The following is a 224,602-nucleotide window of genomic DNA, read 5'->3' on the forward strand; positions in this document are numbered from 1 at the left end:
CTAAAGTGATTATAACGCACATATGACAGACAGTGGGCATGTTTTAATGTTCATCTTCTATCATTTAAAAGCCAAATCAAGCCACCACGGTGATCAGGGCTGAGACATTTCTCTCATTTCTGCAGGATCATTAAGCCGTCAGCTTTATTACAGCCCTCAGAAAACCATTCCCTTCAAATGATACATATAACTGAGCAAATCTGTGAAACACAATTTTACTTTTTTATATGGATATCTTTGCGGAACTCCTGTAACAGGAAACTCACATGTGACTAAAAACCCTAAAAATGTTTCAGTTAAATGTAGTTGTAACAATATGTAGTAAAAAATAAGGTTTTACAGACATGTAAAAATGTCAAACTAGAAACTCAGTAAGCATATTTACATGCCCAGTACACTTGCGTGGCTGTTTTCAGTTATTGTGGTTAATTAGGCCACTGCTCAGGTTGAAGTTATGCTGGGAATAAATGATGTAGCCAATCTGTAATAACAATGATACATGTGCAAGTTGTCCCACTTTAACAAGTACAACTTAACTCAAAAGAAAGTGAGACAGATGTCCTGAGAAGAGGTCTAATGAGGCTAAATAAGTGATGTCTGAAGACACCTGTGTGGGTGTACCATGGGTTTGTAGTGGTCTTGCTCTTAATAATTTCAGTTAATAAAGTATGACTTTAGTAGACACAAGTCCTTCCCAAAAACTGAGACACTTTTCAAATATCTGGGTCAAAAAAGGGTCGAAAAGATGTTCCCTGTGGCTTCTCCAAGTGCAGCACAGTATCCCACTGAGCATGTTTCTGACTGGAAGGCACTGAGGTTAAATCATTCAAACTGGTCTCTAGTATACAGAGGGTCTCACTGTCAGGGACATGAACTGTGAGTCCTGACTGACATTTTTCACAACAGACAGTTTGACTTTGCAAGAAGAGCACAGGTGTTATTTATAACAGTACTTACTGGTAGACCTAAATGGAATGGAGCCATTGTTAATTAATGCAATTAGTTCCACCTGTGCCTTTCCATGCTAGTTGTTCTACACACCTTAGAGAAGGAATTGCCATTACATTGATTGATTCTGGTAACCTATGTTTGGTTAGCAGTGTGGTCTTTGAAAAAGCATTTAGGTCATGCGGTGATATTAAATTTACATGTAGGCTAGTTCAGGTAATTGAGAAAATGAAATGTGAAAAAAGAAATTAGTGGCTTTTTGGTGGCTAGTCAAAACATATTTAGGGGGTGGGTTGAGCTTGGAGAATATTCTATTAGTTGGTGGACAGAAAATAAATCTACAACTACTTTGATAATCAGTTAGATTAAGTCATTTTTAAAACAAAAAGGCCACACATTGGTTGCAGTTTCTCAATTGTGATGTTAGGCTGCTGTTTTACATCACTTTAGCCTTTAATTAATATATTTGAGTGTTGGACTGTTGGCCAGACAAGACAAGAATATATCACAACGAAGATGAGCATTTTTTGTGTGGATAATTTATTAATAAAGCAATTAATCGACAGAGTAATCGTTAATGAAAGAAATCCTGATCTCTGAAATCCTGGCTACGGCCCTGTGATTAAAGTTCTCTCAATTGGAGTTCTGAACAAACCGCGCAGCTTGGACCAGTAGTTTCACCGGAGCACTTGAAGGCAGCAGCTGCAGCAGCGGCAGTATGTGCCTGCTAGCTGAGCTCAGTGAACCCTTCCCGCCAGCAGAGCGCGTCCCTGCGCCTCGTTCAGAAAATGGGGATGCCTCCGAGCAGAGCACAAACACACTCCCCGTTTTCCGTGAAACTATGAAAAGGGAAAGCCCTGTTGTTTTTAGTCAGAAAGCCCATGCACTGCGAGCTTTCTCCACCACCTCCACTGCTCCCAGGACTCTCCCAGGATGCTGTCGAACAACCCTCACATCGGGCACAAAGTGGCAGTCTGTTTGCTTCTCCTCTCCCTCTGTAAGTACTCACTTTACTTTCTAATCCTAATGTCGGGGGGCTCGGACCACACAGCTGTGAGGGACGTAGAGGCTACTGACACCCTCAACAGTGAACAGTTTGTGCTGTTTTAAAAAGGGTGAAGCTTGGGTTTTGTAAAGAAGCGACAGCAGCGGCGAGAAGACACGAGCTGTGAGAGTGTTTCCCAGAAGTGTTTGAGAAGTGCGGAGCCATGATTTGCCTCAACTTCCTGAGGAGTTGAAAGGCGATTTGCACGTAGCTACTGGTTGCCATGTGGCTTTATGCAAACCACTGACTGTACTTTTACAATAGAGTTAATCACAGGAAAAAGGTTGAAAGTCCTCTCCTTTGGAATCACGGCATTTCTGATGAAATCTGTTCCCAATCGCGACAATCGTGGGACTGAATGAAGGCACCCCAGGCTATAGCTACAGTAAGCTTTACCAAGTCCGAGTTCTCTCTGCCAGTCTGGATGTGCACCAGGAATTTAGCAACAAAAGTATAGGAGTAAACGACATACTTTATTTATTCCTCTTTGTTTTTCAGAGGAGGGATCATACAGGCCTACCAGCTAATTGAAATAGTGTCATTGTACTTTTATATATTAAAAAAAATGGTTGCATTTGCTGCAGGAACATGTAAAATTGTAGATAAATTCAATTTTGACTCACCTTCCATGGAGTTGATTACCATAGCCTTTTTAATGGCTTACATGTCAAATATTTCGGGTGAATTTAATTTCACTGGAATAAAAGCATGTTTGAACCACTTCAGGGCATTGCATACAGAACTATGTCTTTCATCATTAAGAATTACAAATCTTTACATACAGTATGTCCTGCACATACAGAATCTATTCAGTGATGTGGTGTGTCCATTGGGTGGGCTGCAGCACATTATGTGTGGCTGCAGCTGTGGAGAGAATTACAGTGAGTGACCAATATTGCTTTGGCCCTGTGTTCCATGTGGATGTCGTCCTGAGCAGAATGAGATACATGCTGAGTGCTGGAGACTCTGCCTGCCTACTATAGCTGGGACTGAAAAGTATCACTGGATACGATCTACAAATAATTAGCTTTAGTAGGCTACTGCAAAAAAGGGCAACATATGCCTGGGTAAAAAAGCACAAGTAAACAGATTACAGGCTAATAAAGTATCTATAAATCTTAAACTGATTTATTAATTGGATTAGACCTAGGTTAATCAGTTTTTAACCTACACCTCTTTTAGTGTCCTCTGCTTGCTTTACACCTGATTGTGCTTGTGTTAAAAAAAAAAAAAAAACTTGGTCTCTTTATTTCCCAGAATTATCATTTTAAAGTTCTCTGAGAATGCAAGAAAAGTTGTCACGTGTCAGTTAGGATCATCTTTTACTCTTAATTCCTGGTTGCGGGTCAAAAAAAATCACACATCTGTGTTTCAGTTTAATTTGTGTTTAACAACTGGATAGGGGTGAAATGTTGCATTTTTAGTTTTCCTGAAGATGTTGCACATTGAACAAAAACATACTTAAGAGCTACTATTCAAGCTTGTGGATATGTCCAAAATACAGTGCAGTATGGGAAGCCAGAAACACTGGTGCAATCCTCCGGTACCCTGTACACGAGCTAAGGCTTTTTGTGTGTTTGTCACTGAGTCCAGCTTGTTTAGTTGGACATCAGAGTCTGACAAGACTGCTTGTCTGCTTCCCCTGTATGTAATATTCATGTATCGAACATCAAGGCGCAGCCGAGGTCTGGAGAGAGTCCAGTTTGGTGACATTAGGGTGCCACCTCTGCTGTTTTTCATTGATGCCGTCGATGATGCTTCAACACACTGTCATTTCTGATGTGCACTGGAGCGGTGACGCACTCGGGATGAGAAAGTTAGGGGCTACAGCACTCTTTCTGAGTCCTCATGGGCAGCATTTCAATTGTGGCACTTGTGGTAGCTCCACAAAGTCTGCATGTGATTGATATAGGTATACTCCAATGATGTACGATATTTGGGGTGGAGAGAGTACTGTACACAAATTGTGGATTACGTTTTTAAAGCTGCTTTTAATGTTGTTGTTATGCGAGACTTGCGAGTGTGGTGAAACACTACAATTGGCGTATTTATGCTGCCGAGAAATGTTCCTTGCACCTGTTGGTTCTTAATGTATCACTTAAGTAAAACATGGTTGGTTGGTTGGTTGGTTGGTTGATGACATTGTCATCACATAGCAACAAGCAACATCTCAAAGGTTATTACTGCTTTGCTGTTTCCCACAGATTAGAAAGCAATTTGTGGCGGGGGGTGGTTGTCGGCCCCGTGCCAGACCGGGGGGGGGGGGGATACTTATTTTCGTAACAATCAAGTATCAAAAACTGAGGAGGACATGCTGTTGGATGCTGTCCTCCTTTCCTACTTTTTCTTCAATGCCTAACAAATCTATCTCTTTCTGCTTGAGCAGCACTGGTTGAAGCCTGAAAATATTGTTCCTAAGACGTCAATTCAAGTGTCTTGGGGTTTCACTTCAAAGTGCCAATAAGGACTGTAAGATTGATGTGGCTGATGATGGTAAGCAGAGAGCTCAGCCACAGAGAAAAGCTCTCCAAAAACTGAGCGCCAGCTGTTTTCACAGGTTTGGGGTAGTGATTGAAGGACAGATCACAGACACGAGCAGCCGCGTTGAGTTTTCTCTGCAGGCTGGACGGCCTCACTGTGGGTGAGAGGGTGAGGATGTCTGTGACTCAAGATGGCTTCAGGGTCCAGCTGCTGCTGTGGCTCCCACACACTAAAATGATCCAGCTGAAGAGTATCAGGCACCTGGTAAAGATGCTGTCCAAAGAGGCCAAACTCTTTCACATTCAAGATGTGCTGGAGAGATTACTGTATGTCTCTAACTGGTTTGGGTGTGCTCGAAGATCCCACAGGAAGAGCTGAAAGTCTCCCTTTGTGCACTTGCCTTTGCAACCCTGTCCTGGATGAGCAGCTATTGGCTAAGGGATGGATGGATGGAGGTCATGATATCAAAATTAAAATTTTTAAAAATAAATCTTCTGACAATGGACTATCAGTTTAGCATTTTAGCTCCACTATTAGCAGGACTGCTATCTGGCAATTGATTTATATGTGATTTTTGCATCAATGTGACCTAGTACTTTGATTTTAAGGTATTTTATTGCCTGGATCAGCCCAAACCATGACTTCCACATTTACTTTATCCTTGGTCTCACATTGCCAGACCCTCAGTGCTGCGCTAGTCCACACAGCATTCCTGGATGGGAGAGTAACCTGCTCTGGTTTATTGGCATTTCTTTAAACCAATCGCAATCGCCTTGGGCGACGCTAAGCGCCGCATGGAGCAACAGTGTCTCTGCTAATTAGCTTCAGGAAGGAACTTGTTTTGGTGGAACGTGTTGGTTTAAAAGTAGTTTTAGTCGTGCAACAGAAAACTCCAATTGGACAGATAATCTAGCTGTCTGGATTTACCCTGCAGAGATCTGAGGAGCAGTTAACCAGAGTCCTCACAAATCCACCAGAGGTTAGAACACCAACACAGGGACAGAGGAAGGTAACGGACATCCGGCCGAAATAAGGGACATCCGGCGGAATTAATACTTTTATTAAACGGCACCTTTCAAAACATCTGAGGATGTTGCATATTAAGCATCCTAAGTTTAAGATGTTCACTGTATAAAGATAGTGTCAAGAGAGAGCTCCAACTGGAAGCAGTAACTGGAGTTGTCAGTATGGGTTCTAAATGGCTGCGGGCAGTGCTTGAGTGGAAATAAAAAGTTTGGATTTAATATGACCGTGCCAGATGAAGCCTGTGCTTCCTGCATGCCTAACATACAAATCAGATGCATTGTTACAATTGTATGTGCAGTGCAAACTGTGTGCCATCTGTGCCAGTTCTTTGAGGAGCTACTTTTGTTTGCTGCCTCTGTCACTGCAAAGTGGTTATCCATGAAATAATTATAGAAAGAAACACTTGCATTTTGTGATTAACTTTACATCAACAAAGAAAAATGGGTTAAAGCTGCATTATGTAATTGCTATAAATGGGGACCAGAGTGGAATCCAAAACTCACAGTAACAAACCTGTATCAACTCATCATCTTCTTAAAATGTGTTCAGACTGAACACAAAGCACATTTAAAGGAATAGTGATTAAACACAATGGAAAGAAGCTAAGAGACACGGGCTGCGGTCGAATAGTCAAATTTGCTTAGGAAGGTTCCTAATGGAGCGAAATGACCCAGAAGTAGTTGAGTGGCTGCCATGATAAGAGCCGTTCAAATTGTCTACCCCCAATTTCCACCAGCTGCAGATCCGCTCCTGAACGTCGCCGGAGTCATTAAGTTTCCATTAAAGTCAGTGTGTGTATTTCCACTGACTGCGGAACGACTCCGTCCCAGCTCCGGCAGTCCCCAGCCCTCCGGAGCAGATACGCAGAGCTTCTATCTTTTGCCGGAGGCCGGAGAGCTCCGCAGCAATTCAGCACACGGCAGGTAGTGCGGGACAGGAAGTTGAGCACAGAAGCAAAATTAAACATCCGGTTAATTTTCAAAATAAAATCCACTGTGCTCACGGCGGATCATATTTCCCTGCACTACACCTTGAAAACACAGCTCAGAGTAGTTTCCCCTCTACTCCTCTGGATGGAAACAAACTGGTGGTGGTTTTGTGGTTCTATTCTACGTGAATTTGTGAGATCTCGTGGGTCCTCGTGCCTACAGCTGTCAGTCATGGCCGCAGCCGTGCCGCAACAAATCCAGACCTGGTGGGTGTTGAAGGACGGCGGAGCACGCAGCCGACACACAGCGGAGCCGATCTGCAGCCGTTCCGCAGTTGGTGGAATTTCGGGGTAAGCGATAAGAAAAGGTGCTTCATTGCTTCCTTTGTTACCTCCTTTTAGCATAGGATACATTGGACCATCCTTTACGAAAGGAAAAGAGATAATGTTGTCCCACAAGTCCTTGCGGCAGCAAAATTTAAAGCGACGCATCCGCCATTCATAATCATTACAAGGATTAGTAGCGGCGTAATAAGTTATTTTCACCCTTTCTAGAGTCTGTTAGGGGTGGAACGGGACACTGAAGTCACGGTTCGGTTCAGACATCACGGTTCGGTACAATGGAGGGAAAGGTATAACAAAAATGCAGAAGGCAATTTCTTTTATCGTGCATGTCTCAGGCTGTACCACCTAGTGTCATCCAGTCTCTCCCCTGAGCTAGCTGCAACAGCCTGAAGCGTATAAAGTAAGACGTAAACAGTAAACAATAAGTAGGCTACCCCACATCATCTCCAGACTCCATCTGGAACTTATATACATATAATAAGACAATCAGCTAGTAGTGTGATATGGGAGACAAGCGCTGCTCTCATATGTGAATGCACAGAGCAGGGGTGTTAAAAGAGCAGCTTCGGTTACACAGAGCAGTTGGTGAATTGTGGTGTTAGCTTCACACGCTAACAGCAGAGCTAGCAGCAAACGGCAGAGCTAACAACGAAGCAAATGGGCCTGGAAGCCATTTGTGGTCGAGGCAAGACGGGATACAGCTACGTCCATGTTTGGTTGTATATGGAAGGGACTAGTTTGCTTCGTGTGGACTCACTGGACCGACTCGACATGTAGGCGGAGCTCGGGAGCTTCAGAGCTAAGGCGGGGCTACAGATTAGGTGTCCCTAAGAAACGCGTATGTTACAGTAGTTCCACATTACATTAATTCATTTGCACGCAAGTTTTATTTATTTTTATACCGTGTATTCTCTGTAAATTCATGTACCGAACATAGACGCCCGTACTGTTTCGGTTCAGTACGAATACATTTACCGTTCCACCCCTAGTCTCTGTAGGCTATTGCGTTTTAAATGATGCATTTTAGTGATGTATCAGTGTTTTCTTCAAAGATTTAGGCCCTGTTTACACGTACATGGTTATTTTGAAAACCGGAGCCATTTCCCTTCGTTTACACACAAACAGAGAATTTGCCTCTGAAAACGAGTCTTTCTAAAAACTCCGGCCAGAGTGGATATTTTTGAGATCTTCGTTTGCATGTAAACTGATACAAACGGAGGTTTAGGCAGCCGAGAGAGAGAGAAAGAGGAAGTGATTCGTTGCTGCTGTTGCTATTTTCGGGATTCTGATTGGCTAACGTGGGCTTGAGCTTCGTGTTACACTGCCACCTACAGGTTGGTCATGCTCTTTACGGCATTAACGGCATATATACACGGGTACATGTAAACAAACACTTTTCTGAAAACTGACAGCTGTGCACGATGTTATTTTTTTTTTAAACTGAGAGGTTGAAGTGTCAACGTAGCATTACTCTAATGATGAGCAAGGCTGTTTTTCATTAACTGTAAATGTTTCCAAGCGCGCAGTAATGTCACTGTAGCTGATATCATGGGATATTTAAACAGCAAAACTAAAATCTGTAGTTATTGACTTGACAGAAAAAACACAACTCGACTTTTAGCTTATGAAATAATTGATGGAGTTACGCTGTTGACTGCTGTCCTCGTGCGTAAATGCGCACAGTATAGTGGACAGCTCTGCTCGGTTTACAGTTAAGAAAATATTGTCCTCATTAATAATGTATTTCTGTCACCCACTTGCAACCGTCTAACCCTTATAGCATAGAATATGTAGCCTACAGTAGATTCGTAGGTCTAACGCATTCTGCTTATCTTGCATACATGTAACAATTATTTTCATACAGTCATCCTAATCAGGATTCATGTGGATAAAAATGAGTGGACAGGAGGGTGAGCTGAGCAACCAATAATGAAAATAAACTTTATTTGCTCCTTTTATACCCCTTTTATACAAGAAACAGCCTACAGCTCAGTGCTTTATAATAACAGAATGACATGCAGTGAGTGCTTCACATGAAACAACATAATTATTGCAGAATAAGACGGGGAAAAAATGGTGATGAAGTCATATTTTCCACCGGGTTGTCCACGTTTATTAAGCCTGCATGAAACATCACGTTTAGAACGCTCGGGGCAAAGTATTCCAGATGCGCTTGTTTCGCCGGCAGACCCACATCAATAACATCGGCCACGCATGACTACAGCCGAGTGTAAGGACAGTCAGATTCTCCTCGCACCGCGGTTGTCTTATCCCATTTCCTTTTGAATTCTCCTTCACACCTTTCCTTGACCTCATGGCGTTTACCATCGTGGTTAAGGAAAAGGGGTTAGGAAAAGGACTTAGACTTTTCGACCGCAGCCATGGTTTTGTTCGATGCAACACAAATTGAGGGTGGACAGGTCTGCATGAGTTTAAAGTGTTTCTTATGAGCTGTGTGACTCCACTCCTTGGATGCACAGAGATGAGAATAAAAGTGAGAGGAGTCATAATGGAAAGATTGGTGATAAATTTTGAGTTTTTTCAATCCCAGTCTGAGCTGTCACACTTTCAGGGGCACAAACCATATCGCCTGACAAGAGCATCCATATAGAACGATTCTGCAAAACCCCAGAATAGGTTCAATGACAATGTCTAGTTTCATCTGATGCCAACGTTTGAAAAATTCTCACTTGATGCAATGTCTGTGCATGGTAAATAGACATGGTTAAAATAGAAGGGCAAACCGTAATTGAATATTTGTGCCAAGTAGCAAACGCCCATCCCCCGCATTAAAGTCTTACTTGCGAAACACCCATACACACTATACTTTCTGCCTCACTACACATAAGGCAACCTTCTTCCTGCATTGGCGTTAACATTGGCATTAGAATCACAGAATCGTCCAATTATAGACGTCATTTCTAGGTATGCTGGGTTGAAGGCACAATCTGCACACACACGGTCGGTCAGCTAACGGCTACAGCTAAACTTTGCAGGCAGCACTCGTGCTGTGTTGAATGTGGACTGCAAAAAAACTCTGGAGTCATCAAATGTGCATGAATAAAGCAAGATGAAAACTAACTGTGTTAAATTTTAACACATCTTAATGGCAGAAACAGGGCGACATGAGAATCCCATTTGAGTCCACTTTGTCACCCCCAGTTGTCATGCTTCTCTAGGACAGGAACCCAAAAGCAGACAAGGACAAGGTAAGTTGAGTGGAAAAAAAATAAGTATTTATTTATTTGGTCTTGGTACGTGGAAGCAGGGGAATCCAGCTGGTGAGGCAGTGGGTGGAATTGAGTCGGCTGTCGGATTAGTGCAGACTCGGTAATAAAGGTGATGCAGACGACCAGACGGTGATGGAGAGAATTTTCCAGGTTCCAAAACTGAAGACAGAGGAACAGGCAGATTAGCAACGGTAAAACGTCACAAAAGAGCAGAACAAACTTGAAACTGAGGCGGAAAGTGAACCTAGGAAGCAGGATTCCTGACACCAGTAGAAGTCCAATATTTACTCATCGTTTATCTCTCATTTGATTAGCCAACTTTAGAGGAAAAAAAGTCTCCTTGGCTTGCTAAATGTTTGACTGTCCTCACCAGCCACTCCACGCCATTTTTCTTTGCCATGCAGGTAGCATTCCTGTACAAACTCCAGTGCCCGGGAGCGGCTGTCTATGTTTTCCGAAGGAGTTGGTACGACGAGCTACGTTCAGTTTTAATGGCCCTCAGCTTGGGGACCAGTGCAGCTCCAGTTTGTGTTCTTCACTATTCAACCTCTTTGGAAGCCTTTAGTTGTCTCATTTTGCTTTGAACACTCACACATGGACATGCTGATTATCAGAGCCCTTTTAAAAGCTGACACTGACTGCCAATTAGCATTCATGTTAATAGAATACACCTGCCTCTGTTAATGTGATTTAGTAACTCAAAGTACTTTCATGTGTTGTCTCCATTTATTTCCTCTTCCGCTGTACCCATTAAATCCTGGATGATGTGGAAAACTCAGTCAGGCACAAACCAACTGTCAAACAAGCAAACCACTGCATTAATACTAATATGAATCCATCAACATTTCTATGTAGTTCCTTAGACGCAAATGGCGCTTGGCAGAACTTTCAAATTGAACAAAGAGGAATTGTAGTCCTGTAAAATAGTACACCTATTCCAACCTAATTCCCTCCCGTGGTTATGAGCACGGTGTTTCTGGCTAATTGCATCGGACATCTGCTTTAGTTACAAAGACATTGTTAATTGAGAAGCTTGTTGAAAAGCATTCAGTTAAACCATTCAGATCTTTCAGCATGTAGAGTGATTTGCAGAGTTTCTAATCCAAGCATGCAAGTTCCCCTTGGTGCGGCACAATTGAAAACATGGTTGGAAACAACAGACTTGATTATGCAGGCTGAGGAGGCGATGAGATGGAGGTGCTCCAATTAGCACCACTGACATGATGTTGGGAGTTACTCCCCCTCTCCCTCTATGTGTCTCTACTTCTCCCTCTCTGGGGTGAGCCATGAAAAGATGGGAAGTTTGAAGTCTGTAGCAGAATGTATAGGGAACATATTCCTGTAGGAAGCTTTGTGTGATGCCAGATGACAATGTAGCCTACTTGCTCTACATAGCTCATGATTTACTGGGTCAGATTTTGTGTTGTGAACTTAGGCTTCATGCACATTAAACATTAGGCAATAATGTGTTTAGTCTGACTTTGGTTAAGCTGTTTTTTTGTTACTGATAAAAAAAAGGAGGGAGTGTAATGCAAACATTTGTGCTGCATTCATGTGGTCAGAATAATCAGAAAAAAGAGTTTCCTACTGGGTAATGCAGTGTGAATTTTACACTGCATTACCATTGTGTGATAGGGCATGCCTTGGTAGAGGGCTGCGCTCTTGGAGTGCCTTCTAGTTTTCTATGCTACCATAAGCTCATATCATTTGTCACCATAACGTGCTTTCACTGCTATGCGATACACAGTTACATCTCTCCATTAAACCCTCTGAAAGCAACATGCTGGCCACACTCCAAAGCTGCATAGCTGATGTGAGACTTGATGTCACAAAACGTTTTGCAGTTGAACTCCTGACAAAACAGAAGTGCTTATCATCGGCCCTAAGCATCTCCGTAATCAACTCCAGCCCCTTCCTGGTCCCCTTATTCCAAATATCAAGGGCACTGCTAAGAACCTCTGTGTTATCTTTGACAGGAAGCTTTGGACGAAACGCACAAAGACCTTTCTACAATCATGTTTCAACCAGCTCAGGAATATTTCCAAGATCAGACATCACAGCTGGACTATTGTAAGACTTTGTTTACCTGCCTCAGTGCCCGAGATGCAGCTGACCTTCAGACTGTGCAGAACTCTGCAGCCAGACTTCTGACGTAGACCAAACCCCCTTCTCCCATCACAGTTTTAGCCTACCTGCACTGGTTACCAATTTGTTTTTTTAAATCCATTTTAAAATCATACTCTTGACTGAGAAGGTGAATCAGGGAACTCTTAACCCTTAAATTCCATTATGCGGGTCTGTGCTGCGTTTCGACAAGACAATGCCTGTGATTCCACCAGCCACAACGCGGCAAGGCCCTGAAACGGCCCTGAAGCGTCTCTCCGCTCTGCTTCTCTCTGCTCCGCTAAGAATACACGCTAAGTCTATTTTTGAACAGAGCTGTGGGCGTTGCACTAGCCAGGCAGGTAATGGAACCGCTAGAGCGTCCGTCAGTTTTCAAAATAAACACCCTGTGAAGACTCCCGATTGTACATCACTACACTATTTTAACAACTAAAACACCGCCACAAATCTCTTATCCATGTCTTTCATAACTGGACTAAATGGAATAAACCATTTAACTATGTAGACTACTTACTTTTATGGTTGAAGCACACATATCCAGGAAAAATGACCAAATCAACTAAATCTGCAAGTAAAGACCTCTGCTTCTGAACGCACACATCTCGGTGTGGTATGACGCACGGCTGAGGACGGAACCAAATCACGGAGCAGCCGTCCACAATACAACACAAAGAAAAATATTATCATGCAATAATCATTATATTACTAATGTTTTGTATTATATTACATATTTATATTATATACTATTGTTATACAGGTGAAAATTGAGGCTGTTTGATTTGAATTTTTTTAATAAGATGTCACTTTCTGCAGAAGTATTGTTTCTTTTTCATGATTTGGGTTGATATGAAGGATCATCAGCAGCTGTTTTGTGTTTCCTCCCCTCTATTAACTGTAAACTGCAGAGAACAGTGTCCTCTTGCAGCAACAAACAAACTACATTTCATAAGAAATTGTGTGTGAACATCAGATTCCAAATCTCTTTTGAAGAGTCTGTGTATCTTTCTGTGTAAATCAGTTAATACCTTAGCTGTAATCATTACCTTTTTATTGTGGGTATTTTTGGCTCTTTTAGAGACATCTTATGTGTCCCCCCTTTTGGAATAAACATGCAAAAATAATATTTTGAACGCCTTGGTTGGCAAATTGTACAAACTGGCTTGCATCCATTGTTGTTGGTGCTTTCATGACATGGTTCATTACACTGTCCGTTTGTTCTGAACTGAACTGGTGGCTTTACTCCAGGCTTCACACACTGAAGGGTTTTGAAGTCAAATCAGCTCTTTGAATAATTTAAGAAGAGGGTTTCCTTGCAATCTGACCAAATTACTGCAGATTGTGTCATAAAAACAAAGTCGCAGAGATCGTATCATTCTAAAGATGTATGTGTACCTTTTTATATATTGGAATTTTTGTGTGTGTATTGGATATTACGCTATAGCAGGAATTTCAACTTGAAAACATTGCTGCTTTGTAGGTTTTAATCAATAAGTCAGGAGAGGAAATGTAACCCTTTCTCAGTTCTATCACCTAATTAAAGTCCGACTTAAAGCTGAGTGGTGTTGAGTGGAGGCAGCCTGATCTGATGTAAACATAGCACACAAACATAGCTGTATGAATTTGTTCTCGGAGAAAACTGCTGTTTTTTGATGTATTGATGTATTGATTTGAAATCCTGGGAATCTTTCTGGGAAGATTTTCTCATCTCAGAAACGGTGGCAATGTAATTGGATAGAATCTCTCTGGGCTCTAATTCCAAACTCGAAATGGATGAATGGTACTGTCAGAGATCCGACATCACAAAGGAATAGAGGTCTGAGGGATCTTCTTTAAAAGTTTTAGATACATTTTGTTTTTATTTTTTCGAATATAATAACCCAAAGCGAGTTGTTTTGTTCAGCCCTGCGTGTGTATGTCAGCTTTTAGATAGCCTGAAGAAACTAGGAGACAGTTCAGTTTAAAAGGAGTCATTGCTGTTTGTAACATGTCTAAAATAACATAATGTTTTCTATTTTTACAGTTCTTATCAACATTTCTGCCGGCAGCTCAGGAAAAGGCTCACAGGTAAGAAAAAAACATGTGCTTCTTTATTTCCTGTGTGTGGATTAGTCTGAACTTTACTAGTTTCTTGATAATTAGTCTTAATCGTTGATTTGCTGGTGTCCTCACCTCTATTAAAGCCTTAGATACCTGACCAGCTGAAATGAAGGACCATGTTTTTTCAACGGATTGATTATTGTCCTCCACATCAGAAGCTTAATTTGCTCCGGCACACCGATCCATTCGCTCTATCCTCCGGTGTGAGATGATTTTCTTGCTGTTGCATTTTCCAAGTCTGCAGTTGCTCGATAAATAATTAACATGTTCAGTTGCTCTACTTCTCATTGGTGTGAGAAGATGTTGACAGTAAGACTCCTGGCAGAGGTGCTTAGCATCACAAAAATGGGAAATTACTGTCCTGCTTTTTACTGATGTCAGCCGCTTCTTTCCCTGCAGAGGAAGTTTCACCCGTTTGCTTTGTCACTTTTTCCATTTTTCTCATATTTGTGTAAATGGTGTTAGGCAGTAACTGTCATTAACTCAACCTCCTGAAACAATGCATTCTCTGTTAAGATTGTTTGTGAGAAGCACACAAAGATATCAGCCTCTTATTTGAACAAAAAACTTTGCTCAAGTCCTTTTGTCTTTCCCTAAAATATCTGTGCCACATTACCAGTGTGCCTTTAGGGAAAGGATACTGTCAAAACCCAGTCTCACACAATCTCCAGTTGTTTTTTCTTTCCTATAAAAGAACGATTAGTGACAGCTGCCTGTCAGAGTGTCAAAGCAAAGATTAAAATGACATCCATCCATTCATTCAGGAGAAGAAACCATTAAAGGAATTAAAAGAGCAGTGTTTTTGCAACAATGGAAATCAGGAATAAAAGTCTGAGTTGTGGAGTTCATTATTGTCTAAACTCTTACATGAAAAGCATCAGAAAACCTCTTTTTGTGTCCACTCCTCCCTTCTTGACCCTGACATGTGGCTGCTTTGTTTTGTAGAGCTCGTGGGGGGGGGGTGTTGCCTAGTTACCGCGGGCGCACGGCAGTAGTTTGTCCCCTTCACTCTTCCCCACATGCCCCATGTTTCCTAATGCATTCACATGCATTTAGATTTTTTTATATTATTTTTTAGAGGCGTTTCCCAGACAGAGAGTATGGCCAAAGTGTGTTTCACCTTGAATAAGACATTTGGTGTACCCAGTAATGATTGTCATGTGTTTTTCTCACCAAGCCCGCCTGCAGAGTGGAAACCAGGTTGTGGCCCCATTTCAGATCTCTGAGCCTGAACAACAACATTAACAAATTAGAGAGGAATACAATTTTGTAGGCCATGAAAGCGCTCCAGATTAGCCATGGAAAGTCATGGCCGGTCATTTACATACTGTTGGCTATACAACACATACTTATAAATGAACGGATTCTAAAATTAACACGCTTGATTTATTATTTCAAAAGTAAACCAGTTGCTGAGTAAAGCCATTAATTATTGCTCTTCCCACAGAGGATTGCCTTTATAACGAAGTTGCGATCTTTGTGGGGCCTTGTCAGTGTAGGTTACAACAAATCAGCAATTATTGTTCATATACAACACAATGCATATCTAAGATCCAGATCAATGATTAATTATTTTTTGTGTTTTGGAAGAAGCCAATCCCAAAAAATATGTCTCTCCAATCCATGGTAACAAAGATATTTAGATATATAAAGTGTTTTTGTTGGAGGTAAATATTTGAGATTTGCCATAAAGTAGCTCAGCTGTGCAACACACCAAACTTGATATTTCTTTCAACTATGCCGAGTTGTTTAGGAACATATAAAGGTAGTTCTGACTAAATGATAGTTTGAAGACCTCACGCTGGCCTAAACACAGAGTATGCCACACACCCTTTCATTTTGAAGACCAAGTTGTTTTGATGATTTAACCCTTTTACAACGAATGAGTCACTCTTTATATTAAAGCCATTTTCTTTTCTTTTTCTAAAGTATAGATTGCTCTATTTGCATATTTTCTATCTTTCAGTCAGTCACTGGATTCTATATGACAATCGACTCACAGGAACAGTTTTGGCACAGTCTTGCAGAGCTTCATTGTCTTTGTTGCAGCCTAACATTACTGACTGGCTTTTTTGTGTTTAATTTTAATAAATGGCTGTACTGTTATCTACCTGGCTTCTGAGAAGATGAGATTATGGTATGTTTTATTTATTTATTTTTATTTTCTATTATATAGTATGCTTTGGAAAATGGTTAACGATGATGTAAGCTGCATTCGTTATCAAACCACCCACCTAGGCCTCAGAGCTTAGTGTGTGTGTGTGTGTGTGTGTGTGTGTGTGTGTGTGTGTGTGTGTGTGTGTGTGTGTGTGCGCTGATCTGAGAAGTCTAGTATTACACTTTCAACAACATGTAAAATTGATTTGCGATTTGGATATTGCACTAGTCTATATTGCGATTTAGATAAAATTGCAATTAATTGTGCAGCCCTAGTTTTCAGTGTGATTCTGCAACCCACGGCTTGTTTGCTCCCTTATGGTGGAAGAAAAGATGATCATCTGTCTCAGTTTGCAGGCAGGATTTGAAACGTTACAAGCTTTACTTTGATCAGTAACATTGCTACAAAAGGCTTTTGTAAAGCAGGATACGTGGTTGCAGCAGTAAACATTAAAGTGTAATTTTCAGTGGTTGTCTGTCCGTGGCTTGCATACAGAACATGTTTTAACATCCTCTCCCCCTCCTTCTTTAAAGACAGCCTGAAGCTTCTGATGACTGGCATCAGTTTGAACTTAGAATGACTTGGGGAAGTTGATGAAGGCAAGCACAGGTGGCATGATTATCTGCCGCTTCAGGGCTTCAAGCCTAAACAAGTCTACTACAAGTTTGCTAATGTGAGCAGTGCCTTGATCTCATGCACTCAGAGGATTCCAAACGGTGAGAGGATGCACGAGGATGACCCTATTTACAAACTTCCTGCTGAGGGTCCTGCAAAGCCAATGAATAACTTCAACTTGTTAATGTTCCTGTCACTTTGCCACCATTCGGGTCGTTTCATGAGGACACTTTTAAAAGATATTGCAGCGCCACAACAGGAAGCTTTATTCTGAAAGGGCCGACTTTGCCTTCAGGGGATGTTCCCAGATGTGGGGAAAAAGCAACAACCAGTCATACGACACACATAAGAACACAACCAGTACAGCAGAAGTAATTGAAAGTACTGATCTTTGTGAGTCATTGAGTTATTTCATGTGTTTTCCAGGCTAATTGGTAGCTTCACAAAGGTACATAATGCAAATATGTTCTTGGGCCTTAAGATAAAAGGCCGTGTAGGAGGTGACGGGAACAGCACATGTATTTCAATTCCAAATTATGCCAGAATAACACTTGTGTAAACTTGTAATCTACATAAGAGACATACACTTCTTATTTGCCACCCTTTGTTTTTTGAAGAGCTGAGATCTTCAGCTCTGTGTAGTTTGCACTGAATTGTAAGTGCCATTCAGTTGTTGGCATAATGACCAGTCTTGAAGGAAAATAGCTGCTGCCTTCCTTTATGACACACTCCATTAAAGTCATCATGTCTAATTGGAGAATACCTCTTCTCTGTTGTTTGCAGGTTGGCATGCTTTGTCAATCATCATTTTGCAAAAATTGTTTTCGAGCTTTCATCTGTGCTGCCTAAATAGCTGTCACCACGTGCATAAGAGCTTTTCTTATTCCCCAGCATCTCATTAACTTGAGCAGTTGTTGGGCAGAAAATCAAACTCAAGGAATGATATGTGAGTGATGTCAGAATCACTGCCTCAACTCTTCTGCAGTGACCTTATCTTTTTCTGTCATTAAATCTGCATGAATGCTGCCAATGTGCACCTGGAGATTCCACTGCAACTGGACAAAAGCTGTACTTATCAGCGGTACACACTCACCTGCATTCATTATCATTATCATTTTCTGGAACCATATTATTTGGATAAGGCTAGAGTTGCAAAACTCTGGGAATATTCAATATTCAAGCTATATGCCACATGGTAACAGCTAGCTAGCAAAAACTAGCAGAAGGTGTTAACAAGTTATAAACTGTGTACTTTCCTGTGTTCCTTCTGAAGTGGTGCACAGTTACAATTCAAATAAATGGCATACCTTTTAACAAAATGCTAGAGGTGTGACGAGATCTGGCGATATTAAAACGTGGCGATATTACTCGTCAAGGTGAAGTTATCTCGCGATATCAGTACAGTCCCTTTTTCTAGTCAAAAGAAATATTAATAGGATTATTAAAAGGAAGAAAAAAAGTTCAGGTTGTAGTGTTGGCTGCTGGCTCAGTGTGTCCGTCTGTTCAGCCTGTTCAGAACGCTGACTGCTCTATGAAAGATTTGATGTATCAAATAAGGTGTCGACGTTGCATCGTATTAGTGGAAAACTACGTGGGGGGGCACCCTTTTAAAGGAAAACACAGGACAAGTTATTTACAGAGCAGATACAGTATGTATGCTGTATCAGCAAAGAAAACCAATTTCATTTAAATTAGTATTCAAACTAACCAAACCTTAATTAATGTTTTGGAAACAACTTCTTCTCTTTCCAACTAATTGAATTCACTTTATTGCTATTAGTTTCTTTTGAGTTAGAGTGATCAGCTTGAGTGATCATAAACACATACAGGTTGAGATTGCAAACAGCTCAGATACACCAAAATACTATATATAGATATAGTCCAGAAAGCTGAAGCATTAGAGCTGGAGTAATGTTTTCATTTGTAACCAAACTTTTTTTTTTTTTTTTTCTTTTTTAAAGAAGAAAGTTTTATGTTTCAAATCTGGTGAAAAATATCTATCAGCCATCTTATGTGGAGGCCAGGGAGCATACTGTGAAACTAAATTACTTCCACAGCATGGCTTGACTGTAACGGTTGCCTCGTTGTCCCAGGCAACCAGATTTGGACCACTGTCAACAATTTTGTACGGTCTGGTCACTTCTGTTGGCAACAGTTTTTTTTTTTTTTTTTTCCTGTGCTTAGCAAAACAAAGCTGAATCCCTCTGAGTACAGTCTTCTGACTAACAGAGTGTCCCTGATGAACTGTGTGAGAGGATGAAACATATACATGACATACCAATACTAACCACTAACCTGGTAGAGCGCGCGCCCATATACAGAGGCTTACTCCTCGACACAGCGGCCGTGGGTTCGACTCCGCCCTGCGGTCCTTTGCTGCGTGTCATTCCCCCTCTCTCTCCCCTTTCATGTCTTCAGCTGTCCTATAAATAAAGGCCTAAAATGCCCAAAAAGTAATCTCAAACAACTACATTCTGGACAGCAAAGAATCTTTTTTTCCAGTTCGCCTTGCATCTGCAGATCAAAAACCTCTCTGATGTGACAGATTTGAGCTGTAGATTAAACCAGGCTTGCAGGAGTTAAATATTCAGCCAATTGTAATGTATCCTGCTGATTACATTACCTTGCAAATGTAAAATTTAAATCCAGCAACATTAGTCACTCTCCCTTTTTACATTCCCGATTTGTTAATGAAGCAAATCAAATCCAAGTGTCCATTGTAGTCTGGTATATGAAGAGAGAGGAAAAAAAGAGAGGCATCTTAAAGGAAAAAATGTGCCATTTGAAGTCATTGATTTATATCACAATGAAATGTAAGATGTAGCCCCGTCACGCCACACGAACATAGAACACAAACCAACTCATAGATATAAAATAATTTAGATGGGTAATAATGGCCTACTTCAGTGTTCATTGCTACCTACTTTACTAATAATAATAATAATAATTAATAACAGTTATATAGCGCTTTATCATAGACACAAGTGCTTTAGTGGGGGTACTACTCTCTACCACCAACAATGTGTAGCACCCACCTGGGTGATGCACGGCAGCCTTACGACGCCAGACACACACCACACATCACTGGGGACAGGATGATGCTTGTTGTTACGGATACCATCCAGTTATATTAATAGTATCTTAATCCGGTTAATTGCATGATAAAAGTAACCTTACCAGGATGCATATACATACTCTGTTATTTGTTTTTGCTTTGTAGTACAAATGGTCATATGGACTCACACAGAGGCAGAGAGTCCAATATCTATAATATGACCATTCTTGATATCACGTAATATCAATTTAGATGAGGTTGTAGTTGACAGTTTGCTAAATCCTTCCCCTGAACTGTGATTGTTCAATCATAGCTTAGCAACCATAACTACCTAGGCCTGGCAGGTCTGTCAAACTTTGGCTCCACGTGCCAAAGCGGTGTGCATGGAGCTCTTCATTCGAGCAATACTCGGCATTTAAAGAGTTTGGAGCCTTTCCAAAACCACAAGAGCATGAGAATAAGTGCTGCGACCCTCAGCACGTCTCGCTATCTACTCTTTTTACTTGTTTTTAATTGACTTCTTTTATTTTATCGGATTATTTTAATGATTGTTATGGTACATTTTAAATTGTTGCTTATGTTTTTATGTACTCTGATCTCTTGAAAATGAGATCTTTATTTTAATGGTACTTACCTGATTAAATAAATGTTTTATATTTATTATTAAAATAAACTAGCTTAGTACAGTAGTTAGTGTAAGGCCGGCGACAGACTGGCTGCGTGGCGTGAGCATGTCGGCTGCGTGGCGTGTCCGTTTTTATTTCGGCTCCCATGGTAACAGGTTAGAGCTTACACACTGTGACACGCACGTCTTGCATGCTACAAATAGGACCGACGCCTATTTTTTACGCGACACGCAAGCGTGTTTATATGTCATTTTGACATGAATACATATTAATAAATGACATGTTGATGTTTGAACGTATCTACGTTTTGACATAAATGCAGATATAAATGTAATAAGAAATGAATAAAATTAATTTTCAAATCTTGCACCTGTCAATACGAACGAAATATTCTGTAGCCTATTTTGCCGTCAATACTGCAGACGTTGTCTTTGCTGTAATCAGATCAGTGTATATATATTTATGTTGAACATGAAGTATACTACTGTGTACAGACAAGGCTAGCAGCAGCAGCGCCGCTTCAGACACCTTTCTGGTGTGTAAAGACATAGAAAACACCACGCAGCTGACACGCAACAGAAACGCCACGCTCACGCCACGCAGCCAGTCTGTCGCCGGCCTTACTTTCAAGGCCAAGGAGCAAATCATTAACTACATTATTTTTTGGGGTTTACAGGTAGGCTAATGTCAAAATAAAAGCCACGATAAGCGTGTGCACTTTGTATCTCCCCACTGTGTGGAGGCTGGTCCTGGATGCTATCAAAGTTTAGTTTTAAGTGTACACCCCATCAACCCCCAGATAGCGTTAGATTTCTAAACACATCGGTTGGTCCTAATTGCTAAAGCTTTTTCCTTATCCTATAACTTATATGATTTTATTCCATGTTTTTTACATGGATCATCGGGGCTGATGTTTTGCCTGGGACATGCAGCTTAGGCCTCAGTCCATAGCCATCAATCATATTGACGACCCCTTTCATATGATTCCCGTTTTTTTAAAACGAATTCGCTGGAAACATTAAAAAGTCAGGAGACGGTGTTTTCAACCAATTCATGAAGCTTTTTAGTTTTGTTAGCCAGCTAGCCGTCTGATAAAATGTGATGCATTGACGGTTGTCATTTCAGCTAGCAAAATCGACAGTCGTCAGCTGGGAATGAGAAGCCGGCTTTTGTTTACCTGCATCTCAAATCAATGACGCATTCTATCTGCCACTGTAATCTTTGTAAACGGCATATTTGATGATGTGTGAGAAGAGGAGGCAAAGCCAGGCTTGATAGGCCTTTAGTGAAAGGTCAGTTACTGAAGTTAGTGAAAGGTCAGTTACTGAGGTCCTTGGTTGCCAGGTTGAAATTGACTTCTAAAAGTTACTATTGGGCACATCATCATGTACATAGGGGGAATGGTTATTATCATTAACTTTTCACCTCCTAATTTACAATTGAAGTCAACAGAATGCAGAAAAAGGCTATGAAGAAAATCTGGAAAGAATTGCCTGCTTTAAGTCATCACACATTAATAGTTTTTGCTTGCTACTATTTAATAACATTTTAATCTGTCAGTTTGTTTGGCACCCTGACATGGAGGAGCAATGCAAAAGGCATTTTAATTCTTAAACCGCTCAATAGATCTGAAAGCATCCTCAAAATGAAGCTGCATTTTACCGACAAATGATTTTATTCTTCAGTTAATGTAAATGTGGAGGGGGAAACCTGAATAATGGTGTCCTCAGGTACGTAAGGTGCTCAAAGTCTTTCTAGACAGCCAGCTTCTGTCATCATCACACATTTTCCTCACATGTCAAATATCAGACGATCCTGCAACCTTGAATCATGCCTGCCATCAGTGAACAAAAAGCTAATGGGACCTGATGGGTCACTGACATGAGTGGAGCGTCTGTGCCCTAGGGATTGAGAGATGTAGCAGGGGGCAGGAGCTCTGCCGTGTGTGTATGTGAAGAGCCTCTAAATCAAAGGCAGGCCTCAAACGGTTGGCTTTGTGGGTGTCCTTTATTGCATAACAATCCCATTAAGCAGGTTGTGCATTGCTCTCAAGGAGTTTACCCCTGTACACCTCAGCCGCAGCTGTGCTGCCGTTGTTCTGAGGTTAAACTACATGAGGCACAATCTTTCTGTCTGCCTGCAACGGTGCTGAGGTGCCACTGACCAAAAGCGCTCGAGGCATGGTGAAACTTCCCCCTTTAGATAGTCAGTGTAGACTCATAGCAATTCCTTTTTAATACCTATGGGTGTCTGATTCCCGCTGCAAATGGCTGACAGCCGGCTGTCAGATGGGATTAAAGGGAGCATTACCTGCGTGCAGAAGCACAGGAGGCCAAAAAGAGCCGAGTTCTGTGAGCTTACAATAATTCATCTCTCCATAATGGCGAAAATGATGTTCGACCTGATCGGAGTTCACTCTTCCGCAGAATATTGGATCATTTACCAGAGAACGATTTGGTGTCACTCAACTGCAGGGATTTTTGAAGTGTGGCCACAGAGATGGATTTAAAAAAACAAAAGTATTTTGTTAAAGGTAATGATACAATAAGTACATTTTTGACCATGTACATTTTTTGGAACATTCATCTTGGTTGTTACCAGGTTGTTAACATTTGGATCATAGATTGTGCCTGTAAGGAAATATTAATCTTAAAGAACATCCACACTGCAGTAAAGCAACTATGGGTCATATATTTATCTATATTAAATATTGGTGTGTAAACCATAGGCGTTGATTACAGTCAGATTTTCGTTCGAGTCATTTTGTACCCACCACTTTTTTTGAATACCTCAAGCTCAATTTAGTTAAAAAATAAAGTTCATAACACATAATTCTTGAGTCAACAAGAATTAACAAAAATCTCTATCCCCACAGGGCAGCACAGACACAGCCGCTCTGCTGCTGCGCTGGCTGCACACTTCTCTGTTCACAACACTGCAACAACTGTAACATCGGGATACGTTCTAGGTTGTCAACATGGTACATGGATACATGAAGCAGAACATAGTGGGTCATATGTCTAATGCTTTTTGAAAACTTAAGGCTTTCTTCTTCATAAAACGTGTCGGACATCATCACATTTTTGTATACATTTTTATTCATTTACATTAGTAAGCAACAGGACAGCATCTTTCAAAACATGACCTGCGCAAAAGAGAAGAACAAAAATGAATGCTTCTCTGTCCCCAGCACATTTCAAACCAAACTGACGCCCGTGGTGTAAACACCAAGGACAATGATGGAAATTTGTCCAGGACTTTTTAGTTTTTTACCGCACAAAGTATTTTATAAATATAAGGTGTGTATGTATATATAGTAATATATAGAATAGTGTCAATAAACCAAACCAAAAACTTAAAAAAGGAGAAAAAAAAAAGTTATTTAGTGTTGTTTGGGTTTTACGTCTATTGATTAGGCTGAATGAAGATAATTTGACATCATTTCATGCTATTTCAATCTCTATCTCGCAAAGTAGCCATGAAAAATGTGGGAAAGCAAAAAATAAGTATAAATACTGAAAGACTTTGTAAAGTTAACCCAACAACAATTTATCCTCCACAGTGATCGCCACGTAATCCGTAATAAGTAACAGTAAAAAGTAATGTACAGTACAAAAAATGTGCACTTGCATGTAACTGATTGACCAAAGCAATGCCTTGATGGGTGATGCGTGTTGCGGAAAAGCTGAGCCAGCTTCAACTATTGCCAGATGAGCCTGTGGCAGCTGCATTAGGACACAGCCTGTGCCAAAAATAGGGCTCTAATTGAAATGAATGAGAAGGCTGCCTTTTTTTTGGGACTAAACACAGCCTTTATATTACAACCGCTCATTACGAAAGAGCTCCTGAAACATGCACAACATTACATATTGATGTATAACCGAGTCGGGGTGTCTACAGTTCGGCTAGATTTGGAGATTTCTCATTAAAGCCTCATTAAATCCTGTCCTCAAACATTAGGTCTTATCTACAGTAAGGTCATGGAAATTCATGTAGTATACTCACATGCACACATTACAGAAGCACAGTTACACACACTGGAATGTTCACCGACCAGTTAATTCATCACACTGGAGGTCTTGATTCATTTAGTTTGACAGTGATTTTCTGTTTCCTCACTGCCTGAGAGTTGAGTTGTGCTGGAGGAGAGGGAGTAAAAAAACTTTGCACCTGCCGCTTTTCTGTCACAACTACCATATTCATCCAGACAAATTTGTTTTAGGAGTATTTGCCTGTCGCTATAATATATTTTCCCAAGTTGAAAAGATTTTACAAGAGTAATTATCTGATAACGAATCAGATTCCCCTGGCTTATGAGATGCATTTTCTTCCTTGAGGTGCCCTCTCTCTTCAGCTGAGGAAATGATTTCAGAGGAGTAGTGTGTGATAAGATGAGACAGAAACCTTGTGGGCATGACTAATGCTACTGAGTCCAATTAAGCTGATGTCTTGTACCCACTGAATTAAATCACCCTGATATGATCTTGTCTGCCTGTGCATATATTTGCCTTTAACTCTGATCACCTGGAAAAAAGACAGAAAGCCTCATATATGCACGAATCCTTGCTGTGCATGACTTTCTACTCTTACTGTATTATGTGAAAATATACCAGTGTTTGTCCAGACACTCGATTCAGGACTTGATGAATATAATAAGAAAGATAGGAAGTGCAGGAAACAAATGAAAAAATAAATGATTTGTAGTCATGACATTTTCAGGAAAGTGTTCATTGGCTTGAAATTGATTAAATAGGTTGTTCTCTATTACTGTATGAAAATTGCTAGCCCTCCAAATGTGCTGATATAGCGAGTTGCATATAGACTGGTTTACTACACAACTGCCACCAAACTGCTGTGATCCCCTGTAACCACAGCACCACACCCAGTGAAAGTGAATTTATGACTTAGTTAAGCTCTCTGAAGGCTTCCCAGTAAAATGATTGTTAGTCTAGAGAAGTCATAAATCAAAACAGGCCTCGCTTTGTCATTATCTATAAATACTTTCTCCCAAGACTGAAAGGTTTCCTCTGAAACATGGCGGTAAAAGACAGCTCTTCAAAGTTTGCTCATCTTTTGATTGATTTACTCATCCCGCCATGGTCTTCCGTGTGCGCCGACAGTTCTGGCGGTGGAACAGTGCTGAACGCCGTAATTGAGCCGAATGCGCAGAGCCTAAATGCTGCAGGCACAAAACCCACACAGTTAGGAAGGGCTAATGATGTGGGGTATCACCCATTATTACTCCAAATAACCCATAGGGCTTTCCATATTTAGTATCACTAAGTCTTAATTAGTGATTAGGAAGATGAGTGTTTAGCTGAAACTAAACACATTCACACAAGCCGTTTTTAGACCGTTTCTGCATCTTTTGTAAAAACATAAACGTGTATGTATATAGGTCATTATTTGAAGATGTGTTTAAAGATATTTTTGTTGCTGAAATTATTGAAGTCTTTCTCTCTTTTTAGAGCCAAGATGATATGCATGTCATCCACAACAATCAACTGGGTAAGTCTTATTTTTTTCTAATTTCAGTAGAAGCAAAAGTAGGGAAGTCCTACTTAAATGGATAGCCCTTTAGATTACAGCCCATACAGTACAGTGTCAATATTGTGGAATGGGATACGTACTAAAGGCCAAGGAATAAGCAATAACACATTTGCATTCAGAAGGAACCCTGAAATAAATGAGTTATTATTTTTGTAATTACCCAGTACATATTCAGTAATTACAGTGTAGATACAATGGGCTTAGCCTTTGTCATTTTTAGCAAAAGCTAATGAAAAGGAGCACTTTATAGAAATGATATGAATAAAATAATATAAATATAAAATAACGATATATTGACTTGACTGAAAGGGGAAATAGTTCACCACGCTACTCTTTATACTGTCCAATAATAAACTGCAATACATTTCATTTGTGGGTGAATGTCTTTACTAATGTCAGCTTTGATTTACCAATAGATATTACCCCAAAACTGCATTACAATTTTTACAATATTTTATCATCATTTCAAAGACATAAGACTTTCCCTGTCTAATAACCCAGTAAGAAAACTACTGTATCCTATATTTATTAAGCAAGAGTAAAACTTTCTCTATTAAACACATAGTTGTTATCCATTTATACGATAACCTGTACCCAGAACCCAGGATGCATTTTATTGATACCCCATATATACTTAATAATTACATTTTAATTTGCAAACTGTAATCTAAGGTCTTATCAAGACTATAATATATTATATGTCTATTCATATTTGTATCCATTTCTATCAATGCTATTGCTGCTGTCTTTGATAGTACCTGTGTGTTCAAAGCTGATATTTATAGTACAGGTCATATTTTGGTCTTTGTGTTTGATATTTAAATCTGTCTGCATCAGAGGAACTCATTTGAAATGCTGGATGACATTCAAAGGGATGACCTATTACTGAGTATTTTTCAGTTTTAACTGTGTGCTCAAAGGGTTGAAATACATTGTTACTTGATATAATCATGAATTGTAAATTTTGAAATGAATACAAGGTTGGAGAGTCTGACATTTGAATAGTAAATGCTGTTAAATGAAATGGCTAAAAGGGCTTTGTTCTGATGCCTACCTTGAAAATGTAATCTTCAGAGTTCCTCAGGCTTTTTCATAAATATAGTCCATATCTCTTTATCGATTTAACAGTGACCAGGAATTTCATAAGTTGAGCAAATAAAAAGATCTAATGCATGCATTTCATGCTACAGGGGGCTCATACAATCCCTGTCTGAGAGTGGTTTTTGGGAGCCTGCAGAGGAGTTTGGAGCCCGTTTTTCTGGACCTCTGCCTATTGTTCATTCAACTGGGTCACCACAGACGCAAAAGCACACAAAAGCAACTTCCTAATGCTCTCATTTGGCACCTCAGCACAGAGAGGAAATACAAACAGACAGCTATCCGAAAAATGGAGCTCCACTATCTGGCACCGCCATAGTAACTCCCTTTGTCACACCAGAAAGGCTACGCTCCCCTGCAGAGAGCTATTGTTTGTGGGCAGAAATTCAGATGGATAAAGGAAATTCTGGCTTTCTGTTGTTTTAACAATACAGCGAACATCAGAAGTAACGACTGGCTTGCTTATTTTAAAGGAGCTGCTGACCTTTTAGAAAGTATTGGAAATAATCACTCAAACAATGTTTCTCTGGAGGGAATACAGGGTGCCAAATGCTACTGATACATGCTTGCCTCTTGTGTTGCTGCCATTGTTTATTTGCACATAAAATACTGCTCTTATTTTGACTGGTTTTAATATCAGAGAGTGCCATCGTAATGTCGTCGTATCGTTGTCTTGTACAGCAGTATAATGACAATAACGTTTCTTCTTATCTTCAAATCTAAATGGAATGATTTCTCATTTACGTCTGAATAAATTGAGGCATTATGTACAGTATGTGCACACTGCACATCTACATTATCTCAACAACACGGATAGCTGAAACCTTGGAGAACATCCCCTACAGAAATGGAAAAGAAATAGTTTGAGCCAGCCACAATATAAGATAAGATCAGAAGACTTCAGGCCCCCTTGGCATCACTTTTTAATGCTTTGGCTATCCCCGACGTCTTTTATGACGTCCTATACTGCGCCTTTTCTCAACATGCTAAAGATATACAAACAATTAATAAATATAAGTTAAAACTTTAGTGCATAACTTTTTTTATATTAATGAACGTCTGTTTTTAATTCAAGCCATTGCAAAAGGAGTTGCTACAAAGCTAATTAAGACTATCAGCTCCACACAACTCTCTCTGTATTTCTCAGTATGACTATGTTCAGAAGATTGTGGCGTCCGGTGACTTTCCAGCACAGAAACTCAAGTTAAAATAATGACCTCTTCTGAAGAGTCCATCATGTTTTTTTAATCCTCCGTGTCTCCTTGGCCACTAGCAACTGTGTGTGTGTGTGTGTGTGTGTGTGTGTGTGTGTGTGTGTGTGTGTGTGTGTGTGTGTGTGTGTGTGTCTTTGACCTTTAGGGAATAGCATCTGAATCAGGTGTTCACTGTTGATGCGGTAGAAAAACCTGTGAGTTTAGTTCTTTATATGTGGGAGAAAGAAACGGCAGATTCAAGGTACATCACCTTTTTAAAGGTGGAGTATTCTTTTATAATGTATAATGTTTGATAGTTGAGGACACAGAGCAACACTGTACCATAAACAATGAATGGTATTGCTTGAGAGCAGGGAAGGTGTGCCAGAATTTAAATCAGATTATCACTATAACAATAATTACGCCCAGGAATGCAGTGCTACTGTCTCCTCAGCAGTTGTATTGTATTCATGAACTGGCTCGGAGCCAGCTTCTTCAGACCAGGGAGATGTTTACTGTACTGTAGGAGGGTACAGTGTTCACAAGGTGTTGATGGAGCTCTTCCTGCGTACTAACAAACATTCCCTGTGCATTTACTGTTCCTTATTTTCTGTCTCTTACCCTGTTACATTTCCTAGTGCCTGGCTGCATGCCACCTCTATTGTTCTGCTTTTCTTTATTTATTATTCTGAACACGGCTGATGACCATACATCCATCCTCAAATCTCACAAACAGTGTATGGGGTATGAAATCATCTTTCAACATCAAAAATCAGCTTTTTAGAAATTGGAAAAAGAAAACCTATTTTCAAGTGGTGTCCAGAAATACTAAAATGGATAATGAAAGGGTAAGCAAAACCTGGAGTCTGTTAAGCGTTAATTGCCTTATCTTGCTGAATTATTGATGCTAAGTGAGGTTTAAGGATTGAGTTCAGCTCCCATTAGTCTTTAGCAGAGTTGTCCGTGGAGTCATGAACTCTAAAGCACCAGTAATGAGTGCGATTATTCAGATTGGAGACCCCTATTTACCCACTTTACGTGTTGCATCTGCTGTATAATTGTTTAGTGTTTTTGCATTACTACTTGGAGAGAGATACTTTTTCCCTCCGATTGCTTTTCCCTTATGCATACCTTTCTTTCCTACACACAGACACACACACTCCTGCTCTCTTCTTTTGCAATCTTAGTGCATCACCCTACCTCTTGATTGGTTTGCTTCCTCATTTTGCTCCCTTTCTCTCTGCCCCCTCTCTGCTGTTTTCCTCTCTCCATTTTACTGAGAGATATTTATGACACTGACCTTTTCAGCAGTAAGCTGGAAGTTAAATACACCATGCTCTCTATTGATCTTGTGCGAGGCAATTAAAAGTCTGTATTAATATGAGACTTAGGATGATAGAAAATCATTTCACTTGCTGCGTGACACATAGGGCTGTGCCACACTCTGATTGCCTATAGGGAAGGTATTTTTTATTTTTTATATATGGCTAAATCAAACTCAACAGCCTAAAAAAGTTGGCTATATTGAATTTGGGCTTCCAGATTGAATATCACCGGATGTCTGTGGATTGGATATTAAATCCTGGTGCTGTCTGGTGTGACGGTCATGGTTAGTTTGGTCAGAAAAACTGCAACCCAATTCTCTTCAGTGTAGTATGTCTCTCAGATGCACCGTTTTAGACGTGAGGAAGAGGGAGATGGAGGGGGATTTTTTAGGAGAGGGATGATTCTAGGCCATCTTGTCTCTGGGAGTCCAATGATGTGAGTCACTGGACTGTAGCAGGTTTTACACCAGCACAATCAGCTGCTGGATGGGAAAGTCAGGCCCGCCGACTATGGAAATTAGCTATTGACATCCACTATCATCTCTGAATATGTGCTGGCAATTAAGAACTCTGGATCTGTCATGGCAGTTTCATTGTTCCCACAACAGCGTAATGGCCCCACTTGCAGATTGTATCCCTCTCTACTTTTGCAGATGTTTGTCATTGAAATTGCACTATTGATCTGCTTTCCCTCCTTACGCAGCTCCGTTTTCTTTCAGAATCCTGAACTAGACTTCAAATGCTGCTCTCCCTAACTTATCCACGCATTAGTTTGTGCATGCTTACTGTCACTTTTGCCTTGCCATGGACGTGTGTTTATTTAACCGTGGGGATGGGGATGCTCCCGGCTGAATGAAATGTTTCTGTGACAACTCTGGTGACTACACACACCTGCTCTGTGACACTGATGGAGATGACAGAGCTCCAGGACTGCCTAGAGGTCAGTGTGCTCTCAGCTAACTCTGCCACTTGGCAACGTCGGCCATCCCGCTCTAAGGAAGTGTCACTATCGATTTGTGTCAACGAGGTGACAACACTGCAGGGCCAGGCCACTATGAGAATGCACAATCTACATTCAAGTGCAGATAATTACTACGAGAAATGCAAACACATTTTAGTTAATCATCCTTGATTCTTTAATCAGTCTGATACTCTGCCCTCTTGTATGCAGAGAAGCCTTCACACAGAGAGGAGGCCATGGACCAGATGGTGATGGCTTTTTAAAAGATGGCTATGTGCACTGACAAAAGCATCGGATCAGAGAAAGAAGGAGGCAGAATTCTCCCGTGTCTCATTTCATCCAATATCTTTCAAGGCTGTTACAGTCTCTTTTATTCTATGGAGTGGCCTCTGTGGAATACTGAATGAGTGAGGGGAGACAAACGAACACTAGACTGATGCTTTCTAGTTCCATCAGCCTGGTAGAATAAAATCATCTGCTCCAAGGTGACAGGGGCCTTGGCTTTATCTTCCCATTAACCTTCAGCCTCTTTCATTTGAGGCATATTTTCAGCCAAGTAGCATCCGTAGATAATTTTACTTAACCAACAAAAAAGAGCTTTGTGGCATGTTTGGCACCAGGGTGCTGCTTAATATCTTTGCATGACTATTAAACTGAGTAATTGATTGCATGCTTTCACCTCTGGGAATACTGCTATTAATGCAACTAGAGTTAATACTGCTGGTACTAAAAGCATTACCCTAAGACACCCTAACAACCATTGCAATGACAGCAAACTCCTGAGCAAACATCTGGCATCATCCTACCCAAATACACTAGCAACTGCCAAGTAAAAGGCAAAAAGGCAAGCAAACTTAATTTATATACCGCTTTCTAAAACACAAGTTTGAAAGTGCTTTACAGGAGGAAGAAGAAAGAAGGAAACATGACTCTACAGCCACACTAGCAGCTCTCTGAGGCTGTACTTAGCAGGGCCTTCAACTGAATGCTTAGGTTTCTAGGGTTGATGATAGCGCTAGTCAGGGGATCACCAAAGCAGGATTCATCATCCAGGGCAGTGTGTCCTGTAGCATTGTTTTGGGGGGGCGGCCAATGAATCATTGAAACTGGCTACACTGGGCACGAGAGCAGCGCATAGTGGTGCGTCTGCTCCGCGGATATCCGTTCTACAAGCATAAAAATATTCTAATAATATATAAATAATTTATATTTTTTATGTGAGATGTGTATGGCCCTTTTTCAATTCAATTTTTTATTTATTTATAGTATCAAGTCACAACAAGAGTTATCACGAGACACTTTACAGATAGAGTAGGTCTAGACCACATTCTGTAATTTACAAAGACCCAACAATTCCAGTAATTCCCCCAAGAGCAAGCATTTAGTGTGACAGTGGCGAGGATAAACTCCCTTTTAGGAAGAAACCTGGGACAGACCCAGACTCTTGGTAGGCGGTGTCTGACGGTGCCGGTTGGGGGTGTGATGAACAGTGGCAATAATAGTCATAATAAAGATAATGGAACAGTGACCACAATGGCAGTCGTAGTAGTTCATGTCATAGTAGAGCACAGCAGGGCGTTATGGGGTGTAGTGTGGCACAGCAGAGCATGGGTGGACGTGGCAGGACGCGGGTGGACGTGGCAGGACGCAGCCGGACACTGCAGGGAATCGCAGAGCGTAGCTTGGTGTAGTAGGTCCACAGCGACAGCTGCACCCAAGACCCAGGTCTTGGTGCCACCCTATTCCAAGGCGATATTCTGGGTGAAGAAGAAACATAAGGACTCCGGGGAGTAAACTCCCCAGAGCTAGGTTAGTAACAAGCATTTCTGGGACTATGATGGACACAAAAGGAAACGAGTGAAAGAGAGAAGAGATAGGAGCTCATTGTGTCCTTGGAAGGAAGGAACTTCCCCAGCAGTCTAGAGTTATAATAGCATAACTAAGAGAGCCAGGCTAAAGAGAGGTGCCGGATCGGGCTTGAACTCTCCCCTGCCGGAACGGGCTGTACTGGCCTGCCTCCCTCTACTCTCACTATATTATTGTTTATATGATAGATAAATCTGATGACAATGAAGAGAAGCAGGTGGGCTGGGTTAGGCGGACGCTGCAATTCCTCACTCCCTAACTATAAGCTTTATCAAAGAGGATGGTTTTCAGTTTATTCTTAAATGTGGTGACGGTGTCTGCCCCCCGAACCCAAATTGGGAGCTGGTTCCACAGGAGAGGAGCCTGGTAGCTAAATGCTCTGGCTCCCATTCTACTTTTAGAGACTCTAGGAACCACAAGTAGCTCTGAGTTCTGGGAGCGCAGTGCTCTAGTGGGACAATAAGGTACTATGAGCTCCTCAAGATATGATGGTGCCTGACCATTTAGAGCTTTGTAGGTCAGGAGAAGGATTTTAAATTCAATCATGGATTTTACAGTAACGGTAATGGATCATAAAGTGTCTATATGTCTTTTAAATTAAACTACAGATATACAGGAAACGTCTTAATGACGACTTAGTGAGCGGATGTTGGCAGTTTCATTTTGAGAGTTTCTATTTCTAGTTTCCCTCCCCTTGTCCTCTGATAACAGCTGACAGTAAATTGACGTTTTCACAGCTCTGTGCCGGCTCCAAAAAAACTGAAGAAACAACAACAATCCCAAAACAAAAGCTCTCCGTCTCGCCTTTAACTCACAAAATCCTACGCCGTGTGATACCTATCTCACCAAAAGCGCTGTTTAAAATCTTTGCCCTATAATTAAATACAGGTGGACGTATTGATTGCACAATTGTAATCTTGCATGGGCTGCCATGAGTGTCAAGGGAGTGCACAAAGGTGATTTTTACCAGATAGAAGAAGGACACAGGAATTATGGAGGTGAAGGAAGAAGGATTTTTCCTTTTCTCCCTGTTGTTTGATGATTAATCGAAAGCCATTAGTGTGGAGACGAGGCCAGTGAATTCAGTCTTAATTAGTTTCTTTTTTTACCCCTCATTCTCCTTTGCTTTGGCATTGGGGGTATGCATTATCTGCACAATGAGGGATTGGCCACCTTCTTATCTGATTTCGCTGTTAGTGTCATGCAGCTGGTGTTATTGCTGTGCTGTGCGGTATCGGGAGGCTGCTACCTCACCTGGGGCTTTGAAATGCACTGCTTTATGTGAAACCAGATGCACACACACGTTCCTTCATTTAGCAAACTCAGCAGAAGGACATTTAGAGGTGGTGTAGTGATATTCTCTCTCGGCAGAGGTTAGCTCTGTTGGGAGATGGACATGTTGAGATTTAGCAAGTAAATCCCCCCCCTCCCCCCTTACCAGGGCTCCAGGATCAATGGGATCTTTGTTATGAGCTGAGCAATAGGAGCGACACACCCACGCCACTTAATTAAGAAGATCTGACACAGATACTGCACTCTGACATAGTGTCTATCCCTGACCCCCCCCTGCTAATATTTCTGAGTCCAGGGTGGGAGTAAGTTCAAGTAGTGTAATTGAGGAGGAGGCGATCCATCTAATCCTGCCATTGTCAGCACTCGCCCTTCCCCTTTTTCATTGTATTGCTTTTACACGGTTCCATTGGGATGATTATAGACCTGTCAGCAGTGGCTGCTACTTATTGATGTTTTGAAACACTAAAATACACTTAGTCAGCATATTTAGCAAAACCTCATGTGAAAAACTCCTTCTGGAAATCCTAATTTATGACATGGTATACTCTTTATGACTCTATTCCGTATGCATACTTAAGTAGCTAATTAAAATGTCTAAAGCAAGTGAGAATTATTTGGCACAAAGCTTGTAAAGTTTGTTTAAGCTCACATTCACAGGGAAGCATACACAAAACCCCCCAGCACATCTAATTACTGGGAAGTTTCTGAGCTGCCTGTCACTCTCACGTCTCCTCTGCTGCTCTTCTTACTTCACACCTGGATATTGGCTCCCACCTCTCCGCTCTAAATCCTTGAAAAGCCTTTTTGTTGACACTCATTTTAGCCAGCTGCTGCAGACTTCAGGTCGATGTGAGGGACAGCTTACAGGATTTAGGAGTTGTCAAATGTAATTGTACAGAGCCAAAGACAAAATGATAGATTTCTTTTTTATTCCCTCCCCCTCTAGTCCTTTGGTCTAGTTTTGATTGTACTGGCCGTGAGAGCCACAAGTTTTATGTGCATCAATGTCATTCTTCACTGAGCTGTGTCACTATCACTGCCCTGTACAGTAAATGGATTTCACATGAAGAGGAACTGCAGCAAGCTGGGTCACTGACAAAGATTGTATCTAAACATGTTGTCGGCATTGAAGTATGGCTGAATGATTTACTAATTTTAATACCATTATTGCGATTTAATATGCAGTTATTTTGTACGTGTCAGTGCTGAGTAGTGTTGCTATGTTGTGGTAGCAACGTTAGCAAGGCAGTTGTTGCACAATACCTGACGCTGCACAGCATCTCCCTTTTTTCAGTCCCTCCAGAAAAACGTGATTATGCGATCGCATAATTCAATGCATAATCAGCCAAAGTCCGCATATTTATGCGGGGGGCACATTTTTTCAAATACGCCGCACTTTCGCCGCATAAATTGCTGATTTCCGCGCAAAAAATGCGAGGCTTGCATGATTTCATAATCCCCGCATTTTCGTTGCAAAAAAGTCCCGTCTATCTTAGCAGAAAGGTGAAAAATGTTGCGTTTACTTCACACAAGAGCAGCCATTTTCCCCTGTTGCCATGGGAACGTTATGAAGTGACGTAATTACGCGACGTGAAACCGCATCCCGCATATTCCATCCCATTTTTTAAGAAAACGGGCCGCATAATAAAGGATTTTTCTCCGCAACAATCACAAAAAAACTCCGCATTTTTCTGGAAGGACTGTTTTTAAAGCCAAAATAGTCCCACTCAACTGACCTACTGTTCCTTTTTTACGTTAGTTTCCACAGTGTCAGGTTCTGTTGAGGTCGAGCTATGGCGTAGCCTGCCAAACTGATGCTCTCTCTGCAGACTGCTTTACTCTCACGCATCACGGGACCAGAGTGTAATTGCAGCCTTTGCGATTAACAAATCTCCTTTTAACAAATGCACTTAATCTTTCAGCCCTAAATTGAAGTAGCCTGTATTGCAGTTTTTGAACTTACATTATTGAGCAAGTGGCTCCCTGTTAACCGTGGCCTTCACATGCAGTGTTATTACTGAGTTTCACTGTCAATGCAGCTGTGTTGCTCAGCAAGAAGAACCTTTTGGGTGTTACGCAGAGGAGAATCTTCTGACTGCTAATCTGTTAACACAGTCTGGGCTGTGCCAGTTATTTAGACCGTGGTTCTTATCTTGTCCCGCTCTCAGAAGGTCATCGATTGCCATGATCCTTTTTTCGCAGTATGTGAGCGGTCTCCCTTCTCTGTCCTTTGTGTTCCTCCAGACCTGCGGGAGATAGTTTTCGTCATCCAGAGTCAAAGCAACTCCTTCCATGTGAGGCAGGCAGAAAGACGGAGAGCAGACCTGCTGAAGCAGGCACACAGTCTCACAGAGGTAAGATTCAAGGCACCTTTCACTCATGCACACACGCTCTTATTTTGGAATAGGAAGAGCACATGAAAGCTCACATATTTCCAAAGACATTTCTAGGTAACGATCATCACTAGCAGTAAAAGGAACATCTGTATATGACTTGTTGTAAGCTGTAACATTTTGTTGATTGGAAATCCATTTGGGAGAAAGTACACATAACTGTAACATGAATTCACTACATAGAGAAAAAAAAGCTTTGTTATGTGTTACACTATTACACAATACTCTGTTTTGAATATTGAATGATAGTAAAAAGAATTATTCATGGCACTCTCCATATTAAACCCCTTACGTAGGAAATATGAAAGTGTAGTTTGAAATATGCAACATTCTTAGTTCCTTGTGTCAGCAGATCATGTGCTTCCTTATGATTTGATGTATTTAGGAGATCCAGATATTTGTGCGGCTTTGATGTTTGGATAGATGATGCTTTTCTCAACAAATCAACTTTCCATTTCTGGCCTCTTGTAGATACATTTTTGATGAGAAGTGATGACCATCCAAACACATTTGTTCATCTTCATGAATATTGTGATTCCTGATTGTAATTCAGATATTTCTATACAAAAAAAGGCTCAAGGAAAGAAAAAGCTATATTTTCTCCCGGGACATCAGCTCAGTATTTAATGCAATTTGTACAATATCAGTACATACATCAGAATTCAGTAAAAGGAGGACACAGAGCACATTTACAGGTCAAAATGCCAATTTCCGTCCGTTCCGAGTCTCTTCAGAGCCAGATGAAATATGATGTAATACACAAGTTATATTCCGTTTGTTTATATTATATTACAGTAAATTAGATGAAGGATTTGTGTTTCCTGAAGCAGGAGACCAATTTAGATCTGTGTTCCTCCATTGCTGGATGTCACTTAGAATACCTTTTTTATCTACACTATTGAAATGATATATAAATAATCACAGTGAGTTATTTTTCAGTTTATTGCTGCTGTTCGTGGTTTGAAAAATACGAAGTATGCCACAGCATGTAAATACCATGCTCTTGGAAAAGTATTAGACACCTTGTTGTCTGTTCTGTCTCCTATTTATCTTCAACAACTCGGAAATCCTTTACTCCGTCCTTCAGCAATACAAAGTCCAGTATACATGTATTATTGTTTAAATCTGATAAGTCAAATTGTGTCCACAATTTGGAACGCTTGTTTCATGTTTCCTGTAATGAATAGTGGCATCAGTTTGTGTCCAGTTACACTAATGGACATCAACCTTTTTAAGAGGAGACAGAATTTATGAAAACCACATCATGTTGTGTTTGCATTTATGATCTCAGAGATGTCTGGCTGGTTTTACTATCTGCATGCAATTACACATGCTAAGTCCACGTCCTGAGAGAATTTTAATCAGCAACATCTCAGAGGTGTCAGTAAATGCGTGACAGCTTTTCAGAGAGATATAAGACCGAAAGACTTGTGATCAAAATGAGTTTTATTCACAGAATCTGAGAGTGAAAATGCCTTCAGCCTCAGGTGAACATGAAAAGCACTCAGAGAGCACATGTTGTACCTCCATCAAGGCTGCAGAGTCCTGAGAGAGAATTTAGTGAAATAAAAGAATACTAAAATTTCAGAAAAGTAAATTACAAAAGACAAAAGAGAGGGATGAAAATAAAAAAAACATAACTTTGATTTTAACTTCATTTTCCCTTTCCAATTTTCTTATATGTTAAATGGACTGCATTTATTTGGCGACTTGCTACCTCCCTGGACAAAGGGCATTGCCATTTGTCCTCTCATTCACCCATTTTCACACACATTCATTCACCGTTGGCGGCAGAGCTGCCATGTAAGCTTCTAGCTTTCCCATCAGGAGCAAATTGGGGTTCAGTGTCAAGGACATTTAGACATGTGGACAGATGGGGCCGGGGATCGAACCGCTGATTAAAGGACAACCCGCTCTACCTCCTGAGCCGCAGCTCTATACGTCTTTATCATTCCTTTTCCGTTACACATTGCAATTTAAAAAGGGTGTACTCGAAATACTGAGAAAGTACAGTGGGCTGGGATTGCCTCCACACGGCTCTCGCAGACCGTTCCCCAATACGTGAAATACCGACATTTTTTCACGGCCATATGCACTAACATGCAGGTGCCTCCAGATCGACCATAGACTGTATAATATTAATGGACAACGCATCTGGTTCGGCGAAGTGCTGCAAATGCGGAAGTGCCTTAAAGCTGCATTCTACCTGAATTCCAGCAGTGGGGGGGGGGGGGACTCCTTAAACCTGCATTCTACCTGAATTCCAGCAGGGGGGGGACTCCTTAAACCTGCATTCTATCTGAATTCCAGCAGGGGGGGACTCCTTAAACCTGCATTCTACCTGAATTCCAGCAGGGGGGGGACTCCTTAAACCTGCATTCTATCTGAATTCCAGCAGGGGGGCAACACGTGCGGTAGCAAAAGGAGGTCTGTTTCTGTAAAAGTCTATGAGAAAGTGACCCACTTCTCACTTGATTTATTACCTCAGTAAACATTTTCATAATGAGTTTATGGTCTCAATCTCTAGTTTGAAGTCTTCTGCAACACAGAATGATGTTAATGTTTTGAATTATGGTCTCGTTGATTTTAAAATCGTCGATAAAGCAGGGGGTGTTTTAGGGCGTGGCTATGATGTGATTGCCAGTGAAAGTGTGTAACGTAACGTAGAGTGTAAGGGCTCCTCCCTCACTCCTCCCTCTCATCTAAAATCGTCACATCCCAACCAGGAAGGCTGCGCCCGTAACGGCAAACTCGACGACTCATATCAGATCTCCACAAACCAATGGGTGACATCACACATGCTCTGTCCATTAATATTATACAGTCTATGGGATCGACTATCAAACAAAGAACAGAGAAGCTTAGATTACAACACCCAGAGGGAGTGTGACTTTATTCTCTGCTCAGGATGCCATTACTCCACTGTATCTGTTCATGGCAAATAGCTGTTTTCTGCTATATTAATGTGCTAATTATCGAGTGCAGCCCCTTAAGCTTTTGCATTTAAGCTTTTCATTTTTGCATTTGACATTTAAGATTTTCTATTTCCCATTTCTGTTTTCAAATCCCCATTTCACAATATTCATTGTTTTTTTTTATTTTTTATTTTAAGTTTAATTTTAGGGTAAACCTATATCCCCAATGAAGTTTTATCAGAACATCGAGAGATCAAAGAAATCATCTGCTTGATTTTTGGCCATTCAAGTAAGAGCAGCAGTTAGAAATGTCCTGTCATGCACTTTTGGACAATCATTGATCTCCACCAAGAGCTCCATGACCAAACTGTGGCAGTTGTAAATCTAGTTAAAAGTCCAGCAGAGTAGCTTTGAAACTAGACTAGTGAATACCAGTCCATGTGAAAAGTTTGTCTGATTTGTGGCATAGTGTTGGTCCTTGATTTCACAAAATAAAAACGCAGGAAAGAAAGAAAACAAATCTTACTTTAGAACTAACATTAGAGTAAACTCTCTAATTCATCTTAAACTACTACTACCACCCCCAACTTCTTATGCCAAACACGAGTTAAACCAGCCATCGACCACTTCACTCCTACCTCGGAGGCACTTCACACACACGCTCATAATTCTGCTGTTTAATGTCTTAGAGGGTGTTCGTGGGATACTAAAGGAGAAAGATCAGAGAAAGAGGTTTGCTTAGTTTGTAGCTGTTAAGCATGTTTGATGTATGGTATCTTGTAGTGCATTGCCATGGAAACCCTGTGGAGACATGAGAGAACTGAAATAACTTTTGATTTTTAGTCCTACTCGAGACACAAGGTTCAGGTTTTGGTTAAACTGTCTTTTCTTCAGGTCACAAAGCAAAGACAAATATGACCAGTATTGTGGTTTAAAAGCATTGTAACACTATTTTGTTTTGAAATGACTTAAGGCTGACTAAGTGTTGCTAAATATGTGCAATTAGACCGACGTCACTGATGAGTTGCAGATTTATGATGACCCGATCACTGCACTTCCGAGACGGGAACCGCATGTACTATCAGTATTTCTGTCTCCGAGCCTTTTTCACCCTCGGCAAATATTTCAGTTTTATCCTCGTCTGACTGTGGAAGCTTTTGTGATATCCCCACATTTACACAGACAAGAACTTGTGTATTCTATGTGGCGGCTCACAGCCCATGTTCCAACAGTCTGACATTCTGCCTTCTGGGAGGAATTCACATTACATTTATATAGTATATTTTGTCGTTTAGCCAATGCTCATATCCACAGAGACGCACATGTACAACAGAATGAGATTAAACTCAGAAACCTTAAACAGCAGAAGTGAAATGCACCGTGTTTCTAAATGCTTTCTCATGCATCACTTGTATTATCTTAACAATTTGTGCATTTGAGGGAGCCACTGGGATTCAAATATTTTAATATGGATTCCTGGTCTTCAGTCAGAGATTTGGCACCTCTTTGGCATCCACAGTTTTTGACTGCAGCTCATCACTGAAGTGGTTTTGACAGGTGGCTATCTCTTGTCTTCCCTCTAGCCCTTCCTATGAGTAGAAGCATAGCTTTGCTGTCTGTCCCTCTATTACAACCAGATCTCTGTGACCCCCATCTTCTCTCAAGTCACCAAGCAATCAGTGTCCTATTCGTTGCAAGCATGTCCACACGAGGACCAGCTCTTATCTGTTGAGGAGTCTGCAGCTTGCACACAATCGCCATGAAAGAATCGGCCTCCCTTTACTGAACGCCTCCTTCATCACAGGAATGTCAATAGCTCTTTGAAGCAAAAGCTTTGGTTTTGAGATTGCATTATTGGCTAAAGACGACGTTTCTTTTTTTTAATTTAACTTTCCTCTGAGTTAGGGTTACTAAGAGTTAGTCTTTTTTTAAATTCCCGCGGTGGTGTGAACATCAAGGAGAGAGCAGTTTAATAAAACATGATAGGTATCATTACACTATTTGCTTTAAGATAAAGCTCATATTAGATGAGAGCTAAGCGACTAATAGGGTTTAATAAGTGTAAACCGTGTGAGCGTCATCCCCTAAATCAAACGGGCTGCTGTTAGAAAGACTGGCTCAGAGGAGACTGTTCCCCCTGACTTCCTGCATGATGAGTGGACCATGCAGTAATGAACCACAGACTCTTACGCTCTGCTGCCTTGTTTTCCCCGCAGTGTGAAACATTGGCTCTCTCACACAATCCTCACACACCTACTGTCATTCCTCGCTATAAAAAATTTGGACGCGATTATATGCACTGTCCATGTCCTGAAAAATCCTGTATTTGTTTCCAGTGATATTTGTGTCTTGCTTACTGTTTATTTCGGGCAAGCAAGAGCCGAAACCCCCGAAGGCAATATGGGTGTTAAAGGATGATAGTACCAGTGTGTTTACAGGCTTTATCTCCTTTTTTTAAAGTAACGATTGAAATGATTCCGCATTTTCCTCGTGTTAACCAATCTCATGGAAAGATCAAAACAAAAACAAAACCTCATAAAGCCAAGGTCGGACAATATGTGCCTGGTAAAGCCTGAGTGGACAGACGTTGGGAATGAAACCATTTGAATATATCACCCTCTGGTCAGCAGCGTTAAACCAAATGAATCAACCTTTGAGTTCATCACAGTCACCCTCCGCACACAAACTATGTATGCCCCGCTGACTGGTGAAAAAATGACAGGACCCACTTTCACTGACATGGACGATGAATTATTACAGGTTCACTTTCATTTATAAAAGTCTATTTACGGGACCATTCATTGTTGTTGCTGTCGGAGGGGATAATGAAGTTTCCTGGCACTTTACCACTAATCTACTGTAGGTATGCAAGGCGGACAGACTCATGGTAACAAAGGGAACATGTCAGTGCAACAGTGATCTGCTTTTGGACAACAATGGAGACCTGTAGCAACACAGGCACTGCTTGTAGGGTAAATGTATTGTTGGATTTAGTCGTTTCATGGGATTTGTTGACATTGAAAAGAATATAGAATATCACCAGTGTTATCAGGACTTTTGCAGCTTTGCAATATGTGTTCATTTTTGTCAACAATACACTATATTGCTGTGAGGTCAAGCAGCGCAGACTTTTCAAATTGCATTTCCATGCAGTGATAATTTAAATTAACAAATAAAACGGAGATGGATTAAACAACTCGAGCACGTTTTAGCAGTCTGCTAATAGATTTTCATATCTTACAGACATGTAAACTGCTTGGCTGCATAGAGTGGTAGAAATGTATATATGAAAAAATGTCAAACACATGCCTGGATTGCAAAATGATTAGCTTTAATGCAGAGTAGAATTATGTGATTTGTATTAAATGGGCTAAAACACTGGCATGGTCCTTTTGAGTAAGTGTGGAAGGTCAATGGTGATGAGCCAGTTCTGGACCATGCATGTCCCAGTTACAGGACAGTCTCTCTCTAAACACCAGGCAACCCTTGGGTCCTTCATTGCAGAAAAGTAGCTGTTACTGTATTTTGCCTTGTGAAGCTGTTGTACAGTTAACTAACATTACAGTATGTCTGGTGTGTGTGCGCTGTTTTCTTTCAGAAACCACCGGTGGTTTTGCTTCTTCACAGTTTATCAAATAACGAGGGAGATTGGAGTATCCTTCCTCTGCTGCCTTAGTAAGTATCCCTGAACTCTCAGGATTGAATAAGCCTGTCATAAAAGTTTCATGGGTTAAAAATATGGACAGCATGTCAGAAACATTGTGTCTTCCTTCAGTTGAGATTTTGGAGGTCATATTTTGGTTTTGGGAACATTTTGTTAGCCATGTTTTAAGGCTAAAGCTTGCTGAGAAGCTAGTTCCAAGACAGTAACTGTGATTGATTGCCTCACATTATGATGAATGCCATCCTAATGTGTCTCCACATGCAGCGATGAGCCTTTTGCTGTAGTAATCCAGTGGTCTAAACAGCATGATAATGCTTTTTGGTCGTCTACATGCTAAAAATCCAATATGTGTTTGATAATTGTTTGTATTGGAGATGTGGAATAACATCTGCATCGGTTTTCTTCCTCCATCATAAAGATTTAGGACAGAGATCACCAAAAGCACCGCAAATCATTACGGAGCCGCCCTCCCTAAAATAAATCTGTGTGCTTATCATGTTTTTTTGTCTTTCTGCCCTCTAGAGAAAACTGGCTGCCTTGATCTGACTGGGTCAGGAGCCTCAGTTAGATAGTTCCTCAGACTTAACTGAAATAAGAAACATAACAGTTTTGTGTAGTGTTTGTCTGTGCATGGCAAAGTTACATTTATTGGTGTTTTATTATTTAACTCTAGTTTTGATGATACTTTATTTTTTGTGTGTCCTCAGCTTGTCCCACTCCTTTGGGAAAAACTCATCCTGGATTGTATTTCTGGAGGAGGAAACAAATGTGAAGATGAATAAGCTGGTTCAGGTCCTTACAAAATTTGACACAAATAAAGTAAGTAGACAATATTCCCTCCAAACCTCCATCTCTCTCTCTGTCTGCCTTTTACGTTGCTCTGTCTCTCTATGCCAAATTCATCAGCGAGACCAAAGCTCACTGTTTGGAGCTGCAGCTTGATCATCGCTTCAATTAACAGATCCAGTAGCGGTTTGGCTCCAGCTCTGCTGCAGCTGCCCTGAGCTCACCTGTCAGACATGTCAGTCCAGTCTGCTGTAAACCTAATTTAAGCTCCGTCTCTCCACTCATGAAATTATTTTTCTTGTTATGGGTCGGTGGGGTAGGTTGAATATAAATGTTGGATAAACACTGCAGTCAAAAAAATCATACATTGGGGTTGTAATGAAAATGTTTTTCTTAATAAAGCTTAGCAAAATAGCTTTCTCCTTCAATAATTTGAATTTATAAAATAATCCAAACAATTGGCCCATCATTATGGTTTATGGATTTGTTTTTGTTTTTTTGTTGCTATTTGTTACAAGTTTGAGCTGGCTTTCAAAAATGATGATAATTACACTGTGATGTAAAGCCTACAGGATGAAATAACTCATTTTTATCAGAAAATGTTGAGGTTTGCTTTGGTCTGCACAACAATGAATGGAAACCATTTTTATTGTCATCTTGGACTATTTTGACACTGTATTGTATTTCACTTTCAACTCAGAAATGGAATTCATTATTTTGTGAGTATCCACGACCTTATCCTGAGGAGGAGGAGACAATGGATACAACAATGGGAACAACTTATGATTTGATTCATTACAACACGCCCTAAAGCAAAGACTTCTCTCTCAGTTGTTACAGGACATTGTGGCCAGCTACGTATTAACGTGATAAGCGAGACAAAAATACCTCTCAGTATAACGCAGTACAATTTAACAGCGCCATAAACTACAGCCTGAACAGGGATCAAGTTGAATGACGTGAAGTCTATAAAATAGTTTTAACAACTGAACGTTGTTGTATTAAACTGTTGTTGCTAGATGTATCTAATACACTTGGCAACCACGTCAGTGTGTTGGATTATTATATTGTGTTAGCAGAATGACTGCATGAGCTAACATAACCTCATTACATACATTTAAAGCAAAAAGTGCAACATTTTGGGAACTACGCTTATTTGCTTTCTGGCAGAAAGTTAGATGAGATGATTGACAGTACCCTCATATCCGTGCATTCAATATGAAGTTAGAACCAGCAGCTGGTTAGCTTAGCACAAAGACTGGAAACGAGGGGGAACAGCTAGCATGGCTCTGTCTAAAGGTAAGCCAAGTCTACCTACCAGCACTTCTAAAGCTCACTAATGAACATTATATCTGTACAAAAACAAATTGCACAAACTAATTTGGGGGTTTATGTGCTGCACTATTTTTTGGCTATGAGCAGTTGCCAGGCAACCAGCGGAGATTGCAGGAAGTTAATGTGATTGGACAAGAAACAGTCTTGCACATAACCTGCTGTGTGTTTTTACACTTTGCTTTTTGTATTGATTAAATTAATGAGCTACAATGTGTTAAATGGTGAGATTTGGAGGCGCTGGTGCTAAGCTAACCTCCTGCTTAAGCGTGATTCATGCTTCCGCGTTAAATCTACGCTGTGGTTACGTACGTGGAGACACGGACCGTACGCCGGACCCTACGCCGTAGCCTGACGTGCACCTCTCAAACTACACGTTGCGGCGATTTCCTGGTTCTCCTTCTCCATCGACAACATGAAATCAAGGAGAGGGTTAACTTCTCCTGCTCCAGATTTCACCGTGGTCAGAAAGAACAGAGGAGACACTTTGTTTCTCTCACTAGGACTCTAGAGTCATTACTTACTCTGAAGATAATCACCATCGCTCTACCACACACACACACACACACACACACACGCCGGCTCTGCTAGTCTGTTAAAGAGATCAACGCACACACCAACGCGCAAGTATGAACTTTAGGCCACTAACGTAGGCTACAGAGAAAGCTCTGTGTTGAGCCTCCACAGAACCATAAATCACACTTTATATTTACCGTACAGACAGACTGGTATTCATCTTCTCCTCTAACTCTCAAAAAGGCAAATTGCCCCAAATGTTGAACTATTCCTTTCAAATTTACATACTTTTCTGTATAATATATACAATAATATAAGATTCTTTTCTACTCCAGACATTTCAAGAACTATGATAAGAGCCTTTGTGGCTTTAATGTCTGGTATCTCTTGAACTTTGTTCTATCAAGAAATCTCATTATTCTTCACAGCCAGTGACAAACCTAGTCCCCGTAAAGAATTTCAAAGGTTTTCTGGCAAGCGCGGTGTGAAAACTCCCAAATTAGGAAGCTCAATGTGTTAATGATGCAATGTGTAACATCTTAAAGTGACGAGAATAACCTTGCACTTGAGCTGACATCCTGTCACGTACTTCCTATTCATCAGGAGTGGTTTCTTGGTAAGCCCCTCCATGACGAGGAGTCCACCATCATCCATCATTACGCGTTTGCAGAGAATCCCTCCATCTTCAAATATCCAGACTTCGCTGCTGCTTGGGCCGTAAGCGCCCCCCTTGTTGTTCGGTGAGTATGTGCAGTGACTCTCTTTGTGTCTGTGGAGTTGAGTTATTCAGTGCAGTGATATCTTTTTTTAAAGGTTACTGTATATTTTGTACTTTCAATTAAAAAAATCTGTGATTTGTCATTTTAGGCTTGCAGACAAAGTGAGAAATGAGCCACTTAAATCTGACTTCACCATTGACCTGAAACATGAGGTGAGATAACATGCGAGGCACACGCTTCCATCCAGACCTGTTGTGTTTGGGAAGTGATGACGAGGCTGCTGGTTTTCAGCCGTTTTCTAACAATTTTCTCGTTTCTCACACTCACGCCAACGCCGACCTACTGTAATTTATTTGCACAAAAAGAGCGAGGCGTGACATCCATCTAACCTTGAAGTGAAATCTCATTACTTTGGAGAATTGTCATGGTGCAGCATTAAGGTTCTTATTTTTATCACTGAAATTCAGTCAGGAAGGCATCTAGGGATTTCATTGAGTAAACACGGCATCAGACTTATCAGGGTGAGTCTGGAAAAGGTGGTTCACTTAGAGATGGCATGGGTGCAGTCCAACACATTCAATTATAAAACTTTATGTAAAAATAAAATGTAAGAAAAACAGGATGCAATGGAATTTTTTTCTTCTGCTGAATTTTCAAACGGAATTATGGAATTTTAAGTTCTTTTAAAATGCTATAAAGTTATGTTTTTGCAGATGAATGAGCTGTCAAACACTATAATGCACATCACAAACATGCACATGCAACCTCATGCAAGTACAAATGAGAAACACTTGCAAAACTACAGACAAATATTGCATAAATTCTCAGTGCCGATTCAGTTCACTGTCAGTAGATTAGCTCCAGGCGGTAAGTCGGCAAAACGTCAGTTCCCAGTTACAGTAGTTCCTTATTCTTTGAGACAGTTGCCAATATTCAGACACTGACTGTACTGTCCTCATTACGAATTCTTTTACTGTAACATCTGGATCTTCCCCTGTAGAATAGTTCAACTAAATCCTAGATTTTATTTAGCTCTTCTCTCAGAAAAGGGTACAGTAACATTCACCAGCTCTGTTTCTCCCTCTCTATCATCCCCTTATATCTTCTGTAAGTCATCTTGAATATTACATTTGCTGTGAGAGTGAAATTGTTGTATTGACTACATAAGACCGAAAACATTCCACATCTCTTCTGTTATGATTATGATAAAGCATTTATTTCTGAAAGATGGCATCTTGTCTTGAGTTTGAAAACTTGTTATTCATATTAATGTTTAATATGTTAGTTTAGTTACGTTTGCAACCTTTTTCTGACTCTGATTGTGATTACAGGTAGCCTTGTATATCTGGGACAACGGGAACGGTCCACATCTCACTGCTGTTCCTGAGCTGTGCACGGAGCCGGAGGACTCTCCTCAGACCCACCACTGTGCCACCACTCTGAGCACCGAGCCTCCTCCGTGTGTGAGTATCTGCTCTGTGTGCACATTGATTGTCCTCAATTCCCAGGAAATGGTAAGGGGAAATAAATGAAACGACATGAAACGGAGGGTGCTTCGCTGTGAGACGTTGGCAACTCTGTGATGATGTTACGTTACTTGTGTGTCAGCCTTCGTGCCCACGGCCGCATCCAAGCAGCACCAATATTTCACGGTGCAGTATGGCCTTGAGCGTTATATACCTTCACAGAACATTGTGCATTAACCTTACAAGAAAGGAGTCATTTTTTTGCTTGCTAAATTTGATTTAGTCATCAAAAAATGTATTTAAATAAACAAAAGTAAACGTGCTATCAGTTTATCAGTAATGTGTGTAGTGTATGGATGTGTGTAGTGTAGCAATGTTAGAACGCAAAAGTAACTAAATCCAAACAAACCAAGCAACCTTGAGGAGGGAGAGAGGAAGAGTGACTGGCCAGGCTCTCCTATTTATGGACATGTGAGCAATCAGTTCATCCAGGTGTCCATCATCAGTCCTCATTAGCCAGTCCCCAGATCCACAAAACCAAAGGGACTTAATAGGTCTTGAGGTCTAGGAGCCGTCACACCATTATCTGGAGTTTCATCGCCTTTATTAACTTCTTTTTGATATTCATCTAAATCTGTTCCAAGTTTATCCATCTCCGATATTGATTTGTATATTTTTGGCTAATCTTCATTTGTTAGATTTCTCCTTTCATCATATCTGGACCAAGGGAATTGAAATTCATATGCAAATTCATGTTGTCCACAGCTGGTGACTAACCAGCTCTCAATTTCTCATCGTCTTTATCCTCTTTTGTTGTCCATCTTTCACACATGCTCCTCAGAATATTTTTTTTCATGAGCACATATTATGTGATGAATTCAAAATAAAGCAGAATTGTCTTAGGCGTATTTGTTGCTTGTGAATAAGCTGGCTGTGTTGTTTCTTTGTAGTAAAAATATGTAGTATAAGTGTTGGAAATTGGGTTATATAAAATAAACTAAATTATACTGTAAATATAATAATTCATCAAATGTCTATCATTGTGTAATGAAGGATTTTTTTATTTATTTTTTTACAAAATTAATATTGCTAGTAAATGATCTCAGATAATACAGAAAAGAGACGTTTTGTGTGTGCACGGGACCAATGTCTAGGAGGCAGGAAGTTTCTTACAGTAGAATAATCTTGCAGGAAATAATTGGCACTATCTTGAGGCCATACTGGATGTTGTGTTGTATCTGAGTGGGAGCCAGTGAGTGGGTTTGGCTGAGGGAAAAGACCATGAGTGGGTCACAAAGTCAGTCAGGTCACAACTTTCGGTGTCCCGTAGAAAGAACTATTTCAGTCAGCTTTAATCATTATTGCTGGTGCACTTGAGTTTATTGTAACATTTTTTTACCATTACAGTATTATTTTTCTGACCATGTTGGTGTGTTGAATTATAAAAATGCTTTGCCACATGATATATTGTTAGTATTATGTTTGCTCTAGCTTAAAGAACGTTTGGTTTGCGAGGCAATCCGAAAGGTTAGCCATCCTTTAGCCGACAGTTGTTGACCGCAGCGTGCACCCTAAAACAATCAATAATGTTGAGAAAAGCGGATGTGTGCACAGATGTGTACGTGACTGTGGCTTCGTTAAAAGTGGGTGAGGTGAATTGAATTTGGGATGACAGAACTGGCAGCAGAAAGTGGCCCAATTCTGATTTTATTTTTTTTTCTCCCTCCCCTCTTAGTTGTGCAGAAAGAAATACAGTCTGAGTATTTCATTTGTGATTCAAATCACATACTGCATGTACATATGTGGTCTAGAGGCTGATACATGTTTGTGGCATTCTGAATTGTCAGATTTGTTGTTTTTTACCTCCCGATGGAAATCGCTATCCTCATAAAACGGTATTTATTTGACTGGAGCAGCCAGTGGAGAAACATGAAGGTCACAGGTTTAATAAGTATTCAGGAAGAAGTTTCCATTCAGACTAAACAAGAGGGGGCCTATCGTAATCGGCCAGTGTTTGAAACCTTTGGAAGACAAATTGCCAAGTGGAGGCCACAGCAGCACTTGGCTGCAGTGACAACAAAGAGTCAAGAGCCTCAAGAGGCAGATTCAAGGAGGTGAATGACGACAACTAATAAAGTGGCCGCAGCAGCAAAGCATGTCCTTTTTATTTTAGGCAATAAACGTATTGTGGTGTTGCTGCTCTCTGCATGCAGAGGCAAAGGCCTGTTCAAATTTTATAAAATGAGTAAAACTGACAAAAAAGAGACCATTAAGTCTGATGAGGAAAGTGAAATTGAGCAGTAAAGCCCATAATATGAATGTATTTTGAGCCTTGGTCAACAAAGCATCTGTGCTTATACGCTCAGTCCGGTAATATTTGGATGAGGTGCTGCCTGTCTGTTTGACACTACTGTAGATAACTGTCTGCAGCCTGATGGTCTGTATGATCAACATTTGTAGGTTACAGACTCTCAAATGTGAAATGTGGGTCGTTGGTAGTGATGAAATCTACCGAGAGTTATCACACAAATCTGCAGCTCCCCTGGGTTTTACGGAGCTTTACAGCGAGTTCCAGCTCATTGTTTATCCGTCCGACCCACAACTTCACTCTCACTATAGTGTCGTTTTTAGCTGCACCAGGCAGCTGTTTGCAACTCAAAAGCTCTAAAAACCCACTGTACACTATATGGTCAGCACCAAACAGCACACAGACAAAGTTAGCGACTAGCTGCTGAACGTACTGTAGTGGAGCGTTTAGCAGCTAAAGAGCCAGATATTTCCCTCAGGAGTTGGTAGAGATGAAAAACAGTGACTATTGGATTATAAAAATAAAAGCTTCTCTGTAACTGTTGCATGTGTAAGTAAGCAATCGTTTTCCTAACAGTAAATACATGAAATAATGAAAATAATCATAAGCTGCAGCCCTCGTTTGTACATTATTGTTAAAATGTCCAGCTTTTGGTTTCCATGTGATCCTCGGGGTTTATCAGGGCACAAGAGACTGTTACTGCACATCTCATCCAGCCTCCAAATGTGTGTGGTTTGTGCAGCAGCCAATGACATGTTTAATGTAGCGTAGATTTTTAATGCATTCGGTCTGTTGTTGATTTAGTGAATCTTTCTGTGTGACTGTTTTGAGCTTGGTAAAAAAACACAATCCAGCCTGTAGCATTTGGGACTGCGTGTGTGGTAACAAAGGGTTCCAAGATCCACACGGAGAAGTTTCATTTTCTATTTTATACTCTCTCATTTAATTCCCAGTCTCACTTGTTGCTCGTCTATTATATCTATTATATAGTGTATAACGCTTTTACATTTTGCAAGCGTACTTTTTCTTTTACTGCAGTGTTATCCGCTGCAGTATTTCTTTAGTTTCATAGGAAGAGCCAAAGACAATTAGAGGGCCAAATGACCTCAGACCATTTACAGAAATATCTAATGAATTCGCTTTGAAGATAGACAACTTCGACACTTAATGTAAACTCAATTTCAACCATTTGGTTGCATATAAAATAGATGCTGTCTCCATCATATGTGATGAATGGGGTATGTTCATGTCAGCATATTTTTTTTTTTATTCATATCTCCTTTTTTCATCAAAGGGGGAGCCTGTGAATAAAGAAGATATATTTGTAGCTGTGAAAACGTGTAGGAAGTTTCACAGTGAAAGAGGTAAGTGACACTGACGCTCTTACAGAATTTCCCTTTAAATGGCACATGCTTTTATTCTGATTAATGGAACTTTGACATGTGTCACTGTTTAAGAGCTTTTCATCATTATTATAATAAAATCGTTTACTAAATTATTTCACCGTCATGTCTGAAAGGATTTGATAGCATTGAGGCTAAGAAAAATATCTAATTGCATATCTGATTGCATACCACCCTTGGTGCTTGAAATGAACAATCATGTGACAATCCTGCACACGTTAAGAACTTACTGATGGTAAGCCATTTATGTGCAAGCTCTGCCTGACATCAAGCTATCCACAGTAAACCTGATAAAAATGTTGCGCGTTCAGTCAGTAGATCAAATTGCAGATTTATTTCAGAGGGATCAGACAAATTGTACACTACATCCAAAGAGTGTCGCTCAAGAGTGATTGCACTAATTACCTTAATTACTATTTCTCTCTGGCAAGCTGCCATTATCAGTTTTAAATGTAGACAAGTGGAAAATGTATTTTTGATTTATATATCAAAGGTTAGCTTAGATCAATAAGCAATAGACATGAAAGAGCCTCGTATTTAATTACAATGTCACTAAGTGTTCAAGGAGTGATAGAATGATTATATAGGGTATTTCACACTGTACACTTACACAGTTCTCAATGCTTCGGTTAACATGTAGGGACCCTCATTATGCTACCGTTGAAGTTTGGTGATATTTTGAGCCTTTTTAGTGGTATAAATAGCGATTTATTTTTACTTTCCCTATGCCCCAAATACTAGCGTTGTAAGCTAATCAGCGATCCGCGCTAGCTTCTTTCAAGCTAAAAACTCATTCGATTAGCATGAAAACATGTCCCGGAGAGCAATCGAGTGGGTACACATCTGTTAATAACCCCTAGGTCTGTTTTGCGCCGGAATTGTCCTTTAAGGTCTCCTAATAGGGTATGTAACATTGGTTGGGCTGAAAATGTCCCAGGTTTTATTCTATGGGTCCTTATGCATCCCTGTGGAATGGCTCTATTTGGAACGATGGCTTTTCTTCCAAATATGGTATACTCATGAATATTTAGATGAGCTGCGCACTGATTGGTTGCACACACAGAGCTACCCCGCAACGCACACGCACACACAGACACACTGTCTGTTACCAAAAGTACAGACAGACATGCCCGGGCGCGAGCAGCGGCTGCAGCGCGGCTAAAACAGTGGAGAGGAAATATCTCCAGCTGGCTTCAAACTTCATTTCTGCGCCAATACATAAACTCATTAACTAATGTTACTGTACAAAGCACCAGATACAGTTTCATCCTCCAGTGTGTCGCGCACACACACACACACACACACACACACACACACACACACACACACACACACACAAATGCAAAGTGTCGACACTTTCATTACAACTAGTGTTGTTGTAACGTTACCCTTGGGACATAAAAAAAGTCCACTTCCAGACAAGGAATCACAACTCACCCTGTAACTAGTTCAGTGTCTCAGCGCGGGGACATTTAGCGGAGAGTGAAGCCCACAGGCACGTCCTCTGTGCCGCTGCGTTAGATCCACAACTCCCGCTCCACTGTCCGATATCTACTCATTCTAAACCCTTTTTTCTTTCCAGTGTTCCGTTGTACAGCCTGGAACACTGCATTTACGACCGTGGTTCATTTTCAACATCCTTGAAAAACTTCCAAACTTTCTTCTTTCTAAAGTAGGCTACACAGCACAGCTTGCAGCTAAGCTTGTGTGTGAGATCCTGACAGAGCTCCAGCTCAGCGGGTCTGTGAAGGGGGAGAGGCCGACAGGGAAGGCAGCAAACCCGGCAGGCAGCCGCCGCCTGTCACGGCACATTGTGGAGCTTCTCAAGTCTGACACAGTCGGACCAAATTTGCAATTAGCCATCAATTTTCGTAAAACGGCCCATATTTGAGCTCTACATAGTTGATTTCTCGCATAAAAAAGTCTCAGAAGTGAATTTAGTAATGAAATAGCAGACGAACAATGTATAACATTTCTGAGATCTGCGCGACCTAGATTTGGCCGACTAACTGATCTCAGGTCAGTGGTGTATGTACATTTTGGGGCGTGACAAAGGTAGAGACTAGAGCCAAATAAGGTAGAGCCACAGAGTTGACGTCAACTATGAGCTTTGGTGAGATTCGCCAGTTTTCAGCAGCAGTTTCAAATTGTGAGATTTGCAGAGGAAAGGGATGTCAATGGGACTTGGTACTATGTATGCCTATTTTTACCCACTTAAAACCCGGTAAACTCGGTTTTGCATTCTATCACCCCTTTAAGGCTTTTTATCTTCTTTATCCGTAGTGATTATATACAGTACAAAAACAATTTTATGGACATGAAAATGCACAGTCATCTATTTAGAAATTAGAGTATAAAACTGGGTGAATAATCTTATCTTCTATTAAAATCATTGGAAAATCGTAGCTCAAAGTAGTTATTTTACTGCTACAGTATGAAAGATTCAACCTTCATTACTTAAGTTAGATCTTTTGATACTTTCATACTGCAACAGTTGTAAAACTACCTTCAACTACCATCAAAAAGAAATGGGAAACACAGGTCTCCATTGTTATGTGTGGCTCTGTGTAGATTTGAAACGCAACGAAGGAAAATTGTGAAAATTTGTTCCTAGTCCTTGGTTTGATTTTGTTTTGTCAACCAATCAAACCAATTTGATAATTTTTTTGGGGCATTTCTGCCTTTAATGGACAGGACAGCTGAGAGAGGGGGGAAGACATGCAGGAAACTGTCACAGGTCAGACTCGATCCCTGGACCTTCTGCGTCGAGGAATAAACCTCTACATATGCGCGCCGGCTCTACCAACTGAGCTGACCCTGCCACGCATAATACACTTTTCCATATATTCACAAAACAATAAAGAAGGAAACCAAAACAAAAGACAGAAATTGAATTGGTTCATGGGACAGACTATATTATAAAATGAAATAAAACAAAACAATAAATAGCATATAACACATATATGTTCTGTATAAAGCTGAATAGTGCTGTGCCTCTGCTACATTACAGTCTTAAGTAAAGGTTGTGACATGAATATTTGATAGTGTAGTGTGCTTTAGTAATTTAGTCTTACAGTAACTATTACTCATTAAACATATGGTACATTTTTACTAAAATGCTAAGTACATTTGCCCGTCATTTCCCTTTCCATTTTCTTTAAGACATTTTTAAAAACTGTTACATCTCAGTATCTCATGCCGTTAAGTAACTGAACCAGAAGTCTGATATAAAGTTTGATTTTATTACAAATGTGCATGTGTAGGTTGTGTTTTGTTCTAAGATGTGTACTGTAGGTGCTTGTCAGTCTCAGTGTCTATTTTCAAACTGCTCCTTGACATATACCGATTGTTGACTCCATAACAGCAGGCAATCAACATCTGACCTGCATGATGCACTTTAGTTTAGTTTAGTAAATAGCAGTGTGATATTTGGAGGGTAATTGTACTTTCTGTTCTTCATCAGCTCAGTTGTCAGTTTTTTATAGCCTTCAGAAGCCAGCCAATTCAACTTTTTGTTTTTTAGTTCATTTATTCAGTGTTCTATATGTCACTCTGCTTCACTTTTGTTGATTTATGCGAGTTGAACACAGCCTTGAGCTGCTGCTGCAGATTTCTGGGTATTCTGTCCTCAGCCCGCGTACACTCTCGCTTTGACAACCACAAAGTCACCACAAAACCTCCAGATCTCATCAGTCGGATCCCAATCAAATCTACAGGAAAACATAAAAACACAAAAAAACTAAATAAAAATATTGAGCGAGACCCGCAGCTAGCAGCTGCATACTGGGCTGCAATATAATCCTATCGACAACAGCGACCACCAATGTCCGTTCACTAAAAGTGCTTGTTTTTTGCCACTGACAGGCTCAGCTTGTTATTATAAGTGTCTGACTACATTATTATACTATAGAAAGATGGAGAAGTTGCTGTTATCCTGCCGTGCTTTTATGTGTAACTTACACACGCAGTGTATGGACCAATGTTGGGATGCATTTGTAGCTGTATGCTAGCACAGCTAGCCTCATCTTCAGACTCAAAAGCTGTGCTGTTGGCACAATTCCGAAATGCATAATTTAAAATCTTTTAGATAACACAAAGCTACGCTTTCTGTACTGCCCGGTTCGCGGCTGCAGGCTGCAGGGCTCTCACTTAATATTGGACTCATTTAAAAAATTGTTGTTCCCATTAGTCACGTGGACACAAATACATTGGAAAATATGGTCCAGGTTAAAAAAAATACCGAAATTCCTTTTTAAGTGTCGAGGTTTTTAAAATATATTCAAACTGGAATTCCTCACATGACAAGGTTTGTATACTTCAAACTTTATGTATGGCATTCACATAATACTAGTTCTGATATTTCTACTCATTTTCAAGTTCTCTTGAACATTCAGCAAGGTGGGAGGATCAAAGAAGCATAACATTTTATCTTATTTTCCTCTTTTTATTTTCAATGTACAGTATTTTCTCGCTTGACTCTTAGCTTGCTTTTTTTTCTAGGAACCTCTTCAATTGTCTTTAATAGAATGTTTTATCAAAAACAAGGCAGCTTTATTTGTATAGCACATTTCAGCAGCAGTGCAATTCAAAGTGCTTTACTTAAAACAGAAATTAATACAGAATTAAAAACAATTAATACAAAATTAAAAACAGAATACAGGAATACAATTCACAATGCAGTACAATTAATTTAAAAAAAGGCAATGTCAAAAAGAAAGGTCTTCAGCCTTGATTAAAAGAGCTGAGAGTAGGTGCCGACCTACAGTTTTCCGGAAGTTTGTTCCAGATATGTGGAGCATAGAAACTGAACCCTGCTTCCCCCTTTTTGGTTCTGATTCTGGGGACAACAAGCAGACCTGTCCCAGAAGATCTGAGAGGTCTGGGTGGTTCATAGTTCACAAGCATATCCGAAAGACGGAAACGTGAGAGAAACCATGTATTGCAATGCAATATGAAATAATCATTTTCTCAGGACCAGAGGTCTGCTTGTTGTGAAACCTAGTGAACACTATTGATTTGTTTCCCCTTTACTCCAGTTCCTGTGATAAAGAAGACTTGGGAAAAGGACGCCTTCTATTTAGAGTACTACAGTGACCATGCTGATCCCTCAATACCAACCATTGATTTAGGAGTTCCAAATACTGAAAGAGGTAAGTGCACCTTTTTAAAGGCTAAACTCTTTCAGTCTCAGCTGCAACAACAGATACAGCTACATGAGAAATGAAATGTCAAAACTAAAGTTGAAATTTTAGTCAATTGTGTTGGGATTTTTTAGATTATGGTGCTAATATCAATAGCACGTTTTCTTTTATATTGTTTCTCAGAGTAATTCTGAGGCGGTAAATGGGTCTGTGCCTTCTGTTTGTTCTTGAATGTGTGGAGCTTCTCTCTGACCGAGAGCTATAAACTGCACATTTACTCACCAGGAGCTTGGCCAACACGCCCTGTTGATATCCACAGACTGTCCGTGTTTAATGAAATGTTTGCTCCAGTTATGTGTTTGTTTAAGAGCTGGTTATAATCATAAGTCATAAGTTCATTTCATCACTCGTAGTTTAGTTTTAATCTTGGCACACTTTGACCTTTTGAACCAGACTGACTGTCAGGTCCATCTGTATAAACTCTTATAGCGGGTCCAAGTGTTGTTTCAAGGATAGTATGTGTGTTTGAAACGTTTCTAGGCTTTTTTGGCGAGAGTTAGATGAGAAGATCTATATCACTCTTTTATTTACATAACATATGGCGTTACAGTAAGCAGCAAGGTAGCTTAGCTTAGCATAATGACTGGAACGGGGATAAAACAGCTGGCCTGGCTGTTTCTAGAGATAATAATGTGGGGGTAATGTGCTGGACAATGTCTTGGCCAGGAGCAGTGACTTCCTGAAGTCTGGTCATCACCATGTTGTTTCCAGGCAACCAGCGGTCACACCAACAAGTTTGGCACATAACCCCAATGTTAAACTACAACATTTTTACATGTTTCTGTACCGAACAACCAAACAAGATATATAACATTAATTAGTAAGCTTTACAGCTCTGACACACCAACCCGACGACCGACCGTCGGACTGATCAGTCGGCTCCCTTCTCTCAAAAAAGTGTCTCGGAACACACCGAAGCGACGCCCACTTGAGCGTACGTTCTGTGCGTGCTCGAGACGTAATACGTCTCCATAACAGCAGGCGGCGCTAATCTGTATTGTCGACCTAGTAAACACAGAGCACGCTGTCGTCAGTCATTGTTTTCATCAGAGTGTTGATAGAAGTCAAGAAGGATCGTTGTTGTCATTACTCTGAAGCACTGATTCACTAGTCAAGCGCTAGCACTCCACCAATCAGATTGGTCATTGAGTCCGACTGCCCACTGGACAATTGAACAAGTCAAAACGGGGCTGAAAATGTGCGTACGCCACTTCCCACGCAAAGGTTATGATTTATAAAAAAACAACTTGACGGGAGAATGTGCGGTCCTCCACGCAAACTCTGACCCATGCGTACGCACAATTTGGAGACAAAATGGGAATTGGCGACGCAGATGGTGAGGTGGTGAACTGAAGTCAGACTGCAGAAAGTAAATGAGAATAACGATTACTCGTAATATTGTGTTGATGCCTCACGCACATTTTTTCACTCCATATCATCCACGTTACCATGAAGATTAAATCCAGCAGTGTTATTTGTGCTTGTATTGAGTGATAATGGTTCCATAAACACCTTGTAAAATCCAACTCAAATCTTTAATAAAAATGTGTTATTAATGTTTAATCGGCGGTCTCACCGTCACATTGTCCGCTACGGAGCCCGACTCCATGGAATACAGGATAGCACCAAATACCCTAGCATTAGATAACGGCAGAACACAGTGTAAATAACTAAATATCTGTCTTTAATACTGTGCATATATCATCAAATGTCAAAGTCTGGAAATACAGCCGTTAAGCTCTCGCGCAATCGTTAATGTCCTCGTTATCGGTCCAACTTTAATACTGTTTGTGATAAAACCTGCATGAAGAAAAGTGTGTTTTGCCCATTAGACTTTCGTCTTCAAATTGTATCTCGGGGTGGGGGATACCACTGGTTGATGCTGTGATTTTGGCAAGGTGTTAACAATCTCAAATTGTTGTAAACACATGAATTCTGTGGTGAACCTGTGCGTAATGCTGCACGGCACTGGCCCTGCAGGAGGACTACGCCAATGGAAGAATCAGGAGAAAAAGATACTTCAGGGACCATGACGATGATTGGCTAATATGCCGATTTAGATTCCCTAAAGCTGAGCTCTTGGATCCATGTAGTGAATTGGGTCCAGCAGAGAGGGCAACGCACCGGAACCATGTCATCCCGGTCCAAATACAGGTCCTCGCAACTCTGGTGGCAAGCAGCTGTTTCCTGAGGGAAATGTCAAACAGCTAAGTGTTTTATATAAATGTTATATATAATCTTCAACTTTATCGCTTAGGCTTGTTTGGATATAATATATAGTTCTGTTAAATCTAGGTCTGGTATATCGAAACTGTCCCCGAGTGCCGTAATGCCTGCCGTTTTGGACGTCTGAGAAGTTTTTAGCTTTTTCCCCGCCAGTCAACATGACTCGGCATGATTCGGCATAACGAAAGAACAACTGCCAGGGTCAATAACATACTGATCAGCATTCATGAGGTGCTTTGCATTGACTATTTATGGTTAAAAATTGTCGTGTTCAGGGCGGGATAAGATTCACTGATTCACGTACGCACTCTTGTAGGTAATCTGTGATTTATAAAGGGAACACTGCTTACAGATGTGCGTACGCACGGTTTTATAAATCTGAATTTCTTTTGGCGTACGCCATTTTTGGCTTTTGGACATACGTACACTTTTAGTAAGGATCCTACGCACAGTTTTATAAATGAGACCTCAGGCTTCCCTGGATGGAAAACTAATTCCCCAGCTCGTCTGACAGCCTGGTGATCCCTCAGGAGAAGCTTTAACCCAACAACATCCTTAAGAAATATGCTGGATGCTAATAATCAGAAACACGGAGGAGAACATGTACATGGAGTGTCAGACCGCTCAAAGCTACCTAGGGTAGGGTAGCTCTCTGCTTCTGCACCCTCCTGATTGCCTGAGCCAGAGGCCATTTGGGTGAAAACTATTTTCCAGTCTGATGGCTGTTGGCACAAAACGGCACCTAAGACCTCTCATGTTGCACCTTAATGGGATGATGCATCAGCTGCAGCACCTTTCAGCCCACTGCATGAGAGGGGAGGGATGTTGTTTGAAAGATTCTGGCTTAGTCTGCAGCCTCTCTTCACTGACTGTCTCCAGGCAGCTCAGCTCTTTAACAAGGATCTCTTTGCATTGAATCAGTGAAGGACCAAACTGCCACCGGCTACTGGAACATGCAGTCTAGTCTGTTACAGAGCGGAGCCTCGTCAAGAATGAAACTCAAGCCTTCGCTTGTGAAGTTGCTCTGCTGTCTGTCCAGGTTGTTGTTGATATGCATCCCCCGTACTTGTGGGCCGCCTCATCTCCACCTCCTCGTTGTGGATAGTGACAGGTCTCAGCGGCTTCTGGCTTTATAACAAATCCACTACCAGCTCCTTTGCCTTCTTGACACCACTACAGATAAATCTTCTTGCACCAACTGTCAATGCTCTCTGATTCAGGTGTGCTGTATGCCCGCTGGGGGTCATCACATATGATTTTTTTTTTTAAATCAAATGTTCATGGGAAAAATCCACAAGGAAATAGATTTTTGCTGATCTCATTTAAGACCGTTTAATCTGATTCCAAAAAAGTTTGATCAGATTTCTAAGGATGTGTCTCACCCCAGCTGCTCAAATCCGATTTCTAACTGATTTCAAACCTTTAAATAACACCTTGATGTTGCCTCTGTCAGCGAACCACATGACTGCAGCCAGAATCTGCAGTGATGGAGGAGTTTCACACTGCAGCTAGTGAAGAGCAGGACAATGTCTTTCATCCAGCCTGCTGATTGTTACTTTCCCTCTAAATCGGTAAAATGCCACCAGAAAATGCTAATATGTGTGTAGTTTACGCGTCATTGCAACAACCAGTATACCCTGAAGTCACTGATGCATCTCGTAAAAGTAGAGTCATAACTGCAGAACATCTTGAGATGGCATACCTAGTGTAAAGTTGGACGTCTGATATGTAAAAAGTGAAAAAGGTGACAGTACAATCCCTCTTATAATGCATCACTAATGTGCAATTGTTTGGAATCAGGCCACATTTGACTGAAACCAGCCTGCTTTAAAAAAAAACCAAAAACAAAAAAAAAACCATTAGAAACATAACATTTCTGAGAAATTGTTAAACATGTCTGATTGTATTATACAGTGAATGACTCAGAATGAACTGTTGGTGGTTAATGTTCATATACTGTGCAGTGCTAGTTTTAAAAGACTTAATGGTTTAAATAGATACAAATACAATCTGGTGGCTTTTTTGTTTACCTATTCTCAGAGATGGCAAAAGTACTCACTTCCCGTACTCAAGTAGAAGTACAGGTACTTGTGTTAGAAAATACTCTGGTAAAAGTAGAAGTACTGATTTAACTTCTTTACTCAAGTAAAAGTAACAAAGTACAGGCTTGGAAATTTACTTAAAGTATAAAAGTAAAAGTAGCCTTGACCACACAAATGAGTGCAAGCTGAGAAACTTCAGTGGACATGGAAAAAAGGCTCTTTATATGCCATTGCCTACATTTTAAATGGATGTCTGCCAATAGGCCTAAAACATCACATGTATGATTATTGTGACAGAGACTGGGACTCCAGTTTAATAAGATTCTGAGTAGCAAGATAAGAATTGTGATTCTGTGAGAATTCACAGATCCAGTTTCTCTTTGTTAATCTTCCCCTTAAGGTGCTCAGATTATGCTTTTTGTCTTTTTCCCCTTTCCTTTATTGTGTTCTATATCTTTTTTGTGCACGTTATAGGTTTACAAAGTGAAAAAGCCCAAAGTCCACCCCAAAGGGACTTACCATCTCCAACAGAAAACACTGTTCACAAACTGCTCCAAACAGCTCTATTGACCTTTTTCACGGCAGACATGTTGACATGTCATAGTAGGAAAAGCAAAGGTGTATTCAAAACTATTAATGATGGCTGCATTCCACTTAGGAGAGGCCCTGGTATTGGGCATGCTGACTCACTGGAATATCTTACTGGGACACTTGATGGAACTGAGCCATCGTTAAGGTTATCAATTTCAGCTGTGCTTTTCCTACTATGACAAGTCAAAATGTCTGCCGTGAAAAAGGTCCATTGTAGTCCAGCCTTTACTTCCGTGACGAACGTGCGTCACTTTGTAACACACGTTATTATGCTCGCCTAGCTGCTAGCATGGCACACCCTCATGCCGTGCAACGGACAAGCTAGCAGTACTTACTGAGCATGTGCGACTACCAACAAAGATGGAACAGAAGTGAGATGTCTCACTCTGTAGCTAAAACAGAGAGCTGAACACACAGGGTGAAAAGAGGAGCTGCAGCAATGTGCAGTACAACAAAAATATGGTGTTTTTTGAAAATTAAACCACATAAACCTATTCTGGTACAACCTCTAAATACAATTATGAACCTGAAAATGAGCATAATATGAGCACTTTAACATTTCAAGGAGTCTACATGTAAGTGTGTGTGCTCAAATATGGCTTCTGGAAAGAAAATAAAGGATAAAATATGAATTACTAAACAAACTAAAAAAAAGGCATTAATTAAGAAGTTCCTCATACTTTCAGAGTTACAACTAACAGTCATTCTTGATGCCTACTATCTCAAACATCTCTCAGATAAGGCCAAGGATGATTGGGAATGTCTTGCTGCTTGTCTGCCGAATCTCTGGGATCCCCGTTTTCTTTATTTTCAATTTTGTCCCCGTCCATACTACTATGTGCTAACGTTACCGCCATCAAGCCGCAAGGATTTGCCGCAAATGAATGCCACCGAATCTGTCGAGTTGTCTTGTAGTGGTGCGTCAAGTGCAACGTATATTCCCATCCAATTAGATTGAATTCAGTATTGATGACGTGAAAAATAATAACGGTACTACACTGAAATTATTTGAAACTAAAGTAACGAGCCAATTTTGTAAAATGTAAGGAGTAGAAAGTACAGATATTCGTGTTAAAAATGTAAGGAGTAAAAAAGTCGGCACAAAAATAGAGTAAAAATATCTGAAAAATCTACTTGATTACTTCCCATCTCTCTATTACTCTCACTGATTACTGTGTTATATCAACGATTGCATGGTTTTCCATATATATATATATATATATATATATATATATATATATATATATACATACACACACCGAAAGGTGTTTCTAACGTCCTGTCCATATGAGAAATAAACCACTGAAGTGAGTCCAGTATAACATCGCTATCTGAAAACTAAAAAAAAATGCAACTCATACATGCACCTGTGACAGAGAAAGAAAACACATCGACGCCTTCACAAGGTGCATTGCAGGCCTGTTAAAGTATATTGCATTAGATCATTGATCAATGATCATTTTTATTATCAATACATCTGCTTATTATTTTCTCAATCTAATTAATTAATCATTGGGTGTCAAAGATGTCATAAAATAATTTAAAACAAATGTCCGTTGTAATTTTCTCACCGCCCAAGGAGATCTACTCAAATAGCTTGTTTTACTCGACCAACAGTCCAAAACCCCCAAAATGTCCCAAAAACATATGAAGTTTACTATTATGTGATATATAGCTAGCTTGATAAGGTGGAACTAGCGAGTGTTTACCATTTTTTTCTTGAAATATCTATTGGTTATTTAAGTAATTGATGTAGTTTTAGGTAGATAAACTGGTAACCTATTCTAAGATAAATGGTCGACTGTTCATTTCCACTAAGCAGAGCAACACTAATATTCCATGTTTTTAAATGAGGTCTGTCATGATATTATCCCTCCATGTGATAGATACTGGGGTCAGGGCAAATATGCTGTGCTCTTTTTCACAGTTTGCATACTGCGAAGATGGCAGGCTGGCAGCTGGTTAGGCCATGAGTGGAAACAAACCCGAGCGGATGTTGTCTGGCTTCTCAAACCTGCTCATTTGCATACCTCGACATATTAGCTAACCTAGGGTGCTGCTGGTGTGAAGTTCGTGTGAGTTTGATGTCTTACTCCAGAAAAGGCCCTGGCACTGCTCTTCTCAACCGATAAATTATGCTTGTATTTTCTGAAGCCAGTGTTGGATACGTTTTTCTCATAGATCATATTGGAGAAAGTGTCTCTTTTGCTTTACTTTTGCCTTCCACTGCATGCCATATTTTCTACTTTCGGGTGACAACACTCAAGGGTTGGAATTTTGGCAGCAATCCACAGTCCATCATCAAGGCAGCGGGATTTTCTCTAGTTTGGTAAGCTGCCAGATACTGAAGCCACTGTCAGTTTAGTAACTATGCATACTGCCAATCAAACAGAGCAGGAGATTGGATTTTTTTTTACCAGTTGTTTGCGTCTGCTGTCTAGAAAAAGTGAGATTTTAAAGTTGATTGGCCCTTGATTAAACACCATGACAACAGAAAATAAATAAAATGTGCATTATACTGTATCTTTACAAACAAATATGCAATGGAGTCAGTCACAAAGGGATATAGTGAAGTCACGAGCCACATGCAGTGAAATGATATATGATTGAGGTCAAATGAAAAGTCAGTTAATCTATCTCTCAGTGCCAAATACCCACATGGTACTGAATCAGTTATCAGACTAAAATTCAGGTCCGATAACGGTCAAAGTCGGGACATCATTTTTGTTGTTGACCTGTTTCTGTTTCATTTCGAAGACCTCAAGCTTTATACTAATGCTTGCTGAGAGCTGTCTTGGACTTCGTCAACAGTCAACAATCATCAGTATTTGAGGAAGCTGCAATCACCACCATTAATATTTATTTTTTCACCTTCCACTGACTTCATTGATTCCATTGACTTGCCTGTGCTTTGAGAGCCAAGTCTTAAAACTATTATCACTAATGTGTGTGTGTGTGTGTGTGTGTGTGTGTGTGTGTGTGTGTGTGTGTGTGTGTGTGTGTGTGTGTGTGTAAAATACAGTATTTTTGTGTGTATGTGTATATATATGTGTGTGTGTATGTATATATATATATATGTGTGTGTGTGTGTATGTATGTATATATATATATATATATATATATATATATATATATATATATATATATATATATATATATATAATATTCAATTTTTAATATGCAGACATACAGAACAGAGAAACACAAACTGAACAAGAATTAGGGAGTTGGAATGGCTTTAGAGACGTATCTCTTCTGAGGAGTCCAATATGTCCTGTGACATATGTTGAAGTGGATGTGCTGGTGATTTGGGTTCTTGGAACAGTGGAAACTGTTGTCCCAAACTGTCTCCCAATTAATTACGTTCCCCTCAGGGCTCAGCTGTATTTTTGTATATTTTGAAGAGAATGTTCAGAATTTAAGTAAGTTATAATCAATTTCAAGCAATGTTTTTTTTCTGTAAATGAAAGCAGAACAATATATTTTGCTACAAGATGTGATACTAATAAAGCAGCCACAGATTATAGATAGATAGATAGATAGATACTGTTTTATAAAAACTGACTTACAGACTGTTTTAACCATGAAATACATTCACTTGGTTGCATGTAGAAACAAGCTTTGACTCCATTTAAAACTGTCTGGGTAATTATGCTGCCATCTGTGGTCACAAAGAAAAATGAAGTCTTGTATAAACACAAAAGCCTTGCACGATATATGTTTGGAAAATTGAAAGAAACTCAACAGTCTGAGGTTACAAATCTTTGCTAGTCAAGATAAAGCAAGGGAGGGAGAGGGTGATGCAAGACCTTGAAATGGGAAAATGGCATAAGAACTTTGAGGTAAATACTAAAATCTTTCAGGGTCAAGTGTGAGATGCTTACCTCCAAAGACAAACACACACACAAAGGGATAGCAAAGACCCGGTGATAGACACCCGCTGAGGAACTTTGTGTAGTGTTATGCTCAGGTGTAGCGGCGATAGGTCTCATTTTTGTGCTGACATTTTAATACATATAGATGCTGCAAGAGACATGACCATGGAACCTACTGCATCTTCACATGCCCCTGAACATCCCTCACTAACCTCTGCAAACCAGAAATGAAATTGCCAGGCTTTTCTGGAGATCTGCCTCTAAAAGTGTGTTTTTGGATTTTATTCCCGTCAGCAGTTCAAGGTGTCCTTTCTTATTCTATATTCAGATACTTGGAGAAAAACACCTTGGGTGCCTTTATAAATAAAACAGTAGGGCCTCAGTATTCTTTGCGATGCTTGCCACCAGGGATTTCCATGTCTCAGCTCTCTGATGGTGTACAGATATTTGGATTCTGATGAGTATATTTCTTCGGGTTCCTCGTATCACTTGTGTACTACCACGTCACTGTTTCTGTTTTCAGGAGTTGGCAGAATATTTTGTTCCATCTGAGAGTCCTGTCAAACATGCCAGAGTGGGAAAAGTTTGATCTTCCTGGCCCATCATGCCAGACTTACCTTATTATTTCTTTGAGATGCCAGAATATAGACAACAGCTTTCTCTGTGCTCACAAAGCTTTATAGAGGACACATCCTCACATTGAAAAGATTTCCTTTATGTTGTACAATAGGAGTCTTAAAAATGTGGCGGAGTCATTTTGCCCCTTGACTGTTTGACACTTGTATCACTGCAGTGGCTGATGTGTCCGCTTACAGCCACGTCTGCCTTTGAGGTGTCCTTGAGCTCAATGCAGAACTGCTACTTGTTCACCCAATTGTCAGTTTAAAGTGCCCATATTATGAAAAAAAAAACTCTTTCTGGGATTTGGGGTTATTTTGTGTCTCTGGTGCTTCCACACGCATACAAAACCATCCATGCTGTTCTGAGTGAGATACGGTTTCTGAATGTGTCCTGCCTTCAGTCTCCGGGTGAGCTGGTCAACATCTGCACGGCTTTCTACGTCACTAGCTGAGATGAGGGGGCTAGGGGGCTAACCGTTAGCATGCTAGCGCAAGCATGCTAGTTCGTTCTCAATGGCAAAACACTGCTACAACACACACAAATTCACCCTAATCTACAAAATAAAATGTATAGAACTACTTCCATGTCCCTGTTCTGCAGGTATTCCACACAAAGTGTGTCCTCATTTAGAAGAAGTCTCCCAGCTAATCCTGCCTTGTACTACTGAAGTTGCAGAAACAGCTAGCTAGCTCATGTAGTCCTTACCTAGCTACTGAGCATGTGCGACTGCCAACAAAGATGTTAGAGCAGTGAGAGGTCTCACTCTGTAGCTAAAACAGAGACCTGAACACAGGGTGAAAAGAGGAGCTGCAGCAATGGGCAGTACAACAAAAATTCAAGATTCAAAATCCTTTATTAATCCCACAATGGGGAAATTCACACTGTTGCAGCAGCAAGGGATAAGAGGAAAGTAGAGGACACACATTAACACACAACAATAAATAGTAAAATGTATTTACAGTAAATAGTAAGTATTTACAGTAAATATAAAATATGGTGTTTTTTGAAAATTACACCATGTTAACCTATTCTGATACAATCTCAAATTAAAATTATGAACCTGAAAATGAGCATAATATGACCACTTTAATGCTGAAATATAAGTTGCAAATGTTCTGCACCCTTATTAGGTTAGGGCTAGTCTCACATTACCATATCTAGTATCTCCACAGCGCTGTGGAGTAAGGTCTGACTACACCACAGATACATTCCAGGATAGGAGAAAAAAACACTCTTTAAACCAATCACAATCTTCTCGGGCAGCGCTTCGCTCCAGACGCAGCAACAGAGGCTCTGCAAAATAGTCTCAAACGTCCCAGTTAGAGAGTAAATACCGTTCTTTGTAAATGTTTAAAATCATTCCCAGAAAGAACCAAGCAGGTTTGCCTTGTTGCACCATCCAAATTTCCCTTAAAACTTGCCATTTTCAGCGTGTAGCTTGCTAGCTCGAAGGTGGTTGTTGTGGTTTCCCATAGCGAAGGGATTTTAAAAATGGCAACACACAGAGACAAAAGGAGAGAAGCAAAGCCTGATGGGTATTAGGCTTTATCGTGGAAATGTACTATCGGTGATGCAGACCAGGTTAGAGCACAGTAGTCCTACTCATTTGTATTGCCTCCTCAAAGGTGCTATCAATAGGAGGAAAGTCTAATTAACAATATTATATTTTGATATTGTGTAAATAAACCCTATCTAATCGAACCCCATGTTACAGTTACATGTCTTATCCAAAGTAAAATGTTGCCGACACCTTTTCAAATCCTTTAGCTTTAGCATCATTTATGACTACACTTTCTCCTTTTTGTGGCAGAGCTGTTGTCCTGTGTGTGTTTGTGTGTATGCAGGCGTGTGTGTGCATGTAAATGCCTGAATAAGGGCATTTTTCTTACCGTAACAAGGTCCTTTATCTTTGTAAACCTGAATACAGCACATGGTCAAGATGTGATGAAGTGGTACAGGCCAATGCATTGATATCATGTCTCTGTTTGCAGGCCACTGCGGGAAAACATTTGCAATCCTTCAAAGATTTCTAAGCAGCTCTGTCCCAAACACCAAGTGGCTCCTTGTCGTGGACGATGATACACTCATCAGGTATATTTTCATGATCTGGAAATGGGTTTCTCAACATAGTGTTTCACAGTGTCTTATTCTTTAAATGCCATGCTTTCATTTCTCTCAAAGAGAGTACCGATTCAGTCTCAGCCATGGGAAGGTTTGCACAGTGAAAGAGAGAGAGGCTTGGAATTAAGTAATTTTGTGGAAATTAGTTCCAGAGATAAAACCATCCTGCCGAACATTTAAAAAGCTCAGTACATCAATTCAAGTCCAGCTGGCTTCGCTTTATATCCATCAGGTTGGCTCTCCACGTGGAAGCCTCTGGCTGTGTAATAGTGCCTGAGGGAGAGCAGTTATATCACAGCTTCTAAATGGACGGTTTCATATGTGTGTACGCAAAGGGATGTGTGTATAATGATGATGAGTTTGATCTGTGCTTCCTGTAGCCTCTCCAGACTGCAGGTCTTGCTGAGCTGTTACAACCCCTCTGAACCAGTGTGTCTCGGGGAGAGGTACGGCTACGGCCTGAGCCAAGGCGGCTACAGCTACATCACGGGGGGTGGAGGGTGAGTTTTACAGCTCGGATGCTCGGGGAATAATGATGAAAGAGATACGCAAGCACAGGGACTATAAAATATGTAATGGAAAACCTGTAATCTGTAATTTACAGATAAACCATTTCAGTTTAAAATTGCGTTGCTCCCTTGAGGGACATTGTGGTTTGCAGGCTGCATACTGTAATATTAAAGATACTCAATGAAAGTATGGAATAACCGCAAAATACAGTAAACAGATGGTCATCAGTTGATAAGTTAAGACAGGGAGTCAGTGCTTAATACTCTTAATACTACACTACATCATGCAAACTGTTGCTTACTGCAAGAAAACCTAAAGCAAAAAAAAAAAAAAAAACTCCAAAAGAGCCATTATTTCTTATTACGTGCAAGAAAAAGTAGGCAATAAGCAAACGTGCTATGTCAGCTGTCAGTGCTGGAGGAAAGCTGTACAATAGATGAATCTTGAGCTGTGTGAGGAACTCTATTTAGGGACACTTCACTTGCTGTGACACTTTACAGCACTGCAACTGCCAGTTTTCTCAAAATGATATCGTCTAATAACTGTTTTGAGTGGCAACCCAAGATTTTTTTTTTTTTTTTATGTATAATTGCGTCTCTTTTCAAAGAGACGTCACATCATTGTTGTGCAGAGCCGATTCACAGAAAACCACATCTCCCTCTCAGCTTGATTTTCAGTTTCACTCACGACTCTGTCGCCCTCTCCCTGACTGAATGAAATAAGCTAAGATGACTGCTGAAAGACACGCTTATTATTGTCTGGTCATTTTTTAACATTTGCTTCTAAACTGACCATTTACAGTGCAGCTAAATCGGCTGTGTTATGTATCCATTTCAACATTTCTGATGTCCGTCTCTGTGATGCTGCAGCATGGTGTTCAGCAAGGAGGCTGTGGTCCGACTTCTTAACAGCGGCTGCAAGTGCTACAGCAATGACGCGCCGGATGACATGGTGCTGGGAATGTGCCTCAACGCCCTCGGACTTCCTGTCACACACAGTCCACTCTTCCATCAGGTTGTTACAACACTCTTGCCAACATGGCATCATGACTTTGCGCAAACATACACGCCACTTTCCAAGCCAAGTGGCGTGTTATCGGTACACATTTTGAGCTATCCACGTGTATGTCTACGCTGTATACTGCGGATGTAAACATACACATCACGTGGCGTGTATGTGTATGCTCGGGGAAGGCTTTATAAAAACGGTTGATAAATGCAAAATGCAGGATGCGATCTCTGCTCTCTTGGGTGATAGTCCTGTGTTTTACCCATCCGCCACCCCAACCAACCTTCCTCCGCGGACCTCAGTCCTTTCATACTACTCGCTACAGCGATAATTCACATGTAATGTAGGTCAATGGAGGCCAAACGGCGTTGATAAACACGCTAAAAAACGATTATGCGTCTTGATAACACGCCAAATATCATACGAATTGGCGTGTCTTACATACGCCACTTAGTGAGATCAGTCTGCTCTTACAATACATCCTGTGTGTGTGTGTGTTCGTTCCTACTGTATGGTGGTGAGACTGAAGTGGTTACCCATTTTGGAATAAAATACCATCCATGTATTTTCTTGCCAAAATATACTGGAAATAATTCAATTTATAATTGAACTATTTTTGGCTTGGCGAAAGGTCATCATTTCAAATCTCCTCAGCACTGTTCCGTCTAAGGGGAGGTTTTGCAGTGAGGTACGTGGCACCTTTAAACGATAAACTGCAAAGAAAGTCATATTTCATCAGAGGTTTTGCAGACTCATCATCCAGAGACTATCTTACTGGTAGTCGACAGCATAACTGGCCCATATCTGATATTCTGAGGCCCTGCACACCCTCACGGGTGTTTCCAGTTTTGCTGACTGATTACACCTCTGCTTATGTTTAAGTCGTCTTAGATCTCTGCACTTGTAATTCTAAGTCGGAGATATCAGGAATTTCTGACAGCCACGATATCACCCATTTGGCAAAGAGAAGAAAAATGACTGCAATACTGGCAGTTATGTGAGGTTTCCCCTTCTTCCCATTCTGCTGACATGATGTAAATGCTGCATCATGTCACATTCACGTCGTATGGGATGGATGGGAAAGATCCCCACAGGTATTACTTGCTACTGTTGACATCATTGGACAACTTAAGATGGTTGCAGAATTGGTTTTGTGAAGGTTAGGAACATTGTGCAATGCCATTACAGTACTATATCAATAAAGTGGGAGTTTAGTCACCCTGAATGATTGATCTGAATGGGCATCCATATTTGTTAACCTTTTCTGGCCGTGTTGTTGACTGGGATGTATATGAGCTTACAGACTAATAACAGCAAACATATGGACTTGTCATAGTAGGAAAAGCACAGGTGTTGCTAATAACATTATCAATGACTCTGTTCTATTACGTCTGTTAATAAGTGAAATCGGCTGCGTGATCGTTAATAAGACACCGATTTTGAAAAAGTTGACAAACCAATACATTGATTTAACCCAAATTATAGCTCCATCTGTCAGAGAATCAATTTGAATAAAATCAACAACTCAATAATTCAGTTAGTGATGTTTGTTTGGTGGAAAAATCATTTCTAAAAACACAATAGTTTCCATTGCTCAGTTTTCAGTATGCAGCATCTGTTTCAACATAAACTTACACTTTCATGCCTTCACTCTTGCTCTGTGTGCAGCACTTGCACGCAGTCTGTTGTGGCCGCTTCCAAATATAAATTACTGTTCTTAATCTTACCTTTCAGGCGCGCCCAGAGGACTATGCCAGAGACTTCTTAGCTCACCAGGTGCCCATCTCTTTCCATAAACACTGGAACATCGACCCCATTGCTGTTTTCAACAAATGGCTTAAGGATGACTTTAGGGCAGAAGCTTCAGATGGACTTAATAAGAGCGCTAAGACGGAGCTATAATCATTTTAAGCACACAACTAGTGTGCGTGCGTGTGTGTGTGCGTGTGTGTTGGAGTCATGGAACTGAAATATTGTCCTTCACAGATGTAAATGTTTTTGTATTGTTGATGTCGAGCTGTTATTAAAAGGGACCATGCAAGCGTGTTTCCATGACTTGATCTGTGAGTGTCTTCATGGCTGAGTTGCATGTTGAGGTTACTGTTATTCTGGAAATATGGATATAATATGTGTATACATGTGAAAAATCTGAACCTTATAGAGGAAGATCTTCTCTAGGAGATATTGTATCTTTCAAAAAGTATCACTAATGCTGTACAATGTGCTCTATTTTGACATAGAAAAGCAAATCTCAAATATTTATACTTTTATTTCTTTGGAGGTCTGTTATAGTATTTAGTATTAACCAGTAATGTATAAATAATGAAGTTGTTAAAGGTTAATTGAGGCTAAGACTATGATGGTGAAACACAGACTGTGTGGTGCAGCTAAATGGTATTAAAGCTCTCTAAACTATGCTGAAAGTTTGTAATTACTTCCGAAATGTACCCAACATGGAGGCTATAACTGCTTCTCAGGCAGATAAACGGCTTACCTTTACTTTTGACTCACCTAAACAACCTCATTACACTAAGACCATCTGTTTCTCAATGCTCTCTTAGACCTCAATCACAGGAAGGAAAAAGGAGCATAATTTCATGGACATTTAAATTACAAACATTAGCTGATACACTGAGGTATGAGGTAGAAATGAGTAATCAACATCATTACCCATTTTTCATTTTCGTTTATTTTTTTTTCCTCCCAAAATTAACTGTCTCATATAATTCATTGGCATGCCCAGTGATTTTGCTGACCATTATTAAAGGTCTTTCAAAGACCTTGAGTCTCTGTTGAAGGATTAAACCTTTCTCATGGCTGTTTGCCAAACTAAAAAATGAATTTGCAGCTGTAATGCTTCATTCTCAGTAACTGGAAATAGCTGCTGCCTCACAGTCGCAAAACAAAACCTGAGGATTAGGAAAGGCTCTATTAATTACACTGAACTGATGAAAATATGAAATGTTAATAGGGGAAAAGTCATTACAGTCGGCCTGTGGAAGACACACTGTAATACAGAAGATGTTCCTCTGCTCATAGACTCTGTCAGTATGGTGCTAAATTTAAACTGTCCTAATAGCACAGTAGGCCGGCTCGAGTTCATGAGAAGTCTATTAGCCTCAGGCTTTTGAAGAAGTGCAATAAGTCAAGCCGACATCTCCTCACACACCTATGAATTGTAACCTATTTGCAGGAAACAAGTTAAATTCCTTGTGGGACTCACCCACACATAAAGTGATGAGTGGTGCTAAGACAGTCCTTTGCACTGAGGGAGATCCTCCTCCTAATTCTAAGTAGGTCCTCACAACATGCTTGCTCCGCCAATATTTCTAGCGTGTCAGCAACAACATCCCGTTCGGGTTCGACTTTCTCTGCGGTTGAATTTTATTCATCAAGCACTGCATTTCCTCCGAAAGACATTCTCTATTCCCTGTCCTTTGAAGACACGGAGTTGTTAGAAATACTGAGGTTATGCACTCCACCCCCTCAGAAGAAAATTGAACAGATTGACGAATATGTTTTTGGAATTTTGAACTGTTGGATCATATTCTTTGTAGATTTTATTGCCCTACATAAAGGTCTAAATGTTTCAAAGCATCGCCACACTGCCAGGTAAAACACTCTGAAGGGGAAATACTAAATTCTTCATTTTTATTTTATTTTTTTGCCCTGATGAAATCCTGCTCAAAAGAAGCACCATGTGTAACTTTGAACGCAGAGAAACTCCAGCGTTCCCAGAAAGAAAGACATGACTTGACTGTCCTCAGTAGTAAGAGCACTACAGTCTAACCCTGCTCAGAACATCAGCTATGACTGTGGCTTTGATCATCACTTTAGACACTGAAGGGATTTAGCATCATGTGCTTCAAAAAACACCACAGATGCCTAATTCCAGTCATTTGTGCCACAATATTGCTCTGTGAACTGTTTTCGTAAATATGTTTTTTGCCTTTTGTTCTCTTTGGTCTTTTGGTCAATTTTCATCCAGTTGGGGTGGTGATGTATTTATTATTTGCTCATGATAATAACAAATGATCAAAAGACAAGAATCGGCCCAATTCTGGAGAAGAGGCAAAATCTCTAATGGGTCTGTAAAGCTTTACCTGACAATATTCATCCTCTGATCTCAATTTTAAAGGGATGATTCACTCAAATTGCAAAAAAAATATCCTCTTGCTTACTTCTAGGTTTCATGCAGACAGATTTGTTTGTCCATTTATAATTTGAGTGAAGTCGCCCTTTAGAATTGCTGTGGATTAAATTGGGAACAGCATTAAGGAGTTTAGCCGTTAGCTCCATTACAAATGAACTGTGCAGAAAGTTCAGGTTCTCATCATATTTCAATGTCTGCCTTCATTTTTGGGACTAAAGATGTTGGTTCACATGGCTGGATTAATATTCATAAAGCTACATTTGAATAAAGCCGTGGTGGAGAGCAGTTGGAAGATTTAGATTTTTCAGTGGTGACTGTTTGAACATGAGTGCATTTTCCTCAGAGGATTCACTGTGACCAGCAGGGCCTCCAAAATGGAGCAGATGAGAAGTCAGTCCCATCTCAAATCTCTGTCACAGTTGGCTCAGCTGAGGCTTTTATCATCACTCAGTGATCTCACTTGTTGCCAATCTGTTTTCCATCCCTTCAAGGGGAACAACAGTGACTGCAAGGATCTCTTTAGCAAAATCAATTATGAGACATGAGCCACAGAAACTTCATTCTCCCAAGTTACAGTAAGTTATCTCATTAGGTAAAAATGCAGCCCTGTGAGTACTGTAAAATATAATGATCACATTTCTGTTTTTAGCCATGCTAGCGGCTCTGACTGTTGTTGGCCACTGTGACCTCATGTCCCTCTCATTCTCCGTCTCATTCTCATGTCAGGAACGCCTGGAGGGAATTTCTTTCAATGTCCACTTCTACTCGAGGACGAACTCATTAGATTTTTGGTGGTCAAAGGTTAACTCACTCCCACAAGCCATCATGACACTGACTTTCCCCCATACATTCAAATCCCTTTTAAAAAACCTACCATAGTCAAAGCAGCATACTCATTGTAATTTTTATAGTATTTGTTTGTTGATTGTTTATTGCTTTGTATATCTGCTTTGTCTTTGTTGTGCATCTGTTTTTATCTTTTATTATTTGTACATGTTAGGTGTCCTTGAATGTCGGGAAAGGCGCCCATAAATTAAATGTATTATTATTATTTATTATTGAGGTCACTGTGACCTCACAAAATACGTTTTGGCCATAACTCAAGAATTCCTATATTCTTATCCATTTTAAACTAAATGTCTGATAGGATAAAGTGATGAAGTGATGACATTTTATATCCCAAAGGTCAACTTCACTGTGACATCATAATGTTCCCGAAAAAACGCTTCTCTTGCCATTGTTCAACGGATACTGAATTGGTGACACTAATCTTGGGTGCCCACCTAGAAACTGTGGTGATTATATAGATGATCTGATGAAGATGTGTAGGAATCATCCGCAATTCATCAAACAATACACTTAATATCTTTTTATTGAATTGCTTCAAAGTCTTAATTACATGTATTATATGAGTCTAGACAGACATGGATCTAAACTGCAACTTGACTAGTTGGCGGAGGTATACAACCGCGAGGCAGTAACTATAGTTTTTTTTTTTTTTTTTTTTTTTTTTACATGTTTTCAGTTTAGGGGTCAGATAGAGTATGCAAACCGATTCAATCAAAACTCATATTTTAATATTTTTTCCTTAATGTGAGACCACTGGCAATGACACTCCCACCGCTCTGTCACACAAGACAGAAATGAGCCGGGCGGTGTTTGATGAGTCCAATGTGTAACTTTGTTAAAGGTGCTGTAGGTAGGATTGTGAAGATCCAGGACTTAGCCAAACAATTTGAACACCGACAACTTCTCAGTCCCTCCCCCCTTTCCGCTAAAGCCAAAAACGGTCTCCTAAGCCCCTCCCCCCACAAGGGAGAATGAATGCGTGTGCATGAGCAGTGATTGACACGTAGTTAGACACCCCCCCTGGCCCTGATTGGTGCATCTGAACAGGGAGCGGTGGACTTTTGCAAATCTCACTCCAGGCTGTAGGTGGAGCCAGAGGAGCTGGATTCTTTTTTTTAATGACCTGCTTCATGTAGTTCTACTGGAACACAGGGTCAGTTTCAGCAGATATGACAGAAAGTTAGTTTTATAAATCTTACCTACTTCACTTTTAACAGCCTGATACGATCCAATCAAATGAAATACTGATTTTCAATATTAAGCATTCAAAAGGTGTTCCTCAGAGTCATATCTTCGCTTGTCTATTTGGAATAATAAAATCATGATAATGAATGTTGGCATGGCTGTCGATGTATATGTATAATTCAGCGGTGTCCTGTAAAGGTAATATAATTGGGCCTGCACAAATTAGCCTCGCGGAATGAATTCAATGTCAAATTATAATACTGAGCTTGAGAGGGGTCTCTTTTAAGAGGCAGAGTGAATATTACAGAGGGTGGTAAACGTGTGCAGATGTGCTGGTAAATGGGCAGGTTGCAGCTACAGCATGCCAAGGACAAGTGTTGAAAGTCAAAACAGCACCAGCTCGAACCACCGTTTACAATAGATTAATTTTATAGTGACTTCAATAGTAAAATAAATAGTGTGCTGTCATAGTGCCAGGCTACTGATAGAGATGAAGATATTTCTGAACACTTACCCTCCACCAGCTGCTTATTCCAAAAAAAAAAAGATCAGATTAAATAAACTTGATTGTCCTTGCAGGAAAATGTATCTTGAACATGAAAGTCACAGCAGCAAGGACACACACAAAAAATGCAGAGCAGGATTAAAAAATATATATCATATATCATACAAAATTAATGACATACACCATGGTAAAAAATCTTGTCCAAATACTGTAACCACAAATAAATAATAGGAACTAAGGAAAGGATAGAATGGGTATGTGAGGCTGTGTGTGTGTGTGTGTGTGTGTGTGTGTGTGTGTGTGTGTGTGTGTGTGTGCAGCAGAGACCCAGACTATCATTCTGAGTTAATCAGTTGTATTAGCAGGGGAACAACAGACTGCTTGTGTCTGTTCAGGCTGCAGCATGGGACACTGTATCATCTGCCTGATGGTGAGAGATGCTATTAGCGGTCCAGGATGCGAGTAGAGTCTGCTGATATATACACTCACGGTATATGTAATTCCTTGTGTGATCAACTTTCTATTGACTTAACAATATACCATAACACTAAAGATAAGATGGAAAACTGGGTCAACACCCAAAAAACCTCACCATACAGTAAATCACTATACTACTGCATTTACACTTAAACTAACAGATGTTGGTAGCATCATCTTGAGTTGTTTTATGACCTGAATGTTAATGTTACTTTTTACATGTCTCCATGGCCCCACGGCATTTAATGATGTGGATGTAGGGAGTGTTGTTTTTTTTACAGCCATTGGTGTAAAAAGTTACAAGGATTGGGGAGAGGCTGACAGCAGCTCTGTTGATAGTTATGGGCTCAGGGAACATATTAACTTTAACAAGCTTAGTTTGTGAGAAAAGTGAGAAAGGAGTGGGAGCACTTGATTATGTGAGCCTTCACCTCCAGTTCCTGACACTGTATGAGCTGCACGTATGGAGGTGTGACATAGCTGCGGGATTAGGGGATAGTACGGTATTACTGTCATAAACCAAAATGTGCACTGTATGATTTTGCTCCAGCAGTCATATACCACAAGTAACAAGTCTGTCTTCCTTTCCTGCAGTACTATGCGTGACTATGTGTTTGCCTGGTACATTAATGTACACAGCACAGCCATTGCACTTAAACTAATGATGTAGGCACGGTGTGGCTCTGTGAGTTCATTAGCAATGCCTGTGGACAATTTGTCCTCTGAATTTGACCCGACCCAACTTTTAAGGAGCAGTAGGCAGCCACCCTGCTGCACCTGGGGAGCAACTCCAATTTTGAGGCCAGTGTCAGAGGCCTTGACTGAGGCACATGTTATATTCAGGTAGTGTGTGTGAGAATAATACTGTTCAACACTGGTCTGCTTTTAAATGGTGCAAGCAAGGACACAACCATTATGATGACGGTGAGCATATTTGTTCAATATAGCTGGAAAATAAAGAGTGCAAAGCAGCTCGGTGTGCAGGGGCCTTAGTACTGCAACTGTGAAGTGTAACAACATGATGATGAAACTCGTCAGAATTCCTCCCCCACATGTTAACCCCCGTTTATCTTTGAGACACAGAAAGCAGAGAAAAATGGCCACCTGTTCACTTTCATCTCTGCGTGAAATGTAATTATTTTGAGAGGTGTGGGTAAGTCGGAGCAGAACAAGTCGCAGCTATTGTCTCTGAGATATGAAGAAAAGTCTGCAAATACTGCACCAGTTCATTTTACATTTTTGGAATCAAAAATAGGAGGCAGCTGTATGAACTTCTCACTTGAAGTATTTAATTATCTAGACTGTAACATGGTGTTCACTGAACTAAACCTTTTTTTTTTTTTATCATAGTAAGGTGACAGCGGAAGTTCTTTTACAGTCAGCTGTGAGCCCGGCTTTCACAGTACAGAGACCATTCAGTTCGGTTTAATGGATGCTTTGTGTATTTCTCACAAGGTTAGAGTCAGCACTCTCTGTGTAGAGGAGCTCACCTAATGCCAACATTTTATTTGCCAATTAGGTCAAGCTACACAACTCCATTTGTAAAATCCAACTACAGTACTTCATCCATATGGACATGTGTTATTAAAGGTAATGTTCTTTTTCTGCACCAGTGACAGTGGCTGGAAACACAAGAACCACTGATGGAAACAGCATCGTATCCATTGGCTTGGATATGTTTCATTTTTAACATCAAAAGTTTCTGACTTGTGTGGTTGTGTTTTGGAGTATGCCTTGTACGTCTTGTATGTTTTGTTTTGTTTTGTGTGTTAAATTGTGAATATAAAAAATAAAAAAAAACGTTTCTGACTTTGCTGTTGGAGGTAAGAAATAAAACTTCAGAAAAGCTCATAATCTTTTTATAGCATGTTGTTTGTGGTATTTTATGTAGAATTAAATCAGAAGGCTTACAGATTAAAAGGAAATAGAAACTTCTGCCTTAATCTGATTTGCAGTTGATCTTTTTGTACACTTACTGTACAAAAAAATCTGTCATATTTTTTAAATCCTTGATCACTTATTGATGACCTATTGACATTTTTGTCCCAACCAAAATGCATAATAAAAATATAGACTTCAGTACATTATAGTTACTAATTAGTATTTGTGAGGACGTTTGTAGTGAAGTGCTGGACCAGATGAATAACAATATCTTCAACTTACGACCTGAAGCCATTTAGCAGGAATAACATGGTGGAGTGGAAGAGGGGAGAGCAGTTTTGAAACAAGTATTTTAATGAAGAGCAGAATTAAATATGCGTAGCCTGAGTACCCAGGAAGAATTCCAAAGATGAAATCTAAAAACCGAAAGGTTAATTGTGTTTGACTGTGAGCAGCAACTAGTATGAGTTTGTTGTTGATGTTGGTTATTTGTCATGCTTGTGCATTGAGCATTTTCTCAAAGCTTTCCAGGCTACACTCTTTAAACAGTTGTTATTTTGTGAATCTGCACTGTGATGGTGGCACCATACAGAGAATACAAACCTCATGAACACTCCCTCCCCCGCTAAGTATGTTGACAACTGTTGGCAAATAACAAGCAGCATGGTAGCTATACCTGAATAGCAATGTCTTTCATACACACTGGATTTATATTTCGCTCTACATTTCTTCATCATCTTATCAAAAATGAAGCTTCTTTCTGTTTGTTTCGCGTCTTCTGGTTACATTTATGGAAAGGTGCTGCAAGATACGGTAAAGCAAAGTTTCTTATTCTAAGTCTAGATAAATAAATGTTTCTAATATATGCAATTTTATAGGCTCTTTTTATCCAAAGTGCTCATGAGTACATACTTTTTTTATCGTAAATCTTGTACGAATCATCATCATCATCATAATCAGCCCACAGTATCTCCCCCGCGAACAATTTACTGTGAAATAAAAGCAGCAAACAAACGTGAATGATTTAATAAAGGGAAAACATTCATTTGTGGATCCAGTAGTGCCCACTCAGCTAAACTAAAATAGCAGAGTACACAGAGCAAATTGCAACATGGAGGGGGTCAGGGGTTGATTAAAAATTACTTCAAATAGTTTCTTTCTGATGACTACTAAAATACACAACTGCTATTATGACTAAGAAGCTGGGGTCCAGTTCATTCCCTTATCATGTAGGACCATACTGTAGATGTAAGAGCTGTATTTGTGCTGCTAAAGTATGAAGGCAACGAGATCAAGCAACCATGTGAGTTTTTTTTCAGTGGAGTTTGCCCTTCAGCAGCTGTGGCATGAAATGATAAACACAGATTCTGGTCTTGTTCTAGTTTTTTGAGACCCGGTCAGTTTTTTTTTTTTTAGCCTCTTTGTATTTCGACTGATCACAATCCTCTGATACTAATAATTTGTATGAGTCAATAAAACATTCTCCTTGAGTGTTTTCATCTCCAGTTTCACCATGTGACAAATGTGAAAGAATAATTATTGTGAATCATCAGGCGTGTTTGAAATTTGAATCAGACAAATGCAACTTTCAATGTGACTCAGTTAGAATTCTTCTATAGGCAGACAGCCAACATGTTAGTAGAAATACACAGAAAACAGACACATACACATTCACAGTTGATGTCCCCTGTCTGTGTTTGTAATAACTCATGGTGCTCAGGGATACACTTACTAAATCTGCTTATATCAGTCCAGTATTTCCACAGTAATGTGTCCCAATGGTTATTAATATCACTTAAATTGCTGTCAGTATGACATTATCTTTATTGTCACCATTAGTATCTGGCTTCATGAAAGTCAGACCTCATGCAAATTCATACAGCATTGATGATGCCAGAGTGTAGAAACGTTCGTCTGATCTGTAGAAAAAAGGAAAAGATGTAATGAAACGTGACGTTTGAAGCAGAATGAAGCTCTGTTGATTCATCTGTCCTCACTGAGCAGGGACTTTGAAGAGAGCCAAACTGTCTCCACTTTTGTTTTATGTAGTAATCTCACTGGGCTCTTTGTTCAGTTCACTTGTCTGTTTCAAGTCAAAGCTGTATTAGCAGTGTATGACTCTAGGTACTTTGAATTTTCTTTGATTTTTTATCTAAGTCTAAGAGTCTACTGCCATGCTAGAGGTTCTGTACGTAGACACAGCAGTGCTTTGTTCTAACGCTGGCAGCTATAATGTTTACTCGTCATCATAGTTTATTGTGTTAGAATGTTCACATTTGCTGAACTAACAATTAACACAAAGTCCAGCTGAGGCAGATGGGGATGTCACAACTGTTACACGTTTAATTATAAACTTGGACAAATTGAAGTTTTGACCTAATGATGGCACTAGATAAAAAGTCAATGGATGAACAAAGTTATTACGATTCATCCTGAGGGGGAAATGAATGTGTGTACCAAATTTCATGACAATCTAGTGAATAGATGTTGAGATATTAGAGCCCATCACGCCTCATGGCTCAATATCTTACGCCATTCTCGATTGAATGCTTTACTTTACACTTTACGTACTCACTTCGTCGTTCTCAGGGAACACTGGAAGGCAAACAAAGTTCAGATGCCAGTAAGCATGTCCTCATTGCTTGTGTTAACCTTCTCACCTGGACATGATTGCTTTGCCAAAGTTGTAATGGATTTTAGTTGTATTGCAGTAACCTCTGGACTGAAGGGCTTTGCGGTCCACTGAGTGTTTACACTACTTATCTAAAGCATTATTTAAAAAAGCATCACTGATGTAATTAGCAATGCATTTGATTGTGGTAATGGGAGAGAATATTGCACTGTTAGAAATATGAGACAACTAATTCGGCAAGATATATGAAGATTAAAATGTTGGTCTGCCCTGTTTGATTTACTGAAATAGAATTACACATCACGTTCATGAGTAATAGCGGCATTATAAGCACTGTAAGAACATTAAGAATATATTGCCTACGATATGGTGTAATTTGTCTGCATTTACTCCCCTGCAAGTGTACTCAGTGTGGGTAAATGCCTCTCTTAATATTATCAGTTTCAACTTGCCATCTGTTAGAGATGTATAGTCACTGATAGAGGCTCTGATTGAAGTTGTCCAATCCAGTTACGTGAGGCAAATGTTGAGGACAGGCAAATTGGTGTAAAGCACAAAGTGTGATACATATCCCTGCAGATAATGATTTGATATCTCTGCCCTCCATCCTTTAGATCCATTCACAGTAATCAAATTTGGAGACGACCAGAGGACAAATTCCTCCCCTACCAGTGAAAAACATGCAGAGCTGTATACTCCCGGCAAAATGTACAGATTCTGAGATAGATGTGTGTGCTCTTTTTTAAGTTGCATGTCAATTAATGGACTGACAAGTATAATTAGAGATTAGTTTTAATGTAATCAGAGGCATTTCCATATTATGTTACGACTGTTAATGTTGTGTACATTTAACAGTTTGTGACATTGCTTTGGTTTTGTCTGTGATGCCTTTCCACCTGTCAGTCCTGTATACTCTTGAGAGCTGTATATAGTTTGCATCTTCAGCTTCTGAGGATCTTCTGCATCTCAGTTATTGTAAACTATAACAGCCCCAAAAATAAGCCCCCTTCCAAAGTGATTTGATTGATTCTTACAGCAGCCTCATAACTTGAAGTTGAGGCATCTTGTGGTGTGTTATATTTCCAGAGAAGCAGATTATTGGTCAAATCAAAGATAAACAAGCTGCCTTTTTGCACGCTTTTGTGCCAGGCCCAGGCCGGCCATCCCTCCTGGGGGAGATTAGCAGGCAGAGGGCAGATTGAAATCAGACAGAGAGGGGATGATGAATTGGAGCATCATTTCCAAAACAAATGATACACAGTACTCACCTTTGCTTTCCCAAAGAGTCCCTATCAGTGAGAGTGATGCTGCTCATTCACAGATGTTCCAGCTGTTTTCAGGCTTATGACACTATAAACTCATATTCATTTAATACCATTTGATTCATTTTTGCTGCCTCACATGTGGAGAGCCATCATAAAAACAACAAAAACATTAAGGCTAAAGAGATCAGAAGCAACAATTGTAGATTGTGCAAATGAAGTCAGATTTGGACACAGAGATGTAAAGATCGTCATATTTATTACAAGCAATGATAAGAACCCAACAGCAGTGAGGCAGCAACACTCAACCATCTATAAAGTTTACAGTACAGTGATGTTCAGGGAACACGGAACACACTAGCCTGATTTCTTTTTACAATGTTTGTAATCACTCACCTAAATAACATTACATTAACAGTTTGACAACCCAGCCTAATACATTCCTAATAAAAAATGACAATGTCCAAAGTAGCCACCAGTGGAAAACATGCAAATTGAACAGATCCATCATATGTTCACAGACATGAAAGTGATGTATTCATCTCTGGAAGACTACTCAGTGGCACTACCTCTTTGTGAATTGTGCCAGCGTCCCTATGTTTTAGGATGCTGGCACAAATCACAGATCATTATTAATGACAGTGTAACTATATATATATATATATATATATATACACATGCACTTAAAGTTCTGAACTTGACTTAACTTACTTCTGTGTCTTTTTACACCTTGACCGCAACTTTTTGTGACAAGTAGATAAACAGATAGATCAAACATCTGCGTGTCAAGTAATCACTAGGCCTACATCTTGAAAGCAAACGATCAGGACGTCAAGTTCCTTACAAGGCACCTCAAGGCTACATTGTTGTTTGTGAAACGCTAGCCACGCAAAATGCATTCAAACGAGACAGGTGTGACTCCATAGATGTCCTGACCAGCAAGTGGCGGTAGGTTCTGTTGCTAAATCTAAAGTGGAAAGAAAAACCCATTAAAATCCTCTTAGTCGTGCAGCGCATGCATGGGGGCTGCAGTGTGCCGTGCATGGTGTACCAAGTGGCTAGCTGTGCATAAATGGAAGTCATTGCTATGGCTGAGGCTGCCAGCTCCTGATTTGCACTTAAGTCAATTGTAACTGGTTTATCTGAATAATATAATACATTGTCTTTTAATTTCATACTGTGCCTTGTCCCTCCTTGGCCTCTCTATATAAATTCCAGTCCCTTCACTGAAGGAGAATTTATTTCTGACCGCTGGTGTGAAGGAGAATCCATCAATGTGGGGGGTGGATGTAGATTCTGTAGATTTCACTTACAGAATGTATTATCCTCATACTGTTTTTGCATTGATCATCTCTGCTCACGTGCAAATAGTATTGATATGCACAATAAACACTTATTTTTGCTGTGGTAGCATTAGAGCCCACATAAGGGTGGCAGAATAGTTTTAACGCCACAATAGGCAAGATATTTATGGGGGGAAAAACACCTGTTTTAGCAGCCTAGCTCAAAACAAAATAGGGCTGCAGTGGAGAAAAGCATCACACCCTTACTAAATGAGACCTGAGAGACCTCTCATCCCTTTGGTATCCTTTGATAAGGTTAGTACAGAAAACACGAGTGTTACATTACATTAGTAGTTACATTAGTTCTGGATATAAACAGTTACTTCTTGCTGCCATTTGAAGATGTCAGCTTACAAGTAAGGCTTTGGAGACGATTAAAAAACCAGTGATTGAAAGACTTGCTTGAGTATTTAGCCCTTAAGATGTAGGTATAAAAACATCAGTGGTGTAAGGTGGCGTCTTTCCACCTCCCCAGGTTCTATATGCAAATGGTACACTTTCCATCTGTCTGAAAACCATTAGTTTTATTGACCAGCTGTCTGTTAGAGTTAAAACTAGACATTAATACCTGGCTTTTTCAAGTAGCCTTAAAGATCTTGCTTAGTCTTTAAAAATATCCACTCTCACTTCATTTCTCATTTTTCTTCTCTCCATTAGTAATAATATCACCTGCTGCTTTAAAGCCTCTCTCCAAGAAACCACTGGTAATTGTGCCTTTTTTTTCTCTTTGGTGAGAATTACAAATATCTCAGTCGACTCCAATTATCTGAACAATGTTAATGTTAAGCTCTGTGCCGCTTTATAATACTGGTCTAAACTAGATAATGTTCCTAAAATACAGACAAACCTGACACATTATCCATCTATTCATACACCACACATCCATACAGGTCTGTGGCACCAAAATGTCACATAAATGTCATACCTGTCCTTGTTCAAATACTTAGCAGAGCTCGCTGAAGAAGCATAGCTCATCTGTGGCCTCATCAATACTGTTTGAGGGATTGTGCGGCACAGCCCAATCCATGCAGTCAAAGCATCCCTGCAAGACATGAGAGCTTTAATCCACACTCCTGACCTGGCGCTCCAGTGCCTTCTCCCCCCACAGCCACCTCTCAGCGGGGGACTGAGCTCTTGTGCTGTAAGGTTTCAAAGGCAGACCCGTATTCTCCAAGAGCCAAAGCATGAATCAAGAGTCATCATACCTTAGACTTTCAGCTGTGAGGTAGCTTCCAAGGTGAGTATTATATTCGTATTATAGCAAAAAATCCTGTATGGAGTATATGAAGGAGTATCAGCAGCCACAGAATACCCCCGGAAAAATGTCAAGTAGGCATTGAATCTATACACTCCCCCAAGTGGAAAGTAAAGCATGACTTACTTTGAAGAAGATATGGATAATGTGATTTTATGCATGTTTGTGTGGGTTTATAGAACCTCTTTTTAATTGGTTTGCAGACTTTCATCTGAGCTGAAATCTACCTGCATGTGCTGCATGCAAGAAAAGGAGCACCTGGATCAGGTCAAAGCAACGGTGCTGAGTTATGCACTTGCTTTGAATTCTGTCCTTTTGTGTTGTGGCACAGTGGCACTGGTGTGTTATGTCACTGATGGGTAGCCTAACAGAATTATCACCACAGCCAATATGTTGCAGCCAAGAACACCTGGCTCACTTCAGAAAAGAAAACACACGGGAAAACATTTTCCGAAGCTAAATTGCAAATTGCATCAGTGCTACTTTTCATTCAAGTTGAAGACATGCTGGTCTTATCAGAACAGCACAGTTATTTCCATGAACATATCTGTTTATTTGTTGGTTATTCGAAGATGGAAAAGAAAGATGTGTTGTTATTCGTGTTTTGTTTTGTATTTCACCTGGTGCTCGTAAATCACTAGTACTGTCGAGCTCTGTTGTCATCGTGACAACCCTGGTGTGTGCATACAGTTGACAAAGCAATTTTGTTTTCCTAGTCTGGACGGAGCTCTTGGGCATGCTATCATCTTGAATCAGTAGCATGCTCTCTCCCTGAGTGCTAAAGCTGTGATCCCTGAGAGGCTGATGGCCAGCCATTGACCAGCCTTGTCAGGGTATCAGCTCTTATCAACAACAGCTATGTCTCTCTGAGGCTTTCAGTTCATACATTACAATGTGTTACATTACTTTTTTTTATTTTTTTTAAGATTTTTTTTGTGGGCTTTTCCGCCTTTAATGGACAGGACAGGTGAGAAAGGGGCGAGACAGAGGGGGAAGACATGCAGGAAATCGTCACAGGTCATAGTCAAACCCTGGACCTCTGCATCGAGGCATGACCCTCCTCTAAATATATAAGCACCTGCTCTACCCACTGAGCCAACCAGACCACGTGCGAGTCCTTGGAGATGACCAAGGAAATATATGTGCACACAATACAACTTGATGTTTTCTTTAGTTGACAATGGAGCTTCAGACACCCACACTTCTTAAAAACAATACTATCCACACATCTCTCTGGGCTTTAATAGATGTGCCAGAAGTTAAAATTAAGGTGTGTGTTGCTTTGTGAAAAATATCTTTGTAGGGGCGCCTGGATAGCTCACCTGGTTGAGCGTGCCCCCCATGTACTAAGGATCAGTCCTTACCACAGAGGCCACAAGTTCGGCCGTGGCCCTTTGCTGCATGTCACGTCTCAAGCTGTCCTTTCTAATAAAGGCCTAAAATGGCCAAAGATAATCTTAAAAAAAAAGAAGAAAAAAAAAGATCTTTGTAATGTGTGAACTGAAAGCCTCAGAGAGACATAGCTGTTGTTGATGAGAGCTGATACCCCATCAACCTCTAAGGGATCACAGCTTTAGCACTCAGAAAAAAAAGAAAGAAAAAAAAACTCATTCACACCTTCCTTAGGCTTATTATTTCCCAAACATACAGTACATATCAGTGGTGCTGCTCTTCACCCCCTTCTCCTCAAACATATTTCCACTTTTATCATGTTCTCTGACGCCATCTGCTGGATCCTCATTGCATTAATTTCACAGAAAGTTCAACGTGACACCGTCCCACTCACTGTAATATAATCAATACAACACACATCCTACTGTATCTGTGTGTTTACTTATATCGCAGTTGCAGCTAATAGGTAACTCTTCCATATTGTACTGCTGGAGGCAAAGCTGTGGTGGCACAAATTCCCTGAATTCTGTCACAAAGATTATTTTCTTATTTCATATTCCTTTCTTATAGATTGTTTGTGCAACCATTGAACAGAGATGGGGACTCGGACTCAAGTCACACTTAAGTCGCACAAACAGCTGACTTCAGACTTGACTCGGACTCAACCCATGGGCATAAATCTGATCTAAAAGTAGGGGGGGACAATAAACATAAAATTTCTGAAGAGCAATTTTTGAAGAGGACACAAATAATACAGCCACAATTATACTGGTAGAGGACATGTGTACACAGATGAAAGCCTTACTGCCATCACTAGTGTAGCATGGAGACTGTACCATTATCCTTCTTTTCAGTGTTTCTCTTGATTCAGTGAAAAAGCTGACTAAATTGAACGAAATATTCTTCTTTAAAATCAGCCACAAAAATACCTTAAAACATAATGACTTATTTTGAAAAAGTGCCCCATATAAAAGAAATACAATGCTTTTGTACACTTGTTAAATTAGCTGATCATAATGTAAATTAGTGAGCCACTGGTGAAGATCATCTGCTCACCCTGACAGACACACACCTCCACAAATATGAACTGAGATCAACACACTTACCTGAGACTCTCCACCTGACTGTCCCTGGTCTCCCTGAGACTCTCCACCTGACTGTCCCTGGTCTCCCTGAGACTCTACACCAGACTGTCCCTGGTCTCCCTGTCCAGTAGCGTAACGAGCCAACACCGGGCCCCTAAGCAGGATTATCAAGGCGGGCCCCCTACTACAGCACGTGATGACGCAATGTCCACGAGCAGGCTACAATGAATAGGACAGGATAGGATCATAGAGACACAGCATATAAGAGATGAGATGACAAAATCAGAAATAGCCTACGTGCACCACAACAAAAACAAAACACTGGTGAATGCGCACCATAACACATGAAAAAACACTGCTGGTGACAGCACACTATAACACATTGTTACTCACTGCTATGACTACACACACATAGGCCTAGGTCTAAATACATAAAAAAGATGCTCACTTACATTATAGCGTCATTTTCCGGGCTTTCCTCTGTGCAAAGTTGTGGATTAAATCCTCAAGATCCAGATGGCGTGCACGACTCTGTCCCATTGAGCTCCTGAGATAGCTTTTTATCAGTTTCAGTTTTGAAAAAGATCGCTCTGCAGAGCAAAACCTCCCCGAAACTCGCAGTGATGCAGCTGTTCTTGACGATCAGCATCTTTGTCAGCTGTTGCACTGTTTTCATTTGTGAGATACGGTCTTTCAAGCATGCACGGAATGATAACAATTGCATTGGGAAATCAGTGGTAATGTCATCACTGTAAATCTCCACCAGCCTGTTTGCTTGCAAAAACAGTTCATCATCTGTTGCAGCGCAAAGGGTCTCGGGCAGTAGAACTATGAAATTGCCAACTGTTGATCGTAAACCGGTGAATCTCTGGGTCAACTGAGAGATGACAATATCAAGGCAGGCATTACACACATTAAGAAAGTAAGACTCAGCATCTGCTAAACGTTTCAACGATGCAGCCTCCTCCCGTTCATCTTTCTTTCTGCTTGTCAGTGAAAGTTTGCCAATGCCTTCATCACATCATTGTACCGATATCTCAGAGCGGTTATTGCTTCGTAACGTGAGGACCATCTAGTCGGGCATAACTTTTTCAGTGTTATGTTGGAGTCATTGTTTGTGTCGTCACTATGTGTTTTATTTGAGAGCATTGCCCATCTCTTTATGCTGTGCCCAAAGAACACATAAATGCGCTCAACAATGTCAAAGAACTGCCTTACTTCTTGTATTTTCACCGCATCATTAAGGATGAGATTCAAATTGTGTGAGGCACAGTGTACATACAGGGCAGTTGTCTCCTTGGCAGCTATCCTTGCTTGGACTCCACTGTATATGTGGCACTGTCGTACCCTTGCCCTCTGCACTTGGAAAAGTCTAAGTCGTTGTCCTCCACAGACGCAACAATCTCCCTAATAAGCTCACTGGCCGATGAGTCCTTAACTTCACGAAATCCAGTGAAGGACTCTTTGATCGTAACATCAGTGGCAACACCGACAGCATCTCGCTCAATTATGACATATCTAAAGATCTGGCTCATCTGATCAACTTAAGCCACATCTTGTGTTGTGTCCATAATCACGGAGAAAAATGGAGCTGATCGTATTTCTTCTAGAATGTCTTTCTGAGTATGTTTTGCTAGAATTTCGATAAGCTCATTTTGTATCAGTGGGCTTAGGTACTTGATCGAGCGAGCAGGGCGGCTAATCAGATCTTTAAGCACTGGGTCGTACATTGCCAGGAGCTCAGTGATAGAAAGGAAATTACCATTGTTCATTTCCCCTATTTTTTCCCTATGTCCTCTAAAAGCAATGTTGTTCATAGCTAAAGTGAGCGTAACATTAATCACACGGTGTAGTACCTGTCTCCAAAAGCTGGCTTCATGAAGTATGTCCCTCTCCATATCCTTATCCATAGTTCCATTCTGACGCCAATGGTCGCATGTCACACATGCAGCTTTATGTAGAGTGGATGACTCGTGTTGTTGAATTTTCTTTGATAAATTACGCCAGGTATTTGTTTTCCATGTTGACTTGGCAAAAAGCCAACAGGGCTGGCAGTAGGCTACATCTAGTGTGGTCCCTGATTGGTCCGTGCCTGTAAGCATCGCTTACCCTGCTTACCGATAGTTACGCGCCTGTCCCTGTCCCTCAGTTCTTTCTGTCTCCTTTGCCTGTGACATAGTGACGTTAGTATTTCCATAAGCACCCATTCTTATAAAGATGTTACCAAATTGTCTTGCTATAAGGACTTAATGTACTTACTTGGCGTTTTGGTGTACTGAAAAATGATCTTATGTCTGTTTTTCTTTTCTCTGTCATTTTTAACAACACAAATCTTTAACGTCAGATGTCTAAATATGAGTTAGGTTCATAGGTTCACCACGCAGTCATATTATAATTATGAAATGATCTTGCGTAGTTTTGCTTTCAATAACTTGGTAAACAGTGTCAGTAAGCTAACAGCTACATGCTAGGTGTGTGGCACCAAGATAAATCCAACTTCATCAGGCATCTCCAAACGCACCCAGATTGGTCAGTCACACGCTAATGTGAAAGAGACGTTACATTTAGCATATATCGTCACAGGTAACAAGCTAACCATCGCAAAGAGTTGTGGTAATGCTGGGAACAGGCACATTGTATCTTTATAGTTAGTGGTTGCTGAGGCTCAGACATCCATGGCGCACAGGAGGCGGGACGCACGGATCCATCTCCCCAGGAACAAACGCTGTGTCGGGTGGGCAAACTCATGTGATGCGTAATTGATCCCGTGGATGATTTGTAGGCTATTAAGTGAACAAGGTGTACCCGGTCCACCAAACACTGGGCCGTCTTGACTGTCTTAATTCTGCACATATTTCTGTTACTGTAGTCCTATTTACTATTTCATTATTTCATCCATGCGTGGCGCATGCGTGGACTCAGTTTCACTGAGCCTACTAACACTTAGAAAATAAATGGCATTACATCAGTGAGTTCATACTGCTTATTGTGCGTAATTTGGACTGACACGGAAATGCATGTTGTTCTGTAACTGGTGTGGTGCTGCCACTATTCTCTTGATTTCCACTTCGACATTAGACATTTTCTTTGAGTGAAAGAGACGTTACATTTAGCATATATAATCACAGGTAACAAGCTAACCATCGCAAAGTGTTGTGCTAATGCTGGGAACAGGCACATTGTATCTTTATAGTTGTATCCATATGATGTGACAGACTTAGGTTAATATTTCACCAGGTCAGAGGGCTAGAGGGATGTGTTAAGTAGACCCCATAAAGTTATCCCACAACTGATTTTAATACTGTACTGTATGGATGGAGCTACATGACATGCTTTCAATTCATAAGATTTAACAGTACAGGGTTAGGGACAGATTAGATGTCCAGAGACTTGAGACTTGACTTGGACTTGTGGCAAAAGACTTGAGACTTGACTTGATCTTGCCCCTCAAAGACTTGAGACTCGACTTGGACTCGAGCTCAAAGACTTGAGACTCGACTTGGACTCGAGCTCAAAGACTTGAGACTCAACTTGGACTTCCAAAAAATGACTTGTGAACATCTCTGCCATTGAACACGTGTTGAAGGGACAACTAAAACAAAAGTGTGGAATAGAAATGGCAGATAGGCCAGGAATCTCATTGAGTCTGGAAGCCAAACTCTCAATGTGCACCAGTTCTGTGTACAATATAGTTGCAACTGCAGACACACAGTAACTCGGCATGTGGAAAAACTTTTGAGAAAGTTTTTAAAAGGGGATCAGTCATAGACATCATTTAGACAGACATTTTTGGTTTTTTTAGCTTGTATGGTATCTTCATTGTAACAGTGTCTGTGTTTTTAATTGATTTAATGATTTCTTTCCTCCTGAATTATGTATTTGTATAAAAGCCCATCGGGCCAAGTGTTGAAAACAAGCCTAGGCCACAAATGCTGTGGTATGTGGCTTTGGTCCATGCTTTGTATGACCCTATAACAATAAACATTAAATAAATAAATATATAGAAATACAAATTAGCTGTTTGCATAAAAAATAAAAAGCAGCTGAAAAGGGTTAGCGATAAAAATGCATGTTTAATACATTTGCAAGGCTATTCATTTTAATTTGATCATGATTTAAGGGCTATAAATAAAAAAAAAGGCCTCAATTACATATTTAAAAAAATATCTTGACTGTATTTTTTTTCCATATAAATATCTATTACATTTTCTACTGACTCTGTTTAACACAATAGCGAAATGTATCATATCATTTCATAATATTTTTAACCCAATGTGTTAAAATAGCATATGCTATAGCCTCTACTTAATGTTTTTTTGGTTTTATTTTACTGTTATTGGGTCTTTTTTTCCAACATGTTTTTCTCTTGTGAAGCACTTGGTGACTTTGTCTGTAAAGGTGCTATATTAAATTAACGTATTATTATAACTGGGATATAGATGTGTAGGTTAGAGTAGGCTTCCCTGTAAAGCTAAACCACAGGGCCAGGACCTGAGCCAGGCCATCATGCCGATTGAAGAAAGCCAATGCTTTGCATGTTCCTTAATTATTGAGGAGGACATGAGCAGGTTGCCTGTTGGGGGCGGGGCCACCAGAGAGCCGGGGGCAGGGCCTATCTCTGAGAGAAGAGCTAGGGGCGGGGCCTATCTCTGAGAGAAGAGCTAGGGGCGGGGCCTATCTCTGAGAGCTGATGGAGGGAGACCAGACCGAGGCACAGAAGTGCATCTGAACAAGTGGATCATCGCCTGGAGGGACGCGGAGGAGGCTGAAACTTGACTCATTTCTCAAGTGGAGATGGAGTAAGCCAAACCAACGCACCTGCTGCTGTAGTCGAAGGTATTTATCATCTTTTCAACCGTTAACAAGTTTGTTGAAGTTTCTGCTTTCTCTGCATTTTATCTTTCGTGTGTTGTTGCTGTAAGTGTTGTTTTTAAGCTGGAAGAAAACGGTTTCTTTTTCTCTCTGTGGTTTTCCAGTAACATGAGGCCTTTCATAACCTTGACATTATGGTCTGGTCGCTATAATTGCTCTATATTGGAGTTGGAGTCTTGTTAAATAGCGTTTTGAGGAATTGTAAATATAGACGAGCGATAAGAAGTCTTAAATGGAGATAAGTTGTAACACTGGGATAATAAAAAATGTCGCCACATTTTGTTTCGCAAAACACAAACAAACTCCCGCTCAACCAAAGCGTGTTGTTCTAAAGCCCATTTGTATGACACCTGCATTCTAAAAACGAAAGTCCCAGTGAGGTTCATCTTTAAGCATAACGTGTGTTACTGGAACACTGCATGCTGTACTGAATATGCTTATCTCTTTTAGCTAAATGTCCGTAAAACCAGCCTTATTCCCCGCAGAGGGCGATGTGTTAAGATGAAAAAAAAAGGTTTTGGTAAATATGTTGATTGCACAGTCATCAAGTGGGTCTATTCATTGTCGGCAAATGTAGCTAAGCCCTTAAAATGGACTTTTTTTCCCAGCAACTTCCTAAATGATCAAACAGGGATTCCTTCAGCTGGAAATAAAGATGTGAAACTGTACAATGATTAGGATGTGTTAGCCCTGTCAGACACTATGCATGCTGGGATAGACTTCAGCCTGCTGGTGACCCTTGATGGATGTTTGGATGCTTACTTTGTTTTTCATTTGTTAGAGTAGCATATTGCAATGGTGGACTTTTTGATGTGTACACTTTTCAGTAGATGTCACCCTCTGTGTTCTTTCTCTCAATCAACACATTACAGGGATATATTATATCTCTAGGAATACAAGTATAAAACAAGTAGATATAACACAGTGGTTACAGTTTGGGCAGTATGGCGAATACAATTTCCGCCTTAGCCAAAACATTTATACTATTGTCTCCTTTAAATTAGGATGAACTTGCATTAAACAAAAAAAAAACCCCTATTGGCTCTTTAGAATAGCCTGAGGCAACACGGAAAGTCAAGCATTGTATGTATTGCATGTAAAACTGAGAGTCTATTATCTCTACAGATCCACCATCACAAGAATGTCACAGTGTCAGTTTTATTCTCAAACTCTGACTTGATTTTCCAACTTCATTCTGCACACAAATTCAGTTGACACTTGTATTTTGTTTGGTACTCCTATTTCTGTAACATAAACAGAATAAACCTGTTTGTGCAGAAGCGATTCATAAATAACGTTGACTCCAACTGACTTATTATTGTCACCAGTAAAACTCGTACGTTGCAGTTTTTGTTGCATGTTAATGTCAAACAAAATGTTTCTCACCTATAAACTCTGGGAACGTTTGCTTCAAAAATAATACTTTCACTACTGTCAATATTAATGTAATACTGTAAAAAGAGACGGAACATTTTTTATTTAGAATTCAGTAGCAGCCCTTCTTTTCAGTTAGAGATAAAAGATGTTGTCTTTAAGCTGGCAGGTTAAGGTAATCAATAAAAACACCGACCTACTTGTACCATTAAAAGTTACTAGAAATTCATTTTTAAAGACCTCCAAGAGGGGCTGGTACTGAGATTATCGAGACGTCTTTAGCAGAGAAGATGAGTACTTTTAAAGATTTTCAACCCTCCCTCATGAGAGAGTTTGTGCATAGCATGGCTGCAGGCAGTGGATATAATGAGGGCTTCAACGACTCAACTTAACATCTCTTTCCTTTTTGATATTCATGATTCCTTCTTCAGATAAAGCCCTAGGCTATCCACCTGCCAAAAAAGACTGAATCGATAATGAACATGAACTTTGAAGTTAGTAAGTGTACCATGCTGACATTGGGCAAACATTTGAATATCCACCAGGAGCAATACTGCAAATAAGTGATTTCCCCCCTGCAGAAGTGAAGCAATCCTGTTGATGCACAAAAGCATAAGAACATAATCACCTCACTGTAACTGGATATGCATGGTGTTCACCTCCCCTGGTCTCTTGTTGTTTTCAGAGGCCACAGTGGCTGCATGTGTTCAGCATTGAGCCCCTCCCTCCCCAGGTGGATAATAGGCACCAGAGCAGGGAACAGGTGCAGACTGTGGACTTGTTTGCAGCTCTTAAATGTAGGGCTGGGTACCGAATTCAATACTTTTTAGGCACCGACCGAATTGCCAATAAAATATTGAGTATCGAAAAATGCCTCGTCATTCAATACCCAATTTCAATCCCTAAGGAGTAAATCTCATCATGCAGCATGCTTCTACCAAGATCTAATAATGCTGCTGATTGGCTGTCTAACGTAAGAAGTCGTAGAGACGCAGGAAAAACTCAACGTTATACAGAGACGGGGCTCATGTAGTAGGAGAGAAAAAAATAAGAAGATTTGTGCTGTAATGTGTAATGTTGTAATTTCTTTTTGTTTTATGAAATTGGTATCGAAAAAAGTATAGTATAGGAACTGATAACGAAGGCACAGTATTGGTATCGGTGCCGGTATTGAATATTTTTGAACAATACCCAGCCCTACTTAAATGGTCCTTACTGTATGTGTGTTGACAACACAGGCACAGAACTGTGTAGAGAACAGGTGACCATTTGAATGATTATTCACTGTAGACACTGGCTTTTTATCAGTGTTTTCCTGAGGCCTACCTGTTATGGGAAGTTATTATGTCAAATGTGGAGATGAGTTGATCAAATGGCCGAGATCAGGATACTGCAGTACTGTATGCCTGACCTGTAAAAGTTGTAAAAGGATGACAGCCTTGATCCCATACTAGGTTGTCATTATGTAAAGTCTTTCCACTTCGCATTCAAGAGATTTGTAAATGTTTAAACAGCACTCTCTGTACCGCCGCTTAAAGTTGCTTACTCTCTGAGCATCTAGAGAAAACAGATAAGTGAAATGCACTTCAGTGGCACATTCATACACACCAGTGTTTCCTCACTGGAAGTTGTTAAGTGTGTTGCGTAACAGTTGGTAGTCTGTAGCCAGCATCAGTTCCCACAGTGGGCTGTGTGTTTGTCTACTTGTTGCATCAGTGTGCTATTCAAGAGTCCATGAGCATGAGCCTAGCTGGAATTAACCTTTAGTTGCTTTGTGCTAACTTTAGGGCCTGATATCTATCAATTATTCATCGTGTTCTGCTCTGCCTGTGCAAATCTAAATGTGTCTCACCATGGAAACAGCCTTCTGTCTCAGCCAGAGGGTGTTTCAGCGCCTGCGGACTCCGTCCTTGTTTCTCAGTCCAGGCAGTCCTGCTCCACATTGTGATACATGCCATGAAACATAGGACAGCTTCACAGTTGGAAGTAGATTTTATTTTAACTTAAGTCAACTAGTATTTGGTTCAGTTTAGAGATGGCCGATATGGAGAAAATCAAATATCCCAATATTTTTGACCAAATACCTCAATATCGATATTGTCGCTATATTGTAGGGTTGACTATTGTTGCTTTCACAAAATATGCACATAATGAGATTTTTGATAAATAATCTTCAGTTATGTTGATATAATAACTGTGTGGGTAAAGGCAAATAATAGAACAGCTACAACAGTCTGGTGTGTTTGGAAAATGACATCACTCTACTGTAATGCAGCCTTTAAAACCAGGAAAAGACACTTATGTCATATCAGGATATTACGATATCCAAAATTTAAGACGATATCTATTCTCATACATCTATATCGATATAATATTGATATATTGCCCAGCCCTAGTTCAGTTTGTTATATAGAAGTAATAATCGCTGAATTTCCACATCGCTGATAATGGATTTGCTCTTGTTGTTTTTTTGTTTAACTTCAGTATTCTTGGATGCTTAAAGCAGAGTCTAAGTTGTAGCTTTAGATTCACTATTATTTGTAAGTGCATAAGATCTAGAGGGAGTTTTTTGCTAATCTACCTTTTTGTTTCTACATCTATTTTAGTTTAATTGTAATATAATAACCATCGTCACAATATAATCTGCAAAATCCTGTTGATATAGCTCAAACAATTCAGTTGGGAGGTACATTAGAACATTTGTCACAAAGCTAGTCTAGCTTTGATCAGCTAGTTGTCTCAAAGTTGCAGACTGATCTCACTAAGTGGCGTATGTATGACACGCCAATTCGTATGCCGTTTTTGCATGTTATCAAGACGCAATAATCGTTGTTTTAGCGTGTTTATCAACGCCATTTTACATGTGAATTATTGCTATAGTGAGTAGTACGAAAGGACGGAGGTTGGTTGGGGTGGTGGATGGGTAAAACACAGGACTTTCACCCAGGAGAGCCGGAAAGCGTCCCGCGTGTGGCGTTTATCAACCGTTTTTTTTAATAAAGCCTTCCCCAATGTTCTTTTCCTAAACACAACCTTATACACCATACATACAACACCACGTGGTGTGTATGTTTACATCCGCTGTATACAGCGTAGACATACACGTGGATAGCTCAAAATGCGTACAGATAACATGGCACTTGGCTTTAGGAAAGTGGCGTGTATGTTTACGCAAAGTCATGATGCCATGTTACAAAGTTGAGTTTGTGTTGTTTATTGTTGACATATTAAAATATTGCAATATGGTTCATTAGATTGAGAAAGTTGTATCAGCTCCATTTGTATCTGTCAATAGATGCAATGGCCAACTATTTTTGGTAAAGAGAAATGAATAAAAACCCAGTTACACGCATGTATTTCCTACTGAATGATGACAGGGAGTGCTGGTATCATGGTGATGGATTGCATTTTTTTTTTTTTTGCCAGATTCAGGTCATTGATTGACAAGCAAGTAGGCCTAACTGTGTGTTATGTGTGTGTACATGTGTGTTAACTGCATGGCTGATTACAGTTGTGTCAGTGCAGTTTTGACGAACACTAGAGGGTGCACTATTACTGCAACATCCTTCGCTGACTCCTGTCATTTACAGTTTTTACTACATTACACAGTAGCATGTGTCTCAGGTGCTTAGAAAGCTTTGAATTTTCAGGTTTCTCATTGTGTAAGATGTTTATTGTTATTAATTCTAACAAAAACTAAACATTAATATATGCAGAAGAATAAACAGTAAGTGGCACAAGATGCAGTACACAATGGAGCCCTGAGAGCGGGGTCAACAATTTCAAATCTAAATCTTAGACATTTACACCAAACACAAAGTTAATCACTTTAAATGTGCACATTTAGACGCTTGATAAACTGAGCAGGCTCATTTGTAACTGGATTAGAGTGAGCGTACGCAGGTGTGTCTGATTTGTTTGTGTTTTAGTGGATAATATACATGTCGTGTGTGTGTAATAATAAGGATTCCTACTGTTGGTCTACTGGCTTTGGATCATGTCCTTCAACCCCAAACACAAAGCATGTCTGTAGATGTTGTGAAGACATGGCTTATTTACTATAACAACAGCATTATGATTCTTGTCCCGAGGACGTTTTGAAGTAGGTCAGGACCAGGCTCATAGCTTGTTGTAATTCAGACTCCATTACTCTGCAGGAGTGGTAGAAAACATGATGAATGTACCTTGTTGTTTTTGACGATTTTCTCAAGTGTGCTGCTGCAGAAGCATTCCATTGAAAGTGTTTTCTTTAGGCTACCTTTTTCTTTGACAGGTGGATGAAAAGTGAAATTACAGCTGGACTCATTAGACTGAAGGAAAACGTGTTGCCAGGGGCTCCCTGTTGTGCAGCTATTCTCTTTGACGTAGCTCAGCTCTGTATGTTCACAGTCAACCAGGAGGTTAATCATATTTAGCCGTGATGTTTGACATTTTAATTGTGGCCACATTGTGTTGCAACACAAATTCTTGAAAAAAAAAAAACATCAGTGATGTAAAAGAAAGAGTGTATAGGGTGGTTGTTCCATGTTCTAACTGGTTTCTTCCTAAAACAGAAAACGCCTTCACTTCACGTGCATACACAGAGTGTTTGTATTGCTGATGTAGGTCAGACTTGGAAAAACTGGTTCATGTGGAAGGTGTGTCCAGTTAGTGTTCACTTCAGTGGTTGAAATGGAATATAAGCTGCAAGCTGTGTGAATGTTTTTTTTTGGGGTGGATTTACGTCTCACTTATTATTCCTTGATGGTTTTACACCTTTCACTCATTTCCTCAACGACACCAGCCATAAACAGCAGGACGTAATGCAGTGAGAAGACAACATGGGCCTTAGCACAGAGGACTGGACATAGAAGAAAGTGCTGGGAAAGTGCAGATGCTGTGTACTGAACTGATGGAACCACTGAGGACATTCGGCAGTGCACGTAGGGGATGTATTTCTCCGTCAAAGATCTCTGAATGTGAAGCGCTAAATATTCTTAAATTTGCTGGTACTGAGTACACCATTATTTAAGAAATTAGTTTGCGCCTCATTAACGCTGCCAGAGACAAGACCTGTGTTTAGACTTTGATGTGTGGACTCCAAGACAAACACAGGATATTTATACATGAATGCCTCGTGGGCATAAAGTAGGCGGGGATGTTGTAGCTGTCAGAACAGCCTCTTTTCCCTTCTCCCTCCCTTTTTAGTTGTGACTTTGCCCCTCTCTTCTCTCCCTCTTGCCTTTTTGCTGAAAAGAGGAGGGCCTGTCTAAGTAATCCAATACCTGCCCAATTCATGAATGTTACTGTAACTTGCTGAGCTGCCCTGACAAGTGCAGGGGTTAAGACACATTAGTAGACCGAAGCTGACATCTCTAGCTGCATCTCTGCACAGCAGAAATCTGCTGCCTGACCAGGAGACGTTTGTAAGGAAGGAAGAGGAAGAGAGAAAAAATAGACATTACACTTACAAAAGAGGGGAAAACCTGGCACAGCTTCCAATGACTTCTTTGGAAGAATGATAGAAGTTGCTGTGGGCTCCCTGCCATCCAACATGTCTTTAAAGGAGAGTGCTGTGAGAGACATGGCTGAGAGTGAGACGGATTGCTCTGAGGGACTGGATGAGGTTGTCATGGGGCGCATTGCCAACTTACCTCTGGATCCATTCCCACCCAGGGACTTCAGAGGGAAGTTTAAAAAGATGCGCCATAAGAAGAGGCCCACCATTCTTGAAAGTAGGTACTGCTTTGACTCTGTGAAGCTGTGGTAATTGCCGCAAGAATTCAGTTTTTCATCTGGGAGAAATGTGTTTTTTGAAAAAAGTGGTGCAGAGGCAATGCAAGCATTTCAGCTACTACTACCATCACTTTGTGAAATACCTCACCTCCCCATTGTATTTGTCACACTCACCTAGGAATCTGATGGCTTGTTAATAATGGAGTCAGACAGTGCGAGAGTACAGCATACTATTTTTTATATTATGTAGTGAGCTCATTGTGACAAATTAGCTTTTTTATCTTGTCTTTAGAAAAATGAGCAACAAGCAAACAGTAATGACTTGAAATAAATAGGAATATTAAAGACCAGGATATGTGACCGAAAAAGAGAAGAAGATGAAGAAACTAGGGGCGCCAGGGCCAGAGAGTTGGAGTAAGAGGGAGTCAAGTGTTTGAGCTTGATAACCACAAAGATGGCTGAGCTGGACAGACATACCTCACATTCCTAACCTTCATCAGAGCCTGATAATGTTTTTAATAAGTGCTTAATGTCTCAGAGGCGTCGCCCACCCAACGCCTAGTTAAGGAAAAATGTTTTCAATCTTTTTTGTAATCAGCATTGAGATGATTTATTCATCGGTTACACATGAACGTGGCTGCTGCTGAAGCTGCCAATAAACAGACCTGTAAACCCGGTAATTTATGGAAGTATTACTGAAGTCGTTTTCTGCTTAAGAAGTGACACTGATCCTATCCAGCGTGCCGGCACACTGGCAGTGCTTTTGGAAGCAGTTATGCGGACAAGTTTAGAGATATCCAGATAAGGTGTTCTGCCATAAACATTGTATTTAAGCTTCTTCAGAGTGACATAGCTCTGACGTTTTAATGATATCCACTCCAGTACTGGCTATTACGTTGTGGTGTGATACAAATGATCAAGTTGTCTTCTTTTGCATATTCATTACATATTCTCTTCTGATCTGCTTGGACAGTTTAGGTATACAGTCCGCTTTATGGCTTTCTAGTACGGTCACCTCAAATCTCTCTGAGAAACGGGTCTATTAAACAAGTTATTACTGCTTCTAAAATAATAGGAGGTTTTGGAAGATGTCTCAATCAGTCCGCCTCTACTGTACCTTTTTCCTGTTTAGCAGCCTTGTTGAAAAATTGCTACAATTATTCAACGAGGGAATTACATAACCATTTGCCCTACAGAGGGGCTCTTACTGGACAAGTCAGGCCGACCAGATTATAACTGATGGATAAGTCAAGGAAGTGGACTGTGTTTCTCCAGTGTTTGGGCTGATCTCTGTTTGCTGTGACCATAATAGGCCATATGGGCCAATTGCCCATAATTAGTCAAATTTGCTCTGATTAAACTATCATATTCCTTATCGCTGTTTATGTTGAATGTTGTACTGATCTAAACCATATTTTGTCGGCAAACGGGATAACATACACAGTACATGTAATAGGCGAGGTTTTTTCTTTTCTGAACATGCCCAGATCATATCTAAGAACAGAGTCGCTTTGCAGAGTCCTCAACTTTATCAAAACATTATCAGATTACTGGTAATTTGTATTGATTGTAGAGTTTGTGCTCTAACCCTCAGAATGATAACGTACAATCTAGTTTAAATGCTGATATGGGCTCATTGTGTTATGGTTGGGAGATGTTTGCTGATAGGGCAAAGATACTGGCAACATCTGAAGATTTACTTTAGGCAGAAATAGAAGAAGCTATAATGTTCATCAGGCTTTACCTGTGTAGCTCTTCACTTGCTTCATTTTCTTAAGGCTCAGGCTGTTACAAGACACCACAGATGAACTTAGCAAAACATAAACATATGGATTTGAATGAATAGTAGGAATATAAGATTTTGCGCAACTATATCATCACCTTGTGAACTGTGTTAATCAGCAACACGTTACGTACATCTGTTACAAGTAAAAGTCCTGCATTGAAAAATGTTACTTGAGTAAAAAATATGCAAATATTGTCAGGAAAATGTATTTAAAGTATTAAAAGTAAAAGTACTCCATGCAGAAAAATCCTCCCATTTTAGAAACTGGAAACAATCCAAACAGTTCTGTCAATCAACTAAGACTTTAATGGTCTGATCATTTCAGCTGGACTTTATAAACTAAGTGTGTGCAGAAATCTTAACGTGTAAAGTATCTAGTAACTAAAGCTGTCAGATGAATGTAGTGGAGTAAAAAGTACTCCACTACACGAGTAGAAGTAGAAAGTGGCATGAAAAGAAAAGACTCAAGTAAAGTACCTCAAATATGTACATAAGTACAGTACTTAAAGGACAATTCTGGTGCAAAATGAACCTAGGGGTTAGTAACAGATGTGTATCCACTCTGTCTCTCCGGGACATGTTTTCATGCTAATCGAATGAGTTTTTAGCTTGAAAGAAGCTAGCGCGGACCGCTGATTAGCTTACAACGCTAGTATTCGGGGCACAGGGAAAGTAAAAACAAATCGCTATTTTATACCAATAAAAAGGCTCAAAATATCACCACACTTCAACGGTAGCATAATGAGGGTCCCTAAATGTTAACCGAAGCATTGAGAACTGTGTAAGTGTACAGACAGTTTATGAAAAGATAGATTATAAAGATTCATGTTTACATGCCGCCGCCGTCTTGAAAATCAGTCATGACTTACAGCTGGCGATGCAAACTAAAATCAAAAGCAATTTGCTCAATATATCTGAAATAATCGCACTCTGCATAACTTGTCTAGTGTACTTACTCAGTGGATAACTGTCCATCTGGTCCCTCCGGCCTGGGTCGCCGTCTCCAATTTATTTTTGGGACATGGAAAAAAAGTAGAGCCCTGTTTATCAGAGAGGGGAAATCTTTAGACTGTACAAAACACTGCATCTCTTGGGTGTCGCGACGCAACAGGTCCCACTCCGTGCAACACAAACACTCCTGTTCAGTGGCCATAGCTTCACAATGTCCACAGGTACACCACCAGTTTCCCCAAGTACGAGGCTCTGTTGCGGCATTGACTACCTGCAGCTCTCTCTCTCTCTCTCGTAGCCCTTTCATGGAGCTCCTGCAGCTCTTTGTTCAATAAACTGTCTGTAGACTTACAATGTTCTCAATGCTTCGGTTAACATTTAGGGACCCTCATTATGCTACCGGTGAGCCTTTTTAGTGGTATAAATAGTGATTTGTTTTTACTTTCCTGTGCCCCGAATACTAGCGTTGTAAGGTAATCAGCGGTCCGCGCTAGCTTCTTTCAAGCTAAAAACTCATTCGATTAGCATGAAAACATGTCCCGGAGAGCAATCAAGTGGGTACACATCTGTTAATAACCCCTAGGTTCGTTGTGCTCCGGAATTGTCCTTTAAGCAAATGTACTTAGTTACATTCCACCACTGGAGAGCTGCTCTCAATCCAAGTTAATGTAGTTTCAGTAGCATTAGCAACCTCAAAGCTTAGCCACATTGCTTTTTCAGTGTCCATACTGTCCAAAGGTTTTTATTCTTGAATTTATTAATTAATAAACTATTCAACTTCTGACATTACATGTCAAAAAGAACAAATATAGGTAAAAGTGACACAAATGTACAGTATTTACCCATTAGTGCAGATTTCATAGATGCAACTTCTTTATTAAAAGGAAGCTCTCTGACTCCATTACCTGGAGCTTTAATCAATTATGGCATGACAAAATGAATGAGTGTGTCAGGAATAGGGCTGCACGATATTAGGAAAATATGTAATTGCGACTGAGATTGCGATATGATTCACGATATTGGAGGGAATGATCATTTTTGTATTATTATACTTATTCTCATTGAAAAATATAAAAAAAAAATAATATGATTGAAGTGTGATTTATTTAAAAAAAAAAAAAATTTTGTGAGGATCTGTACTAAACAAAGATTTTGTCTTTAGTCTGTAAGATAGGATTTGTAGGCCGGGACGTCTCTGCAGCACCACAATACTTTATTTTAGAATGGTTTGACACATATTTTGCCTTTAACAAATATTGCGCCCCCCTGAGATTTAGATATTGCACTAGTTCATATTGCGATTTCGATAAAATTGAGATTAATTGTGCAGCCCTAGTCAGGAAGCGTAAGAAGTTGCAAACGCAACCCTCATACATTATGGCACAAGTCACAACAGCACTTTTGTATAAGCTGGTGTCAAAATAAAAACAAAGTCACTGCTGTGGGAAAGGAGGGTGGGAGTACGTACACAGGCATGCTGTAAGGAGCAGCCAGGCAGCACTGTCTCGGGTATATTCCGAACACCTTAGGCCCTGACGTGTGTTTACCAAACACTGCAGCCAGTGATGGCTTCTCCATCACAGAGTGTATTATGCAATGAAGGTCAAGTGGCTGTTGCTTGATGGACAGACAGAGTTCTGATAGGATTATACTAAGAGCGCTCAGGGGCAGTAGAGGAAGGGGGATTGGAGGATGTGCTTTATACTCCATATGGTTGATGACATGCATCTGATTTTACATAGCAAAATGTTGGATGTTGGATTTAATTGTTACATGTCCAAGAAAAGCAACAAGGGTGTTTATTACCATTTACATTAATTCAGGTGGTAGTAAGATTCATTTCACAGCATCTATGAAATGAGAAAATTCTACTGGTTTGGCTGAAAATACAAATGCAGAAGTGTTTAAATGCAACTGTAGCCTGTTTGTATCCCATTTCAGCATGTCTGCAATACATATTTTCTTATCTACTGATTTTTTTTTCCGTCATGCAAACAACAGTAATGAGGGGAAAGCTGCTGCATGATTTAAGAGATAATACATGATAATGATAGTGCTGAAACTATTACCCAAGTAATTAATTAATCATAGTATTGAACTGGTAGGTTAAAAACAGTCGCTTCAAGGAAATTAATTACTTTGTTAATTGTCATTTATTTGTGTTTTTTGTTATTTACTTTTCTTTTAGCATTTTAAAATGTATACTTTTGGACTGTTTTTCAGCTGTAATAAGCAAGTTGAATATGTCACTTTGGACTCTGGGAAACTTTTTCTCTATTTTGAAGATATACTGATTACTCAAGTAATAAATAAATACAGATAATTTGCCCCCTAATGATTATAATAATAAGAAAAATGTGAAAAATAAAGGAATGCACAATATTTGACATTTTATTTGACAAAGTCGGTGCACATAAAAGGGTTAAAAGCCAGCAGTCAGCCCTAGTCCCATGCAGATCCCTTGTGTGCAGTAAATCCCCTCTGCTTGCTGATCACTTTAGTGTTTTCTGCTGTCCACTGCTCTCCCAGATGTTCCCTGTTATGTGTCGCACTTGCCGCGTTCCCCCGTCTCCTCCGTCAGTGGCGGCCTGTCAGATGCTCCCAGTCACGCAGAAAGACACACAAACCCAGCACTGTCATCGTTATCCAGCTCTGCACGCAGACAAACAGTAGTTATTATTAACTGCACTCCGCTAAGAGGATTGCTTCCTGCACTCTCAGCCTCCGCGCAGTTATTTAAAAGCAGCTTGCATTGCCGCCCACTGCCTGCCATAGCTTCAGAGAGAGAGAGAGAGAGAGAGAGAGAGAGAGAGAGAGAGAGAGAGATGTTGAGAGAGTGTGAAGGGAAGGAGAGAGAGGGCTGATAGCTAAGGGTAGGACACAAGAGGAGGGGTGAAGCAGTGCTTGTGTGTTTACTCAGGGTCTCGTCAGCACAACATTGTCTGCGTCACAGAGAGGTGACAGCAGGCGCTACCTGCTGGTCCCAGCTCAACTGCTGCTGCTGCCGCTACTGGAGGGAAACTCAACGGAAAGCGGCAGCCATGGCCAGCCAGCAGGACTCTGGCTTCTTTGAAATCAGCATCAAATCCTTGCTGAAATCGTGGAGCGGCAGTGAGTAGCAGTTTGTCTCCTGTTGTTGTGGTTTTTGTCCTCAGCCAGCTGACAGAGCTGACTGACTGACTGGCTGAGGCTGCAGCTCTAGGGGGAACCTGACTTTATGGCCTCTTTTTCCTGTTGTGGTCTGTGACGGGGATGTGCTGTTGCTTGTTCAGTATCAAGTATCTAGCAAGAGTTATTGGCTGAGAAGAAGTTGCACATTATACACACAGGACCGTGGTACAGTTACCATTACCCAGATTAACCTGTGTCCTTACAGTAAGTTCTGCTGATGGTGATTCAGCATCTCATTCCTGCTGCTTTTCTTTCAATTCTAGCCTTATTCTACTTTAGCCTGCGAGTGTCTGACAGAGTTTAAATAGCTCTTATTAAGTGCGAGAGCACAGTAATAGGATTAGTGGAGGTTCAGCTTGGTTGCATATTCTGTCTAGAGCTCACAGCTCCACTGGCTCCCATCGTGGCCCATGAGGATGGGATAGGAGGCCTCTCTGCATCTGATCATGGCATAATTCTGATTTATGTAAGATATGAGAGGTGGATTGTGAACTCTCCTTTTGGAAGAAAAACAAACAGCCAAAACTAGGAAGTGGCACCTTGAACCAATGAAACATTTGCAGTATATATTCCCAAATACAATTTAGCAACTAAAGCTATATCTGACAAATAACAATGATTAAAATCTAAAGTGAATTATGCTAGCAAGTCAGCTGTACCTCTCAGGCAGTGTGGTAGCTCGTACATATCTATTGAATCTGAATGAAAAGAGATACCATAGAACATGCTGTCCTTGTCCACACACTCACTATTGAGCCATCTCCTGATGATGTTGCATAATTCTCAGAGTGGGTCACTGTGCTGATAAAGGCATAGGCACTCAATGCACAGTATCAGCAGGGACCCACGGCTATGCATTTAACATTTTCATTAAATACATGTATGTGATCTCCTAGTCTCATCTCTCTGCTCCCATTTGCACGAGCTGTTACGTAATGAATCACAAGCTGGCAAGAGCGACAGCGTCGTTAATAGAAACTGATCTGAAAACACTAGGATTCCAGTCATATTAGATACTGTTTGCCCCGTGACCACAAGGTAAACAAAGTCAAGGTCCTTTTAGACAGCGGTCTCTCATCAGTCAGTGTGTCCAGCTCTAATAAAACAGTGACAACTAGCAGCACACACAGAACTGGCATTGTGCAGCAGCGTCAGGTCTGGTGTTCAAATTGCCTGAAGGCCGGTCCACCATCAACCAATCAGAGCAGGAGATGAGCTGCAGTAAGCCGAGTGCTCCTCTGATGAGTAGTCAAACATGTTGTTGTTCAGTTCACTTGTTTCTGTTATGAAATGCTATTGTGCTCATTAGAGCTGCACGCTATGAGGAAAATATATATGCTGTTGAATATTGCAATCACGATTTTACTTGCAATAAATAAACAGATATCCATATGTACTTAAATGTACTGCCTTTCTGCTGCTTTCAGTATTCTGCTAAAATACAGCAAATTACTGTGCACTTTAAAGTGTAGATTTCGATTGATACTCTCTTTCAAATAACTCAAATCTCAAAGTGTCTTTCGTGATATGTTGCAGCCTTTTTACAATGTGTTTACTGCGCAAGTTGATATCGTGATAAGGATAAGAAAAACAATATATTGTGCAGCCCCTGTGCCCATTTTCTGTTTAGTTAAGTCGTTTTTCTGTCACATTTGCGGAGTTTTTAAATTCTTCTTCCGTTTTAGCCTGGTGCAACTGTGTGCAGTGCAATACGTATGCTCTATTTTTGAGGAGCTAAAAATAGTTTTTCAACAGTGAATGAAATTGCAGAAGTTATACATAGACGAATCCCTTCCGTTTAGCTGGACGAGACAGATGCAGGCGTTTCTACGGGGACTTATATAAATGAAACTCACAGCAGGCAGTGGTTTCGAGCATGATGTCAGCGTGCTAAAAAAGGGTTGATGGTCAGTTGTTTGAGACTGACATTTTAATCTGCTTTTCAAAGAGCTCTGTAATCACTCTCTCGCTATCTCCACTCTCCTATTTTTTGGGACACTCACACTCTGACCTTGTGATAATGTATTAGAATCGGGACGTTGCTGCTCCATTGGCTCCAGCTGTTGCTTCCTCTTTTGATAAATTTAAGCAAAAATAGTTCAGCTTCAACTCTAGACAGCATTCCAGGATCTAAACTGAGTCAGAGAGTAAACTCTAGTGACTTTTTCTGTTTCATTTTAATATGGAAATATAGTCAGTGTGGCACATCTGGCTGATACAGTAACAGGGACTCTGGTTGTTTCATTTGGCCAAAAACTTTATGATCTAAACCAGACAACAACATTTTCATGCTCATTACATTACATGACGCAAACATTTGAATTAACTCCTGAACAGTGTCCCTTTATACCCAGCCTAGTAGTATAACATATAAATACTGTACAGTGGTGAAGGAGAGGGTAAAATAGTACTCTCACAGAAATGCAGAGTCAATGTTTCTCACAGCAGCTGGAGCTGCGCTCCCAAAGGTCTATGTTGACATTGGAATTTCTAGTCCAGTTAAGGAGGTCAGTGGTATCTAAATATCCACCCACTCTGTTCACAAACGACTGCTAAAGTGGTTGTTTACTCAGCAGGACAGTCTCTGTGGATGCATTTAGTCAACTGCATTCTTTGTACATGTGTGTATGGGCGTGTGCAAGAGAGACACTTGTAGCCTGTTTGCATTGTCCTCTCGGGAGCACCACCATGCCCAGGGTGTTTCCAGCTTGGCGATGATGTAAGGCACACTGTGCCCGAGCTCCTTGTTTGCAGAGTCACATGTCGCGTCTGAGTCTTCGTGCAGCGCCCAGAGCAACAGAAAGGGCTTGATATGCACACTGGTTGCTTTCTTCACCTCCCATTTCCAGTTGAATTAATCGACATGGGAGAATTTAGATAAAATGATATGTCGATTTAAGTTTATCGAACCCGCTGTGCCCTTTAAAACGTTCGTTAAATCAGACGGGTTTGCATCCAGTCTAGGGCTGCACAACATATCTTTTTTTTTTTATCGTCATCGTGATATCAACCTAGCAATAAACACATCGCCAAAGGCTGCAGCATATCGCGAAAGACACACAGAAATGTTTGGAGTTAGTTGAAAGAGAGTATCAGTAGAAAACTACACTTTAAAATGTAACTGTCATTCTTTTTTATTAGTGTATGTTCAATTCAATGTTCAATAAAATAATGTTGGAAATGATTTTTTTCTTTTTTTTTTTATTCAACAAGGAATTTGCTGTATTTTAGCAGAATACTGAAAGCAGCAGAAAGGCAGAACTGAGTAGACTTTAATATCAGTTCATTTATCATAAGTCATATTGTTATCGCGATATTCAACAACGTTATCGCATATTTTCCTCGTTTCGTGCGGCCCTAATCCAGACTCTCTGTTGCTGGGAAGTTACTTAAAAATCTGATATTTTACTGATTTGCTGAGTAAAGTGCTTGAAGCAGTGGCTGGTCAACAATGGTGTTTACACTCTGGTGGTCTGGCCCTCGTGCTTTAGGATGGTGTCAGTAGTATAGTGTGTGCCCTGGGATAAATATAGTCACACAACTATGCCACCATAGCATGTTGGACCTCATCACTGCACTGTGCCTCAGCTAAAAATTCCTGCCTGACCTTCACTCTTGGAAGGCACCGGCTGGTCACAAGGCTAGAAGAAGCCATAGCAGAAGCAGCTCAGAAAGAGAGAGAGAGAGAGAGAGAGAGAGAGTGATTGCGTGGTCTCCCGTACCAAACACTACTCCCACTTTTTAAAACACACCCGCTGTTGGCTCTGTGCACCATGGAAACTATGCCCAGCAGGATAGTGCCAGCTGACACGCAACAAGACATGGACGTTGGTGGATTTTACTAGCAAGCGTTTGCCTTGATTCAGGACAACCCTGGATACCATATCCTCCTCCTTCCCCACAATGGACGGGACGGCTGTGTGCTGGAGTAAGGCCAGCGTCATCAGCTTCATCAAGGGCCTGGGTAGGTGCTGAGTTGCCACAAGTGAGGGAAGCATGTTCTGAAAGCCAGAGATCATCGCACATGCTGCGCATTCCTGGACAGATATCCGAGCGCTTCATGTCCTGGAGAAGAAGACTTGTTTACTGGTTCTACGGCGTTTCTCCAGCTTCTCTTGCGCAGCTTTGTCAGAGCTGCTTACTCACACTGTACGGCCTCTAAAAAATGCTGATTGGCACTTTGCTTAACTCCTGTCTCTGCTGATGTGTATCTCAGTTCCTCGTCTTTTTTTTTTGTGTGTGCATTTGTTAAGTTTCCTTCGACTACCTGTGAAGAGGTAATAGTTTTGAGTAAAGCGCTTCAGATAATTCATTAGAGCCTTTTTTTATGCTCTCAACCTTTGATCTGCAAGAAGATTACTGTTCCTGCTTTTGAGTACTCTTTTGGCAGACTTCAGAAGCCACTAAATTACATAGCCAGTTGTCTGATTTCTCTGTTTAATTCATACTGTAGGTTTTTGTCTTGTCACAACATGACTACATGAACATAAATTACTTCAATTTCAATATTCATTGGGTCTGAATGCTTAAACATGATGTACAGGCCTACAGCATACTTGCTGCTTCTACACTGATAAACAATTTTGATGATATATTTTTTAAATAAATACCCTCCTTTAAAAATAAATACTTGTATCTTACATTCATTTAATTCGACACTACACTCTCAGAGAAATCTCTCAATATGACAGCTACACTTTGCATTAATATGCAGCAACTGAGGTCTTTTCATATACTGTATTTTGTCTTAGTAAGCTAACCCGACCAGTTTTTTAACAGGGACTTTAAACTATTTTGATCCATTAACGAGCAAAGAAAACAAAACTTATGCTCACCACAAAGCCTGGTGTTTGATATGTGACTTTGACAGATGTAATGTGCTCCTGACACCATGCAGGCTGTACTTTGCTGATGCGATTTCTGTCCAGTCACATTTATTTATTACATGCACACACACACACACACACACACACACACGCACACACACACACACACACACACTTTTAAACACTCAGAATGCATTAGCTGAAGGAAATGCAGTTCTCATTGTGAGGCAGTTAGTCTCTTCTGTGCTGTACACATCAGATTAATGGCTATTTGTGAGGTGGACGTGCAGTTAGGGGTTGTAGTGTTTCAGGCTAAATGTGGTTCTTTACTATATTTAGCACTTTTGTGTCTGGAAGCAGCAGAGTGTGACACTGAGGTAAACTTTAACTTGTGTGTTAGCTTGGCCTAGGCAAAGCCATCTGGAATTAAACGTGGGCCACATCATAACACCGGCTGTAGGATGGTCACATGCACAAGATTTTTGCTCCCCTCAAAGGGCAATAACATCTTTGGTACGAAATGAAAACACCAGCTGCTAGCCGTGGTCTTTTAATTTCCATATGCGCTCCGTTCACTGTAGCAGTAGGAAAGAGAGCAGACTCGGGGCAAGCCGGTGCCCTTTGGACAGTCTCCCTCAGGAATGTTCAACATGTTGAACTTTATGTCCATGTTTGGAAGCTTCTCAGTAATACTCTATTTGGTGATCTCTCTTTGTAAACACATCCGTGGCTGGTCCTGTCACACTTATTTGTGCTTGAATTGGCAATGTTTTACTTCACAAAATTGTTGACCATCTTGTGCTTTTTGTGTCGTTTCCGCAGCCTCGCCCGTGGGGAACGGATACAGTAAACCCCCCATCCCTCCAGTCTGCTGTCCTCAGGGAGAGAAGGGTCCCCCGGCCATGATGCCCATCAGCATTGACCCGGAGAGCAAGCCGGGCGAGTACGTCCTCAAGAGCCTGTTCGCCAACTTCACCACCATGTCAGAGCGCAAGATCCGCATCATCATGGCTGAGCCACTGGTGAGTCGGCAGAGAGTGACAGACTGATGAGTTACTGCTCTTTGTGTCCTGTGGGGATTGTTGCTCTTTTTAAAAAACTTTGAGATTGTCTCATGTGTTTTGCTTCAGAAGTTGAGACACAATTTTTTAACTGCTTGTAACTGCTCGTCAAAAGTTGCAAGACTATGAGTTGTGTGCAGTTTAATCAAATCTTGAGCAAAGTTGTTACAGATAGTTACATTTCAATGATTTTAGAGGCTGCTAAAACTGTATTCAATTAGACTGTGAGAAAGATTAGAGAAAAATAAGCATTTTATTTTGTAGGAGAATTTTTCTCACAGTTTGCTGGCCTGTTAAGGTATGACCCCTTGTGGGTCCCCCGAACCCCAGGTTGTAAACCACTATAACAAGGTCAGACAGGAAGCCTGATAGACAGGCCGACAGTAGCTCTTTTGACCGTAATGAATTACCCACAGTCGTAAAAGAGGTATTTAGCTCCTTTACTTAAGTAAAAGTACCAATACAACACTGCATTGTTACTTTACAGTATGGCTGCAACTACTGCAAATAATTACTTTCATTTGCAGTTAATCTGCTGATTAGTTTTTTGATTAATCAATCAATCAATCAATTGTTTATTTAGTATATAAGGCCAAAGTATATATAAGCTCAAAAAAGGCCAAAGGTGACATTTTCAAATGTATTTTTCTGTTCAAACAAATGTCCAAAACCCTAAAATATTCAGTTTAGAATGATAATGACAACGAAAAGCAGCAGACCTTCTCATGTAAGAGGCTAGAATCAGAGAATGTTTGGCTTTCTTTCACAGTCTATTCATCACATTTGAATAGACCGAGACCATTCTGAGCCAAATGCCTGTTATTTTGATTAGAAAAGTTCTTCAGGTTTAAATATTAATCAGCAAATCATTTAATAATTTGGAACTGACTTGTAATCTTGTATTTGTTCTAGCTACTGTGTTATTGAGATACCGACTGATGAATATTTCTGGAAAATTAGATGAAGGTAAAAGGTGCTAATACAATGTTTAAGAGCCTTTTTGTCCAGTGGAGGTTGAAGCCGATCGGTAGGGCCACAACAGCAGCTGTCATAAATGATTCTGTTTACAGACAGTCAGGCAGACAGGGAAGAGCCACTGCACCACTCACCACCTGCTCCCAGAACCACATTAGTATCTCACAAGTGCTGCTGAAAGTCAACTGAAAATGACCAACTGATCCTTAATACTAAGAAAAGCCTCAGACAGCAGTAATCACCATACTGCAGCTTTGTGTCCTATGGCACGTTAGCATTGTTTACCACAAATAGCTACCCTTTGTTACACCACAGCGTAGGGGAACCAGGAGAAAGGAAATCAAATAAAAGTGCCACCCAACTCTACAGATCCCAGGGCTGGTCTAAATACTATTTACAATAATTGTATGCAGGTTGCACAGGTCTGACATACGGTCAGTTTACTTGTGGCTGCTATGGCAGTCTCCAGTTTTAGGGACTGTGATTTATTGGAAGCTGTTAGTCAGCTGTCCCAGTCTGCAGGGAAGTGTTAATTACCACAGGGAAAGTGTGCAGTGAAAGTCCCTCCAGAGAACTGCATGCAGGATGTGTCTCTCGTTGTCTTTCCTCTCAGTGGAGAATTGGCTGAGTAATTTGTTTCAGCCCTGCCTTGTAGGGCTGCACAATTAATTGCAATTTTATCGAACTCGCACTATGGACTAGTGCAATATCCAAATCGCAGGGGGGGCGCAATATTTCTTAAAGGCAAAATATGTGTCAAACCATTCTGAATGAAGTATTGTGGTGCTGCAGAGACGTCGTGGGCCTACAAATCCTTTTACAAAACATCTTTGGTACAGATTCTCGCAAAAGTCACACTACATGACTATAGTACATTTTTATTTGTGGGAGGGAATGATCCAAAAAAATGGATCATTCCCTCCAATATCGTGAATCATATCGCAATCGCAACAAAATCAAAATAATCGCAATTTGACATTTTCCTCATATCGTGCAGCCCTGCTGCCTTGTAGTTCTTGGCCCTCCTCTCCTCCTCATCATTCAGGTGAATTTGTTTACGCAACTGAATCTGTCATATTCAACGATCTGTAGTCAGTTTGAATAAATTTTTGAAATAGGCCGGGGTAATTGTCATTTCTATGATGAACAAAATAGTTTATGGGCCGATTTTCAGTAATTGTATACTGAAGATTTACTGTGATTATTAATCATTAATTTAAGCGCTTTTCGTCTCTTAAAGGGAGACACTACAGGCGAAAATATAATTTTTCAATTTTGAGTCTTCTTTCAGGAAAATAAAATAAATAAAACGTCCCAAATACACATTTAGGTACTTTCCTACAGTTTGTCTGTTTGCACCTGTAGATTTTTCCTAAATTAACCAAACGTTAGCATTACATAATGCCTCATTTGCATAGTTAAACATACAAATTCAGAAAACTTGTAATACAAAGAATACTTGTCTCAGTGTAAGGGCGCTGACACACCAACCCGATTATCGGCCGTTAGACAGATTGGCGAGGTCGGTGACTCGAGTCTGGTCGGTGTGTTCTGTGCCGTCGTCCGTCCGAGGAGCTGTTGGCCTTCATTTTGGCCGACCTGACGTGTTCAGTCGGAGACAGGGCAGTCGGGACTCACCCGGAAATGGCGAGCGGATGAGCCTCTCAAAATCTGATGAAAATCTTTGAAACTGACCTTTGTTGATCTGAAATTAAGACAGATTCAGCAACTGCACGGCCTAATTCTCTCTTAGAATGTTTTCAGAAACACGTTTCAGTGAACTATTTTAGTACAATATGAGATCGTATTCTGAACGAGACGCCATGACAGTCTGGCTGTGAATTTCTGGAGAAAAAAGACCCACGTGACGCGTTCGTCCAATCAGCTGCCGGTTTACATTTTCTGGGAAACAATACAGATTAGCGCCGCCTGCTGCTATGGAGACGCATTACGTTTCAAGCACGCGCAGAGCATACGCTCAAGTCGGTGTCGCCTCAGTGTGTTTTGAGGCATTTTTTTGGACCTCGGGGACCCGACTGATCAGTCCGACTGACTTTTCTGCCGACGGTCGGCCGTCTGGTTGGTGTCTAACAGCTTTAAGTGATCAACTGGGGAAGTTTCATGGTGATCTGTCTAAAATGTTTTACCCTATTTACCTGCAAAATGTATGGAATTTCGCAATACATGTCTTAAAGGCCGTTTTCTCAAAATGTATTTTTCTCATTTATTTTTTTACCTTTATTTATCCAGGTAAGTCTATTGAGAAGAAATTCTCATTTGCAACGGCGACCTGTCACATTTACACAGTTCCACATTCATACCTGGAAGCTGCCCAGTACAAACACAGTCTGATCTGCTGGCCACTGAGCAGCTCCACTGGAGCAGTTGGGGTTAAGGGCCTTGCTCAAGGGCACCTCAGTGGTGGTGATGAGGGAGGGACAAGCACTGCTCTTTCACTTCTCCCCACCCAGATTTTTATCCTGTCGGGTCTGGGGATTAAACCGACGACCTCCCGGTCACAAGCTCGCTCTTTAACCTCTCGGCCACCACTGCCCCACTGAATTATATAACTCATACCCATACCCAGAATAGATTTTTTTAAGGCTGTTTCCTGATTTATGGAGTGATAAACTGTAAGAACTGTAAGAAACTTTGACTCTAATATGTCAACAAAATTAAACTTGTTCTGTTCAGGAAATGTATGCAATAATAGAATGCCTAATTTACGTATTTAAAAATACCAGTTCAGAAAACTTGTAATACAAAAACATATTGCCTTAATATAAGTAATCAACTGAGGAAGTTTCATAGTGATATCTATTTGTTAAAATATTTTCCCTATTTAACCTGTAGTGTCTCCCCCCCTAAATGCACTAATAAACAAAGGACTGCTTCATTAAACCAATTAGAAATATCTTAGGAACACTTGGTCCAAAGAAGTTAATCAAATATGTATATGTTTAAGAAAGTTTGTGAAAGTTTTATTCTGGTGTTTCAATTGAGTTGTCATCCAGGTTCCATGGCCTTTTAAAGATGTTAAAGCCTTCATTTACTTACAGATAGGATGTGCTACTAATGATATACAGAAGTCAGGACTGTCCTTACAGCAGGAGAAGACAACCCAAATCCTTCATGAAGGCCTTTATCTCAGATGATAGAAGACTGTAATAATGGGAGCTGTCATGAATGTCCCATCTCTAATATCTGACTCTTCCTGCTCATGCCTGGCATCAGACAGATTGATGGCTCTCTCATTAGCTGGGCTGTAATGAGTCCCCGTTCAAAAGTACTCCACACTGTCTCCTGCCAGGACGGATAGAGTTACGAGCTTCAGACCAAACTTGAGAGAACTTTGCCAGTTTGACTTTGTACAAATAAGAAAACCTATAAAAGTTGTAAAATGACTCCCTGTCTCTGTGTTTTCAGGAGAAGCCATTAACCAAGTCACTGCAGAGGGGAGAAGATCCTCAGTTTGACCAAGTAAGTGATGAGAAATAGGCTGCACAATATATTGTTTTGTTATCGTCATCGCAAAATCAACTTGGCAAAAGTTGCGACATATCGCGAAAGACACTCAGAGATTTTTTCAAAGAAAATATCAGTAGAAAACGGCACTTTAAAATGTAACTGTCATGCTTTTTTTAATGGTGCCTTTTATATTCAATTCAATGTTCAATTTGTTAAATAAAAGAATGTTGGAAAAGATTTTCTTTCATTTGTTTCAAATATCTATTTATTTATCGCAAGTAATATCCTTATCGCGATATATAACAACGTTATTGCATATGGCATATTTTCCTTGTATCGTGCAGCCCTAATTAGAAATACCAGTAACAGCAGCTGTTAGAAACAAAAGTGATCTAAAAGTGACGTACTGAGCTGATGAAATGACCTTACTGCACGAGATGACATTTTGTGGTTGTATTTTTAATCTCCAAATGTTCGACATTATAACCGGCAAGCGATTATATAAAAGACCATCAATGAACTGTTTTGCCTCTCCCTGTGAGCACCTAGGCATGTAGGTAGGTAGGTAGGTAGGTAGGTTTTTAAATACTGCTCTAGTATGATGCACTGTAACATGAAAGAGCTGATGGGTGAAAGCCCTGCTCACATCCCAAAAGCTCTTTCAGATTCAGTCCAGGGCCGGAGTGTTTACCTGCCACTGGCTCTGCGCTAGGTGTGTCCAGCAGGTCTGTGGCTCTGCAGAGAAGGTTCTTTCACAGCCACAGAGGTGTGTTTGTGCTGCTGCGTGAGGCCATTCAGCAGCCACACAGAGCCAGGATTCTTCTCCGGCCTCGTGCTGAATGAAGGGCTCGCTGTGTTCCCAAGCCCGTCCAGACTCTCCTCCCTTCCTGTGTGCCCGGCCCATCCCACCCGTTCCTTCCTTTCCCTCTCTCTCCCCTCAAAACTGAGGGAGGCTTCCCCATGGGCACCTTGTCTCTCTGCATAGTCCCAATGAGGTCCAGCTCACCCTTCAGTCTCGTCTCTCTCCATAAATGTAGCTTTGGAATTTACTTAAAAGCTCCCTCATTTCCCCCGCGACTCCATTTATTGTTCAAATGTAGGAAACATAATGAGACGTAAATGAATTATCTCGTGCTGCTTAAAGGTTTGTGTAAATTGCTGTACAAATAAACAAAGGAAACACTGATTACTATCTCTTACTTTGGTATGTTAACTGCCAAAGACAAACATGCATTTGCACGATGTATGTCCTCTTCTTCCAGCTGATAAGCACCATGAGCTCTTTGGCTGAGTACTGTCTCCCCTCCATCCTGCGCACGTTGTTCGACTGGTACAAAAGACAAAATGGACTAGATGAGGAGTTGCACGAGTACCGGCCAAGAGCCAACACCAAGTCCAAGAAGTGAGAATCATTAAATTGATTACTACATGCAACAATGTGCCACTTCTAGGCAATGTAAAGAAGCAGTGGGGAATCTCACATGTACTGTATGATTGTAGCAAACCTGTCGCTTCTGTTTTTCCTCTCCGTACCAGTGATGAGCAGCAGAAAGATTATCTACTTGAAAGGAGGGATTTGGCCATCGACTTCATCTTCTCTCTTGTACTTATAGAGGTTTTGAAACAGGTGACTTGACTTAACTGTTGCACACAAAAGCTGCTTAGTTTATGTCATTATTTTATGATATAAAACTTAAGTAGAGCTGTTATGAGTTTCTACTGCTGAAAAAAGAAAATAAATATATCATGTCCGGTAGTTTATGAATATGTTGTTGAACATTCATTCTCATGCCATTGTGTCTCCTGATTTTAAACTAGATGCCGCTCCACCCGGTCCTTGACAGTTTGGTCAATGAAGTCATTAATTTGGCATTTAAGCACTTTAGACACAAAGAAGGGTACGGTCTCGATTTTTTTTCCAACACTGTTCCTTCTTTCTTTCAGTTTGAAGTATCTTTAAGGTTTGTTTTTCTCTGTCTCATGTTGTGTTACCCGCAGGTATCATGGTCCGAACACTGGCAACATGCACACTGTAGCAGACCTTTATGCTGAAATCATAGGAGTATTAGCTCAGTCCAAGTAAGTAGCAAAGACAGAACTATGATTATATAATAGAATATTATTGTTTTTCTTTATCATCGGTCTTGATTGGCTCGTAAATCTTCACTCTCTGCTCTGTTGGGCTTTGGCTTCATGCCACATTATAATGGTGTGTTACCATTCCTCATGCCTTTCTGCAAAACATCTCATCTGGAACAGACACTAGGGACGACACACTTTTGGACAGGTCCCCTTCACACCAAACTAGGACTGGAAATTGATGTCTGTTTATTTGAAGTTTTCAGATCATTGCAGTAAGGAACAAACCCTTAAAATAGAGAGAGGCTGGGTGAGCACACTGCATACCTTCTTTCCAAAGTGTGCTCTGCTTAATTTCCAGCAGGAGAAACTTCACTCTTTACTTTCTTTACTTATCTTTACTTTTCTCTGAGTTCAAGAAAAAAAAAAAAAATTGTTACTGTGAACTGAAATGATTTAGGTATAATAACTCATAGTTGTATTTGGAGTATCTGCAGAGAGATTGATGCTGTTTTGAGGAAGTTTACATGTGGTTTCTCAATCACTGTTTGTGTCCATATAACTGATAGCAAATCCTCCTCCCATGATTAAGATGCAGAAACAACTGTATTCATTTTCACCACCAGGCACCAGGGAAGAGGTTAATAGATGCTCATAGTAAGCTCCCATGATGAATTATCTTCTAAATTTAGACCAGCTGAAGAATCCCATCTCTGGTTCAATTTGGGCAATGGATCAGGTGCTAGGCGAGGAGTTCATCTTGGGGCACAGACTCAGAGTCTGCATACTGAGGGTAAGACGAGGGGATGGTATTTTTGGGAGGCATGCTCCCTGAATAATGTCTGTATTTCACTGCGTCACGACTCTGAAGTGAAGGAACCTTTTTGTGGATGTGCTGATTTGGGCTTTGTCTGACTGAGCTATACAGGCATGTCTTTATATAGAATCTCATTTCATTTTTTTTTCTCTCTCTCAGGTTTCCTGCTGTGAAGAAGAAGTTTATGACTGAGCTAAAGGAGCTGCGGCAGAAAGAGCAGAGTCCTTATGTAGTCCAGAGTACTATAACCCTTGTCATGGGGGTCAAGTTCTTCCGAATTAAGATGTATCCCGTTGAAGATTTTGAAGCCTCTTTTCAGTTCATGCAGGTACAACAGTCTTCTATGATCTACAGTTGTGCTCATAAGTTTATGAATCCATGCTAAAGTTGACTAAAATGAGGAATACAAAATCATCTTTTGGAAATTGATCTTAATGCCTTAATTAAAAAAAGGAGGAAAAATCCAACCCTTTAAGGACACCAATTTTCTTTGTGAATGTATCGTAAATTAATAACATGTTCTTCCTTAAAATACAGGGGACGTAAGTCAGTCCACCCCTATGTTAAATTCCCATAGAGGCAGGCAGACTTTTATTTTGAAAGGCCAGTTATTTCATGGATCCAGGATACTATGATGCTGATAAAGTTCCCTTGGCCTTTGGAATTAAAATAGCCCCCCCACATCATCACATAGCCTTCACCATACCTAGAGATTGGCATGGTTTTATGCCAGTTAGCCTAATAGCTGGTTTGATTTGCATTGAGAGATGATTTTATGGAAAGTACCCCATGCCAATCTCTAGGTATGGTGAAGGGTATGTGATGATGTGTGTGTGTGGGGGGGGGCTATTTTAATTCCAAAGGCCAAGGGAACTTTATCAGGATGCATAGTATCCTGGATCCATGGGTTCATAAACGTATGAGCGCAACTGTATACCAGGGGTCTTCAACATTGTTTAGACAATCAGTTTTAGACAAGCAGGGGCCCCCTACTACATATATTGTATAAAATTGAGTTGCATAATAAACTGGACCTACAATAGCGTGTAGGGTGGCCTAAGGCCTTCACACACTTACCTTTTTAATGGTGCCCTATAATACTAAGTCAATAAAATAATCATCATTATGTTTAACATACATGCGGAAGGCACAGTGAATCCATAAGCTCACCTGTATCTGTGGGTGGCTACCTTACAGGCCAGTAAGCGTATCATCAATGTTGTTGAGGTTGAATAGGCCGATTTATCTTTGCTAATAATATGTTGGATTCATGTTTATGTATATTTTCAGACATATTTTAATTTTGGAGGGGAAAAACTTAAAGTGCTCATATTATGCTTTTTGTCTTTTTCCCCTTTCCTTTATTGTGTTATATATCTTTTTGTGCACGTTATGGGTTTACAAAGTGAAAAATCCCAAGTCCACCCCAAAGGGACTTACCATCTCCAACAGAAAACACTGTTCACAAACTGCTCCAAACAGCTCTATTGTAGTCCAGCCTTTACTTCAGAGACAAACGTGGTCACTTTGGAACACACGTTATAATGCTCGCCTAGCTGCTAGCATGGCACGCCCTCATACTCTGCTTCTGACTGGCTAGTAGTCCTTACCTAGGTACTGTCAGGGCACGCCCTCATTCTCTGCTTCTGACTGGCTAGTAGTCCTTACCTAGGTACTGTCAGGGCACGCCCTCATACTCTGCTTCTGACTGGCTAGTAGTCCTTACCTAGGTACTGTCAGGGCACGCCCTCATAGTCTGCTTCTGACTGGCTAGTAGTCCTTACCTAGCTACTGTCAGAGCACGCCCTCATAGTCTGCTTCTGACTGGCTAGTAGTCCTTACCTAGCTACTGTCAGAGCACGCCCTCATAGTCTGCTTCTGACTGGCTAGTAGTCCTTACCTAGGTACTGAGCATGTGCGACTCCCAACAAAGATGGAACAGAAGTGAGATGTCTCACTCTGTAGCTAAAACAGAGAGCTCAACACACAGGGTGAAAAGAGGAGCTGCAGCAATGTGCAGTACAACAAAAATGTGGTGTTTTCTGAAAATTAAACCACATAAACCTATTCTGGTACAACCTCTAAATACAATTATGAACCTGAAAATGAGCATAATATGAGCACTTTATAACTACTAAGTATTAACCAATAATTTGGCAGCCCCTCTGCAGTGACTCTGAGGGTTTTATGTTGTAAGCTAAATATTCACACTTTCTTTGTTTTGTTTTTTTACTTAAACATAGGCTTATATGACCATTATGTAGAAATATGTACAATACATCCTCAGGGCTGTTTGCTGCCCTTTGATCTTGGCTATGTTTCCCATCAGCTTTGTACATTCAGTTTTGGCCATGCAGTATCAAGTCTGTTTATCTCTTGGGTAAAAAATACCTTTTTATTGCGTGTTTAATCATTTACTACTCTCGTTTCTACAGGAGTGTGCCCAATATTTCCTGGAAGTCAAGGACAAGGACATTAAGCATGCCTTGGCTGGTCTCTTTGTTGAAATTTTGGTTCCTGTTGCAGCAGTAAGTTGTTTTCCTCCAGTGTGTGTTGAATGCATTACACAGTATTTCATTGAAATTGTAAAATGGCATGACTCTGCAGAGGACTGTCTTATCATGTGACCGTGTGTGATGTTGTCCTAGGCCGTGAAGAATGAAGTGAACGTACCCTGCCTGAGGAACTTTGTGGACAGCTTGTACGACACAACCCTGGACTTGTCCTCCAGAAAGAAGCACTCTCTGGTTAGTCGATGGGCAGAAAACAAACTGACTCTGATTGTCGGCCCTGTTAGTTTTTGTACACTTCTGTTTTCACTCTGACACCCTCTACCGCATGCTCAGATTTCCTTGATGCCTGTGGTCTCTGCGAATCCTCAAGCATTTCATGGTCACTCTTGTGTAATGCTCTCTTACAACGTCATTGTCCACACTAGAAATCATTTATGAGGGATTACAGGCTGCCATTTCAAAGCATAAAAAGGAGCACGGAAGCAGTAGAGTATATACAGTAGCGTCTGTTACATTCCTTCCCTCCAAAGTGTCTTCAATAAAGCTTTTCACCACAGCAGTTCACGGTGAAATGGAAAGACAACAACCCTCATGGAACAGCAGTTTGCTCTGATAGAAGCTCTACATTCCCCTGAGGCGATTATGGCTGAGAGCCACGTTTTATGAGCAGTACAGTGTCAGCAAAAAGCATAACAAAAGGAGGAAACCTCATTATGTCTTCAAAAGAAAACTGGTTTACGTCTTAAATTGCACTAATGCAGATATCGTTCAGAGATAATGCAAAATTCCTCAAATGATCCACTCAGAGGATAAACTTAAATATTAAAGGTGGAAATTATAATTGTTTAATCTAAGTCAATGTGAAGCCATTTTAACAATGCTGTATATGATGATAAAAGAACCCTAAACACAGAGTGCCCTGGTAGCTCACCTGGTAGAGCATGAGCCCCATGTACTAAGGCTAAGTCCTTACTGCAGTGGCCCAGGTTCGATTCTAACTCTTGGCCCTTTGCTGCATGTTGTCCCCCTCTCTCTCCCCTTTCCTGTCTTCAACTTTCCTATCCAATAAAAGGCCAGAAAAGCCCAAAAAGTAATAAAAAAAAAAAAAAAAAAGAGAGAACCCTAAACACTAACTGTTCTCCACACAGGCGTTTTACCCATTGGTGACGTGTCTGCTGTGTGTCAGCCAGAAACAGTTCTTCCTCAACAGATGGCATGTCTTCCTCAACAACTGCCTCTCAAATCTGAAGGTAATGTCACCTGGAAACCAGCAGCCTTTAATTCAGACGACAGGGGTCTTTATTTATCATAGAGGACTATTTGGATACATAAAGGTTGTGTGTATCAAATGTGCCCAATGATCTACGCTCCTAAGAGGAGTAAGTAAGTAAGTATCAAATGTGCATCCCTGTTGCCCAGAATGTTTGCCACCGTGCTGTATACATTGTTACTTGGTATTTAATTCAATGCGTGGCATGACAATAGTGCACTAATGCTTCGGCCAGTAATTCTACAGTAACTATTCTCGTCAGTGATTAACCCTTGTTGTTCTCCCAGGTCAAAAACTTTTTTCGACACTTGACATTTTCGTCCCTTTTTCTGACTTTCTTTTAGTTTTCACTAACACCAACTTACTACCACTAGTTTTAAACTACTTTTTGGAATTCATGGTCAATAAACCTCATTTATATGCAATTATACCTAATATTTGAGTTAAAAACCCAGAAATTATGAATTATTTTGACTAATAGTTTAGATCAGAGAAATGTATGTTGAGTGGATGAGTTTAGTCAGGATACTGATTTGAAACCATATCAATTTTCACCCGAAATTCAATGAAAATGATGAATTATATTTGCAAAGAGCGTTGTATGGAATCCATCCTTTTGTTTGTGGTAATTTGGTTAAAAAGAAACCCATATTTCTGATATAGATATTTTTAAAAGGGGTCAAATTTGACCCGAGGACAACAGGAGGGATAATATTTGTAGTATATAAGCAGAGCGTGATTACAATAATGACCTCTGTAAATATAAATTAACCTACGATTAACTTTAAGGCGGCCATTTGTTGCAAAATTGTTCTGTCATTGATTTTGTTTTATAATTGTCATTTTATTACAGAACAGAGACCCTAAAATGGCTCGTGTTGGATTGGAGTCCCTGTATCGCCTGCTGTGGGTCTACATGATCAGAATCAAGTGTGAGAGCAACACTGCAACACAGGGGTAACTGTCTTAGAACTCCTTGGCCTCAGCCAAACATGAAGGATGTATTGGATTGCATTTACAGTTTCTTCCTCAGATGTTCATTTCCGGTGGGCTTGGATGACAATTTCTCACTTTCTCGCATCGTTTTTTTAAAAATCTTTTTACAGTTATGTATCAGTAAATAATTGTGAGAAGCCGATGAAGATCATGGGCTGAAACACGTTGGTTGGTACTAAAAATATTCCTGTATTTAAGTTAAGAACAAAAAAGTTAATTCAAGTAGCAGTTTTACAGCAAACACTCTGTCCTTTTTACTGATTTTATTGGTGTTTGCAGAAAGAGGAATGCTGTTTATTTTATGTCCTGGGGTCAGGCCTGCACCAGATCGTCGGTGCCGGTGGCCCACGGGTTTATCAGCAGCATTAAAGACGGTATTATGAGTCTGAGCCCACATGAGGAATCCCAAACGGGCCAAGCCAGACTTTTGAAATGTGTTAATTAGGCTCAAAATAAACTTGTCCTAAAAAAAACCCCTCCTCTCAAGCAATGGACTACTGCACAGACCAATTAAAACAGTTTTTATGTAATTTTAACAACCTTTTAAAACGTTGTGTAATGCTTGTTTAAGGTATCCTCATAACTTGTTCTTTTCTCTGTGTCCACAGTCGCCTCAACACCATTATAACAACACTTTTCCCCAAAGGATCCCGCAGTGTGGTACCAAGAGACATGCCTCTCAATATTTTTGTCAAAATCATCCAGTTTATTGCACAGGTAAACACAACAATGTGCTATACTGAACTGTAGAGAAGTCACACTATCACACGCATGATATTTCAAGTAGCTCTCAGTTAAAACCAATATTTGGTTCAAAACATCACTTCTCTTCTTATTTCGTTACAGGAAAGGCTTGATTTTGCCATGAAAGAGATTATATTTGATCTTCTTTGTGTTGGGAAACCCGCAAAGGCCTTTAGTCTTAATCCAGAGGTACGCCTTCAACATTTAATGATGTGTTTATAGAAAAATGTAAATCAGCACTTGTAATTCTCTGAAAGTAATACTACTTTGCTTCCTTGTCCTGTCCAGTCCTGGGCTCTCTACTTTAAGTCACAGTTCTAAAAAGAAATTAAGAATAAGTTTATTCTTGCTACTTTTAGCATTTTCTTCATGTGTTGTTTCATTGTCAGTTTCCCCCGCAGGACTAATAATGCAATATTGTAAATTGATTAACAAACAGCTGAACATTAAGTTTCTTTTCTGTGCAGAGAATGAATATTGGTCTGAGAGCATTCCTGGTCATAGCCGATAAACTGCAGCAGAAGGACGGCGAGCCTCCCATGCCTAACACTGGCTGCACTTTACCCTCTGGGAATACACTCCGAGTGAAGAAGACATACCTGAGCAAAACGCTGACGGACGAGGAGGCCAAAGTCATTGGTGAGTGAAACAGACCGCGGGCACGAATGTTGAAAAGGCCATGCTCAGAATAGCAATGACAGCTTGAGCATCAAATGTTGAATTAAATATTGAACAATTGACATACTGTAAAAGAAGAAAAGAAAGGGGGGGGGGGGGGGGGGGGGGGAACACAGAAATAAAACACAAACATAGATAAATCAATCCGATTTCATCAAAGAACAAAAAAGGATGAGTTCGAGCAGTAGGCAGAAGCATAATGCTTATATAGTCCTGCCCCTACTTTACAATATTATACAGTATTATTACAAAAGAAACAAATAGAAATGTATATACAGCATACCAAAATGAACTAAAATAATGCACTTTTGCGGATGAGTAACAGTGATATCAAAGGTTTTTCCTCTGTCATCTTTATTTCCAGGGATGTCACAGTATTATTTTCATGTGCGGAAGGCTATTGACAACATCCTCAGACACCTGGACAAGGAGGTGGGACGCTGCATGATGCTGACCAATGCTCAGATGTTGAACAAAGAGCCTGAGGACATGATCACGTAAGTGCACACATCGCTGTGTCATCCTATACCAGAAAAACAATCTCATCATTGAACTCATCCTGAACTTGATTTAACCCTGCATGACAATTTGGTTATTTGTCACAACGCTTGCTTGATCAGTTTACACTTGACAGACGAACACGTTGAAAGCAAGCGTTTGCAGTTAACCTACAAATCGGATCTTTTCAGAGGTGAAAGGAAGCCTAAGATTGACTTGTTCAGGACGTGTGTCGCTGCCATTCCTCGCATCCTGCCTGACGGGATGTCCAAGCCGGAGCTCATAGACCTGCTCTCTCGGTGAGTCGCCTCTCTTGGGAAAAACCCCTCTATAAGGTAGACAAGGCACACTCTGACTGTCATCACAAGATAATTAACTAGAGATCTAAACAAGTGTTATTAAGCTTTGCGTTTTGGAGAAACAAATGTGCAGACTAAGAACCTGAATTTCCTGCTACGCCAGTTTGTGTCTCCAACCCTTTTTTTTAATTATAGGCAGCCAACTATGATTATATTTTCTTAAGCTAAAGTATCCACATGATAGGCCATGACGCCGTTTATTATTTTACTGTGTTTAAAGGTCCCATGGCATGACATTTTCACTTTGAGGTTTTTTAACATTAACATTAGTTCCCCCAGCCTGCCTATGGTCCCCCAGTGGCTAGAAATGGTGATAGGTGTAAACCGAGCCCTGGGTATCCTGCTCATCCTTTGAGAAAATGAAAGCTCAGATGGGCCGATCTGGAATCTTCCCTTTATGACGTCATAAGGGGAAAGGTTACCTCCCCTTTCTCTGCTTTGCCCGCCCAGAGAATTTGGCCCACCCATGAGAGAGAGAGAGACATCATGGCTTGAAAACGAGCAAAGTGGCAGTTGGTCAATCATTTGGCTATTTTAAAAATGTGTCAGAATAGCATCTGAAAAGGCTCTTGTCTGCTGAAAATGCACTCACAATCCATATATTTCCTACTCGTTATGATTTTGTGATTAGATGTGAGGCAACTGGAAGCTTGACAACGTGTCTTATTATATGCAACAGACTCATTTAAGGTGGCTTAAAGGGTTTTTAAGGTGGTTAAATTCCTGCCTGTCAGGTAATCTTCAGGCTAAATTGATCTGAAATGTGAACTTATTGGTAGTAAAAACAAAAAAGGATCAAACTTTATTCTTAATCGTCACATACACACTGTACAATGTAGTGAAATTCTATTACTGAACTTAACCCATCCTAGGTATTAGGAGCAGTGGACAGCTATACATACAGCGTCTGGGGAGCAACTTAAAATACGGGACTTCATTTTATTCCTAGAGAGAAAGCTGTTTCATTTTGGTCTTTCTTTGTCTTCTTTGTCAGATTGACAATCCACATGGATGACGAGCTGCGACTTATAGCCCAGAATTCCTTGCAAAGCCTGCTGGTTGATTTCTCTGACTGGCGTGACGACGTTCTGTTTGGATTCACTAGCTTCCTGTTACGTGAGGTCCAAGACACTCACCAGGGACTGTTGGATACATCGCTCAAATTACTGCTGCAACTTCTCTCACAGTGGAAACTAACCCTGGCCACGCCAGGGAAGAGCTATGACACCGCACACATACACACAGCCGAGGTACATGCCTTTGTGTCAATAATGAAATATTTTTGTGCCTAGGAAAAGACTAATCCCAATTTCAGTTTTTTCTGCTCTAACAAATGTGACAAATGTGTGTTGTAAGAACAGAAATCAAATTTATAAAGGTTTCACTTTAATCATGCAACCGTGAAATTAGCTTTTGTTTTATTTTGCCTTATTATGTGACAGCTGCTGCAGACCAGCTCAAGTCTGAAGATCCCTGCAGAGCGAGGTCCCCACTCCGCTGTGCTGCATGCTGTGGAGGGACTGGCGCTCGTGCTGCTCTGCTCCTGTCAGCTGAGCACCCGCAGACTCGCCATCGCCATACTCAAAGAGATACGAAGTCTCTTTATGACCATCGGACAGTCTGAGGTAAAATGAGACAGAGTTAAATTCCGGTGACAGAATATAGGGAAGTTGGATGTTTACAGAGTGTGGTTTTATGCTTTGCCAACTGCAGGATGATGATAAACCAATGATAGAGATCATGGACCAGCTCAGCCCTGTAATCCTGGAAAGTTATGCCAACATTGCAGTCTCTGACACAGTAAGTTGTTGGTAGCTCCAAACTAAACCTGGAGTCTCAGTCAAGATTTATTCACACTGCATTCATTTCATTTAACTTGACTTCCAGATAGAAAAGTGACATGCTCATTACTTGCGTCAACTGCAGAAATTCAAGCTCCTGTATTGTAAAGATCAGGTGTCAGTTAAACATCAAGCCGTGTGGCATCTAGTTCACAAAACAGCAAATACATGTTACGTTGACTGCAAAACAGAAGCTCGGTTTAGTGATCTAGCATGTAAAAACCTCCTGGGAAACAGCTGGAACTGAGCAGCTGTTGACCTCTGGACTCTCACTTATGTAACCATTAAGCTGTCAACATGATGCCTAAGACTCCAGATTTATTGAGAACTGGATAATACGGTTAATGTCCTTATATGCTTTATCAAATTCTGTTTCTAAATATACTGTGTGATTATCTGATGTGGAACTTCCTTTAATAACTGCCTTATTCACATTTCAATAATTATTCTTAAGCATGAGTAGGAAAAGAGAGATGGAAGACATGTTGCTGTTTGAATGTCTAGTTCGGTCATGGCCTCTGACCCTTGACCCTGCTGTCCCACTTGCTTGTTTGCAGGTGGCCCTGCCAGCTGGCCACCACGTGGACCTTCAGTGGCTCGTGGAGTGGAACGCACTGCTCGTAAACAGTCATTATGACATAAGAAGCCCGTCACACGTGTGGATCTTTGCCCAGTCGGTGAAGGACCCCTGGGTGCTGTGTGTATACAGCCTCCTCCGACAGGACAACCTGCCCAAACACTGCCCCACAGCTCTCAGCTACGCCTGGCCCTACGCCTTTACTCGAATGCAGATGCTCATGCCCCTGGTAGACACAAAGTAAGTGTTCTCGAAAATGCAACGCTTCTATTTTCTGTACATCCTGACTTAATGTTCCTGTTTTAGTATAGCCACCTGATACCAGTTCCCCATTGCATATGATAAACTTCTCCTCGAGATCACCTGTTAAAAACAGCTCAGATAAAAATAATTCTTTTCTTTTTGTATGATTCACCAGTAACCCAGTTTATGCAAAGAAGACAAGCACATCTGGCAGTGGGGACAATTACCTAACCCTGTGGAGAAACTATCTGATCCTTTGCTTTGGGGTTGCCAAACCAAGTATCATGAGCCCCGGCCATCTGAGAGCATCGACACCTGAGATCGTGGCCGCCGCCACGCCCGAGAGCGGTGTCAGCTACGATAACAAGGTAGCTGCCTCCCTGTCCTCTGACCTTATTCATTCCCCAAATGCTTTGTCTTTCCGTGATCAGGTGTTCATGTACAGAGCTTGTTGACATTCAAACTCAAAGCATCGAATTACACAGCAGCTACTTTACATGAATGGAACAGGACGCTGATATATATTTTTAACTGTACAGACACTTATCTCAATGCAGCCCTGTGTAATTAGTGGTGTTCAAGCACTTATTTGTCTGACTGAACCGTGGGTGCTTGATGTTTCAGGTTATCGGGAGCCCATCTGTGGCTTGGCTTCTGAAGCAGTTGGTTCCACTGATGAGGGCAGAGAGCATCGAGTTAACAGAGTCATTAGTTCTGGGCTTTGGTCGCACCAATTCCCTTATATTCAGGTATATCAGAAAACTGTGTTTTAGAAGTTCTAAGAATTTTCTTTGCCTTAAAGATCCTATGACATGCTGCTTTTGTATGCTTTTATATAGGCCTTAGTAGTCCCCTAATACTGTATCTGAAGTCTCTTTTATATAGGCCTTAGTGGTCCCCTAATACTGTATCCGAAGTCTCTTTTATATGGGCCTTAGTGGTCCCCTAATACTGTATCTGAAGTCTCTTTTATATAGACCTTAGTGGTCCCCTAATTCTGTATCTGAAGTCTCTTTATAAAGACCCTAGTGGTCCCCTAATACTGTATCTGAAGTCTCTTTTATATAGACCTTAGTGGTCCCCTAATACTGTATCTGAAGTCTCTTTTATATAGACCTTAGTGGTCCCCTAATACTGTATCTGAAGTCTCTTTCCCGAAATTCAGCCTTGGTGCAGAATTACAGCCACTAGAGCCAGTCCCACAATGAGCTTTCCTTAGGATGTGCCATTTCTGTGTCTGTAGCTTTAAATGCTATTGAGGAGGAGAGAGGGGGGGGGCAAGGTGGAGGGTGGGGGTGTGGCCTTGACCAACTGCCATGCTTCGCATGATGTCTCTCTCTCTCATGGGTGGGCCAAATTCTCTGGGTGGGCAAAGCAGAGAAAGGGGAGGAAACCTTTCTCCTTATGATGTCATAAAGGATAGATCCTAGATTGGCCCATCTGAGCTTTCATTTTCTCAAAGGCAGAGCAGGATACCCAGGGCTCGGTTTACACCTATCACCATTTCTAGCCACTGGGGGACCATAGGCAGGCTGGGGGAACTAATGTTAATGTTAAAAAAACCTCATAAGGTGAAATTGTCATGCCATGGGACCTTTTAACAAACCAATTTTCACATCCATTTTTTGGATTAACTGATGGTTTCAAAGATGGATGGCAGCACAGCATCATAATATGTTAGCTGCTGTAGTATTTGTCTCTTTTAATGGGACAGGAAAAGTCAAATGAAAGTCAGAGTATTATTATTATTATATAGTGCATGTTGACCAGTATGTGGGTAGATTTAAAGTGGGATTATAGTTGAGTGGTGCCTTGTTGCCATTTACAGCTGCATCTACGGTGTTTCCTAAAAATCAGATTTCCAGCTAAAATCTCTTTTCCTTAAAAATAACAATAGTCTTACTGAATGAATGAATTGTCCATTTAACTGAACGTATTGACGGTAGTTGTTTGATAAAGCATTTGATCTCACTGTGACTTGTTTATATGCTCACTGGCTGCACACAGGGAACTTGTGGAAGAGCTACACCCTCTAATGAAAGAAGCGTTAGAACGAAGACCGGAGGTTGGTTGATTTTGATTTACAGCACAGTACACAACATAAACAAGGTATATACAGTTGGATTTCATGTGTAAACTACACAGTGGACTGTAATGTTACCAGAGAGTGTATCAGAAAATCTCAGTCACTAAATATGGATTCATTATATTATTACCAGGACTTTTGTCATTCAGGATTTTTCTTCTTAATGGTTTTCTGCAGAACAAGAAGCGGCGTGAACGACGAGACCTGCTGAGACTACAGCTGCTGCGGATCTTTGAGCTGCTGGCTGATGCAGGTGTCATCAGTGACAGGTCAGTGTAGCTTTAGTTGACACATTTCAGCCTCACACTGCACAGTATCACACTAACTGTACACAGAAGTGGAGCATACAGTAGGTACGATAACGAAACAGGATCATCAAGATATAACCTTTGTGCTACAGTCCCAGTAAAAAAGTGTGGACACACTTTCCCATTCACTTGAATGAGAAAATGTGTCCAAACTTCTGACTACTGACTACTGTACCTCATAATGAATTGCTGTGGTACAGTTTGCGTGTTGACAGATGTTGTAAAAGCAGTTGAAATATTACTGTTTGGGTTAGAATTTCTTTTCATTGCTTGTCTCCCTGTTCTTCTTAAAGCACAAATGGAGCTCTGGAACGTGACACCCTGGCCTTGGGAGCTCTGTTCCTGGAGTATGTGGATCTAACCCGGATGCTCCTGGAAGCTGAGAATGACAAAGATGCAGAGATCCTCAAGGACATCCGAGCTCACTTCAGCGCCATGGTGGCCAACCTCATCCAATGTGTACCAGGTACTCAGAAAAGATTCACGCTGAAAGGCTTTTCTTGTCAGACCACTTTTCTGTCACTGACAATGCTCTGCAGGTCCGATTGATACATTACTGAATACATGTCTCTTATATGGATGCCTGATACTCTCCATCTGTCCTTTTTTATCAATTTGTGGATTGTGAATTATATAATAGGCTGCCATTCGGCTTATGTTAGCTGCACAGCACAAGAAGCACAAGACTCCTGACAATGATCTTGATTTGGACGTAGCCCAAGGGGAGTAGATCCAAAAATAGGGCAGCTTAAGGACAGAGCAGGTGATGACTCATGGGTTGCCAAGCATTCACAAGTCCCAACTGAATGTCTAATGAACACGTTGGAATGTGCACTTTTAGTAGTTTATTAAAAGTTTAAGATACTTGAATATTTCGGCTGACTCTTCACTCTCTCAATGAGCAGAGCTATAACAGGCTTTCTTGTCACCCTCCCCAGTGCACCACAGGCGCTTCCTGTTTCCACAGCAGAGCCTGCGCCATCACCTCTTCATCCTCTTCAGTCAGTGGGCCGGCCCTTTCAGCATCATGTTCACCCCTCTGGACCGCTACAGTGACAGGAATCACCAGATCACAAGATATCAATATTGTGCCCTAAAGGTAAACATACTGTACATGATGCAATCTATTGCCTTCCACAAACTCTTACATATATTGATATTTCCCCCTAATGCATAGTAGGAACAGAAACCTGTATCTTGGCAGTGGATTGGTCTGGTCTTAGCCAGTTACAAAGTGCACAATAAATCCACACATCTCCTCTGTCATTGCAGAATGATATGGTAAAATATGTTTTTTGGGACTCTAATGATGTCATCTATTTCGTTGACCGACAATCTTTTATGAACCAAGAGGCCACCTTTTGCAATCTTGAGTGTGTAAAAATCCCTTTGGTAAAAGGAGCCCCTGAATCACTCCCATCCTATCTCTGATGTTGAAAGATGTTTCTTTCAATGTAATTCTGTTGTTTGGTGTGGACTCCTTTCCATCCACAAGACAAATACAGATTTAAGTACAGTAAACTCTCACCTGAACTGCAGCATGAGTGAAAATCCTGTTTGTCAACATTAGATTTTTGTTACATGTCTCGTCCTACTTCTGTCTCACAGTCTAAAGAAACAACAGACGTTGTTGGTTGTTAAACATGAGCACTGCAGTTTAACGTCACATAGTAATAAGACTTCTGTGAACTAAACATGTACTTCCTGCTACCACTCTGGGCTATGTGCAGTGTTGCCTATTGCAACTGTTGACTTTGTTCTTCCAGGCCATGTCTGCTGTGCTGTGCTGCGGGCCTGTGTTTGATAATGTTGGCCTCTCTCCAGACGGTTACCTCTATAAGTGGCTGGATAATATACTCGCCTGCCAGGATCAGCGGGTATGTGGCCAATACTTTACCACTGCAGTGTGTTTAAACAAAGAGCTGACCCAGAAAGCCCCTCTGATAGCTCGCTGAAGCCTGCTTTGTCTAAAAGCCCAACTCTAGACATTGCCAAGTGCTCACCATGATCTTTCAAGAGGGCTGGCAAGTGGTGAAGAAGAGTTTTGTATCAAAATACATTTGTCTGATGTTGTCTTTATTTCAGTTTACTGTGATACAAGATAAAGCACTTGCATGTTTATTTTACACATTCTTCCTTGTCAAAATTGACTTTGAGCCCTCGTGGTGTCATTATACAGTGGTATAATAAGTAGTAGCAGTAACTGGGCAGGGAGTCAAGACAATGCAATTCATAATCTTTAATATGACAGAAGTAAAGCTTACACTGAATCCCCGGATCTTTAAAAAAACAGACAAAGCCTCAGATATTTTCTGTAATGTAAAATCAGGAATACAGGGGAGCCTTAAAAAAAGATGTGAAATTCAGGAGAGTCTGTGTTGGTATCTTCTCCTGGCACAGGTCCACCAGCTTGGTTGTGAAGTCGTCATCCTGCTTCTGGAGCTCAACGCCGACCAGGTCAACCTATTCAACTGGGCTGTGGATCGCTGCTACACAGGCTCCTACCAGCTGGCCTCGGGCTGCTTCAAAGCCATCGCCACAGTCTGTGGCAGCAGGTACAAAGCCCCACACTCTCTCTGTCAAACGTTCAACTTGTTCAGATCAGCTGCCTGTGCATGGAACACAGTTTTCATCAATTACAGTTATGTTCATCAGGTATGATCATCCAGGGTTTGTGTCCAAGTGAGGAAACCATTGGCAAATTAGTTTAGGCTTCACCTCAGCTTATCCTCTGAAAGGGCTCACTATTCTTCTGAAACTGGCCTAACCATCTTGCATTATCTCAAAAACATGAACCCAAACATTATGTGGAACATATTTATTGATTTTTTAATACTTGAACGTTAAGTTTTTTTTCTCTCTCCTTCCTAACTAGCAGAAACTACCCCAGTGATATAGTAACACTGCTGAATCTGGTCCTCTTCAAGGCATCGGACACCAGCAGAGAAATCTATGAGATTTCAATGCAGCTCATGCAGGTGATATATACGAGCACAGTCGCCTGTTGTGCTGCTTCTGTGTCGTTTTCCGTGGTTTAATGGATAAATGACACATTTCTCCTCTTTCATTGAACAGATTCTTGAAGCCAAGTTGTTTGTGTACTCTAAGAAGATTGCAGAGCAGAAGCCAAACAGTATCCTCTACGGCACCCACGGTCCACTGCCACCTCTTTACAGTGTCTCCCTGCCTCAGATCTCCAGCCAGCTGGCCAGAATGTACCCTGAACTCACACTACCTCTTTTCTCAGGTAGCTGTTTGTGTCACATTTGTGCTGTGTGTGGCCACAGTAGGGTTAGCCACGGTATTTCAGCCTGCCGTAATACTCTCACAGGCTTGTCATCTTCTTATGGTTTACCCACTAAATGCTGCTTGCTCATCTTTCAGAGAAGTTTCACTCTTCCACCACCCACACACATACTGTATCTGTGAACACTCGCACCAACCACAGAAACACGGAGAGCTTAAATTGATTAAAGGACTCCCAGGTTTAAGTTGAATTCACGTACAGTATGTGTTTGATTATTTCCATGTAGAATGTAAACACCACAGTTCCCGCTGATGTTATACTGATGTTAGGATTGCCTTTGCCCTGCTTGTTCCAGAGGTTAGCCAGAGGTTCCCCACCACTCATCCCAATGGGAGGCAGATCATGCTAACCTACCTCCTGCCCTGGCTCAGTAACATCGAGCTGGTGGATAGCTGCCTGCTGCTTCCGGTCTTCACACCGTGCACCTCAGATTATGAGGCCTCTATCCGGACGACCAGCACAGGTTCATCCCACACACTGAAGGGCACAGGCTGGGGCTCCTTACAGGCCACATCTATGGTTCTCAACAACCTCATGTTCATGACCGCCAAGGTAAGGTCATGTTGGGAAACATGGAATGAAATGGGGCATGTGTAATCAGTCAATGCAGCTAACACGCTATGTTCTTTTTTTTGGTCAGTATGGAGATGACCTACCTGGACCCGAGATGGAAAACGCCTGGAATGCTTTGGTCAGCAATGAGAAGTGGAGCAACAATCTGAGAACCGCACTGCAGTTTCTCATCAGCTTATGTGGTGTCAGCAGTGACACCACCCTCTTGCCATATGTAAGACATATCATTTAGGTGAACTGGGAAATGTTATGTTGTTACTTTTACATTTTTAGTTCTTTCCAGTTTCTTACAGATATTGTGTGATATATTTGTTCAGATCAAGAAGGTGGTGATCTATGTGTGCCGGAACAACACCATTCAAACCATGGAGGAGTTGATATTTGAGTTGCAACAAACAGATCCAGTCAACCCTGTGGTGCAGCACTGTGATAGCCCTCCTTTCTATCGCTTCACTGCTACAAGCAAGGCCTCCACAGCAGCTTCAGGTACATTTAAAAAAAAAAAACACACACTGAACACTGGGAAAACTCAACTAACCAGGAAATCCTAACTGCTCCAGTGGAACCACTTAGTGGCCAACCATAGAGAACTGTGTTTGTTCTGGACAGATCTCAGTGCTGAATGTGGAGCAGTGTTGGTGTTAAAGATCATGCTCAGTTAACTTTCATTAAACATACTGTAAAACATAAGTCACTCTTTTTTTGTTTTTTTGTTTCCTAGGCACCACATCGAGCAGCAATACTGTTGTTGTGGGCCAGGAGAGCTTTCCTGACACAGATGATACCAAGACTGTGAAGGAGAATGAGGAAAGGTAGAGAACAATATCTTGAAGCTTATCATTAGATTAATTATAGTCCTACCAAGGCCCATCATGATACTTTTTTAATTTTTTTTTCTATTTTCTGACCTCAGGCTTAGCCACATAATGAGAGCCCACAACCGCCTGGAATCACGCTACAGCAACAGCTCAGGAGGATCTTATGATGAAGATAAGAGTGAGTGTATTTCTGTACCAGACACCCTTTGAAGAAATGTGGTTGTCATGGTCTAGTGAGTGTGGTTCGGAGGGTAAGATGGTGGCCGCCGGCATGGTGTCATTGATAATGCATGAGCAGTCTGAAGGGCCTAAAAGGCGTCTGTGAGAACTAGCACTGAAGCACTGGAGGACTCTGCACTGCTGCTAGTGACCCAAAACTGCTTTGTCATGCTCTCTTGGTGTGAATTAGTCCTGCAGACTAAGTATAATTTTACAATTAAACCACCCTTAAATATGCCCTTTGACAACTAATCTTTAAAATGTAAGTTCTTTTTATGATGTTATGTAGTTGTACATTATTTAAATGCATCTCCAGTCTGCCATTTGCCCACCTGCCCTGTCCAGCAATGGATAATCCACAAACTCTCATTTTTGATTGAAATTTGCCATATGTGTGTGCGTGATAAATGTCAGCAGTATCATTTTCTGTTTCCATTTAGGTGAACCTCTGCCCCCCTATGCTGATTGGCTGGTGGTTGTCATTGAGACCAATCAGCCCCATCCTCTGCCCATGCCTCTGAATGGAGGATGTTGGGCACCACTGGTGGACTTTTTGCCAGAGACCATCACGCCCAGAGGACCACTCCACAGGTTAGACTGCCATTTTGAGTCCAGATTAAAATGTCAAGACAAAACTTCTGCTAGTCACTCTGAAAGAATAACCAGGGCTGTTTACTTTGAGATCAGACTGATCTTAGACCTTTAATAACCTGACAACAGTTTACCTTTAAATGGCTGCAGATGAAGGCAGCACCGCTCAGCTTTTCCATTTGGTGGCTGTGCACTTCAAAGTCATGTTTTTGTGGATTAGATTTGTTTGGTGTGTTGTTGAGTTTCTTTTGATTGAGAGGCTTTACAGTTTATGTGTTTGTGTTTGTTTTAGGTGTAATATAGCAGTCATCTTCATGACAGAGATGGTGGTGGACCACAGTGTGAGAGAGGACTGGGCCATGCACTTGCCTTTGCTGCTTCATGCCTTGTTTTTGGGTGAGTTCACATTATTATCAGTCATCCCTGTAAAACCCATCCATGTAATTACTCCTAACTAGTAAGAAACGGACACTTGGGCAGTGGCTCTCAGCGTCAGATATGATGCAAATAGCACCCTCCAGCGTCTTTATGGAACGCACCGGACAGAGCAGCAGTGCGACTGAAGATGATGTAGTATTAAGAGCGACAAAGGTAGAGAGTAGTATGAAAGACCGAAATGCAGCGTAGTGAGGTTGGTTGGGGGGGTGGATGGGTCAAAGAACACAGGACTTTGACCCAGGAGACCGGGGTTCATGTCCTGTTCTTGTCCCGCGTGTCACTGAAACATACATTTTATAACCCCACCCACGATCTTTTCCTAAATCTAACTGTCCCTTTCTTGTGCCGCATGTCAGTCATTACGTCCCGAACCAGAGCATCAAAATTGACGTCAAGATTCCCGATGCTAAAGGAGACTTTTAGCATAAATAACAAACGCCAAAGGAACATGACCAAGCGTCCATATTTTACGCGATGGAAGAGTGAGAATGTGTGGCAATTACATGATATTTACATATTTGGTGTAATGCAGTACAAATCTCATTGCAGACTTAACATTTAATGACTATATGGTTGATGGCAGATTTTAAAATAATAATTTCTTAAGTATTTTGAGTCTAATATTATAAATCACCATTGTATTATAAGTACAAAGAGTTGTAGAATTCCATTAAAGCCTCGCTGGTTGAAATCTTTTATTCAGTTTCAAACAGCCAATACCAAACAGTTTAGTTATCTTCAATAGACTCTGAGATCAAGGTTGTGAAATGGGAAAAGGGAACTTGCCATAACAAACAACACCTTGTCCCAGAGATCCCAGTGTGCTGAAACAGGCTGACTGGTCTGTTCATTTCCTCAGGGATGGATCACTACCGTCCAGAGGTGTTTGAGCACAGCAAACGTCTCCTCCTCCACCTGCTCATCACGTTGTCCTGTAACAACAACTTCCAGACCATCGCCTCAGTGTTACTACAGACACGTGAGATCAACGGCACCAAGACCCTCACCTGCAAACCCGGTCTTCAGCCGGAGGACTTACCTTCAGGTAAAAATAAATATTGACTTGACGTGGCTTGACTTGACTAGACTAGACTTGGCTTGGCTTGACCTGACTTGACTTGAAATACAGGCTTTTAGTAATACTCACCTGTTTGCGTTTTCTCAACTACAAATACATTCACACTTTAGGGCTGCCCGCTCTGAGTCGACCAATCAGTCGTTTTGGTCTTAGTCGACTAGGATTTCTTAAGTCAATTAGTCGTTTTTTTATGCTTTTATGCTGAATGAATACTTTCCAGGAAACGTAGGAGCACATCTCTGGTAAACACAAGATTTAGAGTGGTGCTCTTGCACGATTCTTTGCGGATAAACACAGATCTGTCGATTAAATCAACTAATTTGATTAGTCGACAAATACGATACGAGTGTTATTACTAAGAATTTCTTTAGTCGAGGACAGCCCTCCACTTTACTCAAAGGTTGGAGTAGACCTGGACCCAGTTGACAGAGCTGCTTGGCTTGACACATTGCTGTTCTCTCTGGCTAATATAACCTTCAGCAACAGGAGGGGAATGGCTAACATTCCTTTCAGAGGATAGATAACTTTCTTATCGGGGGAGAAATATTTGGACACTGTGCCAAAAGCAATATTGAGCACACAGGACATCAAAGGTCTTGATTAAAGCATTCCATTTTGCTATTTTTGTCCCCCGGCCCAAATTGGGGCCATCTGCTCGGGCTTGGATAGGCTGGTTTGGCTCCCCCTCCTCCCCCTGCTGATTATTTGTTTTGCAAACGTCTAGACATTTTGAAATGTCCAGAGTATTCTTTGTCCATTTGGCTTTTGATTACAACTTGTATTCTAAAAATAGTATTAGTAGTTAGTTTTTACAGCTATACGACACAATAACATTGAGATCCATAGAAAACATTTTTTTTCATTTCCGTCACAGTCTTTGGAACATTTTCACTCCCAAGTGTATTGTATTTGTATAATTTGTGTAGGAAGTTGCAGAAATAATAAGTTTGTAAATTAACAGCAAGGAGATTAAGTGTGCAGCAACTCAGTAGTTAAACTTGACAGTTCTACTACTATTCTTGTATTTTAATAGTTTTTATGTAAATCACTTTGAATTGCCCTGTTGCTGAAATGTGCTATACAAATAAAGCTGCCTTGCCTTGCCACATTAAATAAATATTGTCAGTAGTAATTGGATGCAAATTCCAGACATGTTAAAAAACCAGTCATGCTGCTCCCTACATGTTCTCTTCTTAGGTCGGCTACAGACTGGATGCTTGGCGTGAGTGTGGCGTTTCTGTCGTTGATTTACTGCACTCAAGCAGTAGTATACTTCATGTTAAACAAAAATATATACTGATTTGATTACAGCAAAGACAACGTCTGCAGTATTGACGGCAAAATAGGCTACAGAATATTTGGTTCTGTATTGACAGGTGCAATATTTGAAAATCGATAATTATTATTATTTTTTTTAAATTACATTTATATCTGCATTTATGTCAAAACTTAGAGACTTTCAAACATCAAAATGTCATTTATTAATATGTATTTGTGTCAAAATGACATATAAACATCTTTCCGTATTCTATGTTGCCTGGAAATGCTTCCAACACACTTGCGTGTCGCGTGAAAAATAGGCGTTGGTCCTATTTCTAGCATGCACGTGTTTTCTGCGCACCTCGAGCCGCGCCTGAGATGTGCGTGTCACGCAGGCAGTGTGCACGCTCTAACCTGTTAACATGGGAGCCAAAATAAAAACAAACACGCCAAGTAGCTGACACGCTCACGCCATGCAGCCAGTGTGTAGCCAGCCTTACATTAACTCCTGCAAGTTACAGGTAGGGAGATGAAATCCAAACATCCAAATGAACCACTGATTGCTCTGTTGTGTTCAGGAGGATGTATTGACTTCCTGCGGGAGTGTCAAGCGTCTCCTGTGCCAGACTCCGGTCTGAGTTCTTCTTCCACGTCGTCCAGTCTGAGTCTGGGAGGCAGCAGCAGCAACCTGCCGGAGATCTCACATGAGGTGGAGGAGCTGGTGGCTTCCAACAAAATGGATGAGAAGACTAACAAGCTCATTGAGTTTTTAACAACAAGGTACTGATTTGAAAAAGTTGTTCCCCCGTTAAAATCCTTTCCAGCAAGTGCAGTGGTTGAACTCTGAGAATATAGATTTACTTACAGATCGTAAAGAGAGGCTGGAAGTATTTTTCACCATAAAAGCATGTTTTACAGCAAAAATATACTTCTGATATGCTGATATGCTTTCTCATATTTCTTGAGGTACATTACCACCTAGTGGTGCTGTATGCATAGTGCAATAGGTTCTTACAGGAGTAGATTAGATTTAACATGACCAATTGTACACATTGGAAATTCCAGATAAAACTATTATCTTCCATACTCTTGAAATGTTTAGGATTTGACTTTTTTTTTAATATAGATATTGCCAGTTTAAGTACAGGCAATACTTAATATGCTAACCAAAAGCACAGTAACGTCTAGGCTTGGTACAGGCTATTCCGAATAGTCAGCTAATTGTCCCAATTTCTATCATCAGACCTCCACATAGACAATATACTGTGTGTCAACGGTTGTTTTATAGAGCATGTGGACCACTGTGGTGCCATGAAGACATTTCAGCAAAGAACCAAATTTCAAAAAGCACTGGACAGCTGACCAACTTTCTGCGACATGTGGTGTCTGTGTTCAAAGAGTCCAAGTCAGGTAACCCTTCACGATATCCTTAACACTGTAACTTTTATTCTTGTGTTTCATACCTGTCTTATTATATTTCATATGTTTTTATATTCTATTTTCATGTTTTATGTAAAGCACTTTGAATTGCCCTGTTGCTGAAATGTGCTTCATAAATTAAGCTACTTAGCTTGCATTAACAGAAATTATAATAACTACAGAACCCTGTTTTTTCTACTCGATCATTTTCATTTACATTAGCACATTCTTCCGTGTGTCCCTAGATTTCCACCTGGAGCAGCAGCTCAGTGACGTGGCGCTGCAGACGGCGCTGTGTAGTTCATCGCGTCACTACGCTGGCCGTTCCTTCCAGGTGTTTCGAGCCCTCCGGCAGCCCATTTCTGCCCACGCTGTCTCCGACCTGCTCTCACGGCTGGTGGAAGTCGTCGGGGAACACGGAGAAGAAGTGCAGGTCAGTGCTCTGCGTGTGTGTACATGATGCATGTGCGTATGTGAATGTGCATATGAGAGCATTAGACATTAATAGGTTCAAGTGTTTATGGATAATACATGTAGGAGTTTGTGACTTTGCATCTTCATCACTATTGAATGCCCATTAGCAATATCGTTTGTAGATACAGTTGTTGTTAAAGCAGAAACTGAGGAATTCTACAAACTGAAAGACTGCCTCACTAACAGTATATCTTCATTTACTGTATCATTTGTATGCTGAGTTTGTTTTTTGGGAAGTAGCACATGTCATAATGTGTAGCATAATCATAGCATATAGCATATCATAGCATAATTCAGTACTGTTCAGCAAATGAGTTGAATGCCCCTGATGTTTGACCCTATTATAAGCATATTAACACAGAATTAAAGCTAATTATCATCTAGCAGAATCAGCAGGTCCTTGTACTGTCCATCAAATATTATCCAAATCTGTGGCCGGGTTGGCTCAGTGGGTAGAGCAGGTGCACATATACTTAGAGGTTTATGCCTCGACGCAGATGTCCAGGGTTCGAGTCCAACCTGTGACGAATTCCTGCATGTCTTCCCCCTCTCTCTCTCCTTCCTCACCTAGCTGTCCTATCAATTAAAGGCAGAAAAAAGCCCTAAAAAATGATCTTTAAAGGTCCCATGACATGGTGCTCTTTTGATGCTTTTATATAGACCTTAGTGGTCCCCTAATACTGTATCTGAAGTCTCTTTTATATAGACCTTAGTGGTCCCCTAATACTGTATCTGAAGTCTCTTTTATATAGACCTTAGTGGTCCCCTAATACTGTATCTGAAGTCTCTTTTATATAGACCTTAGTGGTCCCCTAATACTGTATCTGAAGTCTCTTTTATATAGGCCTTAGTGGTCCCCTAATACTGTATCTGAAGTCTCTTTTGTGTAGGCCTTAGTGGTCCCCCTAATACTGTATCTGAAGTCTCTTTTATATAGGCCTTAGTGGTCCCCCTAATACTGTATCTGAAGTCTCTTTTATATAGGCCTTAGTGGTCCCCTAATACTGTATCTGAAGTCTCTTTTATATAGACCTTAGTGGTCCCCTAATACTGTATCTGAAGTCTCTTTTATATAGACCTTAGTGGTCCCCTAATACTGTATCTGAAGTCTCTTTTATATAGAACTTAGTGGTCCCCCTAATACTGTATCTGAAGTCTCTTTATATAGACCTTAGTGGTCTCCTAATACTGTATCTGAAGTCTCTTTATATAGACCTTAGTGGTCCCCTAATACTGTATCTGAAGTCTCTTTATATAGACCTTAGTGGTCCCCTAATACTGTATCTGAAGTCTCTTTATATAGACCTTAGTGGTCTCCTAATACTGTATCTGAAGTCTCTTTTATATAGACCTTAGTGGTCCCCTAATACTGTATCTGAAGTCTCTTTTATATAGACCTTAGTGGTCCCCTAATACTGTATCTGAAGTCTCTTTCCCGAAATTCAGCCTTGGTGCAGAATTACAGCCACTAGAGCCAGTCCCACAATGAGCTTTCCTTAGGATGTGCCATTTCTGTGTCTGTAGCTTTAAATGCTATTGAGGAGGAGAGAGGGGGGGGGGGCAAGGTGGAGAGTGGGGGTGTGGCCTTGACCAACTGCCACTTTGCTCGTTTGAAAGCCATGATGTCTCTCTCTTTCTCATGGGTGGGCCAAATTCTCTGGCCGGGCAAAGCAGAGAAAGAGGAGGTAACCTTTCCCCTTATGACGTCATAAAGGGAAGATTCCAGATCGGCCCATCTGAGCTTTCATTTTCTCAAAGGCAGAGCAGGATACCCAGGGCTCGGCTTACACCTATCACCATTTCTAGCCACTGGGGGACCATAGGCAGGCTGGGGGAACTCATATTAATGTTAAAAAACCTCATAAAGTGAAATTTTCATGCCATGGGACCTTTTAAAATATTATCCAAATCTATCTGCTTTTTATCTGTTTTTGTCAGCATATATTGTAACAGCATTTAAGTGCTCTGTTATAATTAAATGAAACAAGAAAATCCTCCACAGTTGTCTTTCTTTCTCTTGCAGGGCTATGTGATGGAGGTATTACTTACACTGGAATCTGTGGTGGATAACTTGGCTGAATGTCTCAAGAACAATGATCTCATGGCTATCTTGACGAGGTTTGTGTCTCTTCTAGGTATATTTATGTTTAAAAGAAGGCATATTTTGTTAAAGAGCCCCTATTATACTCCTTTACAGCGTCATATTTGTACTGATTGGTCAGCTGGCCAACTCTGTTGTGATTGGTCAGCCAAATTCAAACAAGCCACTGGGCGGGCTGTGCTTGCTCAGGCAACACCTATGTGCAGCAAATATGAAAAACTGGGCTGGCTTTCTCAATCAGTGACATCACTATTTGAGGAATTTTTTTAGGCAGTTGAGAAAAAGTTCTGTCTGTGGGATGTACTTCATTTATTTTATCTATTACAGTACATACACAAAAACAGGGGCTCTTTAAAACATATCGTTACTTTAATTTCTTGTTTGTTTAATTCCAGAGCGTCGTCTCCAGATTTCCTCAGCAGTCTGAAGCTGCTGTCCAACAGGAAGAGCACCGGGCAGCTCAATCTTAGAAAAGAAGAGAGGAGCCGACACCAGAGGAGCTCCTCTGTCCCCAAGAAGTTCGGAGAGGCGGACAGGTGGTCTGATCCCCCTCGCAGCGCTACGCTGGACCGTATCCAAGCCTGCGAACAGAAGGTTGTGTCAGCCAAGACCCGCAGCATGTCCTTGTCCAAAGACAACATCAACGACCCAGCCAACATCAACCACCCCAGCAACCTGCTGGCCACCATCTTCTGGGTGGCTGTGTCCCTGATGGAGTCCGACTTTGAGTTTGAGTATCAGATGTCTTTGAGACTGTTAAATAAGCTGCTGGGCCACATGTCGCTGGACAAGCAGGAGAACAGGGAGAAGCTGGAGAAACTGCAGAGCCAGCTTCAATGGAGCAGCTTCACGGGGCTCCAGCAGCTGCTGCTGAAGGGCTTCACCTCTGTGTCCACCACTGACCTCACGCTCCAGCTCTTCTGCCAGCTCACAGCCGTGTCACGAGTGCCTGTAGTGGACACGTCACAAGCCATAGGTACACTTAGGGATGAGGAATTTCTCCGTATCGATATCGATGTATGAGGCTAGATATCATCTTACATTTTGGATATCCTAATGTTGTGATATGATACAAGTGTGCCTCTGAACTCTCAGATATTCTGGCTGATTAGACCTCTGCTCAGGTTGAAGGTGGGCCGGAGCTAAGATGGGAATTCATTAGGTCACAAATCTTTTCTACCAATAAGAATGATAAAGCTGTCATTTGTCCTGTCCTATCAGGTGCAACAGAGCTAACAAAAGGCTCAGGAAGATGTCAATCAATCAGTCTAACCACACCCACACAGTCCTGGGAAGAGGTCAGCCAGATTAACTCAAAACACCTGTGTGGGGGTCCAGGGGTCCGTTTCAGGAAGGAGGTTTAACAAACTCTGAGTCTAACCCTGATGTCTGAGTTGATTTACCCTGAGATGGAACTCTGAGTTTTCGGTTCTAGAACAGCTGATATGAGTTGGTTCAATCAACTCCGAGTAGGTTCACGTGCGTGAACCACCACAATAAAAAGGCAGTATGAATGGTGCCATGATACTACGATTCACCATGGTAACAACCACAAACAAACGGGTCGATGGAAATACTCATGCGCACAAACAGCGAGTTTGAACATGTATTTTGTTAAAAAAGCAAGACAGCGGCTGCTGTAAAAGAGAGAGAATTGGTGTGGGAGAAAATTGCTGCTAGAGTCAATGCGTAAGCATTAACAGAGTATTGATTTCATATTTAATCACAGTTAACTGATAATATTACTGGTGAAAACTGGAATTGTATTACACCTATCATTTCATTTAGGTGCAATCCTGCGGTCGAAAAAGTAAACTATACTAATCCCATTCTGAGGCTGCAGCACCATGATCATTAACAGAGCTATAATTTATAATCATTTATTTCTTTTTAATGGCTCTCGCTGGTTTGTGTCCAGGGAACAATACAAAAAACGTTTAAAAAACGTTTCAGAGCGAGTCACACTTTTCTGATGCTCTGCATACAGCGGTTTTACTATTACAGTATGATCCACATCACCAATAAGAAAACTGCCGTTTGCAAAAAAAAAAATACGACACAAAGAATGTGCTGGGATGTTAAAGCCTGTCCACGATGGTGGATGTTAGTGATATGAGGACGATAAAATATCTACATATCTGATGGACGGTGAAAAAATGTCTCACTATAGTCTCCCGACGTAAACTCTCTGTGAAGTAATCCAGCTTTTTCATCAACGGGATCGTCAACAAAAGGACATGACATGTTTGAGAAAAAAACGTTTTATAATCTGCCTAACAATACATTTTATTTATTAAGTGTTTATTCATGCAGATAACAAACTGCATTAAAATGCGCCTGATACAGACTGAATGAATGAATGAGGAAATGAGAGAGAAGAAACCTCGAGTTTCTTGAAGAAAACCTGCTCCCGACCAGGTTAGGTTCACAGACTCAGTTACCATAGTAACTGACTCTGAGGTTAAGTTCCCTCTCTTTCTGAAACAGAAAACCCAGAGTTTCCCTCATCTCAGGGTTAACTAACTCAGAGTTTTCACTAAACCTGCTTTCTGAAACGGACCCCTGGGCCGTTACAGCAGTGGTTCTCAAACGTTTTCACATCAAGGACCCCTAAACTGACACAAATTAGAACACGGACCCCCATCTGCTAAGACTTTGTCCCAGGGTCCCCTGCCTGATATCATTTTTGCTTTTAGATGTTTTATTACAGAAAGTGAAAGAAAGCCATGAGCAAAATAGTCATGCAATCTGTCATTGTGTTACTTATGGAAGAAATAATAGTGAAAATAAATTATTCCCCTTTTTGTTGGGGAACCCCTTCAAGGACCCCTTGGGGTCCCCGGACCGCACTTTGAGAACCACTGCTTTAGAGGCTACATTACAGTAAATTGATGTAATGTTCTGAACTTACCAGACTGTTCTAGCCTTTCTATTATTTGCCTTTACCCACTTAGTCATTATATCCACATTACTGATAATTATTTATCACAAATGTCATTGTGTAAATATTTTGTGAAAGAATAGTCAACCCTACAATATCAGAATCGAGGTATTTGGTCAAGTATATCGTGATATTTGATATTTTGTCCATAGTGCCCAGCTCTAGGTACACTGTAGGGATCGGTAGATACAGGGTTAATGTGAATGTTGATATTATTCCATTTTAGGTGTCTGTAAGCCTTTTATTTTGTGCCAATATTGTCAAATATAATACAGTAACAAAACTAAACACAAAAAACTAGAATTGCTGTAACCTTGTATCCACGTAATTTCACACAAAATACATGCCAGTGAACTTTCTCCAAAATTATTTTTCAAAGTGAATATTTTCTATTTTTCATATGAAATATTGGGTGAATTTGTGTGTTTCATCCATTAGGTTTTCCCTTGAATGTTCTCTGCCTGCTCCCGCATCTCGTGCAGAACTTTGATGGCCCGACGCAGTTCTGTCAAGATGTTGCTGAGAAGATAGCCCAGGTTTGGCTTTATAAATGTTTCTTTCCTCATTTTCGCTCAAAGATACTAATAAGTTTTAAGCTAATGCACTTTCTGTGTGTAGGTATGCCTTGAGGAGAAGAACGCCAAGCTCTCCAACCTTGCTCATGTCATGACTCTGTATAAAACGCACGCCTACACACGAGACTGCTTCTCTTGGGTCAATGTGGTGTGTCGATATCTTCACGAAGCTTTCTCAGCTATCACCCTCAACCTGGTCACTTACATGGCAGAGGTTCGTGCAGCCATGCAGCTGATGTTATATTTGCTGAGCAGCAGTAAAAGAGTTGTACAGTAATGATTATTATTACAGCTTCTCAAAAGATGCTAAATTAATGAATGGCATTTCATTCTGTTGTAACAGCTGTTGGAGAAGGGTCTCCCTAGTATGCAGCAGACCCTTTTACAAATCATCTACAGCCTCCTCAGTCACATGGACCTGAGTGGAATTCAAGCCAAACCCTTTAACATGGAGGTGCTCAAGACAATTGAGAAATTTGTCCAGGTGAGTTCAAATAGAACATTAACACAGATGATGTGTCCTACTGCAGATCATTTGTTTAAATGTGTGGCACCTGTATGCCTTTTTTAGTCATTTGTAGTTTATATTTTTAGGATATTTCTGTGGTAACTTTTACTTTATGAGTTAGACGTGCTCGGAAAGTGAAACATTCAGATCCCCCTACATCAGATGTGATCATTGGAAACCTTTAGGCATCGTGCTCAGAGACTCGTGTTCCCTGTTCCTTTTGTAAGTGTTCATGGGAAAAAACTCTGTCTTGTGTCAGCGCAGTAAATTTGTAGACACACCCAAACAATAAACAGTCTGCCCTTCTGCTGAAGACTAGGCCTCTGCTTATTCTCATGCTGAATCCATTTTCCTTTAGCTTCCTACTGTAAACCAACTGCCAGAACAAAAATAGAAACACACAGAAAGACATTTGTGGTTGTTTCTTTCTAAACATGTGGTTGTGTTGGTTTTTGTCTGCATGTATGGGTGAATTGGTGTGTGTACTGTATGTCTGTGTTGACTCTAGACTATCCATTGGGGGGAAGCGTTGAATATCCTGAAGCTGGTGGTTTCTCGATCAGCCAGTTTGGTGCAGCCTTCATCCCCACACAGTGACCTCTCCTACGAGGACATCAGCCGCGTATGGGACCGCTCCTCCAAGGCCTTGCCTGGGAAAACGCTGAATTTCCACTTTGACATATCAGAGGTTAGACTCTTTCTCTGACTTTCTTTTTTACCGTGTTCTTGGTTTGAAAGCCCCTGTCGCTTTAGGAGACTTTAATGCTTGTATGTTTTCCCTTGTATTTTTTTCCTGTATTTTCCAGGGTGTGGTGCTTATTGAGGTTGTGTGGAATCTTTTTAAGCTTTTTGGAAAGGAAGCATTTCTTCCCCTTCCTTAATGCCGATATTTCTTTTTGACCAAACCCTTTGAGATTAGCTTGAAAGCTTGAAAGGTAAACACAATTTGCCGAGCAGTGCAGTGCTGAAAAGTGGAAAGAATGTTACTGTAAAGATACAGACGGAGTGGCTGATGTGTGGGAACTGAACAGGGAGCTATTTGTGTAGTCCATGAATGGCAGGAAATGATGTCAGCTTTTTGCTGCAGTCCTTTGTATGTGAATCAGTGAGTTTTACTGAATAGCCAACAGCGTGTGTATTTAAACTTGAGACACACTGGACAACCACGGATATTTCTTGAAATATCCAGATACTTTTACACTGAGGGATAAAGCAGAGGAAAAGTAAGTTTGTTTTACCACAAATACTTCACGCATTCAAAATGCCAAGTGGAATAAAAACTGTGAACATTGATAAAAGATAAATGCCAGTTATGTTAAAAACATTGATCACTTTGCGGTCATTTTGAAACGATCAAAGTGCAGAAGAAACAGGAGCTGCTATGGAGCCTGAGTCACGGATTGACTAAGCAGAGAGGGGCTTTACTTTTTCAAACTTTCCCTGACTCATCAACGTTTCTGCCTGCACATGTCTGTTTGTTTGTGTCCACGCTGTCAGACACCGGTGATTGGTCGGCGTTATGATGACCTGCAGCGTTCTCCAGGCCAAGATGTGAAGAGCAGGACTGCAGCAGTGACCCGCAGCACCTCCTCTACCTCCTCTGGATCCGCTTCCAACAACGTCCTGGTGCCGGTCAGCTGGAAGAGGCCTCAGTCTTCACAGGTAAGCACTTCCTCCCATTCCTTCTTAGAATTATGCTCATAATATGAAGGGGAGGAGCGGCATTTGGTGCCTATTTAACACAATATTACCCCATTTACACCTGGCATTATAATTTGATCTGTATCTGTATCTTTGTGTATTTCCATTTTCTCTGCAGAAAAGAACACGGGAAAAACTGGTGAATGTATTGTCTTTGTGTGGACAAGAAGTGGGGCTCACAAAAAATCCTTCAGTAAGATACACTTCATTTTAGCAGTGCACTTGCTGGCCAGTTTTTTATTATGATGCATTCAAAAATTACCCATTAACCATTGTTCATGTGTGTCTCTTTGTGTCTCTGTGTAGGTGATCTTCTCCAGCTGTGGGGAGCTGGACCTCATGGAGCACCAGCCTAGCCTGGTGTCCTCCGATGATGGGACCCGAGAGCCAGACAACACGGATGACACCACCTCAGAGCAGCAGTTCAGAGTCTTTAGAGACTTTGACTTCCTGGATGTGGAGCTTGAAGATGGAGAGGTGAGTCCCAGGACCTAAAACGTTTAATAACAGTGGTAAAGAAAAGGATTTATTCTCCTTCTCACCTCCTCACACATTTGATGGACATAGTCAACCTTGTAAAGACAAAGGGTCGCCTGGGTAGCTCACCTGGTACAGAGGCTCAGTCCCCGCTGCAGCAGCATGTCTAAGCTGTCCTATCAAATAAAGGTCAAAAATGCCAAAAACAATCATCTTAAAAAAAAACTACAGTAAGAAAAACATAACTGGGCACTCTTACGTATACTGTACTGGGTCAGGTCTGCCTGCTCTGTGTAATGGGGTTTCTTTTTTCTGTTTTTTTCTGTCTGTGCTATCTAGGAGCTACAGGTAAGTTTAGTCATATTCAGTTTGTCCTTGCTGTGTTCTTTTAAAGTTTGCTTGTGCAGATAATTAAGTGGCCTGCGACACTGATGGCAAAGCGTAGCAAATGTGGGTGCATGGCGTGTCATTTTCAAAACCGATTCTGCAATGTTCATGTAGTGTAAAACATCGATCCACTCAACTCCTAAGTATTAGAAACAGTATGTTTAGCATATTTCTCATACACATTACATAGGACTAGTAGTCTGATAGTCACCAGTGACATGCATGCCAACATAAGGTGTCTTTCACCTGGATTACTGATTTTTTAGCTGATGAGTAATTGTACCTTCAGGGGATTTTAACAGTGTTTATTACATATATTTTGTCTGGTTGTGAAGAGAAAACAAGTATTAGTTTTAATACTGTACACACAGCTGACCTTAATTAGAGTTTAATCTTTAATTCTTGTCTTTTTTTACTCGATAAACAAATAATATCCTTGCGTTCACACAGTTGTATGTCCAAACCTTGCTCGAGTCAGTTCTATCAAATTACACTGAGGCCCAAATGCTGATGATCTACACATTGGTGTTTCCATTGTTTACAGCAATAACATTGTTGCTTTAACTGGTTAAATTTAACATCATGTTGCAGTGTTCAATTGTGAATATCTCGCTTTTGGAGTCAAGCTTAAAAACCACAGTAACATCTTGGCATTTTCGGCAAATTGATGCAATCTCTGCATATCTAAAGCTGCAGACATTGTATCCTGGAACATAGTGTCAGCTCTTCCCTCTGTGCCTGCTAACATTTCACACATACTGAGAACTAAAACAACTGCTTTGGTCAACAAAAGTGCACCACAGACAGTTTTTTATAAGTTAGTTGAATGGCCTGATAAGGTGTGATTAAAGTTTTCTGACCACATGCAAACTTTGTTTTTGATCACAAATGTCAAAATCAAAGCCTTTGCTTTCTCTCAAGCATTAGGCTAATCGCCACAGGAAGTCTCCCCTGTTTGATCCGTTGATGTGGAGCTTTGGTGGAATGTGAAAGTTGGCTGGCATTGGAGTAATGTCCTGTTGAAAAGTCACTCTGCATTTTAAGCAAGATGCAGTCACACTCAGAGGGTTAAAACCCAAACCCCTAACCCACATTTGTCTGCCAGTTTTATCATCATCTTGGTTTTTGGTTGTAGTTTGAGGAAACTCTGTAACAAGCTCACAACACTGTGTAAAGCTCCAGTATTCCTTCTATTCTTAGCTATAAGAGGGGAAACTCCCTCAGAGACTGCCCCCTCCCTGAACCTGCACTGCATGGTTGTGTGAATGTGTGTGTATATATACGGTATGTGTGTGTGTGTGTGTGTGTGTGTGTGTGTGTGTGTGTGTGTGTGTGCGTGCATGTGTTTGTGTTTACTTCTTGGTACTTGGTAACTCAAAGCTATTCTCTGTTGCAGGGAGAGACTATAGACAACTTCAACTGGGGTGTGCGTAGACGCTCCATGGACAGTCTGGACCGGAGTGACCTGCAGCCCCTGGAGGAGAGCCAGCTGTCCAGCAGCATGCCCAGCCTCAGCAAGATCACCCATGAAGACTCAGACGAGTCGTCTGAAGAAGATTCCCTCATGGCCAGCCAGATACTCTCCCACTCACAGCTTGTAAGTTCACCTTTGTTTGTATATCAATAAATAAATGTCATTATGATGAGAAAAGGCTGTTGAAGCATCAGGAAAATGATCCTTGTCACAGGGTATCTGCAGGTCTTGAAACATCTTGAAATTAGCTCAGAATGTATTAAAATTCATTTTGAGTGGTAATTCGCTAACTAACGGCTGCTCAATCTGTTTGTTGTGAAAGTAGGATTGTAAAACTACATTAAATTGCATTTTGTGTGGTATTAAAAACATCATTATAAAGAAATCTTACATAAATCTTGATGAACCCTGCAGTTATCAGTAGTATGATATTGATTTCAACCATATTCCTAACAAAACATTAATTAAATCAAATTGGCAGATGACACTTACTTAGGGCATTCAGAGGATCGTTATAGAAGTTATTTTCATCTTGGAGCCTCCATGTGCTTTCCTCTTGTGCCACCCTCAGGTTATTGTCAACTTTGCACACAAGGTAGCTCATCATTTAGTTTGCTGATCATGAATGATCATGTAGCTTCTCCTCTAGTGTCAACCACAGGACCACATTTGAAAAGCTCTACAAATAGCAAAATTGCCCCCATGCTGTTTGTTAATCCAACACAAATTGTAGGGTTTAGCTTCGTGAAGCATGGTCTTTAATTTGAGCCCACTAGATGGCTCTCTCTGTTTAACAAAGGGTTGAGAATACACTGAATTGCAATGCCTTAAGCGTGTTTTACAGTAACCGCAGCCCAGCTGGCGCGCGCACGTCATGGAATCACCGTAACTATTTATACCCGCGCTGGTGGCTGTGACACTAGTTGCAGTCTTCTCCTGAACAGAGGTGGCGCTAATGAGGAAAGGCTACCGACGTTGCTCTTTCTACGGACAAGAAGAAGAAGAAAAAGATAAACAACGGCAGAACTGGCAGCAGCATTGACGTCAATGCTTCGATTTGATTGGATGACCTACTTCGTCGGATCAAGCCTTTCATTCACCATAAAAGAACTCATCTTAACCCAGTAAGTTTATAAGAGAGACTTGCAGTCACTCTGAGAGTCCTGGCATCCGGTTGCCCAGGAGCTCGTTCATGCTTCCTGTTTCCGCTTTGTCGCGCAAGATCTACTTCATTTTGACGTCACAATGGCGCACGCCAGCTTGGCTGCGGCTACTGTAAAACATGCATCAGACCTTTCTCTTAAAACCAAGAGTGCGCCATCTAGTGGGCTCAGAAAATAAAGAAAATAGTTCACCAAGCTTCATTTGGCCATCACTAGTGTCCAGGGGCTGCTAGCAGAGCTTTACATTTTTGCATCATCTATTGTCTTGTTTGCATCATCTCTCTGATATCCCATGACCACTGGTCCTCTTTCAGTATTAGCTAAAGTTTGTAGAAACTGTGGTGGCAGATGGAAAGCCCATGTGTCCACGCAGCGGTCATCCCCGTCCTCTCCTGTTCCTGATTGGTCTGCCAGTGCTTACAGCTAATTCAGGAATGTTGTAGAATTTGCATTGTTAGTTTTCAATCCACTGTTTTGACCCCTCTTTGTTTTCAGTGTTTCTGAAAATTTTTTATGTTTATTGAAAAATGGCACGTGCTATTTAGAGAAAATGTCATGCTTTGTCTCTCTTGCAGATGGTCAGCCTCTCTACAACAGCAGAGAACAGTAACAGGGACTCGTCCTCTGCATTTTTCAATACAACTTCAGCTGATTCAACTCCCCTGAACACCAAAAATCCTAGTTTCGAGGTCCAACAGCCAGAGGACTCGAAGCAGCGGGTGAATAAGGGCTTCAGAGTGTCTGAGATACTGGCAACTACTAACTCCTATCACAATTCCATACTAGAGTTCTTCACTAATTTTGCCAAATAAGCTATTCTGTTGCATCTTTTCTTGTGTCTTGGATGTTTTAGGTGCTTTGGGTTCAGTCTATGTATTATTATGTGGCGTTTCTAAATTTCCTCTCTTCATGCTCTGCATGAGCCGGTCTTTTCTTGATATTTCAGTCGGTGCATGCTAAAGGAGAATGAACTAAAACCTGTAAGCAGGCAATCTATAACGCTTTGGGCTATGGGCTAGTTTGTGCCTTATTTTAATTGTGGCAGTATTAGGGGGTTGTAGCCAGCAATAGAAAAATCTTTTTCCTTCTGTGTTTGTCTGTTTAAGGCAATGTGTATACCTATTGCTTCTGTGTGGATGGCTCTAAGCAACAACTAAAAACTCTTGGCATGTGGGAGGTCAAGAAAGGTTTACACATTGCCTGTCCCAAAACATGAGTGTGCAGGGCCATGATGCTGGCTGAATTAAAAAAAAAAAAAAAAAAAGTATATCTATTTAATTGGCACAATTTATGCACACTAAATTTAAAGTAAAAATAAAGGAAAACACCACAAGGAGTGTCCGTAGGGTCCCACGCCAAGGTTAGTGTATCCATTTTACCCACAAACGTATCTGTTTAATAATGAAGTATAACAGAGGGAAGACATAATATAATAATATAATAATAACCTTTACTGCATGCTGTCTCAGTATTTGTTTATAACTAGTCCATTTTGCCAGTTCCTGAGAAAGCATGTGTCCTCCCTGTGTTCCTTTAGCATGATGTGTCACAAGAAGAGGAAGACACCAATGTCCACGAGGACGACCCCTCTCTCTCCATCAGTGATATACCCCTGGAATTTCACTGTGGTGACAGTTTGACAATGGACATGGTTCACATTGATGACAAAGGAGAACTGGACCTTGACAGCTTCTTACCCGGGTACCTACTCCCAACTTCTCTCTATAATGAATAAAGTTAGATGGCAATGCCATTAATAACATGGCTTTATGTCCACTCAGTCTCACCGAGGAGGAGAGAGACGACATGCTGGAGTCCCGATCCTCACCGCCACCGTCACCCTTCTTCTCCGCCATCCTGGCAGCTTTCCAACCAGTGGTATGCGATGATGCAGAGGAGGCTTGGAGAAGTCACATCAACCAGCTTGTGTCCGACTCCGATGGATCCTGTGCAGTCTACACTTTTCATGTGTTTTCTTCACTGTTTCAGGTATTCCACCACGGCATTGTAGCCAGCATACACCTAAATTCCATTTACCGTGTGCCTGGCCAAACTGAATAATTAAAGTGAAAGGGTAACAGGATTAATTATTGGCTGATTAACCTTTAGAGGGAGAGGCTTCCTTTCAGAAGAGGTCTGATAATTACAAATAGAGGGCACTCTGTAGATGCTTTCAGCTCAGAAATCTTCAGGGATTCATTAACCAGATGTTGTTCACTTCACTGACCAAAGCTGACGATGGAGAATTTGAGAAATAATGACAGAATGGAAGTGCCTTAAATTATGTAGGGGTGGCTTTGACAGTATCCCAGCCAGCCTGTTTTTTCTTCATTTGCAGAATATCCAGACCAAATTTTGTTCCTTGACCTGTGACGCTGTGAGTTACCTCGGTGATGGCCTGAGAGGATTGGGATCAAAGCTTTTGAGGTCTTCTCAGATGCTGACGTCATGCTCAGAGTGCCCAACGCTATTTATTGATGCGGACACCGTGAGTAACCTGAGATTTTTTTTCCGGTTTCAAATACTTTTGGTAGTAACTTTGGTAGTTGAACAAATTCAACAGCAAAACTCTATTTTTTCAGATTATGTCCAATGGATTCCTGGAAAAAATGAAATTCAGCGTACTGGAACTTCAAGAGTATCTTGATACGTACAACAACAGAAAGGAGGCAGCTCTGACTGTAAGGACATTCAATATTATGCCTTTCAGTCTGAATGTTACCTGTATGTTGTCACTGAGTTGTTTATGTTGTGATTCTGTTGTCTCTGTTACCAACAGTGGTTGCACAACTGTAAGGCCACCTTTCCCAGGAGTGCTGGGGGCACTGTGATAACATGTCAACCAGCAGAGCATAAGGAAAAGGTACAGTAAAACCATACCTTTTTAGGAATATGAGCTATAACTCTGACGTGCTATCATTTCAAATGATAATTTTAAAAAAAATATGATTTTAAGGAAAATTGATGCTGTTTCTGTAAGAATGGAATTACAAAAATGACTGGAAATACTAAAGATTCCACTTCAACTGACTTTTCATACTGTATTCTCTGCATTACGATTACTGTGTGATACTGTAGCTCTGTGAGTGTTACCTCTAATTTTCTATGTATATGTAAATGTCAAGTTCCTGACAACCTTGAGTTGCCGCACATCACATTTATTATCTCATTCCAATGTGCATTGTGATCATTTTTTAACTCTGCTGGGCATGGGAGCAAGTTCTCTTAAGTTGCACTTGATCTAGCAGTAAACAACTACGCTCACTTCACAACTGAGGAAAGGAACCGCAAAATGGAAAGTTTTGCTGCTAAAAGATGGTACTTAATAGCTAAGAGATTCCCACCAAAGTGAGTGCATTTGTGCTAATTAACAGGACAAATTGTTACTTTGCTTGGCTTTTTTCACTTGGCTTTTTGATTAAAGGTGCCCTGTGGAGTTTTCTTGTTAACAAACGAAAGTTATGGATACATTCAGTGTTACTCACCAAAACTCATTGTGTGCATCCTGCTCTAACAAACGTGTCGAGTGCTTTTTCTTACTCATTAAGCATTTGCAAAATATTTTAAATCCAGCATTGTTTACTAGCTTGTAGTCTTTTTCTTCCCTGTCTTTCTTTGCACATTGCAGCATATCTTGGTGTGTTACCGCCACCTACATATCAGTAGAATAATGTGACACCATCAGCGGGACTATGTTGTGTATCGCGTCACCATGTACGTCATTTTGCACGTGCACAGGACAAACAAAACGTGGAGCCACTCGTTGCTAAACACCTCCATAGCGCTGCTAGAGGTCAAAAACTCCACAGGGAAACTTTAATTCATGGCGACCACCTGCATGCCAATAAAAATGTGTGCTAATACTTTTCACCCACTTTCAAATGGAAATAATAAGGAGTTGCATGCCCTTCTTTTGATTCTGTTTTCCCTACTTCTTGTCTGTCCTGTAACATGCTTGCTTTGTAGCAAATGGAATCTCTGGCTGTAAGTTGGAAAGTTCCTCTTTGTTGTTTTCAATGTTCTTTTTCTTTTTTTTTAAAGCAAAACTTTGGCCTACTGTAACCCCATTTTCAGCACTTGTAAAGTCTTCTGTATAACTACAGCAGGTCTGACATATATTTACAAGTAGTTCTACAGTAGTTGTATGTGAGTTTCTTATCCATCAAATGCAGAACTCTACCTGATCAAGTATAAATGAATATCTAAGACGGAGAAACCTAGCCCACTGAAATGGCATTTTGCTAACAACCACTTCTCTCTTCCTTTCAGCAACTGGAGCTCTGTCACAGACTCTACAAACTCCACTTTCAGCTGTTGCTGCTGTTTCAGTCCTACTGTAAGCTGATTGAACTGGTCCATGTAATAAGCTCTATTCCCGAGGTAGGTACATCATGCATTTGCTTGTCCTCTCTTTTTGGAACCATGACACCCACCATCTAATCCATGGCTCTGTTTAATAATAATAATCCCTCTTAACCTTTAGCTGACAAATATGTCCAGAGAGCTAAATGAGCTGAAGAGCAACCTGAGAGTAGCAGCAGCCTCGGTCACGAATGATGAGATTGCTGCCCGTGACAGATCCTGCTCTGAACCCACCTTCAGCTCCTCTGAGACTGCTGTGCAGGCCATCCTCGAGTGTCTGAAGAACAGCGAGTTTCCCACAGCCATCCGGTACATTCGTGAGTGCAGGTGAGAAAATAAAAAGGCTTGTTTTTCTGTACATAAGGGTCAAAATATGCCTTCAGTCAATAACATTTAGTTTTTTCATTGCAGAACATTGTGGCCTAACGACATCTTTGGCAGCCCCTCCGAGGATGAAGTCCAGACTTTACTCAACATCTCCTTCAGACATCAAACCTTGGGTCAGACAGGAACTTTTGCTCTGGTGGGCTCCAAACAGGACCTGACAGAAATCTCTGTTAAGTTGATGGAACTTAACGGGGAGATTCGGGACATGATCCGACGAGCCCACGGCTACCGAGCCATCACAGCTTTCCTCCCAGACTCCAGGGTTTCAGGCTCGACTCTTTGATGGTGGTCTGGCAGTGTGTGACACCCGTTTCCTGCACAGCACCCTGTCCCATGCCTCGCCTCTGGTCCTGTCTGGGGCTGCTGCTATCATCTCAGTAGTTAACAGGCACTCTGCTCTCTCCTGGGAATAACCAAACCCCCTTTCCTCTTCTTGCTCTCAGCACATCAGAATGACATAAAGTCAGATCTTCAGATGTGCAGGAATACTGTTGTTGTTTTTTGAAGATGAGAGACTTTGCTGTTTGCAAAGAAACTTAGGCTTTTATTGCACTAACTATAAAAATTGTCACAAAGCGACCACTTGCTACTGAGGTTAACAACTCTTACATTTAACAAATGACATACCAAAGCTAAGTAATTCTCTTTCAGTTATGTTGTTTTAATTGTCAAGGGAAAATGTGCAATCCTACACTGAAGTGGAAGAACTTTACTATATCCTGAAAGAATGTATTTGAATATCACAGCATTGGAAAACATGAACATTGTTCGTACAGAAAAAGGGAGGCTTCATTACTTGGTTATAGGTGTGTGTGTGTGTGTGTGTGTGTGTGTGTGTGTGTGTGTGTGTGTGTGTGTGTGTGCGTGCGTGCGTGCGTGCGTGCGTGCGGGTGCTCGAGTGTGCAATATAAACCTGACGACCATCACGGATGGAATTATGGATACTGATTTACAGAAATTGTTCACATTTAACTACTTCGACATGCTGCAAAACTACTGTAACGTCTCCCATACCTACACTACATGATGATGTGTGAGTTACCCGTTACTTAAAACATCTTCCTGTTCCTTTTTAACTGTGCAGCTTTTAGCAATTAGGTAAATTATTTAATATTATTTGCATTAGAAAAACATGCATTTATCAGACTAGATTTATAAAAAAGAAATATTTTGTTTCATCTTTCAACCTGCCAAGCTTGCAAATTCTATGTACTATAAAGTGTAATAGTAATGCTTATGGATAAAAACAGAAACTATTTTAACTGAATAATTGTACATAGAGCAATGGGGGCTTTGCTCAGACTCATAAGATTGTATTTTTATGAATTTACAATTTGAGTTGCACGTAGAGTGAAAGATAGCTACATGTTTGTAAAGCTTCCACAAGAACGGTGTGTGTAGCCTCTCGCCTTGTAAATACTGCTGCCTTTGCAATGTACTGTTCTTTGGTGTTCTGCACACTAATGTAACAATAAAAATAAAACATTTGTTAACTATGGTTTCATTTTGGGATTTGTGTGATATTACTGTTTTATTTTTTATAAACTTGGGAACTATGGTGCCTATAAGCTCTACCTGTCAGATGCAGCTTTGAGAAGACCCCTGACAGAAAGAGGAAGCATCACATCTGGCTCTGCCAATTCTCATGATGGAGGAGGGTGAGGGTATACAGCCAGAAGCTTAGGAGCTAGGGAATGAATGTACCCAGACATTTTAATATTATTCTTCTGTTATTGAAAGAATGTGACATATTCGACCATAATTGCCCCATTACAGAGTCATCCTAATATTTATGTAATAAGTCCCCTATCCTTGAATGTAAAAATGAACTAAACTGAACGTTAACAGGTATCCTAGCTTTTGAAACCTGTTAACGTTAAGTTACTAGAAATACTTACCTATAGATACAGACATGTATTATAAAGTAATATTGATGATAGTTACCTGTTGAGAATAAGGACATAGTATTATTCAGTATTATTATGTTAAGGACTCCTTCCCATGATAGACTATAGTAAACTATAGGTTCTTACCTTGTTTATACCAATGACTTATACAGTCTATGGTTTATACTGATGTGGAATAACGTGGATGTGATTTTGTTATTAATGAACGGTCCTGTAGGGGGCGATCATACACCGTGTTTAGGTAGAGTGCATGTTTTCTGACCATGTTTCTGACCCATGTCCTATGCCCATGCCCCATATACTGTAGGTTAATGTGAGCGTATGTGAAATGCCATACCAAACAACTGAGTAAAGCTTTCCAACGTATTTGATTCTGTGGACATTCAGTTATTTAGAGGAATAGACTCCATATTTAGAAGATACAACCGTCTCCACACGACTCTTATTTTGAAGTCGGACTTCCAGAGTTCCGGTGCGCGAGGTTTGTTTTCGAAGCAGGAGCAAACAGGATGGTTACTATGTTTGACTCTTATTAAAACTTCTTTATCATCGTGGTTTTAATTATTTGTCGTCAACATTTTGTCAAGAGTTTCATCACAACATGAAAGTCAACACTCTCGTACACTTACCATGGTAAGTTAGAATAACATTAACTTCAAAGGTTAAATCTACTTTTTGGGTAACCTTAACGTTAGCAGTCAATGTAATGTTTAATGTTTTCTAGACACTGTCAGCTAACTATAACATTTTAGGGCTGTGAAACAAACGTTAGCTAACGTTACATTCTCGACAATTTGTCCTTAGCAGTTTTACTATTCAGTTAACGTTAACGTAAGCTAGTGTAGTTGATTAGCAGCTAACGCTAGGCTATCATTCAGCTTAAGTGAGAATCAGATTTTTAACTGATGTCATGTTGAAAACTTTGTCTTTTTCAGGTGTGCCACATAACAAACTTTAGGGATTATATAAATCAACTGGAATGGATTTACCCTCCAAAAACATGTACGACACATACAAAGATGAAATCTGGAAAGGTAAGACAACAGTTGTGTCTCTGTCTTTGTCACAATAACTTGGACATTATACGCTGCACAAAGATTGTTCAGAATCAGAATCAGAATCAGCTTTATTGGCCAGGTTTGCGTAGCTAGACAAACAAGCAATTTGACTTCGGCTAATCTTTGCTATCATGTACAACACTGACTTAACATATAAAGAATAAAAAACAGAAATGACAGTAAGAAATATAAGAAAATACTGTTAAGTATACGGTATAACACTGCACTAGAACTTACAACATTACAAAAAATATACAGTAGCAATTGAAGAGAGGGAAGGAATGGTACAATATCAGTATAGTCCGAGATTTAAGATTTAAGTATAAATATAGTGCAAGACAGTTCGGTGCAATGGTCATATATTATTAACAATATTGTAAGATCGAAATATACAGTATCTCACAAAAGTGAGTACACCCCTCACATTTTAGTAAATATTTCATTATATCTTTTAATGGGACAACACTGAAGAAATTACACTTTGCTACAATGTAAAGTATTAGGTGTACAGCTTGTATAACAGTGTAAATGTGCTGTCCCCTCAAAATAACTCAACACACAGCCATTAATGTCTAAACCGCTGGCAACAAAAGTCAGTCCACCCCTATGTTAAATTCCCATAGAGGCAGGCAGATTATTATTTTGAAAGGCCAGTTATTTCATGGATCCAGGATACTATGCATCCTGATAAAGTTCCCTTGGCCTTTGGAATTAAAATAGCCCCCCACATCATCACATACCCTTCACCATACCTAGAGATTGGCATGGGGTACTTTCCATAAAATCATCTCTCAATGCAAATCAAACCAGCTATTAGGCTAACTGATACCATGCCAGTCTCTAGGTATGGTGAAGGCTATGTGATGATGTGGGGGGGCTATTTTAATTCCAAAGGCCAAGGGAACTTTATCAGGATGCATAGTATCCTGGATCCATGAAATAACTGGCCTTTAAAAATAACAATCTGCCTGCCTCTATGGGAATTTAACATAGGGGTGTACTGACTTTTGTTGCCAGCGGTTTAGACATTAATGGCTGTGTGTTGTTATTTTGAGAGGACAGCACATTTACACTGTTATACAAGCTGTACACGTAATACTTTACATTGTAGCAAAGTGTAATTTCTTCAGTGTTGTCCCATTAAAAGATATCATGAAATATTTACTAAAATGTGAGGGGTGTACTCACTTTTGTGAGATACTGTACATGAGGTAGATGATCAGAACAGTGTTGATTGACTTTGTTCAGTGTAAGGGTTGGGGCTATTTCTGAGTGTTCAACAGAGTGACTGCTTGGGGAAAGAAGCTGTCTCTGTGTCGGCTGGTTTTGGAGAACGGTGCCCTGTATCTCCTACCAGAGGGAAGGAGGTTGAACAGTTTGTGACCAGGATGCGATGGGTCTGCAGAGATTTTCTGACCCTGGACCGGTACAGGTCCTGGATGGTTCATGATGCAGGACTGTTGTAATGCATTTCCAGCTGTTTCTGATATTGTGTCCTACCCTTTAAATCCAGCTGCATAATCAGAAAATGGTACTTTGTGTGCAATCACAAAAGACAAAACATTCTGTGTGTGGAGGTTGTGTAGTCATTACTATTCTATTAATCCTTTTTAATGTCCCAATTTAGAGCTGGGACCCCTGGACCCTGACTGGTTTGAGGCACTGACAGCTCAAACGTTCACTAGCGAGGGAAATGTCTCTGATCAAGATGACCTGTGTGCCAACCAAGAGGGACATTTTAAAACACCCTTTGACAGAACTGCAGTAGAAAGTCAGCTGTTTTCAACCCCCAAAGTTTTTAGACAACGGCGAGTTGTGTCTCCTGAAACTGAGGATGAGCAGTCGTTCACTGGTGAACAAGGTAATGTATTATTAAAGTTGACCGTTTATGTATTTATGCAGTAATCTAAATACATTTTTCTAGCACATTGCATGAACTCTTTCTAATCAGGAATATGAATGTCTGTATTGGACATTTTAAATTCATTGTTGTAAATTGTACTTACCTACTTGTGTTTGCATTGAAAAGCTTTTTGATGCATTTAAATTAGAGGTGCAACGATGAATCGATTAGTTGTCAACTATTAAATTAATCGCAAACTATTTTGATAATCGATTAATCGTTTGAGTCATTTTTTTTATTAAAAAAAATAAGATTTCTCTGATTCCAGCTTGTTAAATGTGAATATCTTCTAGTTTCTTCTCTCCTTTGTGACAGTAAACTGAATATCTTTGAGTTTTGGACAAAACAAGACATTTGAGGACGTCATCTTAGGCTTTGGGAAACACTGATCCACATTTTTCACCATGTTTTGACATTTTTATAGATCAAACAACTAATCGATTAATCGAGAAAATAATCGACAGATTAATCGACTATGAAAGTAATCGTTAGTTGCAGCCCTAATTTAAAAATAATGTTTCTCTGTGGTACGTCCTAGAAAAAGAAACATCGCCATGGACAGCAACACAAAGTCCATATTTGTTTCGGATGTCAAAAGAAGGGTGAGTGCTGTTTGAAAGAAAAACTATACGTTTATTAAATATTCCAAATTAGTTTTTGCATAGTTCTTATTTCAGTGTTTGTAGGCATTCTAAAGGGCTGTTCAGTTAAAGCGAGAAAGGAACGAATATAGATTTTATATTCAACTCTTGATGGTAAAGAATTGTTCTTTGAGAAAAGACTCGTACGTTTACAACTTAAATACATCACCATACATTGTTAATTCAGTGTTTATGGAATTACTTTAAAGGTATTCTTTTCAAAGTTACTTGTATTGTCACTGCTGTTGGCAGTTTTAGATGTCTATCATGTTCTTTATAGGGTTCGAGGTGCAAAATATGGAGGTTTCCACCCTCAGAGTCAGCACAGTTTTGGTGAGCTATAGCATATCTGCATGTCTGTTTAAATTACATTTGACAAAAGATTGAATCAACACTGGTTAATTTGTTTGCCTTTGCCACCTGTACAGATCTGCTTCATACCCCACAAAAATCCCCAGTAAGTGTATTCAATCTAACAGTGATATTATCTTCCTTTCAGCAAATGCCGGTATGTGAATGTGGAGTAATGGATTACATTAAGGTTTCCCCTTTTCATATACTTTTTAAATGATACAGGTCAGCTATGCCAAGCGTGTATCTGAAAGTCTCGGAGCACAGCTTCATTCTGATATGTCATGGACCAGTTCTCTGAATACTCCACCACCATCCACCCTGATTTTATGTAAGCAAATGACACAATTGGTTGTTTTAAAAAAATATCTTTATAAGTGATCTGTGAAATAATTGTCTTCTCATTTTAATAGCTAAAACAGATGAGAGTCCCTGTCCAGTGAGTCTTTCTGACGAAAAAAATGTTGTTGTGAGTACTCCGTCCAGCCCAAACATACATACACATATTTCTCTCCCAATTTGTAGAATGTAGAAATAAGAGTTAAAGATGTTCTGCTTCTTCTCCATTATGAGATCTGTCAAAGATATAGTAACATATATTGACACCACAAATTCTTCACGTCATACTATATGAAATGTCAATAGATGAGGACTCAAGAGGAAGAAAATAAGGCAGATGTGAACATTGATTTTAGTTTAGTTTTTTTTAATAACTCCTAATTTAATCTCCCAAGTTACATACAAAAGTATCCCATCATACACACGCACAGAAAAAAACTTCATTATAGCATACACAGACATACAACTGCCTACCATACATTGAAAATGTAAAATAATGAACCATAGGAATTACAATGTATATCAATCATTCAATCAATCAATCAACATTTATTTATACAGTAACCAAAAGGTATCCAAAGTGCTTCACATCAGAAACCAAGACTAAAACACACATCATATAACATATCATACAATAAAAAGAATGACACATAGAAACAATAAAATCAGAAAAGGTTACATATAAATAGGAGAGTGAAATTGTCACACCACTACTACGTATTAAAAGCCTTTCTAAACAGATACGTTTTGAGTTTAGACCTAAAAAGCGCTACATCTGTAGTCGTCCGAATTTCAGGGGGTAACTTGTTCCAGAGTCTCGGGGCAGCGACTGCAAAAGTCTGATCACCCCACCGTTTGTACTTTGACCTTGGGCCGTTTAAGGCCTGGCCCCGGAGTATGTTTATTACTTGTTTATTTAAAACAAGTAATGACATGTACAGGATACAACTTTTTCATGGGACCTACATACCTGCATATAAGTGTCACTTTTACACTTAAATCTTTATTCCGCGGTCCATAGAAAAATGGGATTTAAAATGTGTCCATGTTTTTTCAAAGATTGTTTTTGGCATTTTAGGCCTTTTATTGACAGGATAGTTTAAAGCGCCCATATTATGCTCATTTTCAGGTTCATAATTGTATTTTAAGGTTGTACTAGAATAGGTTTAATTAAAAAAAAATATATATATTTTTGTTGTACTGCACAGCTCTCTCTCACTGCTGCAGATCCTCTTTTCACCTGGTCTCTGTTTTAGCTACAGAGTGAGACCTCTTTTCTTCTTCTTCTCTACTATCTTTGATTGCACTCGCACATGTGCAGTAGCTCAGATGTAGATCATGTCAGCTAGCTAGCTCCATAGACAGTAAAAGAGAGGCTGTTTCTCCAACTTCGGCAGGATTAGCTGGGAGACTTCTAAACAAGGGCGCACCTGTAAGTAGTTATTTTGTAGGTTATGGTGAACTTGTGTGTGTGTTGTAGCAGTGCTTTGCTATTGAGAACGAGGTAGCATGCTAGCGTTAGCATTAGCGTTAGAATGCTAACGCTACAAGCTAACGGTTGTGGTTAGCCAGCTCGTTTCGGCTTGTGACGTCACAAGCCGTGCCGATTTTAAACAGCTCACCCGGAGACTGAAGGCAGGACACATTCAGAAACCGTATCTCACTCAGAACAGCATGGATGGATTTTTTTCAAAGTTTTGTATGCGTATGGAAGCACCAGAGACACAAAAGAACACCCCAAATATGGGCACTTTACAATATGGGATGACATGCGTAAAAGGGTCGAACCTGCGGTCGCTGCGTAAGGAATGAGCCTTGGTACATGGGGCGCACGCTCAACCAGGTGAGCTACCATGGCACCCAAAAATGTGTCCATATTTAAAATTTTTTTTTGAAATGATCAGATTTCCTTCTTGTGGAAAAAATATTTTCTCTAGTTTTGATTGAAACGTTACATCCTTCAACCACCTGGCATGAAAAGGCCATTTGGGATTTTTTCAATGAAATATTATAAGACAGCAGGCTTACAGGCAGGTACATATAAGTATTCATAGACCTGGCAGCATTCTCTGGTTTTACACCAAACAAATGCCTGTTAAAGGATTTGGTTAAATCCATGTGGTGTAAGCATCTCTCGGACACAATGGGCAGTCTTACGTTGCATGAGCCCATGTCTACCACAGGAAGAGGACTCATGTACTTGTTCAAGAATTGTTTTTTCAACTCTCTCTAAAGTGGAGGGTCCCTTGTTCCCAGTATTCGTTACATTTTTTCCCGACCGTGGAAACATGCCATTACAGTAAACATGGTAAATAAGCAGGTGTGGCATTTAAAATGCTTCTGAATCTCAGTTTTTCTATCTTGTCTTTCTCAGTTGGTACGGAAGCTTTTCCCTTCTCTTTCAAATGCATCCAGAGTCGGAGTCGTGTCACCCAACAAGAATGACATACCTAATGTTCACCAAGGTACAGTGTACAATTGCAATTATCCAAGATGGTGCAGTGGCTCTGAATATAAATTACAAGACTATGCATTTGCAACAGATTATCTTATTTGTGTTGCACAAGCTTTTAGATGCAAAATGATACTGATTGCTGGTCTGTAATCAACAGGTGTTGTTTCCCCTGAGCCTGGTCAGAATCCAGAGTCCCACGACTCCCCCCAGAGTTCACTGAATCAGCGTGACGCAGTTTGGAAACAGACGCTACCAGATGCTATTGAGGATGGAGATATACGCAGAACTGTAGCAAGTGTTCTTGATGGAGCTGAAAATGTTCTCTCTATGTTTTTCACCAACAGTAGTTCAGCACTGAGAAAAGTGAAAACTGACAGAATCAAAAGAAAGCAAATCATCCTGACAAAAGAACAAGACTGCAGCTCTGCGGACACCTCACCAACAAGCAGCGCTGCATCCAGTGAACAGAGAACAGCTGATCAGGCGCCTGGCAGGCTTCCCTCACCCCCACCGGTGAAAACTGGAGAGATTGGAATCACCCAGTGGTCTCCGTTGAGTTTATCTGAAATTTCACGTTGTACTGTGGATACTTCTTGCCATGATAATAATCCCGTTAAACAAGTGGAAAACAAGATTTTAACAGAACAACTGCGGAGTGACCCCGGCCAGCTAGTCAGGCCACCTATGAAACTCGCAGACTCTGGATTCACTAAGAAAAAGAGAACATTTATTTACACTGTTAAGACTTCAAAAACACAGGTTCAAGGAAAAGAAACACCGTCTCGGAAGATGGACTCATCCCCAGGGATTCCAGACTTCTCTGGTAATACATTTCTCATGCATGTAAAGTGTAAAACAAATGCTGTGATACATTCAAAACCCTTTTCTACAATGACTAAACTGATCCTTTGTTTATTTCAGGACAAGAAGTTAATGTGAAGCAGTTGAGGAAATCCTCAGATGAAGCAGACTGTTGGAGGAATGGGAAGAATGAGGTGCAAAAACAGGGAAATCTCGCTGAAGACAATCTACCTCTCTCTGTACAAGCAAAAGTCCAGGATCTGGACATGTCGCAGCTTTGCAAAGATTTTGCTCAAGACTTCAGTCAAATGTCAGACCCCATCAAACTGAGTAGAATAGCAGAGGATACTCCTCAAAATGGCTTCTCTCCATCAGCTTGTCTGTCAGCCTTGAAACAAGCTAAGAAGAAAGCAGTGCAAGCGAACCTTCACCATGACTGTGATGCCGTCAGTAACAGAAGACATGTTTCTACCACTAATCAAAATAACCCCATCAATGAGGGCACGATAAGTGACAGTGGATTCCAGTCAGCTGTTGTAGATAGCACTCACGTGACTGCATCATCATTTGTTCTTCCCAGTTCAGAGATCAATGGTCAAAGTCAACAGTGGACTGGCTTTAAGAGTGATATCCACAGGACCACTCCTTTCACATCTATAAATAAAGGAAAAGGAGAAGCACATTTGGATGATATTTTAGCAGAAGCTGAAATGCATGGCAAGCTGTCCAGTGCAACCAAGGAATGCCAGACACTGGGCCCCAGCAGAGAGAGTGAGTTGCACATTGAGAGAACATCAACACAACTACCCAGCAATACAAAAGGAACTGTCAATAACAATTGCGTTCTACTTAATGGTCAAGTTCATGGCAGTCTGCCAGAGAAAACAGTTTATCTTCCTTCTGTCCATACATCAGGATTCAAAACCGTTTCAAATAAGGGTATACACATTTCCTCAGCCAACCTGGAGAGAGCCAAACGTCTCTTAGAAGAGACTGAGGAAGAAATTACTTTAAGTGACCAGCCTACCAAATGCGCACATGATACTAAAGATGAAATGAGCATGAGTGATGGATCAGTGAAAAATCCAACCACTAACTCAAACCAACCATTTTCTTCAAGTGAAAAAAATGCGGATATCAGTTGCCAGTTAACAGCTTCACAAAAAGCTGATGTGACTGAGCTGTGCACGCTCTTGGAAGAAGCAGACAGCCAGTTTGAATTTACACAGTTTAAAACCGCAAAGCTGAAACAACACTGTCAAGATAATGGCACCACGCCCAAAGAAGTTGACAGAGAACTTGACCCAGATTTTCTTTCAGGTATAGATTTTGATGACAGTTTTAGTTCAGAAGCTGAAAAGCACCTGGCAGTAACTGTGATGCATGACAAAATGGCCTTAGTTTCAGATGGTAAACCAAATTGTGAAACATCCAACGTCACAAGTAAATCCGCAGGTCTGTCATTGTCGAGTGCAATGAAAAAAGACAATTCCTCTCCTGAAGATGTGTCTTTTTCTTCAAAGCACATCTCTGAAGACAGTGGAAGTATTCTGTCAGCTGAACCCAAAAATCTTGACAGACATGGGCAGACTAAAACAAGCCAGCTAGAGAACAAAAATCCTTTAATGCTTGGTGGTGTGGGATTTAAGACTGCAGGAGGAAATGTTTTGAAAGTTTCAAAAAAGTGTCTGAGCAAAGCTAGAGCTTTGTTTGCAGATTTAGAGGAGAATCTTGTGACGAGTCAAAACCCACCTGACAAACAAAATAGCAAAACTGATGCTAAAACACCGCATAAGCACAGTGTGGATAGTCACACTGGTGACCTTTTGCATCGTAAAAAGGATAATTTGAAATTCACAGGCGATACCGGAGAAAGGGTTCAGAGCTGTTTTTCCAACGTGATGGAGTCTGTCTGTTTTGACAGAAACCCACGCAGAGATGAAGATGCTATAACAACTTTGAAAAACAGCATAACGGACACAACCACGCATCAAAGGGGGTTCCAGATGGCCAATGGGAAAGGGATTTCTATTTCAGTGAAAACTATGCAAGAGGAAGATGCTTTCTTCAAAAACTGTGATGTTATCAGCAGTAATGCTGGCATGTCAGTAAAACCTAAAAAGAGCATACCCTTGCCTGGAAGTGTCAGTCTTAAGGAAACCCTTCCAAAAGGTAAACCTGTTCAAGGGATAAAAGAAAACCTTCCTGAAGAACCAATCAATGAGTTTGAAAATGTGAATGCTGGTCCAGCTGCATGCCATAATGTGGACAGTCACAATTTTGGTGTCAAGAGTACACTGGCTTTAACAAATGCAGCTTCTTTCCGTGAAAATCCTTGTTCGACTGCAAAGGCACATTCATCTCTCTCATGCACAACATCAAAGAGTATTGGCCCCTCTGCCGTCAGTGAATTGAGCAATGGTGGTGGATTTTGTTTAGCCAGTGGGAAGAAAGTATCTACGTCAGCTGATGCAATGAAAAAAGCAGAGCATCTTTTGAATGAAATTCATACACTTGATGATGCAAACAAACAACCGAAACAAAAAGGAGACGCTTTAAGAACAGGCCATCTCAACAATCAAATTCAGGTTCCACCATCTAAAAATGGTAGCTTTCAGATGGCCAGTGGCAAACGAGTGGCCATTTCATCTGCAGCTCTCAAGAAAGCAAAATTGTTGAGTGAATGTGATAAAGTTGAGGATAAAATCAGTGTAAAACCAACACATTCCAAGATGGCAGTCCCTGGTCCACTACCCAGGAATAGTGGATTTCTTGCAGCCAGTGGTAAGCCAGTAGCATTTTCATCTGAGGCCCTCCAGAAGGCCAAAGCTCTCTTCAGTGACATCAGCTTGAGTGCAGAGATCCCAGCTGTTCCAGACACAAGGAACAGTGACAAGAAACAAGGCAATGCTGACAACACCGAGAAAAAGCATTGTGGTTTCACAACTGCAGGGGGGGCAAAAGTCCATGTGTCACAGAAAAATCTGTTGAAAGGAAAAAACCTTTTGGAAGAATTTGATGATGGTTCTATTTCAGCAAAAGCAATGCAAGAAGCAGATGCTTTCTTCAAGGACTGTGACATTATGGATGATAATGACGCTATGTCAGTAAAACATGAGAAAAGTATAGCATCTGTGAGTGGAAGTGGCATTGGGAAGAAAAACCTTTCAAAATGTAAAAAAGATCACAAGGTGTCAAACATTTCTGAAGATCCTGGAGGTGGGCGCACTGAGTTAGAAAATGTGAACGTGGGATTAGTTGTAAACCATGAAAAGATGCTGCAGCCTGATGATGTGGAGATTCACAAAGGTGTTGTTAAGAACACATTGGATTCTACCAAAGCACCGTCTTTACATGGAATCCCAACTTTGATGACAGAGCCACTTTCTCTCCAGTTGTGCACAACAGCTATTTGTTCCTCAGCCAACAATGAATTGAGCAAAGGTGGTGGGTTCTCTACTGCCAGTGGGAAGAAAGTATCGGTTTCAGATGATGCAATGACAAAAGCAAAGTCTCTATTGAATGAAAGTGCTACATTTGAGGACACAAACAAACAACTGAAACACAAAGAAGACATCTTTCCAACACGGAACGGTGGATTTCAGATGGCCAGTGGTAAAGGAGTTACAATTTCATCTGTAGCTCTCAAGAAAGCAAAAACTCTTTTAAGTGAATGTGATAAAGTTGAGGATAAAATCAGTGTAAAACCAACACATTCCAAGATGGCAGTCCCTGGTCCACTACCCAGGAATAGTGGATTTCTTGCAGCCAGTGGTAAGCCAGTAGCATTTTCATCTGAGGCCCTCCAGAAGGCCAAAGCTCTCTTCAGTGACATCAGCTTGAGTGCAGAGATCCCAGCTGTTCCAGACACAAGGAACAGTGACAAGAAACAAGACAATGCTGACAACACAGAGAAAAAGCATTTTGGTTTCACAACTGCAGGGGGGGCAAAAGTCCATGTGTCACAGAAAAATCTGTTGAAAGGAAAAAACCTTTTGGCCAATGGAGAGTGTCATTCAAACTCCTATTCAACAAGCCCACGTAACACCCATAAGTCAGATCTATCAAAAGTGAAAGATGTGAAAAGAACTTTGAATTGTAATCTCAGCCGTGAAGAGGAAATGTCAAGTGTGCTGGACTGTGAAATAAATCGGACAAGCAGCAGCGAGGGATCTAATGTCAAAAGGCCACAAGAGTCTTCAGTTGCAAACTTTCAGTCACTTAACCTAAGTGGCTGCACTGAAACCCAGCAGAGGTTTTTTGCTCAGGAAGCTCTGGACTGCACTAAAGCTTTGTTAGAGGATGAAAGTCTAGCTGGCCAAAGTCTCTCAATGACTTTAGAAAATGCGCCACTGCAAGAAAACCCAAAATCCAGCCACAGATCTGTAGAGGAACAAAAAGGAACTGGGAAAAGAACAGTCGAGGACCCAGATATGACTGGTAAGTGCTTGTGTTACTACTCAGAAATGTAATAGTATAATGTGTTTTTTGTTAATGCACAGATTGTTTCAGAGTTTTCAATTTTACCAATTTAGCTTCATTGGATATTAAAAAGATTGTTTCCCTATTGCAAATAAACCATTATTTTGACTAACTAAGTGCTTGTATATTACTAACCTTAAGCTGTGACTCTTATCTGTTACAAGCATGGCTATTAACGGTTGCCTTACTGTTTTTTGGAATATTCTAGGTCAGCCTCCCCTGAAAAGAAGATTACTGGAAGAATTTGACAGAACTGTCGATGGCCCAAGAGGTTCAACCCTCCACCCGGAAAAAAGTTTTCCAATTGGTAAATCGCCAGCACTGTAACAAGTTAGCAAAATAATACATCATACATGTATTTGTATTTTAAATACAAATGTTTTTTCTTTATTAAGATATAATGAAAGACAGGAGGGTTTTCAAGTACAGCGTCTCTCTCCATCCAAACATCACGAGACCACACTGGTAAGTTGCCTGTGAATTGTTGGCCATGTTTTCAAAAGGCTGACGCATGTTATCAGCTCCTTGTAATGTATTTTTTTTGTCTAACAGGAATGGAAAGAATTATGTGGAACCCACATTGCAAAAGACAAAACCAACACAACAGTCAACCCCAGACGACCGCAGATCAGCACATTCCAAGATGCCGGTGTTTGTTCCTCCATTCCTCAAGGATGCAAAGACACAGAGTCACAAGAATACAGTGCTTAAGGACAACACAAAAACACCCATTTCATTTGTTCCTCCATTCAAAAAGCAAATAACTGTTGTCCAAGAGAGCTCCTCTAAACCCCAGGAGGAAACACCCTTTAACAGCAACACTTATGTACCGCCCACTAAAAAAACACTAAGCAACACAGATGTGACTGGTAATAAAAGCAAAGAAGACGTTCAGACGGTGGCCTCGACTACAAATGATGATCCGCTAAATAATCACAACTTTCCTGTTATCTGTGGATCTGATGACTCTGCTGCAGAGGCCTCACCTGTGGAGGACACAGTGTCCACAAGCCAAGGTGCACTAACCTTTTTGGGTGAAGTCAGTATGATATGCTGTCAATACTCGGCATTACGTAGGTCAAATAATTATGTGTTTATGGTCTACAGACATGTTTCAGGATCTTCATAACGTAGAGCTGGCACGAGATATGCAAGACATGAGGATCAGAAAAAAGAAACGCCAGACCATTCGACCTTTGCCGGGAAGTTTGTTTCTAACCAAAACCTCAGGAGTGTTGAGGATACCATTAAAAGCTGCAGTAAATGGAAAGCCTCCTGCAAGATACACCCAAAAACAGGCAAGGCCAGAACTGGTTTGTCAGTCAACTTTGTTGTGTTTGGTTAAAAATGGGATCACTGTCACGTAAACTGCTTTTTGACACGTTCTTGTTCTTGTTTTTGTTTTTCAGCTGTATGGACGTGGAGTTCATCAGCATGTGTATGAGATCACCAGTGAGACGGCTGAATCTTTTCGCTTCAATTTACAGCAGTTCCTCAAACAGGAAGCCTTTATAGACGGCGGTGGTGTTCAGCTTGCTGATGGAGGATTACTGATCCCCAGCAATGATGGGACTGCAGGGAAAGAAGAGTTTCATAGGTATTATTTAGAGCTGCAAAGATTAATCGATTAGTTGTCAACTTTTAAATTAATCGCCAACTATTTTGATAATCGATTTATTGGTTTGAGTAAATTGAGTAATTTTTTAAGACAAAGGTAAAAATTCTTGGATTCCAGCTTGTTAAATGTGAATATGTTCTAGTCTCTTCTCTCCTCTGTGACAGTAAACTGAATATCTTTGAGTTGTGGACAAAACAAGACATTTGAGGACGTCTTCTTGGGCGTTTGGGAAACACTGATCCACGTTATTCACCATTTTCTGACATTTTATAGACCAAACAACTATAAGAAAATAATCAACAATGAAAATAATCGTTAGTTGCAGCCCTGGTATTATTTAATTTAGTTTAAATCAGGCTTTGTAATGTTGAACCTATTATAGTGTTTGAGAAACCAAAGTATCTTGGTATCTGCAAATGCAGGCTGACTGTACTGTACTGAATATCATGTTGTTCTACACTGTCCACAGAGCATTATGTGACACCCCAGGTGTGGACCCTAAACTGATCAGTGAGGCGTGGGTGTATAATCACTACCGATGGATTGTATGGAAGCAGGCCTCCATGGAAAGATCATTTCCAGAAACAATGGGCAGCCTCTGTCTCACCCCAGAGCAGGTCCTCCTACAACTCAAGTACAGGTACGTGAGATTCTAGCTTATTTTAGTTCAATGTTTTCCTGTTGTTGAACTTAATTTCATCATGCACCCACACGCATCTTGTTGCAAAATGTGTATAAATTTAAAATATATTCCTAAATAAAATTAAAAAAAATATTGCTGAACCAACTATCGTATTACACATCGCCCACTGCCATTTTGTTCACGATTTTAAGGCTTGATGTAATTACACTTTATAGCATTTAGTCAAAAGAAATGAGCAGAAATATATATTGTTTACTAATGAATTACGTTTTATGGCTAATTATATCAGGCAAAGTGAATGTATTACATAACATATATTTTAATTAAACGTACATTGTAGTTTACGTGAAATAAAACATCTGTTTAAGTTTTAAATGTAATTTTATTTAGCATTTATTTTCATTTTTTATGTGAATCAGATATGATGTAGAGGTGGACCACAGCCGCAGGCCGGCTCTGAGAAAAATCATGGAAAAGGACGACACATCAGCCAAAACCCTGGTCCTCTGTGTATGCGGGGTCGTCTCCAGGGGCCAGTGCCCAAACAGACAGAGTTTCAATGACACTAAGACTCCACAAGGTGCTGATGCCAAGATTGAAAACCCGTCTGCAGTTGTCTGGCTGACAGATGGATGGTACACCATTAAAGCCCAGCTGGATGAACCTTTGACTGCCATGCTTAACAAAGGTCGAGTGGCTGTCGGTGGGAAGTTGATCATCCATGGAGCTCAGCTAGTGGGATCTCAAGATGCTTGCTCCCCTCTGGAGGCACCTGAATCTCTCATGTTAAAGGTAATTAAAGGGGACGAGGGCTCAAGTTATTCTATCTTTCCACAAGACAACGAACTAACAACTCGGATAACTAATTGTTTATGTGTTTAGATTTGCGCCAATAGCAGCAGACCTACACGATGGGATGCTAAGCTGGGATTTCACAGAGATCCACGGCCATTCCTGCTTCCTGTTTCCTGTTTGTACAGCAGCGGAGGACCAGTAGGATGTGTGGACATTATCATTCTGAGAAGCTACCCCATCCAGGTGTGTTTAGTCTTGCATTGTTATATTGTTTCAGTTACTCCTGGAAGTTGATGTTATGATCTCTTTTGAATGAATGCTTGTCACATTTTCCAGTGGATGGAGAGGAAACCAGACGGAGGCGTAGTGTTCCGTTCTGTTCGCGCAGAAGAGAAGGAGGCGAGACGATACAACAGCATCAAACAAAAAGCTATGGAGATCCTATACGCCAAGATTCAGGCGGAATTTGAAAAGGAGGACAAAGGTAGGAATCTTGTTTTCAGCATGTTAGGTACAGGTTAAAATGGAATACCTTTTAACAAAATTGTAATTTTCAGGTAATAAACCTCAACATAGAAGACGGACAATCTCCCGTCAGGAGATGTCAAGTCTTCAAGATGGAGAGGAGCTCTATGAAGCAGTGGGGAATGACCCAGCTTACCTCGAGGTGATAAGAAATTTGCTTTACAGAATCGTTTACCTCATTTCTCTTATGAATAAAGTTTGAATTGCACGTCTATTTCACTTGCATGTCCAAGGCTCATTTGAGTGAAGAGCAGTTGGAGACTCTGCGTGCCTACCGGTGTTCTCTGATGGAGAAGAAGCAGGCTGTTCTGCAGGATCGCTACCGGAGAGCTTTAGAAAGTGCAGAGGACAGCGAAGGAATCTGTCCCAAGCGAGAGGTTACACCTGTGTGGAGACTCTGCGTTGCTGACTCCATGGACCAACCAGGCAGTGGTGTGTCTTTATCTTTTAAATTCATTTTACATGTACTATGGTTACTTTAATGTATATTATATTGTGTTATCAAATACTGATTTCAAATAATGTATATATATATTTTTTTTAAGTTTACCAGTTGAATCTTTGGCGACCTTCCTCGGAGCTTCAGTCTTTAGTGAAGGAAGGCTGTCGATACAAAGTCTACAACCTCACCACTTCGGATGGAAAGAAACATGGTTGTAGCACAACAGTTCAGCTGACTGGGACAAAGAAATCCCAGTTTCAGGACCTACAGGTACTGTAGAAACCAACTATCTTGAGCACACTCAGTGGGCATATGGAGTTGTAGATCCATTATTGATGAAGTCAGATTGATGATTTATAATACCTTTTTATTTGTTTTATCATTCAGGCTTCTCAGGAATTGTTAGCCACACATTTTCAACCAAGGGTCTCTACCCGTTTTGTGGATCTTCAAAACCCAGAATTCCAGCCGCTGTGTGGAGAAATTGATCTCACAGGATATGTCATCAGTATCGTAGATGGGCAGGGTAAGAGCATCTTTGTTTTTTTTCTCTTTACTTTATTGTGTTATATATCTTTTTTGTGAACATTATAGGTTTACAAAGTGAAAAATCCCAAAGTCCACCCCAAAGGGACTTACCATCTCCAACAGAAAACACTGTTCACAAACTGCTCCAAACAGCTCTACTGTAGTCCAGCCTTTACTTCAGAGACAAACGTGGTCACTTTGGAACACACGTTATAATGCTCGCCTAGCTGCTAGCATGGCACGCCCTCATACTCTGCTTCTGACTGGCTAGTAGTCCTTACCTAGGTACTGTCAGGACATGCCCTCATACTCTGCTTCTGACTGGCTAGTAGTCCTTACCTAGGTACTGTCAGGGCACGCCCTCATACTCTGCTTCTGACTGGCTAGTAGTCCTTACCTAGGTACTGTCAGGGCACGCCCTCATACTCTGCTTCTGACTGGCTAGTAGTCCTTACCTAGGTACTGTCAGGGCACGCCCTCATACTCTGCTTCTGACTGGCTAGTAGTCCTTACCTAGGTACTGTCAGGGCACGCCCTCATACTCTGCTTCTGACTGGCTAGTAGTCCTTACCTAGGTACTGTCAGGGCACGCCCTCATACTCTGCTTCTGACTGGCTAGTAGTCCTTACCTAGATACTGAGCATGTGTGACTCCCAACAAAGATGGAACAGAAGTGAGATGTCTCACTCTGTAGCTAAAACAGAGAGCTCAACACACAGGGTGAAAAGAGGAGCTGCAGCAATGTGCAGTACAACAAACATATGGTGTTTTTTGAAAATTAAACCACGTAAACCTATTCTGATATAACTTCTAAATACAATTATGAACCTGAAAATGAGCATAATATGAGCACTTTAATGGTTTCTGCCGTAACTGTATTGTTACGGTAAAATGTTATGGTAATGGTTGTTTGTGCTTTTGAACACAGGTTTCTCTCCTGCATTTTATTTGACCGATGGGAAACTGAACTTTGTCAAAGTGCGCTGTTTCAGCAGCTTTGCTCAGGCTGGCTTAGAAGATTTGATAAAACCACATGTCCTCTTGGCTCTGAGCAACCTGCAGCTGAGAGGTCAGTCCACATCGCCCACTCCCGTTGTGTACGCTGGAGATCTGACCCTCTTCTCAACAAACCCCAAGGAAGTACATCTACAGGAATCCCTCAGCCAACTCAAAAACCTGATCCAGGTACAACGCTTTAGTCAATCTTGCCTCTCCTATTGATGTCTAACAAGTATTTTACATCTTGTCTTCATTGCACACTTGAAAAGAAACTAACTTACTTTAAACAGCATTCCATAAAACATATATGCAAAACTGCACAGACACGAGACATACAGTATAATGGTTCAGTGTGAGTGCCATATGTATTTAATCGGCTACTGATCAGATGAAGATTGTTTAAAAGGATTTGCTGTTCTCTGACCTGAACCACGTAGAGCTTTCTCATCTTACTTTTCTGCATCTTTTGGTTTGGATACAATAAAATGTTGTAAACTATAAATATGGCATAACTATCAATTTCATCTTGTGTCTTCAGGGTCAGGAGAACTTCCTTCTAATGGCTGAGGAGAAGTTTTCACATTTAGTCAAATCTGATGGCCTAAAGTCCATCTCCTCTCCAGCTCTGCAAACACGAACCCCAGCTTCTGCAACGGTCAGAAGACAAGACACAAAAACAAGTGTGAGTTGATGTACTTGCTGTTCAAAGCATTTGCTCTCATGACCATTTTTCATTGATAAAAAAATGAAAATGTGTCATTTTATGCAGGTGACCCCTCAGCAGCCAGTCAGAAGCCTTGGAGCATTCACTCCGGTCAGTAGGAAACCTCCCGCAGCAAACTGTTCGTCAGAGAAAGACCCTATCAGCCTGAAGAGGAAGAGAGCTCTGGACTATCTGTCTCGCATCCCGTCTCCACCACCTCTCTCCCATCTGGGCTCAGTGGCGTCTCCATGTATAAATAAGACATTCAACCCCCCTCGGCGGTCTGGGACACCTAGCACTTTAAAAACTGTACAGACTCCAGCTTGCAAACCCGTCAATTCACCCGTGGAGGATGATTGGGTGAATGATGAGGAACTGGCTATGATTGATACTCAGGCATTGCGTGTTGGTGATTTACTGTAGGTACATAAGACTGTAACTTTAACTGTAAAAAAAAACTGTACAAATGAGTGAATGTAAAAGCTGTGTATGGCACATATTCTGTGGTTGTTTTTGTGGTCTCACTGGACCCATTAAAGAAGTGAAATCACTTCACATTAGTAAAATCATGTCATCACTTTATACTTATCTACATTCTTCAGTCTACTTTTTTTGTCTGTAAAATTCAGTAAGTTGAAGACACATTTAGAGTTGCATTCCTGCAGTTTAGCTCCATGATTGGTATTTGTGCTGTGTTTGAGGACAAATAACAAGGCTTACAGGGAGTCAACTGTCACACCTGTAGATCGTGACATAGTGTATGTCGTTTTGTTTTTCGGTAAATGAATTCTAAAATAACACATATACTGTATAATGTGTGTGTGTGTATATATTATATGTATATGTACTACACACACATATATGTATATATACACACATATATATATATATATATGTATGTGTATATATGTATGTGTGTGTGTATATATATGTATATGTATATATATGTATGTATGTATATATGTGTATGTATATATAGTGTGTATATATATATATACACGTGTGTATGTGTATATATATATGTATGTATGTGTATATATATATGTATGTGTGTATATATATATGTATGTGTGTGTATATATATATGTATGTGTATATATATATGTATGTGTGTATATATATATGTATGTGTGTGTATATATATATGTATGTGTATATATATATGTATGTGTATATATATGTGTGTATATATATATATGTGTGTATATATATATATATGTGTATATGTGTGTATATATGTGTATATATATATGTGTATATATGTATGTATGTATATATATATGTATATGCATATGTGTGTATATGTATGTATGTATGTATGTGTATATATATGTGTATATATATATATATATATATATATACATATGCATATATATATATATATATATATGTATGTGTATATATATATATATATATATATATATATATATATATATATAGTGCAATATTCAACAAACTGAGGCTCATAATAGTTACTTAAAGACCAAAATGTAAAGTACTTAAAATAGTTATTAAGGACTACTTTGAAAACATAAAAGGGATTATCTGCGTTTTTAATAGTAAAGGTTAATAACTAGGAGTGTCACTATGACAATGTTAAATCAATCCCAAAAAGCTGATTATAAGTGCTATAATAGAAAATTGTTACATACAAATTTTTATAGGAAGATTCTTTTTTACTTTATAAGGTTGATAGGACTATAGCCCACCAAGGAAAAGTAGGAGGAACGGAAGCAACACCATTATGATATATGTTATACAAGATGAGGATCATATTGGCATCTTTGGGTGATGACCGTCTCTGTCACACATTTTGAGCCCAGCTGGTGGCGCTGACACTTAGTTCCCCGGCTGTCAATGCGGATAAGAAGAGTACTGACGTCACTTCCGTAAACACAAGGCACCTTGCTATGTGGAAATTGTGTGCTGGCTGTTTTTTGTAAATGTCGTTTTTTTCTATCATTTATGCATCCTGAATGTATACGGTGAGTACTGATGATAGTGACAGTGACTCTATAATAAATGAGATTAGAAGGGGGTAAATAATTTAACGGAACAGAGCTGCGTTTGTCACCGTCTTCTGTGTAACGTTAACTCGTGAGGTGATGTTAGCTAACCGATTAGCTTAGATTCGGTTTTAGCTAAAGTGCGCTAACGTAACGTTTATCTACTCAACGTTACTTACCTGTTCATTTAAACGGTAACGATATATTCACGGCACTTAACACTAATAATGAAATAGCTCGCACATTAGGTATACCTGCAGTTTAGTGTCCCAAATTCCCCATACAATGTCCTTAATTAATTATGAACCTGCTAAACCACCTGTGCTACACTAACCCTAACCTGTCTCAAAGAAGACCCTCATCATTTGGGACACTCAGATTTTGGAAAATAACTTGGGACACTAAACTGCACGTAAACCCGCACGGCAGCTATAGCTAGTATTTTTGTAGTTGTCCAAAAAATAAGTGTGTTTAATCTGTTTTGCAGATGTCTCATGCTGGATCTTTCTGTACGACCTCTCATGCCATAGTAAAGCCTTGTGTGGGTGGAAGAACCGAAGATTGTCGAGATGCTAAATTAGTGATCAAAGACTCCAGCAGCGCAGACAGAAGTGTGAGGGAGCGTGTGTTAAAGCAGGTAGGACTCACCAGCACCACCTTCATTGGTCCAGCATTTCCTCCTTCAAAAGCAGCCACTGTTAAGTCTGACATCGAAGACACACTGAGTGAGTTTTATAAAGAGCTTGAGAAGATCGATACGCCTGATGGTGCTAACGGTAACCCAGGGAAACAAAATGCAGGTTTTGTTCAACCGCACATACCACCCAAAACATCTGCCAGCAAACAGACTCAGGATGGACGCGAGGAGAACGTTGTTTACAGGAGCAAATCTGTAGGAACAGATGACTACCAGAGAAGCAGTGGGCAGAAACAGCCATCCTGGTCACACTGGTATCAAAATGAGCCATACTACCCCAGAAGACCGAGGCCAGCTGCTCCTGCTCCAAACCAATGGCGTTTTCCTCAAACTCTGAATAGACCACCAAACCCAAGGTTTCACGGACCCGCATTCCATCGTCCGCCACCCCCATCTGTATTCCCAAATCCACAAAACCTGCCATCACGCGTGAATCCTAACTGGAGCAGTTTGGGCACAACAAACCAGTATCAAGAGGACTCCCCCCCATTTCCAACATTTTCCAGCTACCCACCTCCGAATGTATGTAGTAACCCGTCTCAGGGCTTTTATAGAGACTCTCCACACCACTTTGACAGGGACGAACGGAGCTATAATGCACTCTCAGATGATGTAAATGTTGGATGGTCCAGAGATAGAAAAGAAGAATCGTGTCAGGTTGGTGAAGATTATGACAGGTGCCAGAGATATGATTCAGAAAATGAGCCGTGGGAGCATCGCTGTCGACCCCCTGAAACCACGAATGCGTACCGTTCTTCCCTGGTGTTGATCTTGATGAGGGGATTACCAGGATCTGGGAAATCAACACTGGCCAGGTACGTCTCTAATCTCGAGTCTCATAAATGAGTGCATTGTCAGTTTAAATGAGTCCAAAACTCAGTTTCCAAGCCTGGATATTATTTTCATAAGGGCTAGATGATATGATGTATGATATTTTTCTATATTGTTTGTGTTGCAGTGTCCAAAAACCAGCACCCGAACTGAGTTTACAGCAATATTTACGTGATTTGGACGACACTTTACGTTCTGATCCTTGCACATAATGTTCATGTTGCACTAAAGTTCTTAGTAAAATCAGAAAAGACTCAGTCCTTTTGTGAAGTATTTAATTCAAACATGAGCTTATCAAGATGGTAATTTCATATAGACTATTTATTAAATATCCAGAAAACATGCTTTATCATGATATATATCATTATCGAGATATGAAATTACCTATATACAAGGTTTGGGTCACATCGGCCAGCATTCATTTTCATTGTACGTTTGTGTGCTATCTTTCTCACAGGGAGCGGCTCTCCACTGGTCCCTGTGGGGTAATACTGAGCACAGATGACTACTTTGCTCACAGAGATGGGTACTGCTATGATCCAGGCCTTCTTGGAACAGCACACGAATGGAACCAGAACAGAGGTATCGTCTCCTTAAATGCTCACATGGCTTACAGTGGGGAGAACAAGTATTTGATACACTGCTGATTTTGCAGGTTTTCCTACTTACAAAGCATGTAGAGGTCTGTAATTTTTATCATAGGTACTCTTCAACTGTGAGAGACGGAATATAAAACAAAAATTCAGAAAATCACATTGTATGATTTTTAAATAATTAATTAGCATTTTATTGCATGAATTGCAAGTATTTGATCACCTACCAACTAGTAAGAATTCCGGCTCTCACAGACCTGTTAGTTTTTCTTTAAGAAGCTCTCCTGTTCTCCACTCATTACCTGTGTTAACTGCACCTGTTTGAACATGTTACCTGTATAAAAGACACCTGTCCACACACTCAATTAAACAGACTTCAACCTCTCCACAATGGCCAAGACCAGAGAGCTGTGTAAGGACATTAGGGATACAATTGTAGACCTGCACAAGGCTGGGATGGGCTACAGGACAATAGGCAAGCAGCCTGGTGAGAAGGCAACAACTGTTGGCGCAATTATTAGAAAATGGAAGAAGTTCAAGATGACGGTCAATCTCCCTCGGTCTGGGGCTCCATGCAAGATCTCACCTCGTGGGGCATCAATGATCATGAGGAAGGTGAGGGATCAGCCCAGAACTACACGGCAGGACCTGGTCAATGACCTGAAGAGAGCTGGGACCACAGTCTCAAAGAAAACCATTAGTAACACATTATACGGTCATGGATTAAAATCCTGCAGTGCACGCAAGGTCCCCCTGCTCAAGCCAGCGCATGTCCAGGCCCGTCTGAAGTTTGCCAATGACCATCTGGATGATCCAGAGGAAGAATGGGAGAAGGTCATGTGGTCTGATGAGACAAAAATAGAGCTTTTTGGTCTAAACTCCACTCGCCGTGTTTGGAGGAAGAAGAAGGATGAGTACAACCCCAAGAACACCATCCCAACCGTGAAACATGGAGGTGGAAACATCATTCTTTGGGGATGCTTTTCTGCAAAGAGGACAGGACGACTGCACCGTATTGAGGGGAGGATGGATGGGGCCATGTATTGCGAGATCTTGGCCAACAACCTCCTTCCCTCAGTAAGAGCACTGAAGATGGGTCGTGGCTGGGTCTTCCAGCATGACAACGACCCGAAACACACAGCCAGGGCAACTAAGGAGTGGCTCTGTGAGCATCTCAAGGTCCTGGAGTGGCCTAGCCAGTCTCCAGACCTGAACCCAATAGAAAATCTTTGGAGGGAGCTGAAAGTCCATATTGCCCAGCGACAGCCCCGAAACCTGAAGGATCTGGAGAAGGTCTGTATGGAGGAGTGGGCCAAAATCCCTGCTGCAGTGTGTGCAAACCTGGTCAAGAACTACAGGAAACGTATGATCTCTGTAATTGCAAACAAAGGTTTCTGTACCAAATATTAAGTTCTGCTTTTCTGATGTATCAAATACTTATGTCATGCAATAAAATGCAAATTAATTACTTAAAAATCATACAATGTGATTTTCTGGATTTTTGTTTTAGATTCCGTCTCTCACAGTTGAAGTGTACCTATGATAAAAATTACAGACTTCTACATGCTTTGTAAGTGGGAAAACCTGCAAAATCGGCAGTGTGTCAAATAATTGTTCTCCCCACTGTAGATCACGTGTCAAACTCAAGGCCCGCGGGCCAAATTCGGCCCCTTGCAGATTTAGATCCGGCCCGTATATCAATTTGGGTTCACAATAAATTTTGGCCCGCCTTGTTGTGCGCCAAACCAAAAACACAGGAAAGTGTTTTTTAAAATGCAATTACCTGTCATTCAAAGCAGAATATGGCAGATTTGCCGACTCTGAGACTCAGAAATTCCCCCAGAAGCAGAGAGTTTTCATACTCATATGTTGTTAAAAAAATTATCATTGTTTTTCTTGATTTGCTAAATTCTATGATGGCTAAGGAACTCTTTTGATGACTTTCGTATAAATTTTCAAAAAGGTGACAAATGTCTGAGAAAGCCACAAAAATGAGGGAAAAAAAGCTACCAAAATGTTTTAAAAAAAAGTGACATGCAGTAACAAAAGCACGTCAATAAACTCAACATGTCTGGCCCTTGGTGTGATTCTCTTTTTCCAGTGTGGCCCTCTGGGAAAATGAGTTTGACATCCCTGGCTTAGATGGTCAACGCTAAGTTTTCATCACATCATCACGAAGGCATTTCTGTCAAGCTATAATCAGGACCGTCTTTGCTGTGTTCTCTTCACAGTCAGAGTATTATTTTTTTTAGACATGAAGTTTATATAGTACTAGTGTCTCTGTGTGTGCTTATGTGTTGTTGCGTCCTAATGTGTGTCTGTACACTTTCACCTGTGTCTGCTGAGTATGATACTTGTGTTGTGTTTTTCTCATGCCATCAACCTGCCAGTTGTCATGATCTGGAATAGTGGTTGTCATTTGACTTGTCTATGCCTTTTATGTCTTTCTTGTTTTATGTTTTATGTGTTGTATTGTTGTAGCGTATCTATTGTTTTAAGCCATTAACCTGCTAGGGACTGCAGATGAAAATTAGCCTGTATGGCTAAATCTGGCACAATTACATGTTGGACTCTGTACTCATGTTGATTAATGTGCATTGTCCCTTTTAAATAAATAAAAACAAAATAAATAAAAAAAGAGTAGTTATACTGGTCTTTGGTTTAAGCCAGAAAAAAAGTCTAGTTTAGTGTCTGTGCCTGCTGGGAAAATGTCATCCCCACCCACACAAACTAGCATTAGGCGCCCTATGAGCTAATAAAATGGATGCATTATCAACAAGTTCTCTTAGATGGAGAACAGTCTAGAAAATGTGGTTTGGTGAGACTTTTATTTTCTCGCCAGAAATGATTTCAATCGTTTTTTTGTTTTGTTGGTTGAATTCTCTTTCAGCTGAAGGAGCTATGCATGATGGCCGATCTCCCATTATTATTGATAATACAAACACCCAAGCGTGGGAAATGAAGCCATATGTCAAAATGGTGGGTATAGGATTTTGAATACAATTTGAGTGTTTGGTTACAGTGTACCACATCACCTCCACTAACCCAACATGTTTTCAACAGGCCTTGGAGAGAGGATACAAAGTGGACTTTTGTGAACCTGACACCAGCTGGAAGTTTGATCCTTATGAGCTGGAGAAGTATGACTTTTTTAAATTATCATATTAAATATATATGCCAGTGCTGAGCATACCAATTTACTGTATTTAAAAGTACACACCTTAAAGTTTAAAGATCTGGTAGATTACTGATTACTTACAGATTACTGACTATTAAGCAAAAAATAAAAAGCTGCCTGGAAACTTCCAACAGCTATTCGCAGATAGCGGAGGGGGGGTTATAACTTGAGAGGGGTTTTAAATTTGAAACAACAGTATGCTGACAAACTGGTAAAGCCTGATTGTCCTAAACGGCAACAATGGTTTAAGGTCATACAAGAAATAAGGGCAATAGAAAGGTTGACTTTTGTGCTAGGTTTGAGAGAAGATTTATATGCCAAAAGATGGCAGAAGGGGACATTTTACTAAAATAAAACATAAGGACATCGGTTCACAGCTGGGACTCATTAGTGGATGAAGCAGCGACTTGAAATGTATACATTTTATTTCTATTTTTGTGGCTATCATCACCTTTGCTCACAGGACCGGTTTCCTTTTTTTGGGGGCGGGGGTTCTAGCCTGACAAGCCAGACCCACATCCAGATGTTGGGTCTGGGAACTCACCATTGGCAGGGCTCAATCCGAGGGGCGGGATAAATGGTTGTCTTTCAAATAGGATAGCGCTACAACCAGGCAGAGCAACGAAGAAGGTAGCGAAGCTAGTTGATAGATTCAACTTTTGCCGTATCCGGTCGGCAAAACTCCGAACACATCGTCCTTTTTTAAGAATGACTTCAGAGCCGTTCTTTGTTCTTTTCTCAAAGAAAAGCTGAACTCCAAGTCTTCCAGAAGACCGCTGTTCCCAGCAGCAGCAGCCATAAGCCCGCCTACCAACTCTATACACGATGTGATTGGCCTGACTAGAGTTTGGTTTTTCTAGCTCGCAAGCCAACGGAGAGTGCCTTTTTGATTTCTCTAGTTTGACTGTGATTTAGATGTGGTGAAGACTGGGGGTAACACATTACCCCCAGTCTGATGTTAAATGTTATACTTCTATATACTTTCTAATTTGTTTATACATTTTATATATAGTTTCTTTGTTGTATTTTGTTTGAAATAGAGATTTCTTTCATTCATTCATCCAAAAACATCTAGAAGCTTACGTTCCCCCACTGCCCTGTTTTCCCTCCAGGAGGAACAGGCACGGTGTTCCCCAGGAGAAGATCGCCCAGATGATGGATCGATTTTCATTTCCCATATCTGTAGACATCGTCATGAGTTCACAAGAGCCGCCTCACGTGAGCCACAGACATGGACCAGAGCAGCAGCAGACGATGATGATGAGGAGGAGGAGGAGGATAACCCCGCCTTTCTGTTAGTTTTTCACAGGAACTTAACCAGCCAAATAATTTGCCCTGAAGAACAACTTTTTTTAAAATATTGTTAACTACTGTTTCTGTCATTTTTAATCAATTATTTTTGTATACTGTAAATGTATGTAAAGAAAGAAGAAATATATTTTTTCTGAAGATTTCATAATTAAATTTTCACCTAAAACATCTTTGCTAGGAAAGGAAATTTGCATTATTTTTGGCATTTTTTTATTCAAGACCGGTATTTCAGACATCCAGTTTGTGTTATCTACAATATGCAACAACATGAGAAACCAAAAGGTTGTCCTCATCTGCCTCATGTTGGTTGGTTGGTTGTTAGAATAGTTTTTGATGTATTTTGATTCCCTGAAATCAGCAGAGCAGCTGCTACAATATTCTACTCCGGTAAACCAAAGTTTCATAGTTGATCAACCTCTTGGTTATGCCAACATGTTTCTTTTTTAAGGCAAGGAGTTTTTTGCCAATGACTGCAGGACGTTCGTCATCTAGTGCCACATTTAAATTTAGTGAACATTAAAAAACACTCAGGAGTGTGTTGTGATATACAGTATATGTATACTCCTGTCACTTTGAACTGCTTTTATATTTTAAGCAAACTTAACATATGCCAATATTTGCAGTCAAAATCAAAAGTAGCCCTCAGTATCTGGTGTGGCCACCAGCTGCATTAAGTACTGCAGTACATCTCCTCCTCATGTACTGCACCAGACTGGCCAGTTCATTAAGTACTGCAGTACATCTCCTCCTCATGTACTGCACCAGACTGGCCAGTTCATTAAGTACTGCAGTACATCTCCTCCTCATGTACTGCACCAGACTGGCCAGTTCATTAAGTACTGCAGTACATCTCCTCCTCATGTACTGCACCAGACTGGCCAGTTCATTAAGTACTGCAGTACATCTCATGTACTGCACCAGACTGGCCAGTTCTTGCGGTTGTTGTTGCCAGCCTGTACCTGTCCCACAGGTGTGATATTGGGATGTACCGATCCTATGCAGGTGTTGTTACACGTGGTCTGCCACTGCGAGGACAATCAGCTGTGCTTCCTGTCTCCCTGTAGCGCTGTCTTAGGCGTCTCACAGTAGGGACATTGCGATGCATTGCCCTGGCCACATCTGCTGTCCTCATGCCTCCTTGCACCGTGCCTAAGGCACGTTGACGCAGATTATCAGAGACCCTGGGCGTCTTTCTTTTGGTGTTTTTCAGAGTCAGTAGAAAGGTCTCTTTACTTTCCTAATTTTCTTAATTGCCTACCGCCCTTAAGCTGTTGTCTTTTCGACCGTTCAACAGGTGCATGTTCATTAATTGTTTATGGTTCATTGAAGAAGCACGGAAAACATTGTTTAAACCCTTTACAATGACGATCTCTAAAGTTATTTTGATTTTATAAAAGTATCTTTAAAATACAGTGTCCTGTTTCTTTTTTTGCTGAGTTTATGTATGTATACAGCTATATTAATATTCTCATGAGTTCTTCCATGTGAGTGATGCATGAATAGGCTGCCTATACAGTTAAATGTTTGTGTTTTTACTATTTTATGTCTTTATGGGGTCAAATTATTTTCATTCACAGATTAGTTGTCAGGGGAAATCTTTTAGGTCAGATGTTAGAAAATCATTATTTGTCCAGACTTTACCAATGGGACATTTCTGATGTCCATAAAGGATGAACTCACAAATTAAATCCATTTCAAATCAATAGTTAGGTGCTCCTATGTACACTGTAGAGGGTTTGCATGCTGTGATTATTCACCCTGGACATTCCTAATGTGTTTTTAATGTAAGCGATGGGGGGGAAAAAATCCTCAGTTGTCATGTTGTGCATTATTTTAGAGTACATGAAGCTTTAGCAGTCTTGAGTTAGAAAAATCAAGTGGATATCTTCTAAATTTGCTGTATTTTTAGTGTAAAATTTTGTTCTGAAAATCGAAGTGAAGCAATGAACAAAATATGCAATAATTATTGAGTCTTGGTAAACACACTGAACCTGTTAGCCAAACAGAAAAACCCAAGTACACCTGCATTAAATAACGGTGTGAAAATAGAGAGCCCATCACAGTGGAAGCCCTGATATCTAGCAGAGTAACCGTAAACCTGAGTAAACCTCATACTGCAGCACTGATTATTGGGTCATGCTGGATTTCCCATTTTGCCTTTGTATTCCCTCTGGTGCTCATTTAAGCAGCACACAGAGATGCTGTTTTGTTGACTTGATGTTTTTCCAATCAGTGGAGTCCTGTGGAGAGCCAGGCATTATTGTTCTGTTTTTACGTATGATGTCTCCATTTGAGCATGGAAATATGATCCAGTATATCCTGGTATTCTAGAAATCTAAAATCTTTACGCTAATATGTTTTTTTTTTTTGTTTTTTTAAATCACATTATGTTGGACCTCAGTGTTTTATTGCTCCCTGTGGATTTTGGGTCATGTTGATATTTTTCTGTGGAGCTTGATGTGATAGATCTGGGTTACCTTCCCTTTTCTCTGCTTGGCTTCATGTACACTCCACTATTTCATGTTTTAAAACAGCAAAGGAAAGGAACACTGGGTGCACATAAACTAAGAATATTTTACCAACTATGTGTTTGAATGAATGATCAGTTGAGACTTAAAGGTCCCATGGCATGACAATTTCACCTTATGAGGTTTTTTTTAACATTAACATTAGTTCCCCCAGCCTGCCTATGGTCCCCCAGTGGCTAGAAATGGTGATAGGTGTAAACCGAGCCCTGGGTATCCTGCTCTGCCTTTGAGAAAATGAAAGCTCAGATGGGCCGATCTGGAATCTTCCCTTTATGACGTCATAAGGAGAAAGGTTACCTCCTCTTTCTCTGCTTTGCCCGCCCAGAGAATTTGGCCCACCCATGAGAGAGAGAGACATCATGGCTTGCAAACGAGTGAAGCATGGCAGTTGGTCAAGGCCACACCCCCACTGTCCACCTTGCTCATTGTCAGACTGGCTCTAGTGGCTGTAATTCTGCACCAAGACTGAATTTCTGGAAAGAGACTTCAGATACAGTATTAGGGGACCACTAAGGTCTATATAAAAGAGACTTCAGATACAGTATTAGGGGACAACTAAGGCCTATATAAAAGAGACTTCAGATACAGTATTAGGGGACAACTAAGGCCTATATAAAAGAGACTTCAGATACAGTATTAGGGGACAACTAAGGTCTATATAAAAGAGACTTCAGATACAGTATTAGGGGACCACTAAGGTCTATATAAAAGAGACTTCAGATACAGTATTAGGGGACCACTAAGGCCTATATAAAACAGACTTCAGATACAGTATTAGGGGACCACTAAGGCCTATATAAAACAGACTTCAGATACAGTATTAGGGGACCACTAAGGTCTATATAAAAGAGACTTCAGATACAGTATTAGGGGACAACTAAAGGCCTATATAAAAGCATCCAAAAAGCAGCATGTCATAGGTCCTTTAAAACTCTAACAGTGGGTATGGACAAAATAACAGAAACATCTTACAATAGTAGCCCTGCTGTAAAAAGTCAACTGCAGTCAATTTGGTCAGTTTTTGTTCTTTGTTGTTGAGTCTGTTGATTGTATTGTTGTTAAGCAAATATGCTTATTCAGTCTAATTTAGTCTGTGATGGCGAGGATCTACTTGTGATCACATTTCCTTCTCTTTCTCTTTCTTTTTGTGTGTTATCTTATGGTTTCTGAGATGAAAGTAAAGTTCCTGTTTGGTTACCTTCAGTAAATGTTAACAGGGCTCTTCGAGGTTTCAGGATTAAGAGACATATCGATGACTGATCGAGACTGCAGTATGCATTGGACTGCAACTGTTCTCCAGAGGTTTATTAACACAGCACTGGTCTAGATCTATAGAGTCCACCAGTGCCAATGTGTAAGCGGTTACACTTTACTTGAAGGTATCTACACAAGAGTGACATGACACTGTCATGAACGTGTCATAAACATTATAAACAAGTCATAAATGTTGATGACATAACGCTTCTGTCAGTTAAGTGTCATTTGGTTTTTGTCATGACAAGTTAGGGTTCATGTGTCATTAAATGATGTGTAATTTATAACTCAATTACCAGTTTTAATGTCCTGACGGGGTAACAGGTCATGAAGGCATTTTGTGTAACTGATTACAATCATTTTGTGTAATGGATTACAATCTTCTCAATTATTCTCTGTAACTCTGGCAAAGTGCAATGCATCTTTTGAACATATTTATAATGACCTCCCTTTTGCACATCCAATATGCACACCGTATGCATGCACATGTAAAGGGAATAGTTTTTTAATTTAACTTTTATGTTATTACTTGTGTTTTGATATTTGATTGTTTTTGATTTTAATATTTGATTAATTCCACCCACTACTCTTCGTTCAGTGGGGTTTCTTTGCTGCTGTGACGTGAATTTCCCTCCGGGGGGGGAGGGAGGGGTATAAATAAAGTCCATCCAGCCATCCATCTAGAAAGGAAAATGACATGTTTGTGTAAAGGGTTTAAATGTAAACGAGTGGAATGGTAATTTAAAGTGAGAGGTTCAAGAAAATGAAAGAAAACTGGAAGAGGTCCCAGATACCGGACTTTGGCTACGTTCACACTGCAAGTCTTAATGCTTAATTCTGAGTTTTTGCTCATATCCAATTTTGTTTTTGGCTATTCACATTACCTTTTAAAATGTGGCCTATACCAGATTCCAGTGTGAACTGTTTGCGGTTTCGAACTGACCCGCATGATCAACAGACCAATAACAACGACATCAGGCGCAGCACGCTGTTGCACTGAAGTTAGGGAGGTTATGGAGGAAGTCAGCATTTTCGCTTTTATTTCAAAAATCTTGTGTAATGGCAGCCGTAACATTAATGAGCATTCACTAATTAGGTCTAACAGCTCCCTCTCCCTCCATTGACTCGCTCCATCACTTCTCCATGTTGTAGGCCTAGTCAAGTTTTTAATATGTACTGTCTGTGTCTCGGGCTAACTCCCACCAGAGCATTATTGTGACAAATGTCGATAGATTGACATAAAAGTCGCATCAAATCCGCCTTGGTTGTTCACACTGCGGTCGCATTGAAAAAAATCAGACCTGGGTCTGATTCAGGACCACATATGGAAGTGGTCTAAATGTGATTTGAAAAAAATCAGATCTGGGCAAGATTTGAGTATTCACACTACTTCTGAAGAAGTCTGACCTGGTCACTTGAACCCAAACTAATTTAAGGCCACTTTTGCCTGCAGTCTGAACGTAGCCTTTGAGTAGATATAAAGGCTAAGCTGTTTAGTCGGTTCTCCCTGAGATAACAATGACCCTGTGTAAGAAAAATCAATGTGGAGGCCGTTTTAAAGGAGCTTTTAAATGGGGTTACCTTCCATCTTAGCAGTTTGAGTCATTGTGAATCTTATTTTATTGGAATCTAAACCACTGATGCTTAAAGTTGTGGCAATATCTTTGAGCAGAGATCAATCAGTAAATCAGTAACAAAAATGAATCAAAAAAATCAAAACCGCATGAGAAAGACTGTTGGATGTTGGACAACAATTATAAAGCAAAACTCACCGTCAATTCATGTAAGATATTCCTGTAATTAATTCTAAACTAGTTAGGCCCAATTATTTTACAGACATTTTTGTAGAAGATGTGGTTTTTATTTGCTTGTGTATAAAATGTTGCCACTCATAGACATTTCAGAGGCTTCGATGGTTCCATCCTTCTTGTTAGAATATTGAATGTAGAATGAAATAACCTCTTTGCAAATCAAATCAAGAACATCATCATAGGGGCGGCCTCTGGCTCGCCCAGTGGGAGCATTCGCCCCATGTTGGCTGAGTCCTGCAGCCGTGAGGGTTCGAGTCTGACCTGCTGCTCTTTGCTGCGTGTCATCCCCCATCTCTCCCCCTTGATATCTAACTTTTCTATCTAATAAAGGCCTAAAAATGCCACAAAAAAAGAACACCATCATATTCTCACCAAGAAGCAGGCTGTTAGCTGCCTTCTGTATCTTTAAAGGGAAAGCGTTGACCATTGAAATCCTGAAGCTGTCAAACATCCTGGACCTTGATAAAGCCAGGCTCACATGAGCAGGAGCATTGGACACTGACAGGGGTGAGATGAACTGTTCATTTCACGAAAAAACGTGATTATTATGTTTTAAAACCTGATCCAACACTTCTCGACAGTTTGACCTAATACAGACAAAGCTTGTCGTTAAAGGTCCCATGACATGGTGCTCTTTGGATGCTTTTATATAGGCCTTAGTGGTCCCCTAATACTGTATCTGAAGTCTCTTTTATATAGACCTTAGTGGTCCCCCTAATACTGTATCTGAAGTCTCTTTTATATAGGCCTTAGTGGTCCCCTAATACTGTATCTGAAGTCTCTTTTATATAGGCCTTAGTGGTCCCCCTAATACTGTATCTGAAGTCTCTTTTATATAGGCCTTAGTGGTCCCCTAATACTGTATCTGAAGTCTCTTTTATATAGGCCTTAGTGGTCCCCCTAATACTGTATCTGAAGTCTCTTTTATATAGACCTTAGTGGTCCCCCTAATACTGTATCTGAAGTCTCTTTTTATATAGGCCTTAGTGGTCCCCTAATACTGTATCTGAAGTCTCTTTTATATAGGCCTTAGTGGTCCCCCTAATACTGTATCTGAAGTCTCTTTTTATATAGGCCTTAGTGGTCCCTAATACTGTATCTGAAGTCTCTTTTATATAGACCTTAGTGGTCCCCTAATACTGTATCTGAAGTCTCTTTTATATAGGCCTTAGTGGTCCCCTAATACTGTATCTGAAGTCTCTTTTATATAGACCTTAGTGGTCCCCTAATACTGTATCTGAAGTCTCTTTCCCCAAATTCAGCCTTGGTGCAGAATTACAGCCACTAGAGCCAGTCCCACAATGATCTTTCCTTAGGATGTGCCATTTCTGTGTCTGTAGCTTTAAATGCTATTGAGGAGGAGAGGGGGGGACAAGGTGGAGAGTGGGGGGTGTGGCCTTGACCAACTGCCACTTTACTTGTTTTCAAGCCATGATGTCTCTCTCTCTCATGGGTGGGCCAAATTCTCTGGGTGGGCAAAGCAGAGAAAGAGGAGGTAACCTTTCTCCCTTATGACATCATAAAGGGAAGATTCCAGATCGGCCCATCTGAGCTTTCATTTTCTCAAAGGCAGAGCAGGATACCCAGGGCTCGGTTTACACCTATCACCATTTCTAGCCACTGGGGGACCATAGGCAGGCTGGGGGAACTCATAAAAGATCCTAAAACAGCTGGTCAGGCTTGACACGCAGATGATCTGAGATGTGCTCTCGTCTAGGAAACCACAGGGCGTTGCTTGTAATTATAATGAAAAAAGAGAATCTGCACATCCATTCTGTGAAGCTTTCATTCACTGACCTTCTTCAGGCTGCTCGGAAATGATCTTATTATTAATAGAAAGGATAACATGTTCTTCCAATCATTGTACTGTACACTGAATCTTAGCTCCAGCTCCTCAACAACAACCTTTATCTGATGAGGATTAAAATGGTTAAATTTTTTTTACTTTAAGTAATATTTTTGCACACTACATACACAATAAACCGTTGGCAGCCTTTTGTGGGTGTCACATTCTCATTAGGGGCTGAGCCACCCTAAAGGTCTGATCCTAGAATCGCCCCTGGTCATGCCTCAGCGAATCTTTTGTACACGCTCTATATATATATATATATATATATATATATATATATATATATATACTGTGTATCAGCACTCTTCACAGGGATCACCCAGGAAACTAGTAATCCTTTCTTCAGTAATAGAGCGAATAAGAAAGGAGGTAGAGTCGCCATTTTGTTTAATGACTCGTTCCAATGTACTCAAATATCTTATGGAAACTTTGCTTCTTTTGAAAATGTGGCTCTTCAGCTAAGGTCCCCCTCTCGACCTATATTTCTAATTATCTACAGGCCACCTAAATACTGTGCATCCTTCTTTGACGACTTTAGTGAACTGCTGTCTATAATCTGTATTAACTTTGACTGTGTAGTTATTACTGGTGATTTCAACATTCATGTTGACAACCCCCAGGATAGAGGGACCAAATAACTGTGTTGTATTTTTGAGAACTATGGACTGACTCAGCATGTGACGGAGCCCACACACAACAACGGACCACACTCTGGACTTGATTATCTCGAAGGGTTTGAACATTTCCAAGGTTTTGGTGACTGATGCTGCTCTCTCTGATCATTCCTGTGTTTTCTTTAATGGCACTATCTCTGTGCACAAAAGTGTCCAAACAATGTTAATAAGAAAACAGTATATCACTGACAACACCAGTGAAACATTCATTCAGCTTTTCTCGTCCACACCCACCCTCTCAGGGGTCTCAGTCACTGAGCTTGTAGACAATTTCAATTGTAAAATTACAAATGTTATTGATTGCATTTCTCCCATTAAGGTAAAAGCTGTCTCTGATAAGAAAAGAGCTTCATGGAGAAACGCCATACTGGTAAGAACAGAAAAAAAAGAGTGTCGAAAAGCAGAACGCAGGTGGTGAAAAACTAATCTCCAGGTCCACTACAACACCTATAAAGAGGGACTTCGCATTTATAATTTGGAACTGAGGAATGCAAGGCGGTCCTTCTTCTCGGACATTACTTTATTAATCAAAAATGTTTCGAATTGTTTGGCTACAGATCTTCTACAGATCTTGTAAACACGTCTCTTCTCTCAGGTATCTTCCCACAGGCCCTGAAAACTGCAGTCATTAAGCCACTCTTAAAAAAGAACAATCTAGACACGTCACTAATGAGCAACTATAGGCCGATATCAAACCTTCCATTTTTAAGTAAAATCATTGAAAAAACTGTTTCTCAACAACTCAACCTTTTCTTGTCACTAAACAACAGTTTTGATGCCTTCCAGTCAGGTTTTCGACCACACCACAGCACTGAGACAGCTCTTGTTAAAGTCTTTAATGACATCCAGTTAAACACAGATAGTGGCAAAATTTCAGTCTTGGTATTACTTCATCTCAGTGCTGCATTTGATACGGTCGACCATGACATATTACTAGACCGATTGGAAAACTGGGTTGGCATTTCTGGCTCAGTACTAAAGTGGTTTGAGTCTTATTTAAAGAATAGGGACTACTTTGTGTCTATAGCGAATTATACATCTGAGCATACAAATATGACGTGCGGAGTTCCCCAAGGCTCCGTTCTGGGGCCTCTCCTGTTTAACATCTACATGTTTCCACTATGGAAAACAATAAAATAAGTTGCAGCTGATTCAGAACCCTGCTGCTCGAGTCCTCACTAAGACCAGGAGAGTGGATCACATCACTCCAGTTCTGAAGTCTCTACACTGGCTTCCAGTGCCTCAAAGAATTGATTACAAAATACTTTTCCTGGTTTATAAATCACTAAACGGTTTAGGGCCAAAATACATTTCTGATCTGCTACTACACTATGAACCACCCAGACCTCTCAGGTTGTCTGGGACAGGTCTGCTTGTTGTCCCCAGAGTCAGAACTAAACAGGGGGAAACAGCATTTAGTTTTTATGCTCCACATATCTGGAACAAACTCCCAGAAAACTGCAGGTCTGCTGCAACTCTCAGTTCTTTTAAATCAAGGCTGAAGACCTATCTTTTTGATGTTGCCTTTCTTTAAATAACTGTTCATTTCTTATACTGAAGCTGCATTGTTGACACTGTATAACAATCTATATAAGCATATAAAGAGAAATTCCTATTTTATCTGCTTTTATATATTTAACTGTTTAACTGCTCTTCAATGTTTAATTTCTTATACTGCACTGTAACTTTTTTTTCTCGTATTTTATTTGTTTTTAATTTTTTATCTTTTTTCATGTAAAGCACTTTGAATTGCCCTGTTGCTGAAATGTGCTATACAAATAAAGCTGCCTTGCCTTGCAAGCTGCCTTCAGTAGACAGTGAAACAACCAGCAAGGTTATGCTGACCGCCGACTGTAATTTGTGCAACAATGACACAATATCCTGCTGTTTTTTAACAACAGGATATCAGAAACAGGAAAAGTCATACATTATAATCTGCGCAGGAGCTAGCGTGCCCATGCTTCCTGCATTTCTGACATAACAAATACTGTCCCTAACTGAAAAGAAATCTGTACACAAAAATGTACATCTGTACATTAATTATGATAAACGTATGATCTTTTGTTTCTACATATTTGTCTGTTTGTGTGACTAAAATTAATAAATACATAAACATTTGAGCTATTAGCTGCTTTTGGCTATTAGTTACCTCCTTTTAATGTTTTGCACTTTTACTGAGCTTTGGTTTCTGCAGCCAGAGAGACTCTTCAGATTTTCCTCAACCTGTGAGACTATTTCTGCCTCTGAGGAACATTTGCAGCTCTTTAAAAACACAGATCTTCATGCTGGAGGGCCTGTAAGAGTCCTTGAAACACAAACATTATGAAGGATGGAGCCTGACTACTATATTAATTCACAATTGCATAAACAGAGTGATGGAACAGAAGCTTAGAGTAGTGGCAGCAATGTGGAGGTGGAGGTTTGCAAAGTCACTGTTGTTTATGAGCCTCTAGACCTCACCTGGAGGCGACGTGTGTGTTTTCAACATCCCACCCTGTTCATCGGCCAACAGTGTGTGTTTGTACAGTGTACTTTGCAGATGTCAAGGTGTGTAATTGCAATGTGAGGCAGAAAAAGAGCATATGTGCTCTGAATGATGATGATGTGAGGAAGATGTGATGAACGCTTTGTGCTTCCCTGAATGGCAGTGATGAGCCACAATTAAGTCACTGCCATTACCCATCTCGAGACAGAAAGGGCAGATGAAATCACAGCTGACACTCACGCTGGGGAGGGGGGCACAGAACTACCAAAACTGGATACGCAGGCTAATGTGTGCAAATTACCACCCCCGCCAAGAAAAGCATAATGATGTAGAAATAAGTTTATTTTATAATTCTGTTGTGTTATTATAACCTCCATTTCATTGATGTCTTTGCAAGATCAGGATGAACAGGAAACACTGATGGACACTGTGGCTCACTATATCCCTTATGCTGGGGGCTAAAGAGAGGACGTGTTTTCTGCAAGGCTTCAAATAATGCATTCTTTTTTTTCGTTTAAAAAAAACAAAAAAAACATGGTGGCTGGGTTGGATTGAGTTGGTAAAGCACACGCACTAACAGAATCAGAATCAAAAAAGCTTTATTGCCAAGTAAGTTTTTTACACATACAAGGAATTTGTTTTGGTGTTGTAGGTGCATGTCACACGTTCTCTAAAATAATAGGTTATATATATATATATATATATATATATATATATATATATATATATATATATATATATATATATATATACAGTATGTAGGCTATTAAAAATAAGAGAATAAAAATACAGTGGCATGTAGAGCCAGAGGTGGGGTGTGGAGATAGTCAGGGTGGGTTCCAGGTCTTGTTGATAAGGCTAGTGGCGGGGGGGAAACTGAGAGACTTATGCCTCGATGCATAGGTCCAGGGTTCGAGTCCGACCTGTGAGTATTTTCTGCATGTCTTCCCCCCTCTCTCTCTCCCCTTTCTCAGCTATCCTGTCGATTAAAGGCAGAAAAGCCCCAATAATCTTAAAAACATGGTCACAGCTCTCATGAATAAATGTCAACTTGTCACCATGTAGCATACTGTCAATGTCTTGTAGATTGTTGTCAACCTTGAATTAAACTGATTAGATGAATTGTTCAGTCTCCTCCTGGTGCAGCCCTCATTTCCAAACAGGGATTTAATGAAGGTTAAAATCCATTTAGCCTGAAAGGTGATAAGGCATAAAATGAACACTTTCATGAGAACAACATGCATTAGTGAATAATGATGTGGTTTGGCTTTGCAATTACAGGCATAAACATTAGTCATTTTATAAATGTTCCCTGTAAAACGGCTCTTTAATATGTTGTCTCTCTACACATTGCACGTTGTTGATTGTGGTTGTCACGTGACTCTGACAGCCAATGATAACCGTGGTCTGCAACCGCACAGCGTGTCATCTTTTTTACACACCATCGACCAATCAGCGGAGTCAAGTCAATCACAATGAAACCGGACACTAAGTTATGTATTCTTCAAAATAAAAGCGTAGAATTGTGTTATTTTGACACGTGTGAGCAGTAGTAGGCCTACGGTATAGGCTACTAATACATACATGTGGAGTAAATACTGGACAAGACTTAAGTCAATACAATTGCATATGATAAAAAAAGTGTGCCTCAGTAAAATAATCTGATTAATATGCTAATTTTCTCCCATTTCAATTTGGTTGACAAAAGCATGTCATTTTAATATATTCCTCAATGTTGGTAATAACAAAGCTATAGTCCACTACTGTCAAGAGAAGATGACCTGGAACTGTTCAACATCTGCATCCATTCAGCCAAAGAGTAGTCTCGCATCTCCAGAGTCCTGTGTAAGCCAAAAAGAGACCGAATAAAGCTTTAAACCTTTAAATCATCAATCAATAGGGCAGCACCGAACAAGAAAATAATGTATTAAAGTGGAATGCATGAGGAGTGAATTACTGTGCCCAAATAGTTATGTACGCTTGGTCATTACACTCGTTTTTATGTTTAGTTTCCTACAGCATTAAGCCAGTAGTATTTTAAGCCACCACATCTAAACCACAGGGCTTTGCTTGAGGTTTGTAATTATTGTGATCTCTATTTTAACTTTGATTATAATAATGCACACTGCTGTTTGTGAAATAGTCATTGTTGTATCATACATTCAATCACTGTCATTGAGAAGGATGAGATGTTCTTCCTATCATTATTGGGAATCATCTTCATCTAACATTTGCTTTGCTATTATCTCCTATTGTTGTATTGTAAGATGTAGACTTATCCTTTACTTTGTGTGATGAATTACTGCTGTTTGTTTCAATGCCCTATATTATATTTCAAAAGGTAGCCTAGTACAATATTCTTTTTTACTTACACACAGTAGTAGACTCTCTCTTGTGTTGTGGTAGAGGCTGAAAAACATGAATGTTGAATAAAATAAACATATATAGTTAATTCCCGTTAATTCCCATATATTCCTGTTAATTCCCATGGAAAGTTTCCAACTTTGAAAATTCCCGGAATTTTGCAACCCTAGGCAGGGAACGGTTTTACACTTTCACCAATGAGGCTTTAATTTTGAAACATCTCACCGGAAGCCTTGCTCTAACTCCTTACTATCTTGACAGGTGTGGAGGTCAACATGCTATGGATTTGATACCGTCGGGTGCACAGTACGCTGCTGGCGGGCACACACCGCAGGTACTTCCCTCCTCTCACGTTACCCGTCCTCGCGATGTCGGTGCCGGTGCCGATGCCGCCGTGTCGAGCGCGTGCCTCTGATCCTGATCACAGGTCGATCATATAGATCAGAGACAGAGAGGGAAGTTTACCTCCAGCGACCCGACGATAGAGGCGGATCATCGCACGGCGCCTTAACTTGCACGTTGTACGGTAAGAGGCTTTGTATGTTCAGTCAATCATAAAGTGCAGAAGATGGTGTGCAAATATTGACATGATTGTAGCAGTTATTGCAGGGTGGGAATTATATTTTTGTTGGTTAAATCCGACATTGGATTGCCTATATGTATTTTTAATGTGAATTGATTTTATCTCCATTGAAGAAACTTTGATGGGACATAAAGTCAGTGGTGTAGTCTAATGTATTGTAGTGTAGCCTACTCTATATATATAGATATTAGCTAAAATCTGCCTTTTTTTTGGGGGGGGGGGGGCAGGGACATATCATAGTGGGGGGTCTGGGTGTCCTCCCCGAGGGAAGTTTTGAGAGCATCAACAACTTAATTTCCTGTATTCGGATACACTTTTATGCACCACTTTACAGTGGAAATACCTTTATTTGTGAAGAAGGAAAACACATGCCAATTCAAAATATATCAAAAATATAATGGAAAGTATGTTGTTGCGTGTCATTGGGCATTTTTAAGTGGGTATATGGAAATCCTGGAGCTTCCTTAGTGGGTATTTACTGCGTATACCTGCGTATCACATAGACGACACCACTGTATAAAGTAGTACCCTATATGCAGGGCAAGTATGATACCCTATAGCCTATCCATTCTTAGTTTAAAATATATTTGGCGGTATACTTTGCAATATTTCAAAGCACATACAGTTGATCCCCAAAAAAGAAATGATTCTGATTCAATTGAGTTGCATTTTGTCTGCCCGATGATTGTACTCTATTGTCTACATGAAGTCATTATTGTCTGCATACTTAAATGGAGAAAAATACAGTAAGATATGTCTATCTACATGCAGTGTGAGAACAATAGATGCTTGCAGCAGTGATGGGAGTCTAAGTATAGCAGGCTACCTCTCATATTGATGTTGAGTCATGAACTGCTAACACCTGATTGGTAGACCTGTGGTTGAGTTCATGCAGCGGTTAGTGGCAGCTGGCAGGATGACTGTGCAGCCCTGTCTGTTCTTAATATCACCACTAATCTCAGTAAAGCACTGCTGAGGTCTGACCTGAGGGCTCACTCATCCAGGAACATTTGTCTAAAGTTAGATATGTGCAGAATTGTACAACTTTAAAGGAAAACCGCTGCTCATATTGTGCTATATGTTGTGACCAAAATATCTTTTTATGGAATTTATTTTGATATTTGGAGATTTACCAGGGAAGCTAAATTCACAAAGCAAAGCCTATAATTGATGGCTGATTTTATACCTGAGACAAATCTGAGTGCCAGACATTGCCTCTGTCCTCTGACTTAATTTTAGTTCCCATTGTCAGTCAGAGACAGTGCTCTGAGCCTCCCCAGCTGCCAGTTACATAATATCAGCCGAGGACTGTCACAGTTTAGTGAGCAGACGTGGAAACTCAGGCAAAATTGAGCAGCGGCAATACTGAAGGAGGCTAGATTATAACGTTACATAAGGGATGTTTTCCTTCCACTTGGCTGGGATGATGCAGATGGTGGTGGTCCAGAAATAGGTCTGAGTGAAGGAAGAAGGGATGCTGCACACACTATATATTTACCAATGGAGGAGTAACACAGGCAAGCCTGGAAATGCACAGTGAGGGTACGGAGCTGACATTCAATTTATAGAGTGAAATATTTGCATTTCATGTAGCACAGGCTGGCCTTTGTTACTATTATCCTGCCGTTAATGTTCCCAGTAGTATTCATTGTGTACAGTGGTGCACACAAGGGGGCACCAGACAATATTACATTCAAGGGCAGAGTCTAATGTATTTTAAGAGAGGTGGAGGGGAAATGACTGATAGCTTTCCTACTGGCTAACCTCATCAGCAAAGTGCACTGTGGCATTGCATGGTTCATTAGGTTGCATCTGTTTTAAGTTTGTTGTTGTGAATGTCTTTACAGGCAGACATACTTAAAACAGATACGGATGTCGACTGGAAAGACAATCTAACTTGTTCATTTCTAAATTCGATGCTATCCAACAGAGCACTAAAACCCCCATAAGCAGGTTTTCACACTCAAGTGAATTGTAATGAAATATTATGCAATGAAATCGGAGATAAACGGTAAATGGTAAATGTTTCCCCACTATCTGTTGGTATATTTGCCAAAGTTGTATTTTATGTTCAGCGCTTATTGATTCTGCAGCGTATGGCAGTGATTTATGATGCATGCATGGTATGAGGTGGCACTGCCAACTTTCATTCATCACTCGGAATTTAAAATGACAAATGATCCATAGATCACATAGAGCAGAAAATCCTTGCCACATTGCTCAAGATGGGTTGATTTCAAAGCAGCAAACAGACACATGTTGTGCACTGATGTTGCACTCTGAGTTAATGATGATTTGTTGCTTAGTTAGTGTCAGTGTTTGTACCATCAGGTGTTGAATGCAGACAAAGACAGACAGCTCACTTATTTTCTGGCCTTCTTCAATTGTTAGAAAGCAAACCTTTAAGATATTCCCACAAATAATTTTTTTTTCTCATTAATTGCAGACTTAATGAACTTCTTTAGGAGTTAAGTTAGAGTTCACAAAAGATTATAAAATCTAAATATTTCAACAGCCCACATTTTTTTGGCTTTTCCACCTTTAATTTTGATAGGACAGCTAGGTGAGAAAGGGGGGGAGACATGCAGGAAATCGTCACAGGTCGGATTCAAACCCTGGACCTCTGCGTCGAGGCATAAACCTCTCAGTACATGTGCACCTGCTCTAACCACTGAGCCAACAGCCCACATTTTTTAAATGAATTTGTGAAGAGGAATAGAATCACTGTTATATTTCAGTCTTTTCTTACCAATATGTTCAAAGAGTCAAATGAAAAATTGATAGTTTGTTAATAAACAGTATGATTTGACCCGTCTAAATGTGCTGAAGATTTTGGAAAAAGGCAGCTTTGACAATCTTATTAAGATTAAACTCTTCAGCTTTGCAAATGTGCAGTTTGTACACATCTGCTTTTAAAATCTTTGTGGTCAACGTGTTATGGAAATAGTGTTTTGTGGGTTTGCTTTGCATGAAACTAATTCAACCACATGATAATATGAAACATAACCACACAGGTCAGATGAGAACTCTGCATATTGAGATGTCCTTTGCCTAAAACAACAATGTTATCCTTTGGATAATAATGTAGAAAAACTGATTGTGTGTGTGTGTGATATATATATATATATATATATATATATATATATATATATATATATATATATATATATATATATATATATATATAGTGCTTGAGGGAGCTGAAGCAGCACTGCAGGAGCTGTGGGCCGCTTCCTAATAAACTGAGATGACTGCAGTGGGAGCTATGAAAACCAGAAACAACACAAACATCACAATTACATTATCCCCAAATCACTTGTGAAATGATATGATACATCTAGGAAAGTTAAACAGTAAGATCCTCATTAATGTGATAAGCTGTTCTCTAAAAAAGACCAAAAATTAACGCCATTTGGCACTTGGCTCGACTAGACTACATCATCTTTTCTTACAAATTATCATAATGTAATTTTTCAGTAGTCCTCAATTAAAACCAAATTGTGAAATGACTATAAAAGTAACCACAAATTCATATCAAAGGAAAAGAAACATCTTTTTTTAAAGTTGTAACACATTAAAATGATATTCAGGTATGCAGTGCTGTCAGATGATGGAGAATAATGTAGTCCGACTGAAAATCCATCCGCATAAATATCTATTAGTCTTGCATTTCCAGGGAAATTGAAAGTCCTGCTCAGAATCAATGAGGGTCAGCGTAGGTGAAAGTGACTCCTAGAATGTAATGAAATCTTCGGTTGCTTGTGACACTGAATGCAATATTATAATATATAAAACTCTCTGACAGAGTGTAAAACATGGCTAATAAAAATCTTGTAAAATGGAACTTTCATGCAGACATTACTGATGTTATTTGTTTTGCATCTTGTTGCCAACAAAAAATGATTAATGTTGACCTTTTGCGTCTGCGTTACCATTAAAAACTATGTGACCCAGCTGCTGTGGAAACGGAGCCACTGAGTGCTGCTCTGTGAGATGGAGACTTCCTCTTCACTGTTACCTTGTTACTTAATTTATGATCCCCGCTCTGGTTTTTTTCACAGTTACAGACGATTGATGACACATTAAACCTTTTATCCATAGAGCTTAACATCAGCCTGTCCTTGCAGGGTGGATGTGCGGAGGGAGACTGATCATGACCGCAGCGGGTACTACAAGTACAAAGCAGAGGGTATGATGTTAAATTACCACTCGCTGCCTGACAGGTGTTTGAGTGTGTCTGCTGATTAAGGTTTCCAGCTGACCTTGTTGGACCCTTAACAAGCATGTAGAGAGGAACGCCACGGTGCTGTCCCCTTCAGGGGGTCCACATTGCTACTTTTCTTTTATTTTCCTAATGACATAGACTGAATATTTGATGGGTTTATCATTAGGAAATAAGCATGGGGATGTGTTCTTTTGTCCCTGCAGGCATGATACTGTGAGGCGGCTGCATGCAGCAGCCTGGACGAACATGATGGAGGAGGCTGCCAGTCAGCTGGAGAGAGACCATGTGCACAGCGTCTATGACAAGATCGCTCCATATTTCAACGACAGCCGCTATAAAGCCTGGCCCAAGGTACGCCAGTTCCTGCTGGACCTGCAGCCGGGGAGCATCGTGGCTGACATCGGTGGGTGTCCCCTCCAGCAGCGATGTCATCCTGGCAATCCCACGACACTTTATTATAGATATATTTTATATATATATATATTTATTATAGAGCTGCAAAGATGAATCGATGAGTTGTCAGCTATTACATTAATTGCCAACTATTTTGATAATCCGTAATCAGTTTGATTAATTTTTCTATGGAAAGAAATAAACATTCTCTGGGCGCCTGGTAGAGCGTGCGCCCCATCTACAGAGGCTCAGTCCTTGCCACAGAGGCTGCCGGTTCAATTCCGACCTGCGGCTCATTGCTGCATGTCATTCCCCCTCTCTCTCTCCTTTCATGTCTAAGTTTTCCTATCAAATAAAAGCCTAAAATGCTACAAAAGAAATATTTAAAAAAACGAGACATTTGAGGACGTCTTCTTGGGCTTTGGGAAACACTGATCCACATTTTTCACCATTTTCTGACATTTTATAGACCAAACTACTAATAAATGAATCGAGAAAATATTCAACAGATTAATCAACAGTGAAAATAATCTTTAGTTGAAGCTCTACATTATTACATTGTGCTTATTTTTGGAAAGACAATAAGTCCTTCTAAGTCTGTCTTCCCTTAAGGAGAGGGAAGGAGTATTTCAGACCACTGGTCTTCTTTCTTTTTTTAAGATTATTTTTTGGGCATTTTAGGCCTTTATTGACAGGACAGCTGAAGAAATGAAAGTGGAGAGAGAGGGGGGGATGACATGCAGCAAAGAGCCGCAGGTCGGAGTTGAACCCGGGCCGGCTGCGTCGAGGAGTAAACCTCTATATATGGGCGCCTGCTCTACCAACTGAGCTATCCGGGCGCCCGGATCACTGGTCTTTCCTGATGAGTCACTGGTGTTGGAGCTGACTGTCTTGTCCTCGGCAGGTTGTGGCAATGGCAAGTATCTCCACATCAACAAGGAGGTATTCAAGCTGGGGTGCGATGTTTGTCGCCCCCTGGTGGACTTTGCCTGGAGCCAAGGACATGAGGTCCAGATGTGCGACGGGCTGCATTTGCCTTACAGAGACGGCTGCTTCGACGCTGTGCTCTCTATTGCAGGTAACGGACACACACACACACACACATACACATATGCATGAAGCCCAACACCTTCCATTTGCCTCAAATTAAATTAACTCATAATAATGATAAACATCAGTTTACCACGAGCTTGTGTTGCCTAGCCAACAAAGTGAAATAATTAGTGTGTGCTCCCACCAAAGAGTGTAATTGGGAGCAAAGACAGCAGACACCCACACTATTCCTTTGTGTTGTGTGCCATACACAGTGTACACAATGTGTTGTTTTGTTGACTGCAAGTGCTGAATGTGACTTGACATCATCATTAAATAAATGCCCACTCAATTCAGACATTAATGAATGTGTTTTGTCACAGTCATCCATCATTTGTCCACCAAAGAACGTCGTATCCGAGCAATAAAGGAGATGGCTCGCACCCTGCAAGTGGGCGGACGCATCATGATCTACGTGTGGGCCATGGAGCAGAAACGCCGTAAATTTGAGAAACAGGACATCTTCGTTCCCTGGAACCCCAACCCTCACTCGCCCTCCGGCTTCAACGCGGAGCACGCCACACCCAGAAGGAGGGCCGCAGCTCAGAGCGAGAGCGAAGCCATAGACAACGCCGACAAGCACAGGAAGGTTAGAAGCACATCGTCCGTGGTGGACGAGGAAGACCTGAGCTGCACCGCGCCACAGCAGAGCACACAGAGACTGTGGTTCTTCTCCAGGTCTCTGGATTCTGTCTTTGACTTCGGAAGCCTATCTGTCTCCCGCTCATCCTCCAGAGATCTGAGCACTGAGTCACCCACAGGCGAGAACGAGGGGATCAAGGCCAGCCGGCGCGGGAGAGGGCAAGGCCTCATCAAACAGGTCTCCAGCTTCTTTTACCCGCCGTCTGCAATCGGATCAGAGGAGGACGTCTTCGACTCGGCCCCAGGCCTGAACAAGGGACAAAATGATCCTGGAGGCAACAACAACACCACCACCACAGCCACCAATAACAACAACAACGGCACAGAAAACCAGCGTGTCTCAGTGTCTTTAGCCCAGGAGTGTGGCTCTCTGGCCCTGCCAGATCTGGTCCCTTTCCAGGAGCACCTGAAGCAGTCTGGAGACGAAAGCAGAGGAGGGCTGCAGGGAGAAGAGCAGCAGCAGAGCACAAGGAGTCCTCAGGGGAGCGAGGGGCAGGCGGAGGGCTCCTGCCTGAGGTACTATCACGTCTTCAGGGAGGGAGAGTTGGCGGAACTGATAGAAAATCATGTTGAAGAGCTTCATGTCAAACACACCTACTTTGATCATGCCAACTGGTGCGTGGTGGCAGAGAAAGTTCAAGTGTGGAGAATATGATTTTAACTTTACATTTTGCATCAACTCTGCCTCAAGTTTTAGCACTGAATCACACACTTGAAGATTATTACATTTGTGTGACCCTAAAAAGTGAATACATATACAGACGTAGTCATTGCTGAAGGTACGTGAAACACTAAACTACTCCACTGCTGAAATTCTCTACTTCGCTGTTTGCAAAATGTAATTTATTATTATCTTATTCGTTTTTGATAGTCCCTAGAGCATTAAATGTTTTAGACGGTATCTGAGTGTTTTGCAGTAGAGGATGCACAGAGGATGTTCAGCAATGGCTGTCACTTATAAACTGTATCACGTTTTTTAAAAGTATTTATTCGATGTCATGAAACCAACAAGTAGTATCCAGATATCCGGTGTGTTCTCTTTTAGTATCAAGAATGAGTTTTTATTATCAAACCACAGCGAGCTCCAGCGCCGCTAATGATTTTAACTTTTTTTTAAAAGAGCATTTCTGCAGGAGAGATGTTCAGACTTTTAATATTAGCCAAAGAGGAATTTGTGAGAATAAAGTAAACTCTTCCACCTACTCTTACATGTTTTAATGCGTTGATTACAGTGGAAACTTCTTACTTAATTCTTCTGTGTCTGCCTGTTTAACAATTACATGTTCCTTAGCTCTGACTGTCAGCTAAACTTGCAGCAAGTATCTGTTATGAACTTCTTGGTGGTGTGTAATCCATCATAACACTATCATAAGAAGAGCTCAAAGTTGTTTAGAATATCTTCCAGAACATTTGTGCATATGCGTTTTATTCTCCCAAGTGTTTCAGAGAACGTGTTGCCAGTGTGTGCGTGTGCTTGATGTTTGTAATAGTCGTGTACTGTCTCGTGTTGAACTAATACCACTGGTATATTTCAGCAAATCAACTGCCTCATATACTGTGAATAAACATTGCACTGTACCATAAATCCATCGCTGCTTGAGGTCAGTGAGTGACAGAGAAAGAAAAGGTGGAATTGGAAACACACTTATGTTCCCTTTGTGCCACGGACGATGCGTATCTTCTTCTCAGTGTGGACCAATGGACACTGGTACCTTAATGTCTTTCTGTGACCTGATGTAAATACTTTTGAGTTTGAATTGGTTTTTCCTTGTTAAATATTTTTTATCATGAGTGTTGTTGTGTTGCATTCACTGTCATGAATGATACCTGTAATCATTTGGTGGAGCTTCAATCAGTGACAATCATCAATAACAGCTTATTTACTAGTTACACAGACAGTTACCACTTTAGAAGTACCGATACAGGATCTTGAGAGGTAAACAGTAAGTGAAACATCTCTTCAGCCAACATACCACATACTGTATTAATAGAGTCACTTGCATGACCATGTCGGGCGACTTCCCAAATTAAAATATCCTGAGTAGAGCTCGGATACTCTGAGCAGAGGGTGGAATCTGTTAGGAATCCAATGTCTTTTTCAGAATTCTTGATAGAAAATGTCATGCTGCCTGTTACAGCATTACACTTTTATCATATTAGCTTAAGTTCATTTAGGAAGACTTGTATGCTTTACATTTTCTCTCTCTCGTCCATCCATCCATCTTCGTCCGCTTAACCGGTGTCGGGTCGCGGGGGGAGCAGCTCCAGCTAGTGTCTCTCACTCCCAACCTAATCAGCTGACTCTTTCAGGTCATCCAACCTATCACGTTGTTGCATTCAAACTTTAAATCTGTTCTCTGCTCCGCTGCTGTCAGTTGTCATTTCAGGCTAAATAGATGGGACCCCCCCCCCCAGTTTTCATCATTCCCAGCACCCAGGGTTCCTCCATCAGAAGCCTCGTTCTACATCTTTCTTTCTTTATATTTCCAACAAAAAATAACAATAAAATATTAAAACACAATAAGTGCGTAGCAACACACAAAAGGAAGACAAAGATCTACAAAGATGTTACAAACAATATGTTCCATCTGTCCGAAAGAACATCACATCTATCCAGAACTTCAGGCTATTCCTTCAGCACCACCACTAGTGTCTAGACTCCATCGGGGGAAGGGGGGGGGGGGGGAGATATTCTGTATACCCACGGCCTCTTTACCCCTTATAAATGTAGCATTGCGATGGCGTCTAATCGCCAAAGACATATCAACCTATCATGCACCATGTTAATTAAACCTATTTTTCGAGATCTTTAAGAGAGCATTACCAAAAAAAAAAAGTAGTCACAAATATTAATATTGGCTCTAAGTCTCTGAGGGTCCTCTTGATTCAGGGCATGAAGATTTTACATCCCACACTCCCTCCAAACCTGAAATAAGAAGAACATTAATACCATTTATGTCCAGTGAAAGTGTTGACATTTTGCCCACTGTTAGAGTAAACTGTTCTGTATTGAAACAGGTCATTCAACATCCTGTTAACCTGTACCTGAGTTGCTGCTCTGTGGAGGATGGAGTGTCTGAGGGCCAGTTTGTCGATGTCTCTCGAGTATCCTCCTCCGATAACGGCAGCGACAGGAACCCCTCTGCTCACCACAGTCTTCATCACGTACAGATCTCTCTGATACAGCCCTAGGGGATACTCACAGTCATTCAAAAACGTCCAGGAATGATTTGGAGGTGGAGATCCGAGCGGATGTCAAAGTTATCACTCACCTGGGGCGGCCTCTAGCTCACCCAATGAGAGCGTTCGCTCCATGTAGGCTGAGTCCTTTGCAGCGGTGCGGGTTCGAATGCTGCTGCCCTTTGCTGCTGCCCTTTGCTGCGTGTCATCCCCCATCTCTCTCCCACCTTTCATGTCTATCCACTGTCACTTTATAATAAAGGGAAAAGCCCCCCAAAAAAATTTAAATAAAAAAATAAAGTTATCACTCACCTTGGTCAGTCAGACGCAGCCGCCCGAGTTCATCTTCCCAATGAGGGTCGACGCCTGCGTCATACAGAACCAGGTCTGGACCAAAGGTCTCCAGCAGCCAGGGGAGGTGGGCCTCCACTGTCCACAACATCAGACATGTTAGTGAGAAACAAACTTCATTCGAGTTACTGTTAACTTAATTGTAGTCGATTCGTGTTATGATTTTCATTCAGGTTGCTCATTTTGAGATGCATTTGAAACCAGCAAAGAGAAAATGGAAAATAAATGTCTAAAATACACCCAAACTTATAACTTTGACAAATTTGAAGACATTCATACTGAAAATTTATATTTGGATTTGGATAAACTCCATGTGTTAACGTGCCTGTGGAGAGGTACTCCTTGTCTTCCAGCCCATCCTCCACGCTGATATCTAGATCACTTTGTTGTTTACGGAGGGGGAAGTTTTTCCCACAATGCACCGAGAATGTAAACACACACAGCTCCTCTTTGAAAATGAAAGCAGTGCCGTCACCCTGATGGGAGGCAGAAGATAAACGTAAAACTACTGATGAAAAGGTTGAGCTTATCCACTAGGAACAAAGACAAATGTTAGGACATGTTGCTCCCAGAATGTTAGATTAGCAGAGGCACCTTAAGATTACCTGATGTACATCTAGATCCACAATCAGAACCTTCCTTTTGGGCGAGGAGATGCCCATCAGGTATTTGGCGGCAACTGCTAAGTCATTGAGGAGACAAAAGCCTGAGCCGTAGCTTGGAAAGGCATGATGTGTTCCTCCTGCTGTGCTGCAGGCCAAACCCCTCTGCAGAGCTACTTCAGCAGCTAAAACAGTCCCACCTGGCAACAACACAGAAGGACAAGTACATATAGTACATATAGTGGGATCTTCAGCTGTCAGGTCATCCAGAGGCTCGATCTTCTCACCTGTTTCATATCGACAGCGTGTCACTATGCCTTCACTCCAGGGGAAACCTGTCCTCCTTTGTTCTTGCTCATTAATCGTCCCTTTCATCAAGTTGTTTAAGTAGTCCTCAGTGTGCACACAGCTGAGTAAAGCTTCAGAAGCAATTTCGGGGACCCACACCTACGGTGAAGAAGGACATTCACATTAACAGGAACATGTGAGAAAAGTACTTCTAGCAGTATCAATTCCTTTTTGCTATTAAATAATCTATCAGTATTTGTCTTATTGATCAATTGCTGTGAAATAGTGAAAGTACCCCAGGGTAACAGTCGTAAATCAATATCAATTGACAGTGACATAAAACCAGAGGAAGTCCCATTATTATTAATAAATTGTATAAATTGTTGTTGATTCATATTTCCATAGTCAACGACGTTTCATTTCCAGGATTGTTCAGGTGCCGCTGGAAATTCCGCCAGATGTCCCTTATTTCGGCCGGATGTCCGTCACCTTCCTCTGTCTCTGTGTTGGTGTTCTAACCTCTGGTGGATTTGTGAGGACTGTGGTTAACTGCTCCTCAGATCTCTGCAGGGTAAATCCAGACAGCTAGCTAGACTATCTGTCCAATCTGAGTTTTCTGTTGCACGACTAAAACTACTTTTGAACGTACACATGTTCCACCAAAACTAGTTCCTTCCTGAGGATATTTTGCAGAGGCACCGTGGCTCTGTCCGGCGCTTAGACGATTGTGATTGGTTTAAAGACATGCCAATAAACCAGAGCACGTTTTTCTAGCCAGACCCTCCTCCGCAGCGCTGTGCAGGAAGGTCTGGCAATGCGACAATATCAGTTGACTAATCAATCATATTGGTTGATATTTCAGCGCTAAATAATAAAAGTTATCATCACAATTGTATTTTACTAGTGGAAAATATCAGAATCAGCTTTATTGGCCAGGTTTGTGTAGACAAACAAGGAATTTGACTCTGGTTAATCTTCGCTATCAAAGTACAACACTCACTCAACATATAAAGAATAAAAACAGAAAGGACAGTAAGAAATATAAAAAGTATACAGTATAACAATACAATAGAATTTACAAATATACAAGAAATATACAATAACAATTGAAGAGAGGGAAGGAATAGTGCAATATCAGTATAGTCTGAGATTTAAGATTTAAATATAAATATAGGGTATATCTCAATGGCTCACACACCTGTTTCTCTGTAATGACTTGATCCTTGAGCAGAAAGTGGAGAAGCCGGGGGAACTTGGCCATAGGAAACCTGTGGTTGGCTGGGAGCTCGCACGCATATCTGCTGTGATGAACTATCGGAAGGGCGCTGGATTCCTGTCCTACCTGCAGGGTGGAAAGGCTCACTGTAAGGTCAGTTTGAATGCAATGCATTGTGTTTGTTATATACTTTATGAATACTATATGAAGTTCTTACTAGTTCAGTATGGAAACACCTGCAGGAGGTGAAAGCTGCACCGAGCAGCCGTCCGACTTTTCTTCTAGAAAACATTGGTGTTGTGCAGGTCATTATTCTCTGACTGGCGGTAATCCCAAATGACTCACTGCCTTGCATTAGACAGGGAGATGCTACATGTTTTACAGTTTGTTGATATAAAACGAGACGTGCTGAAGGTGTCCTCTTTGTTGACGGAAGTGTCACAGTTGTCCTCAGTAATACTGCCATCTGCTGGGATGGAGTGAAAACAACACTGTATGATGGTTACAGTTACCGTACATAGATATATAGATAGAGATAGATAGATACTTTATTGATCCCCAAGGGGAAATTCAAGGTCCTTGTAGCTTAAAGACGTACACAACATACACATACATCATAAACAGGATGATAAAATAACAAATCCACATGAATAATATGGACAATAAAAGAAAAGATACAAAATAAAAAATCCACATGATTGTACTATGGCATATATAAGCATGAGACACTTGCAGTGACAGGGCAGGGACTGAACCTGTGACTCAGTATGTATGGTAAGGTGCTCTATGAGAGTGGGTGTCATGGTGGTAGTACAAACAAGTCCAATAGTGCAAGGATAAAGTCTAGAGACCATGCATTAAATATGGACGATATAAGAGAAAAATGTAGACATAGTAATATAAAAACTATAGTAGTGCAAGGATAACGTTTTTAAAAAAAGACAGCATTAAATATGGGCATTATAATGGAATAAAGTAGACAGTAGGATAGACACAAATCAACAGTCACTATTAGAGGTTTGAAGTAATAGGGTTACAGCCATTGGTTGATTGTCACTATCTCCTGATTTAGAGTGAATGCTGCAGATGGTCAAAAAGTGTTATAGGTCAGACTCAGATATGTTATGCTTTCATCTCCCTATGCATCACATTGCTTTTGATACGTCCTTAAATGATGCACGTCAGGTTTGTCATCATTATTAAGTAAATTATTACCACTGACTCAATAAAATGTATTGACACTGACATATGCTTTTTATTTATCTGAATGGTATAGGCAAACAGCATATTCAATCAGTATTTACCTGGACTCCACCCTATCTTGCCATACTCACATCAAATCCATCACCAAATCAGCCTTTTTTCATCACAAAAACATCTCCAGTCTCCGGCCATCACTCTCTGACTCCGTGGCAGAAACCCTAATTCATGCTTTTATTACCTCCCGTTTGGACTACTGCAATGGAGTCCTGTCTGGGGGTCCCCAGCAAAACCCTAGACAGGCTCCAGTATGTCCAAATCTCTGCCACCAGGGTCCTCACCCACACCAAGACCAAGACCTGGCAAAACATCACCCCAACCCTCTTCCACCTTCACTGGCTCCCAATTAAGTCCCGCATCACTTATAAAATCCTCCATCTCACCTACAAATCCCTCCATGCCCTGGCCCCACAGTACCTCTCCGACCTCCTCCATCCATACACCCCACCCCACCCCGAAACCTGCGGTCCTCAGACGCTGGCCTGCTCTCCATTCCCCACACCAGACTCTGTACCTTTGGAGACAAAGCCTTTAGTGTTGCAGCCCCATCCCTGGAACATCCTCCCTGCAGATATCCAAAATGCTACATCCCTGGACATATTTAAAAAAACTCCTGAAACCTGTTCACCACAGCCTACAACCTCTAATTCTGTAAAGTGTCCATAGGTTTCTTGAAAGGCGCTATATAAATAAAAGTTATTATTATTATTATTATTATTATTAATACTGCAGTGTGAAAAGCATTATCTGAACTTGAACTTTGGCATTTAAAGGATCAGCTCTAGAAATGATTCACCAAATGTAAATGTCTTTAGCACGTGTTTTTAATCACAACCCACCAAGGCATTTATATCTGTGTTTTCTGGTCCAAAATAGTTAGTTAGACAGAAACATGTGAGACAGTGAGGTTTAAATTTCTTGTACATGAAAAACAGTGGCCAATTTGACTTGGAGTCTGTCCTGTCAGACGATGACTCTTGTTCTGCATTATACTGATCTTTTGAGAGCAAAGTCAGGATGAGTGGAGACCCCATGCAAATGAGGTGATTTCTTTATTTATTTTTTATTCAGCACTCTCTGATTACAAATGATCAAAGCTCTTTTTACATTTTGAGTTTCCAGCTTTCAACCAGTGATAATTGCTCATCCTTTCTAGTGTATTGACACAAGAGTAGTTGTTTTTTTCTCTGCATTCATGAGATTTCCTCTCCTATGTTTGTCAGTACCCTGGCCACCTTTATCCACTCCTCCTCCGTCCTCCTCTGCAGCCTTCACTGCCAACTCCCCTCCTGTCAAGCCAGAGCGGGCTGTGGCCGAGGTGGTTAATCACAGTGGCAGAGGATCATTTACGGGCGAAGATTACTGTCTTCACTCCCCCATGTTACAGTTTAAGATGACAGAGGACTCTGCAGAAAGGTAAGTCATTCACTTGTATTTTACAATGTACAGAAAATGTTTGCATTTTCACATTTTGGTGCTTTATTTGGATGAAAAATTGTGTTCATTTAGCTTGAAAACGCCATAGTTTCCTTGTCACTATAATGGCCTGTGATTAGATACTTTTGTGTCTGGTTTTGCCTCTCCATCTGTCTCTGTTTCACATTGCTAGCAGGCAGCTCAAGGCACTGTCTGGCGTACTGTTGGCTGTGGAGTTCTCCCATGAGAGAGAGAGAGAGAGAGATTAGTGCAGCCCCCACTGTACTCACAGGCAGAAAAGAAAAAAAGATGAGAGCGTTGGCCCCAGGTGCAGAGGAGAAATCTCCTCATAATAGAGAGAGGAGATTAGAGAATTACTGATTTCAGCCTTATTAACAGGCATTTCAAATAGGGAGAGGGGAAGTGGAAGTAGAAGGGGGACTCCCTTTTCAAATGAAAGACTCATATATATACATAGTCCAAAACCAAAGATACTCAATTTATTATAATAAAGGACTAAGACAACCAGTAAATATTTACACTTGAGAAGTTGGAACCACGAACAATTAATCAATTATTAAAACAGTTACTGAATAATCTTCTGTCGATCGACTAAAAGATTAATCGACTAATTGTTTCAGCTCTAGAGCAGACCCTTGTAATCAGTCTACCAAGCCATGAGAAAGTAACATCAACAAACTGCAATGCAGACTTGATGGTGACTGTGATTGATGAGGCAAATCTCAAGCAAGTTTCAAGAATCTGCTCAGAGATTCCCATACCATTCAGAAATGAATGAAAACCAATGGCTGCCTGGAACAGCAATGACAATGCATCTAAAAATCTAAAACTGCAAAGAATGCATTTGGAAAAAGGTCAACAAAATGTAAAATATACATGATTCCTTGTAAGTACTTGGCAATCAACCTTTTTTCTGTTTCTGATTTTGATTTGTAGTAATAGTTTTTGGCATGCTTCTATAATATTTTGCCCCAGGGAAAGAGAAACCACAGCTGACAGTCAGCTGTGAGTGAGCAGCTTCAGGCAGCTGCTTTCAATGCCTTGCAGCTCTGCGTTTCATTCCAAGCAAAGACAAAAGAAGAAGCTGACAACTGCTCAGTTTTGATCTAATTTTCTCTTCTCTCTTCGGGCAAAATAATAGCAGGCAGACTTAAGTCAGCCCTCTGAATACAGATTGTGTACTCTCAGCAGCTTTTTGTTGTCATAAATTACAGTCAAATTATTTCAGGTGTCACCAAGTTGTTTCCTTGCTTTTACGGTAGATACATATTCAACCAAAAAAAGCCACATGTAGACTTGACTCAAATAACTTGTTGGACCAAACATATAGTACATCTTCAGCACAAGGATGGGATCAATGATTTGCTGCACGCAATGTGTGTTGAATAACCCCGTCGTCTCTGAATAGACCTGTCATTTTGGAATGTATTTTCACATTGCTGGAAGCCAACGCGATTGTTGTCTGACCCCAGTAGGGCAGTGGGCGGTGTGATGTGTGTATCAGACACTGGATTCAAACATACCTGTCAGTTACTCAACTCCCATTCATAACATCAAGTCCGCAAAACCCCCTGTCCTCACCCTCCACCTCGCAACTCACAGCGGAAGGAATTCGGCGGTTGATTGCGAGTGCTGGCAGAGCGAGTTGCAGCAGGCGAGGACAGGGGTTGTTGTTGGGGTGAATTCATTTGTACAGTAGCTGCTCTCTGTGTGTGTGATGATGACGGCCTGCTGCCTCATCCCTCTGAGGCAATCCCCCGGTCAAATGAAAGGCTGAGCTGATTCAACTCTCATCCTCCCTGTCCTCCTATAATCACATACTGTACATAGGCTGTGGAATCATTGTGCAGAAGTATAATTTACCATCATTTTAGTCAATGTTTATGTCTCCCCTTGTTATCACTGGAATTAACTTCTTCCTAGCACCACTCATTGTTTGGGAATGTCCTTACAGCTGTTAACTAAGTTCTGACATCTTGTTTTGTGGCGTGTGGTGAGCAGCGGGTGCTACCCTCATGTGTTGTCAGAAAGCAGTAATGTGTGAGCCAATGAAATACCAAGAATTCATGAATAAGAGCAATGCCAAGAATGTGCACTTACCCAAATATTTGCCAAGTTCCAAATCGTTTTTTTTTTATTTTTTAGATCAGATATTTTCACACAATTAACACATGTACTAGTTCATACTTTGGGTTTCTGTTAAGTTGTGGATGGGAACGTTGCTCTTGTGGTGTTTGATATGTGTTTTGATCGTCAGAGGTTATAAAGTTCAGTATTTTATTAGCTTTTCAACTTCAATTCCAAATAATTCAGGCACACTATACTAGTAGCCAAATCGGAATGATTGGACAACCTAAGAAAACAACTTCATTTGTCTTTGAATTAAAGTAATTCACCTGCATTTATAAAAGTAACAGTTCTCATTGAATGTTATAGAAGCAGTTGGATGTATGATTTTTATTAATTCAACAAAAAGTGTGATTTAAGTCCATGTCGGGGGGGGGGTCATTAGGATGTGTGCACCATTTTGCATGGAAAATATGGACTTTGGGCATCTTGGACTATTTTAATGGATACAATTTGAATTTGACATCAGATTAAATAAAACCCCGGGATTTTTACACCTTTTACTATTTTGTGCTCCTACACATCAAAGTGCTCAAAAATGAAAACCTCATCAGCCTTGGCTTCATTGTGGATCTCGTCACCTGCTGAGCGATAAACATCTATGTCTCATCTGATACCGTTGTTACATTTGATTCTCTATAACTATCCCATTTGTTCTGGTTTGCCCTGAAAAGTTGCTTGTTATTATAGCTGATATTTTTAGTTAGCTATTGGTTGCAATGTTCTGAAAAACAGATGGAGAAAAAAATCTGGTAACACTTTACTTGAAGGTATCTACATAGTGACATGACACTGTCATGAACACATGACACTGTCATGAAACATGAACCCTAACCCTGATCATAACTTGTCATGACAAAAACCGAATGACACTCACTAAAAGAAGCGTTGTCATAAACATTTATGACTTGTTTATGTTTATGACACATTCATGACAGTGTCTCTTATGTAGATACCTTCAAGTAAAGTGTAACCAAAAATCTTAATTTGAAATGAATGTGTTTATGTGTCCAGTCAAATTATGACATCACCTCCAGAACGTATAGCTCTATGTTTGCTTATTGCTCATCTATGAAAATTTTTTTCATAAACGTTTAAAGGAGCAGTTAGTTTGTGACAAAAACACGTGAATTTGAGTTTATACCATAGCGACCTCTGACACCATCTGAATAGTGGGAACATTAAGGCCATTATCTTTGCACCCACAACAACTCTGTGATGAGTTGATCAGCTCTTGGGATAGACAGAGTGAGACTGCAGAGAGAAGTAATAATGCAGAACATCTGCCCAATGGTCCGTGGTATGCAGGGAATCCGAAGGGGAGTCGGAAAGCAGCAGAGATATTGAGTCAGACTGTGGTATTGCTGGAATGTTTTCTAATGATGTTTACTTTTTGCAATGTACTCGCCTGTGTTCTACAGCCGGGGACGGTTTATGTTACATAAGAATGCTGCGTGCAACAGCATAAAAAACACTGAAATACATTTTACACATACTATCCTTAGATGTAAATGCAGCATGATGTGAATCGGTGTTGAAGGAGCTGATAAAAGGTAATGCATTTCCATACTGTAGATGTACTTTATCCCTGTCAGTCTTTGCTGCCTTAACAGACTCACGCTTGTTCTGTGCAGCAATAACACGTTGCGTTGCTGGCAGGCAAAGGTGCGACTATACAGCCACATGTTTCAGCAACACAGCTGGCTCCATTCTTTCCCCTCACTTTAATCTCACTATGCCATGTGAAGACCACAGGCACTTCAGATCCTCTGCCCCGTCTTGACAGCCGTGTTGATACCGCTGATAAGGGGAAGAGGGAGAGAAGAGACAGCAAGTGAAATGACAGAACAGAACGCAGAATGTGTTTCTCCTCGTACACTGTAAAACATTCTTACAGGCCATAAACCATTCAACGGTCGGATGCAGTGACGGACTGGCCGTCTGGAATTTGGGCAAATGCCAGAAGGGCCACCTCCCTATGGAGCCCTGTGGGCCACTACTGATAATTTGTCTTTGGTTAATTTTGAAGTTATTTATTGCGAATGTGGCAAGGCGGGTGGCGCTAGGGGAGGAGCCGCCACCCGAGTCTAACTAACCGACAACGCCACCTGGGGACTCTCAAGATAGGTTTATTTCATTTCATTAATTAATCTGAAAACAGATTAATCCATTCCATATTGACGTTTGGAGCCGTTCTAGCCACCATTGAACTGTAAAATGAAGGAGGGAGACGAGAATGTTCTGTCTGGATTATTAATTGGAACATTTACTTGTAAAAATCTTCTTCCTGCCAACCCTGGCTACTGAAATCTGGTGCCACTGATATGTCTGCTCTTCTCTCTGCTGCTCTGAAACACAAACACCGCTGCACATGACGCTAGTTAACACTATACTCGACAGCAGCTAACATTAGCCTACCGCTAGCTAGTTAACACTATACTAGACAGCAGCTAACGTTAGCCTACCGCTAGCTAGTTAACACTATACTCGACAGCAGCTAACATTAGCCTACCGCTAGCTAGTTAACACTATACTAGACAGCAGCTAACGTTAGCCTACCGCTAGCTAGTAGCTGGATTAAACACGGTTAAAATGCTGACAGCTAACGCTAAACGGTGTAAAGTGTGACTGTGTTTCACTGTAGAGGATTCAACACCGAGATGTAACAATCTGCAGCTGCCGTCGGAGAAACAACACAGATGTTGCGTTCAATGAAACTGTTAAACTACAGCCTCGTGGTGCATTTGAAGTTATTGTAAATGTCCTTTTCCCATCTGATGGTTCAACAGCAATTTACTACTGAAATTAGTTATTGTTATTGTTATACATTATTATCAAATCATTTCATTTTGACCATATGGCCTTAGCAATAAACAAGCCGTTCTTTAATGTCACCAACTGTTGTTTAGTACCCTTTTTTTTTCTTTTCTTTTTTTACTTTCTTAAAAAGTATCGGTTCAGGCACCGTTAATTATGTATGCGATTAATTTTGATTAATCACAGAGTATGTAATTAATTAGATTACATTTTTTAATCGGTTGACAGCCCTAATATATATATATATATTTAACAATCAGGTTATTTCTTTTTAAAACAGATACACTTAAATTATCAAAGGAAAGGGGGAAGAAAGATAGAAAGGAAAAACACACGTCTCTGGTTTTACAGAAATCGTGCGCCATGTGGCAAGGCGGGTGGCGCTAGGGGAGGAGCCGCCAGCCGAGTCTAACTAACCGACAATGCCAGAATGTGGCAAGGCGGGTGGCGGCTCCTCCCCTAGCGCCACCTGCCTTGCCACACATACAGCCACAAATATTCAAGATTGTACTGCGGTGGGGTGCATGGAAAGATTCACTCCAAGCTGGCTATTGACACAAATAGGGCCGTGTGTTGCACATGCCAGTGCCGTTTTTTGATCCCAGTCCGTCACTGGTCGGATGTATAGTAACTTAAAGGGTAACTATTTCTTTTTGAACCCATGTTTTTTGTGTCTCAATGGTGGGAACAACAATCTTTGACATTAGTCCAGTATTAACCCTAGTGTTGTCTTCCTGTCGACCTTGTTGTCCTTCTGAGTCAACATTTTAAATGTCTTTTATTTCTTTGCCCCACGTTTTTGTCGCTTTCTTCGATGTTTTTGATTCTTTTTTATAAAGTTTTTGTCACTTTTTTCAACGTGTTTTTTTTTATTTATTTTTTTATTTTATTCATGGTCACTAAACCTAATGTATGTGACATTATACCTAATTCTTTTGCAGAAACTATGAATTATTTTGAGTAATTGTTAAGATCAGAGGATGTTGAGTGGATCACAGACGGTTTCAAAACAGCATCCTGACTAAACTTTGACATAAACAATTTTTTTTCAAATGCTATAAAATGTAGTAAAACAATGAATGAAAATAATCATTCATTTTACCTGCGAAGATTGCCATTCAACATACATCAATTTTGTTTTGGGGCAGTTTGGTTGAAAGAAACCCATATTTCTGATATAAAAAAAAACTTTGAAAAAATGTCAAATTTGACCCGAGGCAAACACGAGGGTTAAGCAAGACTACTGCAGTCGGCAGTAGTGAATCATGCTGCAATGTAATGTTAATGAGCAATTGCGCAACTTCAATTCTAAGTGTCTAACAACATTAGAGAAAGGATCCCTACAGATGTCGACCTTTTTGTTAGAGAGTAAGATCTTTTTTGTTTAACATGAAACATGTCTGCCTCTGGCCAGGGACAGTCTCCTGAATGGATCTCATCTCCACACACCTGCAAACCCTGGGTTATCAGTGTTACACAAACATACCCCCTCATGTCACGTGTCAGCACTCCCTATCAACTATCTACTCAAAAGACCTCTTGTAACGTCTGTCACAGCATTCTTGCTCACCACTGAACCAATTTCAAAGATTGTTGTTGACATAAGTCACTTAGACATCAATGGGTGGGAAAATAGGGTTGAAAAATACCAAAATTACCCTGGAAAGTGTAAATCTTTCGAGCAGGACGTGTAACCAATTTCTTTTGTCATTAACTGTATTTTCTGTTTTCTTTGGGTAGTTAAACAACTACTCCAAGGGCCATATCTTGCACCCAGCGCAGCTCAGCCCAAAGCTCGACGCAAGTGACTTTGCTAGTTTAAGACGCAGTTGTCAGTTTCCCGTCCAGCGCTCGCGTCGTTTAAATAGCAAATGCACCTCCACCCATCTGTGGCCCATGGGTGTGCTGGTCTTACAGGGAGGTGTGTTCAGGTGCATTCTGGGCTATCTTGAGGCAGCGGGAAGTGATGGCACCATTGACCAACAAAAACCTGGTCTAAAGTCAATAACGCAGCATTTCATTGTTATTTTAACAGAGCATTAGTAAAATGCTCCTAGGCTCGTGCACAGCGTGCACACACTATGCTTGTTACACACACAGGGACGCACAGCAGCACACACACATGCAGAAGATTACAAATACAAATATTACCTAAACGCACCTGCGCCATGCGCATCACGCTGTGCTCTTAGATCGTTAAAATAGGGCCCCAAGGATTAATATTGCACTTTCATAATGTTGTGGGTTTCGTCAGAGAAAGATATCAAAAATGAATGGCCAAAATGGTTGCACCAGAGGCAGATATATCCTAACTTTTATTTCGTTATATAGTCTTCAAAAAATGTTCCTCATATTTCCCATAATGCACATTGACAGCGTATTTTTGTTAGACCCTCTCTTCCTGGCAAAGCCTCATGTCTATTAAATTAATCTCAAACAGATATTTTCACTGCAGGTTCTAATAATTTATTTTAAAGTAAATATTACTGAAGCATACCGTATGTTAATGTAACTAGTGTAGTTGATTTGAAGCACCGAGATGTATGATGAATATTTTTTACAGTGTATCAGATGGCTGTGAGTACTCCAGGTTGAAATATCTTGCACGAGCTTGAGTCAGAATGTTACTTGTGTCAAACTGTCATATTTTCCGAAGTCTAAAACGCAAACAGAGCAGTAGATATTCACAAACGGAAACAAATTGTTTCATAGATTCAAATGTTATATTAAAAACTGTATATTTCCAGCCTGGTTTGAGATGAATAATTCACTGAAAAAGTATTTTGTACCCTCAGGTGTTGCAGTTCTTTAGTGAATGGGTCATGAACTCAGTCAATTTCCATCTGTTAAACTATTGTAGCTGAAGTGAATGGGGAACAGATTGAGAAATGACTTTTCTTATCACTCTGTAAATCAGCCAAAAAGAAACAGTAATATCCTCAGATTTGCTTCTTTCTGGAGATGTTAGCACTGATCTTCTCTGCCTGCTGAGGATCTGTGTCTGGGCCTTGGTATGTCTGCCATCTCTGGCAGTTTGCCTTAGCAGCTTGGCCACCCCCCCCCCAGTCCTGTCTTGACATAGTTGTTATAGCGTTGATCTGTAGCAGGAGGCCTTGTCTTGTTTCCATTTGATTCAACACAACTCTGTTACATTTAGCATTGATACTGAGGAGATGTAAGCTTTCATTTGGTGATGTATTGTACTTGTACTTGAGACTCATGTCAAGTCAATTTAATTTATATAGCCCAACATCACAAATCACAAAGTTCCTTCAAACGGCTTTAATATCTGTACAACATACGACACCCTCTTTGCTTAGACCTTCAATTCAGATAATGAAAATTTGACTTTGTCCAATACTTTGATTTATGACTAACTACCTGCAAAACGTATGACATTCTTATCAACCTCAGCTGTACTTTGAGGTGAGTGCTAGTAAGCAAATGTTAGCATGCAAACACAGAGTCTGACAGTCTGGAGCACAGAGACAGAGCTTGGTGTTTGGCCATCGTAAAGTGACTTCATTTAAATACACAGAGACCTTGTTCTCTTTTACTTCCTCCCTGCTGCTGTCCATCCCATGTGGAAGCAAAGTCAGTGTTTTTCATGCATTGACACAACCAAGGCTGTTATTTCTTTCTTATGTCCACTAGAACCCTGGGCAGACAGGGCCTCCCAGGTTAGCTTGTGAGAACATCCAGCTGTGTTTGAGCAGAACTGTTCTCCCGCTGGCCTTCGCTGGTCACCTGCACAGCTTAGATAGATCCGGCAGAGAAAAGGCTGCTATTCATTAAGTTTTTTTACTGTAATAGCCAACACAGGGGACAGACATTTCCTTTCTGTTCCTGTGTTTCACTCTTTCTGTCTCTCTTCCGCTCCGTTTCTTTCTTTCACCTATACCCTAATGGGTAACACTTTATTTGAAGGGGTGCTCTAAGCGATGTTGGGTGATGTCACTTCTTGTTGACTTCGTTGTCAAACAAAACGGAGGCTAGCTCGCCCCTCCCTCCTCTTCATCCCGTCCCCTCCCTTCCTTGACTAACCCCCCAACCCCCACCCCCAAATCCTTCTTGTCGGTTATTGGAGGGAACACTGTTTGTTATGTTTGGTGGTACAGGTTGGCGCAGTTTGTTTTTGTTGCCATTTGTGGAGCCTGGGCTGTCTACAGAGACCGTGTTTTTTTACAGTGTGTTCAGGGGACAGGCAGCTAGCAGATAGTGAGGAGATGTTTTTTTTACAGTGTGTTCAGGGGACAGGCAGCTAGCAGATAGTGAGGAGATGTTTTTACAGTGTGTTCAGGGGACAGGCAGCTAGCAGATAGTGAGGAGATGTTTTTACAGTGTGTTCAGGGGACAGGCAGCTAGCAGATAGTGAGGAGATGTTTTTACAGTGTGTTCAGGGGACAGGCAGCTAGCAGATAGTGAGGAGATGTTTTTTACAGTGTGTTCAGGGGACAGGCAGCTAGCAGATAGTGAGGAGATGTTTTGTACAGTGTGTTCAGGGGACAGGCAGCTAGCAGATAGTGAGGAGATGTGACAAAAAAATGTCGTAGCCTAAAAAACGCGTGACATCGCTTAGAGCACCTTTAATGAAGACAACAATCTCTGTGTTATGACAACATAACCATAAATACGTCATGACAGGCCCAGTTATCAAACTTTAATAAACTATTTATCTTTATGTGTTAACATTACATTAAAATGTCATTAAGAGGTTGGTTTTTACATTGGCTGTCATGAGAGCGTTATATTTGTGTCATGAATATTTTTCCTTGACCTAAAGTGTTACCTTTCTCAGCACATTTTCTGCCAGTTGCTCCATAGTCGAGTTGTGCACACATTTTATGTGTGTACACAATCGAGGTAAGAAAATTATTTTAAGAAGATGTCTTTTGGTTTAAACTTTGTTTAGATAAATAAATAAATAAATAAACTGGTGAAAAGGAGTTTTTTCAGGGACGATTGTTAAATAAGCCAAACCTCTTGTTTTCCTCCTGTTACCTTTCCATATAACTATTCAGACAATAGTGGAAATGTAAACACAGATTTCCAACAAGGACATCAGGAATGTCACTCGCTCTGAACAAAAGATCCGGCAACAAACACACGTTTGCACACACAGGCCTACCTTATCCAACTGGTCAAACATTGGATTTATTGCAATTGCATGACTGCCGTGTCATGCATAGCTCTTTGAGCATTCCAGAATATTTCTATCTTTTGTAATTCATTACTTGTATCTAAATTTTGATTGGCAAAATACTCTATTATCTGAAGATTGTTAGTATATAACTTTAGAAGTCAGTACAGTCTGAAGAAAAACAAGGCCTCATTATGGGGATCTCCATTTATGTTTTCAGAGCATATGGCAGAGCCTGGGGATGACTTTCACCAAAAAACTAGAGGAAGCTTTGAATTATTACTGAGAGAGAATGACAGCCATGGGCAAAATATTTTATGAATGAGAGAAGTAAGTC

At 40.6% G+C, this 224,602-nt stretch overlaps 6 protein-coding genes across 14 annotated transcripts; 5 read left to right on the forward strand and 1 right to left on the reverse strand.

Moving 5' to 3' along the window:
• Nucleotides 1-1,718: 1,718 nt before the first annotated feature.
• Nucleotides 1,719-71,721, forward strand: b3glcta (beta 3-glucosyltransferase a). Its single transcript, XM_078245633.1, has 15 exons — nucleotides 1,719-1,945; nucleotides 14,148-14,191; nucleotides 26,147-26,186; nucleotides 36,209-36,318; nucleotides 42,871-42,947; nucleotides 43,644-43,755; nucleotides 46,174-46,310; nucleotides 46,438-46,501; nucleotides 47,621-47,752; nucleotides 51,358-51,427; nucleotides 56,503-56,616; nucleotides 68,014-68,113; nucleotides 68,524-68,643; nucleotides 69,523-69,667; nucleotides 71,396-71,721. Exons 1-15 carry the CDS (start codon nucleotides 1,882-1,884, stop codon nucleotides 71,561-71,563), a joined length of 1,497 nt encoding a protein of 498 aa, XP_078101759.1. The 5' UTR covers nucleotides 1,719-1,881; the 3' UTR covers nucleotides 71,564-71,721.
• Nucleotides 71,722-92,388: 20,667 nt separating this feature from the next.
• On the forward strand, nucleotides 92,389-158,639 carry LOC144514792 (protein furry homolog). 8 transcript variants are annotated; one of them, XM_078245651.1, is made up of 61 exons: nucleotides 92,389-92,516; nucleotides 111,198-111,397; nucleotides 115,838-115,891; nucleotides 117,142-117,281; nucleotides 117,416-117,506; nucleotides 117,698-117,777; nucleotides 117,878-117,958; nucleotides 118,935-119,103; nucleotides 121,211-121,303; nucleotides 121,424-121,522; nucleotides 122,437-122,538; nucleotides 123,412-123,515; nucleotides 124,163-124,271; nucleotides 124,401-124,487; nucleotides 124,766-124,937; nucleotides 125,341-125,473; nucleotides 125,666-125,773; nucleotides 126,828-127,083; nucleotides 127,276-127,458; nucleotides 127,547-127,633; nucleotides 128,232-128,491; nucleotides 128,670-128,862; nucleotides 129,119-129,243; nucleotides 130,502-130,559; nucleotides 130,758-130,849; nucleotides 131,182-131,354; nucleotides 131,827-131,987; nucleotides 132,655-132,765; nucleotides 133,289-133,443; nucleotides 133,764-133,866; nucleotides 133,964-134,135; nucleotides 134,491-134,747; nucleotides 134,836-134,982; nucleotides 135,086-135,254; nucleotides 135,490-135,580; nucleotides 135,682-135,764; nucleotides 136,246-136,396; nucleotides 136,689-136,792; nucleotides 137,694-137,879; nucleotides 139,751-139,952; nucleotides 140,461-140,582; nucleotides 140,837-141,024; nucleotides 143,089-143,183; nucleotides 143,562-144,142; nucleotides 146,546-146,643; nucleotides 146,726-146,896; nucleotides 147,026-147,166; nucleotides 147,699-147,878; nucleotides 148,688-148,852; nucleotides 149,010-149,084; nucleotides 149,198-149,368; nucleotides 151,152-151,352; nucleotides 152,968-153,111; nucleotides 153,930-154,093; nucleotides 154,174-154,381; nucleotides 154,731-154,880; nucleotides 154,975-155,073; nucleotides 155,172-155,255; nucleotides 156,662-156,772; nucleotides 156,876-157,081; nucleotides 157,166-158,639. In XM_078245651.1, exons 2-61 carry the CDS (start codon nucleotides 111,278-111,280, stop codon nucleotides 157,422-157,424), a joined length of 8,874 nt encoding a protein of 2,957 aa, XP_078101777.1. In that variant the 5' UTR covers nucleotides 92,389-92,516; nucleotides 111,198-111,277; the 3' UTR covers nucleotides 157,425-158,639. The 8 variants fall into 8 exon arrangements, 7 of the variants coding, with proteins under 7 accessions (XP_078101777.1, XP_078101760.1, XP_078101761.1 ...); XM_078245634.1 differs by lacking the exon at nucleotides 92,389-92,516 and adding an exon at nucleotides 98,613-99,640; XM_078245635.1 differs by lacking the exon at nucleotides 92,389-92,516 and adding an exon at nucleotides 98,613-99,640 and having other exon boundaries at nucleotides 133,767-133,866.
• An 892-nt stretch (nucleotides 158,640-159,531) lies between these two features.
• brca2 (BRCA2 DNA repair associated) lies at nucleotides 159,532-177,923 on the forward strand. The gene is made up of 27 exons (XM_078245656.1): nucleotides 159,532-159,681; nucleotides 159,984-160,082; nucleotides 161,734-161,967; nucleotides 162,548-162,611; nucleotides 162,931-162,983; nucleotides 163,079-163,107; nucleotides 163,227-163,332; nucleotides 163,415-163,470; nucleotides 165,715-165,805; nucleotides 165,953-166,618; nucleotides 166,717-171,036; nucleotides 171,287-171,385; nucleotides 171,474-171,543; nucleotides 171,631-172,094; nucleotides 172,186-172,376; nucleotides 172,488-172,675; nucleotides 173,166-173,336; nucleotides 173,759-174,131; nucleotides 174,222-174,377; nucleotides 174,471-174,618; nucleotides 174,692-174,801; nucleotides 174,893-175,091; nucleotides 175,205-175,371; nucleotides 175,489-175,627; nucleotides 176,558-176,814; nucleotides 177,167-177,310; nucleotides 177,398-177,923. Exons 2-27 carry the CDS (start codon nucleotides 160,028-160,030, stop codon nucleotides 177,752-177,754), a joined length of 8,907 nt encoding a protein of 2,968 aa, XP_078101782.1. The 5' UTR covers nucleotides 159,532-159,681; nucleotides 159,984-160,027; the 3' UTR covers nucleotides 177,755-177,923.
• Nucleotides 177,924-179,205: 1,282 nt separating this feature from the next.
• n4bp2l2 (NEDD4 binding protein 2-like 2) lies at nucleotides 179,206-186,117 on the forward strand. The gene is made up of 6 exons (XM_078245659.1): nucleotides 179,206-179,316; nucleotides 179,825-180,849; nucleotides 181,323-181,447; nucleotides 184,349-184,437; nucleotides 184,522-184,598; nucleotides 185,749-186,117. The coding sequence occupies exons 1-6, from the start codon at nucleotides 179,308-179,310 to the stop codon at nucleotides 185,933-185,935; spliced, it is 1,512 nt and encodes a 503-aa protein (XP_078101785.1). The 5' UTR covers nucleotides 179,206-179,307; the 3' UTR covers nucleotides 185,936-186,117.
• Nucleotides 186,118-199,173: 13,056 nt separating this feature from the next.
• Nucleotides 199,174-207,638, forward strand: trmt9b (tRNA methyltransferase 9B). Of its 2 annotated transcripts, none has more exons than XM_078245663.1 (4): nucleotides 199,174-199,438; nucleotides 203,924-204,123; nucleotides 205,018-205,191; nucleotides 205,529-207,638. In XM_078245663.1, exons 2-4 carry the CDS (start codon nucleotides 203,967-203,969, stop codon nucleotides 206,500-206,502), a joined length of 1,305 nt encoding a protein of 434 aa, XP_078101789.1. In that variant the 5' UTR covers nucleotides 199,174-199,438; nucleotides 203,924-203,966; the 3' UTR covers nucleotides 206,503-207,638. The 2 variants fall into 2 exon arrangements, with proteins under 2 accessions (XP_078101789.1, XP_078101792.1); XM_078245666.1 differs by lacking the exon at nucleotides 199,174-199,438 and adding an exon at nucleotides 203,608-203,684.
• Nucleotides 207,639-207,938: 300 nt separating this feature from the next.
• On the reverse strand, nucleotides 207,939-211,914 carry hdac12 (histone deacetylase 12). The gene is made up of 8 exons (XM_078245670.1): nucleotides 211,702-211,914; nucleotides 211,467-211,610; nucleotides 210,268-210,427; nucleotides 209,984-210,180; nucleotides 209,704-209,854; nucleotides 209,340-209,456; nucleotides 208,893-209,035; nucleotides 207,939-208,773 (listed from the first exon to the last, which is right to left on the reverse strand). Exons 1-8 carry the CDS (start codon nucleotides 211,837-211,839, stop codon nucleotides 208,750-208,752), a joined length of 1,074 nt encoding a protein of 357 aa, XP_078101796.1. The 5' UTR covers nucleotides 211,840-211,914; the 3' UTR covers nucleotides 207,939-208,749.
• Between the last annotated feature and the right edge of the window lie 12,688 nt (nucleotides 211,915-224,602).

Source organism: Sander vitreus, chromosome 3, assembly GCF_031162955.1.
Source record: "Sander vitreus isolate 19-12246 chromosome 3, sanVit1, whole genome shotgun sequence".
In the NCBI taxonomy this organism is placed as follows: domain Eukaryota; kingdom Metazoa; phylum Chordata; class Actinopteri; order Perciformes; family Percidae; genus Sander; species Sander vitreus.

Coding starts and splice junctions, on each gene's coding strand:
- b3glcta (XM_078245633.1), top strand. CDS start 1,882: ATGCTGTCGAACAACCCTCACATCGGGCACAAAGTGGCAGTCTGTTTG. Junction 46,311..46,437: donor AGCGCCCCCCTTGTTGTTCG/GTGAGTATGTGC, acceptor TTGTCATTTTAG/GCTTGCAGACAAAGTGAGAA. Junction 68,644..69,522: donor TACATCACGGGGGGTGGAGG/GTGAGTTTTACA, acceptor GTGATGCTGCAG/CATGGTGTTCAGCAAGGAGG.
- LOC144514792 (XM_078245634.1), top strand. CDS start 99,424: ATGATAGAAGTTGCTGTGGGCTCCCTGCCATCCAACATGTCTTTAAAG. Junction 117,282..117,415: donor GCCAACACCAAGTCCAAGAA/GTGAGAATCATT, acceptor TCTCCGTACCAG/TGATGAGCAGCAGAAAGATT. Junction 123,516..124,162: donor AGCAACACTGCAACACAGGG/GTAACTGTCTTA, acceptor CTGTGTCCACAG/TCGCCTCAACACCATTATAA.
- brca2 (XM_078245656.1), top strand. CDS start 160,028: ATGGATTTACCCTCCAAAAACATGTACGACACATACAAAGATGAAATC. Junction 172,377..172,487: donor CAAGATACACCCAAAAACAG/GCAAGGCCAGAA, acceptor TTTGTTTTTCAG/CTGTATGGACGTGGAGTTCA. Junction 175,092..175,204: donor CATGGACCAACCAGGCAGTG/GTGTGTCTTTAT, acceptor ATTTTTTTTAAG/TTTACCAGTTGAATCTTTGG.
- n4bp2l2 (XM_078245659.1), top strand. Junction 180,850..181,322: donor GGGAAATCAACACTGGCCAG/GTACGTCTCTAA, acceptor TCTTTCTCACAG/GGAGCGGCTCTCCACTGGTC. Junction 184,599..185,748: donor GATCCTTATGAGCTGGAGAA/GTATGACTTTTT, acceptor TTTTCCCTCCAG/GAGGAACAGGCACGGTGTTC.
- trmt9b (XM_078245663.1), top strand. CDS start 203,967: ATGATGGAGGAGGCTGCCAGTCAGCTGGAGAGAGACCATGTGCACAGC. Junction 204,124..205,017: donor GAGCATCGTGGCTGACATCG/GTGGGTGTCCCC, acceptor TGTCCTCGGCAG/GTTGTGGCAATGGCAAGTAT. Junction 205,192..205,528: donor CGCTGTGCTCTCTATTGCAG/GTAACGGACACA, acceptor GTTTTGTCACAG/TCATCCATCATTTGTCCACC.
- hdac12 (XM_078245670.1), bottom strand. CDS start 211,839: ATGCAAGGCAGTGAGTCATTTGGGATTACCGCCAGTCAGAGAATAATG. Junction 210,181..210,267: donor ACGCTGTCGATATGAAACAG/GTGAGAAGATCG, acceptor TGTTGTTGCCAG/GTGGGACTGTTTTAGCTGCT. Junction 209,457..209,703: donor CAAGGAGTACCTCTCCACAG/GCACGTTAACAC, acceptor TGTTGTGGACAG/TGGAGGCCCACCTCCCCTGG.